The sequence below is a fragment of the Ranitomeya imitator genome, chromosome 8, assembly GCF_032444005.1.
Source record: "Ranitomeya imitator isolate aRanImi1 chromosome 8, aRanImi1.pri, whole genome shotgun sequence".
Lineage (NCBI taxonomy): Eukaryota > Metazoa > Chordata > Amphibia > Anura > Dendrobatidae > Ranitomeya > Ranitomeya imitator.
Genome location: NC_091289.1, coordinates 8659838 through 8922513, shown reverse-complemented (window position 1 = coordinate 8922513; position 262676 = coordinate 8659838). Strand labels below are relative to the sequence as shown.

Below are 262676 nucleotides of genomic sequence, written 5' to 3'. Positions count from 1 at the left end.
CTTTCACAACTGGTTCAGGACCCAACAAGAAGGGGGGCACTGCTAGACCTAATATTAACCAACAGGCCAGACCGCATATCAAATATAAGGGTTGGGGGTCACTTGGGAAATAGCGATCACAAAATAATAAGTTTTCATGTATCCTTTAAAAAGATGTGTAGTAGAGGGGTTACAAGGACACTAAACTTCAGGAGGGCAAATTTCCAACGGATGAGAGAGGATCTTGGTGCAATTAACTGGGACGATATCCTGAGACACAAAAATACACAAAGAAAATGGGAGACGTTTATTAGCATCCTGGATAGGACCTGTGCACAGTATATACCGTATGGGAATAAACATACTAGAAATAGGAGGAAACCAATATGGCTAAATAGAGCTGTAAGGGGCGCAATAAGTGACAAAAAGAAAGCATTTAGAGAATTAAAGGAAGTAGGTGGTGAGGAGGCATTAAATAAATACAGAAAATTAAATAAATTCTGTAAAAAGGAAATCAAGGCAGCAAAGATTGAGACAGAGAGACTCATTGCCAGAGAGAGTAAAAATAATCCTAAAATATTCTTTAACTACATAAATAGTAAGAAACTAAAAAATGATAGTGTTGGCCCCCTTAAAAATAGTCTGGGTGAGATGGTGGATGAGGATGAGGAAAAAGCCAATATGCTAAATGACTTTTTTTCATCAGTATTTACACAAGAAAATCCCATGGCGACAAAATGTCTAGTGATAAAAATTCCCAATTAAATGTCACCTGCTTAACCCAGCAGGAAGTGCGGCGGCGTCTAAAAATCACTAAAATTGACAAATCTCCGGGCCCGGATGGGATACACCCTCGAGTACTGCAGGAATTAAGTACAGTCATTGATAGACCATTATTTTTAATCTTTAAAGACTCCATAATAACAGGGTCTGTGCCACAGGACTGGCGTATAGCAAATGTGGTGCCAATATTCAAAAAGGGAACAAAAACTGAACTCGGAAATTATAGGCCAGTAAGCTTAACCTCTACTGTGGGTAAAATCCTGGAGGGCATTCTAAGGGACGCTATACTGGAGTATCTGAAGAGGAATAACCTCATGACCCAGTATCAGCACGGGTTTACTAGGGACCGTTCATGTCAGACTAATTTGATCAGTTTCTATGAAGAGGTAAGTTCCGGATTGGACCAAGGGAACCCAGTGGATGTAGTGTATATGGACTTTTCAAAAGCTTTTGATACGGTGCCACACAAAAGGTTGATACATAAAATGAGAATAATGGGGATAGGGGAAAATATGTGCAAGTGGGTTGAGAGCTGGCTCAGGGATAGGAAACAAAGGTGGTTATTAATGGAGCACACTCGGACTGGGTAGCGGTTAGCAGTGGGGTACCACAGGGGTCAGTATTGGGCCCTCTTCTTTTTAACATATTTATTAATGACCTTGTAGGGGGCATTCAGAGTAGAATTTCAATATTTGCAGATGACACTAAACTCTGCAGGGTAATCAATACAGAGGAGGACAATTTTATATTACAGGATGATTTATGTAAACTAGAAGCTTGGGCTGATAAATGGCAAATGAGCTTTAATGGGGATAAATGTAAGGTCATGCACTTGGGTAGAAGTAATAAGATGTATAATTATGTGCTTAATTCTAAAACTCTGGGCAAAACCGTCAATGAAAAAGACCTGGGTGTATGGGTGGATGACAAACTTAAATTCAGTGGCCAGTGTCAGGCAGCGGCTACAAAGGCAAATAAAATAATGGGATGCATTAAAAGAGGCATAGATGCTCATGAGGAGAATATAATTTTACCTCTATACAAGTCACTAGTGCGACCACACTTAGAATACTGTGCACAGTTCTGGTCTCCGGTGTTTAAGAAAGACATAGCTGAACTGGAGCGGGTGCAGAGAAGAGCGACCAAGGTTATTAGAGGACTGGGGGGTCTGCAATACCAAGATAGGTTATTACACTTGGGGCTATTTAGTTTGGAAAAACGAAGACTAAGGGGTGATCTTATTTTAATGTATAAATATATGAGGGGACAGTACAAAGACCTTTCTGATGATATTTTTAATCATAGACCTGAAACAGGGACAAGGGGGCATCCTCTGCGGTTGGAGGAAAAAAGATTTAAGCATAATAACAGACGCGGATTCTTTACTGTAAGAGCAGTGAGACTATGGAACTCTGCCGTATGATGTTGTAATGAGTGATTCATTACTTAAATTTAAGAGGGGACTGGATGCCTTTCTGGAAAAGTATAATGTTACAGGGTATATACACTAGATTCCTTGATAGGGCGTTGATCCAGGGAACTAGTCTGATTGCCGTATGTGGAGTCGGGAAGGAATTTTTTTCCCCAATGTGGAGCTTACTCTTTGCCACATGGTTTTTTTTTGCCTTCCTCTGGATCAACATGTTAGGGCATGTTAGGTTAGGCTATGGGTTGAACTAGATGGACATATAGTCTTCCTTCAACCTTAATAACTATGTAACTATGTAAATGGTGTCGGGGACAGACTGGTGTGAAGAAAGGGACAAATGGGTCTGCAAGAGGGGGGAGATATGTCTGGAGGAGGAGAGAGAGAGGTCACAAAAGTCTCTGGAGACATAAGATTCTGGAGGTTAGAGAGGAGTCTGGGGACTGAGGTCAGGAGGAAGGGAGAGCTTCCAGAATATCCTTCTGAGGACAGAAGGATAGGGGACAGAAGAGTTTGGCTGCCTTTTCCTTAAATGGGTTCTTTAAAATCAACTTATAAAATCTTTTCATGATACCACAATGAATAGGAGACTTTTAATAGCCAAAGTATTGAAGTGAAAATATCAGACTCTTTTTCCCATACAGAGGCCGTGCATCTGCATTCAATGCTCGGAAGCACATCTCAGACGTCATAAATCACGAATGAATACATTGCATTGTTCCAGCTCAATTTGGCGCCAATTACTGGCTTGAATTTCAAGAAACAGTGTAGATCTTTGATAGGTCTTACTGGAGACTCAAGAAAAGCCCAAAATCATGCATATATCTGGAATAAGTCAGGAGTTTCAGGTCCAGTATTCCTTCGAGTGAAGCAAAATAGTTGTTAGATTTCAATCTCGAGATTGATTTGATCTCTTGCAGAGAGACATTTGGCAGATAATGCTCTAAGGACTGATGTAGGGCATCAGGTTAAATACGGAGATCCATAGTTCGACCCTTAGATTTATCAGGTGTTGAAGTAGCATTGGCCAAAAGTTGTCCATTAGTTATTGGACACATGAAATCCTAAAGATTGGATATAGATGAGAATATCTGGCATCGAGAATCTAAGCTCCACGTGTACATGGCAGAAGAAAGGTTTTCTTGGAGGTTAATATGAGGAGGAATTCAAGCTTAAAGTAAAAAAAAAAACAGATTCCATAATGTCATGTAGATGGATTGTGGCTTCTTTCCATCCAATATAACATATTAAAAAGTGTCCTGGAGCTTAACATTTGCCAAGAAAGAGATATTATGAAATGCGATCCAGTCAGCAGGAGCCACAAGCAGTCTCATGTGTTCTTCAGAAATAATGGGAAGAGTTTAACTTGGTGAATTAAGATTATTTGAAAAAGACTTAAATGTAAGTTTTTAAACATTTTAAAATGAGCCCCTAATCCCAAAGATACATTTGTATAATACATTAATGGCTCAGAAAATTGTTATTTTTCCTAGGCTCAGTCAGTGGTCAATATTAGTAGGTAGTTTAACTAACTAGGTTACAGATCAGAGACAGGGATATCCCAGCACCATAGGAACTTACATTATTGCAGGAAGTAAAGGTCTCTTCCTTCAAACCACAGAATGAAGCACAAACTTCATATTTTCTTAATCACTGGAAAAACATAAATTTGAGTAAAGCACTATGGAATAACTGACAGGAGGGATGTAGAAGGAAATGACAAATGATCTGAGCAAATATATGGTTCACATTAAGGGGCATTTACAATACAATATAACCGTGAATGAGTGTGGTAAAAACGATCGCTTCATTATTATCTTGCCATTGTAAACTGGCTGCCTAATGTATAAGCAAAACATTACGTCTATTGGTGATATGATCTTATGTGCAGCATAAAAAGATCATCGCTCTCACTGGTCCATTGTCCTGTGTAATCAGAACTTGCTCTATCAACAACTGCAGCAGCCTCTGTGTACTGAAATATCAAATGCAGATCTCTATGTGGGCATGGATTAGTTCAGTCTGTGTAAACAGGCATTCAACGACGGTAAAAGATGACTAAATCATGGTGTCATCGTCTCGCTGGTCAGCCCATGTAAATATACCTTATGTCAAAGTAGAGATAATGTTTATATTGTAATAATACTGCCCCCGATGTACAAGAATATAACTATTATAATACTGCTGCTATGTACAAGAATATAACTACTATAATACTGCTGCTATGTACAAGAATATAACTACTATAATACTGCAGCTATGTACAAGAATATAACTACTATAATACTGCTCCTATGTACAAGAATATAACTACTATAATACTGCCCCTATGTACAAGAATATAACTACTATAATACTGCTCCTATGTACAAGAATATAACTACTATAATACTGCCCCTATGTACAAGAATATAACTACTATAATACTGCCCCTATGTACAAGAATATAACTACTATAATACTGCTCCTATGTACAAGAATATAACTACTATAATACTGCCCCTATGTACAAGAATATAACTACTATAATACTGCTCCTATGTACAAGAATATAACTACTGTAATACTGCTCCTATGTACAAGAATATAACTACTATAATACTGCTCCTATGTACAAGAATATAACTACTATAATACTGCCCTTATGTACAAGAATATAACTACTATAATGCTGCCCCTATGTACAAGAATATAACTACTATAATACTGCTCCTATGTACAGGAATATAACTACTATAATACTGCTCCCTATGTACAAGAATATAACTACTATAATACTGCCCCTATGTACAAGAATATAACTACTATAATACTGCCCCTATGTACAAGAATATAACTACTATAATACTGCTCCTATGTACAGGAATATAACTACTATAATACTGCTCCCTATGTACAAGAATATAACTACTATAATACTGCCCCTATGTACAAGAATATAACTACTATAATACTGCCCCTATGTACAAGAACATAACTACTATAATACTGCTCCTACGTACAATATAACTACTATAATACTGCCCCTATGTACAATAATATAACTACTATAATACTGCTCCTATGTACAAGAATATAACTACTATAATACTGCCCCTATGTACAAGAATATAACTACTATAATACTGCCCTTATGTACAAGAATATAACTACTATAATACTGCCCCTATGTACAAGAATATAACTACTATAATACTGCTCCTATGTACAAGAATATAACTACTATAATACTGCCCCTATGTACAAGAATATAACTACTATAATACTGCCCTTATGTACAAGAATATAACTACTATAATACTGCCCCTATGTACAAGAATATAACTACTATAATACTGCCCCTATGTACAAGAATATAACTACTATAATACTGCCCCTATGTACAAGAATATAACTACTATAATACTGCTCCTATGTACAAGAATATAACTACTATAATACTGCTCCTATGTACAAGAATATACAGGTCCTTCTCAAAAAATTAGCATATAGTGTTAAATTTCATTATTTACCATAATGTAATGATTACAATTAAACTTTCATATATTATAGATTCATTATCCACCAACTGAAATTTGTCAGGTCTTTTATTGTTTTAATACTGATGATTTTGGCATACAACTCCTGATAACCCAAAAAACCTGTCTCAATAAATTAGCATATCAAGAAAAGGTTCTCTAAACGACCTATTACCCTAATCTTCTGAATCAACTAATTAACTCTAAACACATGCAAAAGATACCTGAGGCTTTTACAAACTCCCTGCCTGGTTCATTACTCAAAACCCCCATCATGGGTAAGACTAGCGACCTGACAGATGTCAAGAAGGCCATCATTGACACCCTCAAGCAAGAGGGTAAGACCCAGAAAGAAATTTCTCAACAAATAGGCTGTTCCCAGAGTGCTGTATCAAGGCACCTCAATGGTAAGTCTGTTGGAAGGAAACAATGTGGCCGAAAACGCTGTACAACGAGAAGAGGAGACCGGACCCTGAGGAAGATTGTGGAGAAGGACCGATTCCAGACCTTGGGGAACCTGAGGAAGCAGTGGACTGAGTCTGGTGTGGAAACATCCAGAGCCACCGTGCACAGGCGTGTGCAGGAAATGGGCTACAGGTGCCGCATTCCCCAGGTAAAGCCACTTTTGAACCATAAACAGCGGCAGAGGCGCCTGACCTGGGCTACAGAGAAGCAGCACTGGACTGTTGCTAAGTGGTCCCAAGTACTTTTTTCTGATGAAAGCAAATTTTGCATGTCATTCGGAAATCAAGGTGCCAGAGTCTGGAGGAAGACTGGGGAGAAGGAAATGCCAAAATGCCTGAAGTCCAGTGTCAAGTACCCACAGTCAGTGATGGTGTGGAGTGCCATGTCAGCTGCTGGTGTTGGTCCACTGTGTTTCATCAAGGGCAGGGTCAATGCAGCTAGCTATCAGGAGATTTTGGAGCACTTCATGCTTCCATCGGCTGAAATGCTTTATGGAGATGAAGATTTCATTTTTCAGCACGACCTGGCACCTGCTCACAGTGCCAAAACCACTGGTAAATGGTTTACTGACCATGGTATTACTGTGCTCAATTGGCCTGCCAACTCTCCTGACCTGAACCCCATAGAGAATCTGTGGGATATTGTGAAGAGAAAGTTGAGAGACGCAAGACCCAACACTCTGGATGAGCTTAAGGCCGCTATTGAAGCATCCTGGGCCTCCATAACCTCTCAGCAGTGTCACAGGCTGATTGCCTCCATGCCACGCCGCATTGAAGCAGTCATTTCTGCCAAAGGATTCCCGACCAAGTATTGAGTGCATAACTGAACATTATTATTTGATGGTTTTTTTGTTTGTTATTAAAAAACACTTTTATTTGATTAGATGGGTGAAATATGCTAATTTATTGAGACAGGTTTTTTGGGTTATCAGGAGTTGTATGCCAAAATCATCAGTATTAAAACAATAAAAGACCTGACAAATTTCAGTTGGTGGATAATGAATCTATAATATATGAAAGTTTAATTGTAATCATTACATTATGGTAAATAATGAAATTTAACACTATATGCTAATTTTTTGAGAAGGACCTGTACTGTAACTACTATAATACTGCTCCTATGTACAAGAATATAACTACTATAATACTGCCCCTATGTACAAGAATAAAACTACTATAATACTGCCCCTATGTACAAGAATATAACTACTATAATACTGCCCCCTATGTAAAGAATATAACTACTATAATACTGCCCCTATGAAAATTAATATAACTACTATAATATTACTTCTATGCACAATACTGTAATCATCATAAAAGTCAACTTCACCAACGAGGATCGCTATGTGACAAAGTATATTGCCATACATAATAGTTGTCATTCAGGTGTATTTATAAGAAACCTCAGGAATGATTTCCAATTGTTCAGACAAGAAAAGACATTTTTACGTTTATGTTCCATTCTGTATCAGATTTTTCTAATCTACTCAAGATAACAAAAGGAAGGAAATGTATCAAATAAAGTTGTGCACAATGAAGAATAAAATCTCAGGCTATAATTCAAACCAAGCAAAAAGAAATTCAATTTATGAGAAAGTAACAGAATCTTTGCCAGAGATGTGATAGAAAATAAAATGACACAAATACAACTGTAAAGGCACAACCACAAATGTAGATTACCAGATTAATATACCACAAAAGAAACAAGCAGCAAAGGAAATACCAAATGCTGCCTCTTGTGGACATCACTGTGTACTGCTGCCACTTGTGTGTAAATGATGGTGTAACACAGGGGTGTCAAACTGCATTCCTCGAGGGCTGCAAACAGGTCATGTTTTCAGGATTTCCTTGCATTACACAGGTGATAATTTAATCACCTGCAGAGAATGATTCCAGCACCTTGCGCAATGCTAAGGAAATCCTGAAAACACGCATGGTTTGAGGCCCTCGAAGGAATGCAGTTTGACACCCCTGGTGTAACATACTTTGACAGGTTATTAAAGGGCTTTTCCCCCTCTGGCAGCCTCAAATGGTAGTGGAGAACCAGACACTTCCATTGGAACTCGGAGAGGCTTTGCTGCAGTCGATTTAATCAGGGGCTGAGTGACAGCTTTGGAGATAGCAGCAAGTACATTTGTTCTAGTCCTGAACTGTAATAAGTTTTCCTTGCTTGTATCGGAAAAACTACATCTATAAATCACTTATGGAAGTAATATAACAACGCTCCTGAGGCAGTGGGCCTTGTGGAGTTGCCTTTTTCATTCTTTGATTCCCCAGAGAAGAGATTTCAAAGAGAAAAACGTGGAAATCCAAGATAAACTTTAGTAGCCCAAGAGTGTGCTTGTTCAAAGATAATATCTTGGTTGAGATAGGTCTCAATTTTTTGTCTAGGTTTTTTCATCCTACGGAGGCCAAAGAGACAAGATATCATTTGATTTACTGACAGGAGAAAAAGAGATATGGAGGGACAGCAGCTGCAGTAGATTACGGTATGCCATTATCAGTGACTGCGGCACATGTGACGAGACTGGATATAAAGTGTATATACGTCTATATCCTGATGGGACAACGGACTATATACAGAACCTGCGCTGCAAAATGCATCATAGCACTGAAACCCAATCCACTTCTTGGGTCAATGGGTATCACAAGAATAAATGGAGCCCCAACCCTCCTCCAGATCAGATGGTCCTAAGCTGGCCATTCACTGTAGATACGATCATTTTGGGGCAGTCATCTTTCCAGACTCAGGAATGGTAGGCTTTCCTATGATCTCTGACTCCTTATCTCCTTGCTTAACAAAAGGATCGATCATTGAAACTCCACCTGCTGGATTCTTCTCTTCAACGACATGATGAACAATAGAAGGTGCACAGATCCCAATGAAATTGGTGTGTTCTGCTGGGTTTGATCTAATGTGTATGGATGCCTATAGAAGCAGCTATCCACTTTGCTCCACTTTTCAAGGATTAGCTAATAGCTTATGCCCTTTAATTTAATTGATTTGTGTGTCTGTCTCTTGGGAACCAGACCATCAAATATCAAAAATAATTACTGAACGGTGGTTTAATAGAGTGGAGCAAAAGAGTCACAGGATCCTGGTCCCGCAGCCATGTTGGTAGTCCACTGCTGCTAGACAAGAGCCCTGCCAAACTTCTACCAGCTGGCATACCCGGTGCCACTTCTGTAGTCCTGGTGCAACATCGTTTGTGTCATACCATTATGGCATCATGCCTGGCCAACTGATCACAACAGACACCAAGGATGCCGGCCTGCACAGGATGCTTACACAGCTCTGGTCCATGGTCCACAGACTACCAACGAGGCTGCGGAATCAAGCTCCTGAAAATCTTTCTTGATTGATTCTATAACAAAGATTTTTTTTTTGAAGTGTAGTTACCTTTTAAACAATCATTTCTAATTACTGAAGTCACCAGCACACTTTTTTTTTTTTAACTTTTATATTTAAGTTATAAGAAGTATCCTATGTAATGTAACGTCACCTTATCGGTGCAAATGAGTCAAGTCTGTTCTTCTCTGATAAAATCCAATGTAATAAAAACAATTTACCTCTGTTCTGCTAAGCCCACCTTATTGAGAGACGATGAATCTTCAAATGCTACAACTTTATACATTAAGCTCTATGAAAAGGTAATAGGGAAGTCTGTTGCCCTCAAAACCTAAAACCATCTTGGGGATTACAAACCGTTTAATTCTGATGAGTGCTGTTCTCAGTGTCATTAAATGGAGACTTGATACCGTTTCCCTCCAGCAGATCAACCATGTGTCACTGACAAGAACATCGAGTCATAAAATATTTGGCACGTGAAAAAGACGACCTGTCCTTAAAAAAACAATTTAAAAGCCTAACGTCTGATATTTAGACTGACAAAACTGGAGGTAAAAATAGACATTGAATATCTAAGCTAAGTGAATGATACATAAATGGTTATTTACAAAAAAAAATGAAGAACTACCGTATTTATCCTGAAAACACTGTAAACAGGACAGGGAATATCTTGCTCCTGACTTCTGGGATGACCATCGATCCGGAGATTGGTGCTCTGGATTCCATGAGAACCGGACTCTGCCGCAAACGTCCTGAACGGAGTGGTGGGGTGAAGGCTCGGCATTTTCTCAATTCGTAGAATATGGGACTGCCAACTATGGAGCACGGCTGTTTCCAGTAGTACCATAGACAATGAATGGAGTGGTGATCGAGCATACGCATCTTCACTATATTCAGGAGAGGGATGCAGAGCCTCATTCGTTGGATTTCAGAGAATCCATCTCCAGACAGCTGGGGTCCTAGCAATTGGACCCCCAGTGATCAGAAAGTTAACACCTATCCAATAGGTGCTAACATACGGATAACATATAACTTGTCTTTTTGTGATTATCCCTTTAAAAGGGCATTCCCAACGTTGACATAAATGTCTGATAGATGTGTCTCCCTCCGCTGGGACCTGCACTACTGCTCTGAATGTTTTAATGTAATATTCCCAAAATTATGGAGTTTTGAGTTATAAGCATTGCAAGCACTTATGTGAGGACACTAAAACAAGCAAACAGAAACATTAAAATGAAAAAGTGATCATCAGCAATAATCTGCAATCTATGATTTCTCCCAGAATAGTCTTAACTACTTCAATGAGAACACAGATGAGGGATGTTCCACGAACCTTTCCATGAAATCTCTGACAGATACAAAAAGTGCTTGTTTATTCATTATGTGGGGGAGGTAACATAGTAACATAGTTAGTAAGGTACATGCGCCGCTGACAGTTTGTTACACTGTGTCTTTGCTTTGGTCAAAAGTGATACAGTTTCCAGTACAGACACGATCAATGTCTTCATCATAAATATGTAGCACCTCTGTTTGGACTCTTCGCTTTGCCCTCCGCCTCGCATTCTTTGGGGTCCCCGGGGTGTCTCAGTCTCTACATGATATTTACTTTGCTGATTACAGATGTATTTGTGTATAGAGCTGGCCTGAGACTGACTGATGTGACCGCTTTAAAACTCATCAAACTTCACTCAGCATCACAACAGATGATGGAACGGACGAACATTGAATATCTTGTTTGTTTATACTTTGCTGACAAGGAGGCAAGCAAACACGAGATTCCCAGTTGACCACGGCTCCATCCATCACACAGGCCCCAAAACTGTTATCAAGAGATATTTATGGGTAAAAGGTATAAGCAAGACACGGGAAGGAACATTAAAGAATATGGACACTTTCAATGTTTTTTTTTAGAAATGTCTATTTGTCTCTGTGTCACAATTTCTATTGTTGGCTATAAAACGAGTTAGCTAAGTATCAGTGAGATCATGAAGATAGACGTTTACAAGTCTTGCAGGTCATGTTCCATGAGTATGGAGTCTTACAGACAATGGTCTTATAAGCAATGCTCTGAGTACAGAGTTTTAGAGACAATGCTCTGTGAGAATTGTGTCTTACATACTGTGTATAGGGGAGCTATGGATCCATCATAATGTGTATAGGGGAACTGTAGGCCCATCATACTGTGTATAAGGGAGCTGTAGGCCCATCATACTGTGTATAGGGCAGCTGTAGGCCCATCAGACTGTGCATATGGGAGCTGTAGGCCCATCATACTGTGTATAGGGGAGCTGTGGACCCATCATACTGTGTATAAGGGAGCTGTAGGCCCATCATACTGTGTATAGGGGAGCTGTGGACCCATCATACTGTGTATAGGGGAGCTGTGGGCCCATCATACTGTGTATAGGGGAGCTGTGGACCCATCATAGTGTGCATAGGGGAGCTGTGGGCCCATCATACTGTGTATAGGGGAGCTGTAGGCCCATCATACTGTGTATAGGGGAGCTGTGGACCCATCATACTGTGTATAGGGGAGCTGTGGACCCATCATACTGTGTATAGGGGAGCTGCGGGCCCATCATACTGTGTATAGGGGAGCTGTGGACCCATCATACTGTGTATACGGGAGCTGTAGGCCCATCATACTGTGTATAGGGGAGCTGTGGACCCATTATACTGTGTATAGGGGAGCTGTAGGCCCATCATACTGTGTATAGGGGAGCTGTGGACCCATCATACTGTGCATAGGGGAGCTGTGGGCCCATCATACTGTGCAGAATGGATCTAAGGGGGCATTATACTGTGCATAGGGGAGCTGTGGGTCCATTGCACTATGTATAGGGATGCTGTGGGCACATCATACTGTGTATAAGGGAGCTGTGGGCCATCGTATTGTGTATAGGGGAGCTGTGAACCCATCAAACTGTGCATAGGGGACCTGTACATGGGGGGACTGAGAGGACATTATTAAATGTCTAATGGGCACTTAAGAAGCATTATTGGGGCATTCTAAGTTTTGCGACTGTCAAAGGTACACAGGGGGCATTATCTTTTTCTAGGGGCAAAATGTGAACACTATTTTCTAGGGCAGTTGCAAAGGGCACTAATATTTTCTAGGGGACAATTTTATCATCTAGAAAGCACAAGGAAGTTATTTTTCCTATGTAAGGGGCACAGTGGTGGGCATTACTATATGGGGCAGCGGCTCAATATTAGGGTATCAATAGAATGGGGATAAATGGGGACGGGGGTAGAAATGTCAGAAGTCAAAATGTGTCTTTGTTATAATCTCTCTAGAACAGTCCTGGCTAGAGAAATTGTCGTGTCGGTCTGGGCCACATGGAAAAGACGGGAAAAGAGAATGATTCCATAAGAAAAAATGTCAGCTGTAAGTCACCATCTATAACATGTTCTGCAGGACGGGTATCTACCACTATATGTCACCATATGGCGGTAATATCAGTGCTGATCTCTGTATAGAGGTTTTTTTTTATATATAGTTGCAACGCGGTCAATTGCTGAGGTTCCCCTATACTCACAATTAAGGGGCGACACCATAGTTGTAATCACGATTACCTAGTTAGGTGCCACTCAGAAGTTTTGCTCCCTTCTGACCTGAACATCTAGCTATGCCTCTGCTTACAGCCAATGCATTGTGAGAATCGAGTCTTACAGACAATGGTCTATGAGTACGCCATCTTACAGGCAATGCTCTGTGTGTACAGTCTTACAGGCAATTCACTATGATTACTGAGTCTTACAGGCAATGGTATTGGGAGTATGGAGTCTTATAACATCACAAAAAAAAAACCAGCCTGTCTGTAGATGAATTTCCCACTTGGCATTTATCCCTGGTCATGTTGCAAGGCTCGTTACAGTGTCGGGAATTGACTTATGGAGCATGTACCTCTCCAGCAAGAGACCTAATTTGTATATGTATCTCCCATAGAGCATTTCCTGTTAAGGTACCGTCACATTAAGCAACTTACCAACGAGAACGACAACGATCCGTGACGTTTCAGCGTCCTGGATAGCGATCTCGTTGTGTTTGGCACGCAGCAGCGATCAGGATCCTGCTGTGACATCGCTGGTCGGAGCTGAAAGTCCGGAACTTTATTTGGTCGTCAGGTCGGCGTGATTCGTCCTGTTTGACAGCAAAAGCAACGATGCCAGCAATGTTTTTCCATGGAGCGAACAACCAGAGAGAACGATAAGTACGTCACTGGATCGCTCCTGCATCGTTCTGGAGCTGCTGTGTTTGACGTCTCCTAGCGACCTAAACAGCGACGCTGCAGCGATCGGCATCGTTGTCTATATCGCTGCAGCGTCGCTTAATGTGACGGTACCTTAAGACTTCATACTCAGCTGGTTTCTTTAAGAACCAGTTCTTCCCCCAAACAAATAACTGCAACCCTGTCTCCAACAAAACTGACCGCGCATGATAAATCTCCCCCTTAGTAAATAACCACAGGTCTGATCTCTACTATTATTGACTTTGCAGCGGCTTTTAGAAGTGTTCAGCGTTAATCCAGGATAAAATCATCACAATAATGGAGAACAATTCCCCCGCTGTCAGCCTTTGTGTATAATAGAAATGCGCTTACTGCTGTCATAATGTTGCTCTCAGTGATTATGACACTTTACTACATAAAGAAATAATTCCTTGCTGTGATTGTTTTCAAACCAATTATTATTTCTATTATTTTCAGGAGAATCTGGGCATTTCACTGCCTAAGCGGACTATAATGGTAAAAACATTTAGTGAATTTTGTGACATGTCAGTGATTGTACCGACACTAGGCAGCCCTGACAATACCGCTGTACAATGGTTGATGCTTTAATTACCAGGTTATGATGTTTCTATTATCTGAAAAGTCAAAGTACATCAGGAATAGGATCTCGGGTCAATAGCTGACCATACACAGCAGATAGCTGATGGATGACAGCTGATTCCTCTATGTACAGGAATGCTTGTCTTGGTGGATTTCTGTATGAGAGTCGCCCCCGTACACATTAGATAGACGGGCAATCAAATCGGAGGGTTTGGATGACTTATCTAAAGTGTATTGGGTCTGTTCTATTATTCAAGCATTCAGCTTGCTAGAATTTGCATTGATTGTCCGTGTGACAAAGCATCCAATGTCCGGTATTTAGACAAGTGCTGCTTCATGATATAGGGTGGGCTATATCCATAGTGGTGCTCATGGAGTCTGGAGACAGATGGGGACCAGTAAGATATAGAGAACTTTCATCTCAAGATTCAAAGAAGCTTTATTGTCAGGACCAAATACGCATCAGTTTTGCCAAAGCAAGTGTATAAAGGCAATAGGGATAGGGACTGTGGGGATGTTGGGTAGGAACTGTAGGGAAGGTGGATGGGGGCAGATCCAGGGTGGGGGCTATAGTCCATGGCATAGGGGAGGTGGATGGGGGCAGATCCAGGGTGGGGGCTATAGTCCATGGCATAGGGGAGGTGGATGGGGGCAGATCCAGGGTGGGGGCTATAGTCCATGGCATAGGGGAGGTGGATAGGGGCAGATCCATAGTGGGGGCTATAGTCCATGGCATAGGGGAGGTGGATGGGGCAGGTCCATTGTGGGGGCTATAGTCCATGGCATAGGGGAGGTGGATGGGGGCAGGTCCATTGTGGGGGCTATAGTCCATGGCATAGGGGAGGTGGATGGGGCAGATCCATTGTGGGGGCTAGAGTCCATGGCATAGGGGAGGTGGATGGGGGCAGGTCCATTGTGGGGGCTATAGTCCATGGCATAGGGGAGGTGGATGGGGCAGATCCATTGTGGGGGCTATAGTCCATGGCATAGGGGAGGTGGATGGGGGCAGGTCCATTGTGGGGGCTATAGTCCATGGCATAGGGGAGGTGGATGGGGCAGATCCATTGTGGGGGCTATAGTCCATGGCATAGGGGAGGTGGATAGGGCAGATCCATTGTGGGGGCTATAGTCCATGGCATAGGGGAGGTGGATGGGGGCAGGTCCAGGTTGGGGGCTATAGTCCATGGCATAGGGGAGGTGGATGGGGGCAGGTCCAGGTTGGGGGCTATAGTCCATGGCATAGGGGAGGTGGATGGGGGCAGGTCCATTGTGGGGGCTATAGTCCATGGCATAGGGGAGGTGGATGGGGCAGGTCCAGGTTGGGGGCTATAGTCTATGGCATCATAGTTCTCTTTCTCGCAGTCTATGACATTCGCTCACATACCGCGCTGCTATGTCCACCGCTCTCTCTTCTTCCCCCAGCAGGATATATGTTTTCTCTTCCTCCTTCATGGTGATGAAGTCCGGGAAGAGATGTGAGAGTCTCCTGAAGTGAGTGTCCCTCACTGCTGAGTATTTGGGGCAGTGTAGCAGGAAGTGGGTTTCGTCCTCTATGGCCTCCTGATCACAGTGTTGGCACAGTCTTTCCTCCCTGGGCTTGTAGCTCTGCCTGTGTCGGCCACATTCGATGGCCAGACTGTGGGCGCTGAGTCTATATCGGCTCAGGATCTTGCGATCTCTGGGGTCCGAGAGTTTCTCCAGATATGGGGCCAGTCTGTAGTCTCTCTGTAGGCTCCAGTACATGGTCAGTTTCTGTGAGCTGATGATATCATTCTTCCAGTCACTGACATACCTCTCCTGGCCTTCGTCTGCCATCTTCCTGATTCCGGCTTTTGTCAGGTTGTTGTGATTGGTGTTCTGGTCCAGTTGGGTTTGGCTGGGCTGTTCCGAGGGTCTACATCTCTATGTAGGGAAAATCATAATAGCACCCTATCCAGCCATACTACAAGACAGTGCCCTAAGCTACATATACATATATATTGGAATAATGCAGCAGAAAAGTGCTAACACATTAAAGGGGTTGTCCAGTGAAAACAAATGGTCACCTATCCATATAGTTATCATCTAGGACGCAGGGGAAGAATGGGGAACTTTCATCCCTGACAGGCCAGTAGACCGCTGCTCCAATTTGTACACAGCACCTTAAGTCCCCATAGGGAATGAATGTAGTGGCGGTTTTCATGCACGCTCCATTACCTGTTCTGCCGATGGGTATGGCTCCCCGCAGTTTGACCCCATCCCATCAATAAGTTATCATCTATCCTGGTGATAAGTGATAACTTGTTTTCCCTGGATAACCCCTTTAATGAGCTCACCGCCTTCTGATTGCACTTTTGTAGGAAGCTCTAGGCAAAATTACTGTTTTTTAAACCTGATGCAGAGGGTTTGTCCTGGACCTTGTGACAGATCTCTTATCCTTTGCCGATAAATCTAATAAACCTTTGAAGAAATTTCCCGCTGGTTCTTGATGATAATGCAGTTTGATATATGAAATGTATAAAAATGCAGAGACCCTGTGCTGAGAATTACAATCCAGGTTGATAATACCCTTCTGTCGGGGTATTGTTATGTTTCATCTCTTTCAGGTGCTTTATGTTAATTTGTAGCCGAGTGGGAACACATTATAAAACTGCCTTATTATACCAGCATCATAAAATATGATCTCGGCCTATAAATGTATGACTGCAGGTGATCTGAGCACATTATTGAGATTGTCCATAGTTCTTTAATTAATAGTGTGGGTCCCCTATGTGGGATTGCTGTCTATCAGTCATGAATCTTTGTAGCTTTTCCATTACAAGCCTTGCAAAACCAAGCAGAAGCATTGCAGCTTTCCCACTGTTATCTGATTATAAAGGGGCATCTTGCAGCAAGAGGAGCTTTTGTGACGACCTACAAACTGTCCCCTTTGTGTTAGGAGCTAGGATGCTGTACACATTATTCAGAATTATCTGCACCTCCTGCCATCACATAATGTTAGAGATCTGTGCTGCACATCAACAATCATGTCATGGGGTGTACAACAGATGGGGTGTCCTGATGAAGCCTATCATATCCAGCAATGTCCACACTGGGCCCCGAGAGGCACAGCTGACACATTGACCATTGGATGTGAGGCAGGTATTGTACAAGTATGGAGCACATCCTATTAAAACATATTAACCTATTAAAGGTTAGATCTAGTGAACTAAATATCCCTTTTCCCCAGATCACAATAACAAGGGTCCAGGAATCGGAGATATGAGGAGCCGTTTGGTTTGTTGGGAAGGTTCATCCCATAGCAGTCCCTCACTAGCAATGTGGGTGACACCACTGGATCTTTACATGACTATGGAAATCTAAGAGTCACCGTTTCCTTGTAGCATTTCTTGAACGGCACAGGTCATAATTGCCTAAAGACTAAGAGAATGTTATAAAACTTATTATGAACTATTATTATGCAACATTGTTTCAAATGTAAAAAAACAAAATTGGAAAAATGTATTTTTGGATAACGATAAAAGGACATGCCCTTTCTGAACATATCAGCTATTGATTTCATGTACTGAGCCCAGTACATTTCACTCCACGTTCCCCTCTAGTTACAGGCTCCAGAGTTGTCAACACTTTATAGAAATAGGACTTTCTGCCAATTGTAAGAAAATATCCAGATAATTGCCATTTCTATGTAAAACTCTATTTTTCCTTGCGTCAAACATAGAAATAAAACGTTCAAAGTCTTGTTTGCCAACCTGCAGAACTTTTAGATACTTGGTGACAACCCAAGTGGAACCAATAATGATGACCACATTGGTTGTCAAGCTGGCAGTAAAATGTGAAGGTACAAGACCTGAAGACACATGAAAATGCTGCTGCGGCCCCGTGGCTGGCGGAGAACAACGACTTCTAGACGATTAGCAGTACTGGAGGACAATATCAGGTTCAACAGGTACTATGCAGTAAATGAAAAAAATATTTATTGTTCCATCGCATTTCTCAAGGTAAGGGTGTTTTTTTCTTTGAGAAAGGCAGTGGTCCAGTGCCGAAATGCGTTGGTACAATAAAGAACCAGTTTGGAACACAAGAGGCTTCTCATTTACCACAACACACCCTGGTCAACGTGATATCGTCCTCCTCTACTAGTAATCACATTGGTTGTCAGTCAGATTCCTACAGACCCTGAATGACATGACATACCGTATACTGTGAAAACTTAGATGATTGTTTCTTATGGAGCTTACGACAATACAGCAAGAAAAAAAAAGGTCAGCACCCTAAATAGATTTGCTCCTTATTTATGAGCCTTTAAATCCACCGTGCTTCTGAAGTGCTGGAGAACAGGTCTGTACTATGACTAAGGACCAGGGAACGGCGCCAGAACTCACAGCAGCTTTAATGGCTCATAAATATAGCACAGGGTTATATTTCCAATGCTGATCGTTCTCAGTTTTCACTGCTGAGTCTGTTCTATTTTTTGAAGATACAAGTGCAGTCTCTCCTTGGGGAAATATATAAACGAAAGCTATAGAGATAAGTTCTGGTTTTATATCGCCCCTTGTAACATTAGTCGTAAACTCATGAATTAGATTCTGGGTCAGTGCTTACTAACATTCTGGCATCCCGGTCATGAATCCAGAAGGTCAAGATTTCAAGAGTTGTACAAAGTTAGAAAACCAACCTGCTTCAGACCAAAACTACAGCTGACAGCAGGCTGTTTGTGCTATTGAATCTCTGACCCATTCTCTTCAATGTAGCTGGTGTATCAGGGGGGGAATGCATGGTAAAATACAAGTAGAGATTGTAAAGGGTAAGTGGTGCTTTGGATCGGGTACCTATTAAAGGGAATGGTTTTGGTTGTCATATCAATTTATGACTTATCCATAGGTGATAATTGTTGGCATCCAACTGCAGGTGTCCCCACCAATTCTAAGACTGAGGCTTTCCCAGCGTTTCGTTTGAACAGAGCGATGTCTATGGACTGATGGAGACAATTCTAATGTTTACTGTATAGTAGCAGTGGTGTACATGCGCCAACATCACTTCATTTTAACAGTGTACTCCAGAGCCCCATTCTCAGTATGGGTGGGGGATAAGTCGTTATGATGGGCTAAAACTTATACATCTAGATCTTTCGAACCAAACAACCCTGTTCCTCTTGTCAAAACAATATGGAGCCAGAAAGCGGAGATACAAGGAATTGCTTGTTGGTTCTTCACAATATAGCGTTATAACTGGTGATCATGTCATAGAGAAAATCACCAAGTGAAGACCCCACCAAATATCCTCCATATGCAGTTACATGTGACTAAGTTTTCAGTGGAGGTAGCAACATCCAGGGTGCAACAGATCTCTCAGAAAAATCCAGATTAAAAGTCACAAACTGCAGGATTTCCTTATCTATGACAAATGGGAGTGGGAATAGGAAATGTTCAGTATTTATCATGTCATAGATCACAAAGAGACAAATTTTAGAATTCGAATGTAGCAGTGCAGCTGGGGGAGTTCTGGGTTTGTAAAGAAAGGAACAATTATTTTTAGCACCTTATAATGAAACTATAGCTTGGGGCCAGTGATAATAAGCCACTTCTGGGGTCAGCTTGTGTATTTTAGTCGGTTGGGGAATCAGCAGTTATGATCTTGTTGAGCCTCTGTGTGAGGGAGTCCAGTTCTTCACCCTAGAGGAACAGAGAAGAAGAATTCACACGCTCTGTGTCTATTTTATATACAGGCCTTTCTCTGATTATAAGAGACAAGTGTGACGGTAATAGCAGAGAAAGAGGTTTCAATACAGCATCAGAATTAGTGGTGTCCGATTCCAGAAGAGTAGGAGTTACAGATTAAGAACTAATGATCTATAGATCACCTTTTATCATAATGATCCTTGTTGGTTACCTCAATGTTTGGATTTACAGCACAATGGGACAATTTGCAGAATGTCCAGAAATCACATTATTGCATCAGGAGTGCATATCCAAAAAAAACCAAAACTAAAATGAAAGTAAAGTGACACCAAAAAATCCTCTGAATTGGCCACAAGTGGCCTAGCTTCTACTATGTTTCTACATTTAAATACAAGCAGAACAAATTAAGTTTGTAATATGAACATCTGGGGTTTTGAGCTCTTTATCCATCAGCCAGAGCTTCTAAAATATCACTCTTCTGAAGAAAATACCACCCTTCATTATGTGGTAATCCGGCAGAAATGCCAACCCTCTGCTATGGATTGCGTACACAAGCGCCACGCTCCTTTAATTTCCAAGATGTAGTCTCAATACCTTTGGAAAATATGTCTAAAAATGAATTTAGTCTCCACAAGCAAAAGAAACAAAAGTGGTCGATACATTGTATCTATGTCAACGATACTCTGTGCTGCGGTCAATCCACTCTTCAGATGTCTCGTGAATGAGTCACACACGACATGGAAGACATGATTTCTCTGCATTATACTTCTCCACAAGCACGAATTTTCAATCCATTGCTTTTATAAAATCGAGCATTTCAGAATATCTTTCTAATTATAAAGCTCCATTGTCCTGATCTATAGCTCCAAACTCCTGCTTCCCATTGAAGAGCCATAGCATTGATGAATGATGAAATTCAGTCAATCTACGGTAATCAAGGGGCAGAGAGGTGCGTGGAGAGCTAGTGACATGACAAGGGCGCACCGCACGCCTTCACTTGTATATCATACAAACTACTTTTTATGCAGAAAGACAATGTTTATTAGAACAAAGGTATGATTTTTATAGGGCGTCAGTCCCTTATTTGACCCATGCGTTAATATGAACAGCGTTTTTGAGAAGATTCCCTTTAAAATGTATTTAAAATAACAGATGCTGATACATGTTACAAGGGGAGGTACAGTAGGCCTGTGTTTTCCTACAGGAATTGGAAGCGGACCTTTGCTAAAGGGAACCTGTCACCTTATTTTGCCCATATAAAGTCCGGCCACCACCATTCAAGGAAACCCGTCATCAGCAAAAACGCTGTTAACCTGCAGATATGGGGATAATCTGCAAGTTAATAGCTTTTCTATGCTGCCTGATCTTAGCCGAAAACTGCAGGGAGAAAATTAATTTTATTCTCCCCTGTAGAGTTCGGTTTCAGTGACGAGGGTGGCACCGGCGCTGGTTCAGTCACCACTCTGACAATACAAACCGGCAGCTGTATCCGCGCCCCCGACACTGACTAACAACCAGCCCCAATGCAGAGCCAGTCAGTGCTGGTGGCGCGGATACAGCGGCCGCTCTGTATTTTCGGAGTAGTGACTGAACCAGCGCCTGCGCTGCCCCTGTGACTGAAACCGAACTCTGCGGGGTAGAATAAAGTTACTTTTCTCCCTTCAGCGTATGGCTACGTACAGGTTAGAAAAGATATTAACCTGCAGATTAAACCCATATCTGAAGATTAACAGTTTTCACTGGTGACAGGTTCCCCTTAAGGCCTCTTTTAGAGCATACTAGACAATGGATGTCCCTGGTCTTGATCCGAAGCCTCCGATCTTCCTTTAGTCACCAGCCTCCTTTCTTGCTTCATGTGGGTGAGGTGTCAAACATCATCCACATAAAATAGGTAAGAAGGACAGCGACTGAAGGAAGAGAGGAGGCACCGGCTCTAGACGAGAGGCACCCATCGGATCAAACCACGCCATTTGTGAGTATAGTAAAAGGTCTTTCTTGGGATCTACAGATTGGATTGGGGACTTTTTTTTTGTTATTCTCCGCAGGATTAATTGACATGCTGTGGACTTGATAGACACACCGCACGTCAGTGTCCGTGGGCGATCTGCAGGTGCACCTGCACACATAGTGGACATCCGATCTCTAGAAATCCCATCCAAAATGCTGTCACAGCTGGCTGCTATGATGCTGCATAACATAAATACACAGCGTCAGATCCGCAGCAGTTCCTGATTGTGGGCACATAACCTTAGACAACTTCATAGGAATAGGTAGCGAACTGATAGAAAAAAATACTGTGCTTCTATGCATGTAAGGCTACGTTCACATTAGCGTTGCGCGCCGGTGCGTCGGCGACGCAACGCACGACGCACAAAAAACGCGCACAAAAACGCTGCGTTTTGCGACGCGTGCGTCGTTTTTTGACGAAAATCGGACGCACGAAAAATGCAACTTGTTGCATTTTCTTGCGTCCGACGCTAGCGTCGGAAACGACGCACGTGTCGAAAAACGCGACCAAAAAAACGCACGCGTCCCCTATGTTAAACATAGGGGCGCGTCGCCGACGCAACAGCGACGCACATTAGCGTAACGCTAATGTGAACGTAGCCTAATGCTGTGAAGGAAGGATGAAGGATACCAATCCGAGTATAAGTGGTTTGTCAAGTTTCAATAGTTGTTGACCAGAAGAAGAAGTTTATATACTTCGAAACGCGTTGACAAACCACTTACAGGTTAGAATTAACCCATGTGTGCATCTGAAGCAGCCTTAAGCATTACCAGTGGTTGTGTGCCCACAACCCGACCAGGTGAGCACCACTATGCAATTGTTTTAACATTGTTACCCAGATAATACCCTATTTTGCAGTTTGTGTTTTTCAAGTCTTCCTTTTCCTTGGTTCTTCTGTGCATGGTACAGACCATTATTTAGCGGAGAAGCAAAATAATCGCCAAACAATCAGCTCAGAATTAGGGAGCAAACAAGGATCAGAGATTGATTAAAGTTACCAATAGAGCCGTCCTTTACATTTCCCAATAGCCTTATCACGCAGCATCTCCATTTTTTAGACTTGATTAAACTTATTAGATTTGTATAAAAATCTAGTTGCAGTTTCCAGTAAAAGGAAGTTTGGCCATTTAACAACACCGCAATACTGCTTGTTTGGCCAAAAGCAATCTTGCAGATTTATCCAAGAGTGACAAAAATCGCTTTTGGGTAAGAGCAGAGGGGCTCTTGGCTTACAGTGCCACCGTTCTATGTAATCAGAACCCTATTTTGGGAACTAGAGTGGTAGGAAGTTGCCGGCATGAATACATTAATGTGACACATTCTGTTCTTATGGAGCGGAGAAGTATTAAATCAGCAGTAATACTGAGCCTGAACAAGAAACCACAAAGTTACTTTCCAAGTGTCAGAATTATGTTTGCCAGCACTTTATGGGAAATAAAAAAGTTATGCACAAAAATTATTACTGGTTTCCATTTATCATTCATTCTACAAAATATATAAAATGCTTATACATTTTGACACCCATTTTCTTATCAATAGCAAACTAGATTATAGTAGTTATATTATTGTACATAGGAGCAGTATTATAGTAGTTATATTCTTGTAAATAGGGAGCAATATTATAGTAGTTATATTATTGTACATAGGGGACAGTATTACAGTAGTTATATTCTTGTACATAGGAGCAGTATTATAGTAGTTATATTCTTGTACATAGGAGCAGTATTATAGTAGTCATATTCTTGTACATAGGAGCAGTATTATAGTAGTTATATTCTTGTACATAGGAGCAGTATTATAGTAGTAATATTCTTGTACATAGGAGCAGTATTATAGTAGTTATATTCTTGTACATAGGAGCAGTATTACAGTAGTTCTATTCTTGTACATATGGGCAGTATTACAGTAGTTATATTCTTGTACATAGGAGCAGTATTATAGTAGTTATCTTCTTGTACATAGGAGCAGTATTATAGTAGTTATCTTCTTGTACATAGGAGCAGTATTATAGTAGTTCTATTCTTGTACATATGGGCAGTATTACAGTAGTTATATTCTTGTACATAGGGGCAGTATTATAGTAGTTATATTCTTGTACATAGGGGCAGTATTATAGTAGTTATCTTCTTGTACATAGGGGCAGTATTATAGTAGTTATATTCTTGTACGTAGGAGCAGTATTATAGTAGTTATATTCTTGTACATAGGGGCAGTATTATAGTAGTTATCTTCTTGTACATAGGAGCAGTATTATAGTAGTTATATTCTTGTACATAGGGGCAGTATTATAGTAGTTATATTCTTGTACATAGGGGCAGTATTATAGTAGTTATCTTCTTGTACATAGGAGCAGTATTATAGTAGTTATCTTCTTGTACATAGGAGCAGTATTATAGTAGTTATCTTCTTGTACATAGGGGCTTTCCTTGAAAATCAATCTCATATTCTTGCATAGGTCATAGAACAAGCTGGCTAATCGCAATTGCGGCAACATAACTCAGAAGCAGAGAAGACACTGGACACAGGAGAATACGATGTAGATGAGCATATTACTACACTCACATTACATTCATGTACACACATTTAATGAATACAAAAGTTAGTGGGAGTGCTTATTTAACTCTTTCTAGGTCTATCTATGATACTTTATCATCACCGATTTGATAAGAGCCTATAGCTGCTGGTATACTGTATGTAAGATGTCTATATTTAGTTTGCTACATCTTCTCTTAAGCCAGTGGGTATTCACTGCCCTTTTGCGTTGACTTTCATGGGTATATGTATTTATTCATTCATTCAATAGTTCTCAGTGTTGGTGATCTTTAGTCAGTGAGCGGTCTGGGTCGGGTAAACTTCATACTCTGACAATATTCTGTACCCGATCTGAGGGCAGAATCCCTTGGAAGAGGCACTCATCTAGGAGATATTAGAAGTCACCTCTACGTGAGGTTCCTTGACTCCGCATGGTTGTAATTTAAATCCTGGTAATTTCTGGAATATTTAATGCAGTCGTTTTTAGCGGAACATGACGAAGCATCAGATAATGAATTGCAGCATTAATGATTCACGTCTCTGGAGCTCTACGATTCTTGCTGACAAGTTATTTGATGACAATGTATTTTTATTGATGAATTTGCAAAACAAGTAGTTTTTAAAAATGTTCAACAGCAGCTTTTTGACTTAATTAAAATCACCATCATCAAATATCCCAAGCTGAAAGCAGAAAATTGATGTTTCTCGCTGTGGAGCACTTGTATATATTGCAGCAAACATTAAACATCACAGGCGGGTGCGCCTGAGGTCTCCAAGGCAGTTTATTCTTTATTTACTTGCACTTACATTAGGCAACTTGAAGCAAAAATCCAGGCTCCCACCATATGGAGGCTCATCTTGCGTACCAGTTAATATAACTGGTATTTTTAGTTCCTAGTAGGTTTTAATCATCCTGGTAGTGCTGTGTGGGATTTTCTATCATGCACTGACTTCCCATTGAAGTGTTATTACACAATGTAAAAAAACAAACAAACAAAAAAAAAAAAAAAACAGAGAAAGCAGGGCAAAGCATAGTGGATGGAAAGAGCAGCAGCTTCTATCTGGCTGTGCTGAGTTTGCAGTACTGCCTCTTAGGTTACACTTGTGGTGCCTATAGAGGAACTTAAGGGAATATTTTCATCTTTTAAACTGATGAAATGCTATCATTTTATCTTTGGTGGTAGGGCAGGGTGGTAGTCAAGGCCCTGGCACCACCAAAGATTATCATAATTAAGGGGCCGCACTGCAGATTCAGGGCAGTGGTCTTTTCATCCTTTCCCCGCACAATGGTGCCACCAGCTACCCACTGTGCAGGGGCCCCAACCATCTGCAGTCAAACTGACGGGCAGCATTTCCGATGCAGCGCTCCGGACACTTTATTCTCAATCAATAAGGGTCTAAGAATTTGGATCAGCAATGTTTATAAAGCGATGGCATATTCCATGGATACACCATTGCTTTATGAGATGGGAACATTCCCATTAGCCCAAATGGAAACACTGTAATGCCCCCCCCCCCCATATGCCATATGAAACAGTAGCTGGTATTATATGGCTGGGAAGTCTGCACCGCCAGGCCAGGTAGGGGTCTCATAGTAGGAGTAAATCCGTGCATTAAATATATGTGCATAATAATAATAATATATAAAAATAAAGATTATTATTATGCACATATATTTAAAGGAGGCTTCTAGGAACACCATCCCATATTTATCATGATCTCGCATTGCAAACCAATCTATGGTAATAATAAACTGGATCAACTTGTATTTTACAGTGCTTTTTGTCACGTCTGTCTCGCTATCTCTTGTCATTGTATACTCACAATTAGCCTGATCCCCAGAGCACTGTTTATTCCAATTAATTCTTCCTTTTTGCACATATAACAGCTCCTGATTTGTACAAGATTTTGGAGGTGTCAATGGGAATTTTTTCAATTTCATCCAAAAGAGCATTTGTGAGGATAGACACTGATGTTGATGGGTTGTCGGGTTCGCAATCTCCATTCTAGGTGTTGGATGGGGCTGAATTCTGGGCTTCATATTACCAAATGTTATCAAATTTTGAAGGATATGTTGACAAGTTTCCATTGTGACATCACTTCTTCTTGAACAACCCCTGGTTCTCCTCTCTCAGGAAGGGCGCAGACAGGCAATGGCTACCAGTTGTTGCTTGGGTGGGAGCCCAGGCTGATGCTGGGAGCAAGATTGGGCCTCCTCTGGCTTCGGGTAGAGGAAGCCACTTGTCACTGACCATCGCTGTGGCCTTCTGGCTTGGAGGGACGGGGAATGGTTTTGGGGACCCTTATCCTTTCGGAGAGGACAGATAGCTCGCGTCTTTGTGAACTGTTTATTTTGTGGCACAGTTTACATTTTCAGAGCACAATCTCAAGGATTAAAAATGATAAAAAAAAAAAAATCACTTCTTCCTGTGCACAAAATCCTTTACCTCCATGTAGATAAATTAAATTTAGGCCTTACAATGCAGTGATGCCTCGTCAGCTACTTCTCATACTTGCACCCGCTCTGTCCTCGCCTGGCTCTGCTAAATGAGTCCGTTGACTAAATGAGAGCAGCACGAAGGCAAACACGTGCATAGCTGTCCACGGGATACTGACAGATCCTCGCTGCTGGGATGCTGAGCACACACAGGAGCTAAGCACATCTCTGTCTATTCTGTTTATCGGTAATGGTTTTCTGCTCAGCTTGACAGATCGCAGCTGCAGGGACTCTTGACGAATAAAACTTCGTACAGACGAGGCAGTCTCTACATTGTATATCTGGAATGATGTCTATATATATTCTTGGCCCAGATCTTCCTTCATGCCAGCTGAATTAAAGGGGAAATCCCTGGAAAAATGGATTCTGTAATGGGATATGTGAGCGATCCTCACAGTTTGTGGAAGTCTACACTCATATGGTATTTCCTATCCCAACACAAGAAAGGTGCTGGGTGCATACAGTCAAGTGTAAACTAATCCCTTTATACACTTGCCCTGGGACCAGGCTCTGAGAAATTCTCACGGTGATCAGATGTGAAGTCACTGAGCTTGAACTGCGGTGACCTCATCACTAACTTTTTCCCACGGTGCTGAAGTCACTGCAGTTCAGCCCGGCTGGGAACGCAGCCTCAGTGATCGGAGGTAACCTCGATAACGTCACCGCTAGTCACTGAGGCTGCGCTCGGAGCAGCTCATTTTCCCAGAAGTTTTCAGACGGGACGGTTGCATCTTTGCACCGTCCAGGTTGAAAACTGGTCATCCAAAAGACATGGATTACAGCATGAGACAGAATGACAGACAAGTGAGGGATATTGTTGTTTTTATTTTGTTTTCTTACAGGAGACAAGGGATTCAGTGGAATCAGGCGTTAGGTGAGTATAACTGTTTGCTATTTTTAAATAAAAGTAGAAAAGTGTGCTTTGTTTTTTTTAAATTAAGGACTTTACTCTTGCTGTGTCTTTATTTACCATATAACTATAGAGTTAGTAATGGATAGGTGTCTTATAGATGCCTCTCCATTACTAAGATTGATGTCACCAGACAATACAAAGGTGACATCAACCCCACAAATATGAACCCCACTTGCCACCGCTACAGGGCAAGTGGGAAGAGCCGGGTAAAGCGCCAGAATTAGCGCATCTAATAGATGTGCCTTTTCTGGGCGGCTGTTATTTTTAGGCTGGGGGTGCCAATATCCATGGCCCCTTACCAGCCTGAGAATACCAGCCCCCAGCTGTCTGCTTTAGCAAGGCTGGTTGTCAAAAATGGAGGGGAAGCCCATGCTGTTTTTTTTTAATTAGTTATTTAAACTATTAAAAAAATGCGACGTGGGGACCCCTCTATTCTTGAAAACCAGCCTTGTTGACAGCTGAGGGTTGCAGCCCCGAGCTGTGAGTTTTGCCTGGCTGGTTATCAAAAATACAGGGGAACCCACGCCGGGTTTTTTTTAAATTATTCATTTATAGCGCAGGAGCCGGCTGATGAATCCACCCATCTGCCGCTCCTGCTCTCACTGTTATTAGCGGCAGCAGGAGTCGGCTGATGGGAGCTGTAGTCCCATCAGCTGACACCAGAGACTGGAGGTAAATTTTATACCTCCGATCACAGCTGCGTGTTCACGCTGTCTTTTGACAGCATGGGAACCGCAGCTCTTTGACCGGTGGGTATGATTTCACCGCCGGTCAGAAGCGGTGTTTGCTGCGCTGTCAAGCACATGACAGAGTGACAAACACCCTGTGCCAGCATTGTGATTGGCAAGCAAATAAAAGTGCCAAACATGCTGGGCGGGTCATCCGAATATATAACGAGGCGAATACCAAATAACTCACAACGAATAGCCCGAATAGCATACTATTCATGCGAGTATCGAATAATGCCAAATGTATTTGCTCATCACTAATGGATATATGTTGTAGAGACAATATAATAAGACAAGCAATTACCACCTCGAAATTACCGCCTCGAAAGCATCACCAAACCAGGGATTCAAGCTTCAGGAGGCTAATTTGCATATTCCAGGTGCCTTCTGGGAGAAGCGAAGTCTCCCTAAGCTAGAAGATCGTTGGGTACAGCCGGGACCAGCTGCTTCGAAAGCATCACCAAACCAGGGATTCAAGCTTCAGGAGGCTAATTTGCATATTCCAGGTGCCTTCTGGGAGAAGCGAAGTCTCCCTAAGCTAGAAGATCGTTGGGTACAGCCGGGACCAGCTGCTTCGAAAGCATCACCAAACCAGGGATTCAAGCTTCAGGAGGCTAATTTGCATATTCCAGGTGCCTTCTGGGAGAAGCGAAGTCTCCCTAAGCTAGAAGATCGTTGGGTACAGCCGGGACCAGCTGCTTCGAAAGCATCACCAAACCAGGGATTCAAGCTTCAGGAGGCTAATTTGCATATTCCAGGTGCCTTCTGGGAGAAGCGAAGTCTCCCTAAGCTAGAAGATCGTTGGGTACAGCCGGGACCAGCTGCTTCGAAAGCATCACCAAACCAGGGATTCAAGCTTCAGGAGGCTAATTTGCATATTCCAGGTGCCTTCTGGGAGAAGCGAAGTCTCCCTAAGCTAGAAGATCGTTGGGTACAGCCGGGACCAGCTGCTTCGAAAGCATCACCAAACCAGGGATTCAAGCTTCAGGAGGCTAATTTGCATATTCCAGGTGCCTTCTGGGAGAAGCGAAGTCTCCCTAAGCTAGAAGATCGTTGGGTACAGCCGGGACCAGCTGCTTCGAAAGCATCACCAAACCAGGGATTCAAGCTTCAGGAGGCTAATTTGCATATTCCAGGTGCCTTCTGGGAGAAGCGAAGTCTCCCTAAGCTAGAAGATCGTTGGGTACAGCCGGGACCAGCTGCTTCGAAAGCATCACCAAACCAGGGATTCAAGCTTCAGGAGGCTAATTTGCATATTCCAGGTGCCTTCTGGGAGAAGCGAAGTCTCCCTAAGCTAGAAGATCGTTGGGTACAGCCGGGACCAGCTGCTTCGAAAGCATCACCAAACCAGGGATTCAAGCTTCAGGAGGCTAATTTGCATATTCCAGGTGCCTTCTGGGAGAAGCGAAGTCTCCCTAAGCTAGAAGATCGTTGGGTACAGCCGGGACCAGCTGCTTCGAAAGCATCACCAAACCAGGGATTCAAGCTTCAGGAGGCTAATTTGCATATTCCAGGTGCCTTCTGGGAGAAGCGAAGTCTCCCTAAGCTAGAAGATCGTTGGGTACAGCCGGGACCAGCTGCTTCGAAAGCATCACCAAACCAGGGATTCAAGCTTCAGGAGGCTAATTTGCATATTCCAGGTGCCTTCTGGGAGAAGCGAAGTCTCCCTAAGCTAGAAGATCGTTGGGTACAGCCGGGACCAGCTGCTTCGAAAGCATCACCAAACCAGGGATTCAAGCTTCAGGAGGCTAATTTGCATATTCCAGGTGCCTTCTGGGAGAAGCGAAGTCTCCCTAAGCTAGAAGATCGTTGGGTACAGCCGGGACCAGCTGCTTCGAAAGCATCACCAAACCAGGGATTCAAGCTTCAGGAGGCTAATTTGCATATTCCAGGTGCCTTCTGGGAGAAGCGAAGTCTCCCTAAGCTAGAAGATCGTTGGGTACAGCCGGGACCAGCTGCTTCGAAAGCATCACCAAACCAGGGATTCAAGCTTCAGGAGGCTAATTTGCATATTCCAGGTGCCTTCTGGGAGAAGCGAAGTCTCCCTAAGCTAGAAGATCGTTGGGTACAGCCGGGACCAGCTGCTTCGAAAGCATCACCAAACCAGGGATTCAAGCTTCAGGAGGCTAATTTGCATATTCCAGGTGCCTTCTGGGAGAAGCGAAGTCTCCCTAAGCTAGAAGATCGTTGGGTACAGCCGGGACCAGCTGCTTCGAAAGCATCACCAAACCAGGGATTCAAGCTTCAGGAGGCTAATTTGCATATTCCAGGTGCCTTCTGGGAGAAGCGAAGTCTCCCTAAGCTAGAAGATCGTTGGGTACAGCCGGGACCAGCTGCTTCGAAAGCATCACCAAACCAGGGATTCAAGCTTCAGGAGGCTAATTTGCATATTCCAGGTGCCTTCTGGGAGAAGCGAAGTCTCCCTAAGCTAGAAGATCGTTGGGTACAGCCGGGACCAGCTGCTTCGAAAGCATCACCAAACCAGGGATTCAAGCTTCAGGAGGCTAATTTGCATATTCCAGGTGCCTTCTGGGAGAAGCGAAGTCTCCCTAAGCTAGAAGATCGTTGGGTACAGCCGGGACCAGCTGCTTCGAAAGCATCACCAAACCAGGGATTCAAGCTTCAGGAGGCTAATTTGCATATTCCAGGTGCCTTCTGGGAGAAGCGAAGTCTCCCTAAGCTAGAAGATCGTTGGGTACAGCCGGGACCAGCTGCTTCGAAAGCATCACCAAACCAGGGATTCAAGCTTCAGGAGGCTAATTTGCATATTCCAGGTGCCTTCTGGGAGAAGCGAAGTCTCCCTAAGCTAGAAGATCGTTGGGTACAGCCGGGACCAGCTGCTTCGAAAGCATCACCAAACCAGGGATTCAAGCTTCAGGAGGCTAATTTGCATATTCCAGGTGCCTTCTGGGAGAAGCGAAGTCTCCCTAAGCTAGAAGATCGTTGGGTACAGCCGGGACCAGCTGCTTCGAAAGCATCACCAAACCAGGGATTCAAGCTTCAGGAGGCTAATTTGCATATTCCAGGTGCCTTCTGGGAGAAGCGAAGTCTCCCTAAGCTAGAAGATCGTTGGGTACAGCCGGGACCAGCTGCTTCGAAAGCATCACCAAACCAGGGATTCAAGCTTCAGGAGGCTAATTTGCATATTCCAGGTGCCTTCTGGGAGAAGCGAAGTCTCCCTAAGCTAGAAGATCGTTGGGTACAGCCGGGACCAGCTGCTTCGAAAGCATCACCAAACCAGGGATTCAAGCTTCAGGAGGCTAATTTGCATATTCCAGGTGCCTTCTGGGAGAAGCGAAGTCTCCCTAAGCTAGAAGATCGTTGGGTACAGCCGGGACCAGCTGCTTCGAAAGCATCACCAAACCAGGGATTCAAGCTTCAGGAGGCTAATTTGCATATTCCAGGTGCCTTCTGGGAGAAGCGAAGTCTCCCTAAGCTAGAAGATCGTTGGGTACAGCCGGGACCAGCTGCTTCGAAAGCATCACCAAACCAGGGATTCAAGCTTCAGGAGGCTAATTTGCATATTCCAGGTGCCTTCTGGGAGAAGCGAAGTCTCCCTAAGCTAGAAGATCGTTGGGTACAGCCGGGACCAGCTGCTTCGAAAGCATCACCAAACCAGGGATTCAAGCTTCAGGAGGCTAATTTGCATATTCCAGGTGCCTTCTGGGAGAAGCGAAGTCTCCCTAAGCTAGAAGATCGTTGGGTACAGCCGGGACCAGCTGCTTCGAAAGCATCACCAAACCAGGGATTCAAGCTTCAGGAGGCTAATTTGCATATTCCAGGTGCCTTCTGGGAGAAGCGAAGTCTCAGCTGCTTCGAAAGCATCACCAAACCAGGGATTCAAGCTTCAGGAGGCTAATTTGCATATTCCAGGTGCCTTCTGGGAGAAGCGAAGTCTCCCTAAGCTAGAAGATCGTTGGGTACAGCCGGGACCAGCTGCTTCGAAAGCATCACCAAACCAGGGATTCAAGCTTCAGGAGGCTAATTTGCATATTCCAGGTGCCTTCTGGGAGAAGCGAAGTCTCCCTAAGCTAGAAGATCGTTGGGTACAGCCGGGACCAGCTGCTTCGAAAGCATCACCAAACCAGGGATTCAAGCTTCAGGAGGCTAATTTGCATATTCCAGGTGCCTTCTGGGAGAAGCGAAGTCTCCCTAAGCTAGAAGATCGTTGGGTACAGCCGGGACCAGCTGCTTCGAAAGCATCACCAAACCAGGGATTCAAGCTTCAGGAGGCTAATTTGCATATTCCAGGTGCCTTCTGGGAGAAGCGAAGTCTCCCTAAGCTAGAAGATCGTTGGGTACAGCCGGGACCAGCTGCTTCGAAAGCATCACCAAACCAGGGATTCAAGCTTCAGGAGGCTAATTTGCATATTCCAGGTGCCTTCTGGGAGAAGCGAAGTCTCCCTAAGCTAGAAGATCGTTGGGTACAGCCGGGACCAGCTGCTTCGAAAGCATCACCAAACCAGGGATTCAAGCTTCAGGAGGCTAATTTGCATATTCCAGGTGCCTTCTGGGAGAAGCGAAGTCTCCCTAAGCTAGAAGATCGTTGGGTACAGCCGGGACCAGCTGCTTCGAAAGCATCACCAAACCAGGGATTCAAGCTTCAGGAGGCTAATTTGCATATTCCAGGTGCCTTCTGGGAGAAGCGAAGTCTCCCTAAGCTAGAAGATCGTTGGGTACAGCCGGGACCAGCTGCTTCGAAAGCATCACCAAACCAGGGATTCAAGCTTCAGGAGGCTAATTTGCATATTCCAGGTGCCTTCTGGGAGAAGCGAAGTCTCCCTAAGCTAGAAGATCGTTGGGTACAGCCGGGACCAGCTGCTTCGAAAGCATCACCAAACCAGGGATTCAAGCTTCAGGAGGCTAATTTGCATATTCCAGGTGCCTTCTGGGAGAAGCGAAGTCTCCCTAAGCTAGAAGATCGTTGGGTACAGCCGGGACCAGCTGCTTCGAAAGCATCACCAAACCAGGGATTCAAGCTTCAGGAGGCTAATTTGCATATTCCAGGTGCCTTCTGGGAGAAGCGAAGTCTCCCTAAGCTAGAAGATCGTTGGGTACAGCCGGGACCAGCTGCTTCGAAAGCATCACCAAACCAGGGATTCAAGCTTCAGGAGGCTAATTTGCATATTCCAGGTGCCTTCTGGGAGAAGCGAAGTCTCCCTAAGCTAGAAGATCGTTGGGTACAGCCGGGACCAGCTGCTTCGAAAGCATCACCAAACCAGGGATTCAAGCTTCAGGAGGCTAATTTGCATATTCCAGGTGCCTTCTGGGAGAAGCGAAGTCTCCCTAAGCTAGAAGATCGTTGTGTACAGCCGGGACCAGCTGCTTCGAAAGCATCACCAAACCAGGGATTCAAGCTTCAGGAGGCTAATTTGCATATTCCAGGTGCCTTCTGGGAGAAGCGAAGTCTCCCTAAGCTAGAAGATCGTTGGGTACAGCCGGGACCAGCTGCTTCGAAAGCATCACCAAACCAGGGATTCAAGCTTCAGGAGGCTAATTTGCATATTCCAGGTGCCTTCTGGGAGAAGCGAAGTCTCCCTAAGCTAGAAGATCGTTGGGTACAGCCGGGACCAGCTGCTTCGAAAGCATCACCAAACCAGGGATTCAAGCTTCAGGAGGCTAATTTGCATATTCCAGGTGCCTTCTGGGAGAAGCGAAGTCTCCCTAAGCTAGAAGATCGTTGGGTACAGCCGGGACCAGCTGCTTCGAAAGCATCACCAAACCAGGGATTCAAGCTTCAGGAGGCTAATTTGCATATTCCAGGTGCCTTCTGGGAGAAGCGAAGTCTCCCTAAGCTAGAAGATCGTTGGGTACAGCCGGGACCAGCTGCTTCGAAAGCATCACCAAACCAGGGATTCAAGCTTCAGGAGGCTAATTTGCATATTCCAGGTGCCTTCTGGGAGAAGCGAAGTCTCCCTAAGCTAGAAGATCGTTGGGTACAGCCGGGACCAGCTGCTTCGAAAGCATCACCAAACCAGGGATTCAAGCTTCAGGAGGCTAATTTGCATATTCCAGGTGCCTTCTGGGAGAAGCGAAGTCTCCCTAAGCTAGAAGATCGTTGGGTACAGCCGGGACCAGCTGCTTCGAAAGCATCACCAAACCAGGGATTCAAGCTTCAGGAGGCTAATTTGCATATTCCAGGTGCCTTCTGGGAGAAGCGAAGTCTCCCTAAGCTAGAAGATCGTTGGGTACAGCCGGGACCAGCTGCTTCGAAAGCATCACCAAACCAGGGATTCAAGCTTCAGGAGGCTAATTTGCATATTCCAGGTGCCTTCTGGGAGAAGCGAAGTCTCCCTAAGCTAGAAGATCGTTGGGTACAGCCGGGACCAGCTGCTTCGAAAGCATCACCAAACCAGGGATTCAAGCTTCAGGAGGCTAATTTGCATATTCCAGGTGCCTTCTGGGAGAAGCGAAGTCTCCCTAAGCTAGAAGATCGTTGGGTACAGCCGGGACCAGCTGCTTCGAAAGCATCACCAAACCAGGGATTCAAGCTTCAGGAGGCTAATTTGCATATTCCAGGTGCCTTCTGGGAGAAGCGAAGTCTCCCTAAGCTAGAAGATCGTTGGGTACAGCCGGGACCAGCTGCTTCGAAAGCATCACCAAACCAGGGATTCAAGCTTCAGGAGGCTAATTTGCATATTCCAGGTGCCTTCTGGGAGAAGCGAAGTCTCCCTAAGCTAGAAGATCGTTGGGTACAGCCGGGACCAGCTGCTTCGAAAGCATCACCAAACCAGGGATTCAAGCTTCAGGAGGCTAATTTGCATATTCCAGGTGCCTTCTGGGAGAAGCGAAGTCTCCCTAAGCTAGAAGATCGTTGGGTACAGCCGGGACCAGCTGCTTCGAAAGCATCACCAAACCAGGGATTCAAGCTTCAGGAGGCTAATTTGCATATTCCAGGTGCCTTCTGGGAGAAGCGAAGTCTCCCTAAGCTAGAAGATCGTTGGGTACAGCCGGGACCAGCTGCTTCGAAAGCATCACCAAACCAGGGATTCAAGCTTCAGGAATTTTTGCCTGTAGGACATTATTGCAAGAGAGCTTGGCTGAGTAGATTACACAAGAAGGAAAACACACAGCAAGTCAGCAGGATCTAGGAGCAACATGGCAGATGTGACAACCTACATGGTGAGCTGCAGCATGTGCTACATGTTCACAGATCGACCAGAAGAAGAATCCAATTTCACCTGTCAGAAGTGTAGACTAGTGGCCCTTTTAGAAGAAAAGGTGCGGGGTCTGGAAGAAAGAATAGCAACTTTGAAACTCATCAAAGAGAATGAAGACTTTCTAGACAGAACAGAAGCATCTCTACTGGTCACAGAAGGTGCAAAAAGTGTCAGAGAACCTCCAAAAGCAGATGAGTGGAAGCATGTGACCAAAAGAAGCAAGAAGACCATGGAGAAATCACCAACCACACAACTGAAGAACCGATATCAAATCTTTGTAGAGGATGAAGATGGCACACCTAAGAATGAAGCAATACCAGCAAGCAAAAAAGAAAAGGGCACACAGCAACAAGTGACAGCAAAAAGTACAGCCAAGAAGCAACGAAGAGTGGTGGTGGTGGGAGACTCACTACTGAGAGGCACCGAAGCAGCCATCTGCAGACCAGACATAACTGCAAGAGAAGTATGCTGCCTTCCAGGTGCGATGATCAAGGATGTGACCGATAGGATACCAAAGCTCTTCAGCTCCAAGGACGTCCACCCATTTCTTCTGATACATGTTGGCACCAATGACACGGCAAGGAAGGACCTACCGACAATCTGCAAGGACTTTGAAGAGTTGGGGAAGAAGGTAAAGGAACTGGATGCACAGGTAGTTTTTTCTTCTATCCTTCCAGTAGACGGGCATGGCACCAGGAGATGGAACAGGATCCTTGATGCAAACAACTGGCTAAGACGATGGTGCAGACAACAAGGATTTGGATTCCTGGACCACGGTGTGAATTACTGGTATGATGGACTCCTCGCCAGAGACGGACTACACCTCAACAAACCTGGGAAACACACATTCGCCAGAAGACTCGCTACACTCATCAGGAGGGCGTTAAACTAGAAGAAGAGGGGACGGGAAGAAAAACATTAGACTCGAACAAAGACGACCCAGGAAAACATACTCAGAAGGGAGGTAAGAACATTTCTAAAACAATCCACAGTGAGGAGATTGGAACAAAACAAAATCCTCTAAACTGCATGCTCGCAAACGCCAGAAGCCTGACAAACAAGATGGAAGAACTAGAAGCAGAAATATCTACAGGTAACTTTGACATAGTGGGAATAACCGAGACATGGTTAGATGAAAGCTATGACTGGGCAGTTAACTTACAGGGTTACAGTCTGTTTAGAAAGGATCGTAAAAATCGGAGAGGAGGAGGGGTTTGTCTCTATGTAAAGTCTTGTCTAAAGTCCACTTTAAGGGAGGATATTAGCGAAGGGAATGAGGATGTCGAGTCCATATGGGTTGAAATTCATGGAGGGAAAAATGGTAACAAAATTCTCATTGGGGTCTGTTACAAACCCCCAAATATAACAGAAAGCATGGAAAGTCTACTTCTAAAGCAGATAGATGAAGCTGCAACCCATAATGAGGTCCTGGTTATGGGGGACTTTAACTACCCGGATATTAACTGGGAAACAGAAACCTGTGAAACCCATAAAGGCAACAGGTTTCTGCTAATAACCAAGAAAAATTATCTTTCACAATTGGTGCAGAATCCAACCAGAGGAGCAGCACTTTTAGACCTAATACTATCTAATAGACCTGACAGAATAACAAATCTGCAGGTGGTTGGGCATTTAGGAAATAGCGACCACAATATTGTGCAGTTTCACCTGTCTTTCACTAGGGGGACTTGTCAGGGAGTCACAAAAACATTGAACTTTAGGAAGGCAAAGTTTGAACAGCTTAGAGATGCCCTTAATCTGGTAGACTGGGACAATATCCTCAGAAATGAGAATACAGATAATAAATGGGAAATGTTTAAGAACATCCTAAATAGGCAGTGTAAGCGGTTTATACCTTGTGGGAATAAAAGGACTAGAAATAGGAAAAACCCAATGTGGCTAAACAAAGAAGTAAGACAGGCAATTAACAGTAAAAAGAAAGCATTTGCACTACTAAAGCAGGATGGCACCATTGAAGCTCTAAAAAACTATAGGGAGAAAAATACTTTATCTAAAAAACTAATTAAAGCTGCCAAAAAGGAAACAGAGAAGCACATTGCTAAGGAGAGTAAAACTAATCCCAAACTGTTCTTCAACTATATCAATAGTAAAAGAATAAAAACTGAAAATGTAGGCCCCTTAAAAAATAGTGAGGAAAGAATGGTTGTAGATGACGAGGAAAAAGCTAACATATTAAACACCTTCTTCTCCACGGTATTCACGGTGGAAAATGAAATGCTAGGTGAAATCCCAAGAAACAATGAAAACCCTATATTAAGGGTCACCAATCTAACCCAAGAAGAGGTGCGAAACCGGCTAAATAAGATTAAAATAGATAAATCTCCGGGTCCGGATGGCATTCACCCACGAGTACTAAGAGAACTAAGTAATGTAATAGATAAACCATTATTTCTTATTTTTAGTGACTCTATAGCGACAGGGTCTGTTCCGCAGGACTGGCGCATAGCAAATGTGGTGCCAATATTCAAAAAGGGCTCTAAAAGTGAACCTGGAAATTATAGGCCAGTAAGTCTAACCTCTATTGTTGGTAAAATATTTGAAGGGTTTCTGAGGGATGTTATTCTGGATTATCTCAATGAGAATAACTGTTTAACTCCATATCAGCATGGGTTTATGAGAAATCGCTCCTGTCAAACCAATCTAATCAGTTTTTATGAAGAGGTAAGCTATAGACTGGACCACGGTGAGTCATTGGACGTGGTATATCTCGATTTTTCCAAAGCGTTTGATACCGTGCCGCACAAGAGGTTGGTACACAAAATGAGAATGCTTGGTCTGGGGGAAAATGTGTGTAAATGGGTTAGTAACTGGCTTAGTGATAGAAAGCAGAGGGTGGTTATAAATGGTATAGTCTCTAACTGGGTCGCTGTGACCAGTGGGGTACCGCAGGGGTCAGTATTGGGACCTGTTCTCTTCAACATATTCATTAATGATCTGGTAGAAGGTTTACACAGTATCGATATTTGCAGATGATACAAAACTATGTAAAGCAGTTAATACAAGAGAAGATAGTATTCTGCTACAGATGGATCTGGATAAGTTGGAAACTTGGGCTGAAAGGTGGCAGATGAGGTTTAACAATGATAAATGTAAGGTTATACACATGGGAAGAGGGAATCAATATCACCATTACACACTGAATGGGAAACCACTGGGTAAATCTGACAGGGAGAAGGACTTGGGGATCCTAGTTAATGATAAACTTACCTGGAGCAGCCAGTGCCAGGCAGCAGCTGCCAAGGCAAACAGGATCATGGGGTGCATTAAAAGAGGTCTGGATACACATGATGAGAGCATTATACTGCCTCTGTACAAATCCCTAGTTAGACCGCACATGGAGTACTGTGTCCAGTTTTGGGCACCGGTGCTCAGGAAGGATATAATGGAACTAGAGAGAGTACAAAGGAGGGCAACAAAATTAATAAAGGGGATGGGAGAACTACAATACCCAGATAGATTAGCGAAATTAGGATTATTTAGTCTAGAAAAAAGACGACTGAGGGGCGATCTAATAACCATGTATAAGTATATAAGGGGACAATACAAATATCTCGCTGAGGATCTGTTTATACCAAGGAAGGTGACGGGCACAAGGGGGCATTCTTTGCGTCTGGAGGAGAGAAGGTTTTTCCACCAACATAGAAGAGGATTCTTTACTGTTAGGGCAGTGAGAATCTGGAATTGCTTGCCTGAGGAGGTGGTGATGGCGAACTCAGTCGAGGGGTTCAAGAGAGGCCTGGATGTCTTCCTGGAGCAGAACAATATTGTATCATACAATTATTAGGTTCTGTAGAAGGACGTAGATCTGGGGATTTATTATGATGGAATATAGGCTGAACTGGATGGACAAATGTCTTTTTTCGGCCTTACTAACTATGTTACTATGTTACTATGTTACCTCAGCTTATAACTCCTCTCATCTGTTTAAAGGAGCGGCACTCATATAGGTAACAATGAAGAGATGATTCACAGCAGTTTAGCCTTAATATAATGTCATTTATGTACGGCATAGAAAACATGGCTGCTTTATTCTAGAAATAGCACCACACCTACCTAAAGGTTGTGTCTGGCACTGCAGTTAAGCTTCACTGAAGTGATCAAAATCAAGCTGCAGTACTGGACAAAACCTGTGGACAGGCATAGCACTGTTTTGGAAGAAAGCAATAAAGTTTACAACTCTATGAAACTTGTTAAAAAAAACCATTAAATAAATATTTTGTGGGGCAGATTTTTTATTGATATTATAATTTTATCGACAAGTGATCATTACATTTTTCATTACTGCCCAAAGGTTAAAAAAAATATTGTTCTAGAATCTAGAAAAAGAGAGTCTATGTATTTGTTTGCCGAATGTCATAGGGGCTTCGAAAGTGAAGCAATCCTTACACGTTGAGACATGGAGTCCATAAGAGCTCGGCAGGAGTTCAGCATTAACTTTTTTCAGTAATTTCGGAGCACAGTCGCTCCTCTGTCAGAACAAACCAGACAGGCTAGCCTTTACTCATCACCACCCGGTCACCAATTTTACTTCTTTAGACCCACTGTATACCAGGAACAAAACACAATTGCCGTAAATCGGGAGCATCCCTCAAGACCCACAGTACACTGGGAAAACCCCACAATATTTGCCATATAATGGTAACACCTCTTCTATACACCAGGAACTCCCAAGACCCAGCATATATTGGGATCATTACACAAAATTTGCCGTCCCACGGGAAACATCCCTCAAGACCCGCCATATAATACCAGGAACATCCCACAAGGCCTGTAACGCCCCAAAAGAACGGTCATATACTGTTAACACCCTGCAAGCTTTGTAATATACTGTGCACACCCCACAAAGCTTCCAATACATCTGGAACGCCGTACAATTCTTGCTGCATACTGGGAATATGCCACAAGGCTTGCTATTTTGGAGACATTCTGACCCAATTGTAGCAACATTAAAATTTGACCCTTGTCACAGTTGCTCAGATCCTTACACATGCCCAATTTTCTGCATCCAGTACATTAAATTCCAGAACTGACTATTCAGACTTGCAGCCCAATATATTTCACCCCTGACAGATACCAACGTAAGCGAGATAATCAAAGTAAATTTTTTTTACCAGATATTTTAGGATGGCCATGCATATTGCGGCTGAACTGTAGTAGATACCTGGGGATTACCATTATCCTAGCTCAAGATAGACGGGAACACTTAATGTTATGGATGATTAATGACATTTACTATAGATAGGTTTCCCTACTCTAGGGATCAGTCATGCAGCCGACATGTTGCGGATTTCTCGCCGACACTGAATCTTATGTTTAATGTAAATTGTACTTCTTCTATTGTCAGTTTGGTGCTACTCTAGAGATCTATAGTCCTGCGCTACGTCCCCTCTGCAACTTCATTGTCAGTACCCCTGATTATCAGCAGCCAAGCTACAGCAATTGGAATGCAAATGTATATGGCTTCCCCAGTACTGACCATTATGCACAATGAAGTAGCCCCAAGACGTCTTCACTATAATGTTCTTGAAATGCTTCTCCCCCTACAATCAGTACCTGATCGGTGAAACAAAGTGTTGACATTTTACTTGCCATTTTAATGGTAATTATAACTGCAGATTGTTGTAAATGATTATGTTATTTATCAGCGGAGACGGCATGGAATTCATTTCACGATATGAGGATATTAAAAGTATTTTCACGCATTTGACAAATTTCTTTTTTTGCTCGATTGTAAACCATCGAGTCACACAAATCTCTCAGAAGCGTACGAGCTTTTATGAATCTTTAATGGCAACCTTTTAAAGGCTGATTGGCTCTGAAGACTGCATTAACTGCCAAGCAATATAACAGGACCGCATCTGGGGGATGCATATGCATCTGTAATAATGAACCTAAATAATGGCTTAATTTATAGTCACATCTCCCAGTGTTTCTTAGTTACATCTGTTTCTTGGGAAGCTGAAAACATGGATGTCTTTCCAGCAAAACCTATAAAGCGCTAATGCAGTGATACTTACGCCAAGTCATTGCCTATTACAGATCTTTCCAAAGAAGGGAGCGGGAAGAGAAGATGTGATGGGAAAGAACTCCAGTACTTTGGACTTTTTTGTAAAATCTCATAGATTAACACTGGGCCGAGTGCTATACAATATTTTCTTGCATAGCACTTGGCCGTATTCTACAGTAGTGTGACTTCGGCCTTAGTATTAAAATGACCATTTAATGTTACCACTAAGAAGTAGAAAAGATCCCCAATGGGTATATGAAAGTGACAGGTAAAAAAGATAAGTGCTCAGGAAACGGCCAATAAGGCGCAAAGAAAGAGGGTTCAGGACAAAAAGACGCCAAAAAATCCACAATTTACCCAACCCATACATAGTCAGAATTGAAAATTATTATTATTATTATACATTTTTATAGCGCCATTTATTCCATGGCGCTTTACATGTGAATACGGGGCAAATATAGACAAATACATTAAACATGAGCAGATAACAAGGCACACGAGTACATAAGGAGGGGGGACCCTGCCCGCGAGGGCTCACAGTCTGCAGGGGGTGGGGGTGCCATTAAAGATTTCATCCATAGTGAGAACGCTATTCGAATATTATCCAATTTTACCATAGGTTTATGCGACCATAGTTAATATTATGGGAAATATTTTGAGAAATATTGCGTTTGAAGCCAGCCTAAGGCAGTCATGTTTTTTGAAGGGGTTAGGGAAGTCTCCACAGCTACATCAGTAAGGTAAGAAGATCAGATCCATGAGGAAAGGTCGGTACCGACCTCCTGAAAGAATCCGCCTACCTCAGATCTGTGGACTGAGCCATCATTATCTCTTTTCCTGTATAACATGGTGTCACCTGGGAATCATGTGCCCCACAGGAGCAGCAGACAGCAAACCAAGGTCTTACTTATTATGCAGAAGGTGTTCATCCTAATACACGTGTGATGGTGACACAAAGGGGTTTATATGTGGCATCTACAGTCGATCAGAAGACATCTGTTATACGGGCATCTGAATGTCACATACACAGCACATTACATCTAGAATTACAGCAGCATGTGATGATACACTGACACTTGGGGTACAGGATAATAAGACACTGGCACATGGGGTACAGTATAATGACAGTGACACTTGGGGTACAGGATAATGACATTTACTCTTAGGATACAGGATAATAAGACACTGGCACATGGGGTACAGTATATTGACAGTGACTTTGGGGGTACATGATAATGACAGTGACATTAGGGGTACACTATAATGACATTGACACTTGGGGTACAGAATAATAAGACAATGACACTTGGGGTACAAGATAATGACAGCAACATTGGGAGTACAGGATAATGACTGATACTTAGGGTACAGAATAATACGACACAGGCATTTGGGGTACAGGATAATTACACTGACACTTAGGGTATGTGTCCACGTTCAGGATTGCATCAGGATTTGGTCAGGATTTTATGCAGGTAAAATCCTGACCAAATCTGCACCTGAGGTCACTGGCAGGTCACCTGCGCTGTCCTTGCGTTTTTTCTGCAATGTAAGGGCATACTGCATTCATGAAATCCCCTCCACTATGCTGTAACATCTAAACGCTGTGTTTTTGATGCTGCGGAAAAACGCAGCGTAAGGGTATGTTCACACGTTCAGGATTTCCATCCTTTTTTTCTCAGGACTGTTTTTTTAAAAAACTGCAGCTCTTGGCAGAAAACGCAGGTCCTTTTTTTGGTCCTTTTTTGATGCGTTTTTTGATCCTTTTTTTTTATGCAGTTTTCTAACCCTAACCCTAACCCTACCCCAACCTTAGTGGAAAAAAAAAAAAAATTCTTAATTTTTTTATTGTCCCTACCAATGGGGGTGACAAAGTGGGGGGGGGGTGTCATTTACTATTTTTTTATTTTGATCACTGAGATATAACCTATCTCAGTGATCAAAATGCACTTTGGAGCGAATCTGCCGGCCGGCAGATTCGGCGGGCGCACTGCGCATGCGCCCGCCATTTTGCAAGATGGCGGCGCCCAGGGAGAAGACGGCCGGACGGACACCGGGACGCCGGGTAAGTATAAGGGGGGGAGATTAGGGCACGGGGGGGGGGGCATCGGAGCACTGGGGGGGGGGCATCGGAGCACGGGGGGAGGGGCATCGGAGCACGGGGGGCAGGATCGAAGCAGGGGGGGCAGCCACACTCCGCCCACGCACTTCCGCCCGCTCCCCCGCACTTCCTGCTGCAGCGGTTCTGAACATCAAATCGCAGTAAAACCCGCAGATATATTTTTGATCTGCGGGTTTTACTGCGGTTTTGACCTCACAATGGAGGTCTATGGGTGCAGAACCGCTGCGGTTCAGGAAAAAGAAGTGACATGCTCCTTCTTTTTTGCCGCAGCTATTCTGCGCGGCTTTTTAAACGAAATTCCGGATCATGTGCACAGCAGTGACTGTTTTCCATAGGGTTACATTGTTATGTACCCTGCATGGAAAACAGCTGCGGAACCGCAGCGGCAAAACCGCTGCGGTTCCGCAGTAAAAAACGCACTGTGTGAACATGGCCTAAAAAACGCAGCGTTTCCTGAACGTGGAAACATACCCTTAGATCTGCCTCTAAAGTGCTCCATCAAAATGGAGCATGCACAGCCACCACTCTCTTCATTCTCTAAGGGACTGCACTGTTGGCCATCTCTGCAATCCCATTGAGAATGAACGCGCAGTCACCACTACATCCCGATGTGGCATTTCACAGACCTCTTCATAAGACCACTGCATGTCCCAAGAAACCAAACCCCCACCTATATGTGTCTGTTTGGCAGTGAGATACATAGCTGCAACATAATGGTTTACTAAAGTTCTTTTGGTGTTTTACGCATATTGCAGTAGAAAAAAAAAAACCAGCTGCAAAATGACCGGGTGTAAATATATTCTCATTTGGTGGTTTCAGCGGTGAGACCCCTCTACAGTCTACTAAATACTATTCAATATTTAGCAAACCACTTGTGTAAATCAGCACTTCAGCAGCGGTTGCGGACATTGCGATAAGCAAGAGTTATTGTACAAAATGTATTTTTGTTGAAAATTGAAGACACTGAGAATTTTGTCAGATTTTCTTTCGGTGCCTTTTGAAATGAAAATTATTTGCTGGCTAAACACATTAGAGATCACAGTGAGAAATTATATCAGCAATTCTAGTTTCATACCAGTTCGAATTCCTTGTACCCTGCGAGAAGTAACACTGGGTGCAGCTCCGTCCTCCTTCAGATGTATTGGTGTCCAGTCAGCCTGTCGCTAAGAGAAGTTACAGGCATCTAAGGGTTAAAGAAAAAACATGAATGAAGTAAACAATCGCAACATAAAAAGCAACAAAGTGTCAGGAAACAACAATATTCAATGTATTCACATTTACAATTATAAAAAATGGAAATAAATGGACTTTCTAAAGCTCAAAAGTATATTTATTAATAGTACAAATATATGGTAACCCATTGGGGATCTTTTCTACTTCTAATTGGTAACATTAAATGGTCATTTTAATACTAAGGCTGAAGTCACACTACTGTAGAATACGGCCAAGTGCTATGCAAGAAAATGTTGTACAGCACTCGACCCAGTGTTAATCTATGAGGAACCTCACATTAGTGTTTGTATTCTACGTGTGTGTAAAATTGCAGCAGGCTGCGATTGTCACCGAGACTCGTCGATGCAAGCCTATGGGTGCAAGAAAAACATCGTACAGAACTCCAACCATACCAACACTGTCCGATTTTTACGCACCGATGTCCTCTGAAAAGCTGGCAATTCAATAGGATAAATAAACATACTGTGTTATATGATAACAAAACTTTTCCTCCACTCATGGTTAGTGGTTGGGTGAAGCCATTTATTGTCAGACTACTGTGTTTTCTCTTTATAAATCATAATGACAACACAAAACATCCAAATGACCCTGATCAAAAGTTCACATACCCCATTTCTTAATACTGTGTATTGCCCCCTCTAACATCAATGACAGCTTGAAGTCTTTTGTGGTAGTTGTGGATGACGTTCTTTATTTCTCAGATGGTAAAGCTGCCCACTCTTCTTGCAAAAAGCCTCCAGTTCCAGTAAATTCCTGGGCTGCCTAGCATGAACTGCGCGCTTGAGGTCTCCCCAGAGTGGCTCAATGATATTGAGGTAAGGAGACTGAGATGGCCACTCCAGAACCTTCACTTTGTTCTGCTGTAGCCAATGACAGGTCTACTTGGCCTTGTGTTTTGGATCGTTGTCATGTTGGAACGTTCAAGTATGTCCCATGCGCAGCTTCCGGGCTGATGATTCCAAATTTGCCTCCAGTATTTGTATTACATGTATTAAAGGGAACCTGTCACCCCCCTCAGGCGTTTGTAACTAAAAGAGCCACCTTGTGCAGCACTAATGCTGCATTCTGACAAGGTGGCTCTTTTAGTTATGCTCCCTGCACACGCTGAAATAAACTCTTATAAAATGTGCCCCCTCATACCGTGAAATGGTCCCGGGGGTGGGTCTTTCCCTCCTAATCAGACGCAGCACAGCCGTCACTCCGGGCCTGTGCGCGCCGCCTCCTCTTGCTTCATTAGCGTTCCTGGCGCCTGCGCTGTAAGTTCGAAGGGCAGCGCAGCTGCGCAGGCCTGAAAAAATACATACAGTGCAGGCACCGGGAACGCTAATAAAGCAAGAGGAGGCCAGTTTTTCTGGCTTCGAGGTTTATTTATGATGCCAGTCTGGGGGTAGTCCTGTTGGGTATCGGCTACCACCGGGTACTACATAGAGTGCGTCCTCACTCTGGATTGGGGTCTGTGTGCTCACAGTTCTCTGTGCCACTGAAGTCTGGGTGCACTTTGAGCACATGGTGACCGGTGCAGGGGTCACCTGTTCGGGTGAGCGGTAGGACGGTGAGACAGTGATGTCTGGCTTGTATTTGCGGACGTGAAGGGCATACCACCCCTTGTCTCCCCAATGCCGCATGTACCTGACACGGTCACCCGGGTACAGATCCCGGCCTGGGTGTCCTTCGATGAGGTGCGCCTCCACATCGTGCCGATTGACGAACACTTCGAGGTCGAGGCCGGGCTCTTTATAAAGCCCCAGCCTCCCTGCAGGCGGAAGGTTACGATGATCCCATACTGCTGTGGGCCCCAGTTCTCCTCGGCCATCGGCCTAGCCTTTGCTTTGGCCTGCAGGTCCCTCTCACGGTCAGCCTGACGCCGGAGCTCCTTCTTCCTAGCCCACTCCGCCTCCTGCTGCCGACGGTATAATTAATGGGCGACGACCGCAATACTCTCCCCCTCTGGCTGGACCTCTCCAGGGAACCCGATCAGGTTGGTGGTAGCGCGGGTCCATTTACAGGTCACCCACTCTCCCCGGATGACCGCTGCAGCGGGATGTCTGAGGTCTTGACAGTCTCCCATGGCCTCTCCCACTCCAAGCGGCTACACACCCGGCCGGGTGGTGGTGGGAGCGAGTGTACGTCCACCAGCAGGGATCCCTCGGCTACCGGAGCAGGGTCGGTGTCGTTACCTGCCTCCATGGCGTCTCTGGTGCCGATCTCCTCTGCCGCAGGCTGGGGCTCTGGCGGTTGGCTGCATTGTTGCTCCTCAGGGCCAGCAGTCGCACGTTGGCAAAGGTTCCGGAGCTGCCGACACAGCTCGTCGACTTCCGCTCCCAGAACCTCCTGGTTCATGCGTCCTGGTAGGGTTTCGCTCGGCTCCAATTGGCTGGAGCAGCGACGGGTGTTTTCCCCCTCTTCAGGACTGCCTCCGCTCACCATGACGCCAACCTGGTTCTGCCGAATGGTATCCAGCGATTCTTGCTCCTCCAACTCCGGAGGGCGGTTCCTTCTTCATCCTCCACCATCCCAGACCAGGAGGCGGATCTTCTTCGTTGACGGGCATATCTCCCGGACATAGTAGTATCTGTGAGGGGCTGGCTTTACTTTCGCGCCGTTCTTCCATGCTACGCCCACGATGACACGCCCCACTCCCCCAGCACGCCACATGGTGCTGCAATGGCGGCGGTTATCTTGGCGGCAAATAGCAATACGCAGTCTTTCAGCAGAAACAATTCAAACACGATTCTGGCACAGTTCTTAGGCGCACATGACCCGAATTCTCAGGCTTAAGTAGATCCTGTTCGTGACGCCAAAATATTGGAGCGCCCCCTTGGGCCGTGGGGTACTCGGATCCGGGCCCTTCATCTTCTCAGTGGGGATGTCACTGTGGCTGACCCCGTCCGTGGCCCTCTGGAGGTCCTTTGAAATTGCGGGGAAAGGTCTTTAAAGGGATGTTCGTGACGCCACCTGTGGTATTCGGTCAGGGTGACCGACGCTGCTTAGGGGTCCGCTGAGGTGATGTTATGGCAGCTAGATGGTATACCTTCCCACAGGTGAAGTGTTCCCCAGGGCTTCCCAGAGTATGGATAGTGGATGATGTAAGGCGCAGTGAATAACGAGGACACAAGGTTGCAGTCTCTTTACCTTTACTGAAGGCTTCAGCATCCACAGTCCAGCGTAAGGACCACAGGGTAGGCAGAGTCCGGTCGGTCTGAAGGCAAATCCAGAGTCCCCTTATCCAGGTGGAATTCAATAGCCTTCCCCTAGCGCACAGTAATACAGTAGGTCCCTACTTGTATAAGCTCCAATAAGGTCCTCACTGTTGTTACTCCTCTGTTTCCCGTGGTCAGATAGAACAAAACACGTATGACTGGTGGCCTGAGGCTTTTTATAGGGACCCTACAGACACCCCGGCCTCCACAAGTTGCCACCGTGCCTCCTGTGTAAATGGTCAGGCAGCTAACGTGAAATTACCTGTCCTGCCATTCTCTGAAGAAACGGCATAGAGCTCTTTACTCCCTCGGTGTTCAGGCTACCAATCCTGCACTTCAGAAGGAGGCACCCTGCTTCTAGCTGGTCTCCCACTGATGTTTCACTCCTGATGCTATGACTTTGTTGCTCACTCACTGCAACACAATTCCCTTCGTGTCCTTTCTTAGGATGCTGCCGCACGTGGGGCAAGCGCAGCTCAGTGTACCTTCCTTCCGTAGGCCGCAGTCTGGAGCTGGCTGGAACCCAACCCAGCCAGCCTCTGCCAAACTCGGTCAGGACCCATTGACTATCTCCTTCTCCCTCAAGTCAGCTTCTGCCCCCGTCTCTGACTAACTTCCTCCCTAACCCACCAGTTTTACCCAAGTGTGAGGAGTGCCCTAATAAATAAAAGCATGACTCCCCCTGGTGGACTGGAGTGTGAAGTGTGTGTAGTGGTTGTGATACCTGGACAGAAGATCTCCTTCATTGCCTTCAGATGTAACATCACTCCAACGAACCAGGACTCTGGGGCGCTGCACAAGTATCAGTCATTATCCTGTCCTCCCAATGTTACTGTCATTATCTTGTACCCCAAGTGTCATTGTCTTATTATTCTGTACCCCAAGTGTCAATGTCATTATTGTGTACCCCTAATGTCACTGTCATTATCATGTACCCCCAAAGTCACTGTCATTATTCTGTACCCCATGTGCCAGTGTCTTATTATCCTGTACCCCAAGTGTCAGTGTATCATCACATGCTGCTGTAATTCTAGATGTAATGTGCTGTGTATGTGACATTCAGATGCCCGTATAACAGATGTCTTCTGATCGACTGTAGATGCCACATATAAACCCCTTTGTGTCACCATCACACGTGTATTAGGATGAACACCTTCTGCATAATAAGTAAGACCTTGGTTTGCTGTCTGCTGCTCCTGTGGGGCACATGATTCCCAGGTGACACCATGTTATACAGGAAAAGAGATAATGATGGCTCAGTCCACAGATCTGAGGTAGGCGGATTCTTTCAGGAGGTTGGTACCGACCTTTCCTCATGGATCTGATCTTCTTACCTTACTGATGTAGCTGTGGAGACTTCCCTAACCCCTTCAAAAACATGACTGCCTTAGGCTGGCTTCAAACGCAGTATTTCTCAGAATATGTCTCATAATATTAACTATGGTTGCATAAACCTATGGTGAAATTGGAAAATATTCGAACAGCGTTCTCACTATGGATGAAATCTTTAATGGCACCACAGTTTTTATTTTCAATTCTGACTATCTATGGGTTGGATAAATTGTGGATTTTATGGCGTCTTTTTGTCCTGAATCCTCTTTCTTTGCGCCTTATTGGCCGTTTCCTGAGCACTTATCTTTTTTACCTGTCACTTTCATATACTTTACTATTCAATAAGAAATCCACTAACAGTTACTGAAGTTAAACGTCTCAAAAAGTTGACTGGGCGTCTTTTAAGTTTTTAAAGGATGTGTCAGCTCAGACAGACCGTATAGGCTGTAGAGGATATTGCCCCTGTAATTGCACCTTCAATCATTTAAATACTGCCACCGTTCTCCTGAAACTAAAATCAGATATGCTAATTAGCGTTCTCAGTGCATTTTGGGTGTGGCCAAGAAGCCCTGCGCACTGTGACAAATGCATGCCCCGCCTCCCTCACTGGTGATTGACGGCACTGTCTTGCCTGGAAGGAGTGCTGTCTGCAGAGAAACTCGGGCAAGCCAACGCTGTCAATCACCAGTGAGGGATGCACAGACATGGAAAACCAGTACGCTGAGCTACCTGGCCACACCCAGGATGCACAGAGCACCTAATTAGCATGTGATTAAAATGTGAACAGCCCCATGGACCGCGAAAAACTAGCCTCTGAATGAGACAAAGGAAAAAGTTTTTTACAGTGTCTTGTGAAAGTATTCAGCCCCTTGGAACTTTTCAACCTTTTCCTACATATCATGCTTCAAACATAAAGACACCAAATGTAAATTTTTGATGAAGAATCAACAACAAGTGGAACAATTGTGAAGTTGAACGAAATTTATTGGTTATTTTAAAGTTTTGTGGAAATACAAAAACTGAAAAGTGGGGCGTGCAATATTATTCGTCCCCTTTACTTTCAATGCAGCAAACTCCCTCCAGAAGTTCATTGTGGATCTCTGAATGATCCAATGTTGTCCTAAATGCCTAATGATGATAAATATAATCCACCTGTGTGTAATCAAGTCTCCGTATAATGCACCTGCTCTGTGATAGTATCAGGGTTCTGTCTGAAGCACAGAGAGAATCATGAAGACCAAGGAACACAACAGGCAGGTCCGTGATACTGTTGTGGAGAAGTTTCAGGCTATGTGCACACGTTCAGGATTTTTTGCGTTTTTTCGGCCGTTTTCCACGGAAAAAAACGCTTAAAAAATGCATACATAAGCATCCCATTATTTTTAATGCATTCTGCAATTTTTGTGCACATGATGCGTTTTTCCGCAAAAAAACACATTGCGGTAAAAAACACAGCATGTTCATTAATTTTGCGGATTTTTCGCGTTTTTGCCGCTATTTAATGCATTGGGAAGCTCTGGAAAAAAAACGAGAGAAAACCGCAAAAAAAAAAACCCTGAAAAAAACGCATGCGGATTTCTTGCAGAAAATGTCCGGTTTTGTTCAGGAAATTTCTGCAAGAAATCCTGACGTGTGCACATAGCCTAAAGCCGGATTTGGATGCAAAATGATTTCCAAAACTTTAAACATCCCAAGGAGCCCTGTGCAAGTGATCATATTGAAATGGACGGAGCATCATACCACTGCAAATCTACCAAGACCCGGCCGTCCCTCTAAACTTTCATCTCAAACAAGAAGACTGATCAGAGATGCAGCCAAGAGGCCCATGATCACTCTGGATGACCTGCAGAGATCTACAGCTGAGGTGGGACAGTCTGTCCATAGGACAACAATCAGTCGTACACTGCACAAATCTGTCCTTTATGGAAGAGTGGCAAGAAGAAAGCCATTTCTCAAAGATATCCATAAAAAGTGTTGTTTAAAGATTGCAACAAGCCACCTGGGAGACACCAAACATGTGGAAGAAGGTGCTCTGGTCAGATGAAACCAAAATCAAACCTTTTGGCAACAATGCCAAACGATATGTTTGGCGTAAAGGTAACACAGCTCATCACCCTGAACACACCATCCCCACTGTCAAACATGGTGGTGGCAGCATCATGGTTTGGGCCTGCTTTTCTTCAGCATGGACAGGGAAGATGGTTAAAATTGATGGGAAGATGGATGGAGCCAAATACAGAACCATTCTTAAAGAAAACCTGTTGGAGTCTGCAAAAGGCCTGAGACTGGGACGGAGATTTGTCTTCCAACAAGACAATGATCCCAAACATAAAGCAAAATATACAATGGAATGGTTCACAAATAAACGTATCCAGGTGTTAGAATGGCCAAGTCACAGTCCAGACCTCAATCCAATCGAGAATCTGTGGAAAGAGCTGAAAACTGCTGTCCACAAACGATCTCCATCAAACCTCACTGAGCTCGAGTTGTTTGCCAAGGAAGAATGGGCAAGAATTTCAGTCTCTCCATGTACAAAACTAAGAGACATACCCCAAGAGACTTGTTATCGCAGCAAAAGGTGGTGCAACAAAGTATCAAGTTAAAGGGGCCGAATAATATTGCACGCCCCACTTTTCAGTTTTTGAATTTCCACAAAAATGTAAAATAACCAATAAATTTCATTCAACTTCACAATTGTGTTCCACTTGTTGTTGATTCTTCATCAAAAATGTACATTTGGTATCTTTATGTTTGAAGCATGATATGTGGAAAAAGGTTTTGAAAAGTTCCAGGGGGGCGAATAATTTGCGCAAGGCACTGTAGTTCTTTTTTACTTTTTTTTTTTTTTTAATAATAATTATTGCTGGAAGGGGCCAAGGATGGAGGACATTATAACAGGATAAGGGACATTATTAATGTAATGGGCCCAAGATGTGGGACATTATTACTAGAACGGGCCAAAGATGGGGGACATTATTATTATTACTAGAACGGGCCAAAGATGGGGGACATTATTACTGGAAACGGCCCAGAATGGGAATCATTATTACAGGAAAGAGACTCAGGATGGAGGACATTATTACTGGAAGGGGCTCATGATGGGAGACAATAAGAAGGAGCATAGGGTATGGGATATTATACTAGGAAGGGGACATTGTTACAGGAAGAGACCAGGATGGGGGCATTAGTACATGATGTGGGGCATTATACCAGAAAGGGGAGCAGGATAGGGGAAATTAGTACTAAAAGGGATCCAGCATGGAGGACACTATTTCAGAAGGGCTCAAACTTCTGCAGAACATACAGGTGTAGGCCCAGGTCTAAATTTTGCATCTGTGCCCTTCGTACTTTAGCTACGCCACTGTTCTGGTCCCTGCAATTCCACATCAACTATCATATTTAGAATATCCCTTAAAGTACTGCAGGACATGCTGGGAGTTGCAGTCCTCCGATGTTTTGTGATGTACAACTTCATTAATGCAGATGAAATGAAAGTATTAACAAAAAACTGCAGTAAATAAGATGTATCTACGTGCTCAGGGGGAGACGCCATGTGCTGTAACCTTGTACAGAGATGTGACCGTGTACTGAGATGACACCACGTACAGAGATGTGACCGTGTAATGAGATGACACCACGTACAGAGATGTGACCGTGTACTGATGACGCCATGTACAGAGATGTGACCGTGTACTGATGACGCCATGTACAGAGATGTGACCGTGTACTGATGACGCCATGTACAGAGATGTGACCGTGTACTGATGACGCCATGTACAGAGATGTGACCGTGTACTGATGACGCCATGTACAGAGATGTGACCGTGTACTGATGACGCCATGTACAGAGATGTGACCGTGTACTGAGATGACGCCATGTAGTGAGATGTGACCGTGTACTGATGACGCCATGTACAGAGATGTGACCGTGTACTGAGATGACGCCATGTAGTGAGATGTGACCGTGTACTGATGACGCCATGTACAGAGATGTGACCGTGTACTGAGATGACGCCGTGTACAGAGATGTGACCGTGTACTGAGATGACGCCGTGTACAGAGATGTGACCGTGTACTGAGATGACACCACGTACAGAGATGTGACCGTGTACTGATGATGCCATGTACAGAGATGTGACCGTGTAATGAGATGACACCACGTACAGAGATGTGACCGTGTACTGATGACGCCATGTACAGAGATGTGACCGTGTACTGAGATGACGCCATGTAGTGAGATGTGACCGTGTACTGATGACGCCATGTACAGAGATGTGACCGTGTACTGAGATGACGCCATGTAGTGAGATGTGACCGTGTACTGATGACGCCATGTACAGAGATGTGACCGTGTACTGAGATGACGCCATGTACAGATATTTGACCGTGTACTGATGACGCCATGTAGAGATGTGACCGTGTACTGAGATGACGCCATGTAGTGAGATGTGACCGTGTACGGAGATGACGCTGTGTAGAGATGTGACCGTGTACTGAGATGACGCCATGTACTGAGATGTGACCGTGTACTGAGATGACGCCATGTACTGAGATGTGACCGTGTACTGAGATGACGCCGTGTACAGAGATGTGACCGTGTACTGAGATGACGCCATGTACTGAGATGTGACCGTGTACTGATGACACCATGTACAGAGATGTGACCGTGTACTGAGATGACGCCATGTAGTGAGATGTGACCGTGTACTGAGATGACGCCGTGTACAGAGATGTGACCGTGTACTGAGATGACGCCGTGTACAGAGATGTGACCGTGTACTGAGATGACACCACGTACAGAGATGTGACCGTGTACTGATGATGCCATGTACAGAGATGTGACCGTGTAATGAGATGACACCACGTACAGAGATGTGACCGTGTACTGATGACGCCATGTACAGAGATGTGACCGTGTACTGAGATGACGCCATGTAGTGAGATGTGACCGTGTACTGATGACGCCATGTACAGAGATGTGACCGTGTACTGAGATGACGCCATGTACAGAGATGTGACCGTGTACTGAGATGACGCCATGTACAGAGATGTGACCGTGTACTGAGATGACGCCATGTAGTGAGATGTGACCGTGTACTGATGACGCCATGTACAGAGATGTGACCGTGTACTGAGATGACGCCATGTAGTGAGATGTGACCGTGTACTGATGACGCCATGTACAGAGATGTGACCGTGTACTGAGATGACGCCATGTACAGATATGTGACCGTGTACTGATGACGCCATGTAGAGATGTGACCGTGTACTGAGATGACGCCATGTAGTGAGATGTGACCGTGCACTGAGATGACGCCGTGTACAGAAATGTGACCGTGTACTGAGATGACACCATGTACAGAGATGTGACTGTGTACTGAGATGACGCCGTGTACTGAGATGTGACCATGTACTGAGATGACGTTGCGTGCTGTGACCGTGTACTGAGATGACACCATGTACAGAGATGTGACCGTGTACTGAGATGACACCATGTACAGAGATGTGACCGTGTACTGAGATGACGCCATGTACTGAGATGTGACCGTGTACTGAGATGACGTTGCGTGCTGTGACCGTGTACTGAGATGACACCATGTACAGAAATGTGACCGTGCACTGAGATGACGCCATGTACTGAGATGTGACCGTGCACTGAGATGACGCCGTGTACAGAAATGTGACCGTGTACTGAGATGACACCATGTACAGAGATGTGACCGTGTACTGAGATGACGCCATGTACTGAGATGTGACCGTGTACTGAGATGACGCCGTGTACAGAGATGTGACCGTGTACTGAGATGACGCCATGTACTGAGATGTGACCGTGTACTGATGACACCATGTACAGAGATGTGACCGTGTACTGAGATGACGCCATGTAGTGAGATGTGACCGTGTACAGAGATGACGCCGTGTACAGAGATGACGCCGTGTACAGAGATGTGACCGTGTACTGAGATGACGCCGTGTACAGAAATGTGACCGTGTACTGAGATGACGCCGTGTACAGAGATGTGACCGTGTACTGAGATGACGCCGTGTACAGAAATGTGACCGTGTACTGAGATGACGCCGTGTACAGAGATGTGACCGTGTACTGAGATGACGCCGTGTACAGAAATGTGACCGTGCACTGAGATGACGCCGTGTACAGAGATGTGACCGTGCACTGAGATGACGCCGTGTACTTAGATGTGACCGTGCACTGAGATGACGCCATGTACTGAGATGTGACCGTGCACTGAGATGACGCCGTGTACAGAAATGTGACCGTGCACTGAGATGACGCCGTGTACTGAGATGTGACCGTGCACTGAGATGTGACCGTGCACTGAGATGACGCCGTGTACAGAAATGTGACCGTGTACTGAGATGACACCATGTACAGAGATGTGACCGTGTACTGAGATGACGCCATGTACTGAGATGTGACCGTGCACTGAGATGACGCCATGTACTGAGATGTGACCGTGCACTGAGATGACGCCGTGTACAGAAATGTGAACGTGTACTGAGATGACACCATGTACAGAAATGTGACCGTGTACTGAGATGACGCCATGTACTGAGATGTGACCGTGCACTGAGATGACGCCATGTACTGAGATGTGACCGTGCACTGAGATGACGCCATGTACTGAGATGTGACCGTGCACTGAGATGACGCCGTGTACAGAAATGTGACCGTGTACTGAGATGACACCATGTACAGAGATGTGACCGTGTACTGAGATGACGCCGTGTACTGAGATGTGACCGTGTACTGAGATGACGTTGCGTGCTGTGACCGTGTACTGAGATGACACCATGTACAGAGATGTGACCGTGTACTGAGATGACGCCATGTACTGAGATGTGACCGTGTACTGAGATGACGTTGCGTGCTGTGACCGTGTACTGAGATGACACCATGTACAGAAATGTGACCGTGTACTGAGATGACGCCATGTAGTGAGATGTGACCGTGCACTGAGATGACGCCATGTACTGAGATGTGACCGTGCACTGAGATGACGCCGTGTACAGAAATGTGACCGTGTACTGAGATGACACCATGTACAGAGATGTGACTGTGTACTGAGATGACGCCGTGTACTGAGATGTGACCATGTACTGAGATGACGTTGCGTGCTGTGACCGTGTACTGAGATGACACCATGTACAGAGATGTGACCGTGTACTGAGATGACACCATGTACAGAGATGTGACCGTGTACTGAGATGACGCCATGTACTGAGATGTGACCGTGTACTGAGATGACGTTGCGTGCTGTGACCGTGTACTGAGATGACACCATGTACAGAAATGTGACCGTGCACTGAGATGACGCCATGTACTGAGATGTGACCGTGCACTGAGATGACGCCGTGTACAGAAATGTGACCGTGTACTGAGATGACACCATGTACAGAGATGTGACCGTGTACTGAGATGACGCCATGTACTGAGATGTGACCGTGTACTGAGATGACGTTGCGTGCTGTGACCGTGTACTGAGATGACACCATGTACAGAAATGTGACCGTGCACTGAGATGACACCATGTACTGAGATGTGACCGTGCACTGAGATGACGCCGTGTACAGAAATGTGACCGTGCACTGAGATGACACCATGTACAGAAATGTGACCGTGCACTGAGATGACGCCGTGTACAGAAATGTGACCGTGTACTGAGATGACACCATGTACAGAGATGTGACCGTGTACTGAGATGACGCCGTGTACAGAAATGTGACCGTGTACTGAGATGACGCCGTGTACTGAGATGTGACCGTGTACTGAGATGACACCATGTACAGAGATGTGACCGTGTACTGAGATGACGCCATGTAGTGAGATGTGACCGTGCACTGAGATGACGCCATGTACTGAGATGTGACCGTGCACTGAGATGACGCCGTGTACAGAAATGTGACCGTGTACTGAGATGACGCCGTGTACTGAGATGACGCCGTGTACTGAGATGACGCCGTGTACTGAGATGACGCCGTGTACTGAGATGACGCCGTGTACTGAGATGTGACCATGTACTGAGATGACGTTGCGTGCTGTGACCGTGTACTGAAGACATCCGCTGTGATGTGACTGTGTACAGAGGAGCTGACGCCGTGTACTGAGATGACGCTGCGTGCTGTGCTGTGACCAAGAGCTGAGAAGAGACCTTGTCCTACTGTGAAGTGTCCGTTACCGTGGAGATGTCGTCGTGTACTGAGTGAGGAGATGACCTCTCACCTCTCACCTCTCACCTCCCGCCTCACAAACACTCTCTGCCTCTCGCTCTCACTTCCCGCCTTTTTTTTTTTTGCTGCTGACTGAACGATCCTCCCACAATCCTCCGCGCATTGTGGGGGGCGGGGCCACCAGATCCCGGGAAATTCGGAGGCCCGTTTGCGCGGCTACTCCTGATACCATGGCAACCACCAGCGCAACCGGGGCCCCCAGGGGCCAGCCGCGCGGTCCGGTGCAGGTGAGGAGCGGGCGTCCGTCCCCGAGGCGGGAGGTGCACGGATATAAAGCAATGAGGACGGGACGTGTGCTGTATAACCGAGGCGGACTGAGCACAAGCTGGCGCTATATACCCGAGGGAGCACAAGTCCCAGCATGCCCTCCAGTTATGATATTGCACTCACTTTTGATAATCTGCCGCCATAGTGGTGAGATACGGTTGAGGTCATGTGACCACTGTACGGTCAGTGAGCGTGAAGTCCGGACACGTCGTCACGGAAACACGATTTTTTTTATTTATTTATTTTTGGGTAGCAAGTTTAGAAAAAGCAAAGCAGCATTTAAAGAGTTATTCCCAACAACACAGCGGTCATGGTGCACGTACATCCCTGGGGGGCTACGGCACGTACAGCCTGGGGGGGTTCACACGGCAGCTACGGTGCACGCACATCCCCGGGGGGTTCACACGGCAGCTACGGTGCACGTACAGCTCTGGGGGGTTCACACGGCAGCTACGGTGCACGCACATCCCCGGGGGGTTTACACGGCAGCTACGGTGCACGTACAGCCCCGGGGGGTTCACACGGCAGCTACGGTGCACGTACAGCCCCGGGGGGTTCACACGGCAGCTACGGTGCACGTACATCCCCGGGGGGTTCACACGGCAGCTACGGTGCACGTACAGCCCCGGGGGGTTCACACGGCAGCTACGGTGCACGTACAGCCCCGGGGGGTTCACACGGCAGCTACGGTGCACGTACAGCCCCGGGGGGTTTACACGGCAGCTACGGTGCACGTACAGCCCCGGGGGGTTTACACGGCAGCTACGGTGCACGTACAGCCCCGGGGGGTTTACACGGCAGCTACGGTGCACGTACAGCCCCGGGAGGTTTACACGGCAGCTACGGTGCACGTACAGCCCCGGGGGGTTCACACGGCAGCTACGGTGCACGCACATCCCCGGGGGGTTTACACGGCAGCTACGGTGCACGTACAGCCCCGGGGGGTTCACACGGCAGCTACGGTGCACGCACATCCCCGGGGGGTTTACACGGCAGCTACGGTGCACGCACATCCCCGGGGGGTTCACACGGCAGCTACGGTGCACGTACATCCCCGGGGGGTTCACACGGCAGCTACGGTGCACGCACATCCCCGGGGGGTTCACACGGCAGCTACGGTGCACGCACATCCCCGGGGGGTTCACACGGCAGCTACGATGCATGTACAGCCCCGGGGGGTTTACACGGCAGCTACGGTGCACGTACAGCCCCGGGGGGTTCACACGGTGGCTACGATGCATGTACAGCCCCGGGGGTTTCACACGGCCGCTATAATGCACGTACAGCCCTGGGGGGTTCGCACGTACAGCCCTGGGGGGTTCACACGGCAGCTACGGTGCACGTACAGCTCTGGGGGGTTCACACGATGGCTACGATGCACGTACAGCCCCGGGGGGTTCACACGGCCGCTATGATGCATGTACAGCCCCAAGGGGTTCACTCGGCAGCTATGGTGCATGTACAGCCCCAGGGGGGTTCACACGGCCACTATGATGCATGTACAGCCCCAGGGGGTTCACACAGCCACTATGATGCATGTACAGCCCCAAGGGGTTCACTCGGCAGCTATGGTGCATGTACAGCCCCGGGGGTTTCACACGGCAGCTACAGGGTACTTTCCACCATTGCTGCTGTCGTGCTGATGAGACCACCGGACGTAGAGTGCCTCATTCTGCTATCCCTGCAAGGACCTGTTTAAACGAATGCAGCGCTGCTCTCGGGATCTGCAGGTCAGACCCCCAGGACCGCCACGTTGTTATCTGTCTGGTGCAGAAGTGCTCACTTCCATTGTTTGGAAAACCCTGTTAGATTCATTAGTGGTCTCAAAACTCGTTGCTTTCATAACAACAACATAACCAGCTCCTCGTTCAACTGGGTCTCCGCCCTGCTACGGTATTGCTATTTTGGCTGCAGCGGTGACACTGTATCGACAGCACATATCACCGCTGCAGACGATCGTTGAAGTCAGCAGTAGTGATGAGCGAGTATACGCGTTGCTCGGGTTTTCCAGAGCACGCTTGGGTGACCTCTGAGTAATTGTAACTGCTCGGAGATTTAGTTTTCATCGCGGCAGCTGAATGATTTACAGCTATTAGCCTGCTTGATTACGTGTGGGGATTCCCTAGCAACCAGGCAACCCCCACATGTACTCAGCCTGGCTAGTAGCTGTAAATCATTCAGCTGCCGATGAAAACTAAATCTCCGAGCAGTTACAAATACTCAGTCACCCGAGAGTGCTCTGGAAAACCCGAGTCACGAGTACACTCGCTCATCATTAGTTGTCAGCCGTAATGATGTAGCCTGCGCTTCTTCTAGCAAGCACTTTTCTTAAAGAGCAAAACCCCTTTAATGGCCCGTTGGTTACCAGAAGGAACGTGAAGGTCCTTTTGGGGGTCTCTGGACCCTTCTAGCTTAGAGGTGTATTCCAGTGGGTACCATGGGTGCAGTGATGCCACCTCATTGCTTTTCTGTAGGTGTCCGATGTGACTACAGACAGAAGAGCTTTAGGCCACGATCAGTTTTTCATGTTTGAGAATTTCTGCACATAATAAGTAAAATAGGTTACCGTACTTGCATTTAAAAAAAAAAATCACCAAAAACTCATCAGAGCGTAGCCTGAGTGTATAACGATGGGTGCAGAATTATCAGCCGCATGCAGCTCCGTGGTAAAGGGATTGTCTGGCCAAGTCTGACAGATGTGCACCTGGTCATAGGCGCTGTTCACATCTGCACTTGTGCGCAGTTATTTCTACATTGTTTTAGGAATAGAAATAATAATGACGGTGTCTGCCCCCCACATTACAGGCTCCTCATGGACGTTAATCATTTCAGGGGAACAAATAGCGCTGCACGCGACACTGAAGCTGATGAAACTCCGATGTGAACAGGATCTTAAAGGGATTGTCCACTTTTTAAGTCTTGATCCTGTTGACTGCATTAGAGTTCTGAATCTTTCTAGTTTTCCCATCTTCCTGGATTCTTCATGACCTTTGTCAGTGGTCATCTGTTAACATTAGCAACATGTGCCTTCCAGGAAAGCTACAAGCCCATAATCGCACAGCATGTGGCTTTCATCCTGGAGAAATGCTCCTGATCTCTTGCACTTGCTTTGTGTTAAATAATTTTTATCAGAAGAACAATAAATGTTTTTTTTTTCTTTTTGTAAGTAGAAATATTGTACAGATTTTGGGCCATTTTTTCTTTATGATTTTTTTTCTCACCTGTGACAGAATGCACGATTTACAATTTATTTTTTTTTGTAAATCCAAGAACAAATTAAATTTGACTGCGACTTGTAAACTCATCTGGAAAATCACAAGCTGGATTTTGAGTCACTGATTTTGCGCCTACACGTGGACCTCTTTCATGGCCATCAGATCCCGTTCGGCCTGTCGCATTAGTGTTGCATCCTAGTTGATGTTTTAGTCACATTATCGGTTCGTTATACAAGTACTGCTAGTTGCGGATTAGGTTAACACATGGGTACAGGCTTCCTGGTAGGTGCAATGTGGGAACGTGTCGAGTTTAATGTTTGGGTTTTATGCGGAGCAGTGCGCTCATCTAGCGATAGGTGAGTGTAATATAATTTATCCACGTCTTGCATGCCGTTTCTCTCGTTCTACCTTTTAGTACATTTTTGCGTTTGTCTCTTCCTTTGATTTTCCTGACCCCTCGCTATTTGTGTTGCAGGATCTCGAGGATTTGCTGCACTGTGGAATTTGCTTTGATTACTTCAACATCGCCATGATTATCCCACAATGTTCACATAACTGTGAGTATCCCCGATTTCTGTCCCCCGGGTCCCATAAACGTGAAAGTGACGGATTGATTGCCGTACTCTCCTAACCTCTGTCGCTGTTTTCTTGTTGTCTCCCGCCATTATCACTTCCTCCTAAATCATTTCTCAGTGCACAGACCCCTATCCTGCACATTATCCTGATGACAAACGACGGCTCTGTATTAACCTCTGCTCTTAATTTGCACCATTCACGATTCGTGATTACCCGTCATGTTCTGCCTTCTAGACGACTTTCACTTAAAGTTCCTCCTATATCAATCACCGATAACAATCGCTGTTTAGAAAGCGGCATAAGTCAGGAACACGTGTCGTAAACTCCGTTCCCCGCTCCAGGCATTTCCATTACTGTGATATACGCGTGACATGCATTGATCTGTCCAGGGGTAAAATCTATATGATGGACCCTGCTGAATTGCAGTTTGGGAGCAGAGCGCTGTTTTTTCTACAATGTCGCCTATGTTAGGCTAGTTTCACATTTGCGGTTAAGTCCGCAGTGTATCGTCTGCAAACGCATGCAAACGTCTGATAACGCAGCGTTTTTTATCCGCATCAGCTTACACATGATGGTAAAAAAACCACCGCGTTTGCATGCGTTTTTACATGTGTTTGCGCTTTTTATGCGCATGCGATTGATATTTCCAGGATGGTGTGTATTTATTGAGCATGTCTAAATCAGTTCCTGAACATGCGCAGTCCGAAGTACGCAAGCGCATCAAACGCATGCATACGCAAAGACATGTGTACGCATGCATTCCCATAGACAGTAATGCGTTTTTTTGCCGCATTCCTTGCGCTAACAACCGCATACGTTTCTAGGTGGTAAATTGACACCTCTAAAATGACTACATGTTGGCATTCACCGCGCCAAACCGCAGATGACGAAACGACGCATGCGTTGTCAAACGCGGAAAAACGCAACCGATCGCAGACGCATGCGTCCCTAATGTTTAAATATAGGAATACACAACGCATGCGGATAATTGCGGAAGAAACGCTGCGGACACAACCGCAAATGTGAAACCGGCCTTATCAAGTCATGTCTGATGTTCAGGTGCGGTTAGTTTAGATTTTTTTTATTTGTGTTGTTTCCCAGTTATATTATGCTGCTTTCTCCAGTCGCAGACTGCAGTTTAGCCCCGTGTGCAGTCAGACGTGCCCCCACACAGAGGAGCTGTCATTTCCACCATGGTCACTTACACATGCCGATTTATCAGGATTTCCAGACTATATTAGCAGGATTAACGGAGCTTGTACTTTACTACCTGCAGTTATTACCTGTCATATGCCCATGATTGTACATTTCAGCTCATGGAGCCATCATATAGGGTTATGGCTGCACTCGGCAAATGTAGAGGGTCACCTGGATGTGGTTTGCATCGTAGGTCTGGTAATCCTGCATTGATACAAGAAACCAGATGTGGTGGAAATGTTGCAGATCTGATATAAAGCACTAACCTTGTCCACATCGCTTTAGACATGATCATCACTGTCCTCACAGGAGAAGATAAGGATAAGATAGTGAGCCCTAATCAGTTTGTCTTTGGAGTGTGGAAGGAAACTGGGGAACCTGGAGGAAATCGTCACAAACACGGGGAGAACATACAAAGTCCTCGCAGATGTCCTTGGTGGGATTTGCACCCAGGGCTGCAAAGCAACAGTGCTAGCCACTGATCCACCGTGCCACCCTATGTATAGTACAGTACTAGCCACTGAGCCAACATGTTGCGCTCTATATAGTACAGTATTAGCCACTGAGCCACCATGTTGCCCAGTACTGGGCAGGTGGATGAGAATTTATCAAACCTTACCCTTAGGCTATGTGCCCATGTTGCAGAATGTAAGCAGAATTTTCCTGATTAAAACTGGACGGACTCCCTTGCTAGGAAATCCACTCTCGTTTTTCTAGCGTTTATTTTGTGTTTTTATCGAATATTTGTCGCGTTTTTTTTGTTGTTTTTCCATGTATCCCAATATAATTATACAGCGGCAAAATTAACCCCTTAAGCCCCAAGTGTGGTTTGCACGTTAATGACCGGGCCAATTTTTACAATTCTGACCACTGTCCCTTTTATGAGGTTATAACTCTGGAACGCTTCAACGGATCCCGGTGATTCTGACACTGTTTTCTTGTGACATATTGTACTTCATGATAGTGGTAAAATGTATTTGATATTACCTGCGTTTATTTGTGAAAAAAATGGAAATGTGGCGAAAATTTTGAAAATTTCTCAATTTTCCAACTTTGAATTTTTATGCTCTTCAATTTCACGCAAAATACTTAATAAGAAACATTTCCCACATGTCTACTTTACATCAGCACAATTTTTGAACCAAAATTTTTTTTTGTTAGGGAGTTATAAGGGTTAAAAGTTGACCAGCAAGTTCTCATTTTTACAACACCATTTTTTTTTAGGGACCACATCTCATTTGAAGTCATTTTGAGGGGTCTAAATGATAGAAAATGCCCAGGTGTGACACCATTCTAAAAACTGCACCCCTCAAGGTGCTCAAAACCGCATTCGAGAAGTTTATTAACCCTTCAGGTGTTTCACAGGAATTTTTGGAATGTTTATAAAAAAAATAAATGAAAATTTAACTTTTTTTCACAAAAAATTTACTTCAGCTCCAATTTGTTTTATTTTACCAAGGGTAACAGGAGGAAATGGACTCCAAAAGTTGTTGTTCAATTTGTCCTGAGTACGCTGATACCCCATATGTGGGGGTAAACCACTGTTTGGGCGCATGGGAGAGCTCGGAAGCGAAGGAGCGCCGTTTGACTTTTCAAAGCAAAATTGACAGGAATTGAGATGGGACGCCATGTTGCGTTTGGAGAGCCACTGATGTGCCTAAACATTGAAACCCCCCCCACATGTGACACCATTTTGGAAAGTAGACCCCCTAAGGATCTTATCTAGATGTGTTGTGAGAGCTTTGAACCCCCAAGTGTTTCACTACAGTTTATAACACACAGCCGTGAAAATAAAAAATCATTTTTTTTCCACAAAAATGATTTTTTAGCCCCCAGTTTTGTATTTTCCAAAGGGTAACAGGAGAAATTGGACCCCAAAAGTTGTTGTCCAATTTGTCCTGAGTACGCTGATACCCCATATGTTGGGGTAAACCCCTGTTTGGGCGCACGGGAGAGCTCGGAAGGGAAGGAGCACTGTTTTACTTTTTCAATGCAGAATTGGCTGGAATTGAAATCAGACGCCATGTCGCGTTTGGAGAGCCCCTGATGTGTCTAAACAGTGGAAACCCCCCAATTATAGCTGAAACCCTAACCCAAACACACCCCTAACCCTAATCTCAACCCTATCTACACCCCTAATCCCAACCACATTCCTAACCCTAATCCCAATTGTAAATGTAATCCAAACCCTAACTTTAGCCCCAGCCCTAACCCTAATGGGAAAATGCAAATAAATACATTTGTAAATTTTTTTTTTTTTCTCTAACTAAGGGGGTGATGAAGGGGGGTTTGATTTACTACTTATAGCGGGTATTTTAGCGGATTTTTATGATTGGCAGCCGTCACACACTAAAAGACGCTTTTTATTGCAAAAAATAGTTTTTGCGTCTCCACATTTTGAGAGCTATAATTTTTCCATATTTTGGTCCACAGAGTCATGTGAGGTCTTGTTTTTTGCAGGACGAGTTGACGTATTTGTTATAATTTTCGGGCACGTGATTTTTTTTTTTGGGGGGGGGTGGGGGGGGGCATTTATACTGTTCCACAATTGGCAAAATTGATAAAGCAGTTTTATTCTTCGGGTCCGTACGATTGCAGCGGTACCTCGTTTATATAATTTTTTTGCTTTGGCGCTTTTATACGATAAAAACTATAGAAAAAATAATAATAATTTTTGCATCACTTTATTCTAAGGACTGTAACTTTTTTATTTTTTCGCTGAGGATGCTTTATGGAGGCTTGTTTTTTGCGGGACAAGATGACGTTTTCAGCGGTACCATGGTTATTTATATCCGTCTTTTTGAACGCGTGTTATTCCACTTTTTGTTCGGCGGTATATAATAACAAAGCGCTGTTTTTTGCCTCTTTTTTTTTTTTATGGCGTTCACTGAAGGGGTTAATTAGTTGGACAGTTTTATAGGTGGGGTAGTTACGGACGCAGCGATACTAAATATGTGTACTTTTTTTTTTTAATTATTAGTATTATTATTTAGATAAATGTATTTATGGGAACAATATATATATTTTTTTACACATCTAAATATATATATTTTTTTACTTTATAACGATGTCCCGGGGGGGGGGGACATCACACTATATGGTCAGATCGCTGATCTGACACTTTGCAGAGCACTGTGTCAGATCAGTGATCTGACATGCAGGGCTGCAGGGTTACCAGCGCTTGCTCTGAGCAGGCGCTTGTAAGCCACCTCCCTGCGGGACCTGGAAGTAGCCCACAGGCATTTTGGATCCGGAGCCTGCAGAGAGGAGACGCTCGTTACAAGGTGAGCACATCGCCTTGTACCAAGGGTCTCAGGGAAGCAGGCAGGGAGCTCCCTCCCTGCGCGATGCTTCCCTATGCCCCCGGAACGCTGCGATCATGTTTGATTGCAGTGTTTCGGGGGTTAATGTGCCGGGAGTCAGCTGCGATAGTCAGCTGACACCCGGCCGCGCTCCCCCCGTGAGCACGGCCGATCGCTATGACGTACTATCCCGTCCCTGGGAATTAAGTCCCAGGTCACCTCAACGGGATAGTATGTCATAAGGGGTTAATGAACATGCTGCATTTTTTCCATGATGCGTTTCTGCTGCGGAAAAATACACAGCATTTGCACTACAATGCGAATTCCATTAAAAATAAAGGCATGCGTGTTGTAAGCATTTTTTAAGCGTTTTTGCAGCGGAAAAAAACGCTTAAACGCAATGTGGGCACATAGCCTTAGGCTGAATTCAGATGTCCATAAATCGGACTGATATACAGCGGCCTTGCGGATTGACATTTTCTACAAGCAAATCGACCTGTGGTGCATATTTGGAATTCCACAGAAAGAGCAAACATATGGTGTGGATTTTTCATGTTGTAGATCTTTTTCACCTAATAAATTCAATCCACTTGTACTTTTGCAGAGTGTTCCGTGAATTGCTCCTTGGATCCACAGCTACATCCACGGTTACTGATTACACTGGTCTACAAAAAAAAATAAAAAAATTTCTGGCATGGACTTTAAGAACAGTTTTAGACTAATTTGAGGATGCTGAATTAAAATCTGATCTTATAAATTCTCTATCACATCACGTTTTTGCGCTATAGGTATAAAGCCCATTTTCAAGAATTCCATGATAAATATAAGTAGTGTATGAAAAGTGCCAGTTTATACGGTTTACTAAGGTAAATTTAGTATTCATTTAGTCTCCCAATAAATGTGAGAATATCTTTGCTTTCGTTGAACATGCATAATTCCCATTTGTTATGATAACACCCTTGTTTTCTGTGCTACTGGGACAGTAGAGCTACAGTAGAGTATTGGGTGAAAACTGAACGGCCTCAGCGACAGAGTTTGGCATCTGGCGATAATAATGTCATCCATGATCCTCTAGTGGATAGGAAGGACATTGTCTTTCCTCCCTTACACATAAAACTTGGATTGATGAAGCAGTTCGTCAAAGCTCTCAATCACAGTGGAGAATGCTTTAACTATATATGTTCAAGTTTTCCTGGTCTTAGTGAAGAGAAGAAAAAGGCTGGAATATTTGATGGACCTCAAATAAGAACACTTATGAGAGACCCAAATGTAATCACATCAATGAATGAGACAGAAGAAAGAGCTTGGAATGCATTGTGTAATGTGGTGCAGAATTATCTAGGGAATAAGAAAGCCGACAACTATGAAGAGATTGTGGAAGAGCTACTAATGAGTCTGCGAAATCTTGGGTGTAGAATGAGGATCAAGAGTCACTATTTACACAGCCATTTGGGCTTTTTACCAGAGAACCTTGGGGATGTGAGTGAGGAACAAGGGGAACGTTTTCATCAGGACATTAAAACAATGGAAGAACGGTATCGAGGCCAGTGGGACTCACATATGATGGCGACTATTGCTGGAGCTTGATGAGAGACCACCCAGAAGCCGCACATCACAGATCAGCCAAGAAAAGAAATTCCAATAACCGCCATTTGTCGTTCATCTGTGTGCCATATATATGTTTATATTTTGTAGTTTAATTCTGTAAGTATATTTGATTTGCTGTACATAGACTTTGTAATCTTTGTTATTCCTTGATTAAAAAATATACAATGTAGTATCAAAAATCATGTGTTTTTATCATAAAACATTAGGAGTAATTTTCATCAAATATTGAAAATCTCGAAATCCTGAAGTGATAGCCAAAAACGGAGTTCATATTCGGAATCGGCAGCCAAAATTGACTTAAAATATGTTTTAAAACCTTTTGCCAGAAAAATTGCGTTGACCAGTGTTATCGTTTCACAAGAACTCCAAAAAAGTGTATACTTGTATTCCCATTACTCAGCCGCTCCTATGGTGACACTTATGGTACCCCCCACCACCACCTGCGATTTCGTGTATTGACCCAGAACCTCTGCTTCTGTTACATGTGTCCACACATCATCACTGGGGTCGAGTCCGGCAGGGAGAAGTGAAGATTGGTTATTTGGGAGGACCTACAAAAGGGGAATAGGCTCAGAACCCACTTGGAAACTTTCTGCAGCTAACATATGAAGCGTGAACTCACCCTGACCCCTCTGGACACCAGCGACTGCTCATCTACGTGTCGTTTCCATGTGATCTGCCGCCACATTTGTGCCGAACGCACTGAGCATCAGCAGCGAGAGGTCACAGACGGCCACGATTACACCAGGGTGATAGAAATAGAATTGCTGGCCATAACTCAGCTCACATCAGTTCCCTCCACGTGTGATTTATCTCCAGTTCCTGCCGATGTGAACCGGAGGATGTAAATAGCGCTTCTTTTTCGTAGCATTGTAAGCGGCGGCCTTATCTGTTGTTTACACGGTTTATTAGAGCTTCCACTATTTGTTATCTCGCTTTCTGCACGGATGCATTTCCATATTTATCTTGATTTTTTCCATTATAGGTTACTGCGGTATGTACTGTATAAATAGTGTGCGAGCCCGGGAAGCCGGGAACTAAGCTGTCCGTGGAGGGCAAGATCCCACCACATATTTTCATGTTGATAGAGGGGAGTACAGTGATTTTTGCAGTTGTGGGCTTTATTTGCATGTGGAAAAAATGTTTTCATTTTTGTAAAATTTGCATGTACGCCTTGATCCTGCCACCGCCTTCAATGTGTGTGGACAACCCGTCTCTATTAATCATGTAAAATAACAGCAGCCTATACCGGCCCCCCGGGGCTCCCGTGACGTTATGCATCAGCTGTTGCTCTCTGACTACTTCCAAATGTGAGTGAAGTCCAAAGGAAGTGGGAGTAAAGCAACCGGTGATTGGTGCAAGGCCTGACAACATCACATGAACCCTGCAAGACCAGGCGCCGATGTCAATGGCGCTGATGTTGCTGGGACGGCGTCTGTCGCTGGGACAGCCCCGATGTCGCTGGGTCAGCGTCGATCTCGCTAGGACGGCACCTGCATCGGAGGCGAGTATAGGATGTGGTTATTTTACATCGGGTGAATGTAGCGCTTGAGAACGGGTTGTCCTAATAATGAACAGTCCCTTTAAATAATGCTGCCATATTTTGATTTTTCGTCCCCTTCTCCTAAAGAGCTATAACTTTTTTTTTTTTTTTTTTATATTCTGTTTGTGGGTTTATTTTTTGCAGGATGAATTGTAGTTATGAATCACACCATCCATTTTACCAACTAATGTACTGAAAATGTGAAAATCCAAGTGGGCTGATATGGTGGTGGTGGTGGGGGGGGGTAATCGCAATCTGTTCATGATTCTTGTTGGCTTCGTTGTTATGACCAATCCTAGCTAACAGTCTGTTGACTTGTCCTGTAGTGATGACGTTTACTTGTGACCGCTGCTACCAATCACTTCCCTTAGTAGAGTTGTGCCATGCATAGTGTCTGCAGGAGAAATCAGCAAGATGAACTACAACCACCAAAGCACTAGAAACTTACCGAGTAATTATGGTGATATGACTTAATTACTGCATAAACTAATCAATAAATATTTAGTTGTATTGTTTGTTTCCATGTTAGAGATTGTCCATTGCAATCCTATTGAGAGTAGGGTGTGATTGTTACTTTGTGAGTCCCATCCTTACAATATGAGACTAAATATATGAAGCAGATGAATGGGGCTGATGCTGGGAACCTCACTGATGGCAAGAGTGGGCTCTGAAGCCCCCCATGGCCATTCCCTACTGCACTTCCAGAAAAAGCTGAGTGTTGTACTCCGAGCCTGGTAGTTGGGTCCTCACTGATCTGCAACTTATTCTCTGGATATGTGATAACTTTTAATTATGAGAATAACCCTTTAATTCGCATATTAAAGTTTGTTATCTCTCTGTATTGCATTAGCCGTGAGTGAGGGGGGTCCTGTAACGTCCTTTTCACCCCCTGCTCTGGGGTAATTGTCATACTTTTCGCCAGGTACATATTCTGAGCAGGACGGAGGGACAAGATGCATTGAATAAATCTCCTACATCTGGTATAAAGGCCTTTGTCAGCTTTTGACAGCGGCATTTAACTGGTTAATAGCGGCGGGTGAATCGTGATTTCACCCACCGCTATTGCGGGCACATGTCAGCTGTTCAAAACAGCTGACATGTCCCAGGCTTTGATGCGGGCTCAGCGCCGGATCACACATCAAAGCAGGGGACCCGACCTCCGCAATAGTAGTACATTAGTACATAGTACAAAAAATAAATAAAAATATTTTACTATTAAAGCAACAACCCACCAATATCTGTGTCCTTATAGCTACGGACACTTGAGATGTGCGGTGAGCAGATGTGCGGCGTCTTCGGGCGGGCACAAGCCGCTACTCTGTTTATTCCACTTTATGGAGGATTGCAGAAAATCTTCTACTTCAACCTCTGCCTGCGAGAAGGGAAACGGCTCATTACATTTCAGCCTTGTATGATAGAACACACAAACGCCAGATTGGACGGCATTCGCTGGTTCGCGTCTTGCTGCACCTGTCCTGCATTAGCGGAAATCAGTCTGCATCTTCGATGAGCGTGCGCCAACTGAAAGCTCAATTATACTTTTGTGATATTGTATTTCATTGCCAGCCGAAATGAAAATGGCTCAGGAGGTTCCCAACAAATTACTCACTTTTGGTTATGTCTGTGTTTTTGTCGGGATTGACTGCATCTTGAGCCGGAGACTTCTCTGTTGTACTGATTATATTGCAGCGGTGATAATGGCTCAGAATTATTAGCATTGGACTTTACATAGACTTTTAAGGCTGTGTGCACACGTTCAGGAAATTTGCGTGTTTTTTCGCTATAAAAACGTGAAAAAAATGCATACACTAAGCATCCTATTATTAGAATGCAATCTGCATTTTTTTGTGCACATGCGTTTTTTTCTGCGGCGGAATCGACTTCCGGAAAAAACACAGCATGTTCATTCTTTGTGCGGAATCGTGGGGATTCCGCACACATAGGAATGCATTGATCCGCTTAGTTCCCGCATGTGGCTGTGCCCACCATGCGGGAAGTAAGCGGATCATGTGCGGTTGGTACCCAGGGTGGAGGAGAGGAGACTCTCTTCCAGGCCCTGGGAACCATGTAATTGTTTTAAAAAAAAAAAGAAGAAAGAATTAAAATAAAAAATCGTGATATTCTCACCTTCCGACGTCGCTCGCAGCGTTCCCGCTCCTCGTGATGCTTCCGTTCCCAGTGATGCTTTGCGGCAGTGACCTGTGATTATGTAGCGGTCTTGCGAGACCGTACGTCATCTGGGAATTATTGGGAACATGAGCATCGCGAGGAGCGAGAAGACTGCCCGAGGCACCGGAAAGTGAGAATATCACGATTTATTTATTTTTTTAAATTTATTTTTAATATTAGATCTTTTTACTATTGATGCTGTATAGGCAACATCAGTAGTAAAAAGTTGGTCATACTTGTCAAACACTATGTTTGACAAGTGTGACCAACCTGTCAATCAGTTTTCCAAGCGATGCTACAGATCGCTCACTTGGAAAACGTCAGCATTCTGCAAGCTAATTACGCTTGTAAAACGCTGGTGTTTAGCGGGAAAACGCATGACAATTCCGCATGCGTTTTTCCCGCCTCAGGGAGTTCCGGAATTGCTGCGGAAATTTCTGCGGCAATTCCGGACGTGTGCACATAGCCTAAAGCAGCAGCATCAAATCCGGTATTTTTATTGCTGATCTGTATTCACTTTCTAATTCCCCTATTGGAGAGATGGCGTTTCTACAAACAATAGTTTCCTGGTAGTCTTCCTTTTTTTACCATAAGTTGATGCTCCATTCTTTCCTAGCTGTAAGAGATATCCGATGCGCACTGAGTTTGTCAATTGCAACCATTGTCATGAAGCTGAAATGAAGAGACTAGGACTCTAATAAGATGTAATGTAGGTCCCAGGCTGCCGCAGGCTCCAATAGACATTGCAGCAAAGCTGGAGTCACGTATCATACCTGTCATGTGTGTGGTTCTCTGTTCCGATGTTATATTTTGTCTGCTTCATAATTTTATATCTTACACTTGTGTTCGCACCAGTTTTTTTTTTTTTAGTAAACTAAGTTATGTAACTCACAAAAGCAGCATGCACTCTCCATGTTGGCGTTTCTCCACTACTGCAAGACTACATGGCTAACCCCTGTCATGGGTTCACGGCGACAGAGAGGAGTTAGACTGTAGCGTCTGATTTCTCCTACTCCTGCACTGATTAGAAGCACTTCACCTTCTTATTTAACAGTGTACATTTCTTTTGGCAGTGCAGGGGCTAATCTGCTCTGTTGAGAGCTCCTGGAGAGGTTAGGCTCTCAGCTGTCCCCTATATATAATTTGGGGCCTGGCTAGCTCTCATTGGCAGAGATAGCTTACGCTGCATGGCTGGAGGTTGTTGTTGGTGGTTATTGGAGAAAGGCATTTAGTGGATTCATCTGTGACTGTTGCTAGGTTTTCAGTGTGTTAATTCTCTTATTCTATTTTGGATTAACCGCATCACCCAAGCCCCAATGCATTCCTCTCTTACATGTGTGAGTATATTTGTATGGTTTTTTTTTTTTTACCCCTGTTACTACTACCTTGTTAGTCTGATTGGTGTACTACGGTGCACTAATACTCCCCTCTTGAGGGGGTGAAGGGTATAGACTGAGGGCGGATTCAGGCGCTAAGGCAAGGTACGTGGCCCCGCCATCTTCACCATCAGAAGTAATTTGGGGAGCTCGGCTCCCTTCCAGTCTCCTCCCTTGGCGCTCGTCTCCCTTCCAGTCTCCTCCCTTGGCGCTCGGCTCCCTTCCAGTCTCCTCCCTTGCCGCTCGGCTCCCTTCCAGTCTCCTCCCTTGCCGCTCGGCTCCCTTCCAGTCTCTTCCCTTGGCGCTCGGCTCCCTTCCAGTCTCCTCCCTTGGCGCTCGGCTCCCTTCCAGTCTCCTCCCTTGGCGCTCGGCTCCCTTCCAGTCTCCTCCCTTGCCGCTCGGCTCCCTTCCAGTCTCCTCCCTTGGCGCTCGGCTCCCTTCCAGTCTCCTCCCTTGGCGCTCGGCTCCCTTCCAGTCTCCTCCCTTCCCATAAAAATAGCATTTTAGATAATGGTGCGTGGAGCTTTGTTTTAGGAAGTTGAAGTAAAGTTGAGGTTTAGGAAAGTCACATTTATCATTTACGGTATGTTAATAAAATCCCCCTGTGGCCACAATCTGGCTCTCTGTGAGAATCATGACCTATAGAAAGCTTTCCATATCGAGGCCTGCCATTACTGGAGAGTGATGAGCATATTCGATGCTCCAGCCTTGACTCCGAGATGTAAATTTCTCCATTACTTAAATCTGATTTATGACTTCAGGATTCATAAATCTCCCCTAAATGCTGACGAAAGCAGCGACTAATTGTGTGCAATGTCTCACACATCCGTTTATCGCTCATGTTTATTTATATCATGCGCAGCGCTCTCCCTGTGTATGAAATCAACGCAGCACATAAAAAAGCAGCTACTCACATCGTAAAGTTGGTAAATTCTGTAACTGGACTCACAACGCTTTTATTCCTGGAGCCGCGGTAACTGAGACTTTATTGCTCATTTTCTAAATGTTTTTTTTGCATTTGCATTCCCTACGGCAGAAAACAAGAGTTCAGGATTATTGCTGCAATGAACAGTTTCCTAATCCCCATTAGATATAAAATTAATGGTGCAATGTAGTAAAGAATAATTTTCTTTCTAAAATTTAATAAATTTGTTATGGAGCTTGTCTTGCTTAATAAAACCATAATATTCCCATAATTGAAAAATATTAATATTACCAAAAAAAGCAAAATATTATGTCTGATGTCCCAATGACAGAAATATTACTACTATGACCAGTGATTTACTAATTAATGTGGCATTAAGGCCCATATCATTGTACATACGGGGCAAAGTCGTATTAGTTATACTCCTATATATGGGAGCAGCATTATAGCAGTTATATTCCTGTACATAGGGGCAGTATTATAGTAGTTATATTCTTGTACATAGAGGACAGTATTATAGTAGTTATATTGTACATAGGGGCAGTATTATAGCAGTTATATTCTTGTACATAGCGGCAGTATTATAGTAGTTATATTGTACATAGGGGCAGTATTATAGTAGTTATATTCTTGTACATAGGAGCAGTATTATAGTAGTTATATTCCTGTACATAGGAGCAGTATTATAGTAGTTATATTCTTGTACATAGGGGCAGTATTATAGTAGTTATATTCTTGTACATAGGGGCAGTATTATAGTAGTTATATTCTTGTACATAGGAGCAGTATTTTAGTAGTTATATTCCTGTACATAGGAGCAGTATTATAGTAGTTATATTCTTGTACATAGGGGCAGTATTATAGTCGTTATATTCTTGTACATAGGAGCGGTATTATAGTAGTTATATTCTTGTACATAGGGGCAGTATTATAGTAGTTATATTCTTGTACATAGGAGCAGTATTATAGTAGTTATATTCTTGTACATAGGAGCAGTATTATAGTAGTTATATTCTTGTACATAGGAGCAGTATTATAGTAGTTATATTCTGGTATATAGGGGCAGTATTATAGTAGTTATATTCTTGTACATAGGTGCAGTATTTTAGTAGTTATATTCTTGTACATAGGAGCAGTATTATAGTAGTTATATTCTTGTACATAGGAGCAGTATTATAGTAGTTATATTCTTGTACATAGGAGCAGTATTATAGTAGTTATATTCTGGTATATAGGGGCAGTATTATAGTAGTTATATTCTTGTACATAGGGGCAGTATTATAGTAGTTAAATTCTTGTACATAGGAGCAGTATTATAGTAGTTATATTCTTGTATATAGGGGCAGTATTATAGTAGTTATATTCTTGTACATAGGGGCAGTATTATAGTAGTTATATTCTTGTACATAGGAGCAGTATTATAGTAGTTATATTCTTGTACATAGGGGCGGTATTATAGTAGTTATATTCTTGTACATAGGGGCGGTATTATAGTAGTTATATTCTTGTACATAGGGGCGGTATTATAGTAGTTATATTCTTGTATATAAGGGCAGTATTATAGTAGTTATATTCTTGTACATAGGGGCAGTATTATAGTAGTTATATTCTTGTACATAGGGGCGGTATTATAGTAGTTATATTCTTGTACATAGGGGCAGTATTATAGTAGTTATATTCTTGTATATAGGGGCAGTATTATAGTAGTTATATTCTTGTACATAGGAGCAGTATTATAGTAGTTATATTCTTGTACATAGGGGCAGTATTATAGTAGTTATATTCTTGTATATAGGGGGCAGTATTATAGTAGTTATATTCTTGTATATAGGGGGCAGTATTATAGTAGTTATATTCTTGTATATAGGGGGGCAGTATTATAGTAGTTATATTCTTGTACATAGGAGCAGTATTATAGTAGTTATATTCTTGTACATAGGGGCAGTATTATAGTAGTTATATTCTTGTATATAGGGGGGCAGTATTATAGTAGTTATATTTTTGTACATAGGAGCAGTATTATAGTAGTTATATTCTTGTACATAGGGGCAGTATTATAGTAGTTATATTCTTGTACATAGGGGCAGTATTATAGTAGTTATATTCTTGTACATAGGGGGGCAGTATTATAGTAGTTATATTTTTGTACATAGGAGCAGTATTATAGTAGTTATATTCTTGTACATAGGAGCAGTATTATAGTAGTTATATTCTTGTACATAGGGGCAGTATTATAGTAGTTATATTCTTGTATATAGGGGGGCAGTATTATAGTAGTTATATTTTTGTACATAGGAGCAGTATTATAGTAGTTATATTCTTGTACATAGGGGCAGTATTATAGTAGTTATATTCTTGTACATGGGGCAGTATTATAGTAGTTATATTCTTGTACATAGGGGCAGTATTATAGTAGTTATATTCTTGTACTTAGGAGCAGTATTATAGTAGTTATATTCTTGTACATAGGGGCAGTATTATAGTAGTTATATTCTTGTACATGGGAGCAGTATTATAGTAGTTCTATTCTTGTATATAGGGGGCAGTATTATAGTAGTTCTATTCTTGTATATAGGGGGCAGTATTATAGTAGTTATATTCTTGTATATAGGGGGCAGTATCATAGTAGTTCTATTCTTGTATATAGGGGGCAGTATTATAGTAGTTATATTCTTGTATATAGGGGACAGTATTATAGTAGTTATAGCATCCCCCTATGCACAATAATATAAGAAGCAGAACTATTCTATGTAAGTACTTGCCTTCATAACAACTTCTGTCATTTGAACCGTTTGAGACGCTTTACCCCTAGTATTGTCCGATGTACCATAGAATGTCGGGTAATGAGAGCATGTTATTCTATGAAGCTTGTACCATATAGCGTCTGTTTGTCTGCTCTGCGGCCCTTATGTCTCTACTGTAGTTTTTGTTGGATTTAACATTTAATAAAGATATATTTTGTGAGTCTATTACTCTGTGGTTATTCATGTAGCCTCCTCTGGTGTCTATACATATTATGTGAGTTTATTTTCCCACAGTTACCATTTCAGTGGGTATTTTTGTGATGTTCCGTCTGTATGTTTACAGCACAATCTATTGAGCGAGCGCCGTCTTCCTGGGACGAGATGTTCTGCTCCAGTAACACAATGATGTGCTAGATGAGCGTTGTGTGTGACCTGATGATCCGGGTGCTGCGGTGCGGTATATTACAGCGTACTATGGTGCTGTGTATCGGTGAGTGCTCGCCGTCAGTCGCCCCATACGTTTAGTGAGTGGTTATGGCTGGGGGCAGCACTATAGGGATCCATGTTGTGTTTTTACGTTTCTCCAGTACATCTTCACCTTGTATTTCAATGAAGCTGATGAGTTTTGAAGGAGCGAGAACAAAACGTAACTGATTGCAATTCACCGTCTCGAAGTGAGCGATGGCGGTGACGACGTCTGTGCGTCTTGGTAACAAAGCTCCGCTTGTGGAGGGGGTTAAGTGGCTTTCATCGCCCCCCAGCAATTAGCACAAGGACGTGTCCTGTGGGAGCAGCAATTCGCGCTGATTCTGGAAAAATACTCGCTATGGTTTCTGTACTTCTGAAGCTTTTTTTTTTCCGTCAGGTTTGTGAACCCACAATGTACTGATTTCTATGCCGCAATAACATGTTTTTCCTTCTGTTCACAGACTGTTCCCTTTGCATCAGGAAGTTTCTGTCCTACAAGACGCAGTGTCCCACCTGTTGTGTGGTACGTTCTTACATCTGCCGTGTCATCTCTTACCCCTGCGCCCGTCTTACAGGTTGCCTTATTGGACACATCCTTGGCCAAACACCTAAAATGCATATTTTTTTTTGTGTTCTATCTGTAAATCGCAGCATGATGCGTAAAGTGGTTTTAATCATTGTATTCAATCACATATAATAAGCCCCTTAAAGACGCAACCATTTTTCAATTTAGCGCTTTCTCCCTTTCATTTTTCCAAAAGTCAGATCTTTTTTTTTTTTTTTTTTTTCTGTCAACATATACGTTTAACAGATTTTTTTTGTTGTTGATATTTTGGTGGAAGTGATGCAGATTAGAATTATACCATTTTTTTTTTTTACCTTTTATATTTGCATTGAAAAACAAAAATAGTTTACAGAGGCAGTGAAATGGTGAAAAAAATAAAACACAACTTTGCAGTTGTTTTAAGCATTTCCTTTTTAGCATGCTCCTTGAAGTCAGTACGATTTCAGCCACACCAAACATTAATTTATTTTTTTTTAATTATTTTCTGAGACCCCCTACTTTTTTTTTTTTTTTTTTCTTTTCACTGTGACACTGTATGGGGGCTTTTCTTTTGCTTCCTAAGCTTTAATTTACGCCACATGTAGACTTCCGTTTTTTTGCGTAGAAGTGCTATCTATGATTTTCACATATAGCACTCGTACCTATGATATTATATGAGACCAATTGTTGTTTTTTTCTGATGACTGTGCTGTCCTCTAAAAATATCGGAAACGTCCAGTTTTTATCTGCGGATCGGATCAAAATCAGCATTGCAAGTCTATGGGTTTGTGAAAAACATTGGATCGCACTTGCATCCTAATGTGGTCCGATTTGAATAGACTGTAAGGACAGAGAAGGTGGAGAAACTTTTGTGTTTTTCTTTTTCCCTCTTTTTCCAAGTGCAAGAAAATCGGATAAGACTAGGGGATGGGGGGGGCCAATAACCGTGGACCCTCTCCAGGCTATTAATATCTGCCCTCAGTCACTGGCTTTCCCACTCTGACGGAGAAAATTGCGCGGGAGCCCATGCCAGTTTTGTCCGTGATTTAACCCTTTATTTTAACAGCTAGAGCCACAAAATTGTGCACATACACACTACTAACATTAGTAGTGTGGAATATGCAAAAAAAAAAAAAGGGATATGAGATGGTTTACTGTATGTAACCATGTCTCATATCATGTCGGGTTTGGGAAGGAGAGAGCAAAAGCCGGTAATTGAATTACCGGCTTTAAAGCTATCTAGCGCTGTATGAAATATATATATATATATATATATATATATATATATATATATATATATATATATATATATATATACACACACATATCTCTATCTATATATATATATATATATATACACACACATATCTCTATCTATATATATATATATATATATATATATATATATATATATATATATATATATACCGTATATACTCGAGTATAAGCCGAGATTTTCAGCCCAAATTTTTGGGCTGAAAGTGCCCCCCTCGGCTTATGCTCGAGTCACGGTAGTGGTGGGGTCGGCGGGTGAGGGGGAGAGGGCGCTGAGGTATACTTACCTAGTCCCAGCGATCCTCGCGCTGTCGCTGCCTTCCTCCCTGTCTTCTGTGCTGCAGCGTCTTCCCCTCTTCAGCGGTCACGTGGGACCGCTCATTACAGAAATGAATAAGCGGCTCCACCTCCCATAGGGGCGGAGCCGCCTATTCATTTCTCTAATCAGCGGTGCCGGTGACCGCTGACAGGAAGATGCTGCAGCACAGAAGACGGGGAGGAAGGCAGGGACAGCGCGAGGATCGCTGGGACTAGGTAAGTATGTTATATTCACCTGTCCACGTTCCAGCCGCCGGGCGTCGCTCCATCTTCCCGGCGTCTGCGCTCTGACTGTTCAGGCAGAGGGCGCGATGACGCATATAGTGTGCGCGGCGCCCTCTGCCTGATCAGTCAGAGCGGAGACGCCGGGAAGATGGAGGCGCCGGGACCGGACGCTGGGAGCTGCAATCAAGGGAGGTGAGTATGTGGTTTTTTTTTTTTATTGCAGCAGCAGCAGCGGCAGCACAGATTTATGTGCAGCATCTATGGGGGCAGTATGAACGGCACACAGCACTATATGGGGGCAGTATGAACGGCACACAGCACTATATGGGGGCAGTATGAACGGCACACAGCACTATATGGGGGCAGTATGAACGGCACACAGCACTATATGGGGGCAGTATGAACGGCACACAGCACTATATGGGGGCAGTATGAACGGCACACAGCACTATATGGGGGCAGTATGAACGGCACACAGCACTATATGGGGGCAGTATGAACGGCACACAGCACTATATGGGGGCAGTATGAACGGCACACAGCACTATATGGGGCATCTGTGCAGCATCTATGGGGCAGTATGAACGGCACACAGCACTATATGGGGGCAGTATGAACGGCACACAGCACTATATGGGGGCAGTATGAACGGCACACAGCACTATATGGGGGCAGTATGAACGGCACACAGCACTATATGGGGGCAGTATGAACGGCACACAGCACTATATGGGGGCAGTATGAACGGCACACAGCACTATATGGGGGCAGTATGAACGGCACACAGCACTATATGGGGGCAGTATGAACGGCACACAGCACTATATGGGGGCAGTATGAACGGCACACAGCACTATATGGGGGCAGTATGAACGGCACACAGCACTATATGGGGGCAGTATGAACGGCACACAGCACTATATGGGGGCAGTATGAACGGCACACAGCACTATATGGGGCATCTGTGCAGCATCTATGGGGCAGTATGAACGGCACACAGCACTATATGGGGGCAGTATGAACGGCACACAGCACTATATGGGGGCAGTATGAACGGCACACAGCACTATATGGGGCATCTGTGCAGCATCTATGGGGCAGTATGAACGGCACACGGCACTATATGGGGCATCTGTGCAGCATCTATGGGGCAATATGAACGGTGCAGAGCACTATATGGCACAGCTATGGGGAAATAATGATCTATTTTTATTTTTGAAATTCATCGGTAAATGCTACATTTCCACCCTAGGCTTATACTCGAGTCAATAAGTTTTCCCAGTTTTTTGTGGCAAAATTAGGGGGGTCGGCTAATACTCGGGTCGGCTTATACTCGAGTATATACGGTATATATATATATATCCCTATACTATGTGTAGACATTTATTTTAGCTATTCTATTCTTAGGCTAGGTTCACACCTGCGTTGTGCAGTCCGTTCAACAAATCCTTTAAACGGACTGCACTAACACAAGTGCCGACTTTGGCACTGCCCTAGCGCAGATGGAGCATCTGCTAGCTCCATCTGCGCTAGCAGTGACGGACCCGGAAACGCTGCAGCCCGCGTCTCGTGTCCGTCACTCAATGACGGCACATCGCTAGTGCACGCCCATTGTGGGCGTGTGCTAGCGATGCGATCGCCATTGCATGTAATGGCGGCGTTAATGGACTACGTTACACCGCGTTATGCCGCGGTGTAACGTAGTCCGTAAACCGGGTTCACACAGCGCAGTGTGAACCCGGCCTAACCTATCAGTGTGATTTTACTGTACACTGCACTGAATTACCGGCTTTTCTCTCTAACACCGCTGCGTATTTCTCGCAAGTCACACTGCTGGTCCGTGTGTAATCCGTATTTTTCTCGCCCCCATAGACTTTCATTGGCAGATTTTTTGCGCAATACGCTGACAAACGCAGCATGCTGCGTTTTTCTACGCCCGTAAAATACAGCTGGGAAATATACGGCTGATGGGAGCTGCCCCATAGAGAATCATTGGTCCGTGTGCAATGCGTAGTTTTTGCGCCTCATACATCCGTAAAACTCTGTAGTGTGACACCGGCCTTATAGATACACTTCACAAGTGTTAAGGGGTTAAAGGGCTATTCTAGTTTCCACAAAAAATTTTTTTAATTTATTACAATTTTCCGATATATTTTCCTTGTCTGTTGTCTTTCTAGATCTCTGCTTGCTTCCATTCTAAAGGGCTCTTTTCTTATTCATTTCCAAAGTATGGATAGGTGGGAAATATACAGTATGATCTCTGGGGAAATGAGCTCCCACTGATATATCTCAAGAGCGGGGGCTACGGAAGTCCATGATAATGTTCAGGAGTGATCTCCTCTGTACTCACTTCTATGGGGATTGATGGAATGGCTTTCTCCCATGTAGGTGAATGGAGCGCTGGTCATGCATGCTACCTGCACTCTTTTCACACAAGGGACTGTGGGACCCCTCAATCGCATGTATAATATTTGAGAAGACGTCTTCTGCAGGTGACCTAATATTCTTGGCTGCCAGAAGGAGGAGGAGACTGATTCTGTCTCTAGTTCAACCCCAAATAGAAGAAAATGACCAGCACATCCCAACTACTGTGAACAGGTGCCAACTGAAAAAAATATAACACTAGAAATAGATTAAGTTGCACCCTGAATTGCTGCGACTGATAACTATAGAACATTGGAATCAGTAGGTGTCATATCAGACCAGGACTCGACAATGAAGGACGCCTTCATGTTGGCTGTTACCTTCTCTTTTTAAGTTCATAGTAGTTTTATATTTTCCCGTATTCCATCTGTATACAATGTAGCTTTCTCCTATTTTCTAATGCAGTTCCAATGTTCTATAGTTATCATTCGTAGCAATTCAGGGTGCAACTTAATCTTTTTCTATAGTTGAACCCCAGCAACACCGGTTGGGTACTTACGGGGAAAAAAAATACCTAGAACTTAAAAATAGTGTTTTTATGTGCTAGAAACTTTGTAATTAACTTTAAGGTTACGGTCACATGAGCGATGATTCTCTCATGGAAGAGTATCAGGCTGATTATGCTGATGACCGGTAACTGGGCTCTGCTGTTCTTTCATGAGTATCCCAGTGCAGATGCGGAGAAGACGGAGAGTTTAATTCATCAATCTTCTCCACTGTCTGAGTGGTGGTTGTCTGACTGCACTCAGATGACATCTGGGTGCAGTCCCATGTTGTACATACACCCATAGACTTGAATGGGTGTGCGTGTTCCAATAAGACACTCGCAACATGCTGCATTTTTTTTTCATTTTTTTTTCCTGATGTCGAATCGGCATGAGAAAATATGATCTGATCTGCACTGCCCCATAGTATTACAATGATGACCTGCTATCCGATAAAACATGACACCGCCCTCGGCCGTGTTATACGCTCATGTGAGCGAGCCGGAACACAAATATTCGTCGCCATTTAGCAGGTATAAAATACGGGAACTGCTTTAAGTTCCCCGGCTATTGGTTTACCCAGGAGGAGTCGCACGTCTGCACAGCCGGCATTGCAGGAACTCGCTGCCGACATGGTTCTTCCGATGCAGTAAATTGCTTACAAGTATTTTCATGTTCATTGATTGAGATTGGTGGAAGGATCTGCAGCTGCGGAACAAAGGCACGTTCTGTCCACTGCCGTAGATGAGGCAGGTTCTGTGCTACATGCTGTGCTGACTCTGAGCCATTACATGCACATTTACTGCAGAGGCACCACAAGTTCCAGCGTTGTCTTAAAGGACCATTCTGCAGGTTTCTTCCTGTAGTCGTCCCTTGTTCAGATTTGGGTTCCCTATATTTTCGCTAATAATGGCCGCTCCTTTATGGTTCCTGCTTCCGACTGATGACAATCAGCGGCATTTTTACTTTGATTACAATAGAAATGCAGATCAGGGCCCTAATTCTTCTCTTTTGTTACCGCGGCCGCTCTTGGGCTATGTGCACACGTAGGAAAAGAGGTGCGGAATTTTCTGCACCAAATCCGCATCTTCTGGCAGAATCCGCAGCCGCGGATTTTGTGCGGTTTTGTGCCGTTTTCATGCGGAATTACTGCGGATTTTGTGCAGATTTTGCCTTTGTGGATTTTTAACATGGAGGGGTGCAGAAACGCTGCAGATCCGCACAAAAGAAGGGGCATGCACTTCTTTGAAATCCGCAGCAATTCCGCACTGATTTTTTTCGCACCATCTGCACAGCCTTTTTTTCCCCCCATAGAATAACATTGTACTGTACATCACAGTGTGGACCTGCAGCGTTTCTGCACGGAAAAATCCGCTGCGGATCCGCAGCAAATCCGCATTGTGTGCACATAGCCTTACTGACGAGCTACCGCTTCATTTTCTTGCACTTCTACCTGCATTGCTCCCTATTGTAACAAGGATTTTCAGATTGTGATGCCACGGAAAGCAGCACATCGTGAACGTGCACTTATACCTGCTGCTCTACACACTATATACACGCTACATATGTCCTAAGTGTCCTGTTCCAGGGTCTGGTAGTTTTTTTGTGTTTTCTACACTACCGCCAGCACCTACCTAAAATATCTGATAGCAGGGAATTGTAGATTTCATTAAGGGGAACTTGTCTTATTGAACATAATGTCAGAACTGCTGGTGGCGCAAGAGTCAGTATAACCTGTATTTTATTTTTTGGAGTCCAGTAGGTGGTCCTAATCAGTGATTTTAAAGTCCTCCCTGTGTATGTATGCATGCAAAGATCACTGTTGGTCATTAGTTTGGACCGCCCACTGGACTCCTAACAGCTCATTGAGATCCACAGCTCCTGCTCAGTAATATTTAGCTTGTAGATTGCACAGGATTTCCATGCTGACAGGTTCCCTTTCACCCTTTTCGACATATGATATACCGTACAGCACAGATTACACCTGCCATTAAGGTTGTGATCACACATTGTGGCCATGTTGTTTGTTTTTTTTATTGTTGCTGTAAAACTGCAAAGCTTTTGCTGCAGCTTTGGAAAATTGAAGCAAAAACAAATGCTGCTGTGTTAGCTACATGTAGATGACCGGTTTAATCTCTGACAGCCGCACATAAATGATTGTGATCCGTGTAACACCCGATTAGCTCCTCTACAACCAACCAATGATCACTATGGCATCCAACCTCACATCCACCATCTTTATACAACTGTGTTCTCCTATGAAGTGAGATACCGAGACTGCTGTATACATCAGGGGTGTTAAACTGCATTCCTCGTGGGCTGCAAACAGGTCATGTTTTCAGGATTTCCTTGTACTGCACAGGTGATAATTTAATCACCTACACAAATAATGAGTTGGTGATTAAATTATCACCTGTGCAGTACAAGGAAATCTGGAAAACATGACCTGTTTGCAGCCCTCCAGGAATGCAGTTTGACACTCCTGGTATACATCACATACAGTGGAGAAAATAAGTATTTGATACACTTCCAATTTTGCAAGTTTTCCCACCTACAAAGCATAGAGAGGTCTAATTTTTTTCTTAGGTACACTTCACCTGTGAGACAGAATCTTACAAAGAAGTTCAGATAATGATTGTATGATTTTTACATAATTTGCATTTTTTTTTGTTGCATGAAATGAGTATTTGATACAACAGAAAAACCGTAAAACTGTAATTTTTATTGTAGGTACACTGCAACTATGAGAGATAGAATCTAAAAGTTAAAAACTAAGTGATTTTTAAAAAAATTGCTGTGTATTCCACCTACCAACAGCAAGAATTCTGACTCTCACAGACCTCTTAGGTTTTCCTTTGAGAAGCCCTCCTACTCTGCACTCATTACCTGTATAACAGACACCTGTTCACACTCTCAATCACATTCCAACCCCTCCACCATGGCCAAGACCAAAGAGCTGTCTAAGGGCATAAGGGACAAAATTGTAGAACTGCGCCAAGCTGGGATGGGCTACAGGACAATAGGCAAGCAGCTTGGTGAGAAGGCAACAACTGTTTGCGCAATTATTAGGAAATGGAAGAGACACAAGATGACTGTCCATCATTATCGCTCTGGGGCTCCATGCAGGTTCTTGGCTCAAGGGGCTAAGGAAGATTCTGAGAAAGGTCAGGAATCAGCCCAGAACTACACGGGAGGACCTGGTCAATGACCTGAAGAGAGCTGGGACCACAGTCTCAAACATTACCATTAGTTACACACTACGCCGTTATGGATTAAAATCCTGAAGGGCTCAGAAGGTTCTGCTCATGTCCGCACATGTCCAGGCCCGTTTAAAGTTCACCAATGACCATTTGGATGATCCAGGCATGGGAGAAAGTGATGTGGTCAGAGGAGACCAAAATTGTACATTCTGGTATCCACTCCACTCGCCGTGTTTGGCGGAAGAAGATGGATGAGCCCAACTGTGAAGCATTTTGGGGGGCTTTTCTGCAAAAGTGGCGGGATCATAGAATATTAGAGTTGGAAGGGACCTCCTGAGTCATCTGGTCCAACCCCCTGCTCAAAGCAAGATTCACTAAATCATCCCAGCTTCTGTTTGAAGACTTCCATTGAAGGAGAACTCGCCACCTCTCGTGGCCGCCTGTTCCACTCATTGATCACCCTCAAAAATTTTTTTCTAATATCTAATCTGTGTCTCCTCCCATTCAGTTTCATCCCATTGCTTCTAGTCTTTCCTTGTGCAAATGAGGATAAAGATAATCCTTCTACAATGTGACAGCCCTTGAGATATTTTTAGACAGTAAGTCTCCTCTCAGTCTTCTTTTTTGCAAGCTAAACATTCCCAAATCCTGTAACCGTTCCTCATAGGACATGGTTTGCAGACTGGTCACCATTCTGGTCACTCTTCTCTGAACTTGCTCCAGTTTGTTGATGTCTTTGTTTTAAATGTGGTGCCCAAAACTGGACCCAGTATTCCAGATTAGGTCTGACCAAAGAGGAGTAGAGGGCAATAATGACTTCACGTGATCTAGACTATATGCTTCTGTTAATACATCCCAGAATTGCATTTGCCCTTTTTGCTGCTGCATCACACTGTTGACTCATGTTCAGTTTATGATCTATTAGTATACCCAAGTCTTTTTCACATGTGCTGTTGCTTAGCCCTATTCCTCCCATTCTGTATATGTTTTTTTCATTTTTATTGCTCAGATATAGTACTTTGCATTTTTCCCTGTTAAAAACCATTCTGTTAGTTGCTGCCCACTGCCCCAGTTTATTTATCTCTTTTTGAATTCTCTCTCTCTCTTTAGTATTAGCTATCCTTCCTAGCTTTGTATCATCAGCAAATTTAATCAGTGTACCCTCAATTCCTTCATCTAAATCATTGATATATATGTTGAACAATACAGGGCCCAAGACAGAACCCTGTGGTACTCCACTTGAGACATTCTTTCAATTGGATGTGCAGCCATTTACGACCACTCTTTGGGGCCTATCACTAAGCCAGTTATGAATTCACCTAACAGTTGCCTTGCCCATTCCATACTTAGTCATTTTTTTCAATAAGGATTGTGTGAGCTCTTTTTTCAAATGATTTGCTGAAGTCAAGATATACTATATCTACAGCATTTCCCTGATCCACCCAGTCAGTGATTCTGTCATAGGAGGAAATTAAGTTAGTCTGACATGACTTATTAGTTACAAACCCATGCTGACTCTGGGTAATCACTTCATTCTTATCCAGATACTTACGTACATGTTGTTTAATAATTTGTTCAAAGTGCTTTCCTCAGACTCATCAGCCTATAGTTCCCTGGGTCCACCTTCTTCCCCTTTTTGAAAATAGGAACAACATTGGCTCTTCTCCAGTCTTCTGGGACTTCTCCTGTTCTCCAAGAATTTTCAAAGATTATGGAGAGTGGTACAGAAATTTCTTCTGCTATCTCCTTCAGTACTCTGGGGTGTAATTCATCTGGACCTGGAGACTTGAATTCATTTATGTACCTACGTTAAAAATTTCAAACCTCTCCATTCTTTTGTAGGTGGGAAAATTTGCAAAATCGTCGGCGTATCAAATACTTTTTTCCCCCGCTCTAGGAGACTCCGAGTCTGCTGTATGCATCACATAGGAGGCAATGAAACTTGTGTATATACATCACATAGGAGACATTGGGCTGCGGTACAGACCTCACAGGAGACACTTTGGATCTGCGGCATGGGCCTGAAAAGAGATGCTGCAGCCTTGTGTGGGACGGGAGCGCGTGGCACACTAACTTCGCCCACAAAGTACATCCTGGCACTGGCCAGCAGCACAACGTAATGTTTCATTGGCCGTGCCACAGTGTTCAGTAGTGAATTGCGTTTGCTCACAAAGTAAGAAGAGATTAAAGGCCGGAAGTTGGTTAAAACTCAGCTGCTGGCCAGAGAGCTGCAATTTCCAAGAATCTGCCCAGGGGCCGGAAAAAGGTCATTGAGGGCCGTAAGCTGCCTAATGGCCTGAGGTTCCCCACCCCTGCTCTAAGGGATCTCTAAAAAAAAAAAAATTCTAAAAAAATCATGATTTTAAATGACCCCTTTTCTCCCAATCAAAACATTGAAAGAAATGTAAAGTATTTTATCACCACATCCAGAAAAAGTCTGATCGGAGAAATCCTAAAATTACTTGTATGGTAAATGCTGGTAAAGAAGAAAAAAAATCTAAACTTCTGCATTTGCAATTTTTTGTCATCTCCCATGAAGACTATGCGCACACAATGGCTTTTTCAGGCTTTAAAGTACATGAAGAGGCTAAAAGAAGCGTAAACCTGCAATGATTGCCTAAAAGCCTCCGCGATGCATAAAAGTAAAAATATTCCCATCACACTTCGGATGAGATTCTCTGCATTTTATGTTCAATTACTACATGATTAAATATTCTTGGATGACATTTATAATTTGTAGTCATTATCATAGGTTGTTTTAATTAACCTAATGGAAATGCCTCGACCATCCTTCTGGCGGATTCAGCTTGGAAGTCACCACTGTTTTATATAATGAACGCAATAAAAAAAAAAAAAGCTGTCGCCGTTAATGGCATCGGAAAAGTTGCTTTGTCAAATCCACCGCAAACGTATTCCTAAAGCAAAGCCTATGCAGGTACAGTGGCAACCAAAAAACGCACTGTGCACACCCTAAAAATAAATAGCGGGCAAACATCCTATGTACCCCAAAGTAGTACCAATAAAAATGACAGCTCTCAGTGCAAAAGCAAGCCCGAGTGCAGAAGCAAGCCCTCAATCATCTTTATCAAAAGGAAAAAAAAAGCTTAAAGGAGTATTCCCATCTCCAAGATCCTATCCTGATATGCAGTAAGTGTAAAAATAATAATGATTAATAATAATATTAGCAAATATCTCCAATTACAAATGTAGTACAGTTCTTCAGATTCGCTCTGTCGCTTCTCCCATGTCCCGGGCACTGCAGTAGCTCTGGTATCTATGGGTGCTATCACTCACGCAGTGATAGATAGTGGTCATAACCATGGATATCTAAGCTACTGCGATGCCCTGCACATCGAGTAAGCAACATAGCGCATCAGAAGAACTATGCTACATTTCTAATTGGAGGAATTTGCTGATATTATTACACTTACAATATATGGGGATAGGATCTTGCAGAAGAGAATATCCCTGTTAATGATTTTTAGAATGTGGAGACACCAAACATTTTATAAAAGTGGAGACACCAAACATTTTATTATTTTATTTTTTTTTTAAGTTCAGATTTTTTGAGCGCACAATTAACACCATAATTAACGAGTTTGTATTTTTTTTAACCCACTTTTTTTTTTCTTTCTTTTTTTAATTCCTACATTGTGGTAAAGTAAACCATGCCTTTCAAAACTAACAACCCCCTCCCAGAATAAACGAAGCCTCATATGGGGACGTCAGCCAAAAAAGTAAGAACGGGCATGGCTCTTGTACGAAAAGGGAGGAAAAATTGATGATTAATGGGTTAAGCCTGCCGTAGGGTCCGTGTCCCTTTTAATAAACTTTATTGCTTTAAGCTGCACATATTGAATAAGAAATATTGTCTCCTATGATGATGGTCATTGAGATGTGAGGAAATCTCCGGGATTTATACCGCAATACTGTGCACGTCAGTAAATTATGGAAAATGCCGCTCAGTTTGTTTCTTTTAGAAGTGGGGATCATTAAAATCTGACTATTCTTCATCAAGCTGAGCCTGGTTTATAGCAAACGCAGGAGTCCGTGTCTCCGTGTAGATTTGTGAATTTGATAGTTTTGTTTTTTTATTTTTATTTTCCTCCCACACACTTTACATTCTCATGGAAATGCAGCGCTCGTCTGATTATCTCCCGTACACGGTATTTTAACCCCCAGCGTTAATACCGCGTCACCGCCATTCAGCTCTTTATCCTGCATTCACAATCGTACAGTTTACAAGGTGGAGAAACAGCCGATCTGTGCAGAGCGTCGCGGCACACAATAATACTGCGGGCACTTTCACGCTGCTTCTCCTGTATGGAGCGGTTATAAAACATCACTAATGATTTGGTGCTCCAGGGACTGTGCTATAGGTCTTCCGGAAAGAAAGGAAAAAAAGCTGCGGAAACATTTCTTGCATTAATGGCTTCACGCAAGTATTCAAGTGTGTGACGCTGGTCAGGATTGTAGCATTGCATCGTTTCAGGTTATTATTTTTGCATTTCTGATGTAATTAAATATTGCAAAGCTTCCCCATAAAATAAAAACTGAAACCCGTGAGTAGAAGAAAAGTTTTGCATCACACAAGGTCAAAAATGAAAAGGCATAAAGCGTGCTTGTCCTATAATAAAAACCGAAGGAGCAGACACACTGCAGGAAGGGAATAAATAGTAACGTGCAGATAACATGGAGAACTTGGTTGACAGTTTCATCTATCCCACCACGACAAGGTGAACCCAATCAGGACTGTCCCTAACTCTAGTGACTCGCCTCGCTATGTGCCTTCCAGGCGTCAGATAGACGGGAACAAAGCAGGACCGGACTGTGTATAAAACCTGCCTGAGTGGATAAAGGTGCACAAGAAACTAGAGCAAAACCATACAAAACAGACAGATAAGAGAGATTCCGTCTCTCCTGTCTCTATGTAGCACATGTCCAGAAGTAGCAGCAGCTTGGAGGACATTATACCGCCATATTGAGCAGTGTAGCTGTGAATCCAACACTTGGGTGTTATTAAGCTATGTGCATGCTGAGTTTTCTTTTTCTTAAACAATGCGTTTTTGAATGGAAACCTCTTCAGGAAACGGTCCTTCTTGGGGTGGGAGGGAGTTGAGGTTTTACAGGGTTTTTGTTTCCTGACATAGTTTGGAAGAGTGTGGGGTTTTCTTTTTTTTTTTCTTCCTGTAACACTTTTTGCAGTTGTCTTGATTTGCGCAGTGTCTAGTTGGAGCTGATTTCATCCTCAGCTGCTTCAGTTAAGTGATAGGCACTTCCTTTCTTTTTCCCTACCAGGCAATTTTCAAAAACTGATTTTGTAAAAAAAAAATGCTTAAAAGATTTAACACATAAACAGTAAAGTGATTTAGCTATTGAATGAATAGGAAGCACATGAGCGTGTACGGGCCAGCTGTACTGAGCAGTTTGGCTCTGCAAGCAGCGGCATGTAGCTGTGAGTTCAGTTCCGTGATGAGAAACGCTCATTAGAAGCAGCAGCATGGAGGACATTTATGTAGTAGTACCAAGCAGTGCAGCTGTGAATCCAGCAATATGGTGCGCTAAACACTTACCTGAAGCAGCAGCATGTAGCTGTGATTTCAGTACTGTGATGAGTAACGCTCTTTGGAAGCAGCAAGATGGAGAACATTATGTAGTAGTACCAAGCAGTGCAGCTGTGAACTCAGCACTGGAATGAGATAGAAAACTTTATAGAAAGCAGCAGCATCCGTTCTGTGCTTCTCTGCCCTTTTTTTTCCCATATGGTTTTGTAAAGCTCGAGAATGCTGCTCCTGTAAAATATTTCACAAAGTTTTGTACGTTCATTGGTACTATTCATTTTTCCAAAGTTTGTGAAAATTTGGCTGCTTTCTTCCCCAGTTACTAGTTATTGATGATCTAATTGGTGGGGTTCCAAAACCTACCCGACCCCCACTTATCAGCTGTTACAAGCTCCGGAAGTAAACACAAGGGATGGATCTACGTGGTGCCGCTCCATGGGATGGCTGGCGGCCGCTCCTAATGTGCTTTGTTTCGGAGAACCTTCTTTATTTTTGCTGGTAGTATGCGTGCTCCCCACACGTCACAGTCCGCTGTATTACTGTATATAAGTGGTGCAGTAACGTGGCTGTGTGCTCACAAAGAGGAGACACGTGCCAGGTACTGAGACCACAGTGACGGCCTAGAAGAAGTGTCCTGGGATTATGTTGGGGGTGTTCGTTCTTCAGTAATAAACTCATTTTACCAACCTTGTGCCTAATTATTGTGCTGCCACAAGTGACAAGGAGAACTGCGCTCGTCCCGCACACAAAGCCGCTCTAGACTCTTACATCTCGGCTGTATAGATGAAGAGGGCAGTTTATTTTTTTTATGTTTTTGAACAATCTTCTTTAATATTCCTATTGTACTTTTTCTGCCTCAGACATATAGACTCTGATCTATCAGTTCACACAATAATATTGCAACGTTTGAGGATTTTTACACCAACCCTGGTCATCTCCATCATGTCTTGTAAGGTTGTGCAGATCTTTGCTTTACGAGACAAATTCATTAAGAGGCACACGTTACCCTGGATCAATCGGGGCCATAACGATCCCTTTGTACAATACACGCATTGATGTAGCAAAGCTATATTTGTTATTTAATTCTTTCCTTTGTTCTGTGTGATGACTCCACATGTAAAATGCATGAGACGGAGGGATTTTATTGGATTTTTCCTGGGTATATTTTGTTTTAGTCCGCCATGCTGTTTAGTAATCCTGCAGTTCTGCTCCCTCCTGATGAGTGCTGACCGGCCGGTAGGTTCCTTAGTGAAGGAGACATTACATGTTGGACTAATGAGGGCCGAACCTGCCGGTATCGCAGGATGTAGAGTCAATGGGTGCTAGAGGCCTGATGAAGGTTTCAGGATGACGTTGAAACGCTGAAACATAGACTTTCACCTCTCATTTTATGCCTTTTGTTTTTTCTTTTTAATACTTTTGAGTAACATTTTAACAAGAAAAATATCCATTGCACCTAAATCCCGCTGGATCCACTTTGTTTTCCATCTGGACTTCTCCAACCAGTAGCGCCCACGGCTCAGTATTTTTCTCCTTGGGATATGTTGTCAGTATTAGATCAGTAGGAGACTGACCCGTGACTCCCTCACTGACCTGTGTTTGTAGCGGTGGCTGTACAGTGTATTGTGCCGCTACTGCACGGCTATTTATTGCGTAGTGGTGATTCCCGGGACTGCAGCTCCTCCCCTAGTGAAGTAAATAGGATCGGAGGTGCAGTACCCGACAATGTCCGCTTCATGGGTGCGGCGCTGTGGTGGTAATCAGCTGGTTGTCGGACCCCCTCCGATCCTCCTATCTGATATTGATGACCTATCATAAAACTAGTGGACAATCCCTTTAAGTCTAGTTCTTCAAAACCTTATATAATAATAATAATAATTTTTATTTATATAGCGCCAACATATTCCGCAGCGCTTTACAAATTATAGAGGGGACTTGTACAGACAATAAACATTACATCATAACAGAAATACAGTTCAAAACAGATACCAGGAGGAATGAGGGCCCTGCTCGCAAGCTTACAAACTATGAGGAAAAGGGGAGACACGAGAGGTGGATGGTAACAATTGCTTTAGTTTTTCGGACCAGCTATAGTGTAAGGCTCAGGTGTTCATGTAAAGCTGCATGAACCAGTTACCTGCCTAAGTATGTAGCAGTACAGACACAGAGGGCTAATACTGCATAAAGTGTATGAGAACATGATGCGAGGAACATGTGTTTTTTTTTTTTTAATATATAAATAGGCCACACAGGGATCAAACCTTACCTTGATTTGTCTACAACTTGATTTTGCAGTGCTATTACCTAAACATTTCAGGGTGCAGTTTGGCGGAGAGTTTCGTCCAGTTTAGCATTCACACCCCACTCTTCGGCCAATATCGCACCTTGTCTTTGTAATCTGTATTAATAGCTGCACCATTTTATATAGTAAAAAAAAAAGAAACCTGTCCTGTTGGAAAGCAAGAATCTTTCACGATCACGATGAACGTGGTGCAGGGCCGAACGCACATAAGGTATAAAAGCTGAAGACTTCATATCTAAGCTAATCTGTGATCTGCAGCCAAGAGCAGGGGTGAGATCCCACCCGGTACAATGTAATCTTGTGCAGGGTCGGTGCCGCCACATCCCACCTGGTACAATGTCACCTTGTGCAGGGTCGGTGCCGCCACATCCCACCTGGTACAATGTCACCTTGTGCAGTCGGTGCCGCCACATCCCACCTGGTACAATGTCACCTTGTGCAGTCGGTGCCGCCACATCCCACCTGGTACAATGTCACCTTGTGCAGTCGGTGCCGCCACATCCCACCTGGTACAATGTCACCTTGTGCAGTCGGTGCCGCCACATCCCACCTGGTACAATGTCGCCTTGTGCAGTCGGTGCCGCCACATCCCACCTGGTACAATGTCGCCTTGTGCAGTCGGTGCCGCCACATCCCACCTGGTACAATGTCGCCTTGTGCAGTCGGTGCCGCCACATCCCACCTGGTACAATGTCACCTTGTGCAGTCGGTGCCGCCACATCCCACCCGGTACAATGTCGCCTTGTGCAGTCGGTGCCGCCACATCCCACCCGGTACAATGTCGCCTTGTGCAGTCGGTGCCGCCACATCCCACCCGGTACAATGTCGCCTTGTGCAGTCGGTGCCGCCACATCCCACCCGGTACAATGTCGCCTTGTGCAGTCGGTGCCGCCACATCCCACCCGGTACAATGTCGCCTTGTGCAGTCGGTGCCGCCACATCCCACCCGGTACAATGTCGCCTTGTGCAGTCGGTGCCGCCACATCCCACCCGGTACAATGTCGCCTTGTGCAGTCGGTGCCGCCACATCCCACCCGGTACAATGTCGCCTTGTGCAGTCGGTGCCGCCACATCCCACCCGGTACAATGTCGCCTTGTGCAGTCGGTGCCGCCACATCCCACCCGGTACAATGTCGCCTTGTGCAGTCGGTGCAGCCACATCCCACCCGGTACAATGTTGCCTTGTGCAGTCGGTGCCGCCACATCCCACCTGGTACAATGTCACCTTGTGCAGTCGGTGCCGCCACATCCCACCTGGTACAATGTCACCTTGTGCAGTCGGTGCCGCCACATCCCACCTGGTACAATGTCACCTTGTGCAGTCGGTGCCGCCACATCCCACCTGGTACAATGTCACCTTGTGCAGTCGGTGCCGCCACATCCCACCTGGTACAATGTCACCTTGTGCAGTCGGTGCCGCCACATCCCACCTGGTACAATGTCACCTTGTGCAGTCGGTGCCGCCACATCCCACCAGGTACAATGTCACCTTGTGCAGTCGGTGTCTCGCGGCCGGAGACTCCGGTCTAATGTGTGTGAATGCAGTAAGCGAACAGTAGATGTGATGAGGGGTCGATGGCTGCGCATCCACCAGCTCTATGAATGGGAAGCTCTCATTATCAATAAGCACACGGCGTGTACCCGTGGAAATGTCCTCTACGCTTCTGAGTTGCCATGGAGACCCAGCATTGAACTGGAGAATTCGGTTTATAAAGGTTTGTCAGCAGGTGGCAGATCCATGACAATGCAGCGGCGGCCGATGTCAGCGCCGAGCGCACCGCCGCCGTGTAACAAAAAGCCGTCACAATGTTACATGCAAAAAGTTCATATTGTATCTGCTGATCATTGTGTCTCTTTCCAGGCCGTCACCGAGCCCGAGCTACGGAATAACCGGTTATTGGATGATCTGGTGAAAGCGTTTATCAGTGCCAGGTACGTGTCCCCCGCCCCGGGCGTCATGTCTTACACTGATCTATTACATTATACTGCACTCTGATGGGGACTAGAAGACGGCCATAAATGACTGCGGCCCCGCTCCTCGTCCTCCTCACCCGTATACCACTGATGCAGATAGTCATGTCACTTTGTATTCTATACATTTTCCAGATCACTCTCTTTAACTTGTTGATCTCCTTGGCGCAGAAATTTCCCGATCATCCAGCAGTGTGACACGACCATTAGATAATGGCCCCTCCGGCCCTTTATGAAGCCGTCTGGCTCTCTCTATGCGCGGCTTCGGGGTCTAAGCTTTATCTCGGTCTCAATAATTACATCAGATAGCCCTGGTTTATCCGTGCTGAGCCTGCACTTACCTAACATGAGCCTGTCGCCATTGCTGCTGTGTCGTTTCCACTGTTGTCCGAATATGAGGGTTTAGTACATTGGGTACGTGCCAGGTGTAGGATGCAGATGAATGCACCTGCAAAGGGGGTGAAAGATTACGGTGCCATCCAGATGTCACGGGACCGCCGAACCCTATAGAGGTCATCTGCCGATCAGACGTAATCTCTCCTGTAAAATCAGTATTGGCGACATTTCACCCGGTGTACACGGGATCTGTACTGCGGACCTCGTGATGGCGGACAGGAACAGAGCGATCCTGTTACTAACCTCTTCTGTATTATTGACCTATGTTACTTGCGTACCGTCCATTGATGCATTGCAGCTCTGTTCAGGGTTTCCATCCGGCCGCCATTGCATCCTAGGTGTTAATTGCTGATGCTCAGAGTCCCTTGTAATCCAGCACTTCAGCCCCGCGGTTCTCATTTAGTGGTGGTGATGGATGATGTGTCTGAGGCTTACAGACCTGGAGCTGCCATTATTGCCGCAGTGCCAGCTTGGTTGCGGCCCCATAAATCACACGTTGCCTCTCGTCTTCCCCTCACAACCAGTAGACGTTTTCTCCCGGTGCAGGGAAACGTTGCGGCACGCCATCTTTCCTAATTGTGTTTTCTGGAATAATGAGACCGAGCAATTCGATCCTCAGATCATCCAAACTTTTTTTTATTGTCTTTTAATTTTGGTTGTACTTTTTTGTTTGGAAATATTCTCGGTATTATATGAGTCTGTCTGTGCGGCCGTCGTCTTGGCTTCGGGCGCGGATAAACCATTTATTTTGATTGCATTTTGTTTTGAGGTTAAGCATCTGTACATTTACACAGCGAATTATGCAGATTGTCGTATAATCCAATTTGTTTCCTCTCTGAAAACAAATGCAATCTTCCTGCTGGATCCTGGGATTGAGGCGGTGGCTCAGATTGATGAGGAATTACGAGGCTGCTGCCAGCCTGAGCGCCGGACACCACGGGGGGGGGGAGGTTCGTTTTTTCGGCTGCTGCTTTGGTCGCCTCAGATGCCTGAAAGAAAGTATTTGCTATTGAGTCATTTGTGCGATAGATGCAATTCTCTCCTGAAATCCTCTGTGCTGCTGGCTGATCCGGCCTGTAACCTCAGCACACGGATCTGATCTCACTGACCCCCTTATGTTTGTCCATGCACAATCGCAGTTAGCCATTGGGAGCACAATTATTCATTGCTGCGGCTTTTATACATGGAAAAGATGATGAGTGAGCGCTGCAGCCCATCTGCTACATTCAGGATATCTGGACCTCGCCTAAAGTTCTTCCAAGCACCACTAGAGGAAAGCATCTGTAAAGGGAAGATCTCCGACAGCGCCTTATAGAAGCGGCGTCAGCGCCTCTACGGAGAACAGGGCACGTTCTCAGAACATCCGCACAATGTGCAAAAACACAAGCCCAAGTTCTGGTGCCAGAGAAGTCTCCAGTCACGTTCCTCCTAAATCTCTGGACGGACGCTCCTTCATCGTGGACGCAATGTTTAGAGTTTGCTGTGAATCCCTCACTACCTTCTCCCCGTCCTGTGCTCCACAATGCCGGCTGGCTGAAGACTCGCCAGAAGATTTTGTCGTCTTGGGCGAGGGCTTTACAGATGAAAGCTGGAATGTGCAGACAGAAAAGAGAAGAAACGCTGTTTACGATCTGTAAAAGGCCTAAAGTTAAAGATGACACATTTCCTTTGTATTTTAGACATTTTACTTACTTGATATTTGCAAAAGGGGCCCTACTAGGTACTAACCAAGCAGGGTGCCCAAACTTCAGCAGCAGCCCATTTTCCTTTTTGTAATTTTTAACACATAAAAAATGACTACATATAGCTCCACTAGTGGTAATATACATTTTCATGCATTTTATTTATTTTTTTTTAGCTGAAGACCTGGTTGGTTTTCTAAGAAATGTAAAAGGCAAGAACTTTGGGTTCAGTTCTGCTTTTACCGCAGCATTGTGTGAATGTACCGCTATACCACTGCTTCTTCGGCATTCACTTCTGACTACAATGGAGTCCTTCCAAAATCCTGTGATTTTTTTTTTTTTTCTGCATCAGAATATTGTATACTGCTGCAAAAAATGTGCTATAGCTGCTCATATGTACAACCAACTTTTTATAAAAATAATTCAGATCGATGGGACCCCCATCAGTCCTGAGGGTGAAGCATTAAACGGCGGATTTAATACTGTAGACCCTTCCATGTCTTCATTCTTTCGGACGCGTCTTTGCTGCGGTTTTCCGCACAGTGGATACATGGGAACTTTATTCGTCAAGGCCTCGTAATTCTTGGGAACTCCGGGGGTCCCAGAAATCATTCTCCGCACTATCAGAACACGATGGCTTCTCCCTGACCTGAAAATCCCCTCTAATTTGTAGGTGCAAATGGACAGATGTGATCTTGTATATATCAAGAGATGGCATGATAACCAAGCAGAATTGTAAATGCTGCTCTGGTTACGATGAAGTTTATGGCGAGTGGTGTAACTCGTTATAGTAAACTTTGCTCAGTATTTCTCAGCTTGATTTATAGGTTTATTGTGAAGGAGTATGGCGTTCCCACACCTAATCTAACATTGTATGTGGCCTTCATTCTGGAGCTTCTGGCCATTGTGCATCTCAGCTCCATTGATCCTGTTAGTGGCCATCTTATCCCAGAGATACAGATCCCGCAGCCTGTCAGCAGAAAATGACTGTTCAGACCAAGCACATGCGCTTCTTCCACCTCTGATGGAGCACGGCAAGGGATCTTCCCACCCACTGGTTTTGCATCGATCTCCACGGCCCTTTCCCTTGATTGACAGCTCTGGTTTGTACAGCAGCTAGAGGAGACAGAACTACTGTAGATGGAAAACAAGCAGGTGTGACGGTGCACTGAACTGCGGGGCTTCACCAAGGGGGCATCAAGTGTCGTGCTTGGTTTGGACTGTCAGTTGTGCTGACAGCAGATCCATAAAACATCACAGTAATCTGGTTACAACACTAGTGCATTGCAGGATGCAGCATCCCCCTGATAAATGGCGGAGGCGGCAAAATTAAGTTCCATGCAGTGATAATTATGGAAATGTCGCCGTCCTTTTTTTTTTTTTTTTTTTTGCAGATTTGAGCTAGCACTTTCCACTTGCAGCCATCTCTTGCCTTTTCACGGTCACCCCGGCCGGCCATACATCATGGCATTGTAGGATGTTGTATGATAATCCTCTGTAATGGCGTCTTACTGCAGTATACTATATTGCTGCGACTGACGGGTGAATGATTAGGATTTATGGTTGGGGGCAGCTCAGTTCTGGGGTTCCTACATTGTCCATTATGCATAAGGCAGTGAAGGAAGCGGCACAGAAGCGACTGTAATGGCCGGCCTCCTGTCTCATGGCCATAATCGATCATATTAGCAAGCATTTGCAGCTCCGCACTTAGTGCAGATAAATGGCTGACGGCGCCCGGAGGCTGCAAGTCCTAGATTATCACTCTGGTTGTCTTCATTTATTCCTGTGATCAGCGACTCCAGCTCGGTTGCAGTCTGAATTCATCTATTAGCTATTAGTTCGCTTCCCGATGCTTTGCACTGCCGCTCTGCTTCCTCCACATGTACATACTCAGCAGGATGGAGCACACACGGAGGAGACGTACAGAATAATTGTGGCATAGTAACAACCACCATCAGAGATAGAATGGTTGGGTACTTGCCCCCTGTGTTTAGTGAGGTAGGGGGTCCCAGAGATCTGCTCACCCCGGATATTGCAGCCAGGTGTCATCAGCGGGCGTCCATAACTGGATGTCAGTCCACGGAAAGAATCTCTGGATGGATTATCCTCCGAGGCGGTGCCGTAACAATGTGTCTGAACACTTTCCATACCCATTAGAGGATTCCCTGAGTAATACGTTCGCTCTGTGTAAATGGGATCTTGACGTTTTCCATTTTCCCAGTTGGGATCTTTCTGTTCTGACTCCTCTGCGCCTCGGTGAAATCAATTTGTAAATCTTCTCGTTACTCGTAATTCGTCTCCATTGTAGGCAAATAAACACAGTGCTGCAAACCGCACGGATGGCGGCGAGATCGGGGGAGGTCACCGGAGCGGTGTCTGCAGTGCAGGAAAACAGACTCCCTCCACCGCTGACACATCATTTATTAGCACTGGCGTAATCCTGCGGGATGCAAGATGGCTCCGCAGACGGGGAAGTCACACATGCAGACTGCGCGAGCCTCCACCGGTGATGCCGGGCGACGTGCTCGTCATCTGTGAGGTTACAGATAGGTCATTGTGGTCCACGTCTCCCGAACGGACCTCACACGTGAAAAGCGTCTAAAAAATAAATAACTAAATGCAGGATGTCAAAGCATTATTGGAAACTTGTCTGCTGGTCAGAAACGAGTCAGAAAGACCTGAAATATCTATAGGAACCGTCATAAATGTAACTAATCAGTGTGTGAGATTGCTGGGAGGTCTATTAGGGTAGGCTGGACATTGTGTGAGCACACCACCACTGTTACTGAGCGGTGTCAGTGCCTCCTGCTCCCTGGCACTTGCCGAGTGCTCTCCTCCAGCCCAGCGCTTCATATTAAGTGCTAAATCCGTTATGAGGAAATATGGAGAGGCTGGTGAGGTGGGCAGGACGAAGAGTTAAAACCCCAATTGTGTCCCTTGAAGAAATCACTTTTTATCAAAGCGTTTAGACTCCCATTGCACGCCGGAGCCGTCAGTCATTGTGTGGCCCACGCCGGCGGATTACTCCATTCCCTGCGCTCCACCAGGGACACCTCGTAATGAATTTACTCTAATCTAGTCTTCTGTTTAGAGGATTGTCGCGTATCCTTGGAATGGTGACTGCTGCCAGCGAGGACCCGTACGCTCTCCTGCTGCAGATCCGCACTGCAACGTGTTCTTGGAACGGCACACGGTCCGTTCCTGGCTCGGTGTGCTCGTATTGATTGCTGCTCCGCATGGACGGCCAAGAGGATAACAGCTCATACGATAAGTGAGCAATCCGGGCCAGCGCCAGAGTGACAGATTATTGAGAGCACATTGAAAACTTTGTGTGCGGGTTAGTAATTAGTAGTAGTATTATAAAAATGGTTTCATAATGGTCTTAAAATAAAAAAAGCTTAAACTGAAAACCTCTCCCCCACTGGAGCGGACCCCCTTATCCTCCTGTCATCCACTGGTTTCCGATGATCACTGATTGTCTGCAGCAGTCGCCAAACTCCTCCTGCCGGAAGACGAGATCAGCACAGCGGTGAGACGCCAGCCGCAGTACCGAGGAGTGGTGGGGTCTCGTGGGCTTGTGTCATATATTTTTTTTATTACTTAATTTAAAACCCCTGTGGGTCCATTTTTTTTTTTTTAAGAAAAAAAAAAAAATCTGTGTCCCTGTAAGTACTCCAAAGAAACTTTCCCTTTCTTTTGCAAAACTTAATAAATCGATGACATCTCTTCAACTCTTAGACACTTTTTTTTTTTTCTTGAACATTTTCATAATGTTATTTGCTGTCAATTAATGGAATTTTTCTTATTTGCAGGTAGGGTTTGTTCACACTTGGCAGTTTATCCCTCTTGTATTTTTTCAAGAGTAAAAACCGCTGCATTTTACAGTACCATCAAAGTGACTTTTCCAAACTCTCGTTCACACACTGCTTTTTTTTTTTCCTTGCAGATTTAATCCATCAGTGCAGCATGTCAGCTCACTCAGGTTTTTTTTTTGTTTTTTTTAAGTATCAGTGGGGGGAAAATGCAAGAAAAAATGCGGCTAAAGCGCGCTTACTTATTGCAGGACATTTACTGCCAACACTCTGGCTGAGGATACAATTGTATCCAGTCTGCACAATGCTCTGAGAGACTGATACATTGTAACAAAGCACACTGTACAGAATGTGCGGCCCTCAGATCGGTAGGAAATCGTCCAGTTGGTTTGTGGCCTGTGAAGATACAGAAATGCTGCCATTCACTGACTGCAAGCAGGATAGTGGAGAGATCAAACACAAAGTAAGAAATATCTCGTGAACGTACCGTTAAAGAAATCTATTGTTTTTGTTTTGTTTTTTGAGCTGCCCCGTGCCCTTTGTGCTCTCAGCAACGAGGCGCCAAATGCATAAAGCAAGGTTTTATCATTACCGCATATGAATCTCATGAGCCTTTTTTTCGTGGGCTGATACAATGGAATGATTTTTCAGGAATGGCATCTTGCAAACCTCCATTATTTATTATTTTTTTAATGAAATCTAATAACGTGACGGATCCCTGCAGGAAGCGCCGGACAACTGCAGACATTTATGAGCTGTAATCTGAGCGATCCCTTCGCTCCTGCGGAGGTCTGCGCTGAATTAAACAGGCTGGGAGTGAATGCACAATGGTAGTATCCGCTCTCGCTGGGCTCCCTGCCTTCTGACCTGCAGGTGGATACTGGTGGCTTCTGACAGACAGACCCCTCTGGTGTTTACTAGTGTGAAACTTCATACCCTGCAGAGTTCATGAAAGGCTTCCAGCCCTGCCATCATTGGGGTCTGTGTACATTTCCCTGTCCCTATTCCTGGCCCCTTACAGATTTTGTAGGGCCACGTCTCCGCTCAGTGACGGCTCCTCGCTGGGTTACTGTCTGCAAACGTCTGATCTAATGTTTTGCAAATTAGTGATTTGTGAGCCCCAAATGTTCCCGGAGCAGAATGTAGCAGTAAAGCCGCACATATTTCCTCTATCCATGTACTGGTATTTCCAATCTGCCTGTTACCTCTGCCCCATGAGGACACGGATGCCATCAGTAACATTGTCGGCTGTAGACTGGAGCAGTCTTCCATGTCTAATTGTAGCTCAGACCCTCCTCTGTGCTTTACACTGCAGCTCTTTGGGGTGTAGCCGGAGGAACCCCCCGCAAACACAGGGAGCGTGCAAACTCTGTGCAGATGGTCTCCTTGGTGGGATTTAAGACCCTCCATGACACCCCAACTGTGCTCCGTATCTGAAGGCATACATTCACATTAGCGGCAGGTCGTCCTATCCTCTGATTTTGGTGGAAATAATTGTCCAGAATAATGTATTGGCGCCATAAAATAAGTGCAGGGTCTTGTAACCGTCCTCAGTGTAGGACTTTTTGTGTTTTGCTGTGAGCATTAAATGTCTTCTCTGTTGTCATATAATCCCATCTGATATATTCATAGGGAGCGTCTTTCGCAGCCTCGGGTGGACTCGTCACCGCAGTCTCCCCAAGATCCGTCCACAGCCAAGCGGGCTACGAGAGGGCCACAGGGATGCCCTGGCAAAGAAATAAAGCAGGAAAACAAATCTATGGACAAGTTCCTGGTGAAAACAAATGCCAAAATATCCAGAAGATCCTCCAGCGCTGGTAATGAGAGGGCTGAAGACGCCGCGGAGGGCAGTCGGGCGACTCCTTCAAGCTCCACCAAATCCATCAAACAGGAACCTGGTGTAAAGAATCGTTCATCAGAAGAAGCGTTCACTCCAAGTACCCCGTCCACATCTATGGTGAAGGTGAAAGGTAAGTTCACCCTGGCGGCTCCTTGTAGTCACCACTGCTATCCATGCCGAACATTTCTTCGCTGATTGTAGATTTCCTTCTGAGACTCACGTGGGCAAGGATTAGAACTGGCAGAGCTGCAGTGTAAAGCATGGGGGAATCACTATTCTGAACTGGGACATCTGCAGTCCACAGGATCGCATACAACTCGGTCTGTTCCTCTGGACTGCAGCTGTCACTTAATTTGTTATTTGGGCTGAAAAATAGTCTATGCAGGATAATGAAACTTTTTTTTTCAAAGGAATCCCAAACCTCACAAACCGCCCCATTACCTTGTAAAACACTAATCCTGCATCTCAACTAACTGGAAATCTCTTGGATGTCCGTCCTTTCTGGGCTGTGGAGCCTTAATGCAGAGTGAAGCTTGGTGCACTCACCCCGGCTCTGTCCTGGCACAGCACAAGCCCAGGAAGGCATGGAGACTCGACCACTCGGGAACATGTCCGCCATGCCCAGCATGTAAGGTCGGACTGCTGTGGGTGAAGACGCCCCTCCGGACTAGTCGGGGTAAAGTGCTTCTGATGAGGATGGTGATAAAAATGTGGAATCTGCACTAATACCAATAATTGTCCGGGCTATGATTGGGATACAGGACTAGTGTTGTGAATGGTAATGGGGTAGTTTTTGGAGGCTCAGGGGGATTAGATGAGTTCTCTTTAACAGGTTTTAATTGTTGGGGGTCCGACTCCTTGAACTCCTACTGATGGCTTAAGTGAAGGAGCAGAGCAGAGCTAACGGCACAAGCGGAGCTGCAGACTTTCCTTATGAGTCTGTGCACCTCTCTGTTTGCCCTGAGGATCGGTTGGGCACTAATACTCCTTCATTGTCATAATCGATGGCGGTCTCAGAACCCGGCCTCCTGCGATGAAAACTGCTGACCTGTGGCTATAACACCCAGGCTCAGTGGCCCTATAATTCTTACTACGAGGTGGCTTCTGATGTGCCACAAATGGCCTCTGACCGCCCAAAAATCAATCCGTCTCTGTCCTGTCTCCTGCTCTTTTCCTCCGGTTTATACCATAGGTGGTTCTGGCTGCTTATTCCATTTTTTTTTTTTCATCTTTATCCTTTTTCTTCTCTTCCAGTGGAGTGCCCGGTGTGTGGGGTTGGCATTTTGGAGCAATACATCAACAGTCACTTGGACGGCTGCCTTACCAGGGATGAGAAAAAAGAAAGTCTGCGCAGGTAAGGAGGACGACGGCACATAGGCACTGATAGACCCAACAGCATCGCTCATGTTACACCCCGGATATACGGTCACATACAGCTCAATCACCACCTGGGAACACTTACATTTTTTTATTTCTTTGTACTAAGTTGGAGATCCACCTTCATACCTGTCCAGGGTAATTTGAGGACTTTGAGGTTTTTTTTTTTTTTTTTTGTGCTACTGACTTAAGTAATGTGTATTCTTTATTACAACCACAAAACCTTACCTGACCTTCTTGTAACCAGTCATTAAGTATCAGAGATGTGGGATGACACTGATCATGTGCGGTACTGATGGGGGATGGGACTGGTCATGTACGGTACAGATGGAGAATGGGACTGGTCATGTGTGGTACAGATGGAGAATGGGACTGGTCATGTACGGTACAGATGGAGAATGGGACTGACCATGTACGGTACAGATGGAGAATGGGACTGACCATGTACGGTACAGATGGAGAATGGGACTGGCCATGTACGGTACAGATGGAGAATGGGACTGGCCATGTACGGTACAGATGGGGAATGGGACTGACCATGTACGGTACAGATGGAGAATGGGACTGGCCATGTACGGTACAGATGGAGAATGGGACTGGCCATGTACGGTACAGATGGAGAATGGGACTGGTCATGTGCGGTACAGATGGAGAATGGGACTGGCCATGTACGGTACAGATGGGGAATGGGACTGGTCATGTACGGTACAGATGGAGAATGGGACTGACCATGTAAGGTACAGATGGAGAATGGGACTGGCCATGTGCGGTACAGATGGAGAATGGGACTGGTCATGTGCGGTACAGATGGAGAATGGGACTGGCCATGTACGGTACAGATGGAGAATGGGACTGGTCATGTACGGTACAGATGGAGAATGGGACTGACCATGTAAGGTACAGATGGAGAATGGGACTGGTCATGTGCGGTACAGATGGAGAATGGGACTGGCCATGTACGGTACAGATGGAGAATGGGACTGGCCATGTACGGTACAGATGGAGAATGGGACTGACCATGTACGGTACAGATGGAGAATGGGACTGGCCATGTACGGTACAGATGGAGAATGGGACTGGTCATGTACGGTACAGATGGAGAATGGGACTGGTCATGTGCGGTACAGATGGAGAATGGGACTGACCATGTACGGTACAGATGGAGAATGGGACTGGCCATGTACGGTACAGATGGAGAATGGGACTGGCCATGTACGGTACAGATGGAGAATGGGACTGGCCATGTACGGTACAGATGGAGAATGGGACTGGTCATGTACGGTACAGATGGAGAATGGGACTGGCCATGTACGGTACAGATGGAGAATGGGACTGACCATGTAAGGTACAGATGGAGAATGGGACTGGCCATGTACGGTACAGATGGAGAATGGGACTGGTCATGTACGGTACAGATGGAGAATGGGACTGGCCATGTACGGTACAGATGGAGAATGGGACTGGTCATATACGGTACAGATGGAGAATGGGACTGGTCATGTGTGGTACAGATGGAGAATGGGACTGGTCATGTGTGGTACAGATGGAGAATGGGACTGGTCATGTACGGTACAGATGGGGAATGGGACTGGTCATGTACGGTACAGATGGAGAATGGGACTGGCCATGTACGGTACAGATGGGGAATGGGACTGACCATGTAAGGTACAGATGGAGAATGGGACTGGCCATGTACGGTACAGATGGAGAATGGGACTGGTCATGTACGGTACAGATGGAGAATGGGACTGGTCATGTACGGTACAGATGGAGAATGGGACTGGTCATGTACGGTACAGATGGAGAATGGGACTGGTCATGTGTGGTACAGATGGAGAATGGGACTGGTCATGTGTGGTACAGATGGAGAATGGGACTGGTCATGTACGGTACAGATGGAGAATGGGACTGGTCATGTACGGTACAGATGGGGAATGGGACTGGTCATGTACGGTACAGATGGAGAATGGGACTGGTCATGTACGGTACAGATGGAGAATGGGACTGGCCATGTACGGTACAGATGGAGAATGGGACTGGCCATGTACGGTACAGATGGAGAATGGGACTGGTCATGTGCGGTACAGATGGGGAATGGGACTGGCCATGTACGGTACAGATGGAGAATGGGACTGGTCATGTACGGTACAGATGGGGAATGGGACTGACCATGTACGGTACAGATGGGGAATGGGACTGATCATGTACGGTACAGATGGGGAATGGGACTGATCATGTACGGTACAGATGGGGAATGGGACTGGTCATGTACGGTACAGATGGAGAATGGGACTGGCCATGTACGGTACAGATGGAGAATGGGACTGGTCATGTGCGGTACAGATGGGGAATGGGACTGGCCATGTACGGTACAGATGGGGAATGGGACTGATCATGTACGGTACAGATGGGGAATGGGACTGGTCATGTACGGTACAGATGGAGAATGGGACTGGTCATGTACGGTACAGATAGGGGATGATACTGGTCATGTACGGTACAGATGGGGAATGGGACTGGCCATGTACGGTACAGATGGAGAATGGGACTGGTCATGTACGGTACAGATGGAGAATGGGACTGACCATGTACGGTACAGATGGGGAATGGGACTGATCATGTACGGTACAGATGGGGAATGGGACTGATCATGTACGGTACAGATGGGGAATGGGACTGGTCATGTACGGTACAGATGGAGAATGGGACTGGTCATGTACGGTACAGATGGAGAATGGGACTGGTCATGTACGGTACAGATGGAGAATGGGACTGATCATGTACGGTACAGATGGAGAATGGGACTGGTCATGTACGGTACAGATGGAGAATGGGACTGGTCATGTACGGTACAGATGGAGAATGGGACTGGTCATGTACGGTACAGATGGAGAATGGGACTGGTCATGTACGGTACAGATAGGGGATGATACTGGTCATGTACGGTACAGATGGAGAATGGGACTGGTCTTACATGGTACAGATGGGGGATGGTACTGGTGATATATGGTACAGATGGGGGATGGTACTGGTGATATATGGTACAGATATGGATGGCACTGATCATCTACAGTACACATGAAGGATAACACTGTACAGTACACATGGGAGGCGACGCTGATTGTATACGGCACAGGTGGGTATGTCACGTATGGCACAGACGTTGGCTGATGGTATAGGCAGGGTGTGACACTGGTCACACATTGTATAGGATACTTTCATGGTATCGGGTTAACAATCCGCGGTCAGTTTGCGGCTTCCGTCCCTCCGCAGAGCAGCGGCCGCCTCCAGCCTTCCTCCCTGACACACAATTTTTTATTTGTCTTTGTCGCTGACGAGTTCTCATCACTCTTGTGCTGCGGCGGGATGTGAAATATTTTTTCCATCAGGGGTCACCTCTCTGGCGGGTGCAGTATTTGGCAGGACGCTTGTTTATGGATTCCATATTGTATCATAGCGGTTTGTTTTGTCGACCTTCAAGATGAAATATTTTCTGCTGCTAAATAAAGCTCCAGATTGTTTTCCTGTTTATTGTCCAATACAACTCTGGTTTTTAGGGTCATTTGCAAGGGACAGTTTATTATTCCCTTTCTTATATTGTGGGAGATGAAGAAAACAAACAGATCTAGCAGATCCACAACGAGCCTCGTATTGTGAGCAGTCCCCAGTAAAATCAAAAAAGCTTCAGGAAAGCTCTTTGTTGACTTGATTACAGCAATGGAGTAAGAGTTGTGAAGTATTAAGAAGTGTACCATGCTCCAAAGCGTCAGAGTAACCGTATTATATATAAAATATTTTCTTACTATATTAATATTTGATGTGTTCTTGTTACGCGCTCACCTGTTGTGGTGGATTCTCAAAGCCATAGGTCTGGGTGGTGAGCAGCACGGACATGAAGCGATGGTGCAGCAGAGCCGGTGTTTATAGATGAAACGTGGATCACAAGGAGCAGGGCAGGATGGCAGACGAGCCAGCAGGTAGCACAGATGAGGCACGGCCAGGTTGCGGGAATACATGTGAACTGTGCAATATTGAAGAAAAAAGATGCGGCACTCACCACCTTGTGGTGGATAATTAACTACTTCAAGTCCTGAAAAACACAAGGTTTCTGCGTCTGAATTGTGCCTTCCTGCATATGCTTTAGGCCACGTTCACACGTTGCGTCCTGTCCTGCGGGTTCTCCCGCAGCGGATTTGATAAATCTGCAGGGCAAACCCGCTGCGGTTATCCCTGCAGATTTATCGCGGTTTGTCCTGCGGGTTCCGTTGCGGGATTTTACCCCTACTATTGATGCTGAATATGCAGCATCAATAGTAATGTTAAAAATAATAAAATAGTTATTTACTTACCCTCTGACGTCCCGATCTCCTCGGCGCTGCAGTCGGCGGTCCGGTTCCAAAGATGCTGTGCGACCAGGACCTTCGTGACGTCACGGTCATGTGACCGCGACGTCACCGCAGGTCCTGGTCGCATAGCAAACCTGAGACCGGACGGCCGCGTGCAGCGCTGAGACTTCAGAGGTGAGTATATCATTATTTTTTATTTTAATTCTTTTTTTTTTTTTACTCAAATATGGTTCCCGGGGCCTGGAGGAGAGTCTCCTATCCTCCACCCCGGGTATAACCCGCACATTATCCGCTTACTTCCCGCATGGTGTGCACAGCCCCATGCGGGAAGTAAGCGGATCAATGCATTTCTATGGGTGCAGAATCGCTGCGATTCTGCACAAAGAAGTGACATGGTCCTTCTTTTTTTCCGCAGCAATTCCGCGAGGTTTTTTCCGTGATTTTCCACAATGTGGGCACAGCGGTTTTTGTTTTCCATAGGGTAACATTGTACTGTACTACATGGAAAACTGCTGCGGACCCGCAGCGACAAAATCGCAGCGGTTCCGCGGTAAAAACCGCATAGTGTGAACATAGCCTTAAAAGCCCCAAAGATCTTTTCCCTGATTGGATTGAATGATAATGTTCACGAAATCTTACATTTTAAAGGTCTGTTGTAAAGAAGTCACAGTAAATAAGCAAGTGCTAGTCAAAAAATGAAAAAAATACAGGGTATTTAGTTAATACGTTTTTTTGCAAAAAATGTATATTAAGCTGCTCCACCAATCGCCAAGGTATACCCATAATAGAGCAGTCCTATCTAATGTATATAATCCCTATCTGATGTATTAATAACCTGATCATCTGTATAGTACCTGTATAAGCAGGATTCAGAGAGAAAATATCCATGAGGACATGCAGGATGGAACAGCTACAATGCAAATGGCCCACCGAGGAGTGGTGGACTCCCCAGTCTTGTAGAAACAAGAGAACAATTACAGAACCAAAAACACATGGGCTACTTGCACAGTGAACAAGTCTGTAGGAACCTGTTCACACCACAAAGAAACTTGAAGACCTAAAAAGAGCGCAGCGAGGTCAAAAATACTCTGTTGTAAAGAAGTCACAGTATAAGCAAGTGCTAGTCAAAAAATGACTAGTGACCTCCAGCAAACACTGGGGCTGCCGACAGGTCACAAACTGCAGGAGACGGACCAGAGCGGCAGAGAAAATGCTGGCAGGTGAATATTAGACGGGGGCTTAGATTTTAAGCACCACTCCAGCCATGAAATATAAAAAAAACGCTAGAGGGGGCTCTGTAAACCATGTAACCCCCTCCCCAAATCTCTAATCTGAGGCCTGACGCTACTGTGCATCGGTGCAGTATGGATCCTTCCATCTGTATATATGACGATTACTGCACAAGGACCGATTCACATCTTTATGATCATCAGATGGTTATTGGCTCTTTATTTTTAATGGATGTTTGAAGAAATAAATAAATTTACCAGGAAATCTAATTGTTCGAATCCTTTAATCCTCAGGAGCGCCAGGGCGCCTCCTTCCCTTCCTCCTTCGTGCAACCGTGCGATTTAATTTCACAGAGTCCTGGCCGCAGAGGCGTTGTTATCATGGGATTGGGTTCTTGCTGGTCTCGCTTCTCTCTAAGCCGGACACCGTCGTTCTATATGGCTCCTAAGCTGACAGACGGCACAGAAATATTCGGTGCATTAAATTTACTCTTGGAAAAGTATTGATACATTTTTATAGACATCAAGTTAAGAAAATTTAAGTTTTTCTTGATTTTAGAAGCTTTTTTTTGCATTTCTTAAAGTGGTTCTCTGAGCATATGCTAATATTTGAGGGGAGTATTGCTGGAATCCGTACCCCTTTGTCTCATCTGAAGTTCAGGCCGCTGCCATGTGTCTCGCCTGTGCTTTACACTGCAGTTCTGCTCTATTAGGCGACTTTCACACTTCCGTCTTCCAAATCTACACAGGATCCGTCAAGATGTTGAAATGACGGATCCTGTGCAGATTGTGGAAAACGTGTGCACTGGGCCCGTCTTTCTGACGCACCCGTCTAGGCTCTGTGCACCTGTTGTGTATGTGCTTTCGCAGCGGTTTTCCGCTGCGAAAATTCATACACAACACAGACCAGGTTAAAAAAAAAAGAAATCGCAGTATTCTCACCTACCGGCGTTTCTGTGCATCGATGCTTCCGGCAGCTAGTGTTCCTATTAATACATTGCGAAATCTCCCGAGAAGTCGCAGTCTCGCGAGATTTTTTAAATGTATTACTAGGAAGTAACGCTAGCTGCCGGGAACATCGGTGACGCTGCGCGGGAACGCCAGTAGGTGAGAATATTGCGGGTATTTTTTTGAATTTTTTTTATTATTTTTAACATTATATCTTGTTATAGTAAAAAGCGAGCGAGAGAGAATTTCCCTGACGGGAAATTCTTCCACGCATGCTCTCTTTGAAAAGACTGGACCTGTCGCTGGATTCCTGCTTTTCATAGGCAGCGACGCTGCGTCGTTGACCGATTTTCCGACCTGCAGAAAACAACGTCCCTCTGAAGGTTTTCTCTGCCTAACGGACCGTTTTTTTATGCAGGATCCAGTGAAACACGGATGAAACGGATGGCCATCTGTCGCTAATACAAGTCTATGGGAAAATGCAGGATCCTGCATTCTCAAAAATCGACGGATTGTGACGGAAGCTGAAAAATATATATTTCTCTCTCTCTTATTATATATAGATAGATAGAGATATATATATATAATGAGAGAGAGAGAGAAATATATATATATTTCTCTCTCATTATATATATATATATATATAGAGAGAGAGAGAGATATAAAAGGAACAGCACAGCTTTTAAACTTATCTGCGGGTGCAAAGCCTTCAGGGAGCCCGTCCACCGGCTATCCTCAGTCCATAGATTCAAACAAAAAACAGGCAGCACTCCATAATCTTGAATGTCTTGTGCAGTTTATTCAGACCCACATGTCTTAATCACAAGACATGTGGGTCTGAATAAACTGCACAAGACATTCAAGATTATGGAGTGCTCCCTGTTTTTTGTTTGAATATATATATATATATATATATATATATATATATTTTTTTTTTTTTTTTTTTTATCTCACTGGGTAAAAGCTGCAGTAAAACTGCTGACAGTATTAATATGCTGCTTTTTTTTTTTTTCTTTCTAAATGCACCACAAATAGAAAAACAGCAAGGAAAAACATAAATGCATCGGGTGAATATTTTAGGAATCTTTAATTTTTCTGTTACTGTGAAATACTATACTAAAGAAAAATATTGCATTGGAAAAAACCCATGAAGACGAGGTGTGAACAGTCTCCTATGCAGCGCGTCCCTCTGTCTTTCCGACCCCACTTCTAGGTTGCAGCCTTCACTCTTTTGGGCATTATGTGTGTGACCAGGATTTGGCATGTGATCGATGGTTCTGCTCAGAAATAACACTACCTGAACCTGTGAAGTATTGATTTGTGGGAGGACACAATAATTCTGTAACGCGAATTATTTTACACAGAGCGTGTAATTATCCTCGGTAACTACAATGCACGGAGCCCTGAGGAATAAATATAATGCAGCGTAATTACTGTGTTTCACTATCACAGCAGAACCTGGAGGCCTGAGACATGGGGAACCGAGCGATAATTAAAGCTGAATGTATACGTCATTTCTTGTAATTTGCCTGGAGCCTGTGCCTCGTTTAACAAGGAACAAATTATCATTAATAGCCAGCTCCAGATCTCATTAGTGTCCGGTCATATTGTCACCATCAGGCACACATCGCAGTGGTTTCCCATAGCTCCTGTGTAGTCATTTTACAGATCTTCGTTATGCAATTACTGCAATCAGATACAGCACTAACAAAAGAAAATTGTAAAGCTCCCCCTTGTCTTGTGTGGCCATATGGATGAAGAGTGTATAAGTTTACTAGAAATCAGCATGTTTCCTCCGTGCTACTCCACCCTCTTCTACACACTATAGACTTCAATAGGAGCTGTAATCTGATGCCTTTGTGTGCACTGATGCTTCGGTCTCCTGATAAAACATTTACTAGGAATCAGCAGTAAGGATGAAGGTCATTATACAGTAGTACTGAACGGTGTAGCTGTGAATCCAGCACTAACGAGAGGAAAATAAACACTAAAAATGCCTCCTTATGGAGGACATTATACAGCAGTACTGAGCAGTTCAGCTGTGAATCCAGAGCTAGGGTGAGATCAAGCTTTTTCTATAAATATTCATCATAGAGGTAATTCTACCACAGTATTGAATTGTGTAGCTGTGAATCCAGCTCTAACATGAGGAAAAAAACACTTTGTAGCCAGAACCAAGATGAGGGCATTAAACAGTAGAACTGAGCAGTGTATCTGTGAATCCATCACTGAGGTAAGATAAAACTGTTACTAGAAAGAATCATGGAAGGCTTTCTACAGCAATATGTAGCTGTGAAGTCAACTGTAACGTAAGAAAAATAATACTGAATAGAAAGCATCATCATGGAGGACAATATACAGTAGAACTGAGCAGTGTAGCTGTGAATCCAGAACGGTTGAAAGGTAATCACCTACTAGAAAGCAGCAACACCAGACTCTGTGTTTGTGCCTTTCTACTTCTCCATAGACTTTAATGGCAGCATTATCTGATCTATCAGTGAGGAGAGTGATTGAGTACGTTGGGGCAGTGGATGGGGCGGCTGGGTCTCTGGGTGGCCTCCCTGCATTGCATGGTTGTAGTTAGAAGCTTTCTGATCTAGTTCTATAATTCCTCACTGGCTTACAGTTGTCTTTGCACCGCCTTACTTCCTCTCCTCGTACAGTATTTGGTTTTTCTTCCAGCACTACGTGTGATTTTGTCATCCAGATCTAAATAGTAAGACCAGATCAAACATCAGTAAGTGCTGGAAATGGCCGCTATTATAACCTGGAACAGGATCACTGTTTGTCTCTCTTATGACTCTTGGAAATATTTATAGGTCTGGATAATACAATGTTGCCTGGGAGCCGCTCCGTACAGAGGCAGCACTTACAGCAGAGAGTGGTCCTCTCCATTATTGTGTCTGCTGCTATTCCCAGGATTCTATGCAGATGCAGGGATGATGATTGTTGTAGTTAACAATGGCTAGAAAGTCACTGTTTGCAAGCTACTCTCTTATGGAAATGATGACTAACTGTGAACACAAGTGCTACATGCACAGTGGTGCATCTACACGTCTTGGTTTAGCCATACGTGTTACCCCTGTGGAGGAGTAGAATCCTGCTGCAATTAAAAACATCTAAGGCTACGGTGCAGGATTCTACCCCTCCATAAGAGAGAGACTTTAGTCCAGAGAGGATTCATATTAGGTTCCCAGAGAGATGTAGACTAAGAGAGGATTAGCATTAGGTCCTGGCAACGAGAAACGCCTTAACGTGGCTGCCAGGTACACACAAATTGGCTAATTCATGCGCTAAACTTTCTCAGTTTTCCATATTTCTAGTGCAGTAATGCAATCCAATTCTCATATTTTATGTTTGCATGCTATAGCGCTACAGAGCGCTAATTACTATTACCACGTGAGTTTATAGTCCGGCACATGCACTTTACTATTTACTCACTGCTTATCTGTACAACATGCGCTATAGCACCTTTTTGCAGTAATCTTTTGCATTGAAGCTCCGTCACTAGAGCACGATACCCTTTATAGGACAATTGGAGCATAAATGCAAGGTTGGCTTCCCTATGGACCTCTACGGTGCTTCATGTCTATTTATTTATGTCATGATAGTTCTCTATTACTACTTTTGCCACTTGATTTTTGGTGCCATTGCTTTACTCAGGTTTATTACTCCCCAATTTTCCTGCTTTGTTAGTGCTACTCTGAACGGATATATTTTATTTGTTGGATGTAATAAATTTGATATGTTTGTTTAAATACATTCTTTGACCTCTTTCTGTGTTTTTACACTCAGCGAGGTTTTTTTTGTGATATTTGTATATACTGTTATGTATCAGTTACTGTATATTGTATCATGAATACACCTTCTGCTTCGAGAGCAGGAATTGGTACCAGAAGTAAAGGAACGTACAGAATCCTTATTAATCTGCTGCAGTAGAAGAAATATCAGGACGTCCGCATGACAGTAACAGCAATCGTATTATTAGTAATAACCGCAAGAATATTCTTACAGGACTGACGACCAATGCAGGGACTGTGATAGCGGACGTAATGGTATCGGCAACGTTCCAAGTTACGACTGTGACTAAATGATGGAAGTTTCTATATATTATAAATATTTATTATCTGGATACAGGGTGTAACGCTTCTGAACTATTGGGTTCATACGATTGCTGGCCCCATTACAGAAGGGGGTGGATGATGGGGTCCAGCATTTTGTCAGGGGGAGGTTTATGCTATCCTGACATTTCATTTTTCACGTCCTTCCGTCTCCCATCATATGCACGTTACTCCCACCATACTTTTCACCCATGGGAAAGGTTCCCAGATGTCGTTACCTCTGGTCTTATCTTTTACCATAATCCATAATTTCTGTCTAAAGTGCCTGTCCAGAGACTTGTGTGCTGAGGACAATTGTTCATGCCTCCCCTCCCCCGACTCCTATATAGTATAATAAATAGAGGACGAGAAGTGATATAATGATGAATAAAATGAAAAATATGGCAGAAAAGTCTGCGGTCAATAGAATAATAAAGTGCAGTAGAATAATTGGGTGATAATTGGCCTACATGGGAACGATGCACTTGGAGCGTTTCTGACATGTTGAAATGCTGCTTTCCTTCCAGGAAGAAAACTTTGGGGCAGATATCTCAATAATGTTTGTTTTTTTTTTTCTCATGGCTTTGACTTCTCTCTGCTGCACCCTTCCTTTTCTCAGTTTTACTAATAGCAACAGGGTGGGGGAAGTAGTTTGGTATGTTTTAAATAGATTTATTCAGTGTTGAAAGGGGAGACAGCATGTACAGTCTCAGGAGGGCAGAGAAAATGGGCTATAGAAAGGGAGGAAAGCACATAAACATAAGTGGAGGATAGAAGCTGTGCTGATGAAGACAGCAGTACCCTGGATACACAGATACCTCCAGCATATATTACAGAGAGGGACACTCCCACAACAGAAATGTTGATCAACACGTAAACTGCACATTAGGGAGGGTTTGAAAATGAATGAAAGAATGAAGAATGCAGACTGAAACTTTTCGCAAAATCACAAGTTATTCTCTTTACTGTGGAGAGTAGAAAACTTCATAGAATAGGAACCTTCAGGATCATTGTGACCAACCCCTGCTCAATGCAGGGTTCACTAAATCTCAGATAGATGTCTGTCCAGCTTCTGTGTGAAGACTTCCATTGAACTCGCCACCTCTCGTGGCCGCCTGTTCCATTCATTGATCGCCCTCACTGTCAAAAAGTTTTTTTCTGTTATCTAATCTGTATCTTCTCCCATTCAGTTTCCTTCCATTGCTTCTCGTGTTTCCATGTGCAAATGAGAATAATGATGATCCCTCTACACTGTGACAGCCCTTCAGATATTTGTAGACAGCTAATAAGTCTCCTCTCAGTCTTCTTTTTTGCATCTAAACCTTCCCAGATCCTGTAACCGTTCCTCGTAGGACATGGTTTGCAGTCTGCTCACCATCCTGGTAGCTCTTCTCTGAACTTGGTCCAGTTTTTTTCAATGTCTTTTTTACAATGTGATGCCCAGAACTGGACCCAGTATACAGATGAGGCCTGACCAAGGAGGAGTAGAGGGGGAGAATTACTTCACGTGCTCCTCCTAATACATCCTAGAACTGTTTTTGCCTTTTTTGCTGCATCACACTGTTGACTCATGTGCAGTCTGTGATCTATTAGTATCCCCAAGTCTTTTTCACACGTACTGATGCTTAGTTTTATTCTTCCCATTCTCTAGATGTAATTTTCATTTTTCTTGCCCAGAGGTAGAATCTTGCATTTCTCCATTAAATACCATTCTATTCTATTACCAAAGTTGTCGATTGGTAGGTGCTCCAACAGTTGCTGTTAGCCCCAGCAATCTCGAGAATGAGCCCAATCTTTAATGGAGTTAAGGTGTATGTCTCTGATCTTGTCAATTTAACTATTTGAAATAGTCACATACCCCTTTAAACAGTAAGCAGGAGCGGACAGAAAAAAAAGAAAGTTTTTTTTTTCTCCTCCAGATTAAAAGGAAATGCAAAGTACATACTAGATGATATATTGGGTGCTGTGAGGCTTGAAAATGTTATTAGATTTAGCGGCCTCCAGTTCTGTGTGTTATGCAGTGACGCCCGGTGTGCTGCAGGGGGCGCTGCGTCATCTCCTGTCATTCAGTGTCCTCCATTAGCAGGAACCCCTCACCTGTCTAAAATCTCCGCATAGGGAATAAATGTTCCTTAAATGTAATTGTAAATCCTGTTCCACCTTCTCCCTCCGCTGCTTTTATCGCCATTATTGTCTGCTGTTACCTTGGAGTAATGCATTCATTAAACTCCAGAATGAATTGTCGCATCATCTGAGACACTTGGCATGCTTGTATTGTTCTGCTCTTCCCTTTCCATAGCACTGTACAGACTACGCTGTTATATATATGCAGATATTCAATTTCCTCCAAAGTCCATCTGAACCAATATTTGCATTGTATGAACATCAGCCTTGGTTATTTCAGCAGACGATTGGCAGCTTCTGACTTTACATTTACATGAATCGCAGGATGGCACATTTCTGCAGAGCGGACTTTAGAGGGTGCACATTTCTGCGCGGCGGACCCTGTGGACTTTGGGTCTAGTGCGGCGGACCCTGTGGACTTTGTCTAGCGCAGCGGACCCTGTGGACTTTGTGTCTTGCGAGGTGGACTTTGGGTCTAGCGCGGCGGTACCTGTGTACTTTGTGTCTAGCTCGGCGGACCCTGTGGACTTTGGGTCTAGTGCGACGGACCTTGTGGACTTTGGGTCTGCGCGGCGGGACCTGTGTACTTTGTCTAGCTCGGCAGACCCTGTGGTCTTTGGGTTTAGCGCGGCAGGACCCTGTGGTCTTTGGGTTTAGCGCGGCAGGACCCTGTGGACTTTGGGTCTAGCGCGGCGGGACCCTGTGGACTTTGGGTCTGCGCGGCGGACCCTGTGGACTTTGTCTAGCGTGGCGGACACTGGACTTTGGGTCTAGTGCGGTGGACCCTGTGGACTTTGGGTCTAGTGCGGTGGACCCTGTGCACTTTGGGTCTATCGCGGCGGACCCTGTGGACTTTGGGTCTAGCGCGGCGGACCCTGTGGACTTTTGGTCTAGAGTGGCGGACCCTGTGGACTTTGGGTCTAGCGCGGCGGACCCTGTGGACTTTGGGTCTAGCGCGGCGGACCCTGTGGACTTTGGGTCTAGCGCGGCGGGACCTGTGTACTTTGTCTAGCTCGGCGGACCCTGTGGACTTTGGGTCTAGCGCGACGGACCTTGTGGACTTTGGGTCTGCGCGGCGGACCCTGTGGACTTTGGGTCTAGCGTGGCAGGATCCTGTGGACTTTGGGTCTAGCGTGGCAGGACCCTGTGGACTTTGGGTCTAGCGTGGCAGGACCCTGTGGACTTTGGGTCTGCGCGGCGGACCCTGTGGACTTTGGATCTAGCGCGGCGGGACCCTGTGGACTTTGGGTCTGCGCCGGGGACCCTGTGGACTTTGGGTCTGCGCCGGGGACCCTGTGGACTTTGGGTCTAGCGCGGCGGGACCTGTGTACTTTGTCTAGCTCGGTGGACCCTGTGGACTTGGGGTCTAGCGTGACGGACCTTGTGGACTTTGGGTCTGCGCGGCGGACCCTGTGGACTTTGGGTCTAGCGTGGCAGGATCCTGTGGACTTTGGGTCTAGCGTGGCAGGACCCTGTGGACTTTGGGTCTAGCGTGGCAAGACCCTGTGGACTTTGGGTCTGCGCGGCGGACCCTGTGGACTTTGGATCTAGCGCGGCGGGACCCTGTGGACTTTGGGTCTGCGCCGGGGACCCTGTGGACTTTGGGTCTGCGCGGCGGACCCTGTGGACTTTGGGTCTAGCACGGCGGACCCTGTGGACTTTGGGTCTAGCGCGGCGGACCCTGTGGACTTTGGGTCTGCGCGGCGGACCCTGTGGACTTTGGGTCTAGCGCGGCGGACCCTGTGGACTTTGGGTCTAGCGCGGTGGACAATGTGGACTTTGGGTCTGCGCGGCGGACCCTGTGGACTTTGGGTCTAGCGTGGCGGACCCTGTGGACTTTGGGTCTAGCGCGGCGGACCCTGTGGACTTTGGGTCTAGCGCGGCGGACCCTGTGGACTTTGGGTCTAGCACGGCGGACCCTGTGGACTTTGGGTCTAGCGCGGCGGACCCTGTGGACTTTGGGTCTGCGCGGCGGACCCTGTGGACTTTGGGTCTAGCGCGGCGGACCCTGTGGACTTTGGGTCTAGCGCGGTGGACAATGTGGACTTTGGGTCTGCGCGGCGGACCCTGTGGACTTTGGGTCTAGCGTGGCGGACCCTGTGGACTTTGGGTCTAGCGCGGCGGACCCTGTGGACTTTGGGTCTAGCGCGGCGGACCCTGTGGACTTTGGGTCTAGCGCGGCGGACCCTGTGGACTTTGGGTCTAGCGCGGCGGACCCTGTGGACTTTGGGTCTACCGCGGCGGACCCTGTGGACTTTGGGTCTAGAGTGGCGGATACTGTGGACTTTGGGTCTAGCGCGGTGGGACCTGTGTACTTTGTCTAGCGCGGCGGACCCTGTGGACTTTGGGTCTAGCGCGACGGACCCTGTGGACTTTGGGTCTGTGCGGCGGACCCTGTGGACTTTCGGTCTAGCGCGGCAGGACCCTGTGGACTTTGGTTCTGCGCGGCGGACCCTGTGGACTTTGGGTCTAGCGCCACGGACCCTGTGGACTTTGGGTCTAGCGCGGCGGGACCCTGTGGACTTTGGGTCTGCGCCGGGGACCCTGTGGACTTTGGGTCTGCGCCGGGGACCCTGTGGACTTTGGGTCTAGCGCGGCGGGACCTGTGTACTTTGTCTAGCTCGGTGGACCCTGTGGACTTGGGGTCTAGCGTGACGGACCTTGTGGACTTTGGGTCTGCGCGGCGGACCCTGTGGACTTTGGGTCTAGCGTGGCAGGATCCTGTGGACTTTGGGTCTAGCGTGGCAGGACCCTGTGGACTTTGGGTCTAGCGTGGCAGGACCCTGTGGACTTTGGGTCTGCGCGGCGGACCCTGTGGACTTTGGATCTAGCGCGGCGGGACCCTGTGGACTTTGGGTCTGCGCCGGGGACCCTGTGGACTTTGGGTCTGCGCGGCGGACCCTGTGGACTTTGGGTCTAGCGCGGCGGACCCTGTGGACTTTGGGTCTGCGCGGCGGACCCTGTGGACTTTGGGTCTAGCGCGGCGGACCCTGTGGACTTTGGGTCTAGCGCGGTGGACAATGTGGACTTTGGGTCTGCGCGGCGGACCCTGTGGACTTTGGGTCTAGCGTGGCGGACCCTGTGGACTTTGGGTCTAGCGCGGCGGACCCTGTGGACTTTGGGTCTACCGCGGCGGACCCTGTGGACTTTGGGTCTACCGCGGCGGACCCTGTGGACTTTGGGTCTACCGCGGCGGACCCTGTGGACTTTGGGTCTAGAGTGGCGGATACTGTGGACTTTGGGTCTAGCGCGGTGGGACCTGTGTACTTTGTCTAGCGCGGCGGACCCTGTGGACTTTGGGTCTAGCGCGACGGACCCTGTGGACTTTGGGTCTGCGCGGCGGACCCTGTGGACTTTCGGTATAGCGCGGCAGGACCCTGTGGACTTTGGTTCTGCGCGGCGGACCCTGTGGACTTTGGGTCTAGCGCCACGGACCCTGTGGACTTTGGGTCTAGCGCGGCGGGACCCTGTGGACTTTGGGTCTGCGCCGGGGACCCTGTGGACTTTGGGTCTGCGCGGCGGACCCTGTGGACTTTGTCTAGCGCGGCGGGCCCTGTGGACTTTGGGTCTAGCGCGGCGGACCCTGTGGACTTTGGGTCTAGCGCGGCGGACCCTGTGGACTTTGGGTCTAGCGCGGCGGACCCTGTGGACTTTGGGTCTAGCGCGACGGACCCTGTGGACTTTTGGTCTAGCGCGGCAGGACCCTGTGGACTTTGGTTCTGCGCGGCGGACCCTGTGGACTTTGGGTCTAGCGCCACGGACCCTGTGGACTTTGGGTCTAGCGCGGCAGGATCCTGTGGACTTTGGGTCTGCGCCGGGGACCCTGTGGACTTTGGGTCTAGCGCGACGGACCCTGTGGACTTTGGGTCTGCGCGGCGGACCTTGTGGACTTTCGGTCTAGCGCGGCAGGACCCTGTGGACTTTGGTTCTGCGCGGCGGACCCTGTGGACTTTGGGTCTAGTGCCACGGACCCTGTGGACTTTGGGTCTAGCGCGGCGGGACCCTGTGGACTTTGGGTCTGCGTGGCGGACCCTGTGGACTTTGGGTCTAGCACGGCGGACCCTGTGGACTTTGGGTCTAGCACGGCTGACTTTGCGTTGGAGTAGCAGAGCTTGTGAACTCCCATCTCGTTCAGAATCTGTACAGTCAGCTAGGGCAGATAACACGGCCTGTCTCGCAGTGCGCTTTCTCTGAGATTACGGGCTGTCTTCTAGGCTGGCTGGCTGGCAGGCTTCTTGCCCTGTGATCACCTGTTTAAGATTATAGCCCTTTTTTTCCTGCTCGTGTCAACGGGAAATTAAATTTCATCCATCATCTAGTGCAAACACAAGTTGCATGCCAACGTGCCAGGCTACAGAGAGGCTGACGGCAGACACATGGCAGGATGTCAGGTCACCATCGAGGCCAGGACAGCGCACAAGCTTTAGTTTTTCTGCCTCTTTCTAGTCCTTTGTTGTTTACATTTTTGTGCTTTAACTTGACAAGCTGGAAATCTTTACTTGTCAAATGTGAAACGTTGCAGGGTTCCTTATTTTCTATAGCTCTGTAGTACGGGGCTGTTCTTTCTGTTTGCGGACCCTGCTCGTGTCCTTCGTGTTCACATCTTGTCTTTTCTACCTCCTTGGTGTATGCGGAGGGAAAGCAAACGTTGGATGCTCTGATCCTACTGTTAGCGCCCCATTCACTTGACGGAGGCCAAAAGTACCTGATGTAGTTGGCACTCATGGACGTAGGAGCTACGTGGGGAAAAATTCTCAAAATATGCCTGGTGTGAACAGCCGTGAACACGAGACCGGCAGGATTCAGTACGGCAAACATTGCTTATTATTCTGCAGCCCCTTACAGTGGGGCAGACATTGAGGGTGACGCTGGTCAGTGCCGCCATCTCTGGGGTTATTTGGTGTTACCCCCGGACTCCGCCAGGCCGCATATTCTCCCGGTTGTTACCTGTAACTATCCAGCATCCTGCGCTCTATATCCAGCATGTCTCCAGCATTATAAAGCTATTTCTGGTGGATTGGCGGCTCGGAGCAGCGGATGTCGCTTTTATTTTTCTGCACCATTAATCTTGGAGCGATTCCTCGGTCGTATCATTGTGCGGCCGGCGAATTCATTTTGAGGAATATGTATGTGTTCCAGAATTGCTCGCTTTCTACAATTATTAAGCAGCGCCGCCGCAAAGCAAATATTCCTTTCCTCTTTCCCGGCCAACTTTCCTGCTTGTTTTTAGAGAATTTCTAAGTGTTTTATTTTAATCGATAAATAAAATAGAAGTCCCCTCATTAGCTAAAACGTACCGTAATTCATATTTAGCCTGTAGTGTAAAAATGTTTATTTATTTTTTTATAATTGACTATTTAAAATTTTGTAGTAGCTCCTGTAAATACATTGAATGAAAGGGATTGTTTCATTACAGTCAGCAAATTTATTTTATTTTTTTAAATATTTCACTTGTTCTCTAGAGTCCCGGGTCTTATAGCGGTGTTCATCCTGATCTTCCTGGTTCAGACCTGATATGGCGGCAGGGGAAGAGAGGTATTCATATGTCAGACAGGCTAGGGCCCCGTTCACGCAATCATGTTTTGTAACACAGGATAAATCATGGATCCGTAGAAGTGTATGAGTTCTGCTAATCAGACCAAACTTGGACCTGACAGTGATATTTTCTTGCGGACTGTCTGGGGCCCCCCGCTCACAAAAAAAAAAAAAAAATCAGGATAGGTACATAAAACATTTGTGTTAATGGGGCCAGAGGTGTCACACCCTCAAGTGTCACCGAGGAATCCTTTATTGTACTGTCAGATATTTATGATATTTGAAGGGAAAAAAAATGAATGTGTGCGTGGCGCCATTGACTGTGATGGGTTCAAACTACAAACAAAAATGGACACGGTAATGGGTTCTGGATCGTCCCCTGTGATGGAAAGCATGAGAGGCGCTCCAGACATTTTAATTGAGGAGGAATATGGTCCAATACCCGCAGCCGGTCGATCTGAACTTCAATAAAGCAAACGCACAGACTGGAAAGTAACGTCTGACTGGCAGCGAAATAGCGGAACGCAGCGTCCACAGTGTGAAGTACGCGCCGTCTCGTGGAGCGTGTACTTTCTGCCGACATTCAATCCGTTATTGCTGAGAAAGATGAAGGAGTTTTTATTTCACTCTTGCACGTTTTTCCTGGGGTTCTATGTATGACAGAACTCAGACTGGAGGATGCGGAGGTTGGGCTGCAGATATAGCGGAGTGTGTGGCATTAGGGCAGAGGACTTCACTGCCAGTAATGGGCCTGAAATGGTGAGTTATGTTATGGAAAATGCAGAAAGTTCACATACAGGGCACGCCGTAATGTCGGGTTGGACAGGTGGACGTTTGTAACATAAGGTTGGAAAGGTGGACGCTGGTAACGTAGGGTCGGATGGTGGACGCTGGTAACATAGGGTCCGATGGTGGACGTTGGTAACGTAGGGTCAATGGTGGACATTGGTAACGCAGGGTCAATGGTGGACGTTGGTAGCGCAGGATCGGATGGTGGACGTTGGTAATGCTGGGTCAGACGGTGGACGTCGGTAACGCAGGGTCAGACAGTGGACGTTGGTAACGCAGGGTCGGATGGTGGACATCGGTAACTTAGGGTCGGATGGTGGACGTCGGTAACGCAGGGTCAGACAGTGGACGTCGGTAACGCAGGGTCAGACAGTGGACGTTGGTAACGCAGGGTCGGATGGTGGACATCGGTAACTTGGGGTCGGATGGTGGACGTCGGTAACGCAGGGTCAGACAGTGGACGTTGGTAACGCAGGGTCGGATGGTGGACATCGGTAATGCAGAGTCGGATGGTGGACATCGGTAACGCAGAGTCGGATGGTGGACATCGGTAACTTAGGGTCGGACGGTGGACGTCTGTAACACGGTTAGACAGTGGACGTCGGTAACGCAGGGTCGGATGGTGGACATTGGTAGAGTTGGATGGATGATACCGTCAGTTCTTGGAACCACACAGGACAATTCACTAGGGCAGACTGATGCAATGTGAAATTAATGACCACACCCCGTGTCATTATGATTCACAGTGTGGAAATCTTATACAGGGCTGTAGAGCGAGGTCTTCACACTACGGGACGTCACTCAGGATGTGAATTGTCCGTTCTTTTCTTATATTTAATCCACTTTCTGTGATTTTATTTCAGTTCTCTTCAGAAGCGGAAGCCTATGGCCAAAGTGGTGTACAATCTGCTGTCAGAGCGGGACCTGAAGAAGAGGCTGAAGGAGGTGGGACTGTCCACGCAGGGGTCCAAGCAGCAGATGGTCCGCCGGCACCAGGAGTTCCTGCACATGTACAACGCTCAGTGCGACTCGCTGAACCCCAAATCAGGTGCGACCTTCTGTAATGTGCACAGCCCCGTGCATCGCATGTGGTTAATGAATCGGTCATGTATCCCTGGGAGCGAGAACCTGGCCAGACACACGGGGGATCCTTATAGAGATCAGGCCTCGCTGCTCATGTGTTACATGGCCTCCCATTCATCTGTACATGTGACGGCAGAAATCAGAGAGGTCCTAAAGCAAGGTCTGCTCTGACCAACTGCTGCGCCGGTGAAGCTTCAGAGCTGCATTCACAGTTCTGCTGGTCTTGTTACTGGTGAGCAGTGCATTGTGGGAGCTTAGTATCAGACACCCAGAGCGAAGCTGTGAGGTCATGTGTCTGACAACACCGTGCCTCTGAACGGTAGTCTGTTTCCAAGGGCGACAGAAATCTCTCTTTACACCCGCGAACGCGGTTTGTTCCATAATTATGCAGCAATTTTAATTATCTGATCTGATTTGTGATGTCGTTTGTAACAGGGGTTTTTATCTGGGTTTTTGGGATTCCCGATGTGTCCACTGTCCACCCCTGGCCGCGATACATTTCTCTTTTTGGAGATCTGTGACACCTGCACCAATTTAAGTGTTACCCTCGTGGATATTGGATCATTTATGTAGCCTGGAGAACCCCCCTAAAGGTGGGAGTCGTTCTACATTTCCAAAAAGGTTTTTAAAATTGCTGAAATAAAAATATTTCCAAAATTCCGGATCGTTTCCTCCTGGGTTTTATGCATTCATCCTTTAACGAGAGCGTACTCTGACCTGCACCAGAGAGCTGCTCATCACTCGGGGGTTTTATAACGACTTGTACGTCCTGCTCAATTTTAGCTAATTATTACAATTGGAACAAGGAGATGCCGTTTGCAAATAAATAAAAAAATTTAAAAAAATACATCCGCATAGGAGCTGGGTGCACAAAACGGTAGATGTTCAATCAAGACTGTTGACATTGCTATGTGATTTTCTGCTTTACAAGCTGGAAACAATTGTTGCAAAAGTATACACACCCTAAAAAATAATGCTACTTATGAAGCGTTACTTTTATTTTCACCCTTACATTTTATTGTTACTGGTCTGTTTCTTATTACAAGACATTTCATCAGTAACGGTAAATGTGACAATTCTCGCTTACAGTAAAGATCTTTTTTTTTTTTTTTGGGTTGAATCATCTCCGATCCCTGGGGATTGTGCGCAGTCCCATGTCCTCGGCTAACACCAGATCCTGTCGGTGACGTGTGTGACTCATTCGGTGGTCCGGAGCCCCCATTGCTCAGCTCACTGGGGTCACTTCCCTGTCTTTGCACCCTTCCCCCACCGCTTCCTGACTTCTCATTAGCAATCACTGAGATCATTTGTTAACGACGTGGCTCATTCACTAATCAATGCAATTGTTTGTTTGTTTTTTCCCATGTGAAAGTTTTCTTTTCGGACACAAGTTTTCTTCCGGGGCCCCTATCTCAAAGGCAGTGACATAATATGTCCATTTCAGTAAATATTAATACTCCTCGTTATTTCCGTTTCTTGTTATTTTCCACCAGAACTGCGTTTTCGTGTAGCGACAGCCCAAATGAGAAGAAAGGCTGACGTCACACCTAAGCCCGAGCGCCTCATTATCGCTCTTCTGTACGCTCAGCCTCTACTTTTATCTGCTTGTCTTTTTCATGGTGTCTAGTATAGATACAAGTCGTAGCCGACAAATGGGGGCGAGGGATCATTTACGTGTTATATGCCAGCCACGAAGCGGAGATGTAAGTAAATCGCACTGCATCCAATTATTTTGGGGCTTCTCGCAACGTTCACATGGCCCAGACATGGAAGACGATCTGCAGAAGCCATTTGTTAGTGAAGACAGCGGAAATCAAAAAGTTAAAGGGGTAATTCAGCTTTACAAAAAACAAACAAAAATAAAACCCTCTTCTCACCGCTCCCTACCGCATGTGATCCTCAGTCGTTCTTTCCATGCATCCAGCCAGTGATGGCGGTAACGTACCGTAATTTGCTACCATCACCACTTACCGCAGAGCGAGGCACGTGGCTTGTGACCGCTGGGGCCGGACGCTTTTAAACAAAGATCGTGTTCTAGATGGGAACAGAACTACATGGCGCTCATACAATTATAGTGCTGAAAAAAAAACATTACAGCTCTTGAAAGACAGAAATAAAAAAGGAACTTTTTTTTTATTATTATTATTATTTAAACCTCTTCCGATATGATGTACACACAGACATGGCCAAAAATGTCATCGCCCTTGAAATTGTTGCAGAAAATGAACTCCCAGAAAAATATTTCAGTTACACATATTTTGTTATACACATGTCTATTTCCTTTGTGTGTATTGGAACAACACAAAAAAATCAGAAAAAAAAGCGCAGATTGGACATAATTGCGCGCACAGCCTCAATATGAGCTGGATTAAATTGTTGACACCTTGTGGGTAAACAACTTTGTTCCAAGCATTTGATGCTCGTTCACACTCGCCTGTGGCAAGTAACAGGTGTGGGCAATATGAAAATCACACCTGAAACCAGGTAAAAAGGGGAGAAGTTGACAGTATCTTTGTATTGTGTGTCTGTGTTGGCCACATTAAGCTTGAAGAAAAGAAAGAGGAGAAGAGAACTGTCTGAGGACACGAGAACCAAAATTATTGAAAAATATCCACAATCTCGAGGTTACAAGTCCGTCTCCAGAGATCTTGATGTTCCTTTGTCAATGGTATACAATGTAATCAAGAAGTTTACAACCCATGGCACTGTAGCTATTCTCCCTTGACGTGGACGGCAGAGAAAAATTGATGGAAGGATGTAACACAGGATAGTCCGGATGGTAGATCAGCATCCCCAATAGAGATCCAAAGAAATGTCAGCACAAACTATCTGTTCACATGTGAATGAAATGAAACACTATGACATGAGACCCAGGAGGACCGACTGCTGACAGAGACATAGAAAAGCCAGACTGCAGTTTGCCAAGATGTTTGTTAATAAGCCATAGTCTTTTTGGGAAAGCATCTTGTGGACAGCTGAGACCAAGACGGAGCTTCTTGGTAAAGTATATCATTCTATTGTTTACCAAAACAATTTACCGGAGCCTGCACCACTCACGGTGGATGCCGGAGCACTGATTTCTGCTGTTTAACCATTTAGATGCTGCAGTCCTTCCCTGACAGCAGCTGTTTTTGTGGTTCTGAGTGGTGTCGGACCCCACTACGGACAGCCACCGACCCGTCTGCATGCGATCTCGAGGTGCTGATGACAGCTGGGGTCCTAGTTAATGCCAAAGAAGCCATCTGCATCCTGTTACCAAACTCGAGTAACGAGCACTAGCGCTCATCGCTAATCACCATAATTGTCCTGATCTAAAGAATCCCGTTACCAGGTCACTTTTGCCACATGCAGAATAGCGAAATCCCCCCCAAAAAACGATGGAGAATTGCATTTCTTGACGATGCTCCTGCGTTAGAACCTATGTTTTCTTTCTTGTTTTTCAGTAAATTATAGAGTAATAAGGTCTCTTCAGGCTCTGGTGTCAGAAAAATGGAGAAAAAAAACCCAACTTACAGCTCATGTAAGAAATAGAGGAAAAATAGCTTAAAGGGGATGAGGGTAAGCTACAAACTGTAAGAGGGTAATGCACTTTCTAAATCCATTGACATCTATCTTTTGTATTATACCTAAGTGCATGTAATTGGGTCTTAAAAAGCATTTTTGCGATTGCAGAGAAGCAAAGAACCTGTAAACGTCAAAGGGTGAAATATTTTAAAATGCTTTTTAGGTGAACAACGCGTTTAACAGCTGCACCCATAAACAGATCGGAGCTCGGTGCCCGGCGGAAAGGAGTCAGGCCCATAAATAATGAATTCTTGCATCCGGCAATCTATTCCTTTGGTGCGTTTCGGAGCCTGGATCTCAGGATATTTTGGGGCTTCTACCGTCGGACCCGCTCTTATACGGAGACGCGATGACTTTTCTTGGGAATTCCCTTACAGTCCTATCAGGCCTGGAGTTCGTCAATCCTCCCCGTTAATCCTGTGGATTTCCTTCTGTATACTGGGCAGAGATTTGTTTGTAAGCTCTTGGGACAAGAACTGATGTGAACAGGCACCTTCCCTGTCCTGTCCTGTCCTGTCAGTTTCTGGCTTGTTTTTGTTTTTCTTGGGATTTTGTAGAATAAATAATGCTTTTGTATATTTCTCTAGAAAATGATGTGGCCGAGTTAATTGCCAGTAAAAGCAATCGGGGGTCACTTATAATGTGCTGTAAATGTGGAAGTAATCCCCGAGGCCGGCCCTTCGTCTCTGGGGCTCCAGGGTGGGTGGTTTCACCTCCATGACTATCAGCATTCCTACAGAATTCTTTCATCCCTCGCACAGATCTTTTATGTAGAAGTTTTAGAAAGATCGTTTTATGTAGATGTGCTCCTGCGGGAAGCCAGCGGTAACATATTACTTTATATGATTGTGTTACCACTTAGAAAAAGCGTTTTATTATACAAGCACAGTAGTAATGTATTTAAGCTGGAAGAAAACAAAGCATTTGGCTGCATGTTTAGCTCAATCTTAGTCCTATCCAATAAAATTGCAATTACTCCGTCCAAAAGATCCGTTCAAGTGGATTAGAGGAGTTACAGCCGACAATTCATGTGCCGCAGACAGTAAAATCAGAGTGACAGGTTAGAATGGGATGGATATATACACATAGAATACATAGATATATAGATGCCAGTGACATATATGTGTGTGTATGTATATACCGTATTCTTTGGAATATAAGGCGCACTTTTTAGGGGGTGCATCTTATGATGCAGATATTCCTTACCGGTACCGTTGCTACTGGCTGGGGTGAGAGGGTGCTGCGGGGGTGTCCTGTGCTGCTGCTGGTGTCTCCGGTACTGCGGGGGGCTCTGCCAACATTTTGTGAAAGGCCAGAGCCCCTCTCGGCTCCATGGTTTCCTGTGCGGTGTACTCCATGAAAATGGCTGCCGGGGAGAAGCGGCGCATGCACAGATGGAGATCTCTGCACCAAGATCGCATGAGGATGCCATATACTGAATTGAGAAAGCAATCTGCGAAACGCGCGTCGGGGCGTTTATGGTATCGTGGACGGGCGATACACTATGAGATGAGTGTCTTCAATTCAGTATATGGCATCCTGTGTGCTTTTAATCCCCTAATTTGCACTATAAGCACCTTATTGTCTAACCTCATAAGCATCCTGTGAGCAGGAGGATTTTCTCTATGCATCAGGATAGACCTAGGTGATTGATTACCTACTTTTCAGCCCTTAGCCTGTTACTATTTCCACCCTACCATTTCTATCTTGAGTAAACCTCTTACTTATATCCTGTGTATGTGTATCAGATTACTCGTTATTCATGATTTTTTAAGATTTTTTTATACTGTCTTGAATAAAATTACTCTTAGCATATTTCCTTTCAGCAGTGAGCTTGGATACTTTGTATCCATTTTCTAGGTTATTTTATGGGTTTGCAGCTGTTTCTTGCTGGCTGACCAGACCACTATCAAGAGTGTTTCTCCTTTCACAAATTTGTTTTCCTTTTTGCCTTTTTTTCCCATACACGTTAGCCATTTATGGGTTAGCACACTTTTTTGGTAATTATAGATTTGTTGGAAACATGTATTCTTTCTTTGACCCCCCGCTCCCTCAGTTGATGACCTCTTTCCTTCCTTGGTCCCCTCCTCTTGATGTGAGGCAGATGTTATAGTGCAGAGAATATCATTCACATCTTAAAATCAGTGAGACTAATTAAAGAAAATCCTAGTGTGGGCCGTGCGCCTGACAGCGGAAATGAGACCCCTGGTGCAAAATATATGAAATAAAAAATTACAATGCTGGGAAGCGCTACATGTATGAGCCGGCGAGATCTGCAGCATCGTAACCAATTAATTATTACCAAGTGATAAGTGGAAGACTTTATTTAAGGTTCCTGGATCTGCAACATACTAACATCAGGTAACGAAGCTGAGAATTATTAAAGGGAAACTCCACTATATTCACGTCGAATGAAATCTTATGCATTAAGTCCACTCTAGTCACATCCAAAGATACTTTAAGATTTATTTTAGTTTGTTGTTAAATCTCAGCTTAGATTAAAGCGACATGGAGCAAAACTCCTTCAGCACATTCTGTAATCAGTACAGAATAAGTATTATAATATGTACACAGTGACTGCACCAGCAGAAGAGTGAGTGCAGCTCTGGGGTATAATACAGGATGTAACTCAGGATCAGTAATGTATGTACACAGTGACTGCACCAGCAGAATAGTGAGTGCAGCTCTGGGGTATAATACAGGATGTAACTCAGGATCAATACCCCAGAGCTGCACTCACTATTCTGCTGGTGCAGTCACTGTGTACATACATTACATTACTGATCCTGAGGTACATCCTGTATTATACCCCAGAGCTGCCCTCACTATTCTGCTGGTGCAGTCACTGTGTACATACATTACATTACTGATCCTGAGCTACATCCTGTATTATACCCCAGAGCTGCACTCACTATTCTGCTGGTGCAGTCACTGTGTACATACATTACTGATCCTGAGCTACATCCTGTATTATACCCCAGAGCTGCACTCACTATTCTGCTGTTGCAGTCACTGTGTACATACATTACATTACTGATCCTGAGTTACATCCTGTATTATACCCCAGAGCTGCCCTCACTATTCTGCTGGTGCAGTCACTGTGTACATACATTACATTACTGATCCTGAATTACATCCTGTATTATACCCCAGAGCTGCACTCACTATTCTGCTGGTGCAGTCACTGTGTACATACATTACATTACTGATCCTGAGTTACATCCTGTATTATACTCCAGAGCTGCACTCACTATTCTGCTGGTGCAGTCACTGTGTACATACATTACATTACTGATCCTGAATTACATCCTGTATTATACCCCAGAGCTGCACTCACTATTCTGCTGGTGCAGTCACTGTGTACATACATTACATTACTGATCCTGAGTTACCTCCTGTATTATACTCCAGAGCTGCACTCACTATTCTGCTGGTGCAGTCACTGTGTACATACATTACATTACTGATCCTGAATTACATCCTGTATTATACCCCAGAGCTGCCCTCACTATTCTGCTGTTGCAGTCACTGTGTACATACATTACATTACTGATCCTGAGTTACATCCTGTATTATACCCCAGAGCTGCCCTCACTATTCTGCTGGTGCAGTCACTGTGTACATACATTACATTACTGATCCTGAATTACATCCTGTATTATACCCCAGAGCTGCACTCACTATTCTGCTGGTGCAGTCACTGTGTACATACATTACTGATCCTGAGCTACATCCTGTATTATACCCCAGAGCTGCACTCACTATTCTGCTGTTGCAGTCACTGTGTACATACATTACATTACTGATCCTGAGTTACATCCTGTATTATACCCCAGAGCTGCACTCACTATTCTGCTGGTGCAGTCACTGTGTACATACATTACATTACTGATCCTGAATTACATCCTGTATTATACCCCAGAGCTGCCCTCACTATTCTGCTGGTGCAGTCACTGTGTACATACATTACATTACTGATCCTGAGTTACATCCTGTATTATACCCCAGAGCTGCGCTCACTATTCCTTGCGCACACACATTACGTTTGGTCGTCTCCCCTTCCTGTAGATCTTGTACTCATATCTCACTTGCATATTATGTCAGTCTATAAATTCTCCCATTCTGCTTGCCGTCAGTGACTGTAGTGGTTCAGGATGGACATATGATTTGTTCTTACAGCTGATGTGATTGTTACAATGTATCGGTGTAAGGAGTGATGTGCAGCCCTGTCCTTTACTTTGATAAGACCTGTGCTGGTACTTTGTGTCTCCCTGAGATTTCTGCCTTCTCTGATACATTGTTCACTCATTCTGCTGTGGTGTAGAATTTCCTTCTTTTTTTTTCCTCTTTTTTTTTAATATCTAAGATTTTAAATCCTGATTTTCCTACATAAATATCCCGCATTCCATTGATAAAGTCATTATAATGTTGACTGAAGTGTAAGTAAAGTGTTTGTGCTCGTCCTGGGCTGTAGTGAGGCATGTACAGAGGTGTATGGACCTAATGTTCACACCAATGCTTCAGATTTCATTTATTGATGTGATCTGTACTTTACTTTTTATCCTTTTGGGGTTTTTTTAGACTCCTCTAAGTCGTCACAGAACTCTCCTCTACTGTCCCCATCCACATCTGCTTTGCAGATTTCTGCGGTCCCGATTAAGATGCTGCGCCATTCTCCTGCATTCAGATTGCTGCAGACCGTGATGTACGGCGGCTATTGTAAAGCGTTGCAGAATCTGGCGTCCTGTCTTGTGTCTCGCGTGTTAGGAGCCGCAGTCCGTGCATTGCAATGATTTTAGGATTCCTGAAAGGAAAACACTTAAAGCTGATTTATTTTTCCACTTATTAAAATCTATGAGGTACATCAGTAATTGTATTTTGTTATTGTTTTTTGGAAGAAAATGCTTGTAAATAGTTTCAGATCATTTTGGCTGTAATTGTCTACATTGGGCCAATAAGTCAGGTTGTATAAATTGTGAGATATTAATTTGCAGATGTTTTCTATTTGGGATAACGGGCGAGGCTTCGCTACTTGGAGCACAGGATGCCCGGGACACTGTGGGAAATGATCTGCCTGCTGAGACTTTTAGTTTGCAAATTGCAAAAACAGGAGAAAGACAAAACCTCGTCTCCTGGATGGAAAGAAATTGTCCAAAATCAAAGAGAAAATCCATGAATGGGAAAAAAAAAGTCTTAGAGTTTATTAGAAAGTTGTGTGACAACCAAAGCGGAATATTTCCACTTCTCATGATTGTTGTCCATCCCCAGCTTTCCTAGCCAAGCTTCCCCGGAGCAGATCTGCTCTTTTGTGCCCGTTATTCCCACATTGCCTCATTACTAAGTCATCTCTGCCCTTTGGATGTTTGAGAAAGCTCTTTGCTACCTTGTGTGGGAACTGTTAAGGCGCCATATTAAAATTCTCTACTTTTTAAAAATATTTAGAATTGAGAGTCCTCAGTGGTTGATACCTTTTAATGGCTAACTGAAAAGATGGTAACAAATTGCAAGCTTGCAATTTGTTACCATCTTTTCAGTTAGCCATTAAAAGGTATCAACCACTGAGGACTCTCAATTCTAAATATTTTTCTATCCACTGGCTAACACGGTACCAAGATATACTACTTTTTAAAGTGACAAATCATCATAGTTACAAGGCAGCGGGGGTGTATCACTGCAGTATATAGTAAATTTTACATTTGTAGGTGTAGAAAAGTTTTGTGACAACCATTTGAGAGCTGTAATGGTGTTAAAATGAGTTTTCATCAGGCTGTACTAGATGCACATGGCTGCCTCTGCTTCTCGCCGGTCATTGTGCTGCCTCTTCTCGCCGGTCATTGTGCTGCCTTTTCTTCTCGCCGGTCATTGTGCTGCCTCTTCTTCTCGTCGGTCATTGTGCTGCCTCTTCTTCTCGTCGGTCATTGTGCTGCCTCTTCTTCTCGTCGGTCATTGTGCTGCCTCTTCTTCTCGTCGGTCATTGTGCTGCCTCTTTTTCTCGCCGGTCATTGTGCTGCCTCTTCTTCTCGTCGGTCATTGTGCTGCCTCTTCTTCTCGTCGGTCATTGTGCTGCCTCTTCTTCTCGTCGGTCATTGTGTTGCCCCTTCTTCTCGTCGGTCATTGTGCTGCCCCTTCTTCTCGTCGGTCATTGTGCTGCCCCTTCTTCTCGTCGGTCATTGTGCTGCCTCTTCTTCTCGTCGGTCATTGTGCTGCCTCTTCTTCTCGTCGGTCATTGTGCTGCCTCTTCTTCTCGCCGGTCATTGTGCTGCCTCTTCTTCTCGCCGGTCATTGTGCTGCCTCTTCTTCTCGCCGGTCATTGTGCTGCCTTTTGCGTTTCGCTGGTCATTGTGCTGCCTTCGATGCCAGTCAATGCACGACCTCTCCCCCTTTTCTGCTCTCTTTTCTGCTAATGATTTACTTTCTCCATAATTCACACATCACACATCTGTCTTTCTGGACAATGAAGAAGAATTGGCACCTTTTGAAATGTGGTGCTCGAAGGATGTTATCAATACTATGGATGGCATGAAGAACTAATCAAGCCAGATATGTCACTGCCACAGATCGTTCATTTATCAAGTTGCCATGTCTCAAGGAAAAAAAAAAACCTTCTGTCTTCAAGATTTTTCTAGTGCTGCACCAGTTCTTTGGATTGCACTAACTTTGAAAACCTGGCTAATTCCAATGGTCAGTCTACAGATTAAGGATAATTGCAAAACGACTTATCTTTTTTCCTCATCCCTCTGAGTATGGTCCTTTCTATGATCTCTTTCCCCGCGCACTCGGCCATTTCCCATCTGGACATGTACAGATAGTGCCGGGTGACCGGTTCATGCCTCTTTAGATAAGTGCCCTCATTTATTATAGAGGGGGCTGCACTGTACACTACAGAGACTTCTCATTGTGCCGTCTGTATTCTCACAAGCTCGGAAAGGCCGACACGTATTTATTTTACTGGGTAGTTTTCTTTGAGATTCTGTAGGAATTTGATTTCTAGTAAAAGCTCCGCGCTGGCTCTGCAGTATCGCATTTCTTTGTTTGGCACTCTGCTGGGAGAATAGAAAACGTCCCGCTAGTTTTCACTAATTGAATAACCAGCCGTTCATTATACAAAATAGACTTGTGAAGGTCGGATATTGAGCGAGCGCTCCCTGTACAGGAGCCAAGTACCGGCGTTGTGCGGCTCGGACACTCGCACCCTGTGGTTGCAGTTTCTAACATGTTTTATTTGTTTTTGTAGCTGCAGAAATTGTTAGTGAAATCGAGAAAAATGAGAAGGTTCGCTCGGCGCTGGGGGCAAAGCAGGAAAATGTGAGTATAAGAGACTGCGGCCACCAATGACTTGTCATTTCCCTACATGATACTCCTCAGATGCGTCGCTGTTACTTTCAGATGGGACAAAATTCCTGTAGTCTGGAATCAGTGGGGCCGGGCAGGTTTGGGCGATCAGTCTGTCCTAAAAATTGCCTGCAGAAAATATGGAGTATTGGTCTTTTAAAGAAACATTAAAGACACAAAATGATATATTGTAACATTTCCTCATTTAATCTCCTCTTTACTTTTGATTTTATTTGACTGTTAAAAAAAAAAAAAGCTGCAACAAATGTAAGAAAATCGTTCCTTCTTCTCCCTACTTTGTTTTGCAATAGGTCATAGTGTTAGTTTCTTGTCTGTGATTAGCCTTTCATGTTTGAGCCCCTCCTTTTTGACTGAGCCCCCCTCACGTACCCACTTCAAAGCACGCGACTTGGGGTTGCGCCTACATGGGTTAATCTATCTCTCCTGTCTGTCCAGTATTCCACCTCTGTCCTATGCTGTAATGGGAGCATAAATCACACACCCGCTCATACACGCTTCCACCACTCACCGAATACATGGGCGATGAGTCCCGGAAATATTACTACTACTGTCTAATCATAAGGCTCACACACTTTAAGGTTATGGATTCTTTAGAACATACGAGGTTCAACTTATTAAAGTTTTATGCTCTAATAGAAAAGGTACAGTGCTTACAATAAAGAGTATAAAAAATATGGTAATAAAAAGTGACATACAAATATGCAAAACAGTTATAAAAATAAACAGGAGAAAACTTGCAGAAATACCTAACTTTGTAGTTGGGGGGGGGGGGGGGCGGACGAATATGGACTGAAACACATCAGCTTGGCTGCCCTCAATCTTTGTGTGTAGGTCTAATTTGTAGTGTCACCATGGAGGTCAAATTTCTTGACCAGCCTCTCATGTTAATATTTATAATTGCTTGTTTGTGACTGGGCCGTGAACACTCCACCAATGAACATATTATTTCCTCTGAAATTCCCTGTGTAAAAGTTTCTCACAGATAGATAGTGTCAGGCTGTAATTGACTTCTCTCTTCAAAAGAGCCGCAGGTGTGAAACACTTCCCCTTCTTCCTAGTTCTTAGCGAGGCCCCCTGGCGAGATTGGAGACAGTAGACTGCATTCTCAGGATAATATATACTGTGAGACCTGCAGTCTCAGGACAGATGTTAAATTACTGCTAGTCACACATATATACCTATACATATGTCACTACAGACCCTTTTTTTTTTTATTGAGCCATAACATTTTAATGGAGCCCCTCCTTTTTGAGCTCTTAATTTTTTTTTTTTTTATCCTCCCTTCTGTTGTTGAGCACTGTCTCTTTTTTTTAATTAGGCTTCACCTTTTAAGCCCCGCCTCTCCGGTCGGGCCCCACCTCTCGGTGGTTGAACTAATCAATACATCAAATTGGTATGGTGTTCACTGGTTTCATTTGGTGCCCCTGGGATCGTCCTTTGAGGACCACCACCGTCCATGTAATATGGCAATAGATGTCCTCTGACACTGGCCCTTTAAGCAGGTTGATGATACAGGCTGAATCCATGTATTCTCTCCTCTCCAGCGGAACCTGCCCCCTTATACGCTGATTGATCGGCGGGCACATCATTGCCTCGCAGCACATCCATTGTCTTCTGCTCCTGTCTTTGCTCCCATTATGAGCCAAGCGTCCTTGCTCTCAGAACAATAAAGCCGTGCAAAATTTGTCTAACTTAACCCCTGCCTGTCCGAGCAGCAGTGAAAGAGCCCGCGCTCCGAGCCTATCCATAGCGGCACAGATGACTCCTCGCTTTCATTTCTATGATGTGACCTTTTACCGGGCTGTCTACAGCAGGCGGTGATGGGCCAGATGAGTCTGGATGACATCAGAGATCGGGATCTCACTCAATGTGACATTTAATGAATATTTCCGGGAGACGATGTTCCTACAAACCATTCATAATAATATATTGTGGTGTGAGTTTGTTTTTTCCCCATATATGAAATCCTGAAGTATTGGGTTTAGTTCTCCTGGGTGGAAATGTTCTGCACTGGACCCTTTTTTTTTTTTTTTTTTTTTACCACCGGAGTGACATAATAAATGGCCATCGTTGTTAAAGTGCCTCTAAAATCTGTAGTAGTCGGGACGCAAGGTTCAGGACAATACGGGCAATTGGTTTGTGAAAAAATCCAAAAATTGCGTCTGCTCAGTATAGTGCTGGTCCTGAGTGCTGATGATCAACAGAATATCAGAAGGACAAGTATTCCGCACGGGGGAGGACACGAGTATCCCGCACTGGGGGAAGAGGCGAGTATCCCGCACGGGGGAGGGGGGGTAGTGGGGGGGGGCGAGTATCCCGCACGGGGGGAAGAGGCGAGTATCCTGCGGGGGGGGGGGGGGAGGAGGAGGCAAGTATCCCGCACGGGGGGAGGAGGCGAGCATCCCGCACGGGGGGGGGGGGGGGGGGGAGGCGAGTATCCCCCACGGGGGGAGGAGGCGAGCATCCCGCACGAGAAAGAGGGGAGTTGGCGTTTATTCTGCACTGGTCCAGTATATTAGGATAGGGTCCTGCATGTTTCTTGCTGCGCATCGTGGAGTGACCTTATACCGCACAGCTCTCCAATAGTGTGAGATTATTCCTGCACAAGTGCTTGAAAGGGATTGTCCCGAAACCGTTACTACAGATCTACAGCATGGATGATAGATATTTAATCGCCAAGTGTCTAGCTACTGAGACCCCAAACCCCCCCCCCCCCCCACTCAATTCCAAGGAAAAAGTCCTAAAGCCCCCTATGTGAATGGGGCGATGCTGAGCGTGTATGACTACGTTCATTGTCTGTAGGAGGGATGATCGTATATGCTCAGTACGGCTCTAGATCAGTGGGGGTGTTAGAGGCTGGATTCCCAGGGATCATACACGAAGCATCTAGCCTTAGATGTATATTTGACAACCGCTTAGATGTATGTGGACTTCTGTCCATGACGCCCATCAGTATCTATAGGCTTATTGTGTTCCTCTGTATTCCTCGGATTTCACATGACTTCTGGGCCAGCAGATGGCATCTCGTGGGCGCCCATATGGTGTGAGGCCATGTACAAATCAATGAGTTAGTTCCCCCATAGATGGTCTATGTGGACGCTGATGGACCAGGTTTCACAAAGCTCTATGAAACGTGATGGACACTGATATAATTATATTGGATCTTCATATGAAGGTTTTTATTGTTTTACCTGTTTTGTTTGAGGTTTCCAGTTTCTGATGTTCTGCTCTTCTTTCGCAGGGCATGACGTTCACCAAGGACCAGAGCGAAGAGCAGATCGACCAGATTCACCAGGATTATAGTGAGTTCTGCTGTGTGTTTGCCTGATATCCGGTGTACGCCCTGTCCCTCAGTTTCGGCAGCATACACACTGTCCCTCTCTTTCGTCAGCGTACGACCTGTCCTTCTGTTTCGGCGGCATGCGCACCGTCCCTCTGTTTGGCGGCGTGTGCCCCGGCCCTCGGTTTTGGCGACGTGCGCCCTCTCCCTCGGTTTTGGCGACGTGCGCCCTCTCCCTCGGTTTTCGGCGACGTGCGCCCTCTCCCTCAGTTTCGGCGACGTGCGCCCTCTCCCTCGGTTTTGGCGGCGTACGTTCCGTCCCTCAGTTTCGTTCTCACAGCTGAGGATTTTTTACAGAGTTTCCCTTTTTTCCTTTTGAAAGTTCCATTTGGTAAGTTGTTGATCCCGTCCGTTCATTCTGGATGTGATCTCTGCAGAATTCAAGGTATCTGCTAATGTATGAAACAAGGTGCAAGACTACTGTAAGGTCAAAGTACAGTAAGAACTGGTATCCGAGCCAACCGCTCCCCAAACTTCTGTGTCTTGTGTTAACATGGAGGGCTTGAGATGCAGTACCCAAAGTAAGAAGACTTGAAAAAATCTGAAGCACAAAATCCAATGCACAAATACACTTTACACTTTTTTATTGGGAAAAATCAGTGGTGCCATCCATAGCATAGGCAGGCGTCCTGTCCGATCCGTTCACACTCTGCAGCATGTGCTTGCAAGACTGAAGTGTCCTCTCCATTGCTGCTGCTATGATGCTGATGGGATTTTGGAAGCCAAGATCTGGCCTATATCTACCTCGACATAAAGATATTACGTTGCATCCATCAGTTGTTACAGAATATAGAAGTGAACTGTAGGAAAGCTTCCCTTACAGCCGGTATTGTGATCAGCGAGGCATTGTGCACTTACCTGCTCTGCAGCGCAGCGGGGGCATTAAGGAGAAATATCAGCTGACGGCTCGTGGCTGCCGGGGTCGGCTGTCTGCTTACCCGCAGAGTCTTACCTCATCTCCGACAATCCACTTCCCATACTGATCTTTACTGAAGTGTCAGTTATTTTCCTCCTGACACATTGTGGCTCCTGCAAAATTAATGAAGAGACATTAGGATTTCGACAATACGAGAATTTGGGCACAACGATAAAATGAGATTTCTGTGCGTTTGGTAAAGACGTGCAGCGATCTGCTGGAATAAATGATAATTGCCTGCTAATATTTAATGGTTTTCTATGAAACTGCTCCCGACTTTTATGTCTCGGAAGTTATACCCCGTAGAGTTTTACAGATAGCGGCCTTAACGATCAAAATAAAAAAACGATTGTAGTTATGTAGGATCTCTATACATAAAGGCAGAATCATCAAAACGGACAGGAGAAAAGAATATACGGTAAAACAAAGTGTCTGACCCCTATCATTCACTGACCGAAGTGTTACAGACTTGTATAAATTGTATCTGTCAGGAAAAAAAGAATCAAAAGTCTGTGTGTATCCATTATAAGTATAAACCTGAGAAGCTGTATCACAACTGTGGCATTTTACCCCTTTTTTGCAGTATTATAGCAATTGTATTCATGTACACATAAGGGCAGTATTATAGTAGTTATATTCTTGTACATAGGAGCAGTATTATAGTAGTTATATTCTTGTACATAGGGGCAGTATTATAGTAGTTATATTCTTGTACATAGGGGCAGTATTATAGTAGTTATATTCTTGTACATAGGAGCAGTATTATAGTAGTTATATTCTTGTACATAGGGGCAGTATTATAGTAGTTATATTCTTGTACATAGGGGCAGTATTATAGTAGTTATATTCTTGTACATAGGAGCAGTATTATAGTAGATATATTCTTGTTCATAGGAGCAGTATTATAGTAGTTATATTCTTGTATATAGGAGCGGTATTATAGTAGTTATATTCTTGTATATAGGGGCAGTATTATAGTAGTTATATTCTTGTACATAGGGGGCAGTATTATAGTAGATATATTCTTGTTCATAGGAGCAGTATTATAGTAGTTATATTCTTGTATATAGGAGCGGTATTATAGTAGTTATATTCTTGTACATAGGAGCAGTATTATAGTAGTTATATTCTTGTACATAGGGGGCAGTATTATAGTAGTTATATTCTTGTACATAGGGGCAGTATTATAGTAGTTATATTCTTGTACATAGGAGCAGTATTAAAGTAGTTATATTCTTGTACATAGGAGCAGTATTATAGTAGTTATATTCTTGTACACAGGGGCAGTATTATAGTAGTTATATTCTTGTACACAGAGGACAGTAGTATAGTAGTTATATTCTTGTACATAGGGGCAGTATTATAGTAGTTATATTCTTGTACATAGGAGCAGTATTATAGTAGTTATATTCTTGTACATAGGAGCAGTATTATAGTAGTTATATTCCTGTACATTGGAGCAGTATTATAGTAGTTATATTCTTGTACATAGGAGCAGTATTATAGTAGGAATATTCTTGTACATAGGGCAGTATTATAGTAGTTATATTCTTGTACATAGGAGCAGTATTATAGTAGGAATATTCTTGTACATAGGGCAGTATTATAGTAGTTATATTCTTGTACATAGGAGCAGTATTATAGTAGTTATATTCTTGTACATAGGAGCAGTATTATAGTAGTTATATTCTTGTACATAGGAGCAGTATTATAGTAGTTATATTCTCGTACATAGAAGCGGTATTATAGTACTTGTATATCTCATTGCTCGTCTGGTAGATGGGACTTGACATTTTCGTATGTCTTTTGAGAGTTTTCGTTATTAAATGAGGAACAGATGGTCTCATTTAAGATGTGAAAAAGTTTATAAAGACTCCAGTATTTGCTGCTAACAATAAATATTACGTTTTTCAGTTGCCATTTACGTCAGGATTGTGTAATCCCGCAGCCATGAGTTCAATACATTCAGACAAACCACCGGCCCGCACTCGTTGAGGAGCTTTTACAGGAGCCCACGTCACCCATAGATCTTGTGGCCACTTATTGTGTCCTATTGTAACATTCAGTAAAAAGAAACCACATTTCCGCCCGCACATATTGGCAGCGGCGAAGGAAATTGTTGTTTGCTTCATTTCAGGGTTGCAGCTTTAGTTTGCTCAAGTGGCCGATCGTTATTCCGCTGATTGTCAGTAATAAAACGTAAGAATTTTATAGGTCACATTACAATCCTTGTGCCGCAATTAGCGTTAAAATTGATTATGAATCCATTATGGCACGTGCTGAGTCGACCATTTTCTATGTAGCCGGCCGGTGTCGTCAAGACAAAGAGATTTAGTGATCTTCCGTAACATCGTGATAATAGAGAAGGGGCTGCCATCTGTAAATTCAGCTCTTCTTGCAATTCTTTGTCATTGAGCTTTATCTTTAGTCGCCGGTAGTTCCCAGTTTTCTAATGAAGGGCTTGGAGCATTGATCAGACGCACGCACATTCAGAAGGAGCGAAACGGATGTAAAAGCTTCACCTCCCTGTAGCGAGATCACAAGGCGCCATGACGGTCCTTGTGGTCGGTGGCGATTTTTTTGTTATTGTGCGGGCTGGCTGCGCTTCCATTGCTTTTATAGAATGTAAAGGGTTGGTAGCAAATTGTCACATTTCTGTAGGTAATAACGTGCTGATCACCGGGGGGTTTAAACTGATCAGACCCCCAGTAGTCCCATGAGCAGATTAATGGAGCCACAGTCATTCATCATCTGTAGGACAGTTAGATGCTGCCGAGCGCTGTACTGATGATGGGGGACAATATTAAATGTTGGGAACAAAGTTTTAATCCTAATTTGACATTTATCATTTGTGAAGTACTTCGATAAGCTTGTACCTCCCGGGCCTCGTCCTTTGCATCAGTCGGAGCCGCGTCTGTGGCAACGGTGACCATTTATCAGAGTTTCATTACCCTCACAATAGAAAGGACACCAGTGACTTCCTCAAGAAACGTGGTTGTTTCTGCTTCCCTGTTTCTCCTCTTTGCTTTACACTGCATCTGTTCTTTCTCAGATTAGCTGCTAGTATTACCACAGATTAGAGTGTCTATGCAGGGGTAATTTATATCCATTACAGCAAGGGCAAAGTATTCTGAAGTGCAAGTAACTACACCGCCAAACTGAGGGGAGGAGTTTCCAGGAAAGGAGGACCTTTCTCGGCGGCAGGACCTTTCTCGGCGGCAGGACCTTTCTCGGCGGCAGGACCTTTCTCGGCGGTAGGAGGATCTTTCTCGGTAGGAGGAGCCTTATCTTAAGTCATAAAATTAAAAGGAATGTATCATTTTTTACTCTGTGCTTCTTCTATTTAGCAGTCCTTTAACTAAAACAGTCTTAAAATATGAAACTTCTATTAAGATGAATTGCAGTTTGCCGCTTTCGCCGACGTTAAGGATTGTAATTGCAGTTCTTAATATCCTCCTTTTGTTTTCATTCCCTTTATTGCCACGGGATGATTTACGACGCGTGACTTCGAGCGCTCGTCTAGAATGTTCGGCGGAGCGCGACGGAGTCAATTATTAATTCTCCATATAAAAACTGCGTTACTGTTTAATAGAGCGTTCGCCCCTAATAGCAGCTCGCTAACAATCGCTCCCACGTGTAGGAGTGTAAATTATAATGTTACCTGATTTGTAGGGTTTTTTTTTTTTTTAAGTTTTCTGGAAGCCGTTGTTTATGACTTTTGTGCAGAATTTTAAGATGTATCATTAGTGAGAAACGTGGCTCCGGGGTAATTCTGCCGACTCCTTTACCGGAAATGCGGTAGGTAGCGGTCGCTAGACGAGCAGCACACTGAGAGCCTGCAGGGGGCAGCGGCGAGCAGGGACCCCGGCCCAGTGATCATGGAGGCTGATACTTATCATGTACGGTATATCTCTACTCTTTGTGGGAGCCTCGTCCCGCCGGCATTCCTTGGCCTGGATGAAATATTCCGTACATCTGTTCACCCTTCTCTAATGGTCTCTCTGGCATGAAGGGCCCTGTGCGTCTCCGTCCAAACAATGTGGCGCAGTCGTAACATTTCTTGTCTTACAAACAACAGTTTCTAGTAACTTCAGTTCCGTCCAAAAATCAGAAGAAAAGCAGAAGAGTTGTGGATTCCTGGAGGCCGCGTGCTGGATCCAACCATGTGAGCCGGTGTTCAGACGCTCCCGTAGATGCAGCCGCAGACACCGTGACTTTCTATGGAGTTAGGAAGAGTTCATCAAATACTGAATCAATGGGACTTGAGAAATGACCGTTTTCCAATGGTATTAATCAGCAGTGATACCTTAGCGATTTCCTGCTGCTGCCTTGCTGATGCTTTCCTGGTCCTGTCCGTCTTTGCCGAGCTCCATGGCGGCGTGTCCATACATGATGCTGGAGCATTTATCATGGACATTGCTAACGTCCCTGCTGGGAACACAGGTTGTAAAAAAACGTCACTGCTGGCAACACACGTTGTAAAAAAACGTCCCTGCTGGGAACACACGTTGTAAAAAAACGTCCCTGCTGGGAACACACGTTGTAAAAGCTTAAAACTCTTTGGGACGTTGTTCTCATTGAAATGATCCCGTTTTTTTTGTTAGAAATAAAGAAAAGTTCCCGAATATTCTGCTGCTGGGATGTAATCTGGCAGCTACGGTGTAAATCTCCTACACCACCACATGGCCACGGTCCATATAATGATTGTGCTTGCCATATCCTATTTATAGACCCTCTTGGCAGAATCAGAGACCCCTTTTCTTTTTGTCAGAACTGCCAGATAAGGTCAATGACTGTGTTTTCTTACCCAGCGAGTTCCTTATATCGCCTTATGATGAAATATTCTGTAAATAGACCAATGGTCCCCATTCATTAAACTGTTTGAAACTTTGCTAATGTTTTGCAACTTTAGGCGTCATCACATAAGTCCCAGAGGGTTCTGTTAACTTTATGAATGAGAGGAGCTCAACCGAGAGGGACCGTGGCCAAACACTGCATTATAATTTCCGTCACAAAAGTGTCCTTAATTGTGGCAGATCTGTGCTCCAGCCAAGGACTGCAGTATACGTGTGACGCTGGCGCCCTGCAGCTGAATGGAAGCCCCCAATTCATGTAGAGGACACATCTGTAAGGGGATTCGGCTCTTCTTTCTCCAGCGCTCACTAAAAACCGTCTTAAAAAATGAGTCTTGATGAATCAGGACCTTTGTGTTACTGTCCGTCACCATTCTAAGTGGCCGATAAGACAGAGCAATACCTTCGCTCCAGCTCTGAGCGCATTTTTCATGGGTTTATCTGTAACGCTGCACATCCCAGGATTGGGACATCGCTCTTATGAGAGTCACTTGGGCAATGTGTTATTTGTTTTGGAACATGTGAATCACGGTTAGTTCTGCTGATAACCCACAGCTCATCAGGCTAAGCTACGAGTCCTGGAAAGTGACTGAATAATTCTCGTCCGGGGGGGACATTGCGGTTGTTTTGAATATTTGTATTAATGTAGAGCTGCTGCGGAGGCTTTCCTGGGGTACGAGGCACATTCCCTCTACATCTGTGGAAAGCTCCTTGTGCCATGACGTCTTAGACCTCGCTTACATTATCCTCGATAAATTGAGCAAATGACAGAAGCAAGGCTAGGGTCGCGCTGATAGTTCCGGTGTCTGCCAGCTTTGCCCTCTGTGGCTTAATTTAAGTTATTATACTGCTGTAATCAAATCTAGATTCAGTTTACATATCATTGCCTGCGCCGCAGCTTCACCCGTCCTCCTCCAGCCAGCTTGGACTGCAGAACTAGAATGGCGTGCGTACCCTTCATTCGTTGTCACTTTACTACCTGCGCCTAGGTTTATACTTTCCCTCCCAGTAATACATGCTGGATGCTCTGAGGCCTGATGCCTCTCATGTATGGGCACAGCTTCATTCCTGGATTGCTTTCTCCTATAACCCATGAGGACGTCCGTTTTGGTGACTTTCCTGTTCAAAACACTTTTCTCATCTCACCTGACGGTCCTCCGATCGCCCCTCCGATCGTTGCACACTTGTGATTGGCTGCAGCCACCACTTTGGTAAAGAGTCATTGCAGGAGGCCTGGTGTACAGAGACTGGCTTTTTCTTTTCTTTTTTAACACTTTAATGGACTTGCAGATTTTGCAAATGCAAAATTCACAATGATGGGATTTTGTTGCAGATTTTTCTTTTCCCATAGGACAAAATAGGAAAAATTTGCAACAAATCTCTCCGATCCATTGCAAGAAATGGCGAGCCGCAGATCAACTTCTGCATGGACAATCTGCAGCAGTTTTGACCCGTGCGTGCACCTGACAGTGTCCATAAATGCAACCTTGAGCCTTAAATCTATTTTAATTTGATAAACTAAGACTGCGCCTTCTCCGACATTTCCCAGCCGCGTCAGTCCTCCCTCCATTGCAGCACTTCACGATAGATGAAGGCAATTTCTTGGTGTTCATTATCTTCTCACTAAGGAGTACGCTAATGATCTATCATGTTCGGATTATTACTTTTGTCCCACCATGGCGCGCTGATGAAATCCCCCGGAGCTCGTTAACAACATAAATCTTTGAGAAGTCACTAGTGAAGAAAAGGCAAAGCGTATTCTGTGGTCAGGAATGTGGCTCGTCTCCAGAAATAAGCTTGTTTTTATCATTAATATTCTCATCGGTGACCTCCATACAAAGGGGTCAAACATACTTGTTTCGTGATGAACGTCCCCCTGGAAATACAGTAATGTACTACGTCTCCCTCCATTGACGGAAAGGCTGGAGTCGGAGTCTTTTCTGGTTGTGCGTTTCAGCCTGGGGCAATGCAAATCTCCACAGACCTGCAAGGAAATGTTCCCGGGATCTTTATTTTAACAGATGTTTGCAGTAATTTTTTTTTAACTCCATTAAATTAATATTTAGTTGTTGTTAAAGATGGAGTCATGGCTGAAGCCCAAGTTTGTATGGATGCTATTCCCCCACATGGTGCTCTGCAAAAGTGGCTGCTATCCCCCTAAGACGGGCAAATGATGGTGGCGCCTCTTAGTGGCTGGCATGGAGCAGTGCGGAGGAGGGGGAGAGGGCCAGGAGGCAGATGATAGCCCCTAGGAATGTTCATGTTGGGCACAAGAGAGGTTGAAGAGGGGATACCACTACTGCATGGAGGTTATTGGGATGGGGCTCTAAGGTTGGAAGTTTGCACCACAACAACTAAGAAGCAGCAATAAGGGGCAGTGTCTGCGCTGCCTCTCTGGGGGTGCACGTGGCCGGTCAGGGAGGCAGCAGTGACGACCTGGGAATCGGTTTGAGCATGCGCTGCCGAATAGTGAAAGACTTATAAAAGCGGTACCTGAAGTTTGGAGAGGGAGGCCCCCCCACCCTATGTCACTGGAGGGAGATGTGGAACAGTGGGGGGATTGTGTGAGAAGCAGGTGGACAGGAGACCCTTATCCCAATGCATGGAGTGAATTGGAGGCCAGGTCAAGAGCTTTTCGGGGCTGAAGGCTCGGCAGCATGAGGCTAGAAGCTGACGGTCCTCCTGCACTTTAACCCTATCTCCTCCTGCACCTAAACAGGTTTCTTTTGATTTCTACAAAACAACTGAAAAACAAAAACATTTTAACTCCTATAACTCTCATTACAATGTTCGGTGATAGAGTAGTGCTGCCATAACACAGTAGTGCAGGATAACTCCTCATATCATGCAGCTCATGTCTGATCATCAGGGGCGATGTATCAAGCTGAAAGTTAGTGCAGTTTGTGCCAAAAATGTCTTCTACGCCTTACACCATGTTCACGTGCTTCTTATCCATCGGGAGACATGGTGCGGAGGAAAGGGGCACAAGATGGGACTGTGGGCTGCCCAAAATAAACTTGGTGCGAATTTCAGGCACAATGTTATCCAAATACTAGGAGGCATAAACCTATACTAGAAGGTCTAAAATGGAGTCACAATCAACAAAGATTCATCTGGCGCATTTTAAGACAGTGTCGTCCAACCATGCACTGTCTAAGAGTTACACAGTATTGAGAAATGTGCCCCATTGGGTTCAGAAAACCATCTGCACCAAATGAATGTTTCCCATTGTTACTGTGTATCCGCTTTTGTAACAAGCCGTGCATCCTCGTGAGCGGCACATGGACAGGATGGATTTTCTGGCCTCTAGAATGAATAGGTAGTGAAACCTGGAACCGCAGGATGTATCGGAAAGATGCCGAACTTTGTGTCATTCCCCCGCGTAAATAAACCACAATCTCCCCTTACATCAATCACACTAGCGGCAAATAACGCTGTGGATTTGCAGGAAGCCGTATACTGAGACGCCGAGCACAGCGAAGACTTCGAGTTCTTTTTTTTTTTTTTTTAATTAGGATTCTAATCACCAAACTCTGTGATGTTTATGGTTACAATCTTTAATTAAACGCCCTTATCTGCTGATCGACCAAAGAAAAATGTCATCTGGGGATATCATCGCTGAGACGCAAAGTTTGTGTTTTCTGATAACGCAAAATACTTCTCACATCTGAGAATCCTTTTATCCTGGTTTTATGAAGAGCAGACGGTGAACAAAATGATTTTATAAATCTGCTTATTAGGATTCAAAGTGAGAAAAAAATAAGCTAACGGTAACTTTCTTTTTTTTTCAACGAGAAAGCACAATATTACCAGGGAGATTGGGAGTGATCAAATGAGAACAGACTGTCGCACCGACTAGTGGCAATAACAAGTCATTAATAAAAACGTACAGGTTAACGAAGTCTAGAAAACTACTGACAATAACAACTGTTACCTTACATGACCTTATAGTGAACTAATGGCAGAGTTATATTAGAAGCAGTATAATAGTAGTTATATTCTTGTACATAAGAGCAGTATTATAGTAGTTATATTCTTGTACATAGGAGCAGTATTATAGTAGTTATATTCTTGTACATAGCGGCAGTATTATAGTAGTTATATTCTTGTACATAGGAGCAGTATTATAGTAGTTATATTCTTGTACATAGGGGCAGTATTATAGTAGTTATATTCTTGTACATAGGGGCAGTATTATAGTAGTTATATTCTTGTACATAGGAGCAGTATTATAGTAGTTATATTCTTGTACATGGGGCAGTATTATAGTAGTTATATTCTTGTACATAGCGGCAGTATTATAGTAGTTATATTCTTGTACATAGGAGCAGTATTATAGTAGTTATATTCTTGTACATAGGGGCAGTATTATAGTAGTTATATTCTTGTACATAGGGGCAGTATTATAGTAGTTATATTCTTGTACATAGGAGCAGTATTATAGTAGTTATATTCTTGTACATAGGGGCAGTATTATAGTAGTTATATTCTTGTACTTAGGAATCAGTATTATAGCAGTTATATTCTTGTACATAGGAGCAGTATTATAGTAGTTATATTCTTGTACATAGGGGCAGTATTATAGTAGTTATATTCTTGTACATAGGAGCAGTATTATAGTAGTTATATTCTTGTACATAGGGGCAGTATTATAGTAGTTATATTCTTGTATATAGGAGCAGTATTATAGTAGTTATATTCTTGTATATAGGAGCAGTATTATAGTAGTTATATTCTTGTACATAGGGGCAGTATTATAGTAGTTATATTCTTGTATATAGGAGCAGTATTATAGTAGTTATATTCTTGTACATAGGGGCAGTATTATAGTAGTTATATTCTTGTACATAGGGGCAGTATTATAGTAGTTATATTCTTGTACATAGGGGCAGTATTATAGTAGTTATATTCTTGTACATAGGGGCAGTATTATAGTAGTTATATTCTGTACATAGGAGCAGTATTATAGTAGTTATATTCTTGTACATAGGGGCAGTATTATAGTAGTTATATTCTTGTACATAGGAGCAGTATTATAGTAGTTATATTCTTGTACATAGGAGTAGTATTATAGTAGTTATATTCTTGTACATAGGGGCAGTATTATAGTAGTTATATTCTTGTACATAGGGGCAGTATTATAGTAGTTATATTCTTGTACATAGGGGCAGTATTATAGTAGTTATATTCTGTACATAGGAGCAGTATTATAGTAGTTATATTCTTGTACATAGGGGCAGTATTATAGTAGTTATATTCTTGTACATAGGAGCAGTATTATAGTAGTTATATTCTTGTACATAGGAGTAGTATTATAGTAGTTATATTCTTGTACATAGGAGCAGTATTATAGTAGTTATATTCTTGTACATAAGAGCAGTATTATAGTAGTTATATTCTTGTACATAGGGGCAGTATTATAGCAGTTATATTCTTGTACATAGGGGCAGTATTATAGTAGTTATCTTCTTGTACATAGTAACAGTATTATAGTAGTTATATTCTTGTATTTTGGGGCAGTATTAGTAGCTGGTGGCCTATTTAGCTCTATGATTTATCTTATTTTTTCTTACAGGAAGGAAACACAATAGTGAATTCCAGCAGCTCATTGAACAGGTGAAGGGACGCTGGAAAACTCCTACGGGACAGTCAGTGAAGGAGGAACCCATGGGATGTGACGACACAGGTGATCACAGGATCTGTTTCCTTAGTAAATTAGAGACCGGTACAATTATCTACTTGCTCGTCCATGAATCCGTATAGAGGAGGAGATGGAAGCTTTACATATACTTGTCCCCATATTTATAAAACGCCAGGTTTCATAAGCTGATACATTAGTTGATAATTTATTTGTTGTCTCACTGATCTCCTGGTTACACATCCCAGGCAGGGGTACCGTTATGTTGTGGCCGGGCCGTCTGTTGGTGCAGAACCACATGTGGATATTCTCAGAATACAGTTTCCATACCCAAAAATGCAGTTTGGTAAAGTTGTAAGTTATTAAATGGAGATTCCTTCAGCGGCCGTCACTCGGCGTATACAGGCAATATTTCAAGGCAATGAAATCGATTTGCTCTCATCCAAAAAAAATATATATATATGCTTTTAAAAACTTTTATTGTGTTCTCGTTATTCTCCAATGTTTTCTGCGGGGAAGGTTGGAGGCGGTGTCCTCAGCCAACTCCAGTACTATGAGCGAAGCTTTCGTCATAGCTGTGGAAATGGAGTAGATGGCGGCAGTATCTTTATTTCACTATTACATGCAACATTGGGTCCATTATCACAGGGAGATCCTGAAGGATTGTAGAATCTTTAGGGTATCCCCTCGGTTAGCTATTTTAAATGCTTCTTCTATGGTGATCATCCTCGTGTTCCAGGTTCTGCAAAAATGGCCTTCAAAATGTAAAATAAAACCTGAAAACTAAATCAAGTCTGCAAATAATTTTTGCAGACTTTGTTGCTCTAAATTAACATGTGGCTAATTATTGATATGTATGTCTGCTCTGTCTGTGACTGCCTCCCCCCCCCCCCCCCCCCCCGATTCCTGGACATGTGCTTTCTGTCTTGATTTTTTTTGTCCTGTTTTCTTCCTCTCACACATGAAAGTCATTTTGGGGCAGAGCAGATAGGGATCTGTGGATAAGTCCGCAATAATTTATGTCTTGTCCTAGCTTTTTGCTTTGATCTTTTCTGTCAACAACATGAACATTGACTGTAAGTGCTGAATTAGTCGTTCATTCAATCACGTAGACACGTCCTCATCCAGTAAATTAGGGGAAGGGAGCTCATCCTTGTGGCCCTCGCTGCTGCCAATTTCTTTCCTTAATTGCCCTGTGTAGAGGGGACAAACGAGACATCACTGAGGATGCCTCCTATCCATCACCAGAGATCAGAGGTGACATCACTGAGAATGCCTCCTATCCATCACCGGAGATCAGCGGTGACATCACTGAGAATGCCTCCTATCCATCACCAGAGATCAGAGGTGACATCACTGAGAATGCCTCCTATCCATCACCAGAGATCAGAGGTGACATCACTGAGAATGTCTCCTATCCATCACCAGAGATCAGAGGTGACATCACTGAGAATGTCTCCTATCCATCACCAGAGATCAGCGGTGACATCACTGAGAATGTCTCCTATCCATCACCGGAGATCAGAGGTGACATCACTGAGAATGCCTCCTATCCATCACCAGAGATCAGAGGTGACATCACTGAGAATGCCTCCTATCCATCACCAGAGATCAGAGGTGACATCACTGAGAATGCCTCCTATCCATCACCAGAGATCAGAGGTGACATCACTGAGAATGTCTCCTATCCATCACCAGAGATCAGAGGTGACATCACTGAGAATGCCTCCTATCCATCACCAGAGATCAGAGGTGACATCACTGAGAATGTCTCCTATCCATCACCGGAGATCAGCGGTGACATCACTGAGAATGTCTCCTATCCATCACCGGAGATCAGCGGTGACATCACTGAGAATGTCTCCTATCCATCACCGGAGATCAGCGGTGACATCACTGAGAATGCCTCCTATCCATCACCAGAGATCAGAGGTGACATCACTGAGAATGCCTCCTATCCATCACCAGAGATCAGAGGTGACATCACTGAGAATGTCTCCTATCCATCACCAGAGATCAGCGGTGACATCACTGAGAATGCCTCCTATCCATCACCAGAGATCAGAGGTGACATCACTGAGAATGCCTCCTATCCATCACCAGAGATCAGAGGTGACATCACTGAGAATGTCTCCTATCCATCACCAGAGATCAGCGGTGACATCACTGAGAATGCCTCCTATCCATCACCAGAGATCAGAGGTGACATCACTGAGAATGTCTCCTATCCATCACTAGATATCAGCGGTGACATCACTGAGAATGCCTCCTATCCATCACCAGAGATCAGAGGTGACATCACTGAGAATGTCTCCTATCCATCACCAGAGATCAGCGGTGACATCACTGAGAATGTCTATCCATCACCAGAGATCAGCGGTGACCTCACTGAGAATGCCTCCTATCCATCACCAGAGATCAGAGGTGACATCACTGAGAATGCCTCCTATCCATCACCAGAGATCAGCGGTGACATCACTGAGAATGCCTCCTATCCATCACCAGAGATCAGCGGTGACATCACTGAGAATGTCTCCTATCCATCACTAGATATCAGCTGTGATATCACTGAGAATGCCTCCTATCCATCACCAGAGATCAGAGGTGACATCAGTGAGAATGCCTCCTATCCATCACCAGAGATCAGAGGTGACATCACTGAGAATGCCTCCTATCCATCACCAGAGATCAGAGGTGACATCACTGAGAATGCCTCCTATCCATCACCAGAGATCAGAGGTGACATCACTGAGAATGCCTCCTATCCATCACCAGAGATCAGAGGTGACATCACTGAGAATGCCTCCTATCCATCACCAGAGATCAGAGGTGACATCACTGAGAATGCCTCCTATCCATCACCAGAGATCAGAGGTGACATCACTGAGAATGCCTCCTATCCATCACCAGAGATCAGCGGTGACATCACTGAGAATGCCTCCTATCCATCACCAGAGATCAGAGGTGACATCACTGAGAATGTCTCCTATCCATCACCAGAGATCAGCGGTGACATCACTGAGAATGTCTCCTATCCATCACTAAATATCAGCTGTGATATCACTGAGAATTCCTCCTATCCATCACCAGAGATCAGAGGTGACATCACTGAGAATGTCTCCTATCCATCACCAGAGATCAGAGGTGACATCACTGAGAATGCCTCCTATCCATCACCAGAGATCAGAGGTGACATCACTGAGAATGCCTCCTATCCATCACCAGAGATCAGAGGTGACATCACTGAGAATGTCTCCTATCCATCACCAGAGATCAGAGGTGACATCACTGAGAATGTCTCCTATCCATCACCGGAGATCAGCGGTGACCTCACTGAGAATGCCTCCTATCCATCACCAGAGATCAGCGGTGACCTCACTCTCTGAGCAGAGCACTGGTCGGTGCGTGAGCGGAGGGCTGATCCGTATGCACAGTAGTCAGTACTCTGTAGGTGGCAGCAGAGCTGCGGTGGTCGCCCCTCGGTGATGACGGCTGTGGATGCAGGTGGAGGCGATGCTTTTGGCCTTCACATCAGTATATCTGTATTTTCCTCTTTTTTTGCTTTTTTCGTCTGTGGGAGAACGCCGGCCTCCCCTTTTGCATCTCACTTTATTCCATCCAAATAAACTGTAATTACTCATCAGGAGGTGGAGGCGGCCGGAGAAGTCCTGATATTTCGTGAATCGCTCTCAGCCCGATCTGTATTCCGTGTGCACAGTCTGCTCCTCCATTGAGGCTTGCACCAGGCAACTGCTGATCTTCCTTTAATTGCGTTAATGAGCCAGAAATGTTAAACAGCATCTCTGACGAATATCCTTCCAAGGAAGCAGCGGCATAAAATGAAGTAGTGACGCAGCTATGTTCAGCTTCTTCAGCATACGGCGCGGTTTCTTGCTGCCCACCATCAGATTTGTAATATCATCCAACCACCACAAGAGGGCAGTGTGTATGCAGCTTCTATGCAGGTCAGCATCAGCCATATAGAGCTGTCTACAGAGCTGCCCCCTAGTGGTTGCAACAGGCAGCTTAATTTTTTCTTTTCAAGGAAGAAGAGGGGCGTTCTAGAGAAATATTAAAGCTCGAGTACAACTCAGACTTTGTGAGGTTTCTTTTCTTAGCATTTTTTTTTTATTCTATCTTATTCCAGTGCCTCTTTAGGGACCTGTAAATTGTGTAGAATTCCAGTGCAGCCATGTGTGATGTTATATGTTGCTGATGTCCTCCTGAGCTCACTGACTCTTCCAGGTGACATAGCAGATCACCGGTATAATAACCATCGATCGTTGAGGGCTCGTCAGCCGTAATCCGCTCTATTTGCATCCCTTCTCCTGCCTTCACCTGTAAGGAAGCCTCGGGCTGCCCAGAAACTGGGCTGAATGATTTATTAGAAGGAGTCTGATTAGAAGGGGGTCAGCAAAAAATCCTCTGTGCTGCTGTCGGACATCGCTCCTTCTCTAAGAACCGGCCTGTGACTTTCAACTTGTCTCATCTCCCTAAAACTTGTTGTTGTCAATTAAGTGAGGGGACGGGTCACCATTCCATACCTGCTCTTCTGAAATACTCTGTGCTGCTCTGGGCCCCTACTTTTTCTCTTGTGACCTTTTTACTTTGCTTTGTCTCATATCAGCACACTGCTCTTTTTACTGGATTGTTTAGGTCTCTGATTTCCCCTAGGTTAACAACTTCTTTTTCCTGAAATCCTCTGTGCTGCAGTGAGCTTTGCCATTCATTATGTAGTTCGGGTATATTTCAGTTTCTGTTACTAATGGCAGCAATGAATTGATGTACTTTTGGTTCCGTCTGCATGATGTGAGCGATTCCCCGTCGCTGGTTTAGGCTCTATAATGGATTCATCTCGTTCTGCGATGTCTTGGAATAGTTTGGATTCTCCGCTGCCTGTGAAAAGAAACGATTCAATAATTATTTAACGAGAGCCGTAGATCCGACCTTCCCCGCTGGTCATCTTCAGGTGACACTTACTAGAATACAGTCTCCTGATTAACTCCCATTCAGAGATATACAATGCGGAACGCGGCCCACGTGTAAGACCCCATAAGATACGCACACGTGCAGCATGGAGACTCAGGTTCCACCCACATTCACGGTCCCCGTGAAATCCTCCTCTTATAGGGTCACTGCTGCTGGCGGAGGAGACGCCACTTTTTGCAGATTGCCAAGGAGGACAACAGAGAGTCTCACAGATCCCCGCCACCAATGTGTCACGATGGCACCAGGAGGGTCGCACACATCCCCCCCCCCCCCACCACCACCAATGTGTCACGATGGCACCAGGAGGGTCGCACAGATCCCCAAAACCCCCCCCCCCCCCCCCCGGACACAAATATGTTACGATGGCACCAGGAGGGTCGCACAGATCCCCAACCCCCCCCCCCCCCCGGACACAAATATGTTACGATGGCACCAGGAGGGTCGCACAGATCCCCCCCCCCACCGCCACAAATGTCACGATGGCGCCAGGAGGGTCGCACAGATCCCCCCCCACTGCCACCAATATGTCACGGATGACACCAGGAGGGTCGCACAGATTTCCCCCACCGCCACCAATGTGTCACGATGGCACCAGGAGGGTCACACAGATCATCCCCACCACCACCAATATGTCACGGATGACACCAGGAGGGTCGCACAGATCCCCCCCACCGCCACCAATGTGTCACGGATGGCACCAGGAGGGTCGCACAGATCCCCCCCACCGCCACCAATGTGTCACGGATGGCACCAGGAGGGTCGCACAGATTCCCCCCACCACCACCACCACCAATATGTCACGATGGCACCAGGAGAGTCGCACAGATCCCCCCCACCGCCACCAATGTGTCACGGATGGCACCAGGAGGGTCGCACAGATCCCCCCCACCGCCACCAATATGTCACGGATGACACCAGGAGGGTCGCACAGATCCCCCCCCACCGCCACCAATGTGTCACGGATGGCACCAGGAGGGTCGCACAGATTCCCCACCACCGCCACCAATGTGTCACGGTTGGCACCAGGAGGGTCGCACAGATCCCCCCCACCGCCACCAATGTGTCACGGATGGCACCAGGAGGGTCGCACAGATCCCACTGCTTTCACCAGTTTGTCACAGATGCCACTGGAGGGATCCTGTGTCCTATACATTTCCTATATGACACTCATTCCATAAAAACTGAACTCGTCACTAATGTGCACGAGGCCTGATCGGGGGGGTACAGCCAGGTGACGTCTGTGATCCCCTGGGGTTTGTCATGCTGGGGCCAGATCTCCTGCCTGTAATCTGCGAATCACCTGATGGCAGAGTTTAGGGGAGCTGGAGTCACTTTAGGAAACTACGAAAAAGTTTTGTTCCTCCTGTGAGTTCTCATAGTCACATCACGTCTCAATTAAAGCAGCGACAGCAGCATAATTAGTGCAATCAGGACGTAAAGAGACTCTTGAAAAGGTATTTAATGGCCGCCGCAGTGATTTCTGTGAGTATGCTCCTTCTGGGGGTCCAGACGTCTCTCCAGACCCTCCAGTCTTGATTTATAGCTAACTAGGAGCCAATCACACAATTATGTATTGCAGGAAAGATGGAAGAAATCCTGCAATCTGTGATCTCCAGTCCGGGGCTAAATGTCTGAGAATACTGACCTGTAGTTACTTATTATTGCCCCAGTCTGAAGTCTACCTTCCTCCTCCTCCTCCTCAAAAATTGCTTTGTTGTTTCTTGCTTTTCACTGCAGCTTTGCTTTTTCTTGTAGAAGTACATCGGGAAGTCATCTTGTAGGAATGTAGATGCGTGATGTTTATTGATGAGGTGCTGAGACTCATCGCTACAATCCTTTCCTTCTAGATAATTTTGGGCTGCAAAACCAGGTGGAAGTGATGAAAGCGTCCACCCCCAACCATCACCCGCTGCTGGAGACGGAGGAGCGTCGCTCGCCCCGCACAGAGAAGCTGTCAGTGTTCCGCTCCAGCTCTCCAGTTTTCCCTCTTTCTCAGGAGTCTAGAGCCAGGTAGGATGCAGAAAACCAGGAAGATATATATATACAGTATATATGTACGCGATCTCTGCACTTCTGAAGAGACACAGGGTCTGAACGCAGAAGTTTCCAAATATGATATAACTAAAAGAATTAAAGGGCGTCTCCACAACGATCACAACAATCACCTTCTTCTCGAGCCTATGAGGACAGCACTGCCTCTAGATCTCACCGAAAATGATAAATATGACCATACGACGGTGTCCTGCTACACTCTGTGTCAATGTGTAAGATATAAGCAAATGGTACATGATGTAGGTACAGATAGTACTGCCTCCCCCTCTCTCATTGTAGATCATATAAGTACAGATAGTACTGCCTCCCTCTCTCTCTCACTGTACATTATGTAAAGATAGTACTGCCCCCCTCTCTCACTGTACATTAGGTAAAGATAGTACTACCCCCCCTCTCACTGTACATGATGTAGGTACCGATAGTATTGCCTCCCCCTCTCTGTGTAGATGATATAAGTACACATAGTACTGCCTCCCTCTCTCACTGTACATAATATAGGTACAGATAGTACTACCCCCCTCACTCACTGTACATTAGGTAACGATAGTACTGCCTCCCCCTCTCACTGTACATGATGTAGGTACAGATAGTATTGCCTCCCCCTCTCTGTGTAGATGATATAAGTACACATAGTACTGCCTCCCTCTCTCACAGTACATAATATAGGTACAGATAGTACTACCCCCCTCACTCACTGTACATTAGGTAAAGATAGTCCTGCCTCCCCCTCTACAAGATATAGGTACAGATAGTAATGCCTTCCCCACTCTGACTGTACATGATGTAGATACAAGATAGTACTGCCTTCCCCTCACTGTACATGATATAGGTACAGATTGTACTGCCTCCCCCTCTCACTGTATGATATAGGTACAGATGGTACTGCAGCCTCCCCCTCACTGTACATGATATAGGTACAGATTGTACTGCCTCCCTATCTCTCACTGTATATGATATAGGTACAGATAGTTCTGCCTCCCCCTCTCACTGTATGATATAGGTACAGATAGTACTGCCTCCCCCTCTCACTGTGCATGATATAGGTACAGATAGTACTGCCTCCCCCTCTCACTGTATGATATAGGTACAGATAGTTCTGCCTCCACTTTTCTCCCTTTACGTGATGTAAGTATGGATAGTACTGCTTATGTCATTCCATTTAAATTATGTAGTCTACGATAGCACTTCCTCCTTGTCTATTCATGTAAATGATGTAGGAACAGATAGTACTGCCTTCTTGTTTCCTTGTAAATGATTAAGGAACATATAGTACTGACTCCCTGTCTCTCTATCTAAATTACGTAGTTACAGATAGTACTGATCTTTTCTTGTAAATAATTAGGTGCAGATAGTACTGCTTACTTGTCTCATTTTGTAAGTGATGTAGGGACAGTTAGCACTGCCTCCTTGTTTCTTCCACTAAATGATGAAGGTACAGTTAGTACTGCTGTCCTGAATTTTCTTGTAAATGTAGGGACAGATAATACTTCCTCCCTGTCTCTTCCTGTAAATTATCTATCTACAGATAGTACTCGTCTCTTCCGCTAAATGTTGTAGGGACAACTAGTACTGCTTCCCTGTCTTTTCCTTTAAAATGACGTAGGAATAGATAGTACTGCCTCCCCATCTGTTCTTCTATATGATGTAGGAACAGATTGTACTGCCTCCCCATCTCTTGCTGTAAATTATGCAGGAACAGATTGTACTGCCTCCCCATCTCTTCCTATAACTTATGCCTAAACAGATAGTGCTGCCACCATAGCTTTCTGTACATGTTGTAGATACAAATAGCACTGCTTCCCCATCTCTCCCTGTAAATTATATCTGAGCAGATAGTACTGCCTCCATATCTCGTCCTGTACATGTTGTAGGTACTGGTAGTACTACTCCCGTCTCTTCCTGTAAATGATGTAGATACAGACTGTACTGCATCCCTGTCTCTCCCTGAAAATGTGGGCACATAAGGCTCCATTGGTTATAGTCTTTAGATTTCCTTTCTTTACACCGATGCAGCATTAAACTAACTCATCTACGGATTCGGGGATGCCCAGCAGTGGATCCCCTATGATCATTTCAGCCAGGGTGCAGATACAAAAGGAGATGAATATTCGCATCCTGTGTCCTAATGAACAAGATTGCAATCTGTCACTGATGCACCTTCCCATTCTTACAAGATGCAATTAAGTGACCTCCTCCACGCTTGGGGGGCCTCTTCCATGCTTGGGGGGCCTCTTCCATGCTTGGGGGGCCTCTTCCATGCTTGGGGGGCCTCTTCCATGCCTCTTCCATGCTTGGGGGGCCTCTTCCATGCCTCTTCCATGCTTGGGGGGCCTCTTCCATGCTTGGGGGACCTCTTCCATGCTTGGGGGATCTCCAGGCTCAGGGGGCCTCCTCCAGGCTCAGGGGGCCTCCTCCAGGCTCAGGGGGCCTCCTCCAGGCTCAGGGGGCCTCTTCCAGGCTCAGGGGGACCTCCTCCAGGCTCGGCGACCTCCTCCAAGGCTCGGGGACCTCCTCCAAGGCTCGGGGACCTCCTCCAGGCTCGGGGACCTCCTCCAGGCTCGGGGACCTCCTCCAGGCTCGGGGACCTCCTCCAGGCTCGGGGACCTCCTCCAGGCTCGGGGACCTCCTCCAGGCTCGGGGACCTCCTCCAGCCTCGGCGACCTCCTCCAGCCTCGGCGACCTCCTCCAGGCTCTGGGACCTCCTCCAGGCTCTGGGACCTCCTCCAGGCTCTGGGACCTCCTCCAGGCTCTGGGACCTCCTCCAGGCTCTGGGACCTCCTCCAGGCTCTGGGACCTCCTCCAGGCTCTGGGACCTCCTCCAGGCTCTGGGACCTCCTCCAGGCTCTGGGACCTCCTCCAGGCCCGATGACCTCCTCCAGGCCCGGGGATTTCCTCCAGGCTCTGGGACCTCCTCCAGGCTCTGGGACCTCCTCCAGGCTCTGGGACCTCCTCCAGGCTCTGGGACCTCCTCCAGGCTCTGGGACCTCTTCCAGTCTCGGGGACCTCTTCCAGTCTCGGGGACCTCTTCCAGTCTCTGGGACCTCTGCCAGGCTCGGGGTCTTCCTCCAGGCTCGGGGACCTCCTCCAGGCTCGGGGACCTCCTCCAGGCTCGGGGACCTCCTCTAGGCTCGGGGACCTCCTCCAGGCTCTGGGACCTCCTCCAGGCTCTGGGACCTCCTCCAGGCTCTGGGACCTCCTCCAGGCTCTGGGACCTCCTCCAGGCTCTGGGACCTCCTCCAGGCTCGGGGACCTCCTCCAGGCTCGGGGACCTCCTCAAGGCTCGGGGACCTCCTCCAGGCTCGGGGACCTCTTCCAGGCTCTGGGACCTCTTCCAGGCTCTGGGACCTCCTCCAGGCTCTGGGACCTCCTCCAGGCTCGGGGACCTCCTCCAGGCTCTGGGACCTCCTCCAGGCTCGGGGACCTCCTCCAGGCTCTGGGACCTCCTCCAGGCTCGGGGACCTCCTCCAGGCTCGGGGACCTCCTCCAGGCTCGGGGACCTCCTCCAGGCTCTTGGACCTCCTCCAGGCTCTGGGACCTCCTCCAGGCTCGGGGACCTCCTCCAGGCTCAGTGACCTCCTCAAGGCTCTGGGACCTCCTCCAGGCTCTGGGACCTCCTCCAGGCTCTGGGACCTCCTCCAGGCTCGGGGACCTCTTCCAGGCTCGGGGACCACCTCCAGGCTCGGCGACATCCTCCAGTCTCGGGGGGCTTCCTCCAGGCTCTGGGACCTCTTCCAGGCTCTGGGGCTTCCTCCAGGCTCGGGGACCTCCTCCAGGCTCGGGGATCTCCTCCAGGCTCGGGGATCTCCTCCAGGCTCGGGGACCTCTTCCAGGCTCTGGGGCTTCCTCCAGGCTCAGGGATGTCTCAGACCTCCGTATACAGTGCGTGGCTGTATGTCCTCTGTAATATCGAGCTGAACTCTCACTTCTCGATGTCATTGTGTGGATTTCATCATTACTACCTCATCTAATTTTACTTTGTAGCAGTGTAACATTCGCTGCACTTTAATTGAAGACCAATGTTAGAATGTAAGAGCTGTGTGCTGTGCTGGATACGGCCTCGTGCGGAGGCAGAGCGCCATGAAGTGGCTTCATTACGGCCTCCGCTGCACACAGGGTCATTAGTATTTTAAGAAGCCGAATTTCAGGAAAGAAGTAGAGCTTCAGGATGACTTCAAATGAAAAATCTGTTATTTCTCGATTAAGTAGCTCCCATGATATTTGGGTGAGCACTATATGCCTGCTATCTGCGCTATAATGCACTGCCTCTTCATGCTGCACAGACTTGTTTTTGCTTCTTCTATATCTTAGGTTTTAATGACTCTCTAAGGGAGGAGGCCATTGTCTGCCTGTCATCTCCTATAGCCTCGATTGTCAGGGTTTTTATGGCTGATGCGCGGCCACAGTGATCAGACTTCTGCTTCCAACGTTTCCAGAGCTCGATCCATTATTAAGCGGCTGCATAAAAAAGGCAGATTTACGTTGAAGGGCAGCGAGAGGGAAATGTAATTTCACTTTGGCTTATTAAATTTAAGATCGAAGCCTGACTTGGATGAATTGAAGATGTTTCCTCTACGTCTCTGGAGAACGGCAGTGCTTGCTGCCAATTCTCCTGCTTATTTCATGTCTGAGTCTCGTAAACTTGGTATTCCAGGGCTTTTGTGTTGTTTTGGCCCTCATTCCTCTGCAGGTCGGCCTGGAGCTGTCTGGAATACGTGGCTGATTTGTTGCTTACATGGATCCGTTCAGACTCTGTTTATTTTCAATCAGTTGCTTTCTCATTACCCTGAAATGTAAAGTCAGCTTATTGTAAATCATTGTCTACTAACCACTTAATGTTCTTCAGAGCTGCACTCACTATTCTGCTGGTGCAGTCACTGTGTACATACATTACATTACTGATCCTGAGTTACATCCTGTATTATACCCCAGAGCTGCACTCACTATTCTGCTGGTGCAGTCACTGTGTACATACATTACATTACTGATCTTGAGTTACATCCTGTATTATACCCCAGAGCTGGACTCACTATTCTGCTGGTGCAGTCACTGTGTACATACATTACACTACTGATCCTGAGTTACCTCCTGTATTATACCCCAGAGCTGCACTCACTATTCTGCTGGTGCAGTCACTGTGTACATACATTACATTACTGATCCTGAGTTACATCCTGTATTATACCCCAGAGCTGCACTCACTATTCTGCTGGTGCAGTCGCTGTGTACATACATTACATTACTGATCCTGAGTTACATCCTGTATTATACTCCAGAGCTGCACTCACTATTCTGCTGGTGCAGTCACTGTGTACATACATTACTGATCCTGAGTTACATCCTGCATTATACTCCAGAGCTGCACTCACTATTCTGCTGGTGCAGTCACTATGTACATACATTACATTACTGATCCTGAGTTACATCCTGTATTATACCCCAGAGCTGCACTCACTATTCTGCTGGTGCAGTCACTGTGTACATACATTACATTACTGATCCTGTGTTACATCCTGTATTATATCCCAGAGCTGCACTCACTATTCTGCTGGTGCAGTCACTGTGTACATACATTACTGATCCTGTGTTACATCCTGTATTATATCCCAGAGCTGCACTCACTATTCTGCTGGTGCAATCACAGTGTACATATATTACATTACTGATCCTGAGTTACATCCTGTATTATACCCCAGAGCTGCACTCACTATTCTGCTGGTGCAGTCACTGTGTACATACATTACATTACTGATCCTGAGTTACATCCTGTATTATACCCCAGAGCTGCACTCACTATTCTGCTGGTGCAGTCTCTGTGTACATACATTACATTACTGATCCTGAGTTACATCCTGTATTATACTCCAGAGCTGCACTCACTATTGTGCTGGTGCAGTCACTGTGTACATACATTACTGATCCTGAGTTACATCCTGTATTATACCCCAGAGCTGCACTCACTATTCTGCTGGTGCAGTCACTGTATACATACATTACATTACTGATCCTGAGTTACATCCTGTATTATACCCCAGAGCTGCACTCACTATTCTGCTGGTGCAGTCTCTGTGTACATCCCGTATTAGTGGAATTATTACCACAAGTTACAGACTATCATTTTCTCTGAGGGTGAAGACGGCCGCTTAGAAATAAATGGAGCTGTCACGCTCGGGTCAGGAGACCCCTGCGTCCTGCTCTGCGGTCCGATCTCTGTCCGATGTATACGGTGCGCCCTGGTCGCCGGTGTTGTTGGGGTGTCGGTCAGATCCAGGTGTAGCGACTGCACATGAAGTAAACGCTGAACAAGCAGGACATGCTGAGCGAGTTTAGCTCTGAAGTCTCCAGTATTGTGACTGCTGCTTTTGGCTTTGAAGCCTGTAGATTTGCTGTGTCTGTGGCAGAGGTGAATGTTTGCCCCCAGTAATGCGCTGCTATCTACCGTACTACTTCTGTGTCCGGGTGAATGATGTGATCTGTGTTAGTCTGGCGTTAGGACCTGATTGGCGCCGTATTATCGGATATTCCGGATTAGTGAGCGTTCTCACACTCCTTTGTTGTCTGTCCTGCCTGAGGCTCTTGCTTGCTCCGCTATATTTGTGGCTCTGTTCCTTCCTCCGCTCTCGGCTGACCCTGGTTTCCTCTCTTCTGTCGTCGCTGTTTGGCCGCAGCTGCTGATGTTGGAGCAGATAGTTCTCCCTGCAGTTCACGTCGTCACACTCTCAGCCGGACGCTTCTAAACTATTTCTCAGCCCTGTGATATTTGATGAATCTGTCATCTTCTGTATACATCCGCACTCATTACCACCGAAGTGACACCGCGAGAAGAATATATAAAAGTGTGCGGCGAGGTCAGAGGAATGTGGTGTAGATTGTGGTGCGTGCATGAGAATGGCGCGGAGCAGGGACCCCGGTCACCGTCCTCCTTCTGCTGACATGTAAGCGCAGTATGCTGACCCTGTGGTATGGATAAATGTGTGTGAGTGGTGCAGGTCCAAAGTGTCTCCAGAAAGTCCATGACTAGGGCCATGACACACTGAGCCCTGGGGTGTGGGATTATAACGCTCACAGTTGGGGTACAGGATAATGACGCTGACACTTGGTGTACAGGATAATGACGCTGACATCGGGGGTACGGGATACTTTTTTTTTTAAGTTCGTTTATTAACCACAAGATAAAAGTATACAATATACACATTTGTGCTCATTAGTGTTACTCAATTTAAAAAAAGTGTATTATTGGTTGTAAAGCAGAACATGTATTCTTAATTATATCCAAAACAGTATTTCAGTCTATGGAATTCCGAAAGACAACAATTTGTGTATATCAAATCATTTACTTCATGTGGGAGTACGGGATAATGACGCGGACAGTTGGGATGCACGATAATGACGCTCACAGTCGGGGTACAAGATATTGACGCTCACAGTTGGGGTACAAGATAATGGCACTCACTGTCGGGGTACAGGATAATGGCGCTTACTGTCGGGGTACAGGATAATGGCGCTCACTGTCGGGGTACAGGATAATGAAGCTAATGGTCAGCGTACGGCATAATGACGCTGACGGTTGGGGTACAGGATAATGGTGCTCACTGTCGGGGTACAGGATAATGACGCTAACGGTCGGGGTACGGGATAATGGTGCTCACTGTTGGGGTACGGGATAATGGTGCTCACTGTCGGCGTACAGGATAATGACGCTAACGGTCGGGGTACGGGATAATGGTGCTCACTGTCGGGGTACGGGATAATGGTGCTCACTGTCGGGGTACGGGATAATGACACTTGGTACAGGACCTTGTCTGTGACTTTGGGGGGCAGTATTTTGAGCCCTCTTACACCAGCTTCCAGTACTAGGCTTACATGGCCTTCCTCCTTGTCGGCGGTCATTGTTCTCGCTCGTGCTGCAGGCCGTCTCTGATCTATGTCAAGTGTTTCTGTATTGTGCTGCCGATTTCTGAATCTTCAGGAAATCTTTTCTAGCCTTCCTTCACTGCAATCACTGATCCCCCAGCTCTGCTGACACAAGGATGGTGTTGTGTGGACGCGTGCGTCTGTCCTGGGTGCCTCTGTCCTGGGTGCCTCTGTCCTGGGTGCGCCCGTCCTGGGTGCCTCTGTCCTGGGTGCGCGTGTCCTGGGTGCGCCCGTCCTGGGTGCGCCCGTCCTGGGTGCCTCTGTCCTGGGTGCGCCTGTCCTCGGTGCTCTCTGAATTGGTGAGCGCTCTTGTCTGTCTCGCACAGTGAGCTCCGGACATCTGCGGCGTGCGTGTGCTTACATTACACATGTGTGCTCCATACGTCCCCCGCCTGCACCCCCATCCTGCCATTCATCACTGGGAGATAATAGTGTCGTCCTAAACAAAATATATTATTATTAATGGGGATTAGAAATGCGAAGGAGCGTGCGAGCACTTACCCGAGAGCGCAGTCAGACATTAATGACTTCCTCGCTGCTGCCTGCAGACGCTGTGCTGAGCGCCATGGTCGGCCCTCGCCTCCACTGAGAACATGGCCGTCCTCTGTGGTCAGACAGGATTGACGTTGCTACATTTCCAGTGTTTGGATGACATGTAATATCGGTGAGCCGTGAATGCCGCCATCGTGCCGGAGCATCGGCCACGTTCCTAGAAGAAGCCTCCGTTAGGTTTGCTGTGAGGACTTTTGCTGTATGTGTTGGTTACAGCCATAGTCGCTCAGTTCCTGGTCTTTTGTGCCCTCATTTTTGTCTGTTCTCCGTGGCAGTGACACAAATCAGATCTCAGTGTGATCATTCACCAGCACAACTTTTCCTGGATGTGTGATGAGACTGGGAGCGGTGGACACAACCTCGGTGCTTCGTCGGCTGCTGCTCAGAAGAAATAATTACACTTGAGGCAACAAGCGGGACGGCACAATGTCTAATTACAGTGACGGTCTGTCTCTTGTTTTTTCTCTGCGCCGCGTCCCTTTAATTGTCGCTCGCACACTGGGCTGATTAGGAAGACACTTCGTATGTTGGCTTTGGTCGGATTCCAGCTTCGTTCTTGCTCTCTTGGCATCACTGCTGTTGAGTAAAACCAGCGGGAATCAGAGAGGCGGCGTATGGTACTGACCCGGGCCATGGTGATATGTGGGTCCCCCAGGGGCACGGGCCCTGTTATTAGCCACACACAATGCTCCCAATGTGCCCGTGATTAATTTATCCTTATAATCCCATGTATTTCCTGCAGGGATCCACGTGCAGAATACAGAACATTGCATGTGAGTGAGATGTTACAGAAATGATGCATCTCATGAATGTTGCTCAAATTCTGTGGATTCTCCTCATCCTGGGGGTAAATCCACAATGTAACCCACATTTATCACAGATTGTGCAGTGGATGTTATGCAGTGTCGGCCTTCTGGTTGTGCTGGTCACAGAGTTCACTGCCGCCACTGAGCAATAATCCCTCCTAAATCTGCCCCCTGTTTTCTGTTACCCCCAGATCCCCTCTAGTTCTCAATGAGGGAACGGCAGCTGTATGCGCAGACGAGTAATGGAAACTTTCCTTGCATAGATCTAGGACGGGACATGTCGGCCTTCTCCGCACACACGGGTGAGGATCACGTCCGTAATCACTCACACCCTGACCTTCACCGTCCTCGTATATTACACACAACATGAATGTCTGCTGCCTTGTGTCAGGAGAATCGACCTTGAAAGTGAAAATATCCGTTTCCTTGGGAAGTAATTTGTACAGATCTTTTCATTCTTGGAAAACATAACTGAAAATACCAAAGCAGGCCTGCGCTGATGTGAAGGTCGGGTCACGCTCCTCTCACTGTATGGAATGTATGCGGGAATCGCATCACATCATTGTGCCGTCACCAGGGATCCAGGGGTTACTCGTTACAGTCTACTCTGCCATATTGTACAGCAACAATCTGTGCACACAAGTCATGTACTCCGGGATATAGTGTGTATCTGTCCGCCATACTCTACAGCAAAAATCAGTGCAAACCGTGCACACAAGTCATGTACTCCGGGATATATTATGTATCTGTCCGCCATATTGTACAGCAATAATCAGTGCACACAAGTCATGTACACCGGGATATATTATGTATCTGTCCGCCATATTGTACAGCAATAATCAGTGCAGACCGTGCACACAAGTCATGTACTCCGGAATATATTATGTATCCATCTGCCATATTGTACAGCAAAAATCAGTGCAGACCGTGCACACAAGTCATGTACTCCGGAATATATTATGTATCCATCTGCCATATTGTACAGCAATAATCAGTGCAGACCGTGCACACAAGTCATGTACTCCGGGATATATTATGTATCTGTCCGCCATATTGTACAGCAAAAATCAGTGCAAACCGTGCACACAAGTCATGTACTCCGGAATATATTGTGTATCTGTCCGCCATACTATACAGCAAACATCAGTGCAGACCGTGCACACAAGTCATGTACTCCGGGATATATTATGTATCTGTCCGCCATATTGTACAGCAAAAATCAGTGCAGACCGTGCACACAAGTCATGTACTCCAGGATATATTATGTATCCGTCTGCCATATTGTACAGCAATAATCAGTGCAGACCGTGCACACAAGTCATGTACTCCGGGATATATTATGTATCTGTCCGCCATATTGTACAGCAAAAATCAGTGCAGACCGTGCACACAAGTCATGTACTCCAGGATATATTATGTATCCGTCTGCCATATTGTACAGCAAACATCAGTGCAGACCGTGCACACAAGTCATGTATACCGGGATATATTATGTATCCGTCCGCCATATTGTACAGCAAAAATCAGTGCAAACCGTGCACACAAGTCATGTACACCGGGATATATTATGTATCCGTCTGCCATATTGTACAGCAAAAATCAGTGCAGACCGTGCACACATGTCATGTACACCAGGATATATTATGTATCCGTCTGCCATATTGTACAGCAAAAATCAGTGCAGACCGTGCACACAAGTCATGTACACCGGGATATATTATGTATCCGTCTGCCATATTGTACAGCAAAAATCAGTGCAGACCGTGCACACAAGTCATGTACACCGGGATATATTATGTATCCGTCTGCCATATTGTACAGCAAAAATCAGTGCAGACCGTGCACACATGTCATGTACTCCAGGATATATTATGTATCTGTCCGCCATATTGTACAGCAAAAATCAGTGCAGACCGTGCACACAAGTCACGTACATCGGGATATATTATGTATCTGTCCGCCATACTATACAGCAAACATCAGTGCAGACCGTGCACACAAGTCATGTACTCCGGGATATATTATGTATCCGTCCGCCATACTGTACAGCAAACATCAGTGCAGACCGTGCACACAAGTCATGTACACCGGGATATATTATGTATCCGTCTGCCATATTGTACAGCAAAAATCAGTGCAGACCGTGCACACAAGTCACGTACATCGGGATATATTATGTATCCGTCTGCCATACTGTACAGCAAACATCAGTGCAGACCGTGCACACAAGTCACGTACATCGGGATATATTATGTATCCGTCCGCCATATTGTACAGCAATCATCAGTGCAGACCGTGCACACAAGTCATGTACTCCGGGATATATTATGTATCCGTCCGCCATATTGTACAGCAATCATCAGTGCAGACCGTGCACACAAGTCATGTACTCCGGGATATATTATGTATCCGTCCGCCATATTGTACAGCAATCATCAGTGCAGACCGTGCACACAAGTCATGTACTCCGGGATATATTATGTATCCGTCCGCCATACTGTACAGCAAACATCAGTGCAGACCGTGCACACAAGTCATGTACTCCAGGATATATTATGTATCCGTCCGCCATATTGTACAGCAATCATCAGTGCAGACCGTGCACACAAGTCATGTACACCGGGATATATTATGTATCCGTCTGCCATATTGTACAGCAAAAATCAGTGCAGACCGTGCACACAAGTCACGTACACCGGGATATATTATGTATCTGTCCGCCATATTGTACAGCAATAATCAGTGCACACAAGTCACGTACATCGGGATATATTATGTATCCGTCCGCCATATTGTACAGCAATCATCAGTGCAGACCGTGCACACAAGTCATGTACTCCGGGATATATTATGTATCCGTCCGCCATATTGTACAGCAAACATCAGTGCAGACCGTGCACACAAGTCATGTACTCCGGGATATATTATGTATCCGTCCGCCATATTGTACAGCAATCATCAGTGCAGACCGTGCACACAAGTCACGTACATCGGGATATATTATGTATCCGTCCGCCATATTGTACAGCAATCATCAGTGCAGACCGTGCACACAAGTCATGTACACCGGGATATATTATGTATCCGTCTACCATATTGTACAGCAAAAATCAGTGCAGACCGTGCACACAAGTCACGTACATCGGGATATATTATGTATCCGTCCGCCATACTGTACAGCAAACATCAGTGCAGACCGTGCACACAAGTCACGTACATCGGGATATATTATGTATCCGTCCGCCATACTGTACAGCAAAAATCAGTGCAGACCGTGCACACAAGTCATGTACACCGGGATATATTATGTATCCGTCCGCCATATTGTACAGCAAACATCAGTGCAGACCGTGCACACAAGTCATGTACTCCGGGATATATTATGTATCCGTCCGCCATATTGTACAGCAATCATCAGTGCAGACCGTGCACACAAGTCATGTACTCCGGGATATATTATGTATCCGTCCGCCATACTGTACAGCAAACATCAGTGCAGACCGTGCACACAAGTCATGTACTCCGGGATATATTATGTATCCGTCCGCCATATTGTACAGCAATCATCAGTGCAGACCGTGCACACAAGTCATGTACTCCGGGATATATTATGTATCCGTCCGCCATACTGTACAGCAAACATCAGTGCAGACCGTGCACACAAGTCATGTACTCCGGGATATATTGTGTATCTGTCCGCCATACTGTACAGCAATAATCAGTGCAGACCATGCACACAAGTCATGTACTCCGGGATATATTATGTGTGTGTCCAAGAAACGTTTACTGGTGGAAATAAAAAAAAAAAATATAATAATAATCGGCCATCCAAAGACTTCAGTCATGAAGAAACCATGTTCCAAAAACTATCAATAAGAGACATTTCCCTGAGATGGCCCAGCCCGTCTGGAGGGGCCGACCTGCGAGTGCTCGCCTTCCCTGCAGCGAGGCTCTGCCCGGACCTCCACTGTAATCCACAGTCTCCACTGATTTTAATGTCTCCCTGCAAAAACCCACCAGCTCTCCATCAGCGCTGAGCTCCCGTTTCCACTTTCAGACCAATGTGAATGTCGGGAGGAAAAGCTGCTGATGCAGAGACCCTTCAGCCGACCGCTATCTAAGGTGTACGGAGACATTTCGGCCATCATTCACATTCTTAGAATATCCTGAGGTTTTCTGTGCGACTTCTGCTCCCCCAATCCCCAGATTTATAGTGTAATAAAGTGAACACGTGGGAAATCATCTGCATAAAATTGGGGGAGAGCTGCGTATTTTCTGCTCATCCCTGTGCAGATTTCCACTGCCGATTTCATCTTACACAGTGTGGATTCTGTTGTGGATTTCTACCAGAGTCTGTGAGCGCGGCCTGGTGCTGATCATTGGGGGCTGATGGGGGTCTGTGCAGAGCGAGGTTACTGGACCGGAGATGTGTGCTGTTACTTTACAGGAGGGGATAATTTATTCTACACTATTTAGCGGCCCTGTTCACATGAAGATCCGTTTTTGCTGCTGATTTCACGCCTACTAATGAGTGGGTAAAAATCTGCACCAAAAATGCATGTAAAAGACGAGCCTGTGTGGGAACTTCTGTCTGCCGTAATCAGGTGTCACGGAGCACCAGAACCCTCCTCATCACCCTTCACCGCGTCCGTTCTGCGGCTGTATATTTATAAAGGATAACAACCCATTACTTTTACTATCCCTGTAGATGTACGAGTGGCCGTGAAGATAACAAAGGCTGCGGCGAAGCATGTTGTGGATTTTACAGCGACACTGTCTCATCGACGTCCCTATCACTGTATCGATCGCCCGCCTCTTATTTATGGACCTCCGGGCTGAGCATTGTCCAGCGCTCGCCGGCTTCAGTGGCTCATTATTACATTCATACAAAGATGGATCGTGCAGTTACCACAACCTCGATGCGTGCCTGGCTCATCATTTCCCATTTTTGCTGACTTGCTTCGTCACCATTTTCTTAGCAGCTACAGAAACAAACTCTTATCGGCAGATCTTAAAGAAGACCCCCAGACATTTTAAACCTTCTCATCTTTGTTTGGGCGGCATGTGCTTCCTTTATGGGCAGGATCTGCTGCATTGCTTATCCGTGCTGTGGGGTTAATTTAGGCAAAATATACACAAGATGAATGTGCCCAAGTGCCATGAAAGGCTCCTCTGAAGGACAGCACTCGTCTGCCATCTGAGATCCTTTCTAAATCGAAAACCGAAGATGAGGGCAACTCTTTAGGGTAAGTTGACACAGGGCGTTTTTGTTGCTGTTTTTCTGCAGCAAAACCTGATCTTCTTGGCAGGAATGAAGCTGCGTAAAAAAACGCAGGTTTAGGTGCGGTTTTTTTCTTTGTCCATGCAGCAGCAAAAAGGCAGCAAATAATACCTACGTTTTTGCTGCTTTTTTTTTTTCCAACACCCATTCAAGTCAATGGATGAAAAAACACAGCAAAAACGCTGAAAGAAGTGACATGCTCTATGTCCAAAAAACGCAGCAAAGCACAAAATACTGATCAAACAAAAAAACAGTGTGTGCATGAGATTTCTGAAATCTCATAAGCTTTGCTGGTATTGTAAAAAAAAAAAAAAAAACAGCTGAAAATTAGCATAAAAAAACGCAGCAAAAACGCCCTGTGTGAACCTACCCTTAAAATGCAGTTTAGTAACATAAAATCCAGCCTTCTCCAGCTGATAATTCCCGGTCCCCAACCTCTGAACACTGCACCGTCTGCTGCAGCTCTCAGGACCAGCTAGCAAACCACTGTGAAAAACCAAAATGTGTGCTATTCATCTATGTCAGGTGCCAATAGCAGCACACGCCGTTATTTCTTGATCAGCTGCCTGGCAGGAATAAAACCTTTTACGTAATGGGTGTATTCTGGGCACTTAGAGCTTTCGGATTATTTTCACTTGATCTAGCGACTTCTACTACAAGACAAGTCGCCATCTCGAGGCCCAGGGGTGAGCACTACTACGAGACAAGTCACCATCACGAGGCCGAGGGGTGAGTGCCACTACAAGACAAGTCACCATCACGAGGCCGAGGGGTGAGCACTATTACAAGACAAGTCGCCATCACGAGGCCGAGGGGTGAGTGCCACTACAAGACAAGTCGCCATCACGAGGCCGAGGGGTGAGCACTACTACAAGACAAGTGACCATATTGAGGCCGAGGGGGGAGCACTACTACAAGACAAGTCGCCATCACGAGTCCGAGGGGTGAGCACTACAGCAAGACAAGTCGCCATATCGAGGCCGAGGGGTGAGCACTACAACAAGACAAGTCACCATCACGAGGCCGAGGGGTAAGCACTACTACAAGACAAGTCACCATCACGAGGCCGAGGGGTAAGCACTGCTACAAGACAAGTGACCATATCGAGGCCGAGGGGTAAGCACTACTACAAGACAAGTCACCATCACGAGGCCGAGGGGTAAGCACTGCTACAAGACAAGTCACCATATCGAGGCCGAGGGGTGAGCACTACTACAAGACAAGTCACCATCACGAGGCCGAGGGGTAAGCACTGCTACAAGACAAGTCACCATATCGAGGCCGAGGGGTGAGCACTACTACAAGACAAGTCACCATCACGAGGCCGAGGGGTGAGCACTACTACAAGACAAGTCACCATCACGAGGCCGAGGGGGGAGCACTACTACAAGACAAGTCGCCATCACGAGGCCGAGGGGGGAGCACTACTACAAGACAAGTCACCATCACGAGCCCGAGGGGTGAGCACTACTACAAGACAAGTCACCATCACGAGGCCGAGGGGGGAGCACTACTACAAGACAAGTCACCATCACGAGGCCGAGGGGTGAGCACTACTACAAGACAAGTCACCAACACGAGGCCGAGTGGTTGTAAGCAGTGATTGGTTTACACCAAGAAGGAGACCATCTGACTTTCCTAGAAGGTATGTACATTCCTCAGATTTTGCTGCATTTAAGCATTTTGTGCACAATTCATTTCACATTTTGTTTTGTTTTCCTTTTTTTTTTTTCAAAGAGAATTAAACCCTTCCATTCCTGATTTCCAGGAAACCTACTTGTGGTGTTTTGAGCCTTACTTTGGTATCACATATGTCTCCTTTTGATGTGTGGTGTCGGCAGTGACCCCATCTCTCCCATCACTAGTTGTAACCCAAGTTCTTCTATACATTTGTGAAGCTGCTGTACTGCCGAGACCTTTCCCCATGTCCTTTGTATGACATTAATCGATCCTCGGTGCCCCGATCTGCTGTCTTTTAGTCAGTGTTGCGACCGCCCATTGAGTCTCATTTGTTTCCCTCAATTTGCTGCCGGAAAGATGATCAGATGACAAATATCTCGGGGTGCCATTCTGTCCCCCACTTTTTGCCAGACGCCTTAGTTTTCCAGTCGTTCTGTAGCACTAATGCACATACTTGCCCTCTGACTCTCCTGTCCTGATAGTTCTGTAGTATCGCACCAGCGTCCCTTTACATCACATCAGCACCTATGGTGCCAGACTGCTGCAGAGGCTGAGGTGTAAGGGTTTTAAAGGCGATGTCCAGCACTTTTTTTTTAATCTTCTAAAAATGGGTTAATGGTGGTCTTAATAAAATAATTTTTTTCCCCATAAATTAAGGGGGATTTACCCGTGTACGTTGGGTTTTAAAATCCTGCAGTCAAGAAAATGTCAACAGGATCTTCTCTGACTGTAAGGAACGTTCTGCCCTTGATGGCTTCTCATCACGTCTGCAGTCCGTCCGGCGCTGTTCTCTTCGTGTAGGACCACTCACTTGAAAGCTTTGATGTGCACAAGGGTTAACAAAAGTGTGGAAAAATGTTCTGTATTCAAGGCCATCTCGTTATTTCACTGTCCACACCAATTACTGCTCCCTGCAGGTCTCAACGTACCCCTCTTACATCAAAGAGGCACATGTGGGCTCCCCAAGGGTTGTCGGGGGCTCTGATCATTCTGTAGTAAGGCCAGCAGCCCTCGCTGTGGGACACTGTGTGCCTGCACCCTATGTTCTCAACGATCCCTGGAAATCCAGCCAGCTCCACCATCGGCTCTTCATGCCGGTTCCATTACTACATTTCTTCTTTGTGTTCAAAATGCTAAAAAAAAAAAAAAATCTTAATAGACTATCTATTATTATTATTTATTTATATAGCACCATTAATTCCATTGTGCTGTACATGAGAAAGGGGTTATATACAGAGTTATAGATATCGTTTACAGTAAACAAATTTACAGTGACAGACTGGTACAGAGGGGAGAGGACCCTTGTCTTATCTACACCCACAAGGGGTTTTAGGAAAACTCAGAATTATTGGGGCAATTAAAAGCTGCTAAGGATCTGCACCTAAAATATAGTCAGGGAAGATACAGCAACAACCTGTGTAAGAGGCACACGAGCTGTGACCCGGATTCTGTGTCGTGTCCCAGTCACCTTGTTGGGGGATATCTGCATAACAAGTCATGTGCAAAATAGCTGCAAGTCAAATATATGTATGAGTGTCGCGGGGCTACCGTGACAGAGAGGTTCCAGAGAACCGCAGCTCTCTGGGCCTCGTTCACACACGATGAACAGAAGCTATTCTCCTGAATTCTGACCTGGCTGTCTTGTGCCAGCAGGGCAGGAGTTAAACCTGGTTACTGAAGTTACTGAGAGCTGTGTCTCTCAGCTGATTTGGGTTTGGTAATCTCCGCTCCTATATAGACTCAGCTTTGACTACAACTGTTGTCAGTGATCAGTTCTGCTGCCTGGCTTGGAGTGAGAAGGAGCGTGGTATTAGGAGCTTGGAGGTTTATTTACAGAGATTGGTGTCTGCTGTTTTGGTTGCATGTTAAACCTGTTTTCCTTCCTAGTTTTTTCCTTCTCTTCCCTTCTCTGTGTTTCCTCTGTGGTTGTGTGAGCGAGCATTTGGTGAGTTTGAGACTTTGTTACCTTGTCTGTATAACCTGTTTAATTGTCGTATTTATACACTGGTGCAGTCCACCTCCCTTGGGGGGAGAGGGGGCCACTGATATGGCCTGCACAGGAGACAGGGATACGCTGGCGGCTCAGGCCTCCTAACCATTATAGGTACCCCTGAGATAAGGGAAAGCCAGGGCCCCATTATAGTAGCAGGGACAGGTCCGGGTCCCAGTACGCCGTCCTGCCCCTTTATCGCCGTTAAGGGCGTGACAATGAGATTGTCTATAAAATGATGGTAGCGTGACATCCGAAGCTGTAGTGGATGGTGAGATATGGAGCCTGAAATTCAAAAGCTCAAAACATTGCTACCCTTTTGCTCGTCAGTGTAGTACTGCCTCCCTGTCTCCATGTAAATGATGTGGGTATAGATAGTACTGCCTCCTTGTCTCCATGTTAATGATGTGGGTACACATAGTACTGCCTCCCTGTCTCCATGTAAATGATGTGGGTATAGATAGTACTGCCTCCTTGTCTCCATGTAAATGATGTGGGTATAGATAGTACTGCCTCCTTGTCTCCATGTAGATGTGGGTATAGATAGTACTGCCTCCTTATCTCCATGTCAATGATGTGGGTACAGATAGTACTGCCTCCCTGTCTCCATGTAAGTGATGTGAGTTGAGATAGTACTGTCTCCATGTAATTGATGTGAGTACAGATAGTACTGCCTTCTTGTGTCTCCCTGTTAATGATGTAGGTAAAGATAGTACTGCCTCCCTATCTCGCTCTGTAAATGGGGATAAAGACCGTTCTGCCTCCCTGTCTCGCTTTGTAAATGATGGGGGTACAGATAGTACTGCCTCCTTGTGTCTCCCTGTAAATGATGGGGGTACAGATAGTACTGCCTCCCTGTCTCGCTCTGTATATGATGGGGGTACAGATAGTACTGCCTCCCCATCTCGCCTTGTAAATGGGGGTACAGATAGTACTGCTTCCCTATCTCTCTCTGTAAATGGTGGGGGTACAGATAGTACTGCCTCCTTGTTTCTCACCCTGTTGTTTCTAAATATAGTTCTGCTCTTCATCCTTCCTATAAATTAAATAAGCCCAGAATCCACTTCTGATATCGGATATGTACGAGGGACGCCTGACTTTCATGATAGCCACTTGTGAAAAGTTACAGAAAAAATAATTTTCCCTAAACATCATCGCCTGACCGAGGCCGAGTGTTGTCCGGACGCTTCCAGAAAACAAGGTTTTGCACTGGTGCACTTTAGCTATAAGGAGAACGTTTTCTGCCCGTATTCCCTCTTCCCTGGTGATTCCCACCAGTACGTGGACTTACTATGTAAAAGCCTTCTGATCGTTCAGGCAGGAAAATCATTTTTGTTTTTACTTCTCTTCTCTTCATTAGTCTGATGAGGCCAACGTAGATATCGGTGATGAAGAGCAGCGGGGCGCAGGAGGTACCCCCGTATCTAACTGATTATTGTAATGCTGGATTACATATCAGCCGCCGCTCTCATGGGAAGTTCTGAAAATGTTCCCTCTTCTGATAAAGGTTGGAGAAAACCTCTAGTCCTGTAATTGGGGGATCTACTAATACACAAATTACAAGAAAAGTGTTGACCATAATGTTACTTCTATTTCCAGGTGTTGGGGCTGGTGCGGACCCCATCACGGACCCCCGTCACTCATTTGTGTTTATTTTCCGTATTCTCCAATGAGTGGTGACCACACGGCTGACCACTTCTTCTATTCTGCCTTCCTTCCCTCCTTCATTTCTTTCTTCCATTTGGTCCCTACTTTCTTCCTTTCCCCTTCATTTCTTCCATTCCCTCCTTCCTTTCTCTATCATTTTCCTTCCTTTTCTATTTCTTCCTTATGTCCATTCTTCCCTTCATTTCTTCCTTTCTTGCTTCCTTCATTGACAGTCCTCTTTTTCTTCCTTCCATTTTTTACCATCTTCAGATTTCTAGATTTTCCTTTCGATGTGAATGGGGAACATTACACAAGTCTAAATTATTGCAAAATAAGTAAAGCCGAATATTTACAAAGAAAATGCAGATTTTATATGTGGATGTTGTGTAGCACTTCGCACCTTCCCCCGTGACTCGGGTACATAGCTAATGCATTGATGGCACGCATGCTGCTCTCGTCGCTTTGCGGGGAACGTTTCGTCTCCCACTTTCTAGGAATACGTTGTAAACGCTACATTGGCGCTGACGAAGGATCAGATCGTTATCCAAGGTATCCCGACTATTTTACACCATCCGTAGAAATGAGTTTCTTGGAAGTTTCAAGTACATCCAGTCTCTTAAAAACCCCATTAGCTTTCCCTTATGTCTGTGGCAATTTTTTTTTACGACTCCTGGGGAATTTGGGGAGGGTGGCGCATCAGTGATGAAAATGAAGAACACGCATCTGACCTCTGTAGTATATCAGGAATGGTGCGAAGGAGGGCTGTTATGCCAGATTTCCAGTCCAGAATATTATTTTATTTTTATTGTTTTTAGATGTTCCTGTACAATTTCTACAATAAAGAATTTATAAACTAGATGTGGCAAGGACGCCCTCCTCTTTACACCCCTTGCGGATATTGGAATGATTATGCGTATTCGCTGAGCTATTAGAGCAGAGATGACGTTGCCACTAATGATTTCAGATTTGGATGGTCCAAACCTTTAAGACATCGATATTTGCAATGGAGTAAAGAAAACTCCAGATGCCCCGATAGATACAGGTACATGGTCACATTCTGCCCACCTGCAGCCGCCACTACAGACTACAGGTTAATATAAAACTATCGCAAAGCTATTAATGCATTCTGCCATCTTTACCCCAGAACTGTGTTTGTCTGTGTCTATACATTTACATCTATTCCTCTTTGCCTTTGCCCCTGTCTCTCCGGGGTCTTGGTTTCCGGCAAAGTTTTTGCCCAACTGTTAAAAACTTTTCAAAACTTCTCCGTTAGTTTACTTACCCTCAAAGATCTCGGTGTTAACCCCCTCCAGTGTCTGCGATGTTATATAGCCCAATGAGTCATTAGTTATCACTGATTGTGTATAGGAAATACTTTTATTTTTCTCTAGGAACATGATTTGTAGAAGTTGAGCTGAAGCTACCCAAAATGTGGTATTGTGCCGCCATCACTGCTACTAATCTACACAGTAATTAGGTTCCCAACCCCTATGGCTACTGCATCGAAAAAAATAATTCTCCAGCCCCTGTAAACCCAATTATTTTCCTGCTATGATTCATAAAATAACTTCATTGGTTGCAGTGTGGTTTTGGGCTCTGGTGTCTTCAGACTTGAGCCGCAGGGAGCAAGATGATTTAGTAGTCACAGAAGCGGCTTCTCATCACAAGCATTGGTTCTTGCAGAGCGTCGGCCCTATATAGGAAATAAACATAATTACTTTACATAATTAGCAGTGACAACTGGAAGACAAATCTCCATTCTTTACACTGCAGGCTGCATCCAGAGAATGTGCCAAAACGGTTGTATTATAACGTGACTGAAAGGGAACCTGTCAGTTGATTCATGCGGCCCGAACCCTGAGCAGCGTTAATTGGACACTCGCTGAGTCATTGCTGCCAGGAAGGTTTTGCTTTTTCAAACACTGAAAGATTGTTTGAGAGTACGGCCGAGGACTATACTTCTCGAATGATTAGTCCGAGGCAGTGTCTCCCCGTCCTGCTCCTCTAGGGAGAAACCTGTCAATCATGGGGAGCAGTGGGGTGGAGAGATGACGCCGGGGTCCTGCCTCTTGGACTAGTCCTCCGGGCGCTCAGTCTCTGGCCGTCTTCCTCTTGTCTCTCTCTGGAGGACCCAGTGCATCCATACATTGCACAGCCTATTGATTTCTCTTTTTGGTTTTCGGAACGTGACTGTTTCTCTAGGCCTGGCATCCTGCCTGCTCGTCTGGTATTGGCAGGTATTATGCAAGCGATTATTAGGACTCCATTAAATCGGCTCCTCTCACCTCCTGATGAGGCAGGGAGACTCTCTGGATAGCCCCTTTTCATTGAGATCTGTGCAATACCTTTTTTCACCTGTGGTGGTGCTGCAGGGCAATTGAACACTTACTACCAGTTTCATCCATAGATTGCAGCTGATCGCTGTGGGTGTCGGGGCGCCGTATCCTGCAGTGTGCACCGTTGGGACGTTTATGGGTCACTTGGGCGATTAAAAAACGATAAATCAGCCAGTAAATCTGTTCTTATTAACAGCAGATACATATGGCTGCAGCGACCAGCGCCTCCCGCAGCCTAAAGTGCATATGGGGTCATCACGCAAATCATCAGCTCTAATGTGTATGAGCAGCGTAAATCCGAGCAGTCTGATCTCCCACAGCAGAGGACGCGGAGTCTGCTGCTCTATGCATGCTCACACTATGGACGCTCCTGGTACTCGCCTTCTGTCCAGAGAGACGGAGGAGCATTAGTTATGTTATAGGCTGAACTGGATGGACAAATGTCTTTTTTCAGCCTTACTAACTATGTTACTATGTATTGGCTGGAAGAGATTGTATCCCCCCAGCTCTCATCCATTGACAGTAGCTTCTGGAGGAGTGCAGGGTCTGCAGGCGGTTATAGGGGGGCACCGCTCTCCTCCATTGACAGTAGCTTCTGGAGGAGTGCAGGGTCTGCAGGCGGCTATGGGGGGCACCGCTCTCCTCCATGGACAGTAGCTCCTGGAGGAGTGCAGGGTCTGCAGGTGTTTATGGGGGCACCGCTCTCCTCCATTGATAGTAGTTCCTGGAGGAGTGCAGGGTCTGCAGGCAGCTATGGGGGCACCGCTCTCCTCCATTGACAGTAGCTCCTGGAGGAGTGCAGGGTCTGCAGGCGGTTATAGGGGGGCACCACTCTCCTCCATGGACAGTAGCTCCTGGAGGAGTGCAGGGTCTGCAGGCGGCTATGGGGGCACCGCTCTCCTCCATTGACAGTAGCTCCTGGAGGAGTGCAGGGTCTGCAGGCAGCTATAGGGGGGCACCGCTCTCCTCCATTGACAGTAGCTTCTGGAGGAGTGCAGGGTCTGCAGGCGGCTATAGGGGGGCACCACTCTCCTCCATGGACAGTAGCTCCTGGAGGAGTGCAGGGTCTGCAGGCAGCTATAGGGGGGCACCGCTCTCCTCCATTGACAGCAGCTCCTGGAGGAGTGCAGGGTCTGCAGGCGGCTATGGGGGCACCGCTCTCCTCCATTGACAGTAGCTCCTGGAGGAGTGCAGGGTCTGCAGGTGTTTATGGGGGCACCGCTCTCCTCCATTGATAGTAGTTCCTGGAGGAGTGCAGGGTCTGCAGGCGGCTATGGGGGCACCGCTCTCCTCCATTGACAGTAGCTCCTGGAGGAGTGCAGGGTCTGCAGGCGGCTATGGGGGGCACCGCTCTCCTCCATTGACAGTAGCTCCTGGAGGAGTGCAGGGTCTGCAGGCGGTTATGGGGGCACCGCTCTCCTCCATTGACAGTAGCTTCTGGAGGAGTGCAGGGTCTGCAGGCGGTTATGGGGGGCACCACTCTCCTCCATTGATAGTAGCTCCTGGAGGAGTGCAGGGTCTGCAGGCAGCTATAGGGGGGCACCGCTCTCCTCCATTGACAACAGCTCCTGGAGGAGTGCAGGGTCTGCAGGCGGTTATGGGGGGCAACGCTCTCCTCCATTGACAGTAGCTCCTGGAGGAGTGCAGGGTCTGCAGGCGGCTATGGGGGGCAACGCTCTCCTCCATTGACAGTAGCTCCTGGAGGAGTGCAGGGTCTGCAGGCGGTTAAGGGGGGCACCGCTCTCCTTCTTGGACAGTAGCTCCTGGAGGAGTGCAGGGTCTGCAGGCGGTTATGGGGGGCAACGCTCTCCTCCATTGACAGTAGCTCCTGGAGGAGTGCAGGGTCTGCAGGCTTCTCCGCTCTCCTCCATGGACATTTTTGCTGTGTCTCGGTTACAGGAGTTTTTCTTGCAGTGATTTATTCAGGTGAAGGATGAAGATTGTCCTGAATGCAGCATAATGAAAACCTGGTGCGGGGAGTCTTATCCTGGCGCTGAGCCCTGTACACACTATATGCTCACGTCCGGCTCCTGGCTGCCTGATTTACACTGACACGTGGACCCTCCCAGATGGTTTTCTGCAGCCCAGAGGAGACACGAACCCTGTAGTAAGCAGCAGCCACCTCTCGTGGGCCTTTATAGAGCGTTTCCAGCTGGAATTGCCAGTAAATGTAATGTATAAGCTGCGGGGCTTAATCTGTGATCCTCGGCTGTGACAGTGTTGTCCTTCTGTCCTGCAGCGGCCATCTCTGCTTAGGTTTTTTTTGCCAGGTCCCAGAATGGCGACTTTTCCAGTCTCTGGAGCAATAAGCAGACAGACGGCTGACAACCTCTAGGAGATATCATGGTCGCTTTCTGCTGTCACTAAAAGGAAAAAAAGACAAAAACTTCAGGATCGAAGTGTCCTGGAAGCTTTATGCGTCATAACATGAGACAACTTACCTGCAGCAGCGCTGAGGAAGAACGGCTGCCAGAGGTCGCGGTCTGTGTAGCCTGGTAGGTGCAGGATGCATGCTGTGCCATGTGGTGCCCCTGTATACTGCTGGGAGCGGTATAATAACCAGGCGTGCTCTTGTGCTTTATCTTCAGGCCTCGCTCTTACTTTCTGCTTATCACATTGTAGGAGTCGCAATCAAACTGAGGCATCTATAAGATGCAGATGAATCGTGTAACTGGCACCTGCAGGGTTAATGTTACGCAGCCATCCTGGCTAGTGGAAGGTCCTACACAGGCCGCCTTGGGGTCCTGACTTTCAGCCCTACCTACACTGGAGTCTACGAGTCCCTCTAAGCTCACCCAGCGTTTGTGACCACAATCTGTCCGATGCTGCGGCTCCATCCACCAACGGGACCCATTGCAGAAAAGCTGTATAAAGCATGGCGTCCGGGACTGTGTGTCATATGCTCTGCGACTACATGTGAATGACCGGTATATGGACGTATTATGGCAGGTGAATGGACGACTAGAGAAACATTGAGCAAACGCTAGGAATGGACCCCAGACTACGTGTGATCTATGGAAGCAGGTGCGGGATAAGCGCCTTACTGCTCCCCTGACTCCACTTATCTTGGGCATCGGACAGGTAACATTCAGATCTGTGATCCCTGGGGATCAGAGAGCAGGTGAAGGCAATGTGATCTCCTTCGGAGTGATGAATTAGAGGCACAACGCCCTGCACCTTCTTCTCTTTCCTGCGGCTGCAGCCGCCATGTGCACCGCACTCTTCAGTCACAGTAAAGGTCAGGTCGGAGGCAGAAGTGATCTCCGCTCCTGCGATGAATAAATAGGGCGATTTACATCAGCGCCATCGTAATTGTCAGCTATTGATATGTGGAGCGGAGACTAATGAGCGGATCTGGAGCCGAGCCCTTTCCCGTGACGCTCCATAAAGAATGCCTGCCATGTGCAGATCAGTGACAGCAGAAATATGCAAGACGAGCCCCCGCTGCTTTATATTCCTGTAAATGTCGCCGCGTGTAACATAGCGTTTATTCCCCACCATAAATCCAAGTAACATTTACAGCGCAGGAAATTCCCCACTGATATATTGGGGAATTGCACAAACGGCAACTCCGAGCCTCCTGCCATTAATTCTGTATATTGTGCCATCCACAGAAGGGACAGCACTTGTGCCCGCTGCTTATCATATGGGGTGAGACCCCCTGATCCGCTGTATGCTCCGCTCACTGCGGCTCGGCCCTGATTCAGGTGAATCCACTTGTATGGGGTGATGTATAATATTATTGTTGGGGTTTGGCGGTCTTCATGTAACAGTGGGGCGCCTCTTTAGGCGCAGTCGCTTACTCGTCTCCTCTAGCGCAGCATTTCTACCTCCTCCCGTCATCCAGAAGTTGTGGCCAGACTCGTAAACTCAGCGGCTGCTGGTAATGGGCCCATGTGCTGTGTCTGAGGCCACTGTCCTCATATAACACTGCTGGAGATCCCGTTATATTAATGCTGACGAGGCGGAAAGCTGTTTATTTATTGTGGGATGATTGGGGCACGCTCTGCGCTCGCTCCATAGTAGGTGGTCAGCGGGATCAGTGTCTAGGACGCTGCGTCCATCCCTGATGCTCCCTGCAGGCCGATCTCCCAGGGGTCGTGATGGTGCTGATGCCATCCAATGTCCCATCTGAAGACTGTTATCACTGTATATGTCCACTCTTAAAACCAGTGATGTCCAGATTGTGCCAAACTACTGCTCCCAGCATGCCCTGAAACAGTGACATTGCCGCCATTACTTTGCATTGATGGCTGTGGATTCACAGTCTTCGGACAGTGACTTTTTAATAGGAGAGTCCAGAAGATCAACCGGGGATGTCACAAGCAAGAGTTCAGTTCCTCTGCAGCGCCTCCACTGGTGCAATAGAGCATTACACAGTCCTCATTGCCATTAATGGTGTGTCTGTGTAACGCACGGTGTGCCGGGTCCTCCAGAGACCGAGGGTTTTTGCCACTGCACTGGATATAGGTGAGGCTGTCCCGGCAGCTGACCACAACCTGGCGAAACACTTGCAGCCAGTAATTACCGTATTTAAGGTCATAAACTGCTCAGAATTTCATATTAGGGGGTTTATTTCTGGATCCCCTTTAGATATTGCTTGTTCCCTGCTCCTTCCATATTTTATCATTGCAGACACTTAAAAAAAAAAAAAAAAACTATTTCTCGTGTGTCGGCACTTCTCCGTTTTCTCTAGGAATAAGTGGATGTTCAGGTTCGCCTGAACTTTACTCCAAAGTTTTGGTTTGGGTGGCAGAACTTGAAAGCAAACCCCATAGAAGTCAATGAGTACCCGAACTTTGGTGCTGTAAAATGGTCATAGTGAGGGTTAGGGGGCTGCCAAAGGAAGCAGAGTACCCCACTGTGTGTTCGGCGTTGAGCACCAGACGCTAGGTTTCCAGTGCGGACCCTGAACCTTATAGTCCGGGTTTGCTGATCTCTAGTTTTCTCCCATCCAGTCTCGAGCTTCCATCGTCCGGGAAGGAAACTATTCCTGGTGCAGACTCTTGTCCACGCTCGCGCCACTTGTCGAATCTTACGTTATGGCTTCTCTCCTCCAGCTTCAGGCCGAGCGTCTAATAAACGCTGGACGTAAGAGCCGACTGAGCGTATTTTACTCGCTGCACCAGCGGCCTGACATGTTTATACTGAGCGCATTACAGTTTAGCGCGGAGGCTGGCAACGACGTAAACACCCGGAAAGTGTGATCTATCCCCGATATCAAAGCTGCCACAAAGAAATAGCAACTTTTACAGTTGTTACATTGTTACCGAAAAATCTGCCGATACTTTGGGGTTACAATTTTGGGGGTTAGAAAAGCCTCATGAGCAGTGGTGGTGTTGGACGTCTGTCCATAAGGGATTCTCCGGTGTCGCAGTGACCATTACGCCGGTGTGTGGCATCTTGGTGGCGTTAGTGGCTTTTGTATATCTTACGCACAAACCACTGCTTGACAACCTGGTAATGATGCGATGAAATCTGCCCTGCTGGACTGGCCGACCTCGATGGCTGGAGCTGCGGTGGGTGGTCCGCCTGCAGCTCTTTTGGTGGTCCTGAGTGAGCGCTGTCCATCCACTACCATCCTGCCTTGCATGTGTTGTGCTGTGGGGTCTTCTGACCGAATAGCTCATAGCACACACAGCAGCTGCAGAGAATCATGCGACTGTGGGGGGATTGTTTCTTACCTGTTTAATATCGGGGGGAGGCGAAGACATCAGACCGCGAGATAGATTTGGCATACGCCGGTATTTTGCATGCTGCGGCGGGTGATTTTACTCACTGGTGGTAATTGCCACTCTCTGCTATACTCAATGTATAGTTTAATGTTTTATTTATCCCCATGTGGCTACAATTACATCTGTGGCATGGGATTGCTGTAATTACTATTTGCCAGGCCGCTTGCCATGTGCTCAGGCTCATATCTCGGTCACATGGAGACTCAGGATAAGAGCGCTCCATGCGTGGAAGACGGGACGGAGCTGATGTTTTATACTTTTCCTCAAGCTTCTGGATTTACTGGTGACCCTAATTATTTTCCAGCTTTGAACATGTGCTTCCCATTACTACGGTATTCTCCTGTGACCAGTCTGAGCACTGGAAGCAAACGAGGACCGGCGCGTCCATAAGCGTCAGTGCGGCCGGGAAGATTGCAAGAGTACGCACGCTATGAAAAACCCATCAGTCATGTATCGCTCCACACACCGCCTTGTCCCTGTCAGCACCAGTGACACTCGCCGTATCTCAGGCCATGTAGGAGACAAATATCACTACTGGTAAGGAATAAACAATGTGAGAAGGTTTCTGGATGCTTTGCTTCTTAAATTTTGCAAATAATCTTAAAGGCGTTGATTGGCTGTAGCCCTTTTACTACTTCGTCAAGGTGGACATTGCTCTGATGAGATTTTGATAAGTCGCTTGGCACCCAGACTCTCGCTGGTCAAATTTTTGATCTTTTTCTATGACATTTCATGGACAACTGTTTCATGAGTCCATGAGGAATATCACTATTTCTGGTCAATATATGGCTTGTAATTTTCAGTTGTCTCTGAGCTAGTGGCTCAAGTCTGGCTGCTATGATGTCTCTTAATGAATGTGAGATAAAACGCTCACTAGAAAGCAGCGGAATGAAGGACATTATACCGCGGTACTGAGAAATGTAGCTGTGGCTACAGCTGCAGGGTGAGAGAGACATTTATTAGGAAGCAGAATTGAGGACATTATACAGCAGTACTGAGTAATTTAGCGGTAACTGCAGCTCTAGAGTTAGAGACATGCTTACTAGAAAGCAGGATTTTGGACATTTATACATTCGTACTGAACAGTGTAACGGAGAATCCAGCACTGGTGTGAGATAAAGCGCTCAATAAAAAGCAGCAGCATCATGGAGGTCATTATAGAGCGGTACAGAGCAGTGTAGCTGTGAATCAAGAACTTGGGTGAGATAAACCACTACAAAGCAGCAGCATTGGTCTGCGAGTCTCTGCGTCTTGTTCACACTTGCCTCCCCCTCCCTCCTACATAGACTCCAGTAGGCAGCTAATGTGGAGAAAGAACCAGGTTTCTCAGATATTAGATAGATCTTCTTACCTTGATTTATGCAACATCATTATTCTTAGCCCTTATGCCCCCACCAGGATAACCATGAACCAGGCGATGTGTCCCATAAGTGCTGACGCCCCATAACACTGACACCGTCTCATTCACAGTGGACGGAGGATGATGAAGCAGTGAGAAGTCAGACGCAGATGCTTCCATCACTCGCTGTCATTCTGCAGGACGGGCAAACATCCTCTGTCCCCGGTATCAATGTCAGCGCGTGACTGTGAGGTCTCCCCCTGTAATCTCGCCCCGTACTCTGTATATACTTGCCGATGGATCAAGGGGTCTGAAAATAGAGCTGAATGTGAGCGGCTCCATACCAAGGTCAGACCTCCTCCTGCTGCACGCTCATATACAGATAATGAAAGGCTCCGGCAATGGCTGCGTTCACATGTAGCAGACGGAGAAATGGCTGCAAAGCTGTATTTTATAGAGCGCCACTCTGAGGAGCTAATTATAATTAATAATCATCAGCCGTCTAAGGTGAGGGACCACCCAGTGCAATACCTGAGCGCACGGTGTCCTCTTATAACGCTGCCTTAATTCGCCACTTTGTCCTCGAGAAATCTTTCCACCTTTTGCTTTACCCAGGTCTCTTGAATACAGAAAAAAAGCAGCAAGCGACGAGCGGGATATTGAGGATCTTTAGGCTCCATCACTTCCCGTCTTCTCCTGGTTCTCGGATGCCAGGAGAACGTCAGACTGTATTTATGTCCCGCATACTTGGCACTTGGTCTTCCTCCTACCCCGAGTCCTTATAATTAATGCCATCATTAGTTTGCGTTGGGTAATTCTGTTTCGTCCCTCTTTTTCATCTCGCTGCCGGCTGATCTTGCCTTATTTGACCATCTTCTCAGAGTTCCTCGGAACGTGTGGTGTAAGACTGGTGGAGCAGGAATGTGTCCCCTGTCACCGGAGGATTGGAGGAGTAGTGCGCGTCTTGTCGGATGATGATCTGACCACTTGTGGTTTCTTGCATTATTTGGGGCATTCATCTGCAGTCCAGGAATCCCCAGCCAGTATTTCCAGCTATGCAATGCTTAAGGCATGCTGGGACTGTTAGTGCCACTCACTCTTAATGCTGATATTCTCAATCACTACCAAATCTGCATTCAGAATTCTATACTTTCCTATTAGCTCTTGGTTTACTGATGGCTTGTCGTCTTTACTCTCCACTGCAGCTTCGGCTGTGACTTGTTCCGGACTGATTGACTACACAAGCTTAGTAAAGAGCCGTTTGCAGTCGCCAATCGCCAGTGATTGGCTGATGAATCACATGGACCTTGGCTGAGGACACGCAGACCGCAGCTGGACCCCTGCGTTCGGCCATAAAAGGGGATAATCGCCCCCATTGTGTGACTACAATCCTCCACTGCCGTCATGGGAATATCATTCTCGTCATCTGTTGTATCCGCAACCTCCTCCTGCGTTGTCTGCCGCGGGCTGATGATTGTCATCTACAACAACCTTGTCCCCGTCCCACGTTCCCTTTATGAAGTGGATGATGTGACCCCGCATGGCTCATACATAAAGATAGGCCATAAAGTTTCCTCCTCTACTCGGACATTGTTTCTTTTAAAACCGAAAGTTCCAACATTGTTACATATGTAATACATACATATTATGTATCCCTTCATCAGGCATCATCCAGGTCCGTGGCCTGTACCCCGCCAATACCCCCTTATTACTTGTGTTTTTCATCCTTTGAGGATGCAGAATCATTTTGATAGACCTTTAGTTTCATGATTTGATGTACTGGTAAAACTTGATTTTATTTCATTAATATTTGTTCAGAAGTTGTGCTAATCCGCCCATCATCTGCTGCAATTAATAAAGTCCTTTCCTCTTCACCCCCCGTCCTCCATGTTCACGTGCAGATGCTCTTTTAGTTTCCGGCACGTCCTAGCTCGATGAAATCGCCCGTCCACCACTGTAATTTTCTGGTAGTCTCCTCTTCCACCTGTGGGATGTGGTCGCTCCTGCCGCGGCTCATCACACCTATAAATCTGCTACAATAAGGCATAAGTGGATTTCCACAGCGCCTGGCCTCCGGCACCATCATTGTGCACAGCCTACGACACATCTGCTTTCCTCCTAATCCACTGACGATCTGTCTCCTTTCTCATGTGGTTAATGCATTTACCTGACTGTGATGGGTGGAATCATCTGCACCTCGCAGGGCTCCATATTGATAGACTTCAGCCTGGAAGGGTTTATAACCGGGCATTTACTGAACCGGCCCTGGATTTCTCTGCAGGAGCTCCGCCATCACTGAAGCTACTGTACTATTAGGAGGGTGACACTTATAATTCCTCTCCTACCGACGGTGCAGGGACTGGTGGTCGCGCATGCTCTACCGCCCCATCATCTCAGTGGGCTTTGGCACCCCTATCCTTTGGGGTTGTCCCAGTAGTCGGACCCCTTTTTATACATTATAAGATATAACCTATCCTACTAGTAATTGGATGCTACTTTTAACATTTGTGACAGATGTTTCTTTCATTTGAGACATATTAGGGGCTGATTAGAAGCTGCAATGCAAACTGTCCACCCGCGGAGCGTGATCTGGACAATACAAAGGTGGCATCAACCCCACAAATATGAACCCCACTTGCCACCGCTACCGGGCACTTGGGAATTGGTCCACCTAAAACATACATCTTTTGTGGGCTGCTGTTTTTAGCCTAGGGGCCAAAATCAATCCCCTCTTACCAGCCTGAGAATACCAGCCCCCAGCTGTCTGCTTTAGCTTGTCTGGTTGTCAAAAATGGAGGGAGCCCATGCTGGTTTTTAAATTATTTATTTAATTATTAACAAACCGCGTGCGGACCCCTCTATACTTGATAAACACTCTTGCTAATGCTGACAGATGAGGATTGCAACCCCTGGTTGTCATTTTTTGCCTGGCTGAATATCAAAAATACAGATTTAAAAATATATATATTTATTTAGAGCTCTGTTATTAGCGGCAGCAGGCATAGGCTGATAGGAGCAGTAGTCCCATCAGGCCACGCCATTGACCGGAGGTAAACTTTATACCTCTGATATCAGCTGAGCGCTCACTCCGTCATTTAACAGCGTGGGAACTGCGGCCGTCTGACCAGCAGTAATGATATTTACCGCCGATCAGAAGCAGCGTTTGCCGCGCTGTCATGCACATATGGCAGCATGGCAAACACTGGATGTTTGGGGGCCCCCATTCCATTGTCCAGGTACTGTTCTCGTACCCAAATTTTTTTTTTTTTTTTTTTTTTTTTTTTAACTGTTCGGCCGGACCCGAACATCAAGGAGTCCTCCCATTTTTAGTAGAGAACCCACAGAGTAAAACCTAGCAAGAACCCAAAAGTCTTATTAATCCACTTTGAAACCGGATCGGGAGAGAGATTTTTCTCTTTTTGAGTAGTTCCTGTTTTATGGTTTCCTCTGGATCAAACGGAGCAAACAATTGTGGGATCTGTCGGTGGTTCCCAGGTTTTAGCCAGTCTCGTGCTTACGTCCTATCATTAATAGGACAGGTGTAATATTTGGTCAGTGCTGTCTATGTACATTCGGCAATCACAGGAGCTGCAGTTGATTGATTGGTGGGCGCCGGGCAATCAGATATTGATGACCTGTCCTAAGGCGACACATCAGTATATGCCCCCTGGACTACTGTATCCCCTTGCCACGTATGTCCCCCTCTAGGTAATGCATTTAGCAAACCCCGCCGGCCCGTCATGTCCTTCCCAGCTGTTTCCTTACCTCCCAGCAAGAGGATACAGATGCGCAGCCCATTAGTGGGGCCGAATATACGGACTTTCCCCAACTGAGACATTCAGTTTAGTGATGTGTGAAATGTATGGAGCAGACAAGAAAACCACCAACCCTCAGCGTTGTCCGTCCTGAGAGGCCTCTGCAGTGTGCGTGCATGGACTTGTAACTCCAGGGTTACCTCCACAATCCTCCATCATTCCGGAGAATTCCTAGAAATTGTAGGATTCCTAGAAATGTACCGTAAATGCCTTCTGTCGGCACAGAAGACACGGGCCGGTGACCTGGTGATCCGCAGCCGCCGTGCCCGGTCCAACGCGTCTCTAAGAATTGATTTTAGCTTTGATTAAATGTCCTTTTATGCAGTTTTCATTATGTTGAGTCGGTAAACGTCTCCGATAATCCCGATCACTGCGATCCTTGTCTGACTACGAAGAGCAGATGGATTTCTGGGTAGTTAGTAACGTAGAATTAAATAGATTGTATATCACCGAGACATTACAATTGCAGATAAGTGCTTATTATTTATCCAGCCCGTTCCCTGCACTCGGCCCTGGCCGCCACTTTAATTATTCACGTCCAGTTCACGGCGTCTAGTGGACAGAAGAGCGACATTACTAATAGGAGCCGCAGATAAATGTGACGGAACATGGCGTTGTGTTCCATCAAGGCTTATTAATGATGACACCGCCGGACCATCTTACTTTTTTCATCTGTGCATAAATCGGATGAGTGCAATCCAATAAAAAAAAAAATCGGATTGCCGTCTGATTTTTACAAACACATCTCAAAGGAAAGCCGACCTTTCATCAGCCAAATACAGTTTATTCACAGACAGACTAGAATAGATAAATAAATGAAAATAATGGCGTCTGGTCTCCTTATTTTTAATAACTAGCTGAAGGAAATCAGCTGTGAGCTGGTTCTAGTCTGAGAAGGGGCCAATAAACACGGAGCTTCTCAGCCTATTAGTATCATTTCACAGCTGTCTTAGCTTTTACCGGGTATTAAAAGGGGGATCCAAAAAAAATAATGTGGGGTCTCCCTATTTTTAATAGCCAGAAAAGGCTAAGAAGACAGCTTCATTCTGATATTAATTTGCTGGGATTGGCCATGGATATTGACCCCTTCCCATCCTAATAACAGCAGCTTTCAGCCGCCCCAAAAATGACGCACTGGACGCGTTAATTCTGGGTCTTAGCCTCAGCTCTTCTTGATTGCCGTAGTGTGCTGGCAATTGGGGTACTGGTTTTGGGGTTACATAACATAGTTACATAGTTAGTAAGGCCGAAAAAAGACATTTGTCCATCCAGTTCAGCCTATATTCCATCATAATAAATACCCAGATCTACGTCCTTCTACAGAACCTAATAATTGTATGATACAATATTGTTCTGCTCCAGGAAGACATCCAGGCCTCTCTTGAACCCCTCGACTGAGTTCGCCATCACCACCTCCTCAGGCAAGCAATTCCAGATTCTCACTGCCCTAACAGTAAAGAATCCTCTTCTATGTTGGTGGAAAAACCTTCTCTCCTCCACACGCAAAGAATGCCCCCTTGTGCCCGTCACCTTCCTTGGTATAAACAGATCCTCAGCGAGATATTTGTATTGTCCCCTTATATACTTATACATGGTTATTAGATCGCCCCTCAGTCGTCTTTTTTCTAGACTAAATAATCCTAATTTCGCTAATCTATCTGGGTATTGTAGTTCTCCCATCCCCTTTATTAATTTTGTTGCCCTCCTTTGTACTCTCTCTAGTTCCATTATATCCTTCCTGAGCACTGGTGCCCAAAACTGGACACAGTACTCCATGTGCGGTCTAACTAGGGATTTGTACAGAGGCAGTATAATGCTCTCATCATGTGTATCCAGACCTCTTTTAATGCACCCCATGATCCTGTTTGCCTTGGCAGCTGCTGCCTGGCACTGGCTGCTCCAGGTAAGTTTATCATTAACTAGGATCCCCAAGTCCTTCTCCCTGTCAGATTTACCCAGTGGTTTCCCGTTCAGTGTGTAATGGTGATATTGATTCCCTCTTCCCATGTGTATAACCTTACATTTATCATTGTTAAACCTCATCTGCCACCTTTCAGCCCAAGTTTCCAACTTATCCAGATCCATCTGTAGCAGAATACTATCTTCTCTTGTATTAACTGCTTTACATAGTTTTGTATCATCTGCAAATATCGATATTTTACTGTGTAAACCTTCTACCAGATCATTAATGAATATGTTGAAGAGAACAGGTCCCAATACTGACCCCTGCGGTACCCCACTGGTCACAGCGACCCAGTTAGAGACTATACCATTTATAACCACCCTCTGCTTTCTATCACTAAGCCAGTTACTAACCCATTTACACACATTTTCCCCCAGACCAAGCATTCTCATTTTGTGTACCAACCTCTTGTGCGGCACGGTATCAAACGCTTTGGAAAAATCGAGATATACCACGTCCAATGACTCACCGTGGTCCAGCCTATAGCTTACCTCTTCATAAAAACTGATTAGATTGGTTTGACAGGAGCGATTTCTCATAAACCCATGCTGATATGGAGTTAAACAGTTATTCTCATTGAGATAATCCAGAATAACATCCCTCAGAAACCCTTCAAATATTTTACCAACAATAGAGGTTAGACTTACTGGCCTATAATTTCCAGGTTCACTTTTAGAGCCCTTTTTGAATATTGGCACCACATTTGCTATGCGCCAGTCCTGCGGAACAGACCCTGTCGCTATAGAGTCACTAAAAATAAGAAATAAAGGTTTATCTATTACATTACTTAGTTCTCTTAGTACTCGTGGGTGTATGCCATCCGGACCCGGAGATTTATCTATTTTGATCTTATTTAGCCGGTTTCGCACCTCTTCTTGGGTTAGATTGGTGACCCTTAATATAGGGTTTTCATTGTTTCTTGGGATTTCACCTAGCATTTCATTTTCCACCGTGAATACCGTGGAGAAGAAGGTGTTTAATATGTTAGCTTTTTCCTCGTCATCTACAACCATTCTTTCCTCACTATTTTTTAAGGGGCCTACATTTTCAGTTTTTATTCTTTTACTATTGATATAGTTGAAGAACAGTTTGGGATTAGTTTTACTCTCCTTAGCAATGTGCTTCTCTGTTTCCTTTTTGGCAGCTTTAATTAGCTTTTTAGATAAAGTATTTTTCTCCCTATAGTTTTTTAGAGCTTCAATGGTGCCATCCTGCTTTAGTAGTGCAAATGCTTTCTTTTTACTGTTAATTGCCTGTCTTACTTCTTTGTTTAGCCACATTGGGTTTTTCCTATTTCTAGTCCTTTTATTCCCACAAGGTATAAACCGCTTACACTGCCTATTTAAGATGTTCTTAAACATTTCCCATTTATTATCTGTATTCTTATTTCTGAGGATATTGTCCCAGTCTACCAGATTAAGGGCATCTCTAAGCTGGTCAAACTTTGCCTTCCTAAAGTTCAATGTTTTTGTGACTCCCTGACAAGTCCCGCTAGTGAAAGACAGGTGAAACTGCACAATATTGTGGTCGCTATTTCCTAAATGCCCAACCACCTGCAGATTTGTTATTCTGTCAGGTCTATTAGATAGTATTAGGTCTAAAAGTGCTGCTCCTCTGGTTGGATTCTGCACCAATTGTGAAAGATAATTTTTCTTGGTTATTAGCAGAAACCTGTTGCCTTTATGGGTTTCACAGGTTTCTGTTTCCCAGTTAATATCCGGGTAGTTAAAGTCCCCCATAACCAGGACCTCATTATGGGTTGCAGCTTCATCTATCTGCTTTAGAAGTAGACTTTCCATGCTTTCTGTTATATTTGGGGGTTTGTAACAGACCCCAATGAGAATTTTGTTACCATTTTTCCCTCCATGAATTTCAACCCATATGGACTCGACATCCTCATTCCCTTCGCTAATATCCTCCCTTAAAGTGGACTTTAGACAAGACTTTACATAGAGACAAACCCCTCCTCCTCTCCGATTTTTACGATCCTTTCTAAACAGACTGTAACCCTGTAAGTTAACTGCCCAGTCATAGCTTTCATCTAACCATGTCTCGGTTATTCCCACTATGTCAAAGTTACCTGTAGATATTTCTGCTTCTAGTTCTTCCATCTTGTTTGTCAGGCTTCTGGCGTTTGCGAGCATGCAGTTTAGAGGATTTTGTTTTGTTCCTATCTCCTCACTGTGGATTGTTTTAGAAATGTTCTTACCTCCCTTCTGAGTATGTTTTCCTGGGTCGTCTTTGTTCGAGTCTAATGTTTTTCTTCCCGTCCCCTCTTCTTCTAGTTTATCGCCCTCCTGATGAGTGTAGCGAGTCTCCTGGCGAATGTGTGTTTCCCAGGTTTGTTGAGGTGTAGTCCGTCTCTGGCGAGGAGTCCATCATACCAGTAATTCACACCGTGGTCCAGGAATCCAAATCCTTGTTGTCTGCACCATCGTCTTAGCCAGTTGTTTGCATCAAGGATCCTGTTCCATCTCCTGGTGCCATGCCCGTCTACTGGAAGGATAGAAGAAAAAACTACCTGTGCATCCAGTTCCTTTACTTTCTTCCCCAACTCTTCAAAGTCCTTGCAGATTGTCGGTAGGTCCTTCCTTGCCGTGTCATTGGTGCCAACATGTATCAGAAGAAATGGGTGGACGTCCTTGGAGCTGAAGAGCTTTGGTATCCTATCGGTCACATCCTTGATCATCGCACCTGGAAGGCAGCATACTTCTCTTGCAGTTATGTCCGGTCTGCAGATGGCTGCTTCGGTGCCTCTCAGTAGTGAGTCTCCCACCACCACCACTCTACGTTGCTTCTTGGCTGTACTTTTTGCTGTCACTTGTTGCTGTGTGCCCTTTTCTTTTTTGCTTGCTGGTATTGCTTCATTCTTAGGTGTGCCATCTTCATCCTCTACAAAGATTTGATATCGGTTCTTCAGTTGTGTGGTTGGTGATTTCTCCATGGTCTTCTTGCTTCTTTTGGTCACATGCTTCCACTCATCTGCTTTTGGAGGTTCTCTGACACTTTTTTCACCTTCTGTGACCAGTAGAGATGCTTCTGTTCTGTCTAGAAAGTCTTCATTCTCTTTGATGAGTTTCAAAGTTGCTATTCTTTCTTCCAGACCCCGCACCTTTTCTTCTAAAAGGGCCACTAGTCTACACTTCTGACAGGTGAAATTGGATTCTTCTTCTGGTCGATCTGTGAACATGTAGCACATGCTGCAGCTCACCATGTAGGTTGTCACATCTGCCATGTTGCTCCTAGATCCTGCTGACTTGCTGTGTGTTTTCCTCCTTGTGTAATCTACTCAGGCAAGCTCTCTTGCAATAATGTCCTACAGGCAAAAATTCCCGGCTGTACCCAACGATCTTCTAGCTTAGGGAGACTTCGCTTCTCCCAGAAGGCACCTGGAATATGCAAATTAGCCTCCTGAAGCTTGAATCCCTGGTTTGGTGATGCTTTCGAAGCAGCTGGTCCCGGCTGTACCCAACGATCTTCTAGCTTAGGGAGACTTCGCTTCTCCCAGAAGGCACCTGGAATATGCAAATTAGCCTCCTGAAGCTTGAATCCCTGGTTTGGTGATGCTTTCGAAGCAGCTGGTCCCGGCTGTACCCAACGATCTTCTAGCTTAGGGAGACTTCGCTTCTCCCAGAAGGCACCTGGAATATGCAAATTAGCCTCCTGAAGCTTGAATCCCTGGTTTGGTGATGCTTTCGAAGCAGCTGGTCCCGGCTGTACCCAACGATCTTCTAGCTTAGGGAGACTTCGCTTCTCCCAGAAGGCACCTGGAATATGCAAATTAGCCTCCTGAAGCTTGAATCCCTGGTTTGGTGATGCTTTCGAAGCAGCTGGTCCCGGCTGTACCCAACGATCTTCTAGCTTAGGGAGACTTCGCTTCTCCCAGAAGGCACCTGGAATATGCAAATTAGCCTCCTGAAGCTTGAATCCCTGGTTTGGTGATGCTTTCGAAGCAGCTGGTCCCGGCTGTACCCAACGATCTTCTAGCTTAGGGAGACTTCGCTTCTCCCAGAAGGCACCTGGAATATGCAAATTAGCCTCCTGAAGCTTGAATCCCTGGGTTGATATTAGCTGTGTAATATATGATGACATCAATCCCAGGTGTTAGCAGTGGAGAGGCATCTGCCAGACACCCACTTTGCACACACACAGAAAAGTCCTTTAATTGTAATAAGCACTCATTGACACTTGTTCGTTTTTTACCCATTTATTAAAAATAATCTATAATATGGAGGTCTCACGATGATCCCAATCTTCTTCATCCAGGCTATGGAGCCCCATTGAGAGTACGCAGCTCCATAGACTGGAGCAGCAGCAGCCACTGCCGATTCTCAAACTGTGGAGCAAGAGATCCCGGCTGCGGTGACGTCAGTAAGTTTATCGCAGTTCACAGCTGCTAAAACTACCGTATCCTTATGGACATCAGCGCTTGCAGTGTGGGAACTTACTGCCTGTTCTCGGTTCTCACGCTTTGCAGTGAGTTGTCATCCTGCAATCGGTGACATTGTGAAGGTTACCGCAGTGCAGCAGCTGTGAACTGCGGTCACCTAATTGGCGTCAGAGAAGCCTCTCTGCACATTGTGAGATCCGGCAGTGGCTGCTGCTCCAGTCTATGGAGCTGTGTCCTCTGAAAAAGGCTCCATAGACTTGACGAAGAACACTGGGATAGTCGCGGGACTTCCATATTAAGGATTATGGCAGACAGGTGTTGGATTACTTTTTTTTTTGCTAATTTGATGAAAGAGGGTAATTTTTGAGGAATATTTTCTACAATTTAAAGGACTTTCCTGTGTGTTTCTTTTGACTATGGGAGTAGTACACCATGTTCAAAATTATTATGCAAATGATATTTTTCTCAGAGTTTCCTAAATGGTCGGTGCAAATGACAGTCAGTCTAATAAAAGTCATCACCCGTTAGATTATAATAATAATTTTTATTTATATAGCGCCAACATATTCCGCAGCGCTTTACAAATTATAGAGGGGACTTGTACAGACAATAGACATTACAGCATAACAGAAATACAGTTCAAAACAGATACCAGGAGGAATGAGGGCCCTGCTGCTCGCAAGCTTACAAACTATGAGGAAAAGGGGAGACACGAGAGGTGGATGGTAACAATTGCTTTAGTTATTCGGACCGGCCATAGTGTAAGACTCGGGTGTTCATGTAAAGCTGCATGAACCAGTATGTAGCAGTACAGACACAGAGGGCTAATACTGCATAAAGTGTATGAGAACATGATGCGAGGAACCTTTTTTTTTTTTTTTATTATAAATAGGCCACACAGGGATCGTTAGGTTAATGCATTGAGGCGGTAGGCCAGTCTGAACAAATGAGTTTTTAGGGTACGCTTAAAACTGTGGGGATTGGGGATTAATCGTATTAACCTAGGTAGTGCATTCCAAAGAATCGGCGCAGCACGTGTAAAGTCTTGGAGACGGGAGTGGGAGGTTCTGATTATTGAGGATGCTAACCTGAGGTCATTAGCGGAGCGGAGGGCACAGGTAGGGTGGTAGACTGAGACCAGAGAGGAGATGTAGGGTGGTGCTGAGCCATGGAGTGCTTTGTGGATGAGGGTAATAGTTTTGTACTGGATTCTGGAGTGGATGGGTAGCCAGTGTAATGACTGGCACAAGGTAGAGGCATCGGTGTAACGGTTGGTGAGGAATATGATCCTGGCAGCAGCATTCAGGACAGATTGGAGCGGGGAGAGTTTTGCAAGAGGGAGGCCGATTAGTAGAGAGTTACAATAGTCCAGACGAGAATGAATAAGTGAAACAGTCAGAGTTTTTGCAGAGTCGAAAGTAAGAAAAGGGCGAATTCTAGAAATGTTTTTGAGATGCAGATAAGAAGAGCGAGCCAGTGATCGGATGTGGGGGGTGAATGAAAGGTCAGAATCAAGGATGACCCCAAGGCAGCGGGCATGTTGCTTTGGAGTAATGGTGGAACCGCACACGGAGATGGCAATGTCAGGCAAAGGTAGGTTAGTAGAAGGAGAGAACACGAGGAGTTCAGTTTTTGACAGGTTTAGTTTCAGATAGAGGGAGGACATGATGTTAGAGACAGCGGTAAGACAATCACTGGTGTTTTCTAAAAAGGTCGGTGTGATTATACATTTAATTTTATTGGAGAAACCTCCCAATGATAACAGTATAATCTCCAAAATGAATAAAACCCCACAATGCACTGTTCCAAATTATTAGGCACAGTAGAATTTCTAAACATTTGATATAAAGATCTGAAAAGTCTCATTTGTGGAATTTGCAGCATTAGGAGGTCACATTTGCTGAAGAAAAAAGCTATTTGACTCCAGAACCTCCTACCAGGCCAAGTTACATGTAAGGGTATGTTCACACGTTCCTGATTTCCATCCTTTTTTTTCAGGACTGAAACCGCAGCTCTTTGCAGAAAACGCAGGTCCTTTTTTTGGTGCTTTTTTGGTGCGTTTTTTGATGCGTTTTTTTATGCAGTTTTCTATGCAGAGTCTGTGTGTTTTCTAGGAAGTTTTTTAGGGTTAAAATGGCTGAAAATACCCTACCCCTAACCCTACCCCTAACCCTATTCTAACCTTAGTGGGGAAAAAAAAAAAATTCTTAATTTTTTTATTGTCCCTACCTATGGGGGTGACAAAGGGGTGGGGGGGTGTCATTTACTATTTTTTTTATTTTGATCACTGAGATATAACCTATCTCAGTGATCAAAATGCACTTTGGAACGAATCTGCCGGCCGGCAGATTCGGCGGGCGCACTGCGCATGCGCCCGCCATTTTGCATGATGGCGGCGCCCAGGGAGAAGACGGCCGGACGGACACCGGGAGGCCGGGTAAGTATAAGGGGGGGAGATTAGGGCACGGGGGGGGGCATCGGAGCACGGAGGGGGCCATCGGAGTACGGGGGGGGGCATCGGAGCATGGGGGGTGGGATCGGGGCAGCCACACTCCACCGACGCACTTCCGCCCGCTTCCCCGCACTTCCTGCTGCAGCGGTTCGGCACCACAAACCGCAATAAAACCCGCAGATATATTTTTGATCTGCGGGTTTTACTGCGGGTTTGACCTCACAATGGAGGTCTATGGGTGCAGAACCGCTGCGGCTCCGAAAAAAGAAGTGACATGGTACTTCTTTTTTACCGCGGCTATTCAGCGCGGCTTTTTTTCCCGATTCCCGCATCATGTGCACAGTGGTTCCTGTTTTCCATAGGGTACAGTGTACTGTACCCTGCATGGAAAACAGCTGCGGAACCGCAGCGGCAAAAACGCTGCGGTTCCGCAGAAAAAAACGCACTGTGTGAACATGGCCTAACATAGGAACCTTCTTTGATGTCACCTTCACAATTCTCGCATCCATTGAACTTGTGAGTTTTTGGAGAGTTTCTGCTTGTATTTCTTCCCTCCCAGAGCTGCTGTTTTGATGTGAACGGCCTCCCACCCTAATAGATCTTCTGCTTGATGATACTCCAAAGGTTCTCTATAGGGTTGAGGTCAGGGGAAGATGGTGGCCGCACCATGAGTTTATCTCCTTTTATGCCCATAGCGGCCAATCACTCAGGTATTCTTTGCAGCATGAGATGGTGCATTGTCAGCATGAAGATGATTTTGCTCATGGTTTCTGCTTTTTATACCATGGAAGAAAGTTGTCAGTCAGAAACTCTATATACTTTGCAGAGGTCATTTTCACACCTTCAGGAACCTTAAAGGGCCCTACCAGCGGTTTCCCCATGATTCCGGCCCAAAACATGACTCCTCCACCTCCTTGCTGACGTCTCATCCTTGCTGGGACATGGTGGCCATTCACCAACCATCCACTGCTCCATCCATCTGGACCATCCAGGGTTGCTGGACACTCATCAGTAAACAAGACTGTTTGAAAATTAGTCTTCATGTATGTCTGGGCCCACTGCAACTGTTTCTGCTTGTGAACACTGATTAGGGGTGGCTGAATAGTAGGTTTATGTACCACAGCAAGCCTTTGAAGGATCATACACCCTGAGGTTCGAGGGACTTCAGAGGCACCAGCAGCATCAAATATCTGCTGCTTTGTAATGGTGTTTTGGCAGCTGCTCTCTTAATCCAATGAATTTGTCTGGCAGAAACCTTCCTCATTATGCCTTTATCTGCATGAACTCTGTCTGTGCTCTGTTTCAGTCACAAATCTCTTCATAGTATGATGATCACTTAAGTTTTCATGAAATATCGAATGTTTTCATACCTTGTCCAAGGCATTGCATTATTTAACGCTTTTCAGCAGCAGAGAGATCCTTTTTATTTCCCATATTGCTTGAAACCTCCGGCCTGCTTAATAATGCGGAACATCATTTTTAAGTAGTTTTCCTTTAATTAGAATCACCTGGAAAACTAATTATCACGTGTGTTTAAGATTGATTTCAGTGATCCATTGAGCCCTGAGACACAATACCATCCACGAGTTTATTTGAAAAACAAAGCAATTAAATCTTTGACACTTAAATCCAATTTGCATAATAATTTGGAACACCATGCAGTGTAGGGGTGTCTGACAGATGCCTCTAAATTACTAATCCCTTGATGTCAGCAGGCATTACACATTTCCAGGGCGGCTGAGGGCTCCTCTTATTAGGCTGGGAAGGGGCTAATAGTCATGGAAATTCCCAGCATATTAATTACAGCCTGCAGCTGTCTGCTTAGCCTTTGCTGGTAAAATAGGGGGACCCCCAAGTAATTTTTTTGGGGGATCCCCCTTTTTAATAATCAGTAAAGGTTAAGCAGTCAGCTGTGAGCTGATATTAATAAGCGGAGAAGGTTCATGTTTACTAGCCCCTTCCCAGACCACGAAGACCAGCTCAGAGTTGTCTGCTTTCCCTTAGCTGGTTATAAAAAATAAAGGGGGACCCCCACACCATTTTTTTTTTTATTTTTTTTTTATTTATTTAAATATAAGTACCGAAAACTACACACTCAAAGCACTGATTATATATCTCACTGACATCTTCTATATATAAGATTGTGATTGCTTAGAAAACCAGCTTTAAATGAGAGAATTACAGTATGTAAAAGCTAATGTTAAAATGCAATGTAAACACATGTCATACAGATTGTAGGTGAGGAAAATCGCATTGTACTCGCATGACACTCGTCCGACTTTTCTGAATAAACATCAGTTTTTTTAGGGGGGTTTTGCGCAGATGAGAGCGAGCCATAAATATTCTATGTGTACAGCTCCGCTGCACAGCGCTGTGTCTCCATGGTTACAGACTACAAACTCTGTAGTCTGATCATGCAGTCTGGTCTTACTGCTTTCCATCTGCCTCTTTCTATTTTTTAAAACCTATAGACTTTAGCAGATACATGATACAGAAAGGGGTTTATAGTCCGTTCAGACAGATCCTGGCCCATTAATGAGCACTGATAACTATATGCAAGTCAAAAGCTGCTCCTTTACTGGCCGGTGTACAGGAGCCGACTGAGACCGATGGGGACAGAACACTCGTTACTCCATCTTTCCTGTAGCATATTCTCCAGTGACCTAAGTGTAAACTTTCTGATCGCCCAACATGTTTACATGAACGTCCTTATTAACCCCTATCCACTTTTATCGGCTCTTGTAGGTTCCATAATGTGTGATCAGACCGCTCGTTGATTTTGTTTGTAGTCTGTAACCATGGAAACACAGATCTATATGGAGGCTGAATACACAATACTTTAGGAGATTGCTAAAAAAGATAATTTCATTTTTCCTAGCAGCTGCACCATTGATGGGTATAGGGCAGGGAATGCAATTCCAGACTCTGTCCATAGAAAAAAGGCGGGCTCTTTCTGGAGAAGAGGGAGATCTGAGGTCGGGTGGACACAGACATTTTTCCAGTACTGGACTAGCAAGAAATTGCAGTGATCACAGCTGCGATAGATCATTAATGGGCACCTGAACAGAAAATCGTCTGAGAAATGCACTAATGTAGGAGCAACAAAGTATCAATGTGCAACTAGACTCGGAGTGTTACTCTCTGGCCATATACAGACTGTTTGCAGCGTTTCTTCCTGGCCGCATACAGACTGTTCGCAGCGTTAATCTCTGGCTGCATACAGATTGTTCGCAGCGTTACTTCCTGGCCGCATACAGACTGTTCTCAGCGTTTCTTCCTGGCCACATACAGACTGTTCGCAGCGTTACTTCCTGGCCACATACAGACTGTTCTCAGCATTTCTTCCTGGCCACATACAGACTGTTCTCAGCATTTCTTCCTGGCCACATACAGACTGTTCTCAGCGTTTCTTCCTGGCCACATACAGACTGTTCGCAGCGTTTCTTCCTGGCCACATACAGACTGTTCTCAGCTTTACTTCCTGGCCACATACAGACTGTTCTCAGCTTTACTTCCTGGCCGCATACAGCCTGTTCTCAGCTTTACTTCCTGGCCGCATACAGACTGTTTGTAGCGTTACTTCCTGGCCACATACAGCCTGTTCTCAGCTTTACTTCCTGGCCGCATACAGACTGTTTGTAGCGTTACTTCCTGGCCGCATACAGACTGTTCTCAGCTTTACTTCCTGGCCGCATACAGACTGTTTGCAGCGTTAATCTCTGGCCACATACAGTCTGTTCGCAGCTTTACTTCCTGGCCGCATATAGACTATTTGCAGCGTTTCTTCCTGGCCACATACAGACTGTTCGCAGCGTTACTTCCTGGCCGCATACAGACTGTTCGCAGCGTTACCTCCTGGCCACATACAGACTGTTCTCAGCTTTACTTCCTGGCCGCATACAGACTGTTCTCAGTGTTTCTTCCTGGCCACATACAGACTGTTCTCAGCTTTACTTCCTGGCCGCATACAGACTGTTCTCAGTGTTTCTTCCTGGCCACATACAGACTGTTCTCAGCGTTTCTTCCTGGCCGCATACAGACTGTTCGCAGCGTTACTTCCTGGCCGCATACAGACTGTTCTCAGCGTTTCTTCCTGGCCGCATACAGACTGTTTGAAGCGTTTCTTCCTGGCCGCATACAGACTGTTTGAAGCGTTTCTTCCTGGCCACATACAGACTGTTCTCAGCTTTACTTCCTGGCCGCATACAGACTGTTCTCAGCTTTACTTCCTGGCCGCATACAGACTGTTCTCAGCGTTTCTTCCTGGCCGCATACAGACTGTTCGTAGCGTTACTTCCTGGCCGCATACAGACTCTTTGCAGCGTTACTTCCTAGCCGCATACAGACTGTTCTCAGCGTTCCTTCCTGGCCGCATACAGACTGTTCTCAGCGTTTCTTCCTGGCCACATACAGACTGTTCTCAGCGTTTCTTCCTGGCCGCATACAGACTGTTTGCAGCGTTAATCTCTGGCCACATACAGACTGTTCGCAGCGTTACTTCCTGGCCGCATATAGACTATTTGCAGCGTTTCTTCCTGGCCACATACAGACTGTTTGCAACATTAATGTCTGGCCACATACAGACTGTCCGCAGCATTACTTTCTGGCGGCAGTGTCATGTAACTGTCTAATAAAACCTCTGATGGTTCCGATGGTTCCGCTTGGGCACATTGTGTACAAGCTGTTAAATATATGAGTCGAAACTTCTCCCCAGAGGCCAGAGGAGGACAGGAGCTTCTCAGGCGGCTGGCACCACCAAAGGGAACTTTTTTTTTTTTTTTTTTTTTACTGCTTCCTTCTATTTGTGCGGAGGGATGAAGCAGGATGCCAGGAAGCGGATTCCTTTTAAGTTGATTTTTATTATTTCTTTAAGTTGTTGTAGAAAGATTTCATTATTCAGCTCATTTTTTGCAGAAGGAACCAGGGGACGTCTACTAAAGACACCACGGCGGCCCGAATAGTGCACCTTGTATCGGTCTAATGAGAGGGTCCAAGCCCCCAGTTTTGTATGGAAACTATTGCTGATACAGAACCTAATCTAATAAGGAGGAGCCTTTATTACCTCTAAAGGAAGATCATTGAAATATGTATGTGAAACTGTGGAATTATTTCCTGCATGGATCCAGGGCAACTGTTCTCATTTCTTTTTTTCCCTGTCTTCCAACCTTCCTATACTCCGCCCAGTGTCCTGCAATGACCGTCCACCTCCCTCTCATCCCCGGTCTCCTCCCGTGCTTCACCGATGCTGAAGGGTCACAGTAAGGTGCTGTGTGATGCAGAAATTGTAACCTCGATGGCCAGTATTGATGATGTTTGCAAAGTCATCCAACCAACTAATATGCATGGAGTAGTCTGGATTCTCCCAAATGGCAGATGATTTTTTTTGTTTTGTGTTCTCATAGAAGAAAAGCCAACTCCATATTGAGAACATGCGCATGCTCACCTGATGCACGCATGCATGCGTAGGGGTGAGGATTGGGAGTCTTATTTGTCCACCTTATTAGATTTTTAAAGGATGTTAAAGATTAGATAAAACTCTGATATCACTGGAGACCTGACTTGATAATGGCCTCCAAGGTAGACTGTACGTCTCTGGCACACCTGGGACATCACATACAGTCATGGCCAAAAGTATTGACACCCCTGCAATTCTGTCAGATAATACTCAGTTTCTTCCTGAAAATGATTGCAATCACAAATTATTTGGTATTATTATCTTCATTTAATTTGTCTTAAATGAAAAAACACAAAAGAGAATGAAGCAAAAAGCAAAACATTGATCATTTCACACAAAACTCCAAAAATGAGCCAGACAAAAGTATTGGCACCCTCAGCCTAATACTTGGTTGCACAACCTTTAGCCAAAATAACTGCGACCAACCACTTCCGGTAACCATCAATGAGTTTCTTACAATGCTCTGCTGGAATTTTAGACCATTCTTCTGTGGCAAACTGCTCCAGGTCCCTGATATTTGAAGGGTGCCTTCTCCAAACTGCCATTTTAGATCTCTCCACAGGTGTTCTATGGAATTCAGGTCTGGACTCATTGCTGGCCACCTTAGAAGTCTCCAGTGCTTTCTCTCAAGCCATTTTCTAGTGCTTTTTGAAGTGTGTTTTGGGTCATTGTCCTGCTGGAAGACCCATGACATCTGAGGGAGACCCAGCTTTCTCACACTGGGCCCTACATTATGCTGCAAAATTTGTTGGTAGTCTTCAGACTTCATAATGCCATGCACACGGTCAAGCAGTCCAGTGCCAGAGGCAGCAAAGCAATCCCAAAACATCAGGGAGCTTCCGCCATGTTTGACTGTAGGGACTGTGTTCTTTTCTTTAAATGCCTCTTTTTTTTCTCCTGTAAACTCTATGTTGATGCCTTTGCCCAAAAAGCTCTAGTTTTGTCTCATCTGACCAGAGAACATTCTTCCAAAACGTTTTAGGCTTTTTCAGGTAAGTTTTGGCAAACTCCAGCCTGGCTTTTTTATGTCTCGGGGGTAAGAAGTGGGGTCTTCCTGGGTCTCCTACCATACAGTCCCTTTTCATTCAGACGCCGACGGATAGTACGGGTTGACACTGTTGTACCCTCGGACTGCAGGGCAGCTTGAACTTGTTTGGATGTTAGTCGAGGTTCTTTATCCAACATCCGCACAATCTTGCGTTGAAATCTCTTGTCAATTTTTCTTTTCCGTCCACATCTAGGGAGGTTAGCCACAGTGCCATGGGCTTTACACTTCTTGATGACGCTGCGCACGGTAGACACAGGAACATTCAGGTCTTTGGAGATGGACTTGTAGCCTTGAGATTGCTTATGCTTCCTCGCAATTTGGTTTCTCAAGTCCTCAGACAGTTCTTTGGTCTTCTTTCTTTTCTCCATGCTCAATGTGGTACACACAAGGACACAGGACAGAGGTTGAGTCAACTTTAATCCATGTCAGCTGGCTGCAAGTGTGATTTAGTTATTGCCAACACCTGTTAGGTGCCACAGGTAAGTTACAGGTGCTGTTAATTACACTAATTAGAGAAGCATCACATGATTTTTCGAACAGTGCCAATACTTTTGTCCACCCCCTTTTTTATGTTTGGTGTAGAATTATATCCAATTTGGCTTTAGGACAATTCTTTTTGTGTTTTTTCATTTAAGACAAATTAAATGAAGATAATAATACCAAATAATTTGTGTTTACAATCGTTTTCAGGAAGAAAATGAGTATTATCTGACAGAATTGCAGGGGTGTCAATACTTTTGGCCATGACTGTAGTAATGCAATATTTTCCTGCCATACCTATAATCTAGTATCATAATCTTCCTTGGATACATTGTATCCCTCTGTGACCCTAATGGGTTTAAGAGTTTAATAGGTTTAAAAAAACTTAGATATATATACATAAAGCCCAAATTGATAAAGTGGTAAAATATACCTATAATGGAGTTTACAAGGTTGGTCCTAAAGGGATGTGCCTGCACCGACCACCGCTGCGGATTATAGATGCGCTTCTACTCAGGGGCTCTCGCATAAAAGTTCAAAGCCGAGCATTATATAAAGGAATCATCGGTCGCGTTTTCACCTTTCCTGTCGCCCGATCCTTACTAATTACCTCCTGAGTGAAGAGCTGAGTGTTACTTTAATTAGAGAGCCCGGTGCACGTTGTTGGGTTAATAGGACCGTGCTCCTTTGATGGTCAGTGGGAGCTCAGCCCACAGCAATGATAACAGGCAGAAAGTGACATGGTGATCCTGGCACTGATTAGAGGTGGATGGCTCCCGCAGCACATACCTTCCCCGGCACATGAGCCTGATCCTGGCTGGTGAGGAGATGGCTCCCGGAGCACATACCTTCCCCGGCACACAAGCCTGATCCTGGCTGGTGAGGAGATGGCTCCCGGAGCACATACCTTCCCAGCACACGAGCCTGATCCTGGCTGGTGAGCAGATGGCTCCCGGAGCACATACCTTCCCCGGCACATGAGCCTGATCCTGGCTGGTGAGGAGATGTCTCCTGGAGCACATACCTTCCCCGACACATGAGCCTGATCCTGGCTGGTGAGGAGATGGCTCCCGGAGCACATACCTTCCCCGGCACATGATCCTGGCTGGTGAGGAGATGTCTCCCGGAGCACATACCTTCCCCGGCACATGAGCCTGATCCTGGCTGGTGAGGAGATGGCTCCCGGAGCACATACCTTCCCCGGCACATGATCCTGGCTGGTGAGGAGATGTCTCCCGGAGCACATACCTTCCCCGGCACATGAGCCTGATCCTGGCTGGTGAGGAGATGGCTCCTGGAGCACATACCTTCCCCGGCACATGAGCCTGATCCTGGCTGGTGAGGAAATGTCTCCCGGAGCACATACCTTCCCCGGCACATGAGCCTGATCCTGGCTGGTGAAGAGATGGCTCCCGGAGCACATACCTTCCCCGGCACATGAGCCTGATCCTGGCTGGTGAGGAGATGCGTCCTGGAGCACATACCTTCCCCAGCACATGAGCCTGATCCTGGCTGGTGAGGAGATGGCTCCTGGAGCACATACCTTCCCAGCACATGAGCCTGATCCTGGCTGGTGAGGAGATGGCTCCCGGAGCACATACCTTCCCAGCACATGAGCCTGATCCTGGCTGGTGAGGAGATGGCTCCTGGAGCACATACCTTCCCTGGCACATGAGCCTGATCCTGGCTGGTGAGGAGATGGCTCCCGGAGCACATACCTTCCCCGGCACACGAGCCTGATCCTGGCTGGTGAGGAGATGGCTCCTGGAGCACATACCTTCCCTGGCACATGAGCCTGATCCTGGCTGGTGAGGAGATGGCTCCCGGAGCACATACCTTCCCCGGCACACGAGCCTGATCCTGGCTGGTGAGGAGATGGCTCCTGGAGCACATACCTTCCCCAGCACATGAGCCTGATCCTGGCTGGTGAGGAGATGTCTCCCGGAGCACATACCTTCCCCGGCACATGAGCCTGATCCTGGCTGGTGAGGAGATGGCTCCTGGAGCACATACCTTCCCTGGCACATGAGCCTGATCCTGGCTGGTGAGGAGATGGCTCCGGGAGCACATACCTTCCCCGGCACACGAGCCTGATCCTGGCTGGTGAGGAGATGGCTCCCGGAGCACATACCTTCCCCAGCACACGAGCCTGATCCTGGCTGGTGAGGAGATGGCTCCTGGAGCACATACCTTCCCCGGCACACGAGCCTGATCCTGGCTGGTGAGGAGATGGCTCCCGGAGCACATACCTTCCCCGGCACACGAGCCTGATCCTGGCTGGTGAGATGGCTCCCGGAGCACATACCTTCCCCAGCACATGAGCCTGATCCTGGCTGGTGAGGAGATGTCTCCCGGAGCACATACCTTCCCCAGCACATGAGCCTGATCCTGGCTGGTGAGGAGATGGCTCCCGGAGCACATACCTTCCCCAGCACATGAGCCTGATCCTGGTTGGTGAGATGGCTCCCGGAGCACATACCTTCCCCAGCACATGAGCCTGATCCTGGTTGGTGAGATGGCTCCCGGAGCACATACCTTCCCCAGCACACGAGCCTGATCCTGGCTGGTGAGGAGATGGCTCCCGGAGCACATACCTTCCCCGGCACACGAGCCTGATCCTGGCTGGTGAGGAGATGTCTCCCGGAGCACATACCTTCCCCAGCACATGAGCCTGATCCTGGCTGGTGAGGAGATGGCTCCCGGAGCACATACCTTCCCCAGCACATGAGCCTGATCCTGGTTGGTGAGATGGCTCCCAGAGCACATACCTTCCCCAGCACATGAGCCTGATCCTGGTTGGTGAGATGGCTCCCAGAGCACATACCTTCCCCAGCACATGAGCCTGATCCTGGTTGGTGAGATGGCTCCCAGAGCACATACCTTCCCCGGCACATGATCCTGGCTGGTGAGGAGATGACTCCTGGAGCACATACCTTCCCCGGCACATGATCCTGGCTGGTGAGGAGATGACTCCCGGAGCACATACCTTCCCCGGCACATGAGCCTGATCCTGGCTGGTGAGGAGATGTCTCCCGGAGCACATACCTTCCCCGGCACATGAGCCTGATCCTGGCTGGTGAAGAGATGGCTCCCGGAGCACATACCTTCCCCGGCACATGAGCCTGATCCTGGCTGGTGAAGAGATGCGTCCTGGAGCACATACCTTCCCCAGCACATGAGCCTGATCCTGGCTGGTGAGGAGATGGCTCCCGGAGCACATACCTTCCCAGCACATGAGCCTGATCCTGGCTGGTGAGGAGATGGCTCCTGGAGCACATACCTTCCCTGGCACATGAGCCTGATCCTGGCTGGTGAGGAGATGGCTCCCGGAGCACATACCTTCCCCGGCACACGAGCCTGATCCTGGCTGGTGAGGAGATGGCTCCCGGAGCACATACCTTCCCCGGCACACGAGCCTGATCCTGGCTGGTGAGGAGATGGCTCCCGGAGCACATACCTTCCCCGGCACACGAGCCTGATCCTGGCTGGTGAGGAGATGGCTCCTGGAGCACATACCTTCCCCGGCACACGAGCCTGATCCTGGCTGGTGAGGAGATGGCTCCCGGAGCACATACCTTCCCCGGCACACGAGCCTGATCCTGGCTGGTGAGATGGCTCCCGGAGCACATACCTTCCCCAGCACATGAGCCTGATCCTGGCTGGTGAGGAGATGTCTCCCGGAGCACATACCTTCCCCAGCACATGAGCCTGATCCTGGCTGGTGAGGAGATGGCTCCCGGAGCACATACCTTCCCCAGCACATGAGCCTGATCCTGGTTGGTGAGATGGCTCCCGGAGCACATACCTTCCCCAGCACATGAGCCTGATCCTGGTTGGTGAGATGGCTCCCGGAGCACATACCTTCCCCGGCACACGAGCCTGATCCTGGCTGGTGAGGAGATGGCTCCCGGAGCACATACCTTCCCCGGCACACGAGCCTGATCCTGGCTGGTGAGGAGATGTCTCCCGGAGCACATACCTTCCCCAGCACACGAGCCTGATCCTGGCTGGTGAGGAGATGGCTCCCGGAGCACATACCTTCCCCAGCACATGAGCCTGATCCTGGCTGGTGAGGAGATGGCTCCCGGAGCACATACCTTCCCCAGCACATGAGCCTGATCCTGGTTGGTGAGATGGCTCCCGGAGCACATACCTTCCCCAGCACACGAGCCTGATCCTGGCTGGTGAGGAGATGGCTCCCGGAGCACATACCTTCCCCGGCACACGAGCCTGATCCTGGCTGGTGAGGAGATGTCTCCCGGAGCACATACCTTCCCCAGCACATGAGCCTGATCCTGGCTGGTGAGGAGATGGCTCCCGGAGCACATACCTTCCCCAGCACATGAGCCTGATCCTGGTTGGTGAGATGGCTCCCAGAGCACATACCTTCCCCGGCACATGATCCTGGCTGGTGAGGAGATGACTCCCGGAGCACATACCTTCCCCGGCACATGAGCCTGATCCTGGCTGGTGAAGAGATGGCTCCCGGAGCACATACCTTCCCCGGCACATGAGCCTGATCCTGGCTGGTGAGGAGATGCGTCCTGGAGCACATACCTTCCCCAGCACATGAGCCTGATCCTGGCTGGTGAGGAGATGGCTCCCGGAGCACATACCTTCCCTGGCACATGAGCCTGATTCTGGCTGGTGAGGAGATGGCTCCTGGAGCACATGCCTTCCCAGCACATGAGCCTGATCCTGGCTGGTGAGGAGATGGCTCCTGGAGCACATACCTTCCCAGCACATGAGCCTGATCCTGGCTGGTGAGGAGATGGCTCCTGGAGCACATACCTTCCCAGCACATGAGCCTGATCCTGGCTGGTGAGGAGATGGCTCCCGGAGCACATACCTTCCCCAGCACATGAGCCTGATCCTGGCTGGTGAGATGGCTCCCGGAGCACATACCTTCCCCAGCACATGAGCCTGATCCTGGCTGGTGAGATGGCTCCCGGAACACATACCTTCCCCGGCACACGAGCCTGATCCTGGCTGGTGAGGAGATGCGTCCTGGAGCACATACCTTCCCCAGCACATGAGCCTGATCCTGGCTGGTGAGGAGATGGCTCCCGGAGCACATGCCTTCCCAGCACATGAGCCTGATCCTGGCTGGTGAGGAGATGGCTCCTGGAGCACATACCTTCCCAGCACATGAGCCTGATCCTGGCTGGTGAGGAGATGGCTCCCGGAGCACATACCTTCCCCAGCACATGAGCCTGATCCTGGCTGGTGAGATGGCTCCCGGAGCACATACCTTCCCCAGCACATGAGCCTGATCCTGGCTGGTGAGATGGCTCCCGGAACACATACCTTCCCCGGCACACGAGCCTGATCCTGGCTGGTGAGGAGATGGCTCCCGGAGCACATACCTTCCCCAGCACATGAGCCTGATCCTGGCTGGTGAGATGGCTCCCGGAACACATACCTTCCCCGGCACACGAGCCTGATCCTGGCTGGTGAGGAGATGCGTCCTGCTACGGAGATCTGCATGTTGCTCCTATGCAATTGGGAAATAATCAAAGCACAGTTGGGCTGCACATGTATCTTACCCAGAAGGGGAAGAGCGGTGGGATTTTGTATCCTGCGCACGTCTTGATCACGGTTTTCACGCAGTTTGACCCAGTTTCCAAAACTCTCGGCAGAGTGACATATATATAAAGATCTGAGCACAGTCGGGTAGCCCTACTAATATTCCTATAACTAACGCATCTAGCGAGTATCTGCAGTGATGCTGAAAGCAGATGCCTCTGTCTTTTAAGGGCTTGTCCAGGGTATTGAGATAGATGGCTTATCTTTAGTAAAGCTCATTAACGCCAATCGGGTTAGAGGTCCAACACCTGACAAACCCACCTTTTATCAGATCCCATGAGTGCGAGAAACAGTCAGAACTGCTCAGCTCCGGTCATCGTGTTACCAGGAACTACTGCTCCATTCTCATCCACTTTAATAGCCGTTGAGATGCGACCACTTACCCTCCGTACATCCACAGGACTTTCTAAAACGTATTGAGGTCGGACCCCATTAATTAATTTATTGATGACCGATTATGAGGATAACCAATCACTATCAAAGACCTGGACTGCATATGGCTGTCTCATGCCAACCCTTAATAATCTGTCGTGGTCCGACCACTAGGACCCCACTGTTCCTGAGAGTGAAGATGGTGCATCACTGTCACCCCCTTTACAGTACTGCTTCTGCACGGATTTTCCTGACCATACGACTCTATTCTCCCCAGCCTCACTGCAAACTATGCTGCAGCCCCTTTTTTTTCTCAGCATCTGTGGGGGTCCCAGAGGTCAGATCTTTAGTGATCATTTGATGATGGGATTCCTTAGAGAGAACTAAACCTACTAAGAAGCAAATGCAGAGGGAATCTCCAGCGTGCGGCCCCTTGCTGTGTTTAGGTGTAACACAGCTGCGTTCCGCATGATTTCTTCTATAGGGATCACTGCTCTATTTTATCATATGCCACTCACAAGCTGGGGCAGATTTATCAATACTGACAATGCAAACATGCGAAAAATTGATGAAATTGCATAAACAACTGCGGTAAATCTGTTGCATTTTAACACTGTCTGTCCTAAGTGTAAGTTTACTGCATTTATTAGGTTAGATTGTGCCAAAAGTTTGGTGCATTTTTAGGTGAACGGTGTTGCGTATTCAACGTCGTCTCTTTTCAGACAAGGCACAGAAATGGTCTAACATGCATTATAAATATGGTGCAACTTGTGCAAGTCATAAAAGGACCTTTTTTGGTGCAACTTGCACCAGAATTTGGCATATTTAGGTTAGTAATACTGCTTTGTAGACCGATAAGATAAAGCTCCCCCTAGTGGTGGCTGTGAGCTCATGTTTCTCTGTCTGTGTTCGTCAGCACCGCTCACCTTGTAGTGTGGAAATAAGCCGCGTCGGACAACCCCTTACATCTATAGATGTGTATATAACGTGTGCACCAACAGAGTAGCCTTGTGCAGTAAATGTGATCTCTCCGTACACGGAGCTCGTTCGCTTGCGTCGCTGCCATCCCAATCCTCAAAGGACATCTTTAAAGTGGGCGTCTCGCCCCGTCTTACCTTAGCCACAGATGAGGGTTAATATTAATAATCTCACCACCTCCTTCCCCTTTTTTGTTGTACGCTCTTGTGCCCTGTATTTACAAGCTTTGCCTGGTATTACAATATAAGACCTAATTAGGAAGATGAAACGTTCTTCTCCAGTCTCTGGTTAGAAAAGTATTTAAAAAAAAAAAAGTGGAAAACACTTAAAAGTGACATTTCACATTCCTCCGCTTCTACATTGATTTCTCCTTACATAAATTGCGTGTTTTTCAGAGAAATGCCTATCGTAACTCAAAACATTTACAAGAGGTGCCACGCTTGTGTTTAATGTCGCAGGGCAGGAATAAAGAACGCGGGTCTTCATCTTCATCACGTGGGCGGCAATTAGCAATGTAAACTTGGCGCCTTTTCGGACGATGTTTTCGGAAATATCACTAACTGGTAAAACTTGTTGATGCGTTTTCCAGAAGATCCTTACAGTTGGACGTTAGCCGGCTGATACAACCTGTCTATCTCCAGAGCTCCACGTGGTCGCGGCTCTTAACACTCGTGTCTGCCGCACTATTTACATCAGCGACCTGACACCACGCTCTTAGAGGTTGTCGCTTTTAATATATTATACCATAAGATTGCAGAGGTCTAAAATAACAAATGGACTGGTTACTCGCCCTCCCTGGATCCAGCACTGCCTCCGTTCCTCGTTGATCGGCTGCAGTTGTGACGTCACGTCTGCGGCGCCCATATCTGCTGCCTCCAGTGCTGCTCCGGTCCTCATTGATCGGCTGCAGTGGTGACGTCACGTCTGCTGCCTCCACTGCTGCTCCAGTCCTCGTTGATCGGCTGCAGTGGTGACGTCACTTCTACGGCGTCCATATCTGCCTCCATTGCTGCTTTGGTCGTCGTTGATCGGCTGCAGTGGTGATGTCACGTCTGCGGCGTCCATATCTGCTACCTCCACTGCTGCTCTGGTCCTCGTTGATCGGCTGCAGTGGTGACATCAAATCTGTGGCGTCTATATCTGCCTCCATTGCTGCTTTCATCCTCGTTGATCGGCTGCAGCGCTCATATCTGCTGCCCCCAATGACTGTCCTCCGATGGCACTAGCTGAGCCCCGGGATTGAAGGCTCCTTATATACCAGGTCTCCTTCCCCATCTGGTTTATTCCTGTTTTTCTTTTAGTTCTAATTTACTGCCCATAGTACCATTTAGTTAATTAAGGGGCTTTGTTTGCCTTAGAATGAAGTCTAACCTGCCTGGAGCTGATCCTTCATGGGGCCACACGTCACCGATCTCTGATTTTACCTATATTCAGTACGACATCAATGACATTCGTATTTTTGCATTTTCCTTCTTTTCCCCTGCCATCGTTTTGTCTCACTCCGCTGCAGTTCCTAGTCTGTGTCTCCTGGGATGATGGACAAGATCGGAGGCGGCAGGAGACCGTCTGTTCTCAAGTCTCCATCTCTACCCATTATCCCCCCAGACATCACACTATCAATAACTGGATGTGTAGGGCCCTCGCTGCCGCGTTCTGCTCATGTTGCTCTCCATGCTCGCTGCCACAAGCCAGTTTATCACTTCTATCTCTGAATTAAAGCAAGTGGAGCCTGCTGTCCCGCTGTCACAAATTGGAAAAAATAAGGGAAGCGGCAGGTCTGTAACGTCCTCTGTACTGATAATAAGCACAGGTGACGCCGACTTCTCCGACTGCTGGAGGTTTATCTGATCATTTGTGTGATGTCATCCAAACTGGCAGAATTTGAACCTCTATTTCCATGTCCGATCATATCAAAAGAGACCGCACCATTTTATTGTTCTGGATTATAAGCAACCTCTGAGCATCAATTTACAGTTTATTAGCACATACATAAATATCCTGTACTGACCCTGAGTTACCTCCTGTATTATACTCCAGAGCTGCACTCACTATTCTGCTGGTGCAGTCACTGTGTACATACATTACATTACTGATCCTGAGTTACATCCTGTATTATACTCCAGAGCTGCGCTCACTATTCTGCTGGTGCAGTCACTGTGTATATACATTACATTACTGATCCTGAGTTACATCCTGTATTATATTCCAGAGCTGCACTCACTATTCTGCTGGTGCAGTCACTGTGTACATACATTACATTACTGATCCTGAGTTACCTCCTGTATTATACTCCAGAGCTGCACTCACTATTCTGCTGGTGCAGTCACTGTGTACATACATTACTGATCCTGAGTTACCTCCTGTATTATACCCCAGAGCTGCACTCACTATTCTGCTGGTGCAGTCACTGTGTACATACATTACATTACTGACCCTGAGTTACATCCTGTATTATACTCCAGAGCTGCACTCACTATTCTGCTGGTGCAATCACTGTGTACATACATTTCTGATCCTGAGTTACATCCTGTATTATACTCCAGAGCTGCACTCACTATTCTGCTGGTGCAGTCACTCTGCACATACATTACATTACTGATCCTGAGTTACATCCTGTATTATACTCCAGAGCTGCACTCACTATTCTGCTGGTGCAGTCACTGTGTACATACATTACATTACTGATCCTGAGTTACATCCTGTATTATACCCCAGAGCTGCACTCACTATTCTGCTGGTGCAGTCACTGTGTACATATATTACATTACTGATCCTGAGTTACATCCTGTATTATACCCCAGAGCTGCACTCACTATTCTGCTGGTGCAGTCACTGTGTACATATATTACATTACTGATCCTGAGTTACATCCTGTATTATACCCCAGAGCTGCACTCACTATTCTGCTGGTGCAGTCACTGTGTACATATATTACATTACTGATCCTGAGTTACATCCTGTATTATACCCCAGAGCTGCACTCACTATTCTGCTGGTGCAGTCACTGTGTACATACATTACATTACTGATCCTGAGTTACATCCTGTATTATACCCCAGAGCTGCACTCACTATTCTGCTGGTGCAGTCACTGTGTACATATATTACATTACTGATCCTGAGTTACATCCTGTATTATACCCCAGAGCTGCACTCACTATTCTGCTGGTGCAGTCACTGTGTACATACATTACATTACTGATCCTGAGTTACATCCTGTATTATACTCCAGAGCTGCACTCACTATTCTGCTGGTGCAGTCACTGTGTACATATATTACATTACTGATCCTGAGTTACATCCTGTATTATACCCCAGAGCTGCACTCACTATTCTGCTGGTGCAGTCACTGTGTACATACATTACATTACTGATCCTGAGTTACATCCTGTCTTGTACTCCAGAGCTGCACTCACTATTCTGCTTGTCCTCCATATAAACTGTCCTGGTATCGGGGTTTGGCGATCTCGCCGGCCGCTCATTTTCCCGGCAGCTGCTTTTTGTATCTTCTCGCAGATCCGGAGAAGATGCTTTGAATGTCTGAGGTCTTAATCTATTAGTGAGATGCGTGAGATGCAGAGCTGGAAATCCCTGAATTATGGTGCTGTCCGGAGGAGCAGACGCGTCTCCTGTGGATGTGAATGCGGCTCTGGTGCAGGTGCGGGGCTTCATTGCTGGCATTCCTCACCCCGGCCGTGTACCCATCACACTGACACATTGGAGCGGACGCCCCGTCTTCTGGGTGCTCTCCCCTCTTCTCCCTACTATGGGCTTTTCTTCCATCATGGCTTCCGGTCATATTTTACTTTTATTACTACTGTACGTTGCTGACGTGGGGAAGATTCACAGAACCTCGCCGTGTAAATGATCCATACATTGTCTGCATTCCTGACATTTCATTAGTGTTGGTAACAAGACGTATACACAGCGATGGAGGTCGTAACGACATTCACCGTCCATCATTAGCGCTCGTAACCATGTGTCCGACCGCGGAGCACAGGGGCGCTGTCACCGGGATGCGCTGGTCTGCGACATACAAAGTGACCATTCCTGCTCTCATAAGTGTCATTCCTCTGTTATGTATCGCTGGATATTACCAGTCCTCAAGTCCAAGGGGTGTGTCCTTACACTGACGCAGGCTGCACTGATTGGTCAGTTGAGACACACACCCTACTGGTGACACCCAGTTGTCAGTTTTCTCCCAAGAAGAGTAACAGACGATCTGCAGAGCACAATTGTAATTTTTACAAGGCCCCTCAAAGTTTCATTCATGGACCCCCATGACTTTTGTGCCTACTCCCATCATGCGGACAAGGACTTGTACTTTTAGCCCTGACAATGCCTAATAATGGCGCTGTGCCCGCTCTGCCCTGTGTTTGTAGCCCGCTCCTGCTGAGATTTGCAAATATTGATTATTTTCTCTTCTTCCACTTTGTTTCAGCTCGAGTTCTGACATCTTACGAGACATAGAGGAAGCGACGGAGCCGGAAGCCTTAAATCCCTCACTGTAAGTACCTGACGAGCTCTGGCCTCTCATCCTGCGCACGCAGGGATGGGGGGGTGCCTCTCATCCTGCGCATGCGGGGGGTTGCCTCTCGTCCTGCACACGCGGGGGTTGCCTCTCGTTCTGCACACGCGGGGATTGCCTCTCGTCCTGCCCACGCGGGGGGGATGCCTCTCGTCCTGCACACGCGTGGGGGGGGGGGGAGGGGGGTTTCGTCCTGCACACGCGTGGGGGGGGTTGCCTCTCATCCTGCTCACGGGGGGGGGGGGGGGGGGGGGAGTTGCCTCTCGTCCTGCTGACGCGGGAGGTGCCTCTCGTCCTGCCGACGCGGGGAGTGCCTCTCGTCCTGCTGACGCGGGAGGTGCCTCTCGTCCTGCCGACGCGGGGGGTGCCTCTCGTCCTGCCGACGCGGGGGGTGCCTCTCGTCCTGCCGACGCGGGAGGTGCCTCTCGTCCTGCCGACGCGGGAGGTGCCTCTCGTCCTGCCGACGCGGGGGGTGCCTCTCGTCCTGCCGACGCGGGGGGTGCCTCTTGTCCTGCCGACGCGGGGGGTGCCTCTCGTCCTGCCGACACGGGGGGTGCCTCTCGTCCTGCCGACGCGGGAGGTGCCTCTCGTCCTGCCGACGCGGGGGTGCCTCTCGTCCTGCTGACGCGGGGGGTGCCTCTCGTCCTGCCGACGCGGGGGGTGCCTCGTCTTGCCCACGCAGGGGGGTGGTTGCCTCTCGTCATGAGCCCCCCCGTCTCTAGATGATATCAGTCCTGGGTAATAACTTCTCTCTTTGAAGTGTGGAGAGCCGTGCACAGAAATTCATCCAGTAGCCTAAAAATAACTCTTCCTCGGGGGGCCGCCCGCGCCTGATTTATTGCTAATTACTCCATAGGCTTGTAGATGGAAACAGAATATGGATCGTCTCCATGCTGGCATGCACGCACCAGACACATGAGCACGCTCACCACTCATTGGGTCTGAAGTGTCTCCAGCCACCGTGCGATTTACTCCTTGTGTGATGAAATGTGTTTGTTCTCTGCTTGCAGTCAGTGAATAGTGACATACAACCCCTCCTAGCATTGCGCTGCTTGCAGGCTGCCCGGTCTCGTTGTATGCGCCCTGTAGTGCACCATCAGGTGATAATAATCCCTGTGTATGACACCTGTACAGTATCTGACGTCGCCATGTGACTAGATGCAATGCCGTCCTGCCCCGATACTGCTGGGCAATCCCTTTAATTATAAGGCTGTGTTCACACGTTGCGTTTTTGTTTAGTGCTCTTTTTTAGTGCAGATTGTCACAAAACCTGAAGGATTTCCTAGTCCCAGCAAAGGGAATGTGAATCCTGAAGTCTCGTGCACACGTGGCTTATGTGTGACTTGCAGATTCGGTACAGATATTATTATTCTCCAGTGTCATTTTTTTGGCTGAAATCTGCACCATAAACACAAGTAAAAAAACAAAGCAAAAATGTTAATTTTTTTACGCCAAGAGATGCAGAAATGGTGCAGAAATGTCGGCTCCAGACACTCACCGTGTGCACATACGCCAGCCGTGCTGTGATGGATGTGAGGGGCGCCATTTACACTTTATGGGATGTTGTTTAGTCACTGGGTCGGGTGATCTTTTCATGTGCAGAATACTGGAGTATGCTGGGACTTGTAGTTCCTGCTCTGTCCTGATCTTTTCACCTTGTGATCCCGGATTGATGCGATTATCGCTGCAGGATTCTAAAGTTTGTTTGCAATGTCTGTAGAGCAGAATGTGTCAGCCATCGGGTCGCGCTCCACCACATCTCTGCTCAATCACATCCTCACAAAAGGGGGTTTCATGCTGCCCACTGACCGAGCCACTGTAACAAACACTCAGATGTGAGAAGTATCAACCTCTAACCATCTGCATTCTCCATTTCTATTGCTCTGCTCCATCACAGGAGCTGACCGTGACCAAACCCATCCAATAACGGACACTAGCACACCCCAAGGACCCCACTGACTATAATAGGGGGTCTTTCGTGTTTGCGTCATTGTCTGATATTTTTTTTGCTGCATCTTCAATGCAGTCTCCAAACTAAACTTTCAAGGCAGACGTGGACGGAGCCTAAACGGCCAGCTTTCCTCCTGTAGATGTAAAGAACAATGTTCCCATTCACTGTCAGGAAGCAGAGGTGTCACCGATCTGTGTTAGAAAGTTGCTGATCGATTTATTAGACTCATTAAACATTAATTAAAAGCTCCTGCTGATAACAGAGAGAACAGCATGAATAAAACATTTCAACGTTTCCATTCTCTGCTCCTCGGTGATAATTAGATCCTGGCCCCGCGGACGTGCCTCTGTGCCGCAGCCTTCAGGGTCAGTACGTTTGGTCAGGTCACTTTCTTGACATTCTTACCGGTTTTAATTAAAGGTCAATTCCAACCAGATTGTCATGGATTTCCCGTCTATACTGAGGATGATCACTAATGTCGGCCCGCTGGGGGCCTGAGCCCGGGATCTGTCACTCAAACTCAGGTTTCCAGCCATCATCTGGATCAAGTGTCTTACTAAGGCTAGGTTCACATTGCGTTAATGCAGCCCGTTCAACACAAGCGTTAAACGGGCTGCAATAACGCAAGTGCCGAAATGTGATCACGCTAGCGCAGATAGAGCTAGCAGATGCTCTGTCTGCGCTAGCGGTGACTGACTCTGAAACACGGCAGCCCTCGTCCAAGGGTCCGTCACTCAATGACGGCACATCGCTAGCGCACGCCCGACATAGGGCTTAATGGCGGTGTTAACGGACTGCCTATAACAAAATGTGAACGTAGCCTAATATATCACCTGATGGAGATGCAAGAAACCAACAATTACTGTGGAGGTTCAGCAAATCAGTTTCTGGAGACCTAGTGTTAACAGTCAGTGTGGTTAAACAGATAACACGACATCTGCACCAACTTTAATGGCATATATTAGTAATACACCGCCAATATCTATCCTGGGAGCTCCCCCTAGTGGTGACTGCAGACAGGATCTTATCATGTATCTCTGTATACAGGGAGCTCCCCCTAGTGGTGGCTGCAGACAGGATCTTATCATGTATCTCTGTATACAGGGAGCTCCCCCTAGTGGTGGCTGCAGACAGGATCTTATCATGTACCTCTGTATACAGGGAGCTCCCCCTAGTGGTGGCTGCAGACAGGATCTTATCATGTATCTGTGTATACAGGGAGCTCCCCCTAGTGGTGGCTGCAGACAGGATCTTATCATGTATCTCTGTATACAGGGAGCTCCCCCTAGTCGTGGCTGCAGACAGGATCTTATCATGTATCTCTGTATACAGGGAGCTCCCCCTAGTGGTGACTGCAGACAGAGCCTTATCATGTATCTCTGTATACAGGGAGCTCCCCCTAGTGGTGGCTGCAGACAGGATCTTATCATGTATCTCTGTATACAGGGAGCTCCCCCTAGTGGTGACTGCAGACAGGATCTTATCATGTACCTCTGTATACATGGAGCTCCCCCTAGTGGTGGCTGCAGTCAGGATCTTATCATGTATCTCTGTATACAGGGAGCTCCCCCTAGTGATGGCTGCAGACAGGATCTTATCATGTATCTCTGTATACAGGGAGCTCCCCCTAGTGGTGACTGCAGACAGGATCTTATCATGTATCTCTGTATACAGGGAGCTCCCCCTAGTGGTGGCTGCAGACAGGATCTTATCATGTATCTCTGTATACAGGGAGCTCCCCCTAGTGGTGGCTGCAGTCAGGATCTTATCATGCATCTCTGTATACAGGGAGCTCCCCCTAGTGGTGGCTGCAGACAGGATCTTATCGTGTATCTCTGTATACAGGGAGCTCCCCCTAGTGGTGACTGCAGACAGGATCTTATCGTGTATCTCTGTATACAGGGAGCTCCCCCTAGTGGTGGCTGCAGACAGGATCTTATCATATATCTCTATATACAGGGAGCTCCCCCTAGTGGTGGCTGCAGACAGGATCTTATCATGTATCTCTGTATACAGGGAGCTCCCCCTAGTGGTGACTGCAGACAGGATCTTATCATGTATCTCTGTATACAGGGAGCTCCCCTAGTGGTGGCTGCAGACAGGATCTTATCATATATCTCTATATACAGGGAGCTCCCCCTAGTGGTGGCTGCAGACAGGATCTTATCATGTATCTCTGTATACAGGGAGCTCCCCCAAGTGGTGGCTGCAGACAGGATCTTATCATGTATCTCTGTATACAGGGAGCTCCCCCAAGTGGTGGCTGCAGACAGGATCTTATCATGTATCTATGTATACAGGGAGCTCCCCCTAGTGGTGGCTGTAGACAGGATCTTATCATGTATCTCTGTATACAGGGAGCTCCCCCTAGTGGTGACTGCAGACAGGATCTTATCATGTAGTATTATTATTATTATTATACATTTTTATAGCGCCATTTATTCCATGGCGCTTTACATGTGAATACGGGGCAAATATAGACAAATACATTAAACATGAGCAGATAACAAGGCACACGAGTACATAAGGAGGGAGGACCCTGCCCGCGAGGGCTCACAGTCTGCAGGGGGTGGGTGAGGATACACTAGGAGAGGGTAGGGCAGGTTGTGCGGCTGTTCAGTAGGTTGAGGATCACTGCAGGCTGTAGGCTTGTCGGAAGAGGTGGGTCTTCAGGTTCTTTTTGAAGGTTTCTATGTTAGGCGAGAGTCTGATGTGTTGGGGTAGAGAGTTCCGGAGTATGGGGGAAGCACGGGAGAAGTCTTGGATGCGGTTATGGGAAGAAGAGATGAGAGGGGAGTAGAGAAGGAGGTCTTGGGAGGATCGGAGGTCGCGTGTAGGTAGGTACCGGGAGACCATGTCACAGATGTATGGAGGAGACAGGTTGTGGATGGCTTTGTATGTCAGTGTGAGGGTTTTGAACTGGAGTCTCTGGGCGATAGGAAGCCAGTGAAGGGCTTGACACAGGGGAGAGGCTGGGGAATAGCGGGGGGACAGGTGGATTAGTCGGGCAGCAGAGTGTAGGATGGATTGGAGTGGTGCCAGAGTGCTAGAGGGGAGTCCAGAGAGTAGGAGGTTGCAGTAGTCGAGGCGGGAGATGATAAGGGCATGCACTAGCGTTTTTGCAGTGTTGCGGTCAAGGAAAGCACGGATCCGGGAAATATTTTTGAGTTTGAGACGACAGGAGGAGGCAAGGGCTTGGATATGTGGCTTGAAAGAGAGGGCAGAGTCGAGGATCACCCCGAGGCACCGGGCGTGTGGGACTGGGGATAGTGAGCAGCCATTGACATTGATGGATAGGTCTGGTGGAGGGGTAGAGTGAGATGGGGGAAAGATGATGAATTCTGTTTTGTCCATGTTCAGTTGTAGAAAGCGAGCAGAAAAGAAGGCTGAAATGGCAGACAGACAGTGCGGGATTTTGGTAAGCAAGGAGGAGAGGTCAGGTCCGGAGAGGTAGATCTGCGTGTCGTCAGCGTAGAGATGGTACTGCATACCGTGGGATTCTATGAGCTGTCCCAGGCCGAAAGTGTAGATGGAGAAGAGTAGGGGTCCTAGAACAGAGCCTTGAGGAACACCGACTGACAAGGGGCGAAGTGAGGAGGTGGTGTGGGGGAGGGAGACACTGAATGTTCGGTCTGTCAGATATGACGAGATCCAGGAAAGGGCCAAGTCTGTGATGCCAAGGGATGAGAGGATTTGTAGCAAAAGGGAGTGGTCTACAGTGTCAAAGGCAGAAAACAAGTCCAGGAGAAGGAGGACAGAGTAGTGTCGCTTGCTCCTGGCAGTTAGTAGGTCATTGGTGACTTTAGTTAGGGCAGTTTCAGTTGAGTGATGGGAACGGAAGCCTGATTGTAACCGATCAAAGAGGGAGCAGGAGGAGAAGTGGGAGGACAGTTCAAGATGGACATGTTGCTCCAGCAATTTGGAGGCATAAGGGAGAAGAGATATTGGGCGATAGCTAGACACAGAGGATGGGTCGAGGGAGGGCTTTTTGAGGATGGGTGTGATCTTGGCATGCTTGAAGGATGAGGGAAAGACACCTGTTGTGAGTGAGAGGTTGAAGAGGTGTGTTAGGGTTGGGATGAAGACCGTGGAAAGGTTAGGGATGAGGTGGTGTATCTCTGTATACAGGGAGCTCCACCTAGTGGTGGCTGCAGACAGGATCTTATCATGTATCTCTGTATACAGGGAGCTCCCCCTAGTGGTGACTGCAGACAGGATCTTATCATGTATCTCTGTATACAGGGAGCTTCCCCTAGTGGTGGCTGCAGACAGGATCTTATCATGTATCTCTGTATACAGGGAGCTCCCCCTAGTGGTGGCTACAGACAGGATCTTATCATGTATCTCTGTATACAGGGAGTTCCCCCTAGTGGTGTCTGCAGACAGGATCTTATCATGTATCTGTATACAGGGAGCTCCCCCTAGTGGTGGCTGCAGACAGGATCTTATCATGTATCTCTGTATACAGGGAGCTCCCCCTAGTGGTGACTGCAGACAGGATCTCATCATGTATCTCTGAATACAGGGAGCTCCCTCTAGTGGTGGCTGCAGACAGGATCTTATCATGTATCTCTGAATACGGGGAGCTCCCCCTAGTGGTGGCTGCAGACAGGATCTTATCATGTATCTCTGTATACGGGGAGCTCCCCCTAGTGGTGGCTGTAGACAGAATCTTATCATGTATCTCTATGCAGGGAGCTCCCCCTAGTGGTGGCTGCAGACAGGATCTTATCATGTATCTGTATACAGGGAGCTCCCCCTAGTGGTGGCTGCAGACTGTATCTTATCATGTATCTCTGTATACCAAGAAATCTGGACACGTCACACAAAAACCCGTAGGAGACGCTGACACCGGACGTCTCTGGACAGTGTGGAATTTATTTTTTTATTTCCAGAGACACAATGAGATTGATTCATTAAGTGTTACAGAAACAGAACAGCAAGTATCCAAGATATTATTGAATTTCCTCAGGAGATGGGAATCTCTGCAGAGAGACATGTCGTCCTCCCCGTGGTCTGTGTGCAGCTTTTACATTTGCAGGGTAAACTATACAGTATAATAGAGCTGCGCTTATATACATGAGGCTTAATCGGCGGTCTCATGTTCAGTAAGGGTTAAAATTGCAAATTTCCCATAAAAACAAACACCCGTGCAGTTTAATTCTGATTAAAAATCCTCAGATCAGAGGGATTGTTAGTCCGATAGTCTCCTGATCGCTGCCTATGTCACCGGCCACGTCAGGATTGAGCACACTCTTCTAGGCTGCTCTGGCGGCAGGATCGCTGGTCCTGTCCGTGACTGCGCTCCTGCCATGCTGCAGAGGTAAAGCTGCCCGTGCTGGCGACATCGCAGGGGGCACAGTTCACTCCAGAAGAATATCCATACCGCTGTGCCTTGTCAGTCTTCAGGAGCACATACCCATCAATCAGGAAGTCTGGAGACAGAGCTGTGCGCTCCTGAAGACGAGCGCATGTATATTTATGCATCTTACACTTACCTGGCGCCATTAATTCCCCATTGGCTCACAATCTACATTCCCTATCAATCTGTTGAGTGTAGGAGAAAACCTGAGGAAGCCCACGCAAATATGGGGAAAACAAGAATGTTGTCCTTGGTGGCATTTGAACCCAGGACCCCAGCAGCAGAGCGCAGTGTGTCAGGGCTTCCAGGGATGCAGAGCGCAGTGTGTCAGGGCTTCCAGGGATGAAGAGCGCAGTGTGTCAGGGCTTCCAGGGATGAAGAGCGCAGTGTGTCAGGGCTTCCAGGGATGAAGAGCGCAGTGTGTCAGGGCTTCCAGGGATGCAGAGCGCAGTGTGTCAGGGCTTCCAGGGATGAAGAGCGCAGTGTGTCAGGGCTTCCAGGGATGCAGAGCGCAGTGTGTCAGGGCTTCCAAGGATGCAGAGCGCAGTGTGTCAGGGATGCAGAGCGCAGTGTGTCAGGGATGCAGAGCGTAGTGTGTCGGGACTTCCGAGCATGCAGAGCGCAGTGTGTCGGTTTTTCCAAGGATGCAGAGCGCAGTGTGTCAGGGATGCAGAGTGAAGTGTGTCGGTTTTTCCAGGGATGCAGAGTGCAGTGTGTCGGTTTTTCCAGGGATGCAGAGCACAGTGTGTCGGTTTTTCCAGGGATGCGGAGCACAGTGTGTCGGTTTTTCCAGGGATGCGGAGCGCAGTGTGTCGTTTTTTTTAGGGATGCAGAGTGCAGTGTGTCGGTTTTTCAAGGGATGCAGAGCCTAGTGTGTCGGGACTTCCAGGGATGCAGAGCACAGTGTGTTGGGGCTTCCAGGGATGCAGAGCGCAGTGTGTCAGGGATGCAGAGCGCAGTGTGTCAGGGATGCAGAGCGCAGTGTGTCAGGGATGCAGAGCGCAGTGTGTCTGGGATGCTGAGCGCAGTGTGTCTGGGATGCTGGGCGCAGTGTGTCGGGGATGCTGAGCGCAGTGTGTCGGGGATGCTGGGCGCAGTGTGTCGGGGATGCTGGGCGCAGTGTGTCGGGGATGCTGGGCGCAGTGTGTCGGGGATGCTGAGCGCAGTGTGTCGGGGATGCTGAGCGCAGTGTGTCGGGGATGCTGAGCGCAGTGTGTCGGGGATGCTGAGCGCAGTGTGTCGGGGATGCTGGGCGCAGTGTGTCGGGGATGCTGGGCGCAGTGTGTCGGGGATGCTGGGCGCAGTGTGTCGGGGATGCTGGGCGCAGTGTGTCGGGGATGCTGGGCGCAGTGTGTCGGGGATGCTGGGCGCAGTGTGTCGGGGATGCTGGGCGCAGTGTGTCGGGGATGCTGGGCGCAGTGTGTCGGGGATGCTGGGCGCAGTGTGTCGGGGATGCTGGGCGCAGTGTGTCGGGGATGCTGGGCGCAGTGTGTCGGGGATGCTGGGCGCAGTGTGTCGGGGATGCAGAGCGCAGTGTGTCGGGTTTTTCGGGGATGCTGAGCGCAGTGTGTCGGGTTTTTCAGGGATGCAGGGCACAGTGTGTCGGTTTTTCCAGAGCGCAGTGTGTTGTGCTGTGTGTGAGATCCTGAGCACAGTTTTTGGGACAGATGGAGACGCTCCTGAGCCCTTGAACATGAGCTATAAATATCTGGATGGGATTTTGAGAACATGACATTAGAGACTTGTGTCTCAAGGACTTCAGGACTTGAGTTCTTCTCTGATGAGATCCTCTGATCGAACTCTTGGCTTCATATCCATTTCATATCTTGCTGCAGAACGCCTTAGATTATTGTGCTGACCCTCAGCATGTGGCAGGAGTGTCCGTATGCCTCAGACCCCCACATGTGGGGTCTGTGCGAGGTCGCCCCATGTGTCAGTCTGCTGCTATGTAAATGGTAATTTATCACTTACAGATTATAATTATTTTCTACTTGCTGAAATAAATTCATTCTCCGTGCACTGACTCCCTGCTGGGATTATTCTTATACACAGCCGCTAATGTGAGCGAGCAGAGCTGAAGTGTAAAGAATGGAGGAGTTGAAGACACAGACTCCAATAGGCAGTGCGGCTAAGCTGGAGTCCCTGAGCTTACAAGTAGCCGACACTCAGATGGTTTCCTTGTAAAAACATGCACAGAATAATCAGATGGAAGTAACATGGACGGTGCACAGTGCCAGCCTGTGCATCGGGCGCGATGAGACGTTGTAGATGCCCAGGTGCTGCCATCATCTCTGCAGGGCAGCGCAGGTCCAGCGGTCATCTCAGCAGGGCAGCTTGTGCCTGAACACTTGACCTGTCTGTATGAATGTGAATCACGCCCTGCAATAAAGGCTCCTTCCATGACGCACACAAGATGCCAGGAGGCGACATCCATTCATCCCTTGTAGCGGTCACAGGGCTTCTATCCTCACACGTCTCGGGCTCCATAGGCTGCTTGCACCAGCAGAGCCTGGCATCACCCGCACTTTGCTGAACAGCCAAGTACCAGGACCCTTGTGGTGTGCCCCTGACCGGAATAAAAGGCTCTAAAGCAGTGATCAGTGACCTGCAATGCTCCAGCGTTGGCAAACCTGGCCGTCAATGTGCTCTTCTGCGAGCTGGAAGCTTTAGGCTCCCCATGGTGTTGCAAAACGCAAGTTTTAAGTGTGAAAGTTCCTTTACTATGTGTCTATTATTATACTTACATGGTATTGTGGGTTCATGGCTGAGAAGCGGCTGCTACCCTTCAGATCCTGAGCAGTATAAATGTGCATACATCATGTCCACACTGTGAACTTTCAGGCAACAGCGACTGCACCACATGTTACAGCGGTAATTCTGTACAGAAATACTGTATCTAAAAGTACTCAATCACTTGTGAGGTCCAACATGAAAAATCCATATAACCACACCTGCACACCTACCATCATACTCTAGTCTAGATATTTTCTTATACATAGGGGCAGTATTATAGTAGTTATATTCTTGTACATAGGAGCAGTATTATAGTAGTTATATTCTTGTATATAGGGACAGTATTATAGTAGTTATATTCTTGTACATAGGGGCAGTATTATAGTAGTTATATTCTTGTACATAGGGGGCAGTATTATAGTAGTTATATTCTTGTACATAGGAGGCAGTATTATAGTAGTTATATTCTTGTACATAGGGGCAGTATTATAGTAGTTATATTCCTGTACATGGGGCAGTATTATAGTAGTTATATTCTTGTACATAGGGGGCAGTATTATAGTAGTTATATTCTTGTACATAGGGGCAGTATTATAATAGTTATATTCTTGTACATAGGGGCAGTATTATAGTAGTTATATTCTTGTACATAGGGGGCAGTATTATAGTAGTTATATTCTTGTACATAGGGGTCAGTATTATTGTAGTTATATTCTTGTACATAGGGGGCAGTATTATAGTAGTTATATTCTTGTACATAGGGGGCAGTATTATAGTAGTTATATTCTTGTACATAGGGGGCAGTATTATAGTAGTTATATTCTTGTACATAGGAGGCAGTATTATAGTAGTTATATTCTTGTACATAGGGGCAGTATTATAGTAGTTATATTCCTGTACATGGGGCAGTATTATAGTAGTTATATTCTTGTACATAGGGGGCAGTATTATAGTAGTTATATTCTTGTACATAGGGGCAGTATTATAATAGTTATATTCTTGTACATAGGGGCAGTATTATAGTAGTTATATTCTTGTACATAGGGGGCAGTATTATAGTAGTTATATTCTTGTACATAGGGGTCAGTATTATTGTAGTTATATTCTTGTACATAGGGGGCAGTATTATAGTAGTTATATTCTTGTACATAGGGGGCAGTATTATAGTAGTTATATTCTTGTACATAGGGGGCAGTATTATTGTAGTTATATTCTTGTGCATAGGGGGCAGTATTATAGTAGTTATATTCTTGTACATAGGGGCAGTATTATAGTAGTTATATTCTTGCATATAGGAGCAGTATTATAGTAGTTATATTCCTGTACATAGGGAGCAGTATTATAGTAGTTATATTCTTGTACATAGGAGCAGTATTATAGTAGTTATATTCTTGTACATAGGGGCAGTATTATAGTAGTTATATTCTTGCATATAGGAGCAGTATTATAGTAGTTATATTCCTGTACATAGGGAGCAGTATTATAGTAGTTATATTCCTGTACATAGGGGCAGTATTATAGTAGTTATATTCTTGTATATAGAGGCAGTATTATAGTAGTTATATTCTTGTACATAGGAGCAGTATTATAGTAGTTATATTCTTGTACATAGGGGGCAGTATTATAGTAGTTATATTCTTGTACATAGGGTCAGTATTATAGAAGTTGTGGTGTAACTGGTGCTATAATATTGGCTCTGTCCTGCGAACGATGAGAATATCGGATATTTCTTGCCTCTTCATCTTGAGCCTTAAGTAACAGGAATGAATTCCCTCTCGTAGTCTGGGCTGTAGGAGGTTATGCCTCGTGGCTCGCAGCCGCTCATGTTTACGTTGTGTGTTTATGACTTCAGCGATCCTTGTTGTACATTATGCGGTGTTTTTTCTCTGGTTTGTACACTGTGGCTGTATGTTCGCTCTCCAGGTCCCTGTGACGTTGATGCCTTTCCATTTCACAGTAGTCCTGGTCCTGTAGGAATCGTTCTTCCTAGGATTAGTCGGCTGTTAACCTTTCACTGGGGCGATGTTTCATTATTTCTTAATTCTCAGTTTGTAGGTGTCTTCTTTTATTTGACCTTTGCCTTTTATATTTTGTTCATTAGAATTTCAGAGAAGTTTTACTGTTTTATATACAGAGAATATCGACTCGAGTCACTCGATCTTATTTGCTTTACTTTTTGCTCTTCCATGAGCCGATTGGCTTCTTGGACCATTGGGTATGTGCACACATTACGTATTTGATGCAAACATTTTGGCAGCATTTCTGTATCTCTTGGCAAGAAAATCGCGGCAGTAAAAACATGCATTTTTAACTTGTGTTTTGGTGCCAACTTTTCCCCAGTCATTAGTATGAAATTATTGTGCAGATCATTGGACACTGCGCCACCGACTCATCATGTATTTCTTTGTGTTAAGTTTTTTCTTGCAACAAATTCTTCAAAATGGCGTACGTGCTTCCCGAATTTATCTCAAAGTTACAAATAGACTTTATTTTTGCATTTTTACCTTTTGTGCATCTCCCGCGACCTGCTGCTCTGTCCTAGAAGTTGTGGTCGGAGCCGGGTCTCGTTCTGCCTGTATCGTGGTAATTAATGTTCCCTGTAATACGCGGAGGATGATTGACATTTGATAATTGGGGATTTTAGCAAGATGTTTCCTATAACGCAGGACTGCTGCTAGGAGACCCGGCGATGGCTCCTTGTTTTGGGATTCGCCTCGTGACTTCCAGTCTAATTCTTTGATTAAACATTGTGTTTGCTCTTTGTTGCTGAGCTGTCTACCCGGGAATAAACCCTCGCTCGCCGCTGCGTTCAGACTGCGTTTAATACCGGCTGCTCCATTGTGCGGCCATAATAGCACTTTGGCAGATATTAAATCTGCGCACAAAGAAAAATTGGAGGGAATGGCAAATAATGTTTCTGTCATGTGTCACATCATTGGAAGCAAAAATCACTGTATTATAGAGCTAGTACGAAACGGATATTAAATCATATCAGAAAACATGCCCTGGGAGGGAAATACCCCCTGGTCACACGTGTCTGATCCCGTCAATGAGGGATCCCCAAATTACTGAGATTGAAACTTTCCAACCATCTCCAAGAAAAAGTGTCTGGATTGTTGGAAGACCATTCCCGGTGACGACCTCTTGAAGCTCATCAAGAGAATGCCAAGAGTGTGCAAAGCCGTCATCAAAGCAAAAGGTGGCTACTTTGAAGAACCTAGAATATAAGACATAATTTCAGTTGTTTCACACTTTTTTGTTACGTATATTATTCCACATGTGTTAATTCATAGTTTTGATGCCTGCAGTGTGAATGTACAATTTTCATAGTCATGAAAATACAGAAAAATCTTTAAATGAGGTGTGTCCAAACTTTTGGTCTGTACTGTGTATATGTATATATATATATATATATATATATATATATATATATATAATATATAGCTAATGATTGTTGTCGCTGTCCACGATGGTGCTGATGATAGTGCTGCGCTTATGTGCCGGCATGTTCATATATGAGCGCACGTTGTTGAAGATCTGAATAATCCTCTTCCATTCTCCTCTCTGAATGACGATCACATCGGATCAGGAGTATTTGTGGGGAAACCTCCGTGTGACGGTGACACGGGCAGTTACCGGATTATTACGGCGCAGCCACCGTCAGGTCAATGTCCAGCGTGAAATAAGCGCAATAGAAAGTATAAACCTCCGGCCAACGGCGCTGAGAGATCCGTACCGTCGTATCGAGGAGACGTTCTCGACTCTGCCCAGATAATCCAGGATCCTGGACACTTCACGCGAATTATAAGACGCAGCAAATCTAATAATGTGATATCATCCAGCGTACAAGGACGATAAATCCAACTGGAGGCCACAACGCGCTGACACTGATGGCTTTTACTTTTTAAAAATGTTGAAATAAAGAGCCCGAAATGATTTATTTTTCTGTTCTATATCCTGGGTCAGAGTTATATATTGCTCTGCTGCTCTTCATGCAATTCGGTGAACCAGGAGGTCCTGGATGAACCGGATTAGGCGCAGAGAAGTGGTTTACTGTACAGATAACTGGTCTGTTCACTGCCTGGATTTTGCTCCCCTCCTCAGACTTCTTAATAGTCTTACTAATACTACATGCTGGTAATTACTCGTTTTTGAGTGTTTCTGGATCGGTGGAATTAATACGAACAGTTGAGTATTCACATTATCGCATTGGAGCAAGACTCTGTGCACAGCGATCGATCAGCGTGATTGACTGCAGCCTTAGGTATCCCCTGAGGTCTGTACCCGCTACACCTCTGGACCTGATGTGCCCGCTTCCTTTCCATGCGCAGGATCTTGGCTCCAGTTATTACTAGTGATGACCTGTGACACCTGGCAGTGAAGCACTAGACCCTGCCTGGGACGAGCGAAACATGATGATCCCTTCACGTTTCTGAGCCTCCGGCCATTACATGGACAGTCGCTGAGTACAATGTGAAATGTGTAATACTCACTTTTACCTTGTGGTGGCGCTGCAGGGATGTGCACTTTCTGCAAGTTAACCCATAGATCACTGCCCAGCCACTTTATTATAGAGATGCCTCATGGCCTGAGAGCGCTGCTCCTGTGCCTAGTCTTACACGCCAGGAGCGCTGCTCCTGTGCCTCGTCTTACCCCAGGTCAGCAGTGCGGCTGGAGGTGCCTCATACCCTGAGAGCGCTGCTCCTGTGTCTCCTGTCTTAGGCCAGGTCAGCAGTGTGGCTGAAGGTGCCTCATACCCTGAGAGCGCTGTGCCTCGTCTTACGCCAGGTCAGCAGTGCGGCTGGAGGTGCCTCATGACCTGAGAGCGCTGCTCCTGTGTCTCGTCTTAGGCCAGGTCAGCAGTATGGCTGGAGGTGCCTCATGGCCTGAGAGCGCTGCTCCTGGTGTCTCATCTTAGGCCCGATCACCAGTGTGGCTGGAGGTGCCTCATGGCCTGAGAGCGCTGCTCCTGTGTCTCCTGTCTTAGGCCAGGTCAGCAGTACAGCTGGAGGTGCCTCATGGCCTGAGAGCGCTGCTCCTGGTGTCTCGTCTTAGGCCAGGTCAGCAGTGCGGCTGGAGGTGCCTCATGACCTGAGAGCGCTGTTCCTGTGTCTCATCTTAGGCCCGATCACCAGTGTGGCTGGAGGTGCCTCATGGCCTGAGAGCGCTGCTCCTGTGTCTTATCTTAGGCCCGATCACCAGTGTGGCTGGAGGTGCCTCATGGCCTGAGAGCGCTGCTCCTGTGTCTCTCGTCTTACGCCAGGTCAGCAGTGCGGCTGGAGGTGCCTCATGACCTGAGAGCGCTGCTCCTGTGTCTCTCGCTGTCTCTCGTCTTACGCCAGGTCAGCAGTGCGGCTGGAGGTGCCTCATGGCCTGAGAGCGCTGCTCCTGTGCCTCGTCTTAGGCCAGGTCAGCAGTGCGGCTGGAGGTGCCTCATGACCTGATAGCGCTGCTCGTGTGTCTCGTCTTAGGCCAGGTCAGCAGTATGGCTGGAGGTGCCTCATGGCCTGAGGGCGCTGCTCGTGTGTCTCGTCTTAGGCCAGGTCAGCAGTATGGCTGGAGGTGCCTCATGGCCTGAGGGCGCTGCTCCTGTGTCTTGTCTTACACCAGGTCAGCAGTGCGGCTGGAAGTGCCTCATGGCCTGAGAGCGCTGCTCCTGTCTCTCTCGTCGTCTCTAGTCTTACACCAGGTCATCAGTGCGGCTGGAGGTGCCTCATGGCCTGAGAGCGCTGCTCCTGTGCCTCGTCTTACGCCAGGTCAGCAGTGCGGCTGGAGGTGCCTCATGGCCTGAGAGCGCTGCTCCTGTGTCTCGTCTTACGCCAGGTCAGCAGTGCGGCTGGAAGTGCCTCATGGCCTGAGAGCGCTGCTCCTGTCTCTCTCGTCGTCTCTAGTCTTACACCAGGTCATCAGTGCGGCTGGAGGTGCCTCATGGCCTGAGAGCGCTGCTCCTGTGCCTCGTCTTACACCAGGTCAGCAGTGCGGCTGGAGGTGCCTCATGGCCTGAGAGCGCTGCTCCTGTCTCTCTCGTCGTCTCTAGTCTTACACCAGGTCATCAGTGCGGCTGGAGGTGCCTCATGGCCTGAGAGCGCTGCTCCTGTGCCTCATCTTACACCAGGTCAGCATTGTGGCTGGAGGTGCCTCATGGCCTGAGAGCGCTGCTCCTGTGCCTCGTCTTACGCCAGGTCAGCAGTGCGGCTGGAGGTGCCTCATGGCCTGAGAGCGCTGCTCCTGTGCCTCGTCTTACGCCAGGTCAGCAGTGCGGCTGAAGATGCCTCATGGCCTGAGAGCGCTGCTCCTGTGCCTCGTCTTACGCCAGGTCAGCAGTGCGGCTGGAGGTGCCTCATGGCCTGAGAGCGCTGCTCCTGTGCCTCGTCTTACGCCAGGACAGCAGTGCGGTTGTCCCTCCTAATTACGGAGCTGGATGCCGACTATAATATTTACTGTTCTCATAGTATAACCTGGCAGCTCGCTCCAATAGCCGCAGGGCGATGTTTGTATGACCGCAGGGAGCGCCCCGGGGATCGTGCTTGTCATCGGTGACTCCGCGTACTCGAGAAGCATCGTGTAGAGATGAATAGACTCGCGGCTTTAGAAGTGGCGCACATAAAGAGAGATGATCGCCCTCCCCTTCCAGATACAATGCTGGTTAATCAGTTTCTTCTGGAGATGTATACTTGTGATATATAAACTGTAACTTCCAGCCGTCAGTTATTGTCTTTTTAGCGGGATGATTAATGAGACGGACTGACTCTCAATCCCCATTCTAAATCATTCCTGAGGTTGGGATGGGGCTCTGTGCAGCCGGTCATGTCCTTCCAGTCCAGATTCCCCCCGGCATTGTGCTTGGTGATGTACGGCTGCATGCAGGTACTCAGCTATGAAGCTCCCAGCGGGGGCGCAGTGTTTGTGCCAATACCAGAGGAGGTCTGGATTCTGCAGTTGTGGGGTCAGCAGAGCTGTGGGGACTCTTCTGCTCGCGCTTCTCAGCACTCGGCCCCCCTCTGTAATGTTATGGGGTCTCCACTTTGTGGCTGAATTGCTGCACTTTATTCCACTTCTCAGGTGATGGGGTAATATTCAGGAGGAAGAAATGTCATGGGCGGACTTGTTTCTCCAGTGACTTCTATTACAGGACCGCGCTGGTATCAGTGAGCTCTGCACCACCGGCCAGTCTGTCACATGGTAGTAAAGGCAGACGGCATTGCGGGGGGCCGGAGGTTATACACTGGGGGGGGGGGTAAGCGAGGGATCTGTCGTTATTCACTGGGGGAAGTAGGGGACAAGGGGCTAGATGTTCAAACCAAGTTTAAGCACAGGTAGCTGTCAAAATGCACCTGGTGAGGAGACCCCATTCACACCTTTGATTGTTGGTGTACATTTGTTTCTCTTTGCCAAATATTTTTACTTTTTTCTTATTAAGGAATCCGTTTTCCATACACCTGGATCCTACTTTCTTCTCCTATATATGTTCTACACAACAGTGGCAGATGTTAAACACTGGGGGGGTTTGGGGACGGATGTTATACACTGGTGGGTGAGGGCCCGGTTGTTATACCCTGGGAGGCTATGGGGCCAGATGTTATACCCTGGGAGGCTATGGGGCCTGGATGTTGTACACTGGGGCGTTTGGGGCCGGAATGTATATGCCAGTGGGTGAGGGTCTGAATGTTATACCCTGGGAGGCCATGGGGCCGGATTGTATACCCTGGGAGGCCATGGGGCCGGATGTTATATCCTGGGAGGCCATGGGGCCGGATGTTATACCCTGGGAGGCCATGGGGCCAGATTGTATACCCTGGGAGGCCATGGGGCCGGATGTTATATCCTGGGAGGCCATGGGGCCGGATGTTATACCCTTGGAAGCCATGGGGCCAGATTGTATACCCTGGGAGGCCATGGAGACGGATTGTATACCCTGGGAGGCCATGGGGCCAGATGTTATACCCTGAGAAGCCATGGGGCCAGATGTTATACCCTGGGAGGCCATGGGGCCAGATGTTATACCCTGGGAGGCCATGCAGCCAGATGTTTTACTCTGGGAGGCCATGGGGCTGGATGTTATACCCTGGGAGGCCATGGGGCCAGATGTTATACCCTGGGAGGCCATGGAGCCGGATTGTATACCCTGGGAGGCCATGGGGCCAGATGTTTTACTCTGGGAGGCCATGCCGGCGGATGTTATACCCCGGGAAGCCATGGGACTGGATGTTATACCCCGGGAAACCATGGGGACAGATGTTATACCCCGGGAAGCTATGGGGCTGGATGTAATACCCTGGGAGGCCATGGGGCCGGATGTAATACCCTGGGAAGCCATGTGGCTGGATGTAATACCCCAGGAGGCCATGGGGACGGATGTTATACCCCGGGAAGCCATGGGGCCAAATGTTATACCCTGGGAGGCCATGGGGCCAGATGTTATACCCCGGGAGGCCATGGGGCCGGATGTAATACCCTAGGAGGCCATGGGGACGGATGTTATACCCTAGGAGGCCATGGGGACGGATGTTATACCCTGGATGCCAATATGGCTGCTTTTGTCGTGTCCTAAGTGAAAATCAAGAAATGCTTGTTATTTTTTGTTTATTTTTATTTTTTTAGCACAAAAGACATTTATTGAGCCCTTTGAACACTATTTACATGCACCTAGATATACCAATGGAAGCCAGAGTGAAAACCTCCATTCTTTACACTGCAGGCTTTATTAATAAAAGCAACTTTAATAGAACCAATGATTACATTTCAGTGGAGCAGACGCCTCGTATGTTCCTTGTTTGTATCCACGAGCCGTAGGGCTGTTATTTCCCCAGATCCCTCTTTTCTCACACGTTTATGAGGAGAACATATGTTTCCATGAAACAGAAGGAAATCACGTGCGTCAGTGCTGAGGAAATCCTGATGTGTTTTTCTCTTGAGACTTTGAAGTGTTCGTTTTCTTAGAATCAGTCTAGAAATCAATTATATTGCTGTGTCTCGGAGCACAGGGAGATCTCATAGAGGATAGGTATGGACATGGCTGACCGTACGCTCTGCGGACCTTGTGGGTGTCAGCTTTTGCTGGGTTTATTCACTTCCAGTCCTCATAGTTTCCTCTGATTTTTCAGACCATGAACCTGTGTCTGGGATTACAATGTATTAGCTAATATTAGTGTAGTATCTGGGGGCACATCATGCACCATGGAGAACACGTTAATATCCTGCTATAATCATTACTGGTATAGGTATCCAAAATCAGTGGCAGGAGATCTGCGTCTTCTCCAGGCTGCAGGCGATCCATTACTTCATTGGTGGGTCAGTGTAACCCTGATACTGATACTTTATCCTCTGATGTCTCCTGCTGGGTGGGACTCGTCTGGTGCCTCCTGTTGGGGCGACCCTTCATCTGGTGCCTCCTGTTTGGGTGGGATCCTTCCTCTGTTGTCTCCTCTTGGACCCTTCCTCTGGTGTCTCTTATTGGACCCTTCCTCTTTTGTCTCTTGTTGAGTAGGACCTCTCTTCTAGTGTCTCCTGTTGGATGGGACCCTGGTGTCTCCTGTTGTACCCTTTCCCTGGTGTCTCCTGTTGGGTGGGACACTTCTTCTGGTGTCTTCTGTTGGGTGGGACCCTTCCTCTGGCGTCTCCTGTTGGACCCTTCCTCTGGCGTCTCCTGTTGGGTGGGACCCTTCTTCTTATATCTACTGTTGGGTGAGACCCTTCTTCTTACGTATCCTGTTGGGTGGGACCCTTCCTCTAGTATCTCATATTTGGTGGCACCCTTGCTCTGAAGTCTCTTGTTGGGTGGGCCCCGTCCTCTGGTAACTCCTGTTGCACCCTTGCTCTGGTGTCTACTATTGGGTGGCACCCTTGCTCTGATGTTTCTTTTTGGGTGGGACCGTCCTCTGGTAATTCCTGTTACACCTTTCCTCTAGTGTCTACTATTGGGTGTCACCCTTGCTCTGATGTTTCCTGTTGGGTCGCATCCTTGCTCTGATGTCTCCTGTAGGGTGGTACCCTTCCTGTGATGACTCTTGTTGAGTGGCATTCTTGCTCTAATGTCTCCTGTTGGGTGGGACCCTTCCTCTGATGTCTCTTGTTGGGTGGCATCCTTGCTCTAATGTCTCCTGTTGGGTGGGACCCTTCCTCTGATGTCTCTTGTTGGGTGGCATCCTTTCTCTAATGTCTCTTGTTGGGTGGGACCCTTTCTCTGATGTCTCTTGTTGGGTGGCATCCTTTCTCTGATGTCTCTTGTAGAGTGGTACCCTTCCTCTGATGTCTCTTGTTGGGTGGCATCCTTTCTCTGATGTCTCTTGTTGGGTGGGACCCTTTCTCTGATGTGTCTTGTTGGGTGGCATCCTTGCTCTGATGTCTCCTGTTGGGTGGGACCCTTCCTCTGATGTCTCTTGTTGGGTGGCATCCTTGCTCTGATGTCTCCTGTTGGGTGGGACCCTTCCTCTGATGTCTCTTGTTGGGTGGCATCCTTGCTCTGATGGCTCCTGTTGGGTGGGACCCTTCCTCTGATGTCTCTTGTTGGGTGGCATCCTTGCTCTAATGTCTCCTGTTGGGTGGGACCCTTCCTCTGATGTCTCTTGTTGGGTGGCATCCTTGCTCTAATGTCTCCTGTTGGGTGGGACCCTTCCTCTGATGTCTCTTGTTGGGTGGCATCCTTGCTCTGATGTCTCCTGTAGGGTGGTACCCTTCCTCTGATGTCTCTTTTGGGTGGCATCCTTGCTCTGATGTCTCCTGTAGGGTGGTACCCTTCCTCTGATGTCTCTTTTGGGTGGCATCCTTGCTCTGATGTCTCCTGTAGGGTTGTACCCTTCCTCTGATGTCTCTTTTGGGTGGCATCCTTGCTCTGATGTCTCCTGTAGGGTGGTACCCTTCCTCTGATGTCTCTTTTGGGTTGCATCCTTGCTCTGATGTCCCCTGTAGGGAGGTACCCTTCCTCTGATGTCTCTTTTGGGTGGCATCCTTGCTCTGATGTCTCCTGTAGGGTGGTACCCTTCCTCTGATGACTCTTGTTAGGTGGCTTCCTTGCTCTGATGTCTCCTTTGGGTGATGCCTTCTTTGTGTGTATGGGACTCTTCTTCTGATGTCTCCTGTTCCATTGGGGCCCTTATATGATGTATTTACAGAATTCTTTGTGTAATGTATGTGGGGCCCTTCCTTTCTTACATCATGCGGCTATTTATGGGCCCTGGTCGGATTCATTAATGAGGCCCTTCTTCTCCCGTGTTCCTGGTCCTTCCTGCCATTGTCAGCCCTGCCTGTCACTTGTGCCTGCCGTACATGCCCGCAGTGAGTGGTGATGGAATAATGCTTTTTGTGCTGTATTATAGGCCGCGGTGAGTGATGGTAACAGAGAGGTGAGGGCCTGATTGCAGGATGGGGCACTGAGCGGCCTCCGGCTCTAATGTCCTTTGTTACTTGGTTATTGTGGAGCCGATGTTCAGTGATTGCAGCCGGTGCCAGGATAAGTGCCGCATTGATTACAGGCTGGCAGCAATGACTAACAAGTGGCCTTTCCCTCCCACACAGAGCGGTGAGAGTGGGCGCTCACCTCTAGTGCCCCTCATTAATGGCACAAGGATATTACACAACACGTAGTAAGCCCAGTATTAACCCATCAAGCTAGGCAATAGATGTCAGTCATAGCAGCGACCGTGCATCCGATGCCATCTAGATCCGTGTAATTATAATGTCCAGCCATCGGCCCCTGCAGAAGCTCCCAATAATTCTAGATAGATCATTTTTCCCAAAAATACACATTGGTTAGGTATGGCTTGCCAGCATTCGGCACCGTTTTTGCTGACGCACATTCATCGCAGTTAATAAACTTGAGACCCCTAATAGAAGGAGCGTGTCCGTGGACTATAAAGATATTTGGGTCTCATGCCGTGGTGATCGCATACCGAGAGCTAGCACCTCTGAAGGCCGTCTCTCTGAAATGCTGTCGGGGGAGCGCGAACGTCAGAATAATACTTTATATTTACATTCCTTGCTGCTACTAAACCATTACAGTAAGGCATATTTTCACACCTCTACGGCTCTATTCTTTAAGCTACTTCCATGCTTTCTTTAAACTGAATTTCACCCTTTTAGTCATGGATTCAGTTTTTTAATATATCTTGAATTTGTTAGAGTTCTGTTTTTCTTTTCTTTTTTTTATGCAAAGTTGCTTGAATATAAAAATACACAAGGAAGTTCTGCCTGCAGCCACCACTAGGGGGAGCTCCCTGTATATAAAGATATATGATGAGATTCTGTCTGCAGTCACCACTAGGGGGAGCTCCCTGTATACAGAGATACATGATAAGATCCTGTCTGCAGCCCCCACTAGGGGGAGCTCCCTGTATACAGAGATACATGATAAGATCCTGTCTGCAGCCACCACTAGGGGGAGCTCCCTGTATACAGAGATACATGATAAGATCCTGTCTGCAGTCACCACTAGGGGGAGCTCCCTGTATACAGAGATACATGATAAGATCCTGTCTGCAGTCACCACTAGGGGGAGCTCCCTGTATACAGAGATACATGATAAGATCCTGTCTGCAGCCACCACTAGGGGGAGCTCCCTGTATACAGAGATACATGATAAGATCCTGTTTGCAGCCACCAGTAGGGGGAGCTCCCTGTATACAGAGATACATGATAAGATCCTGTCTGCAGCCACCAGTAGGGGGAGCTCCCTGTATACAGAGATACATGATAAGATCCTGTCTACAGCCACCACTAGAGGGCGCTCCCTGTATATAGAGATACATGATAAGATCCTGTCTGCAGTCACCACTAGGGGGAGCTCCCTGTATACAGAGCTACATGATAAGATCCTGTCTGCAGCCACCACTAGGGGGAGCTCCCTGTATACAGAGATACATGATAAGATCCTGTCTGCAGCCACCACTAGGGGGAGCTCCCTGTATACTGAGATACATGATAAGATCATGTCTGCAGCCACCACTAGGGGGAGCTCCCTGTATACAGAGATACATGATAAGATCCTGTCTGCAGTCACCACTAGGGGGAGCTCCCTGTATACAGAGATACATGATAAGATCCTGTCTGCAGTCACCACTAGGGGGAGCTCCCTGTATACTGAGATACATGATGGGATTCTGCCTCTGTATATAGGCTGCTCCCCCTTGTGGTGGCTGTAAGTAGGCAGAAGATAATTTTTATATCCATGTCTATATAGAGGGCTTGGAGCTCTATATCAGACAACATTGCTCATTTTAGGAGATAACTTAATTTGGATAAACGGAGAACATCACTGTGAATCCCTGAGGTCTGTATTCTAGAATAATTCTTGGCAGCAACTTTCTCGACTCCAGTCACCTGCCATAGTCGTCATGCTCTTGGTGATTTCCATTAATAATTTCAGCTTTACCACATCACAAATTTTCATATATATACATGTCGATATTTTTTTCCCGCAATCTCAGAAGAATTTGATCCCTTTTTTTCATCCCCATTAGCATTTACTTCCCGGCTTTGAGTTCTTTCCCGGTGGAGTGAACCTTGCTAGCGCCCTTAATGCAGCTGCTTCTGTTAATTGGACTCATCTCTGACTAATCGTTCCGTCTTTGATGGCAGCGATAACTCGTAACGAAGGCAAATGCAGCTCACGGTTCCTGGAGCTTCTCCAAATAAGATGATATTCTGGCAGCTCCTGGCCGGGATTCTGCGGGGTCTTCCAACAGAACGGAAGGGGTTCAACTCTTTTATGATGAAATGTTGGGAGTGCCGAGATCCTGAAGTTACTGCTGTCACATTCTCCATCTGTGGGACAATGTCCTCGGCCGTGACGGCTAAACACGTGACCTGGCCGGGTGGATGAAAGAACATAGAAGTTTGTGCAATATGTTTCTATTGGTCCATTGTATCTTAATTTATAAAAATAAACTATTTTATTATTAATATTATTTGTGTATGCAGCTTCAGTGCAGAGATATGTGTCTCCTGGGTTACAGACTGGTGAAAGGAAATAACGACTATAGGATCCGACTACACCCAACGCTTGTAGTCTGTATCTATGGAAACACATAGATCGGTATAGGGGCTGTAGATGCAAATCGGTAGCATTTGCTTTATAGTTTGTAAAGTTTAATGTTTCAATGAAGTATTTAGAAAATGGTTGCAAAACTCTGCATACCCTTTAAATGACAGTAATTTATAAAAAAAGAATGTCCTCTTTTGCTGGAAGCCAATAAAACATCCGGAAGTGAAATGATTCCATCCCCGTGTTCTGCTGCAGCGGGAGCCATACCCCGACCCTGCGCCCACCTGCAGCATGGCCATACCGGGCTAGGACTGTTCTAAGGGAAACTGCTGACATTTGTAGATCTACTTGATAGATCCGCAGACGCCGTCCCCCTGCGTGTTGCAATAGTCCTCTATTACACAGCACAGCGAGAATCCACTCTGACAGCCCATGAAAATGCTCAGAGAAAAATAAACTATTATTTCCAGCCATCATCCTTCCAGCTAATTAACCATTTCAATAAATTTTCTCAGAAAGTTAGTCAGTAGGGCACAAGTTAAAGCCAGCCTTCTCTCCAACTGCTGTGCACATGGATGCCAGCTATTGCTCCCTGTTATCAGCCATCTCTGGCTACTTTTTGGATTCTAGAATGGCTTTGCATGTAGTGCTCATGTGTATTGGGATAGTGCCCCTCCATCTGCTGACAGAGGGACTGTTTGATTTCACCTGTATGAATGTAGCAGAGCTCTGCCCTCTCTGCATCAAACCTAGCAGAGCTCTGCCCTCTCCGCATCGAACCTAGCAGAGTTCTGCCCTCTCCCCATCGAACCTAGCAGAGCTCTGCCCTCTCCGCATCGAACCTAGCAGAGCTCTGCCCTCTCTGCATCGAACCTAGCAGAGCTCTGCCCTCTCCGCATCGAACCTGGCAGAGTTCTGCCCTCTCCCCATCGAACCTAGCAGAGTTCTGCCCTCTCCCCATCGAACCTAGCAGAGCTCTGCCCTCTCCCCATCGAACCTAGCAGAGCTCTGCCCTCTCCGCATCGAACCTAGCAGAGCTCTGCCCTCTCCGCATCGAACCTAGCAGAGCTCTGCCCTCTCCGCATCGAACCTAGCAGAGCTCTGCCCTCTCCGCATCGAACCTAGCAGAGCTCTGCCCTCTCCGCATCGAACCTAGCAGAGCTGTGCCCTCTCTGCATCGTGCGCAGCATCTTCTGCCTGCAGGAAATATAGCAGAAATGCAATTCAGAATCCATAAATCACACGTGTGTATTCCGCAGATCATGCACGGCGCTGCTGCATCTTTTCGGATTGTTTGCTTTTGCATTGCAATCAGTGCTCCTGTACATTTCATATTTTTGGGATGTGCTTTCAGACTTTTTTTCTTGTCTTCAACATTCATATGCCATGTATAAATCAGTGTTTTAGGGTGGGATGCAGATTTACATCCGCTGGGACATCTCATACATGATGATTAGATGATCGCTGATGCTCAGAAATGCTCCAGATATTTTTCTTTCCGCATCCATACATATGACATACTGTACCTGCAGCATCTACGCCTCTCTCCATGGTATTATCTGCATAAGGGAGCTGGATGCAGACATTTTCTGTCTTAATATCATGACACTGAGTCACTTCTCACAGACAGGCAGTGAATTGGGGAAGTCAAGGAGTCTGAGGTCAAAAGCCAGGAGGGTACGTCACAAAAAGAGGAGAGAGACAAAGGCCTAGTCAGGTCACAGTGCAAGGTCAGAATTGCAAGAAGGTAGCGGATCAAGGCCAGGGCTAGGCGAATGGATGGTCAAAGGCAAAGCCAAGGTTGGGCAACAAAGATAATAATAATAATTTTTATTTATATAGCGCCAACATATTCCGCAGCACTTTACAAATTATAGAGGGGACTTGTACAGACAATAGACATTACAGCATAACAGAAATACAGTTCAAAACAGATACCAGGAGGAATGAGGGCCCTGCTGCTCACAAGCTACAAACTATGAGGAAAAGGGGAGACACGAGAGGTGGATGGTAACAATTGCTTTAGTTATTCGGACCGGCCATAGTGTAAGGCTCAGGTGTTCATGTAAAGCTGCATGAACCAGTTACCTGCCTAAGTATGTAGCAGTACAGACACAGAGGGCTAATACTGCATAAAGTGAATGAGAACATGATGCGAGGAACCTGATTGTTTTTTTTTTTTTTTTTTTATAAATAGGCCACACAGGGATCGTTAGGTTAATGCATTGAGGCGGTAGGCCAGTCTGAACAAATGAGTTTTTAGGGTACGCTTAAAACTGTGGGGATTGGGGATTAATCGTATTAACCTAGAACTAGAGAGAGTACAAAGGAGGGCAACAAAATTAATAAAGGGGATGGGAGAACTACAATACCCAGATAGATTAGCGAAATTAGGATTATTTAGTCTAGAAAAAAGACGACTGAGGGGCGATCTAATAACCATGTATAAGTATATAAGGGGACAATACAAATATCTCGCTGAGGATCTGTTTATACCAAGGAAGGTGACGGGCACAAGGGGGCATTCTTTGCGTCTGGAGGAGAGAAGGTTTTTCCACCAACATAGAAGAGGATTCTTTACTGTTAGGGCAGTGAGAATCTGGAATTGCTTGCCTGAGGAGGTGGTGATGGCGAACTCAGTCGAGGGGTTCAAGAGAGGCCTGGATGTCTTCCTGGAGCAGAACAATATTGTATCATACAATTATTAGGTTCTGTAGAAGGACGTAGATCTGGGGATTTATTATGATGGAATATAGGCTGAACTGGATGGACAAATGTCTTTTTTCGGCCTTACTAACTATGTTACTATGTAACCTAGGTAGTGCATTCCAAAGAATCGGCGCAGCACGTGTAAAGTCTTGGAGACGGGAGTGGGAGGTTCTGATTATTGAGGATGCTAACCTGAGGTCATTAGCGGAGCGGAGGGCACGGGTAGGGTGGTAGACTGAGACCAGAGAGGAGATGTAGGGTGGTGCAGAGCCATGGAGAGCTTTGTGGATGAGGGTAATAGTTTTGTACTGGATTCTGGAGTGGATGGGTAGCCAGTGTAATGACTGGCACAGGGTAGAGGCATCGGTGTAACGGTTGGTGAGGAATATGATCCTGGCAGCAGCATTCAGGACAGATTGGAGCGGGGAGAGTTTGGTAAGAGGGAGGCCGATTAGTAGAGAGTTACAATAGTCCAGACGAGAATGAATAAGAGAAACAGTAAGAGTTTTTGCAGAGTCGAAAGTAAGAAAAGGGCGAATTCTAGAAATGTTTTTGAGATGCAGGTAAGAAGAGCGAGCCAGTGATCGGATGTGGGGGGTGAATGAAAGTTCAGAATCAAGGATGACCCCAAGGCAGCGGGCATGTTGCTTTGGAGTAATGGTGGAACCGCACACGGAGATGGCAATGTCAGGCAAAGGTAGGTTAGTAGAGGGAGAGAACACGAGGAGTTCAGTTTTTGACAGGTTCAGTTTCAGATAGAGGGAAGACATGATGTTGGAGACAGCGGTAAGACAATCACTGGTGTTTTCTAAAAAGGTCGGTGTGATATCGGGAGCAGAAGTGTATAATTGGGTGTCGTCAGCATAGAGATGGTACTGGAAACCAAATCTACTGATTGTTTGTCCAATAGGGGCAGTATACAACGAGAAGAGTAGGGGGCCTAGGACTGATCCTTGAGGAACCCCAACAGTAAGGGGAAGGTGAGAGGAGGAGGAACCAGCAAAACATACAGTGAAGGATCGGTCAGAGAGATAGGAGGAGAACCAGGAGAGAACGGTGTCCTTGAGGCCGATGGAGCGGAGCATAGTGAGGAGGAGCTGATGATCCACAGTGTCAAATGCTGCAGAGAGATCCAAGAGAATTAGCATGGAGTAGTGACCATTAGATTTAGCTGTTAGTAGGTCATTAGAGACTTTAGTGAGGGCAGTTTCAGTAGAGTGTAAAGAGCGGAAACCAGATTGAAGAGGGTCGAGAAGAGAGTTATCTGAGAGATAGCGGGTAAGACGGGAGTGGACCAGGTGTTCGAGGAGTTTAGAGATGAAGGGAAGATTAGAGACAGGTCTATAATTAGCGGCACAGTTTTGGTCGAGGGATGGTTTTTTAAGTAATGGATGTATGATGGCATGCTTAAATGAGGAGGGAAAAATACCGGAAGTGAGGGAAAGGTTGAATATTTTTAGATCAAAATATTAGATCGCAGAGCAAGGAACAAACACAAAACGGAGCTAAGCTACAACGGGCAAAGTTCTAATCATTGCCATCCAGCAAAATGGCCAGGTAATCACAAAAACGGACGACACATAGAGGAAACCCCACAGGCCCGTCAAGATAGGGTGGCGGAGCTGTCACTCACAGTACTGCACCACACAGTGACTGCACCAGCAGAGTAGTGAGCGCAGCTCTGGGGTATAATACAGGATGTAACTCAGGATCAGTAATGTAATGTATGTACACAGTGACTGCACCAGAAGAATAGTGAGTGCAGCTCTGGAGTATAATACAGGAGGTAACTCAGGATCAGTAATGTATGTACACAGTGACTGCACCAGAAGAATAGTGAGTGCAGCTCTGGAGTATAATACAGGAGGTAACTCAGGGTCAGTAATGTATGTACACAGTGACTGCACCAGAAGAATATTGAGTGCAGCTCTGGAGTATAATACAGGAGGTAACTCAGGATCAGTAATGTAATGTATGTACACAGTGACTGCACCAGCAGAATAGTGAGTGCAGCTCTGGAGTATAATACAGGATGTAACTCAGGATCAGTAATGTGATGTATGTACACAGTGACTGCACCAGCAGAATAGTGAGTGCAGCTCTGGAGTATAATACAGGATGTAACTCAGGATCAGTAATGTATGTACACAGTGACTACACCAGCAGAATAGTGAGTGCAGCTCTGGGGTATAATACAGGAGGTAACTCAGGATCAGTAATGTAATGTATGTACACAGTGACTGCACCAGCAGAATAGTGAGTGCAGCTCTGGAGTATAATACAGGATGTAACTCGGCATCAGTAATGTAATGTATGTACACAGTGACTGCACCAGCAGAATAGTGAGTGCAGCTCTGGGGTATAATACAGGATGTAACTCAGGATCAGTAATGTATGTACACAGTGACTGCACCAGCAGAATAGTGAGTGCAGCTCTGGAGTATAATACAGGATGTAACTCCGGGTCAGTAATGTATGTACACAGTGAATGCACCAGCAGAATAGTGAGTGCAGCTCTGGGGTATAATACAGGATGTAACTCAGGATCAGTAATGTAATGTATGTACACAGTGACTGCACCAGCAGAATAGTGAGTGCAGCTCTGAGGTATAATACAGCAGAGGTCCCCAACTCCAGTCCTCAAGGCCCACCAACATGTCATGTTTTCAGGATTTCCTTAGTTTTTCCCAGGTAATAATTGCATCACCTATGCAATGCAAAGGAATTCCTGAAAACATGACCTGTTGGTGGGCCTTGAGGACTGGAGTTGGGGACCTCCTGTAATACAGGATGTAACTCAGGATCAGTAATGTAATGTATGTACACAGTGACTGCACCAGCAGAATAGTGAGTGCAGCTCTGAGGTATGTAACTCAGGATCAGTAATGTATGTACACAGTGACTGCACCAGCAGAATAGTGAGTGCAGCTCTGAGGTATAATACACACAGGATGTAACTCAGGATCAGTAATGTAATGTATGTACACAGTGACTGCACCAGCAGAATAGTGAGTGCAGCTCTGGAGTATAATGCAGGATGTAACTCCGGGTCAGTAATGTATGTACACTGTGACTTAATGCAGTTATGTGGTATAATACATGATTTATAACTATTTTTTTACTTTGTCTTAAGGACACAGTCAGGACACAGAAGGAGAAAGAGGAAAGTCACATCCTCCTTTGAAGCGTCATCCAAGCTAAAAACATCAAGGAGCAAGAGGCAGTCCAAGTAGAAATGTCTCTTCTCTCCAGAGACTGAGGACGTCTCACGGGACCTGAAGATGGTGACCTCAGATGACTTTGCTCATACAGGAAGATCTGCTGCATCTGGAGCCTAAGTCGTCAGGAGGGTTTCCCCCTAATTGAGGGGTTCCCAGTAGTGTTTCTCTACCTGGATTCTGACAACGCTACTGGGGAAGCTGGATGACAACCAGTATGTCCACCATCATCGCTCCTGTGGATTTGGTTTGCAGACTCTAATATTTGGGGATACTCACACAGTCGTCTGTTGGCAGAATTAGTCTGTAAAGCCTGAGAGCCCCCCGTGACTGTCATTGCTGCCATATTGGTTGTCACCCAGTTTCCCAGAACATCTTCTTTACGGGAAAGGAGGACGAGGGTTTATTTGCTACTGAACAGAAATCCTTTTTGCTCACTCATGAATTTCTTATGGTGTAACAGGGACTTCACACAAATGTGGAAAAACAAATGCCTGCGGAGGCGCAGGGGGCAGGTACTGGGATATTCTGCATTGCGCGGACCCGGAGTCCTGTGTTTTGCTTTTTAATGTGAACATGAAATAGACGGGCTGGAAACATTGATCACTTTTAGACTTTTCCCATTTTCCTTCAATGTATGATACTGTCTTCTGTATACAGGGATGCGAGCCTGCGCTGCTGTCCCCTCGTCCGTCGGTCCGGCCCCATCGTCGCTGTCGTTATTTCTGTGCATTTTACGTCTCTGGTAGATGCAGGTTTGTAGCTTGTTTTATCATAACAATAATCTGTCACAATGGTAAAAAGTTCTGCGCCTTTTTATACATCAATGGTGAATCTGCTTTCAGACTCGTCCTTGGTAAAATCATGCTGCACCCAACGAATAAATATATTGTATTTGCTGCATTCGTAGACGGACGTGCGTCCTTCATTACGGAATTTCTTAGTTTGCAGCCATCACTGAACCGACGGCTAAAGAGCGAGACTGTCTGTGCAGTCTTTTGTGTTTCCAGGGTCGCACATAGGAAGTAGCTGTCACCTCCACGTGTCATCAGACTGCTTGTTCTGTCACCTGGACCGACTGCTTGTTCTGTCACCTAGACCGACTGCTTGTTCTGTCACCTGGACCGACTGTTTGTTCTGTCACCCGGTCACCTGGACCGACTGCTTGTTCTGTCACCTAGACCGACTGCTTGTTCTGTCACCTGGACCGACTGCTTGTTCTGTCACCTAGACCGACTGCTTGTTCTGTCACCCGGTCACCTGGACCGACTGCTTGTTCTGTCACCTAGACCGACTGCTTGTTCTGTCACCTGGACCGACTGCTTGTTCTGTCACCCGGTCACCTGGACCGACTGCTTGTTCTGTCACCTAGACCGACTGCTTGTTCTGTCACCTGGACCGACTGCTTGTTCTGTCACCTGGACCGACTGCTTGTTCTGTCACCTAGACCGACTGCTTGTTCTGTCACCCGGTCACCTGGACCGACTGCTTGTTCTGTCACCTAGACCGACTGCTTGTTCTGTCACCTGGACCGACTGCTTGTTCTGTCACCTAGACCGACTGCTTGTTCTGTCACCCGGTCACCTGGACCGACTGCTTGTTCTGTCACCTAGACCGACTGCTTGTTCTGTCACCTGGACCGACTGCTTGTTCTGTCACCCGGTCACCTGGACCGACTGCTTGTTCTGTCACCTAGACCGACTGCTTGTTCTGTCACCTGGACCGACTGCTTGTTCTGTCACCTAGACCGACTGCTTGTTCTGTCACCTGGACCGACTGCTTGTTCTGTCACCTGGACCGACTGCTTGTTCTGTCACCTGGACCGACTGCTTGTTCTGTCACCTGGACCGACTGCTTGTTCTGTCACCCGGTCACCTGGACCGACTGCTTGTTGTGTCACCCGGTCACCTGGACCGACTGCTTGTTCTGTCACCCGGTCACCTGGACCGACTGCTTGTTGTGTCACCCGGTCACCTGGACCGACTGTTTGTTCTGTCACCCGGTCACCTGGACCGACTGCAGAAAACACACGGGAACACTTTATAGGAAGATCACTATTCGCCATGAACTATTGTCAGGAGGATCAGTTATCAGCAGCGGTGAGCAGCCGTCATTAATGGCTATTCCCATCAACATGCTGACGTCGTCCCTCCGGTATCAGTGCTGAGCCCGACTGCTAAACACCAGCTCCACTCGTGTAAAAACTGAATAACGTGCTTGTGAATAAGTCATGATGGCCTCCAGCAGCCGTGGCCGCAGCAGACCTCTCTTTCCAGGGTTATTTCATGTTTCAAGCCTTCAGCAACAGTAGACACTTGTCACCTTAAATGCTCCCAGCAGGCAGCCGCACATATTACGTGCCAGGCAAGTTAAGGATCGCTCCACCTGCAAGAGGAAGGACTAATGTTATTTCTGTAGAGCTTCATATAGAAGCAGCTGATTATCTCCATCAAAAACAATTTTATTGTGCAGAAAAAATCCATCTGGGGCAATCTGAACATAATTACATGATAAGATCCTGTCTGCAGCCACCAGTAGGGGGAGCTCCCTGTATACAGAGATACATGATAAGATCCTGTCTGCAGCCACCACTAGGGGGAGCTCCCTGTATACAGGGATACATGATGATTCTGTCTGCAGCCACCACTAGGGGGAGCTCCCTGTATACAGAGATACATGATAAGATCCTGTCTGCAGTCACCACTAGGGGGAGCTCCCTGTATACAGAGATACATGATAAGATCCTGTCTGCAGCCACCACTAGGGGGAGCTCCCTGTATACAGAGATACACGATAACATCCTGTCTACAGTCACCACTAGGGGGAGCTCCCTGTATACAGAGATACATGATAAGATCCTGTCTGCAGTCACCACTAAGGGGAGCTCCCTGTATACAGAGATACATGATAAGATCCTGTCTGCAGCCACCACTAGGGGGAGCTCCCTGTATACAGAGATACATGATAAGATCCTGTCTGCAGCCACCACTAGGGGGTGCTCCCTGTGTATAGAGATACATGATAAGATCCTGTCTGCAGTCACCACTAGGGGGAGCTCCCTGTATACAGAGATACATGATAAGATCCTGTCTGCAGCCACCACTAGGGGGTGCTCCCTGTGTATAGAGATACATGATAAGATCCTGTCTGCAGCCACCACTAGGGGGAGCTCCCTGTATACAGAGATACATGATAACATCCTGTCTGCAGCCACCACTAGGGGGAGGAGCTCCCTGTATACAGAGATACATGATAAGATCCTGTCTGCAGCCACCACTAGGGGGAGCACCCTGTATACAGAGATATATGATAAGATCCTGTCTGCAGCCACCACTAGGGGGAGCTCCCTGTATACAGAGATACATGATAAGATCCTGTCTGCAGCCACCACTAGGGGGAGCTCCCTGTATACAGATACATGATAAGATCCTGTCTGCAGTCACCGCTAGGGGGAGCTCCCTGTATACAGCGATACATGATAAGATCCTGTCTGCAGTCACCACTAGGGGGAGCTCCCTGTATACAGCGATACATGATAAGATCCTGTCTGCAGCCACCACTAGGGGGAGCTCCCTGTATACAGAGATACATGATAAGATCCTGTCTGCAGCCACCACTAGGGGGAGCTCCCTGTATACAGATACATGATAAGATCCTGTCTGCAGTCACCGCTAGGGGGAGCTCCCTGTATACAGAGATACATGATAAGATCCTGTCTGCAGTCACCACTAGGGGGAGCTCCCTGTATACAGAGATACGTGATAAGATCCTGTCTGCAGCCACCACTAGGGGGAGCTCCCTGTATACAGAGATACATGATAAGATTCTGTCTGCAGTCACCACTAGGGGGAGCTCCCTGTATACAGAGATATATGATAAGATCCTGTCTGCAGCCACCACTAGGGGGAGCTCCCTGTATACAGAGATACATGATAAGATCCTGTCTGCAGCCACCACTAGGGGGAGCTCCCTGTATACAGAGATACGTGATAAGATCCTGTCTGCAGCCACCACTAGGGGGAGCTCCCTGTATACAGAGATACGTGATAAGATCCTGTCTGCAGCCACCACTAGGGGGAGCTCCCTGTATACAGAGATACGTGATAAGATCCTGTCTGCAGCCACCACTAGGGGGAGCTCCCTGTATACAGAGATACGTGATAAGATCCTGTCTGCAGTCACCGCTAGGGGGAGCTCCCTGTATTAAGATATTTTAGACTCTCCCTGTAGTCACCACTAGGGGGAGCTCCCTATATACAGACATACATAACCTGTTTCTCCCCCTGGCAGCTATTTGAGATATCATTAGCTAATGTTTGTTAACACTTCTGTCTGGACTTCTGGCACATCGGTGTTGTCATAGGGACATTGCTCCAATTGTATCTCAGTGGAATACTCTAACACTTTGTGATAATTGTTGTCTTTTGCCTCCTATTCCTCCTGGATGAGCCTGAGCTGCCCTTTTTTGGACTCTTTATGCCGGTGATCAGATGTTAGATTTGGTCATTTCCTTTTGTTTAATGATTTACGATGTTTTTATACTTTGCTACTAATATCTGTTCTTTACTGGTTTGAGCTGTGGATGTCTGTGACTCTTCTCCCTGACATTGGGCGGCGCGGCGATGTGTGCGGCCTCGGTGCTGTCACTTTCCAGGGGCCGTTGAGCTCCTCGCCTCTGCCGTCGTCCGGCCTCCACAGATCGTCCGTCTCACTTACTGTTCTTTGATGGACATTTTTCTCTTCCTTGAAGATTTACCTAATCCTAAACCCAGTGATGTTCTGGAGCGCTCGGCCTCGCAGGGATTACTCCGGTCCCTGCTGTAAATCTGCATTGTGTTTTTACATCTGGCGGATTACTTAACCCCATAAATACAGGCCTCTCACTATCGGAGACTGAGGGGCTACAGAAACCCTGCAAATCTTCTCGTCACCTGCTCTGTCTTATGACGGCTCTTCCGCTTCTTACAGCAATTTAATCTTTTCATTAGCAGAAATCGAGAACCTGAGCCGGACCCAAAAATGACTTCTGCATCTAGAACGTAAACCAGTGACAATGAAAATAAAGAGTCACGACGAGATCTCACTCCACTGCTGGGGCGGATGACATCACAGGACATGCGGTGATGTCATCAGGGGAGTTCTTTCTATAAGGGGGAGCTTCCGAGCATGGCCGGAGATAGCGATCTGCCTGAGTTGGTGACCCCCTTTTAAATGTCCTATGTAGACTTTTTAATTTTGTTAAGGTTTACTTTTTTTATTTAAAGGGTTTTGTCTCCTTATAAATGGGTAAAATTACGAAGAACGGAAAGATTTTTTTGTTTTGTTTACTGCTGGAAGCCCAGGTGCTGACCTCTGCTGCTGTCTCAGAGGTGGTCGGTTTCCTAGGCAAAGAGTGCAGAGCTTTGTAAGATCTTTCCAATAGGGCTTGGAAGCGCTGCCCTGAAGCGGACGGGATCGCAGGATCTGGTCAGTGCTGATAAAATGCCAGCGGTCAGACCGGTCAATGATTCCGGAGCGTTCCCGAAGAAAGAAGAAGATAGATCCTTATAATTTGCATCGTCCTGACTTGCACGGTTTTTTTTATTTTTTGTTGTATTCAAAACGCTGTCACATTTTTATTTTTCCATCGACGTCACCATACCAGGGTTTTGTTTTTGTTTTTTTATTTGTTTTTTTTTTCTGGTAGCAGCTGATTTTTGTTACTTTTTTGTGGGAACGTAATTTAGTGATTAAATTTGATACTTTTGTGGGGGGGTTCAAAAAGATCAAAAGAGATCTGCATTTTTAAAAAAAAAATTAGACTTTACTTTTCTGACTTTCAGAGAAGAGAGATCCCGAGAATCATCATTTCTCTTCATTCGCTTTGGTCATTTATTTTTGTTGTTCTGAACCGGTATATTCACGGTTTTGGTTTATGCAGATGTTTTAGCAGATGGTTCCTATTATGGGGAGAGTCATTCGTTCCTGTATATGGAGGAGTCAGAGGAGAAAACCGTCAGCTGAAGAATCACCATGTGGATGGGGCCTTAATTCAACTTTTACCTTTTTTCAAAACTTTTCGCATAATTCTACTCCAGTGGATTAAAAAAAATGTTTTGTGTTTTTTGTGCAAAAGAGTAATGTTCTGCATTTTATATTATTGTGTATCTTTTTACTCTAGAAAAGCAAAAACGAAAAGTTTAATTTTTGCCAAAATCATCAAACTTCGTTCCTTCATTTTAGTGAAATTCACCAGCGCAAAAAAAATGGTTTAATAAAAAAAAATCCTGCCAAATAGGAATTAGTGCCAAAGTGTTGTCATAGGGTCAGGCTGCCGGCGAGGCTCAATGCAACATAAATGGCCACCAAACCATATGACATGAAAGGGCAAAATAGTAACTAATATAAAGTTGTCACAAAGTTAAAAACCACACGGAGGAACATTACATTGTTTGTCTAGGAATTTCCCTGCTGCCATTGACCCCAATCCCCAGTAATGTCTATTTAGAAATAGATGGTGAAACTGGGTGAGGTGCGAGGGTAAAATAACAGAGAATTATGACCGCAGAACCCAACACTGCAGAACATCAGCCGATGACACCATGTTTAAAGGGAAGGTCACGCAGTGACATTGCAGGAGGTTTATCATCTTTTACGTTTCGGTGAGTTTTTCCTTGGAGCCGACACATTTCACGTTCCCTGTGTCTCCATCATGAATCAAGGACTCGAGAGAAAGCCTGATCTGTATCCAAAGGGATTAAATGTAGCATATCGGTGCTCCCGCCTGTGGTGTTACATAGGACTGCCTGTTACACTCTTCACAGCAGAAGCAAGTGAAAAATAGTCAGCTATGCTACATTAATCAATAACAAAAGGTATGACCAATATAAAAAGGATCAATACTGATAAAATCATCCCCAGCTTGTTTGTGCCACATCTCATGTCAGTAGACAGCAGTGTGGCCCTCGGGGGAGCAGCCATATCGCAGGTTCACGCCCATGCAGAACTTATTTGAACACAATGTGTGTCCTTGTGGAAAGTTCACACATAAAACATCTCATAAAGCAAGATTGTGTATAATTGTAAGGGCAGCGCCAAAGTTCTCAAGTCAATGATCCGGCCGTGGAGATCTCCTCTGTGTCTGGCGGAGGGAAATATTCTCCATTTCCTTTGTCTGCCCAGGAGTTAATGGAATTAAATCATATTTATAAAACATTGACGATTTCTTCTGATTATCGTCTGTTTTGGTTTCGGAGGAGCTGGAGGACAGTGAAGATATTATTAATCATATTCCTCTACATCGGATCTACGGGGGCCACTGTGATGTGATGGGTCAGACTCGATAACTCTGCTAGTCGGTGATGTGACGGATCCTGTGTATCTAAGCCTATCGTGTATCACGCTGTGGACGATCCGGGTACCCCATGTTTGGCTCTGTCTGCGGAGCTGTATATTGAATCCCATCATGTGTAATATTGTCTTCTAATTATGTGTGATACTTAGCAGTCCAGCAGCAGCACCATCCTCCATGAAGCTACGTGAGCTCTGGATCTTCTGCTCCTCGGGTGCCTCGGCGCTGTCACGTACGCCCGTCTATTTAGGAAGCGACCAGACGCTGGGTGGACGATCGTCAGAAGACGCCTCAGTCATTCTGGTAATGGCCTCCTGTCTCCTGTTATAACTGCAGGTAATTTCCGAAATTATGGGCTGCTGACGGGGCACGAGCGCTGATTATATCATCGCAATGATCAATTACCATCTTTATCTGCTTGTGCTGCGCCCCCGGACCATTGTTCCTTCTCCATTATTGTTTAGGATGATCACCGAGAGAAAGAAAAGCTCAGCAGGACTCTGATACACCTGGAGAAAAATGGCACAAGTGCATACGAAAATATGATGGAAATGGTAAGAAAATAAAAAAAAACTATTTACAGGCATCAAAGTGAAGCTTAAAAGGGTGTGTATGCTTTTCCTTTACAAATGCATCTAAAACAAGAAAATGAAGTAACTTTGCAAAAAAAATCTATAGGACTATAATCCCTTAATGACCCGGCCAATTTTTACAATTCTGACCACTGTCACTTTGAGGTTATAGCTCTGGAACGCTTCCATTGATCCCAGTGATTCTGAGATTGTTTTTTCGTGACGTATTGTACTTCATGTTAGTGGTAAAATGTCTTCGAGGGTTTGTGCCCTTAAATCAGAGAGTGATATCACACAAAATAGTTAATAAATAACATTTCCCACATGTCAACTTTGCATCGACACAATTTTGGAAATATATATTTTTTTTGTTAGAATGTTATAAGGGTTAAAAATTGACCAGCGAATTCTCATTTTTCCAGCAAAAATTACAAAACCATTTTCTTTTAGGGACCACCTTACATTTGAATTGAGTTTTGGGGGTCAGTATAACAGAAAATACCCAAAAGTGACACCATTCTAAAATCTGCACCCCTCAAGGTGCTCAAAACCACATTCAAGAAGTTTATTAACCCTTCAGGTGCTTCACGAGAACTAAAGCAACATGGAAGGAAAAAATGAACATTTTACTTTATTCACAAAAAAATTTACTTTGGAACCAAACTTTTTTTCATTTTCACAAGGGTATCAGGAGAAAATTAACCACAAAATTTGTTGTGCAATTTCTCCTGAGTACGCCAATACCACGTATGTGGGGGAAAGCCATTGGTTGGGCGCTGTTATGAAAGGTAATTCAGTACCACAATGGACATAGAGGTCAGCGCACATACAGTGACCTGGCAATAACCCAAAAAACAAGAACGAGCTCTGAGACGTGGGAACTCTGTTGACCGCAATCCCTAATCCTCTCCAACCACACTAAAGGCAGCCGTGGATTGCGCCTAACGCTCCCTATGCAACTCGGCACGGCCTGAGAAACTAGCTAGCCTGAAGAGAGAAAATAAGCCTACCTTGCCTCAGAGAAATACCCCAAAGGAAAAGGCAGCCCCCACATATAATGACTGTGAGTTAAGATGAAAAGACAAACGTAGAGATGAAATAGATTTAGCAAAGTGAGGCCCAACTTTCTGAACAGAGCGAGGATAGGAAAGGTAACTTTGCGGTCAACACAAAACCCTACAAAAACCACACAAAGGGGCAAAAAGACCCTCCGTACCAAACTAACGGCACGGAGGTACACCCTCTGCGTCCCAGAGCTTCCAGCAAGCAGTAAAAAACAAATTGACAAGCTGGACAGAAAAAAACAGCAAACAAATAGCAAAGAGTAACTTAGCTATGCAGAGCAGCAGGCCACAGGAACGATCCAGGAGGAAACAGGTCCAATACTAGAACATTGACTGGAGGCCAGGATCAAAGCACTAGGTGGAGTTAAATAGAGCAGCACCTAACGACTTCACCACATCACCTGAGGAAGGAAACTCAGAAGCCGCAGTACCACTTTCCTCCACCAACAGAAGCTCACAGAGAGAACCAGCCGAAGTACCACTTGTGACCACAGGAGGGAGCTCTGCCACAGAATTCACAACAGGGCGCATGGCAGGGCTCAGAAGGGAGGGAGCACCGTTTGGCATTTTGAATGCAAAATTGACTGGAATCAGTGGTGGGCGCCATGTTGCGTTTGGAGACCCCCTGATGTACCTAAACAGTGGAACCCCCCCCAATTCTAACCCCAACACACCCTAACCCTAATCCCAACCATAACCCTACCCACAATTATAATCCCAACCCTAACACACCCCTAACCCTAATCTCAAACCTAACCATAACCCTAACCCCAACATAACCCTAGCTCTAGCCCCAACCCTATCCCTAATGGAAATAAATACATTTATTTTATTTAATTATTTTCACCTAACTAAGGGGGTGATAAAGGGGAGTTTGATTTACTATTTTTTTTATTTTGATCACTGTGTATCACAGTGATCAAAATGAACCAATAGGAAAAATTTCGTATTGTTGCCGGCCGGAAGATCTCGGTGGGCGCACTGCGCATGCGCCCTCCATTTTATTCCTGGAAAAAGACGCCAGGGGACATCACCGGGGTATGCAGGAGGGTCCAGGGACACCAGAGGTACAAGGGGGGCTCTGGGGACCCCATTTCTCTCTCCTCTTATGTGCTAGATCACATCAGAGGAAAGAGAAATTAAAAGGGAAAACTTTTTTTTTTGCAGTCGCCGTTATTCCGTGAATAACAGTGATCGCAACACTGGGGCCAATAAAAACTAACCTACCGTAAATTATGTTTTCTGGCTACACCTGGTAGCCGAGACCGTTGAGAATTTCCGAAGCTGGGGGGCGCTACACACTTATTTCTCAGCGACATTGCAAAGCTGCGCTCAGGAATAAGTACCCTTAACTGCCGCCGTTAACAGGCATATCGGCAGCCATTAAGGGGTTGAACAATCCTTGTTTATTTTCTGATTTTGATGTTATGCATCACTTAATTCTATTTTAGGAACCTCCTCCTAAGCTTTGATGAGGATTCGGTGGTCTGAGTTATTCAGACACAGCAGGGAAAACTTATTAAGCTCTGAGCCTGTACATCTACAAGTGCGAAAACCCTATATACAGACAGGGAACACCCTCTGAGCTCTAAACCTGCAACTTTACAAGCAGGGGAAATCCGCTGACCTCAGAAACTGTAGCTCAATTAGTGCAAAAAAACTCACTGAGGTCAGAACCTGCAGTTTTACAAGAAATAACACCGAGGGAGCTCCGATCTTGCATGTCCTGAAGTAGGCTAAATTTACTAAGCTGTATTATAAACCAAACCTACAGATCTACAAGCAGCGAACACCAACTGAGCTCTGGATTTGAAGCTCCACAAGCAAACAAAACCAATTGAACTGTAAACCTGCACCTCTAAAACAGGGACAACCAATTAAACTGAAAATGTGCAGCTAAACAAGGAGTGAAAACCCACTGAGCTTAAAACCTGCAGCTCCACAAGAAAGAAAACCCATTGAACTGTATACCTGCAGCTCTTCAAGGAGGGAAAACCCACTGAACTGTAAACTTGTAGTTCTACAAGCAGGGCAAACCAACTGATTTAAGAATCTGAAATGCTGCAAGCAGGGAACACCCACTGAGCTAAGAACCTTCAGCTCAACAAGTAGGGAGAATCCACTGAGCTCAAAACCTGCAATGCTATGAGCAGGGAACACCTTTTGAGCTCAAAACCTGCAAAACTTCAATTAGGGAACACCCACTGAGCTCAAAGCCTGCAATGCTATGAGCAGGGAACACCCACTGAGCTTAAGGGTATGTGCACACGTCAGGATTTTTAGCGTTTTTTTACGGAATTTCGCCATAAAAACGCTATAAATCCGGTAAAAAACCGCTAACATTATGCATCCTATCTTTTAGAATGCATTCCACATTTTTTGTGCAGATGTTAGCGTTTTTTTCCGCAAAAAAAACGCATACCGCAAAAAATCCGGACATGTTCTATCTTTTTCCGGATTTTTTGCGGATTTCCTATCAAAAAGGTCATTCCGGAAAATAAAATTAAAAAATGCTAAAAATCCGCGCAAAATCCGCGCCAAAAAAAGCATGCGGATTTCTGGCAGAATTCTCAGGATTTTGCCAGGAAAAAATCCTGACGTGTGCACATACCCTAAAACCTGCAATGCTACCAGCAGGGAACACCCGCTGAAGTCAAAACCTGCAATGCTACCAGCAGGGAACACCCGCTGAGCTCAAAACCTGCAATGCTACCAGCAGGGAACACCCACTGAGCTCAAAACCTGCAATGCTACCAGCAGGGAACACCCGCTGAGCTCAAAACCTGCAATGCTACCAGCAGGGAACACCCACTGAGCTCAAAACCTGCAATGCTACCAGCAGGGAACACCCACTGAGCTCAAAACCTGCAATGCTACCAGCAGGGAACACCCACTGAGCTCAAAACCTGCAATGCTACCAGCAGGGAACACCCACTGAGCTCAAAACCTGCAATGCTACCAGCAGGGAACACTGTTTGCTAATGACAGGTGTTATGAAGGCAATCCAGAAACACAGTGTGCTTAGCGATCAGAGCGCACACAGTGATCTGACAAATACCCAAAAATACAAGAACGAGCTCTGAGACGTGGAAACTCTGTAGACTGCACACCTGATCCTATCCTAAACACAACTAAAAGCGGCTGTGGATTGCGCCTAACAACTACCTAGGCAACTCGGCACAGCCTAAGAAACTAGCTAGCCTGAAGATAGAAAAATAGGCCTGACTTGCCCCAGAGAAATTCCCCAAAGGAAAAGGCAGCCCCCCACATATAATGACTGTGAGTAAGATGAAAAGACAAAACGTAGGGATGAAATAGATTCAGCAAAGTGGGGCCCGATATTCTAGGACAGAGCGAGGACAGTAAAGCGAACTTTGCAGTCTACAAAAAACCCTAAAGCAAAACCACGCAAAGGGGGCAAAAAAACCCACCGTGCCGAACTAACGGCACGGCGGTACACCCTTTGCGTCTCAGAGCTTCCAGCAAAACAAAAGACAAGCTGGACAGAAAAAAAGCAACAAAAAAGCAAAAGGCACTTAGCTATACAGAGCAGCAGGTCACAGGAACAATCAGGAGAAGCTCAGATCCAACACTGAAACATTGACAAGGAGCAAGGATAGCAGCATCAGGCGGAGTTAAGTAATGAAGCAGTTAACGAGCTCACCAGAACACCTGAGGGAGGAGGCTCAGAAGCTGCAGTACCACTTGTGACCACAGGAGTGAATTCAGCCACAGAATTCACAACAGTACCCCCCCCCCCTTGAGGAGGGGTCACCAAACCCTCACCAGAGCCCCCAGGCCGACCAGGATGAGCCGCATGAAAGGCACGAACAAGATCGGAAGCATGAACATCAGAGGCAAAAACCCAGGAATTATCTTCCTGAGCATAACCCTTCCATTTAACCAGATACTGGAGTTTCCGTCTAGAAACACGAGAATCCAAAATCTTCTCCACAATATGCTCCAATTCCCCCTCCACCAAAACCGGGGCAGGAGGCTCAACAGATGGAACCATAGGTGCCACGTATCTCCGCAACAACGACCTATGGAATACATTATGTATGGAAAAGGAGTCTGGGAGGGTCAAACGAAAAGACACAGGATTGAGAACCTCAGAAATCCTATACGGACCAATAAAACGAGGTTTAAATTTAGGAGAGGAAACCTTCATAGGAATATGACGAGAAGATAACCAAACCAGATCCCCAACACGAAGTCGGGGACCCACACGGCGTCTGCGATTAGCGAAAAGTTGAGCTTTCTCCTGGGACAAGATCAAATTGTCCACTACCTGAGTCCAGATCTGCTGCAACCTATCCACCACAGAATCCACACCAGGACAGTCCGAAGACTCAACCTGTCCTGAAGAGAAACGAGGATGGAACCCAGAAAAAAATGGAGAAACCAAGGTAGCCGAGCTGGCCCGATTATTAAGGGCGAACTCAGCCAACGGCAAAAAGGACACCCAATCATCCTGGTCTGCAGAAACAAAACATCTCAGATATGTTTCCAAGGTCTGATTGGTTCGTTCGGTCTGGCCATTAGTCTGAGGATGGAAAGCCGAGGAAAAGGATAGGTCAATGCCCATCCTACCACAAAAGGCTCGCCAAAACCTTGAAACAAACTGGGAACCTCTGTCAGAAACAATATTCTCAGGAATGCCATGCAACCGAACCACATGCTGAAAGAACAAAGGTACCAAATCAGAGGAGGAAGGCAATTTAGCCAAGGGCACCAGATGGACCATTTTAGAAAAGCGATCACAGACCACCCAAATGACTGACATCTTTTGAGAAACGGGAAGGTCAGAAATGAAATCCATCGAAATATGTGTCCAAGGCCTCTTTGGGACCGGCAAGGGCAAAAGCAACCCACTGGCACGAGAACAGCAGGGCTTAGCCCTAGCACAAATCCCACAGGACTGCACAAAAGTACGTACATCCCGTGACAGAGATGGCCACCAGAAGGATCTAGCCACTAACTCTCTGGTACCAAAGATTCCAGGATGACCAGCCAACACCGAACAATGAAGTTCAGAGATAAGTTTATTAGTCCACCTATCAGGGACGAACAGTTTCTCTGCTGGACAACGATCAGGTTTATTCGCCTGAAATTTTTGCAGCACCCGCCGCAAATCAGGGGAGATGGCAGACACAATGACTCCTTCCTTGAGGATACCCGCTGGCTCAGATAAACCCGGAGAGTCGGGCACAAAACTCCTAGACAGAGCATCCGCCTTCACATTTTTAGAGCCCGGAAGGTACGAAATCACAAAGTCGAAGCGGGCAAAAAATAACGACCAACGGGCCTGTCTAGGATTCAAGCGCTTGGCAGACTCGAGATAAGTCAAGTTCTTATGATCAGTCAATACCACCACGCGATGCTTAGCTCCTTCAAGCCAATGACGCCACTCCTCGAATGCCCACTTCATGGCCAGCAACTCTCGATTGCCCACATCCTAATTACGCTCAGCGGGCGAAAACTTCCTGGAAAAGAAAGCACATGGTTTCATCACTGAGCAATCAGAACCTCTCTGTGACAAAACCGCCCCTGCTCCAATCTCAGAAGCATCAACCTCGACCTGGAACGGAAGAGAAACATCTGGCTGACACAACACAGGGGCAGAACAAAAACGACGCTTCAACTCCTGAAAAGCTTCCACAGCAGCAGAAGACCAATTAACCAAATCAGCACCCTTCTTGGTCAAATCGGTCAATGGTTTGGCAATGCTAGAAAAA

At 46.1% G+C, this 262676-nt stretch overlaps 1 protein-coding gene and 1 long non-coding RNA gene across 3 annotated transcripts; one reads left to right on the top strand and one right to left on the bottom strand.

Annotated features, from left to right (window-relative positions):
- Positions 1–19337: 19337 nt before the first annotated feature.
- Positions 19338–58036, bottom strand: LOC138647089 (uncharacterized). Its single transcript, XR_011314874.1, has 3 exons — positions 57949–58036; positions 45078–45185; positions 19338–20008 (listed from the first exon to the last, which is right to left on the bottom strand). It is a non-coding gene; the product is annotated as an uncharacterized lncRNA (long non-coding RNA).
- An 88-nt stretch (positions 58037–58124) lies between these two features.
- On the top strand, positions 58125–248881 carry RAD18 (RAD18 E3 ubiquitin protein ligase). 2 transcript variants are annotated; one of them, XM_069736206.1, is made up of 13 exons: positions 58125–58244; positions 61975–62056; positions 77869–77930; positions 95603–95673; positions 103235–103572; positions 104697–104796; positions 124754–124938; positions 135772–135842; positions 139132–139192; positions 150575–150685; positions 157474–157636; positions 217935–218000; positions 247888–248881. In XM_069736206.1, exons 1-13 carry the CDS (start codon positions 58188–58190, stop codon positions 247985–247987), a joined length of 1467 nt encoding a protein of 488 aa, XP_069592307.1. In that variant the 5' UTR covers positions 58125–58187; the 3' UTR covers positions 247988–248881. The 2 variants fall into 2 exon arrangements, with proteins under 2 accessions (XP_069592307.1, XP_069592308.1); XM_069736207.1 differs by lacking the exon at positions 157474–157636 and having other exon boundaries at positions 58129–58244; positions 247888–248027.
- Positions 248882–262676: the final 13795 nt, after the last annotated feature.

Bases quoted from the DNA above. Each gene is read 5' to 3' on its own strand.
- RAD18 (XM_069736206.1), top strand. From the start codon at position 58,188: ATGGCAACCACCAGCGCAACCGGGGCCCCCAGGGGCCAGCCGCGCGGT. The intron at 77,931-95,602 runs GTACGTTCTTAC...GTCTCTTTCCAG, and splicing joins AGTGTCCCACCTGTTGTGTG to GCCGTCACCGAGCCCGAGCT. The intron at 95,674-103,234 runs GTACGTGTCCCC...ATATATTCATAG, and splicing joins AAAGCGTTTATCAGTGCCAG to GGAGCGTCTTTCGCAGCCTC.